Source organism: Poeciliopsis prolifica, unplaced genomic scaffold (genome assembly GCF_027474105.1).
Source record: "Poeciliopsis prolifica strain line A6 unplaced genomic scaffold, Auburn_PproV2 SCAFFOLD013, whole genome shotgun sequence".
In the NCBI taxonomy this organism is placed as follows: domain Eukaryota; kingdom Metazoa; phylum Chordata; class Actinopteri; order Cyprinodontiformes; family Poeciliidae; genus Poeciliopsis; species Poeciliopsis prolifica.
In genome coordinates, this window is record NW_026562388.1 from 4,714,309 (window position 1) to 5,002,666 (window position 288,358).

The 288,358-nt window shown below is 38.2% G+C and overlaps 4 protein-coding genes and 1 long non-coding RNA gene across 5 annotated transcripts; all 5 read right to left on the minus strand.

Annotated features, from left to right (window-relative positions):
* Positions 1-69,059: 69,059 nt before the first annotated feature.
* On the minus strand, positions 69,060-72,326 carry gjd2b (gap junction protein delta 2b). Its single transcript, XM_055038970.1, has 2 exons — positions 71,863-72,326; positions 69,060-70,396 (listed from the first exon to the last, which is right to left on the minus strand). The coding sequence occupies exons 1-2, from the start codon at positions 71,931-71,933 to the stop codon at positions 69,553-69,555; spliced, it is 915 nt and encodes a 304-aa protein (XP_054894945.1). The 5' UTR covers positions 71,934-72,326; the 3' UTR covers positions 69,060-69,552.
* Positions 72,327-74,839: 2,513 nt separating this feature from the next.
* Positions 74,840-78,821, minus strand: LOC129365262 (uncharacterized). Its single transcript, XM_055038368.1, has 7 exons — positions 78,762-78,821; positions 77,962-78,100; positions 77,434-77,758; positions 76,784-76,945; positions 76,487-76,678; positions 75,198-75,379; positions 74,840-75,116 (listed from the first exon to the last, which is right to left on the minus strand). Exons 2-7 carry the CDS (start codon positions 78,088-78,090, stop codon positions 74,994-74,996), a joined length of 1,113 nt encoding a protein of 370 aa, XP_054894343.1. The 5' UTR covers positions 78,091-78,100; positions 78,762-78,821; the 3' UTR covers positions 74,840-74,993.
* A 6,234-nt stretch (positions 78,822-85,055) lies between these two features.
* On the minus strand, positions 85,056-88,019 carry LOC129365120 (uncharacterized). Its single transcript, XR_008606501.1, has 2 exons — positions 87,754-88,019; positions 85,056-85,680 (listed from the first exon to the last, which is right to left on the minus strand). It is a non-coding gene; the product is annotated as an uncharacterized LOC129365120 (long non-coding RNA).
* Positions 88,020-89,325: 1,306 nt separating this feature from the next.
* Positions 89,326-132,745, minus strand: aqr (aquarius intron-binding spliceosomal factor). Its single transcript, XM_055038702.1, has 36 exons — positions 132,671-132,745; positions 132,333-132,425; positions 132,087-132,143; positions 131,707-131,747; positions 131,575-131,610; positions 131,360-131,480; positions 131,071-131,211; positions 129,431-129,499; positions 129,203-129,303; positions 129,020-129,096; positions 127,651-127,715; positions 126,162-126,278; positions 125,382-125,495; positions 125,100-125,203; positions 121,782-121,884; positions 120,824-120,944; positions 120,435-120,576; positions 119,969-120,147; positions 119,437-119,604; positions 117,367-117,536; positions 116,208-116,449; positions 115,898-116,047; positions 114,555-114,624; positions 113,039-113,149; positions 112,557-112,666; positions 110,101-110,236; positions 108,305-108,514; positions 105,785-105,922; positions 105,622-105,693; positions 105,187-105,374; positions 104,927-105,098; positions 102,034-102,204; positions 95,804-95,889; positions 91,842-92,016; positions 90,039-90,143; positions 89,326-89,828 (listed from the first exon to the last, which is right to left on the minus strand). The coding sequence occupies exons 2-36, from the start codon at positions 132,414-132,416 to the stop codon at positions 89,568-89,570; spliced, it is 4,407 nt and encodes a 1,468-aa protein (XP_054894677.1). The 5' UTR covers positions 132,417-132,425; positions 132,671-132,745; the 3' UTR covers positions 89,326-89,567.
* Positions 132,746-136,569: 3,824 nt separating this feature from the next.
* On the minus strand, positions 136,570-199,272 carry dph6 (diphthamine biosynthesis 6). Its single transcript, XM_055038510.1, has 15 exons — positions 199,161-199,272; positions 198,814-198,905; positions 196,930-197,114; positions 181,763-181,836; positions 180,844-180,962; positions 172,258-172,319; positions 171,059-171,153; positions 170,883-170,976; positions 168,930-169,080; positions 168,455-168,580; positions 166,987-167,116; positions 166,737-166,911; positions 148,373-148,621; positions 142,155-142,542; positions 136,570-137,780 (listed from the first exon to the last, which is right to left on the minus strand). Exons 1-15 carry the CDS (start codon positions 199,181-199,183, stop codon positions 137,662-137,664), a joined length of 2,082 nt encoding a protein of 693 aa, XP_054894485.1. The 5' UTR covers positions 199,184-199,272; the 3' UTR covers positions 136,570-137,661.
* Between the last annotated feature and the right edge of the window lie 89,086 nt (positions 199,273-288,358).

The following is a 288,358-nucleotide window of genomic DNA, read 5'->3' on the forward strand; positions in this document are numbered from 1 at the left end:
TCAAAGGGTGGTCTGAAGAAAAAAATCTGTTATTTTACACTCAAGCATCACACCATTGATTAATATCAAGTCATCTAAAACGTTCCGTTTTTCCATCCAATGGAGGGAAACTGTTTAAATCAAACTTTAATCCTCCTCCTATTTTTATGTTCTTATTAATGATACAAATCAATGCGACAAGCGGGGGTAGTTGGAACAGTTGCAGCTGAAATACACGATCTATAAACTTTAGTGCTGGAGACACCAAAGCAAGCGCCTCATTAAACCCTGGCAGGAGGACTCGGCTGCTATTACTCACTCTGCAAACCAGTTTGAGTCATCCTTCACTCCTGCTGGAAACTGTCTGCATTTGTTCATCTTTCTGTTGTTTGTGTCTTGGATCATAAAAAAGTAAGGCTCCATCTGCATTTTATTTTATCCAAACTCATGGCAAGTCATGTTAAAAATTTTAAATCTGCTCATTTGAGTACTGCTGCAAAAACTACTGGTAGTCTAAAATAAGGTATTTTGCAAATAAAAAATATTAAATTTTTTGCTTTGTTTTCATCTTCTGAAATACTTTTTTTTTTTTAATTCCATGATTCTTTTTTACCACTAGGGAGCGCACTAGTCTTTAGGAAAACAACAATTGTGTCCCGTTTCTGTTTAGCATTGATTGCTGTCTTTTACTGTAATTTAGTTTAGTAAAATGAACTAAATCAGTAAAATACATGTCACCAATGTTTACTGGTGCGTGTTGGATCAACTGTACAACTTAAGAACTGAGTAATTGCTACGATTAGTGGCAGAGTAAAACAAGAAGCCAGTGAGAGCAAAAAACATTTTGTCCACATTATTCTGACCTATTATTAATGTTTTTGTAAGTTAGCTTTATGATATAATTCCTGGAAATGTATTTGACGGAAAATAAGCTTTGAAATATCAACTTTTCAAAAAAAAACAAAAAACGATTTGATCAATGCGTCTGTGATTGGAATTACTGTCACCATTTTTGAAAAGAAAGGCATTTAGTCTTAACTCCAATCAATGTAGGCAGGTGTAAAAAAAAAAAAATACTTATATTTACGTACAAAGAGAGTACTTCCATCAGTGGGCCACACTGCTGAAAGTTGAAGGATCTTTCCAGAAAACTGGAAAGCTTGCGTAAACAGATGTCACCTTCAGAGATGCATTGGCATTCCTGTCAGACAGGAAGTGTGAGCCTCAGCAGAGGTTTACCGGCCGCCTCACTGCGAAGCCAGCCAGCCAGCCGCCCTTGGGCCAGTTTGTTTTTAATCTGCCAACATCCCCAAAGCCTCAGCGGAAGTAATTACAGGTTACACCCAAAGGTTAGGAGTGTGAATGAACTCAGCGACACTCTTAGTTTTCATCATCTCTAAAACATCACAGTCTCTGCTGTGATGTTTCTTGAAATAGCTATCTGTCAAGATTTGATTTTTACCTCAAAGCAAATCTTTGTTGACTAAAACAGAATATTGCCACACTTATTCTAGAAACTTGGATCGCGAGAAATGTCCACAAACCCAAGTGCTGCACACCATCCTGATCAACGGAAAACACTTTAAACATTTAATTTCATCAAGTTATACAACAAAAATGTTATATTTAACCTGTTAAATTTAAGCAGTCTGCGACTTTAATCCAAATCCTGTGGATTTTCATCAGTCATCTATTCTTCAAGATGACATTTAATGTTTAAAAGGCATGTCATTGTTTTTACTGCCTTCCCTTTTTAGTGCTATTCTACCCTCAAGACCAAAATAATTGAGAAATTTGTACAAAAAAAAAATTACAAAAATGAATCAAACACAAGGCAGCTGAGAAAATGGTGCTCGCTAAAAACGTTTTACCTTTGGTGAGCTAATCTGGATAATCACACAGTACAAACAAAATGGGGGGTTGCACCTTATAGACATAGTCAGTATTTTAATCTGTGTTACTCAACCTCAGTTTGGAGAAAGTCGAGATTCAAATCTGACCATGGTTAGAAATGTTCTAAGTCTGTTTCTTGATTGTGTGCGTTCTGGTATCTCTGAATGAATCCCACTGAGGGAAGGTTAAAAAAGGCAGAATTTATTTTTGATCTAAGGTAGAAACAGAGACCGGTGCAGTTTGGGTCACCTCACTTCTCCCCCACAGTGACTTGGCAGATGTGTAGTGAGGCGAAATGCACAACAGCTGCTTGCTCTAAATTGAGCAGCCCATTCTTCCAATTCTCCCCTCTGCCTTTGAGTTCCTGTGGTGTGCAATGTCAGGTGTGCTGGAATCATCATTTATTATGCTGATGAGAGTTACCTCACACTATCTCCTGTGTCAGTTTGTTTTCTTTCAAATGTTGGTCCTCTTACTTTTGGTCAAATGATCTGTCTTTGTCATATTCTGTCTGTAGCCTTTAATTTGCATATCTACCCTGTGACCTGTGACAAAAGGCAAATTCTGATTCCAAAAATTACCTCAGCACCTGCTGGAAATTAGCATAATAAGAGAAAATGGTCTTTGGTGCAAAAGAGGAGCAGTGACCCAGTTCTCCGTTGAGTTTCAATGCTATTTAAACTCCCTTTACAGATGCTGACATATTGTTTCTATACATGGACCAAACCATGAGGGATACTAACAGCTAAAATAACAGAAATACTGCATATGATAAAGTGCTGGCACAGCTCAATAAATCATTGAAAAATGAATCGATGTCAATAATTCAAAAATTGAAAACTGATAACATATAGACACAAAAGGACATGGTTTAGACATTTCTTTCTGCTAATTGTGATGGCTTTGGCTTTTGGCAAATAAAACTCCCAAATTTTATTTCTCTAAAAGTTAAAACTTTGCATCACATCTAATCCAAACAGCTCAATGCAACAGAACTCTTAATATAGAAATGATACATCATGGCATACACAATAAAAAAAAAAAAGGAATTGCTGAATAAAACTGGCAGTTTTTTCCAAAGTAACATGTTCTGGATGGCAAGCACTGCTAATCCACCTCATTTGCTTTTGCTGTTCCTCTTTAAATCTCTATCTGGCCTCTTTGAATTTAAATAATTTAAAAGCCAGTCAGAGACTGGACTTTGGGATATGAGCTTTATGATCACTAACATTCAGTACCCATTTTTCAAAGGAGGACGTTCTGTATTAGAAATTGATCTCATTTACAGTAATTTGCAAATTTTTCTGGACAACAGATTTTTTGGGGGGTTTTCTTTATGCGAGTAATCATTGAAATTAAGAGAAATAAGCACCTTAAATGTATCATTGTTAGAAAATTCCATAATGCAGTCTTCACATTTTGTTCCAAACCTATATAAGTAAACTTTCTAATGATATTTTTATATATTCAGATGCACCTGCACGTACAAATGCAACATGAATACACATGCACACAAGGAAACTTGCCCCAGGTGTTGGTTTCTAACAAACCATTGGGGATAATTTAGTTAAGCACAAAAATATAGTTCTAGACATGGCCAGAAATGTACAAATAGTTTTTGCATTAAGAAACGGAAACAAAATTCTGCATTGATGGTTTCATTATCTTTGGATTAATGACTTTATCGTATTCTCATATTAGCTCTAACTGCAACCTGGGGTAATGGATAGCAAACGTAAGGTTTCCCTCAGATGCTGCTTTAAAATTAGTGAGTTTGCATCTGTTTGACTCAGCCTCACTCCTTCAGTGCATTTGTCTTTTGAAGACATTTCTTTAGAAGAGCCTTTAATGCCCTTGTTTCCTCCGGTCCTGTGAGCAGGATATCAGTATGCAGACAACGCCCTTCAGGTTTGCAGTGCATGCTGTGCTAAGCCTCTAAATTACACTAGAATATGTAGGAGGGAGAGTTCATAACAAAACCTGTCACTTCCTGTATGTCTATGATCCATCACTGCAGCCTGCTTAATATGTTTCCATATTCCAGTAGTAGAGGATCATGAGTGGTGGGAGTTTGTGGGGGTCAGTAAGATGCGATTAGTTATTTTCACTGTGCTTTGTCTCAGGCGGAGGCTACTGCAGTCTGGTTCTGCAAGCAGCGTGAGTTTGTATCTGTTTCTCTTTGGACTTGAGGGATTTATCTTCCGGAAAAACAGCGCCACGAAAGAGAGAGATAAAAAAAAAAACGTGTGCATCAGCAAAGTAATAATAAGCATGGCGCCAACACCAGAGGGCAGCAATTAGCATGAATTAATCAGATTGATTAGGGCACCATCTCCTATACTTAGATCTCTTGCTCTCCCTGCTGTACAGAGGACAGAGAGTCTCAGCCACACATGTCTAATTCTTCACAAATTCCCTTAGATTAAGGAGATTACAATGGCTTTTAATGTTGTTGCATATTCAATGTCAAATGTATACTTTCAAGGATTTCCATCAAATGCCATCCGTTTGGTCGTACTTATGTTTTTTGTTTCTTGACCAGCGATGTTGAGAAGTTTCTGGAGTCCACCACTGAGGGGCGCTGCAGCTTAAGATGAGTCATGTGGAGCTCAGGAAGCCAAGTGGGAGTGTGCACTAACTGAGATAGCGTCAACTGCTCGCTTTAGTGCCAGTCCCTAAAAGTTACCCCAGATAGCTAAATCTGCTGAGCTGTCTCCTCCCTCTGCTGCAATATGACTTTTCTACTCCACTCCCAAAGACAGTGTCCTTTTCCTTCTCTCCTTTTCCTATCCTATATCGCCCCCCCCCCACCCCTCCTTTATAGGCACCAACTCTAGCTGCATTCAGCCTAATCCCTCTAATTCAGTTAATCTAATTTTATGGTTATGGTCACACTGCTGATCGCCACAGCTGGTTCTCTGCAGTCTCTTTTCTCTGCAATGATTTTCTTATTTTTTCCTCCCTCCAAATCCCCCTGGAGCACGCTCTTTCTCACGTCTTCCACTTCACTCGCCCCGAGCAATCGATTGACAGTATTTTAATTTTTTACACAACTATCCAAAGTATAACTTAAATCTGGTTTTTAAACATGATACATTTGAATCTTACTGTATATTCTTTGTCTAAGTGTCTTGAAACTTAAATGTTATCTCTTCACTTCTCTTCACCAACTTTACGATTGAATACATTTGGCATGCAAATTACCCCTGCAACTGCCTTTGAGCTCACACAAATGTTTGAGGGTGAGAATACTTTTGCAAGATGTTGTATAAAGAGCTTTGTTTTCTAGCAGACTAATTTCCACACTCATCATTCATTAAAGCTTGCCAGCATGCAGTGTATGCATGTCTGAAGGATTATGAAGGTCTATTAGCAGATAAGAGGGACTTTGCTGGTCGAAATCACTGGACATCAGGTACTTAGGTTAAATATTTGGTATCGCTGCACAAACATTTTAAACCGATTCACAGTTTTTCGAATGTTGTCCATTTCAATTCCTGGTCTCAACATTTAAAATGTCTCCTGTTTCATTATGCGTCTCTGGAGCCTCTTTCTGTTTTGCCTCCTACCTCAATCTGAGTCCACTGGCTGCGGCAACTCTCAGCTGTAATTGTCAAAAAGAATGAAGGCGTTTCAAACCGCTTGAGAAATCGATCTTTACATCTTTTGCTGGTTCTCCATTAACCTTAACTTGTCATGTAAAAGTAGAAAAGAGGGATAGAGGGGGGCGGGAGGGGAAGTCCACTTTGCGGAGGTGGAGTGGAGTCGTGTCAGTCTGAGCGAGAGGATTAGGGCCAGGAAAACCAGACACTCACAGGATATGAAAGTGGGCCGAACGCGACACACCCTTGTGTCACAACTCACCATGTGGGTGTGTTTGTCCCGCCTGGCAGCTGATGTAAAAAAAAAATAGAAGGGGGGAAAAAAACAATATTCCTATAGCCTATGCGTCTCTATTTTTCAGTTTTTTTCCTCGCCCATCTGCCCTCTGTTTTGATTATTCCTCACTATCTCACTCCTCTTTCAGCTGTTGCTGTCTGTCCTTTTCCCCTTGCCACCTGTGGCCCAATTGTGGGCTTATAGGACAACAGTCTGGTGATTATAGGTCTGTCTTGTTTAATTTTCTCCCAAAAGGTGTCAGGAAACTGGGAAAACTGCTATACTCCCTGGCCACTTTATTATGTACACCTTGCTGGTATGAGTTTGCCTTCATATCCAGTCCTAAGTGTCTAAGACCTGCTACAGACATTTTGGTAAAAAAATTATTGCTTCACATAATTGCTGCAGATTTGTTGGCTGTGTCCAGTTGCTCTGTTGAATTGACATCTGCTCACTCTGGAGGCCATAGGAGAATATTCAAGTAATTATTTCCGTGTTCAAGAAGCCAGGTTTGCGCTTTGTGACATGGTGTGTTGTCCTGCATAACACACCAGGTTATTTTCTGCTGCTCTAATCGGTTTTACATTTATTCCAGGTTTAATGATAGTATTCCATGTAAAACCTTATTTTTTTCTTTAATTAAGTATCATCTGTCTTTTGGACTATTTTCTGTAAACCAGAGGTAGTTTTGCATGAAAATCTCATCGTATCATATCAGCCAGTCAGGCACCAACAACCATGCCATTTTCAAAGTCACATAAAAGCCTCTGCAGATGCTCAGTTTGACTTTCACATTGTCGGCATGCCCAGTTGCTCTTAGTAGCTGTCATGCCATTTGCTGATTGGCTATTTATATTTAACAAGCAGTTGAAAAGTTGTATTTAATAAAATGGCCTGCTGTCTTTGGCACAAACCACAGAATGTTGTGAAGTTTAATAACTGGCATCTGAAGAGGGTTAAAATGATTGAACATCAGTAATTTTTTGCACATAAATAGCTTAGCCTCTGAACTGCAACATGTGGATGTATCCTGTCAGTGGCCTTCAATAATAATGGCAGGGACATCTCTAAAGAATAAAAGGATGGATGGCACATAACAAAAAACCCCTTTTATTAGCCATTTCCCCCCATTTTTCACAGCTTCTGCACTTTCCTAATCTCCCTTTTGTTCTTTGTTCTAGCTTCTTTTCCCCTGTGGTAAAACGGATGGGTTTGGAATGACTGCAATGCAGCTAAAACAACAGCAATGGTCTGATTTTATTTATTTAATTTTCAGTTCAGAAAAACAGGGATGGTCATCCTGGCTTGCTACCAGTTTTAGGATCTCCTTTGGTTTCAGAGTCTGAATTGGATTGGGTCAGCTGCCCATTCGTCAGACCCTGAAAGAGAAGAATAAAAGGAAACACACAGCTCTTGTCTCAGCACGGCTGCACCACTACAGAGAGGAACAGATAACCCGAGAGATAAAAAAAAAGAATTTTGACTGTGAATTGGAGACTGAGGAACGAGAAACTGAAAAAAAGAATGAAGAGACAAAGGGAGGGAGATCTGATAAACGGAAAAGCCTTTCTTGATTTATGCTTCCTCCAGGAAGCAAAATTTGCATTGCTCTTATGCCAGGCGCAGCATATTTTCCATAGAAATCACACCAAACCGCTAACATTAGACACTTCAGGGATATTTTCAGACTGCAGTGTTGAATCAGCCTCCTAACAGGCTGTGTAAGCAATCCAGACAGGTGTTTTCCATCCTGCATTGTCCTTTTGTTTGTTGTTGCTCTCACACCTCAGTAAGGCCCCACACCAACACAGCAGGTGAAGCAGTGCTGCTCCGCTCCCACCTCACACCACCGAGTGTAAATATAATCCTGACTTTGGGAGTTTTGTGTTAATTTTTGAGCCATATGGAGCTTCACTGAAACTTGAAGACACATGTATGTAAATGTGTATTGCAAGAAATTGTCCTGTTACTTTTTTGACTCATTGTTTGGTTGTGCACAACATAAACAATAGAATAATTAATAAACATATGCTATAACTCAGCTACTCAAGGCTTAGAAATATTTCTTAGACAAAAAATAAATAAAAAGACAGTTTTTGAATGGCACTCTAATGGCACAGTGAATTAAAAAATATTACCACTGTGTTTAAAATAATGGCTCTGAGGTAAAGTGCACAAATTTGTTGAGTCACCATCTAACTAATTGTATAAAGCTTTAAAATATTTTCTCCTTTTATTGGAGTATTAGAAAGACCAAGCCTTTAATTTGACATTTATGAAGATGAAAGAAAAAGTTGCTCAGAAAATAGGTTTTGTGAAAATATTTAGTCTGAGATTTGTTGGAAAAGTAAACATAAATGAATAAGTTTTAAATGTATCTTCTTTTTTTTTTTTTAGGTTGATCAGGTTTTATAGGAACGTCCTGACTCTTTCTCTTACATAGACATAATTGGACAAGAAGCCTTTTGTCCAATTAATTATTTTGTTGTTTAAAACTGGCAAGAAAGCACAGTAGAAAATATTAATTTGTCACTTCTGTTTGCAATAAGCTGCTTTCAAATCTTCAAAAAAGGATTTTTTCAGGTCTTTCTGTTGAGTTAACTTTTCAAGGTTAAAAGAGGACAAAGTGTCTTTAATTTATTCGATTTTAGAGGTAATGAACTCAAACATGATTTATACTTTATACCACTGCTTTCAATCAAGTCACCACTGCTTGGATTTGTATTGTGATCCCCTGATGAGGCTTTTAAGGACTAAGAATATGCATTTTAAATTAAGCTGTTAAAATGTCTTTAATTTGATGAGACGCAGGCATAGCTAAATGTTCATAATGTTATAAAGTCTCATCCATCAGTAGCAGTTCCATGCTTTTCCTCATTTCAAGGATTTTTTTCCCCCCCTTGTAATTATGGAGCACGGTTATAATCAGAACATTTAAATATTAAACTTTTTCCTTTGGGTTCACAGAATCTCACTGTGTCCCTCCATGTTCAGCACTGTCAGTGCCCTGCTGCCTATCAGCTTGCTGTGACAGACAATTAGTGGCAGCAGAAATGGCTTTTCATGCAAACCCATTCTCCCTGAATTCCCTTGTCACAGCTCATTGCGATAAGGCGGCGACTGCAGAGGCACCGCAAGTGGAGTAGCATAGCATTTACATCGTGCATTCATATTTCAGCAGCCACTTGGGCTGAGATTCTTTTTGAGAGGAGCGCACACATTGAGGCAGGCATACATAAATACTAACTAGTGGACTCAGAAAACACTTTCTGCTGCTTGAGAGTTTGAATGACGTTTTATCTCTAGAGTCTGTTTCTTATGTGACTGCGTTCTCGGCTAAGCCAAAACTTTCATTAAGACTGATATTTAATTATTTTACCTTGTAAAAAAGTCAAATAATGTCAAAATTATTTGCCATGCATAACCAATGGCATCTGATAAAATGTAAATATGGTTCTTCTTTATTGTTTTTCCAGTTAATCATTTTAAAATGGCACTAATGAAGTAGGCTACTGTCAAAGAAATATTATATTATTAACTATATTATGATGCTGTTCAATGTTTCTGTTTTTCAGCATCTACTCTCTTAACCTATCAGCTTTATGAACCTGAACATTTACTGTGAACATGAAGTAATAGTTAAAGTAAGCAGGTCTGACTCAAATGTTTAAAACTATTGACACTGATTTTTTTTGTTTGTTTTTTGTTATATTTTTCTGAGCTCATGGAACCCTTGATCTCAGACTTTTTTGTAATTATTCCTTATTCTTGAATGGAGAAACTGTCCCCATATTCAATTGAAATACATTTGGAAATAAGAAAATATTGTGTGTGCAGAGACAACTACAAAAGCACATAATGGAACTTCTGCATCTGAAGGACAACTCCTTCAAATGCAGAAATTCTTCTGCATCTGATTTTTGTTCGACTTGCTGCGCCGCCTCTGAATGTCCTTTTCAGCTCAGGCGAACTGCAGTATTTCTCAAGCTGGAAACGATAGTTAAAGGAGCCTGTGTATATTAACATAAAACAAAATGCATCCTGTAGGAAACAGATTGTGCTGAGGTAGCCTGGAGGTGTGTAAATAAGAAGGGTTATAGACTGAAAGCAGCACTCTGCTCCTTGACCTTTTGCATTTCTTTGTCAGCAGTATTGGAAAGAGTGCACTCAGCAGCACATGACCAGATACACAGAATACTATGGCGGCATAACATGTGGGATTTAGGATTGCTGCACTCTTTATGAGGAGATCCAGAGGTCAGTCTTTTCTTTACATTTATTCAAGCAATTCTTGTGTTGTGTCCATGTCATTAGTTCAATGCGACGATTTGTGATTAACAACCCCCCCACCTACCCCAAAAAAAAAAAACATGAAAAAAAAATGCTGGTATTTTATGTCTAAAAGAATACAGATTTTGCTGTTGGACTACTTAAACCTCTTATTCTGTGTTGGCATCTTTCAGAATATCACAAGGTGTAGTAAAAGTGTTAATAAATTCATTGACTCAGTTAAGCCTTTACTCGACAGTCATAAAAATGCTATGTTTGCATTGTTACAAGGCTCTGAAATGTTCATGACACAAATGATCTAGCAGGGAAATAATGTAACGGAATAAAATCACTTTAAAGCATATGAAACCATTGCTTATACCCTGACTTTTATATTATATTGTCATTTAGTCATTAGAAGCGCCACCAGACAGTAGGAGGGTGGAGTTTATGCAATTCAACACAAAATATTCTAGAATTTAAATTCAGCTTCAGTAGATTATTGCATTTAACTGTAGTTAGTTCTACACAGTGTGCCACCTCTGTCGAGTGATAAATGCACTGAGTTACAGGTAGACCTCTCTCTATATGTCTCTCCGTGTCAAATGAACCTGTCAACTCTCAGCAATGGTGACTTCAGCCTTGAGACCGACCTCAACCAAACGCGTCAGAGCTGGCAGCCACATTAAAATCCCAGCCATGTCTCTTCTTCTACTCCAGCACTGCTCCTAATCAGATTGGCATCAGAAGCAATTAATACATTTGAATTAACCACAAATTATTCAATGGGCTGATTCTGCATTTTATCAGTCAGTTGAGGTTTTGCCCGAGGTATTCAGCTAAGCAGAAAAACTAAGGAAATTTGTGTTTTGTAGATTTCTATTTTTTTGTAACAAACCATGGCAATATATCACAAACTATTGGAAAGGAAAATCCATTTGCGGGTAGAATAGCAGAATTGACTATGGAGATTGTGCACATAAAGAAAACTTGCTACTTCCAGCTTCTGCATATTATTTATATGTAATGGATTACACCAACAATACTTACAAAAACACTATGCTTCAAAGAATGCCTGAAGTGTTTCTTCCAGCCACCAGTAACTCCTCTCTTTTTTCCCCCTTCGTTGCTTCCCTGATAAAGTGTCCTGTTCTCCTATGTTTCTATTGGACACAACCCTCCAAAACTGCCCCTCCTTTCACCATTCCTCCATCCCTCCGCCTCACCTCAACCCCTTGGAGCGTAGCGATACTGCTGATGCATCACCACCTAAGATAATTTGTTTAAATGACAGATTAGGAGGCTAACTTGATTTGTCTCCAATACTGTATGTAGTGTCTGTTACCAATCCAATAAAGCAAATCTCCCCACCTCTTTTGCATCTTCTTTTCAACCCTTTTTCTCCTCCACATGACCAGGAGCTTTAATCCTCCCCACCTCCCTATCCTGTATCTGCAGCAATAAACTCCCAGTTCAAAGAAGAAAAGAGGGAAGGAGGAGAGGATGTCAGCTGCGTTCGTAACATGATTGCAGGTAGGGACCACCAAGGCCTCCACATAATTGAATTGCGAGGCTTGGAAGCTGTTAGGTTTGGCGAGGCACTCATTGACTCATCGATCGCCACAGAGGGGCCTCAGAAATATGCCTTGCAGTCACAGCCAATCAATCAAACAATTAAGCCCAATCTCTTTCGCTGGCCATGCGCCTTTTAAATCTAACCTCACGGCTCCAGGTTCTGTCCATTCAAAATGAATTGCTGCTGTCCCGACAATTTGCACCTTCCTTTTTGTACATTGAAGGAAGGTAGGTGTGAGTTGGCATTTTGAAGGTGTTGCCGCCTCTGTAAAGTCTTTGTGTCAGCGAACAATACATAGTCCTTGTTCTGCAGCGTATATGCAGATACAGTCACCAAATTTTAGGAGACCAAGGAACAGTTAGGTCAGCTCTTGTAAGATGAAAACTGACACAGTTAGGGGAAAGGTACAACAAGGAGGAGGGGGTCATCGGGGTGGCCTTTCCTGCAGCAAGCCCCGCCTCCGGCTGTCTCCTCCACCGCCATCCTTCTCCTTTCCGCCTCCCTCCCTCCACACTTCGGAAAGTAAAAGCCTGCAATAGCAGAGAGCGGATTATTCCTCGATCACGTCTGCGTGACTAGAATCCACCGCTTCCATCTTATGGCCATATGCATTATCGGTTTTGTACACCGTGGCAGAGCCTGTCACCTCAAGACGACGCCTCCGTGGCATGCCGCCACAGCAAGCATTTATCAAAGGGTCTAGTGTGGGTTTAATATCTCTGTCTCATTTACACTTTGCCTTTTTTGCTTTCCTTCTCCCTCCTCTCCCTGTTCCCTTATCCCACTCTTCCCTCTCATATCTCCCCTGCTTCTGTTTCATTGCCGCCTTTTGGGCAAGTAACATTTAGAAGGGTTTAGAGAGATTGAAACCTCCTGGGTGTCTGCTGAAATCTCAGCCCTTATACCGCCACCCCTTCCTCAGCACAGATAGTGTGTGATAAATCAAACCCACCTCTTCTTCAGGAATGTGTCCTTAATCTTTCCAAATGGCCACCTGGCCTGATTTGTGACCTTGAGGAAGAGTTGAGGCTCAGTGCACAGTGATGGGAGGAGCAGCAGGATGTCACGAGTGCACACACAAGAAGAAGCTGCATGCTCCAGTCGGTTCACACACACACACACACAGAGGGAACGCAAATTCAGAGGGAAACAAAAGTGTGTTTGCTGCATGGAAGACGTGTAATTACACACATACAGAGTCTGAAAGCTGACAATGTCACAAAGTAAAACTTATGAATAAAAAACCTGATTAAGGCAGGCGGATAGTTAGGTTGTTTGATGGTCTTCGTCACACAGTGAGTTTTAAATATCCGTTAGTGAATTGCTTTAAGAGCCATACCACCCATTATAGTGCGCCTACCTGCAAAGACTTTTCAAAATGACATTTTTATATTGGATTTTGAAATTGTATTTTACCTTGAATACAACAGAGCATAAATGTTACAGGAAAAGACTACGGACTGCCCTATTCATAAAAGGGTTGTTTATTGTTTTGAAAGCATGGGAATAATTGCACCACTGGGGATTTTGTTGAAAACAATTATTTCTAAACATGGGATTTTTTTCCCCCACTCAATAAATGTTCTCAAATTAATTAGATTTTTTTTTATCTGAGATTGTGCTGCTGCACAAATAGTCAAGCTGGTTTAAAGCATTTTGCACATTCTTACAGAAAGTACGAACAAACTTTGCAGGGTCTGAATATATTATTTTTCAGCGAAACTGTTGTCACAGCAATTTAAGGCGAACGTTTGTGTCGTATCGAAATAAATCCCATTCACTGCTAAAGCTTATTTCAGCCGAGTGACACTGATCTCATGCCAAGTCATTTTTGGAAGGGTGATGTGTCCTTTATGTGTACCTTTTCGCACCAATGTTGTCTCTAAAATGTGAGTCCTGTGATTTAACTTGAACCGTTGTGATGGATATGAGAGTTTCAGAGCTTCAGCACTGCTTGGCTTTCCAAAAATCTGCTAGTTACCGGTGTAACCGTGAAGGAGCTGGTCTCTAAATTTAGTCTCTGTTCAACTTCTGAGCTGCAATGACAAAAGAAATGCTCTCTTACCCAGTGAGAGGTACACCTTCAGTCACTGACTATCTAACAGAGGACCTAGTTAATTATTTCTGGCACTGGGATAGAAATAATAATAATAATCATCATCATCATATTCATACATTCATATCACAGTGGGCATGAGGTGTAGTTTCATCTCATTGGATAATGTGTCTTTTCCTGTAAGACACTTTTTTGAAACTGGTTTTTACTATTCAGCTTTTTAATGAGCTTAAATTAACGAGGCAAATATGCTTTGTCTACCTGTGGAGTTCTTTGAGATTATTATGTATATTTTGTAATAACTTAAATGTTTTGATTAGTCGCATAATGTAAGATGGTATTATTGAACATTTTACAACTTCTGAATCGAAAGTATCCAAAGAGGCTCAACGATCTGTAATCTGTGATTTCTTTTTTTTTTCAATGTTCAAAGTACCATGCATGCATTCTTGTGTGTGTGTGGATGTGGGTGTGTTTTTGTGTTTTGTTGCTGGTTTTTGTTGTTGTTGTCAATTAGGTTTTTTTTTGTTTGTTTTTGCTTTCCGATTTTAATTTGTTTCCACCTGCTGAGACTTAAGGTTTTTGGCTCTGTCTGTTTTAACTGCAGACAGGCAGCACTGTGTTGAGAGAGAACATTGTGATCCTAATGGGTTTTTTACATTATTGTGGAAGAATTTTGATGTACTCTTCTTTGCCTAAGTATTTAAAGTCAGCCACATTAGAATATTTTCATGCAAACCTGATCTGTTGCTAAAATGCTTCAGCATGTCAGTCGTATTTAATGCTATGCTTTGACTTGATGACCTCAAAGCCTGCTTATTTCTTGTTGGTGTGGACTTGTTAGTGTGCTGTGGACTACTGCTGTGCTTCATAACAGGAGGCAACATAACATAGCATAACAAACAGTAAGAAATAAGATGATAATGTGATAACATGTCAGGTGGCTCATTAGCAATATGTCAATCTGTAGCTCTTTGCCCTTCTTATTTAATCTGTGACAAACATTAAGGTCAAGTTTTTGTTTGTCACACACTTTAATATTGAACCGCACAAAGGGCACAAGTTAATATTTGTTGGAAATCTTCCATAAATAAACCATGCTGACTATTAAACACAGAGCAAGACATTGTCTTTTTGCTGAAATGCTCATAAAGACAAAACATTTACGGCATCATAATGCCTTAATTCCTTATGTGGAACTTGAATGTAGTTTTGTGTCATTGAGAGACAATGTGATGGGTCAACAGATTTTCATTTAATGACCCGAGGACTACATAGTTTTGACGCTGTGATGGGTGAAGCCGGACTGCAAGCCTGTGCTCGTGCAGCCATTTGGGAGAAGACAGGGAGCATTTAGAAAATCTGAATTACACCACATCCTGCGGAGAGCACATGTACAATTTAATGTTCTGTGGAAATATGTGAAATGTGAGGGGGATTATGGAAACTGAATGCGCACATAGTGAAAGCGTTAGATCAGCTAAGTCTTCCCAGAGGCTCAATCTCTCAGCACTTTGAGTAGAGGAGGGTGAAATTAAAACTGTGGGTTATATGATTGAGAGCTTATTCTTTTTGGTGGATTTAGATTCATTAAGACTCATTTGGTCGATTAATTTTCTTTCCAGTTAGACAAGGCAAAGACTTTAAAATGTATCCAACAACGAAAAGAAATGAAACTGTTAATTTGTATACAATTTTTTTATCATTTGCAGAGTGCTTCTGCTGATGATCAATAACAGAACATCTTTCTTTTGTGAAAAGCCTCAGGTGGATTTAATTCCTGGATAAATCTGAGAGTTTCTCTCCACTTAAGGGAAACTCTGTACTGTCTGCCCTCACAGCTGCATAAAGATCCTGAACAGGAACAACACAATTGATATTTGAATCTCTGAGCCCGAGCCTGTTTGGCTCCAGGTCAGCGTCCAGATGACCTTCAGTCACATCCATCTGAAACCCGCATAGATTCTGGCAGGGGGTGGTGTTTGTGTGTGGGAGGTGTTGGCAGTGAGGGGGGGAGGATTGTGATAGGATTGGTGGTATCCCAGTTCAGTTTACTTGCTGCATTTTTTTTTTGTGATCCTGCTTCGAAAACAGATACTCTCACAGATGGGAAGATGTAGGGGCTGGCAGAAAATAGAGCAGTTATGGAGAAAAAAAAAAAAAAAAAAAACATATGTAAGTGATCCAAAAACTGAAACTAAAGCGTGGACACAGATTAGATAATTGTGTCGGTCAGGGGTCAAGGTTCAGTATGCATCTTTCGAACAAGGAAAAGACCCCAGTATGCTAAGATAATTGGTCACTGTCTTAGAGTTACCTCTCATGACAGAAAGGACACTTTGTGCTAGTTTGAACTAGTCTAGCTGGAAAAAGAGATTTGTTTCAATATGCACTTCAAATGTATGGAAAAAGTAGCTTGAATTCACTGACTGCAGAAGAGAAGAAGTCAGGCACACAGAATAGACTCTGACAAGTTTAAAGTGATTGAAAAACGTAGGAATTTCATTTATCCACCCATTCGGGATGCCAGCAAGGCTTAATTACTCACAGAATCACACTATGGCAGTGCAGAGGTTCTCCCTCGATTACTAACTCAGAGGAGCTTCTGAAATACGACGTTGCTGGCTGTCCTCACGCCTTCCCCACAAATCTATGCTGCCAAGCTCAAGGCGATTTAACATGCACATGTTCATTTAATATGTGTGTGTAATAGAAAAGCAGATTGAAAGATCAGTCTCAAATATCGGTCTAATCTGTGTTTGTTTCTTTGGAAAAAACAGGAATGTGTTGCTAATTTTTATTCTATTTCTGTATATTATATATCATATTCTGTATATCATATTTTGTATGAAATAGTCCTGAGGAAAAGTCTGGTATGTAAAAACTTTCTTAGAGATGTAAACATTATCTGAACAGATGGAGCAAAACAAATAAACTCAAAATGTTCTGATAAATCTTTAGGTGTGTGAACGTTATTGTGGATTAATAATCAAAATAGGTTAAAGAAAAGTGAAGCTCAGTTTTTGTTTTAATATATCCATCTGTGGCTGTATCATGTTAAACCATGAAGTGAAAAAGAATCAAAATCTTTCATAAATAATAACACCAGGTCTCTGGCAGACAGGTGGCTGATGTGAGAAAACTTTTCTTTTTTAATCACTGACCATGGTTTGTAGATTCAGTCGTCGTCAGACTGTCTGTCTGTATTTCTCTATTGGCCATTGCTCAGATCTAATGACCGGTCAATTAGACGTAATCTGTCATCAACTAGGACTGTTCTGCATGTCTCCCATTTTTCAAAGGATCTAAATGCGGTCCTCACTTCTCAGGCTGCTTTTTGTGAAATGACTCCTCAAGGCTTTCTAACCTAAAGTCGACACGTTCCCCTTTGCAAATTATATTTTATGTATCTTAACTATATTCAAAATGTATTTAGATCATGACAGACCTGTACGACCTGTTTAAAATTCAAAACCTTTATACTCATAACTCTGATATCTGTATTGTCTTTCACTGGTGTAGGAAGGTAAATAATTGTCCAGCATTGGATTCTTATGCATCCCATATGCAATTTAATATACTATGGTACTGTATACTTGGTGATGAAATAGCTTATGCTTTAGTGTCAACTATGCAGGCAGTTGATAAGGGTTGTTAGTTCTGTGTGACATTGTGTCTTCCAACATGATCAAAATAAAAGCTGTTGGAGCTTCATAAACCACCATTTCCAGTCTATAAATACAAAAAGCAACACACACTTCTTTGACACACTCACATATTGCTGATAGGTGAAAAGAGCATGTGCTTTTCATTTCCTTTATTTTTTGTTTCAAAACTACAACCTTCTATTAAGCAAATCTGCTACTTGTTTTTGCTCTTTAACTTTTTTTGTAAGAATTTTATAAAGTTAGGCAATTTAGATTTAAGAGAAACATTGAATTTGATTCTAGCCAGGAATGAACCTGGATTGTTATCCAATTTTTTATTTTGGTTGCAACTGCAACTTTTTTGTTTGTTTTCTTTATTTCTTTATTTCTTTATTCATTGAGAGCTCCTACCACTAATTAGGTTTCAGCTCAGGTTTGTCTATCTTTTGTGTGTGAGGCCTAATGTGGCTCAGGTGTAAATAATTGGATGATTTACAACAAGAGCTGCACATAACTCATGTTTTAAATCACTTGGCTATTTATTACTCTTATTGCAATGTTAGAGCGCTCAAGAATGCTTCCTAGTTTTAATTGCCCTGCCGTTAAGGTAGTTTTACACTGTCATTGCCTGCATAATTTTGTTACTTCAGCTTGACTCAACTCAGAATTGTCATTTTGTCATGTGGGTTTACAATTAAATCACTGCAGTATCATTAGGCGTGGCATTAAACATTCATAGAAACAGAAAGGAAACCAGATGAAGGTAATTAGATGTTTATTGATGCACAATCTAAGCCTGTGCGGTGCATAAAATATTCACTGAAAGTTGTCAGCTTTAATTGTTCTGTTTATCATTCCATGTCTGATGGCTAAAACTCACAGGACGAACCTGCTACTTCATGTTTCTGTGTAGGCTGGCCAAGACAACATTGGTATTAGGAATCTTGCTGATTTGTTTCTCTCTCCATCTGTGCCTGAGAAAGGCTACAAGCTACAAATAAATCTGGATTATGAAGGCAGAAAGATGGAAAGATAAAGAGGTAGACAGAAGGAACACAATGGTCTGAAAGCACCTGCTTCAAACTGAAAGACCGCTGTCAGCACTCATATCCTGAGACCCTCTTCTACCTGTCAACACCAGAGGAATGCTGCCTTGTGCAGCGCAATAGCAGGTGACACCTCCACAGCTCATCACACCAGTGCACATATGCAAATACACACACAGTGCAGATACACCAGTGTCTTTGTTGGTACTATAATCATCTGCCATATTGCAAAGACATGGTTTGTTGAAAAAATTCTGAAATAGATGTCTGCTTCTGGTAAATGGGAGATAAAGATGGCTTTGTTGGATGTTGTCATTTATGATGATATTACTTTACAGTTGCCACAGAAAATGATATCGAAATCATCCCTAACTTTCTTAAAACAAAAAGTTGTCCTTGACTTTCCGGTGTCGTGGCTTGATGTATTGCAGAGGAAAAAGCAAACCTTTCAGGGCCTTGGTGACTGCCTTGCCTCCAACACGTCATTGCTCAACAGAATCCCTCTGCAAAGTCATGTATAAGAGTTGTACTTTAAAGACGAGGACTTCCAGAGACTCAGCACAGTTTTCTATTGACTGAAGTTGCCTTCGAGTTGATGTTCTTCCATGCAACAATAAATTAAAGATGCTGGCAAAATTGCTAGAGAGCAATTCTTTTAAAATAAAAGTAACTGGAGCATTTCTTTTTAATTTGGCTGCAGGTTCTGGGACGTTATTATTAATATATCCCTTTCTGTTTCCTGGGGTATCAATATGATATCACACTGAGACCCATTTATTTTAACCCCAAGCTAAAAGACCAAACAAGGATCTAATATTTATCTCGCCACCACCCACAGAAGGCAGAGTGGGGAAGCAACGGAAATAATCTCAAGCTCACTATTAAAGACCTGCAGGAAAGAGAGGCGTCTTGGGGTCACACATTTAATTAACACTATTGTTCACTTCCTGGTTGTTTGTGGCATGATGCCAGGACAAAGTCTTTCTCTCATATCAGCACAGACTTGAACATGTGGAGTTTCAGATTAAGCTAAGATTAAAAGCAGTACTGTTTTATTCCTACTGGTTTGAGTAGGAATACAGTACTGGATGGGAATTCTTGGGTCCAATGCTCCTGGTCTATTCAAACAATTCTGGCCATAGTCAGCTGAATAACATCTGACTGGAAGAGTCCCAATAAGGTATTTCTAATTCAAAACTGATGCTTCAGGTTGTAAAATACAGTATCTGACACATTTCTTAAATTAATCCATTTGGGAAAAAAAAATAAAATCAGATTGTCCTAGGTAGTTTATGTCTTCATATTTGATAAAGTAATACTATACTTTACAAATTTTAATTTACTGTTGGCATCAGTTTATTCAGAACGCCATTTTAAATCATAATAGTTGGAGAAATTTTGAGAAGCAATTTAAATGTACTCATAACAGAAATAGAAACCCAAACAAACTCAGTTGCAAATAGTTTTATGCATCAATCCCAGTTTGTCTTTTCTCTAAACCCAACATCTTCTCTGGTGAACTCATTTGGGACAAAGGATCCAAAATGTGTTCTTCGTTGCTGAGCTTTGTTTAAGTCCACTTATCTTTGCTGATATGCAGGGAAATGTTTTCAGTCCCCACAAAGTGTTGACACTGAAATGTGCCGTTAGACAACTATAAGTGGGCCAGAGCTCACTATGCTGTCAGCACAGACACACACACTTTGCGCACACACAAAGCTGTTCAAAGCTGACAAGCTCAGCAGGACAGGCCCTTCTTCCTCTTCATCATTTATTCACCAACACAGCACACTTTAGCGAGCACATCCTATAGAGAAAACATTTATTCTCAGCATTCTTCAATTTCCCTCACAAAGCTCTTTTCAACCTCCAAGCACAGCCTTTTCACTATGCAACGTTCCAGCCATATTGGTTCCATAAGCCCATTTGGATGCCGGCATATTGCGGTCCGAGATCAAATACTGCTGAGAGGAGATATTGATGCAATAGGATACGGACATGCATGGAGAGTATTATGTATGAATGAACAGGATGGAGGCCTGTATTTCACAGTATGACCACTGAAGGTCTTAATTTGGCTACAAAGGACGACTTCTGCTTGTTCTCAGGACACCTAGCTGCCATTTGTGTTTTCTATCAAACCAAATCAGATAAATCTGACATAGAAATATGCAAATTTATAAGCAAAATACATAGTCAATTAAGAATCCATTGCACGGTAAAAACACTCAACAAAAATCAATTGACGAAAACCAATGATTTTTTATTTCAATCCATAAATAAGTTATTGCAACAGAATTCAAAAAAACAAAAAAACAAAGAATAGCATAAGTAACGAAATCTTCACCTTCATGTTTCAGTTTCATAGGTTAGTAAAGCTGCAATATAATTCAAATGTTTGTGACTGCCAGACAGATTTTCCACTGGAGTTGGAAATATTTCAGTGAAACACCATCAGCTATGGCCCATTTCCTCTGGCATCCAGACAAATGATGTCGGCGAGTGAGAGTTGATGACTTTCCTCCTATGCTTTTGTAATTTATAGTTCATGATGACTATGTTACAGTGAAAAATATTTGTCAAAGTTCTCATGCCACAGACTGAACCTTTTTTCCAGGTTCAGTTCTGAACTGGAAAAACGTTGACTTCTCCCTCTTGGTTGAGATTTGGTCTCTGGCACAAGTAAAGGAATTCAAGCTTTTTTGGTGTCTTGTTTATAAGTGATGGTTGGATGGGACGGAGAGGTTTGTCCCACCTACATCTTATGCTGTCCTCTATATCGGAATTTAGAGGACCTCTAGGATGTGGAGCTCGAAGCTTGAAACAGCTTTCCACTCAAAACCCACTACAAGATTTCTAGAACCTGCTGGAGGGACTTTATCGTCCCTTTTGGTCTACGAAGTTCTTTGGGTACTCCAGAAAGAGAGTGCTGTTGAAGAGGCATGCCTGTGTTTCCCTCCTTGATCTGTTATCTAGGAGACCTGTTTTCAGAGAAGCAGAGAAAAATAAATGGGATCAGAATCAAAGAAGTTTGAGAACAGTACAAGTGACCAAAGTGCTCAATTGATATTACAAAAAGAGAAAAAATACAAATATGGATGTGTGTCAATGGCATGCTTTCAGTTCAAGCAGTAAAGGTGAGAGCATGAGAAGAATGTATAACTCACATCATCCAATCAAATAATTTAAAAAATATTCAAATGGCACATGTGACATCTGAAAACATTGTATTTTTTCTATTTGTGTTTATTATTGGTAATGATCTCCATTTGGACTTGTCGATGCTGATTAACATAAAATATGGTAACTTGCGATCGAACCAAAATGATACAGGGATTTTGAATCATATGACCACATTTTCTTACAACATACAATGAGTAAATTGAACTCATCAACATCAATGTTGGAACAATGTCAGTGTCCATTATATATGTGTGTGTGTGTAAGTGTGTGTGTGTGGGCAAGGGGAGGGAAGAAGGAAGGGATAGAAAGAGCAAGTTACTTGAAACTAGCTAGCTAGCCAAGCTAGCTAACATTGTCATCTGTATTCTCTTGTGCTGTGTGTATCATGCATGTGACTATGTGTATATACATACACACAGTCTGTCTGTCCGTCCGTCCATCCATCCTTCATCAAAAAATATTCTCTATCCAAAGTGGAAATTGTCAAAGTAAAAGGAGCTGTTCAGGAATTACATTGTTGGACAAAAACTTCCCCAACACTTTATTGTTGTGTTCGTGAAATCTGTAACCTTTCTGTATCTATCATAAATCTCAAGGGTGATTTTACAGCAGTTCAAATCAGCAAGCAGGTGGAGCTGGGAGGCAGTAAAATAATAGTTGTGTTGCAGTTTCTGTAAAGCACTTAACATGATTCAGCTCCTCCCAGGCATGTTCATGGAAGCTACAGAGCAAATTTATGGTTTATTGTTGAGGTATCAATACAAGCTGAGATACACTGTAAATCCAAAGGGTGGTCAATAAAATGAAAATATTAGGAAACATCTTCAATACAAATGCACAGTGCAGGAACAAGAGCTCAGTGCAGTGCTTAGAAACTAAGCAGGCACCTGAATATTTTTATAAAAATGTCAGATTTACTTTTAGCTTCCTGGTGATAATTTCTTAATTAGTTTTGACAAATATGTCTACGCTCAAAACTAATTTATTCTAAACTGATTAGGAAAAAATATACCAATAAAGTTTTCCATCAGAGGTCTCAAAAGAAAGCCCACATCATTTTCAGCCATCATGAAAGTCAAAGCTGGAGGAAAAATGGAACCGGCAGATGTGACTCACAGATTGAAAGTCATGAGAGATGGTTCAGAGCAACATGAGTAAGATCAGAAAATGAATCCCCCCAGACCAGGGGCGCTTATAAACTCTGCATCATTTACCCAATGAGAACCTTTCCACCCTGCCCCTAGCAGTCAGCAAAAAGTCTATTTCCCAAAGCTGGAACCTTCCTGTCATTGTAAATGACGACAACTCAAATCTTGGTCCTCTCCCACTGACTTTTGACCGTTGATATGCAGAAGGCCACAAAGTTCTGCTTGGAGAGGAATGATGCTGCAGACATAAACTTAGCTGAAAACTCGTCTGACATTGTAGTCACTGATAAGCATCAAGTTTTGGTACATTAGACATTCTAGAATGAAAGAATCAGAAACAGTGATGTCTTATCACTGGAGAAAAATTTGCACAATTTAGAAATCCTAAAGACATTTAGATTATCACCAATCAGATCAAATAGATATTGAGCATCATTACTGATATTGAAAATATTTCAAGAGTGTTTTGCAGCAACTTTTTTTTTTTAAACTAAAGTAATTCTTTGCAAATTAGTTCTCTGGCATTAGCTACAGTTTGATCGTGTTTTGTTCTCTAAAGCAAATATGCAGCACAAAACAGCGCAATCCTCTGATAGGATAGGAAACGCAATGTCTAAGTGAAATAAGAATGAAATGACAGCACCAACAATTGTCAAGAAGGAAAATAATGTGGAAAAAAATAGGAGACCAGTTGAAATGTTGTGTTCATATTATGAAATGTTCACATATTAATGCTTATTTATACATCTATGCATTTATTTTAAATTTAAATACATTTACTTATTCCCAAAGGTGTATTTCAATGTAGATGAGTAGTACAGGAAGACTATTAATGGTAATATCTCAAACAACAGAGTTTTAAAAATGTACACATACTTTGAATTATCCAATTAATTTTTACATACTGTAAATAATCTAAAACAGTTGAGCTAGCTAACTTGTTAAAAGAAATAGTTCGGGTGACCTTATTCTTTGAGAGATTTTAAGACATTATTGCTTTTTCATATGCTATTTTACTAAGTTTACAACCATATTCAGTGAAAACTTTTTGTCAAGTTTCCAACCGGGTCTATCTTGTAGGCTAATTCTTGGACACTTCGCTTGCTTGGCCCCCCATCAAAAGGTCAGACGGAAAGAATGTCAGCAACAGAACTGGCCCCTTTTTAGATAGAAACTCCTCCTTCCATGGCAAGTTGCTCCTTCATATGGAGCTTCTATCTGGCAAAGTCTCATCTCCTTGTCAACCTTGAAGGATAGATGGTACAGCAAAGCTGAGAGTGTCCATGTGAAAACTCATACATAAAAATGAACAATGACCCTTGAGACTCAGGGTGAGGAGGATGTAGGGGCAATCATGAAACACCACAGTACCAGAGGGCCACAACAGTTAAGTTTCCCAGCACCTCCTCACTCATCCAGAGATTAATTATGCCTCTTCCCACATTACCATCTCACCCTCCCTGAGGGAAGCCTTGACCCCTTCAGCCCTATACGCTCTCCACTTCCTTGTCGCACCATGCCAGCCGCCCATCCACTGCAGGGCATGTCAAGGAAACAGAAGGCTCAATCTAATCTTTTACAGCTCTTTAAGAAAGTAGCAGGCAACAGAATACAGAATTTATAGAACATGCATACTATGCCTTAGGTCCAAGCCTTCCTATTCTAGTCATCAACACAAACTCAGCCCTCACCTGTAATCAGATTCAGGGCATGAGCAGAGGCTGAACTGTTTTTTTTTTTTTTTTTTTTTTTTTTTTTTTGGACTGACTTTCCCTGCATAATGACAGTGCTGCACTCATAACTCACCTCACTGTCGTCAGCTCTCAGGCTGCCACTAGATATTGATAGAGCGCTTGAAAAATTCCACTCAGGAAAATGAGCCATAAAGCATCCTAAGGATCTATATTGGATCTTACTGGTGCTTTGGACTTGCCACACTGTACACCCTAATATCACACATCAATTATGTTGTAATTATATATTGTTTTGTTTATCAGTGTATTTTATACATTCGTTGAGTGTATTCATTGCCATAACATATAAGAAAATAAACAAATCTGATACAATCAAAACTCATAATGACACGTACATCCTTGTATCTGATGTTAGTTATCCATGTCATTGTAACTGCAACACTTGCCTTAATTTTTTATGATTACTAAAGACAAGTTTCCACTTATTTTTTTTATTTTGGCAAAAAAATGAATTGTTTTTCAAACTTTCTTGCATCTTTGCTATTGTATATATTACCTCCAGAGTCAAGGCAATATTTTTGTAAAATACAACACAGCCATTGTACTGAATATCACAAGAGCAGGTAAGGCTGACATCTCAGCTAACCTTGTAAAAAAAAAATAAATAAATAAAAAAAAAAAAAAAAAGGATTGATGCAACAAACATGATGAGAAAATAACTACTATTGTGGTTACAGAGTAAAATGAGTAAATCATCAGTTATATATTGTGGAATATTCTAAAATACATATTCTATCTTTTGAGGAAGTATGTTTTAGAAACTCGAGAGAGTCATAAAGTCATTCCCGTTCTCGGAAGTCTAATTATATACCTGCTAATTGCTCTACTAGTGATGCATCCACATCTTTTGATCCTAATTATTAACATGAATCTAGTCTGTGGGTTTGTGCCTGAAATAAACCAGAATGGTTTTGTCTTAGAGCCAAAAGCTGGTAGATTTTGACATCGATAGTGATGTCAAAATCCATTCAAACCAACAAAGTTTTGAATATAAATGTGGAAAAATGCAAGTTCCTGATAGTTCTTGGTGATATGGGGCTATACTGGATTTTTTTTTTCTTGAACTTTTACATCCACTCTAACCACCAATTTTGGCTCATTCAGTAGTTATCTTTCCTCCCTACCCCAGCTCATGAAGATAGTGCTTAGTATCTGCTGTTGCAACAAAAAATTCTAACTTTATGCTGATGCTTGTACATTTACTGGCTTTATCTACCCACTCCTCCGTGACTCAGAACTTTTTGGTGTAATTTTATTCCCTTTTTTTACTTTGCTCATACCCTGCAGTCCCTGTTTATCTTCTGTCTTTATATCTCAGTTTCTATCTTGGCCTCTCAGTCCGTTTCACTTGCTCTCTGCTTCTTCTCTCTCTTTTTTTTTTTTTTTTCCACTGTAAGCCTCAAAAGCTGCCATGGGTAAGATAGCTGACATGACAGCATAGTTTTGAGCGAGAGCCGACAGACATCCTCTATCCTTGCCTCCGTATGCATATCGAGGCTGACTCTGAGCTGATGCTCTTGTTGAAAACTTGTTCTGACTGCTCAGATTGTCAAAAGAATCCATTCCCTCAGCTCTGTTTATTTATTTTTATCCCATCTTAAAGTCCATGTCTTAACACCTTTATTCAGAGACTCAAAAAAGTTGAAGGTGGATGGGAAATAAACTCTATTTTGAACCCTTTTGGCCAGGGAGCAAGGTACAAAGCAGCATGTCTCAGAACATTGTCGCCTTCGGAGCCCCTCTGCACTGCAGCAGGATCAGTTATTTGCTCGGTAAGGAGTGCTTGCTTAGGGAATGCATTGATCCAGCCATAAGTGAACAACTCTTGAAATAGAACCAACAAGAAACCAAGTGAGTCATTGTAGGGACAAATATCTTCAGGGAGCCAACGATAAACTATCAGAATTTTACAGTTTGTCATTCTGACCACAGCCACCTTTCCTCTGTCAGCTATGAATTGTCGTCTTTTCCCCGGCTCCTGCTCCCAAAAAAGACGCCCTCTCCAAAGACAAACCTTGACCTTGCACATCAGGGACCATGGCTTCCTCAATGGTAGTCGGAATCCACTCTTGGAAACAGAGCGTCTGCCATAAATCAAACGTAATGTAACTGTTGTTCTTCTCTCCTATTTTCTGAGGTTATTAATGATGTGAGCAGAGAGAGCTGAGCTGGTTGTAGCAGAAAGCAGCTGCTGGGATCTAACCTTTCAATTCCCAAAGAGGGCTGTACCTTGTATTTAAAACCCATAATTCTCTAAGGCACCATCTCTATGTGTGATGGTGCCTATGCACTAGGCTTAGTTTTTTTTTCTAACTCTTCTAATGAATCGCATTACACTCATATTTAAATGTATTCATGGAGGAAAATAATGTTTTGATAACTGTCTGAGTGAAACAAACAGATATGACGGAACCAATATAACCACTCTTTGTAGATGCTGTCTAAACATTAGTTATAGGGTGCTTTTCAGTACTTTCTGCAAAAAAAATTGCATTGGTAACAGAATATATGTAATGTAAGAGAATAAAAATAAAGAACATTAGCGAAGTTATGCAAAAAATACAACCCAGTCAGTCGGAAACTGCAGCTTTACATTCATCGCTTTCATCAGGAGTTTTTTTTTTAAATAGAAATTTTAAGAGAAAATAAAAAACAAACAAAATAAAAAAAATAAAGATCAGAAAGACAGTTGAAGTCATTGGGTATCTGGTGGAAATAGCTGAATGCCTGCTTCATAATGGAAGTTGACATCTGGATGTATCAGCAGATATTTTTTCGGGAATGTGTCCTCTCTCGAGTGTCACCACTGATGTATTATGTCAACTTATGAGACACAGACATTTTCTAGTCCTGCCATGGCTGTAACCTATAAAAATGGCAGCTATCAGCAGTGTGACCTGGGCTGTGCTGCCAGAAAACAAATTTAAATCAAATGAGCTAAAAAAAGCCATGAATCAACAGTTCATCATTTGAGGAGAAAAAGCACAGGCAAGTTTTGCAATATAAACAGAATAACTGGTGAATGATTCTAAGATCACAAACAAAGGTTCATATATAGGTTTGGTTTTATTTTATACTTACCGGTTTGCTGTATCCATTGTTTTCAATGCACACAGCAGAGAGACGGAACTGAGACTGCAATCAGTTTTGGAAAATTTCTCTTGTTATTGGCAGATGTTGCTGAGGAACTCATCCTTAAGTGCAGAGCAGTGCAAAAAAAATATTAAAAAAAATAAAATAAATGCTCTGATGCCAGGAGATAATGTAAGGAATCTTATGGGTTTAAAAGATATCTATGCAGCACAAGAAGAGAATATTTTTCAAATTATATTGATAAATTATAAGTGCACAAAACAATTATTTATGAACTAAAATGTTCTATGAAGCATGATATGTTCCCATAAAAAAACAGAGAGGAGAGAATAATTAATTCCAAGGATTGTGATGCTGAGTCTCTTGATGGACGATGAGCAAATATAATCTGAAAATGTCCACTTGGAAGAAACGTGACAGCTTTAGTTTGAATTGCCTGAAATTGAGCTGTTTGCGACTGTGAGAAACACTCAGCCGAATGGTTATTTTGACAAATAAAACCATTTTTGAAATGTAAATGAAATAATTTCTGCAACTTTCCAGGACATAAAAATCCCTCAATTTGCTTTAGGTCTGGTATTTCACTAATAGGAGGAAAATATTCTTTCTGTGTGCATGCTGATATTTATTTCTGAGATATCATAAGCCACTTGATCCATACGATGGAAAACGTGACGAACATCTCTAAGCGGTGTTAATGCTCCCATTCAACACCTTTGCAGAGTTTTTATATAAAAACTGTCGATATCGATGCTATTTTTTGCAGCCCAACCCATCTGAGCAAGTTTATCCCAGCCTAAACTCATTGCCCTTCAAAACCGTACCGTCAATGTCTGAATTCCACTTATTTCAGTCAGTTTCATAAATTTATGGTGAATATTGTTTCATTCGCTGGCATTAATCTCACCAGTCCAACACAGAATGCACCTCAAAGTGCGTTCTGTGGCCTGTAATGATTTAATTGGTACACTTTTGAATCTGTCTGATGCAGAATAGGAAGCTTTATCTCTAAATGAATTCCTCTTTTTCAGAGTGTGGACAGCTCATTAGCTATTCTTTTTGCCTGGCTATTTTTGGTGGCAGCAAACCAATCATGTATCTTATTATTCTGTATGTATGTATGTTGGATCCATGAGCGTATTTCTTCTTCTTCTTTTTTTTTTTTTTTTTTTTTATGAACACCTAATTAAATGTTCAAAAATAGCAGGAATTAAAGGAAAACCTTTAATAGGTTGCTTCTTATACAAAGGCAAATCTTTATGATGAAGACGATATAAATGCCAATAAGAACACAGAGTTTGATCTTATAAGAGTAAGTAACTAAAATCCAATGATTCACTGTCAGGGAGCAATAGTAATTTGAGAAGCATTCACCTGAATTAAATCTGCATCTGTAAATGTTACCAAACACCAGACTCAACCTTTAATGTTAATTTCAGCTGGTAATTACACAATGAAAAGATTGCATCACAGCACCCCATGAACAACTCACACTGAATCCAAAGTCCTGCTGCTATCTAATTAAAGTTATTTGTGGAACCACATGGTATTTTCCCAATTAGGCTATAAAAATAAGTCATTACTTCTCAGTGTGCTGTATGACTTCAAAGTACTTGAATTTTATTATTATTATTTTATTTATTAATTTTTTTTTGTTTTTGAGTACGGTATATACACTCGAACATTCTGCAGAGCCCCTTTAAAGAAAAGCATTTTGCTAATATGCTCTCACTGGCCCAAAGGAGAAAGGACAAATTTGTTAAAGATGATAGAAAGTTAACATCAGATCAAATAAAGACATACTGCAATAGAATTCCAACTTTGTATGAACAAAGCTTTGGACCACATATGTCAAAATTAAGGTCAAAGTTCAGACCTGAGGGCCAAATCCATCCCACCATAGCTTTTTATGTGACCCTCTCTAGAGGGACACACACACAAAATCTACAGAATAACAGTTGTGAACTTAAATATTATTTGATCAATCAAATCAAATTAGTATTTATCTATATACTACAAAAGTGCATCAGTGTAAAACATTTAATTTTGTCAAAAATTAATTCTAGAAAGCTGGTATAAAGTGGCCATAGTTTCCTTTATGCATATGATTAAATATTTTAACACCTTCTGTTTAGCTGATGAAACTTTGTCTCCCATAAGCTAGAAAGATTTCGCCCCCCTATCTGTCATAAAATGAGAGAATTGTTTCTAAGCAACAGATTTAAATGAATACATACCTATCTACTAATAATGATGGTGTGTCTGTGTTAGCTTACAGTTCACGTATGGTTGATCAATGGATTGGTCAGTCATATGCAAAGTTTAGCTTTTATGTAAGTTTGCCTTGACTGCCCCTTTACAAAGCCGTTCTTTTGTTTACAAAGCCGTTCTTTTGTTTTCACCTTTTGTGTGGCTTTGCTGAAATTAGTTGAATTTGAAACGAATGCTTCTGGTGTAGAGCAATAACAACCCATTGCATTCACCAGTCCTTCCTCTGTTCTCACGTTGAACATTTCCATATCCGTCTTCCTCTTCCGTTTCTCGATCGGACTGCATAAGGTTGTAACTTACTAAAGGATGAAGTCGAATGAAAAACCACACAGTGGGGTAAATTAGAGCATGATTTCTCCACTCTCCTGAGAGGGAAGATAGGGGGGAGGTGGAGGGGTAGAGAAAGGAAGAGAGCCAGGAGGTAAAAAGCAAAGAGGAACAGTGAGTGAGGGAGAGTGCAGCGGCTTCTGTGCTTTATTTGGTTTATGTATCAATCTCTGCGTCTGCAATGCAGTCCTATTGTGCTTTCGTAACTTTCTCCTTCCTGTCCAAAATATTTAAAAAAACCTCTTTTTATCTATTATATGTTTTTGACACTCCTAATTTCTGTAACATAAACATAATATAGGCATCATAGGTATGTGTACTGTATTTGTATTGTACAAATGCATCAGTAAATTGATGCTTCTAATTGATCCACAATTTTATTCCTCAAAGATGATGCGACACTGAAGACCGGTTCTCATAGCCACTCTTCAAAATGGGAAAAACAATAGTATAAGCCCAATAAGGCAGGTTTATGCTGATCTTTAAAAGTAAGAACATAAATACAAAAAATAGATCTTCCTATAAACATGCCCATATTCACCTTCACTCAGTCTGCCAGTCTGCTCCCTTCCTCGTCTGTTTCCAATTACTTGATTTCCTTCACTTGCATCTACTTTCATTCTTCACTCATCCCTCAGTATTTAGGCTCATCAACTTGCATTGCCCTTCATTGGTTCCTTTTGTTGCATTTTCTGTTACTCCTATTCCCCATCTGCATTCCTTGTCCTACCACCCCAGTCTATTCCTTTGTGAATGATCTGTTTTGTCATTATCGAAATTAAGTTAATAGCCACTCTTTTCTCTGCTTTTCGCCTCTTATAATACTATATGTAATCCCTATGACAACAGTCTACTTTAAAGCTTTTCTGGGGTTGCAAGTATTCATGAAGGTAGCTGGAAATGAAAGTCCACAGAGGATCCCATATTAAAAGCAAGTTTCATGCGCTTTCAAATGTCTATGATAGTAACTGAAATGTTTCTGAGAGCTCTACAGAGATTGTCCTGTGGCTAGAAAAACGAGCCTGAGTGTCATCTTATTAACTTTCTCTATAGTGTTGAAACAAAAGGTCAAGTGAGGGGGCATTACCTGAGAGAGATGTGCTTTGTCCTTGAGAAAGAAAGCGAAGAAAGAAAAAATAATTTCCATAGTTGACAATTCTTTGAAGGCAGTTAATTAGTCATGGCCACAACTTGCAGTGAGGGAGAGTGCACTAATTCCCTGAGTCGCCATCGGTCATGTATTGGGGGATTTGATCTTATAACCATTTCTTTAAGCTGTAATTAATTCACTCCCATATTTAAGTTGGACTAGCTGAGTCCTCTGGCTGTTTAAACCTCATGTTTAAATTTCACTCATGAGTGGGTTTAAATTATTGATATTTTTTCAGATTGCAAAAGGGGATGGGAGGTAGTGGGATGAAAACTGACCTTTCAAATGCAACAATATAACATATTATTGTCTTTCAGAGGTGTTTCTGTTTAACAGTTCTTTCTGCCATCTACAGTATATCAAACACGATGAATCATATATCATATCATATCATATCAAGACTGGCAGTTCAAAGGGCTGAACAACGCATTAATCTCCGTTCTAGCACTAAACTGCAGATAAGTGAGATCCTCAGCGTCAACAACACCTGCGCAGTCTATTACATCAAAGATCACAATAACAAATAAGAAAATGGGCAACCAAACAAGATTTAGACTGAAATTTTTATCCATTCTACTTAAAAATAATGTCAAAGCCAATTAAATATGTGAATTATTTCGATCCAAAGCGCTCCACTGCAGCTCTGGTCGTATGCTTGGAGTCATCCAGCTTTCGTATTCTCTATCCATCCTCTCATCAACTCTGACCAGGCTCCCTGTCCCTGCATGAGCACAGCATGGTACTGCCACTACTATGTTTAACAATGGGGGGTGGTGTATTAAAGGTTTGGTTTACTAAGGCATTTTGCATGCAACATTTTAATCTGATCAGAACATCTTTGATATGTTTATTGAATTCCTTTTACAGAAAACTGCAGACTGATTTATACAGCTTTCTTTCAATAATTTCATAATCCTGTCACTTGTCCATAAAAGTTAAATATGTTTTGACAGATTGTTACAAATCATCTGTCAATCTCTGCAGCTCCTCCAAAGTTACCATGGGTCCTTTGTCTTTTTCTATGATTAATGCTTCCCTAGTTTTGCCTTTCTTCTTAGGTGGACATCATGTCTACCCTCTTACCATCAGATGGTTAGAGGAAAGAAAATTGTTTGATGTTCTAGTTTTTTTCCAGAAAGTTCAGATGAATAATATTTCTGTTGATCACTGCAGATATTTTTCATGCCTTTTACTGTGAGGAGAACACAAAATACTTGAGTTGAGTCATTAAATAAATCCATTGTGGAAAATACCACACACACAGTTCTCATATTTCATGTCGATGTAACAAATGGTTCATAAAACCGGAGCTCAGATTTTTAACTAAAGGTGTTAGACCTGAATCCCAGACTGAGATTACAAATTTTATGTACTTATCTGATTTACACCATTTTCCTTTTTGCATCAAATCCATGATCTCTCAGATTTTCTTTATGACCTCTGAAACAAATCTCTTATGATAGAGCGGCATGATCTTCAGAGTAAGAGATTAAAACTTCCCCAGAGTATAAATCTTCAGTAGAGTTGATTTAGTACCTGTGACGCCTGCAGAGCTCTGAGAACTGTGATTTGTTGACTTAATCTGTCATCTTGTTGGAGACGAATAGTCACCTTTTGATTTGATTGATATTCATCATCTATATTCAGTCCCAATACCTTCTCAGCATGTTTCAGTTTTGCATATTATACATATTTATGTGTGTATGTTTTTAAGATCTAAGATAATTCAGTACATCACAATGAATTGCTTCCTTGAACATGACGGTGAGTTTACTGTTTTCCAAAATCCGGCAAAGATAATGTACCTCAAGAAAAAAGTGTTCCTGTGGAATGTGGTGGAAGATAATTATTCATCTGAAAATCTGATGAAAAATCTGATCAACATTTCTGAGGAATGATTCTGAGATCTTGTTGAATTTCTCCCATGGAAAATTAAGGCAGTGCTGAAGGCGAGAGGTTGTCCAACACAATAGTAATGTGATCTAGATAATAAAGTGGCCAGCTATACATGATGGATTTAGTGATCATTTCAGTTTTGATAAACTTTCTGTTGCTCTACATAAAATTTGTTTTTGTAAAGGGTCAGCATTTGTAGCTTTCTTTGTTGTTATATCATTTTCTCAGTTACTGATGCATCTTTGCTTTGGAGTTAATTATGCTTGGCCAACAGCTTCTAAGTGAGATTTGATGAACAGTGATTAGGGTTTAAAGTCATTCCATATCCATCTTTTCAGTAAATTTGAGCAGGTCTGCTTGATTACATCCGTAGGATTGATGGAATATCAGTCTTGCCACACCATGCGCTATTCAAGTCTCCCCGTCCAATGAATTAAGATTGTGACTGCCGTTTTAGTTTCTATTTGCTTATTGATCCGGATTTTCATCAATCTTGAGCACTGAAGTATTGCTGAGAGCGAGGGTCATGAGTCTTATGTCAAATAGCGCTGCATGTTATAAGTTATAGTCGTTTTCCCGTTAGGAGCACAGCCTTGTTCAATAAGACTGGGTCTAATATTGTAAATAAAGACCCAGAGCCTGTGATGGATAAGTAGAAATTGAAGCTTTAATACCAACAGGCTGACCTACAGATTAATCACAATATGCTGTTTAGACAGACTGGCGACAACAGCAACATCTACTCACCTCTGATACACATAGCCTTCACTGCGTCTCCTCACACAAAGAGTTGTCCACATAAAATGTTTTCCACTGCCTTTGTGTGGATCACACCACAAAGAGCACATACAATATTTTCCCTCACTGCCTGTCTTGATTGTCTCTGGTGAAAGAGGGTCTCTATTACGCTGACCTTTCAATATGCTGAATTAGCACATCAGGGAGAGTGGGAAAATATCCATAGGCCGATCTGAAGGTATTACTAGTGACCCTTTTTTAGCATCACTGCAAGTCTAACCTACTATATTGACTGAAGTTTTACAATAAAGAACTTTTCTGTACTTTCTAAAAGCCCTCATTAACTAGTGATCACTTTAACATTCTATCTTAAGTTCATATCATGTTGAAGACAAAAGCAGCGTTTCACTCTGTGTTTAAAGTAAAACCCTACAAATGACCTAATTACTAATTAAAGTTTTTTCATAGCTGCCAGTTATGTAAAAATACCAATTCTGAAACTGCTGGCCGTATATCTTTTTGTCATTTCATGTAGTTAAAAATTATAAAAACACAGTGGTGCAAAACGATGTTTCCCTGGGAAAGATTTTGACTATAAATGTTATCTTCAGATGGAGATGATTCAATACTTGGTAGGGGAGCAGAACGTATCACAGCAGGAAAACTATCCTAAGAAATCAGTATGATTATGTGATCATATTAGCTCTTCAAAAGGATGTGACCCATGGTCTTTAGTTGCTATGCTGGCTGTAATCCTCACCATTTAATTTTTTTTTTTTTGATTTATCCAATTTGAAAAGAGAAAGTCAGGGCAGTTTAGTGTATTAGTTGTTTTTGAATACCTATACATTTCTTCTTTAGGTTACAATACCTTACTTTAAAGTCTCTTTCTTTTTCTTTGTTTTTATTGCTGTTTTTATGTGTATGTGCTTCCATTTGCCTGTCACTTTGCTCTTGATACATCTGAATTTCCATGAAGTATATTTCCGGTCTTCTATTATAGTTTAGACTTTGCAAACTGGCACCCTGGAGAGGGATATTAAGAAACTTTGGGCCTGATCTACAAAGATCCCAAATAAGGAGCACTGTATCGCCTTTTGCAATCTATAAAGATTGCCCTCATTTATCGAGGATTTTGCATGTGCTGCTAGCTGTCTTCATGGAGAGTGTTGAACAGCATAGCAGTAAAAGTAACAAAGTAGAGGATCATTATGCTGGAGGAACATTGATGGAAACAGTGATGAAATAATAGATCAAATAATTAAAACAGGCCATGAAGCCACACATGAATAGGATAATTATGAATTTTATTAAAATGGCCTGTGAAGTCTTTAAGAATGAGAAGTCAGCTAGACCTAGAGGTCATCAAGTGGGTTTGTGAGGCGGTGATAACAAATGACACACAATTAGTAGTAAGAAAAATGTGCTATGAGGCAATTAGCAGACAGTGCAGTAGTTTATGCATTTTGGTAACATCAAATTACAATTTACACGCATTTTTACTGATGTCAGGATCTTAATATCTAATCACTAGTAATTATGTGAGAAGCTTATCTTTTGTTTTGTGCCGTTTAAAAACATTTTTCTAGATTACAGCCTTCTGTTTATGCATAGTTCATGTGAATAATTGTACCGTGACATGCTATATCACCATCAAAAAGTGTATAAAGAGTTTCTGTAGGTTGAATTAGAATCATTTGTACATGGTCTCCTTGCATTGTGATCAGAGGCTCTTAAGCTGTCTTGACTACACATGGGGTTTGGTTAGAGGAGGCTTTTGCTGCATTCCCATTATCAGGAATAAATATGCTGACAGGACATGCATAATGAATGAGAAGCAGGGGGCTATTGCAATGCGCCGTTCTGTGTGACAGTTCCTTTTGCCTCACCATTCAGTCAAAATGGACATTTACAGATTCTAAAAGTGACACCGCAACACTGGAGGCCCTTGGAAGGAGGCAAGAAGAAAAACAAGAAAAAACAAACTTAGTGGCACAGAGCTATTCCGGCTGCTACTTATTGTTCCCATTTCTATTTTCACTGCCTCTCCAATCCTTTGCTTTGTCAGTCAGCCTCTGGCCCTTTAGCAAGCAAGCATCCTTTCTCTCTCCCACTGGGTTCCTATCAGTGAAGCCTGGAACTAAGCGCTAATTACCCCGTCTATCTCGACTCCAGTGACATCCATGGTCAAGAAGAACCCTGTCCCTGTTCTGCTAATCGATAGCTGCTAAGGCAACACATAGATGAGTAACTGCTGCCAGAACTGGCCTATTAGCTGCATACAACAGTTGATAAAAACACACAGCCAAGAACCGCAACAACTCTTGGCACAATTCCCTTGAGTGGCATGCATTCAGTGGATTTGTGACACACATATTGTCATCTGTATGTATTCTGGATACTGTGGATGATTTGATTTGATCTACTGTCTTTTCTTGTGTGTAGATTATGAATACAAAATCCTATCTAGCAGTGGGTTTGCAGTTTGCTGGCATGCACTCCCTGTTTTCCACGTTACATAACACTAAAACAGAAGTTAAGTTTTAGATCTACTCAGACATGTCGTAGTACTACTGTTGGTGAAAAAAATATTGAAGCGTACAGCTTTTCATACAAGTTGTCACACCCACATTTCTACCTTTGCAAAATGGAAGCTGTTTGTTGCTAACTTGCTCTGATTAGACTTGTGGACCCTCAAGAGAATTGAAGTTATTTCCAGTGGCAGTTCTGTCCCAGGGTAAGTGGAGAGGTCCATTTTCAATATGCTGGACATGATAATAACCAGTTAAAATGGGGGGAGGGGAAATAGTTTGACAAATATGTTCGACATCCTTTTGTTTGCTGAGTGCTGAATGTTAAAATGCCTGAATCAGATATTTGTCTTAAAATATCAACACACTTGTTTCTTTTACCTACGGCGGAGACATCACATCTGATCTTAATATGATAACAACAGCTCCTTAAAGTATTTTGTGCTGTTCTTATAGGTCTGAAAAAAAAAAGTATACTCCAAAATCTGTAGGTCAATTTCCACAAATAAAAGGGGCTTTGAAAAGTATCCACAAAATTGTGATCGGTGCATTCCAGTCAACAGGTATGCCAACCCCTTTAATGAGGGTTGGCTTGTAAAGGAACATGCTGCATTTTACTTCCCCAGAAGGGAAAAATATTTCAACACATTGTCAGGTGTGCTGATCTGCAAACAGGTATGAGAAAAATGCATTTGTCATTCCAGGCCACAAGGGGGTTGTTCACTTGTGAGAATGTAAAACTGAGCAACGTTTTGGTTGCAATAGTTCACAGTAAGAAGAACTGAGAATACAGGAGGCAATTAAGGACCCTACCTCTTTAAAACAGTTGCTGACCGGTGTTGCATTTTGCAGTGCAGTGACTGTTGAAAATATCTGTTTGGGTCAGCTCCATCGTCTAAGTCAAGGTGATGTAAAAGAATCCGAGTCCTGTCTAAGTGAAGCCCTGCTGAATGCTGACCTTTGTGTCTTTTCCCATCTATCATGCTGAGCAAAACCTGTATGTGTGTCAGTGGTGAAGAGTGCTTGTTTGCCTGCTGGGTGCTGCATTTGGAGGTGGATGTGCAAGCGAGAGACTTTGAAGGATTTGTCTTTGTCACAGAGTTGCGTGAATGAGCAATCTGTCCTGCTCATATTTACTAAAGCATGTCCACACAGACAGGAAAGCTGTGGCAGTTTAAATCAGTTGACATTGTCTGGGCTGCACAAGTGTCTTTGCTGAGGACTGTGTTTGTTAGGTTTCTCCCATCTGCAGAAATACAAGTACCAGCTTTCCTGAAAAGACAGCAAACTACTGTAGATTCATGCAAAGTGCAAGAAAGCAGAAAAGGAAATAACATTTCAGTAAATTAACACAACAGACAGGCTGAGGATAAAAGTGTGGATTGGTTTAAAGCAGAATTTAGCATCAAGTTAGTGGTAACTCTGGATGGCCTAAACCCACAACTCAGGTAAAAGAATCTGATAACAGTAAACTTTTTAGTCAACACCTAACCTGTTGCAAGATGCAATTCTTAGAAAAAAAAACAAAAAAAAAACATGTGCACCATTTAGGACAGTGTTTCCCAACTCTGGTCCTCAAGGCACACGCCTGCATGTTTTCGGTATTTCGTTGCTTCAGTCCAATATATACATATATGATTTAGCCAAGTTTCCACAAACTTTGACCAAACTGGTTCTGGAATAAGCAAACTGTAGCAGCCTGTTTTGAAATACAGCGACATTGAGTAATTGTCCATGAGCTGCTAAAAATAGGTTGGGCAAGATTCAGCTTTCCAATATCTGGAGAATGCAGAGATTTAAGTGGCACCTTGGAGACAGATTAGTGGTGTTTCTGTCTCCAACTGAGATGAGAATGGTGCATTGCAGCTGATAGCAGAGCTCAGACAGACAGATATGTTATCACAGTCTGAGGTATCCCCCAAGGTCCATATTAATGGCAACCTTAACTATAGGTCCCTACATTGCAGTGAATGGTTAAAATATTTCTCCTTTTCTCTCCTCTTTCTTCCTCCTCTATTTTTTTTTCTCTGTGAGAACGCCTCGGTCCTCATCCCTCACATTCTTTTTTTTCTAACTTGCTCTTCCTCCTTTGTTCTCATGCAGTGATGTACCAATTGCACTCTTGGTATATATTTGGGTTCCAAGCCTATCAGTTTGGGCTGGTTTACTACGCTATAAGGTAGACAAAAATGGAGAAAATGGAGATCAGAACTCATTGTTAGTGGGCAATGAATTCTTAATTAGGGCAACAAATGGTGCAGTGCTTGTCGAGCGACCGGAGCTCTCCCACAGCAGCAGAAATTGGCGGCCTGTCACCCGAACTCCTTTGTTTTAGCTGATTATGTGTGGGGCTGCAGCAAACATTAGAAATGCTTCTACGGCATCCATCACGCACAGAATACATGGACACAGATTTGTATTTGTATTCCCACCGTCAAACCGACTTTAAACAGATTTCAAATTTAAAATATGTGTTATTTTGTATTGTTATAAGCAGAAGGGCCATTACTGAGAGGTTCCCAGCAGGGTGTGAGTGTAATACTCTAATACATCTAAGGCTAATAGGGTATACAGCTGTTTGATGCAACAATTTATGTTCTTTTAATGAGGACACTATGAATGCAGGCATTTGAAAGTGCTAAGGGACTTTATTTTTTCCTGATTTAGTGCAGCCTCGGAAGAGAACTTGTAATGAATACTTAGAAATGTGTGATTGCCGCAATTTTATTCTGCCATTTTTTCATGGGAAATGATAATTAAGGCTTCTTCTGTAAAATGTAACATGTTTTAGCATTTTCTCGCTGCTATTCGAAAACGTGTATCACAAAAATAGATTTATAAATTTATACAGACAACCTGTGCATTTAATAATTTTTCACTGAATGTGAATTCTCTCTCTTGGTCATTTCTATTAAATGTTCACAAAACTCTATTAAATAACTGAACGCAAGAGCTGTGGCCATCGTTTTCTTAGCTCTGTGTTCATGTTTTCTTCACTTTCTCTCAAACCTTCTTTTCCATCCACTTTCACCTGTTTCTTCCTTCTTCCCATCTGTCCTCCCATGTTCATACGGTACATCAAACGTCCCCAGTTTGGCTGTGTGCTGACAGATAGCCTGCTGACAAGCTCCCAGGCCATTCTAAGGGGAGCAGAGCATCCTTTCCCTCGGCCCTCGAAGAGACAGTGTCACAGCAGATCCACTCTAGAGTCATGGCAGATTTTTTTCAGAAAATAGATGGGAAATAAACTCAAAGGAGCTTTGCATCTTGCATCTTCAAGGACTTCAAACTGAGCTGGTAACAATAGAGAAGCACATATTTTTGACAGAAATCAAAACTACACATGAGCAACTCAGAAGTATACCATCACTATCTGGGATATGTGTAGATCCAACCATGTAACTAGTGTTATGAAAGAAACACCATATCAAATCCTTATGAATCCGGTAGGATTTACCAGTGTTAGGCCAGCACTCGTACATACACTCGTACATTTGAAACGTACAGTCATACATAAATTACACAATACATGCAGTTATTCACCATTCATGCACACACCGATGGTGGAAGGCTATTGGCTAGCAACCACAGCTGCCTTGAGGACATAAGAGCAGAGAGAGCAGGGATTGAACCAGCAACCCACTGACTGGGGGACAAAGTCCTACCATCATCAACACCATTGTTGTGTTTTCCACTGGTCATTAAAGGCTAAGAGCTTCATTCAGCAGGACTTATTCTCTTCCTCTTCAGCCTCTTTGTATGCTAAACCATACTTCTTTACAAAAGCATTGCCTCAGTAACAGTGTTGTGTTGCATCCCTTTAGTTTTCATGGCTAAACTTTCTAAGCTGCCAACTTTGTCTTGTAAACAACGGGAATGTAAAAACAAACAAACAAACAAAAAAACAAATTACAGGTAGTGTACCAAAACAAGTAAGGAGTGAGCTTGAGTCAAAGATCAAAATGAACTTTGCTCACTCCATTTTTTTTTTCTGGTGTTAATCACTTTTTGCGAGTTGTATTTTTCAAATTGAATCACTCGTTTGTATAGTTTACAGTACATATACGTCACATTCAATAAATGTAGGCCCTGATGAGTTTTGTTTGTCAGATTGGAAGTACTCTTTGAAAATAACAACCTATAATCAGGTATGAATCATACTAATGTGTTGTCAGGTTTTCCCTACTTGTCCAACCAAAGTGCATTCTTCCACAACTTCTCAGGTCAGTCTCTTTTTTCGCAAACCTTCTCAGAACAACTGTTTTTGTCTAAGGATTAAATTTTAAACAGCTGGAATATTTTGCGATGTTATCAATAGGTAAGGGATGTCTGGAAATACTTTCAGTCGATTAATATTTCATAACTCTGGTGAGGGGCTGAGGCTGGGACAGGGCAGGTTGTGTTTGATAGGAAACCTTCCCTACTCATGGCCATGTTTGTGGAAGAAGTGCAATACTGGCCCAGTGCATCTGCTTGTCTGTAATTATCTTTACAAACCCGCACACAGACTTTTATTTCTATATACATAATGAGGCCACACAGACACGCGCATTCACTGTAACACACGAACAGTGTCATCTTCAAAGACACCCAGAAGCAACGTGACAACAGCCCTAATGAGCTTGCCTGAGTGGGTGACCGTGGTGCCTGGTGAGAGGAGTGGTGTCACCATGGCAATATGGAGGCGAAAGCTCTGAGTCATGGGGTCATGCAGGTGTTTTAGGCAAGGGAGGGGATGTCTTAAATTAGTTTTCTGATTCGTACATTTCTCCTTTATCCTTGGATAGAGAAGTACATATTTAGAGCCGTATCCATTCATTGGCATCTTTAGAGAAATCGTGTATCCAAATACAATCTCCAGAGTAGCTTGTTTGTGTGGGTTTTGCTCTCTGAATAAGTAGCCATTATTGTACTTGATAGGCCAAACCATGCCACATGTAGGGATTTGAGGTGTATAATGATGACTTTATGCCCCCCACTCTTTCATCTTCAGCAGCACAAAGAAAATGAGAGCCAAAGAGACAAGACGGGAATAAGACAGTGTTGAGGCAACAAAGGAGGGGTTACAGCAGCAAAACGCATGAAGAGACCTTCGGGGTCCTCAGTGTGCACATGATATGCAGGGTAATGAACTTCCAAACTTTACATACCAGAAGTGTGACGCTTTGCGTTGCCTTGACTGTCAGCAATTTTAGCCCTGTATCAGTGAGATGAGGGCATAATCTCCTTCCATCCACTTCATACCCGCTTTTGAGACTTGCTTTGCCGACTTAAAGCCTGCATTTCATTTGTCAGCCTAATGGTGGAATTTGTAAGGAGTTTAAATTCGCTGTGCTGCTGGAGGTGTCATGTGCAGTTGTCAGTGGGAAAGGAGTGGGTTGTTGCTCAGTGTAGAAAATAATCTCTTTAAACTTAGACAAGTTCAAATGCCTTCCCAGAGGTCTGGCATTCAGTGAGGAAGCGTAGACCATGTTGCATTATTAATGATGCAGTTCATATAAGTCAAATGCACTGAGAGATATTTCTCCGACCCACACTTAAATGATTCCTCGTACTTTTATATCTAGTCTCCAAGAATTGCATGTTTTTTTTTCCATTACAGGACTTGGGTTTTGCTGTTTCACCCTTAGGTTGTTCCCCCTCATAATAATAGCATTCTTACTTATTTGCAACAATGACAGGGCTCCATAAACAACTAGTTTATAAGCTAGTTATTAAGATTGATATGAAGACTTTGTACACCATAAATAGAGAGGTGACCATACCCTAACCCAAAAACTGATTTTGAACGTTGGAAAAGTCTCTAATTTATAGCCTAAGACTACTTTTAATTGTTTTACAAAGTGTTAACAGCTTAATTGGTATTCATGTATGTGCCTTTTATAAGGGTGATCTCTTTTAAAGTGGTATCGTTCTCCCTAGTTTTCTTGCTTTGTGTTTTGCAGTTCCTTGGCAAATAGTGATGCATGCCAGTGTCTGTAAAGTTTCTTGTACCTGCCCTGTAACCATTTCTAATTGGCTTACAAAACGCTAAAAGATCAATTATTAATGAATTAAAGGTTGTCTTTTAGGGTGCTCTTTTTTTCAGAATTTTTAGTCTCTTGTGGCCTTCGTTTAATGGGAAATTGACAGGAAAAAGGGGGAAGACATACAGAAAATGGCTCCAATCCAGGAATAATTGTGACAAAAACTAGAGCCTGAATTAATGGTGCACACACTCTACCAATTGAGCCACCCAGCATGTAGGGTGGTCTTTTTTTAAAGTGATACCAACTCCTCTATTTTCATTGTTTTATTTTTTTTTTTATGATGCCTGAATACATTTTTGAAAAGGTTTTCTATGGCCAGCTTAATGTTACTTATGACTCACTTATAATTCGTTATTAACTTGATTATTCATTACTTATCCTCTTTCTTAGAGTAAGTTTATTATGAATAGGTATCAATAATTTTAATTCCAATGAATTTACTTGTGTCTAAATCTAACTTGCTAATAATCTCTGAATAATTAAACTCAGTAGTTTTTGGGGATTGCTTTTTGTTAATTCTTATATTTTTGATTTGTATTTTTTTTAGGATCAATGCACAATCACTGGGAAAGGTTGAACAGATTTGAAAGGAGTGGAGAATGAAAACAAGCTGGTGCTGCAGTGTACAGATGAAAGAGAAGTATGGTGCTGAGACTGGATGACGAGGAGGCGGGGGGATATCAGACGGGTTTAAAATGAGATGAAATGGGTTTAGAGAGGGTGGATAGGTCTTTCGAGGTTATGGTATGAAGTATCCTGGTTTAGGTTGCTGGAAATTGATCCTGCTCTAAAGTTGTTTTTTTGTGTGTGTGTGTGTCTTGGCTACAGCTTTATCTGCCTAAATGTGTCACAATTCAAAAAACAAACTATTTATGACTTAGCTATTTAAAAGTGAAATACTTTAAAATAGATTTTTATCTCAATCATAGGCAATACATACAACTTATAAGAAATCAACATTTTGTTGTCATTAGTATCTATTTCACTGACCAAACACATGTAATTTGTTGATTATTTTATTATTTCATTGCTGGATGCAACAATGCATGCTGATTTTTTTTTTTATCTGTCAACCTTAGCTGTTTGTATCACTGCTTTGCTATTGATCTATTGATCTTGACAAATATATCAAGATCAATAGGATTTTGGGTTCATTCTGTCTGTCTATAAGAAACATATATCATATTTCTGTGTCATTCAAGTGATAAAGAGTCAGAAACAGTCGATGCAAACATGTAATCACTTCCCTGTGATTCTGCTGTTGCCACTAGCTACTAAGCAGCACCAATTGTGTTTTAGATAATGGACTCTGCGGCTTTTATCCTTTCATGCATCAAAGGCAGTTTTTTTAGTCAAATAAAAACACAGTGGTGCTTATTCATTTCCACCACTCAAGTACTTTAAAATAGATTTTCATCTCAGTCATGCACTGATTTACTTTTCCCTGGTCCAAATGTTCATGAAAAGAAGAAATCAGAATGCAAGTTTTTCATAAATCAAATTATTTAAAAACTATATATATATATTTTTTTCTGTTTTTCATTAGTTGTGTATTTAATAAGTATTGTATAGTTTTTATCAAAGCTATACTTTAGTGAACAAACCCAAGATAATGAAGGTTAATAATGTACTGTATCTATGAAGTGATAGAAAGTGATAAATCCATCCATTGTTTTGACTGCACCTGTGCAGGGCCATTGGGAAGGATTGCTATCTTTAACAATCGGTTACCAGTTCATCACAGGCTAACATAGACATAGTAGGAAAACAATTATACTCCAGATTTGTTAAATGAATGTAGCTTTGAATTTTAAATAGGCCATTAGAGGTAAAGAATAAATTTTAATCTAAACATGGGAGCTGCTGATGTTTGGAGCAACTGAAATGTCACCATGGACCTCTTGGCGATTTTCTATGTAATGCTCCCCTTGTCTGGCCGATCAATTAATGTGGAAGTCCTTGTCCTAAGAGGTTGTTTTATATATTGGTGGGATATGAATTTATCGAGAACTTACCTGGTACGTGTATTCAGTCCTGGATGTTTTGAAGTGCGACCCTGCCTTTTTGCAGTTTAGTATTCACAAAAACAAAAAAATCCACCTATGCATGTTTTTTCATGGAGCATGTCTAAAATATTCAAAGCAAAATGCAGCATAGTAACCTGAAATACCAAGACGAAATGCTTCTTGACACACTATTGGCTTGGGTTTGCAAGACAGTCAATCCAGGAGCACCGTTTGTTCTCCTTGCTACTGACTGACTGTACCCACAAGAGTGGCGATAAGGAAAACTTGTTTAGCAATAGTGTCAAAACGGCTTGATCACCTCTCACTGATCATTGACCATTTTTAAACTCAAAAATCAAATCTGTTTCTCATGCACCAACCTGATGCAGTTCCTCCATTATAGCTGCTTGGGGCTAGAAGAATATAAGAAAACAATTTCAATGTTTTTATTTCTTCTTATATTATGTTATATTAAATTAATTCTGCTTTTAAATCATAATTGTCAGATAAAAACTTTACCACATTTGATCAGTGTGTATCAACATATTAATGTATCACATCATATTATATGATTTTATGTCAGGTGAAAGTAGATGTCTTTATACATAATCTTTTTGAACCCACCGTCCAGAAAGCTTCAATGATGAAGAATCTGTTAGAAGAGACAAAATGTTGATACAAAGCAAAAATGTACTACACTTATAGTGACCTATTTTATTTAACTAGAGCCATCACAGTCTGAAATTAATTTCCTTCAAGCATAACAAAAAAATATGTAGTTTACTAGTTTAACATCATAGCTAAGTTAAAGGTTGATCCTTAGAAACTAAAGTGTGCTAATATTAAATGACATGCCTGATGGGAAACTTTTCTTCTTGGTTCCTTAAACCACACACAGAAAAGAAGAAAAACTCAAAAAATCAGGTTCATTTTATGTAAAACTCTCCGGATTACAATGAATTGAACTGCTGCTGGTGATTATGACAAAGTAGAAAAAGCTTTTGCCCTTACAGTAAGAAAGACGCCCCCAAGAACTTTAGATAAAACTGGCATACACAGTATGTACTTTCCTGCCTTTGCAACTCTGAGCGATCCTCTAGTAACTGAAGTAAGGCTTTTCTTTCTTTACAGTAATATGTGGGAAAACCTTAAATAAGTTAGTTTGTACTGCAGAGACTTCAGCATACCCTTGGCAAAAAGAACTTTTAGCCTTCGATCTATTTACTGAAATCTCACACCTCGGCTGTAAAAAACAGACTCACTCATGACCTCAGAATGATACCAGTCCTTGTGTCCGTTCTGCCTACTTTAATCATCAATCCGCAGCTTGGTTCACCAGCCGCTGGCACCTGTCAGGATGAAAGACAAGGATTAGAGATGGAGAGAGAGAAAAAGGTTGGGCATACAATACTAGCATCACGTGTCCCGTTGCCAGGGAGGTTGTGTGCGTGTGTGTGTGTGTGTGTGGTGTGTGTGTGTGTTTCCGTGGATGTGATTTACGTCCAACAGTACTGTCAGGGCCAGCTCCAGGCACAACAGGACAATATCCAGATTTGCTAGTGCGAGTCTGTCTGCGAGTGTGTGGGTTTCTCCAGTACTTATGTGTGGCTTATGTGATTGTGTGTGATGTGTGAAAAAGCTTGGGTCTTGCCTGCAATGTTTTCTCAGAAGAAACATCACTACGCATCCTTCTCACCCATATATTCAAAGCCATAAACATATACACACACATATCCAAGTGCACATCGCTCATGCTTATCCCCTCCCTATTCCACATCTAAAAATAGATTTCTTTTTTCTCAATGATCTATCTGCTTCCCAAAGCAGGAGGCTGTAAGACAAGCATGTGCACTGGGTTAAACACAGCCCAGACTCTTGAGATTGATTGCTTTCATACCAGCTCCCCCTATCCACCCACTCCAATAGTATGCACACATACACCCTTGGAGCGGTCCATTCAGGGTGCAGATGGCAGCTAGTGTGTGTGATACAAGAGACCCCGTGCACATACTTACTTAACAGAGAATGGAGCTCATTGACATGCAGGCAGTGCATTTTCTACCGTCCAGGAGACTATGCATCACTGTGAAGCCGGCTGGGAAGCCATAGGGCTCACAAACTATAATGGCCATATGTGCATTTCACCTTAACTTCTACTCACTCTGCAATGCCCTTGAACAGGTTAATATCAGCAATACAGTCGGCATATGTATGCACCAGGAAATAATCAACCAGATAAAGACCGCAAACCAAAATACAATAGATCATAGACCCAAGATTTTACTGGCATAACACAAGGTCATAAGATGCCACTATGCATATGGATGCCTTTAAGTTGATCATTTAATATGTACAGGGTTCAATGTGATTTATGAGGGACAGCAGCAAACATACCGGTAGGTTATGTCCTCATTTTGGGAGAACAGTGAGCCAGTTGCTCTGGCAGGTAATGAGAAGGTCATTTTGCTGTGATTCAGTCAGTTTGAGTCTAACAAGCTGGCAGGATCATCCAGCGGGATTAGCACAGACGAACAATCTCTTCAACGTGTGCAGCGTGACTATGCGTCAGTGGAATCTGCTGATTAAAGGTACCTGTCAAAGGTTGACCAAGATAAATAGGATATATTCTTTCCATAGTAAAAATATCAGATGGCTTTCTGAAGTTAGATGATTTTGTTTTATTTGTGCATACAATGATGTACAAATCTTGAAGTCTTTCAAATTTGGCACAAAACCTCAGCAAGCTTACTTTTTGCTTGGATTTTACATAAAAGATCAAGAAAAAGTGCTACAAAATTTTTGAAGACAAAGAAAACTATGTACAATTTACAAATTTAACAAATAAAAGTCTGGTATGTATTTGAAATCTACCTAATCACTCTAATAACCCTAAAACAAAATCCATTGTAAGTAATGCTTTCAGAATTACCTCAAATAATAAAATAATTCCACTTGTAATACTTTTAGCTGCTCTGTGAAGATTTGTGTAGAATATTAGGAAGCAAAAGGTGAAACAAAAACCAAGGAACACTGCAGGCAGATCAGTTCCCTGGTAGTAGTAACGTTAAAGCATTATTAGGTTATGATTGTAAGCCTTGAATATTTCATAATGCACTGTTCAATTCTTCCATGACAAAGTTTTGGAGAATTTTAAAGCAAAGTGAAGTCATAAAACAATAGTTTACAACGTCTCACTGCACACTGATCACTGTATCATTCAAAAATGGAAACCTCCCATCAGCTCAACTGCAGGGATGCACTGAATGTTTGGGGTCATGTTGATATCCATGATAAATATTGCCGGTTATGGCCAATAACCAATATTTACCAATATTGTATCAATTATACATATTTCACAACCTTTTCAACATCTTGGAAAAAGATGATCGCAACACTGACTTCACTGCTGATAAAAGGTACACAGCATAAATTAAAAAAAAATCATTGCACAAGTTTTCCTCTAATTCACAATTACGCATCAATATATGCCCTATCCTATAAAATATCCAAAAAGTGCATTGTAGACTGTAAGATGACAACATTTGGAAATGTTCAAGGGTTGTAAACACTTTTCCTAGCCACTGTAACCTTTTGCACCATTTATGGTGTGACTTATGTGCCGTGGTGACATAAAACACACACAATAAACCACAATTCCTCCCTCACACTCGCTTCTCAATTAGTCGCACTGTTTGTGTTAACATTGTCGTTAAAGTCACACAGTGTTATGTTAATTACTGACATTGTCACCCGTCATAAATTTGGATAATTCTGTACTTCGTGTGGCTAATCAGGGGTCTCTACGCTTGACCTGTAGGAGCCTTATGTGTGTCAGCCATAGCTGCACTCTAACAAAGTACCATCTATCACAGTGCTCAGCCAGGCTTCAATAATAATTGTGTTAAAATAAATGGGCCATGATTTTGGAACACAGAGAAAGACAGAGCGCACGCGGGAGAGAGAGCAGAAAAAAAAAAAAAAAAGGAAGACCAGCAGAGACAGTTCAATAATAAAGCCGCGCCTGGAGAAGCAAAAACCAGAGCAGGGCAGTGCAGTGAGACAGAGGCTGCGAACACAAAGAGGATTGATGTTCTGCCCCTGGACAGGGACAGTTCTGAATAAAGATGTGTCTGTTACTAAGGCAGGGAGGAAGCTGTGGCCCTAAGGAGGTGAGACAGAGTGACACAGCAAAACTCTGCAGTTGTTTAATCAGTTTGCAAGGAGTGGGAATATGAAATATAAAGCACGTTTTTACAGAGGTAGTGACAGTTTTTACTATTCTACTTTAATTTTATTTTGGAAAGTGCCCAAGTCAAGGCAAAAATTAAAGACATTGAGCCGTCGGAAGATCCTGCTAAATTTAGATTGAGATCAACCATATCTGCTCAAACAAGAATTTTCTGTTTCATCGCATGTGATTTTATATAATGCAAACTTGTAAAACTCCCAATGTTAATCTCACAATGCACATATGTTGTATCTAATTTATCTGTCTATTGTCTCTGTGACACTACAGGGAGTTCATGTGATAATAAACTAACACACAGCAGTGCTTAATTGTAACATGGATTGAAAATGTTGTTCGTCCTCAACATTTGTTTTGCAAGTATAGCATTTCATATTTATCAGAAGGCTTTGTGGAATCACCTTTTGACGGATTAACCCTAAAGCATAATTCAGCCACTGTCGTGTTTCGCCATGGGAGTTGCAGTTTAGGCTAATATGTTTTGCTAGTTTTATTCCAGATGTCTCATTTTTTTTGTATGACAGAAAGTTACATTTTGATCTCATCTGAGAAGAACCTCTTCTTCTGTGTAATTTTTATGTGTCCCCTTCATGGCTTTCCTTGTTACTTTATTTTGACAATTATTTCATTCTTCCCAATCTTCTGTGAAGGCTGGATTAGTGAAGTGTACAACTGATTATCTCATCAGTGTAACCACTGATCTTTAGGCTGTGAAACTGCAACGATGCACATTAAACTTTACAAAACCTGTAAAGAACAGGAACATAAACCAAAACACAACAATCAAAATGTTGTTTTGATGTGAGGGAAAGTTTGAACAATTTCACCATTCAAGGGCGTCTCTAGCACATTATAGAACACCAAACCCATCTATATACAAAGACACAATGCTGCAATTACACACAGTATGCACACATAGGGTATAAAAAAGATAGAGGTACACACTGTGGCACTGGAGATTTTCTGAAAGACAAAAACACCTTCTTCCAGCGGGTTTGCATCGTGAAAGAGATTATCACTCTTCTTCTTTCAGAGCCTTTCATGGTGTGATACTGCGTATGGCTTGGATACAGAGCAGCAATGTGTTGCACTGCCTGAAGTGGGGGTTTTGAAGTCACAGATAATCTCCTTTTGGAACATGAGACGCTGTTGCTTTTCATTTGGCTCAGTTAAGCCAGACACCAAATAAGGAGAGGGAGCGATATTGCGGATCAAACAAATTGTGTTGAATCTCAAAATTTTACAGCTCAATAAAGTCTCAGTAGCTGCAAAATTGTTGTCTGTTGTGCTGACTTCTTTTTGGAGATGATGGATTTGGCTGTATTGGACAAAGATAATCCTCGTGAATCTCTAATCTGAAACAATGAAAAACGTATTTATTTTTAAATTGTCATAGTAAATTCTTAAATGCATGGCATACAGGTTTGACTATCACATTGGTTGCATTTGGCACTAAAACATCCAACTACTCATTCAGAGAAAGTTAAATGTATGAAAAACCAAAATACAGTTTCACACCCATTGAAAGAGTGAGATCCAGCATGTCAGTCTGTGTAGACATAGTCACTATTATGTGTTTATTCAGCATGTGCAACAATGAAAAACACGGTTCTTTTCATGGGATCTAGCATGCCACGAATTTATAAAACCCACCAACTTCCTTCTTTCTTGTTTGATCTCCATCTAAATGCTGCAGGATCTTCCTTCGGCTAAATCTCTTTTAATTTTTCCCTTGACTTTGACACTTTCCAAAATAAAATTAAAGTAGAATAGTAAAAACTGTTAGAGTGGTACAGATGTGTAAAAAGCTTTAAAAATACATTAAACAGTTATTGTACTGTACTTATCATTTCAGAAAAAAATATTTTATTTAATTTTAGTATATTTTTTAGTGTGGAAAGCCGCTGGTAGCTAATGCTATGAATAACAAGATGGGTTATACAATCTCAGAGACTGTAGGCGCTTTGGGGTCTATAAAATATGGCTTAAAATTAAAGCAGATGCTTGAATATGTAACATGTAGTCTCCCTGATAGAAATGAGACAATTTGGTTTCTCTCAGTTCTGTCAAAATGCAAGAGAGGAGTAAGCTACTTTATTGCTTGTATTGGACATTTGATTTAATTGTACATACAGATAATTCCTGCATTTAAGCTTGTTAAATGCTCTATAGCATATTTAATTCTATTTGATCTAAACATTAACAAGGCATTCCAGTTTTTGCTGTTTACTGAACCTCCAGAAATGATAGTAGCTGCAGTGCACCACAGCAAATGAAAAATGATGGCAAAAAGGTGAAGAACAACTTGAAACGCCTTAAAATTTCTTTTTCTCTCACACTTTCTGATTATCCATGAGCTTCTTTTCAATCTACTAATCCTTTGTTTCGCACTAGTTTATGTTTGTAATGGCAGGAACAAAACATGTTTTTTCTAGTATCACACACTAATATCTAGCTAGTGTATAGACAGCATTGAAATGTTATTATGGAGAATTATTGACCCTGAGATGGAGGGTTTTTTTTCTCATTTCCTCTCCCTTTCTTATTATTCCTGGTGGCAAGATTAATATAGATCCTTATATTTATATTGTACTTAAGGGAAACAAGAAGTCACTGATTATTAATTAGAGGCTCCTTGAAACTCAGAACAACTTAACTTCAACTTATGCTTAAACAAAGAAAGTGATTAAATTCCATTTATTTTAAATCAGTTGTGAGGGATTGCACTAATTGTGTCACCAGTGACTTGGTTGAAAACAATTATCTCTTAATGTAGGATGTTTTCCCTTCTGAATCCATGCATTTAAAATAAAGTTTGGAGTTTTCTTTAAAGTTCTCAGTGATGCAATACTGCGGTAAATACTTTTCTTAAAGCTTTTTGTGTTTTGCCAGAGTAGTCAATATTTCCCCCTAACATTGTACATACTTACACAGAAAAAAGTCAAACAATGTTAAACATTGAGTAAGTTTGCAGAAATGAAATTCTTCCAGTTCTATAGGGCTTTACTGATGCCTCAAACCTGAATCATGAACATCTAGAAAAAAAAAACTGCAGACCAACAGTTATTTATATTTAATTCCATCTGTTGCAATGCAAGAGAATAATTCAAGGAGTCACTTTACCTGAATCAGTATCTTTTAGGTTAGTAGCAGCTCGTGTTTTATGTAGAACGTCACTTGTAAGCTCTTTTCCCAGCCTTTATTTGTATGATAATCTTTGAGAAGAAAACGTGGAGCCGAATCACATTTCTGCATTATGTCAACAAATAAACTTTGCTGTGTGGAATACCAAGAGCTGTATTAGAATGAAAAGGGGTGAAAGGGACACTTCAGGATGCTGCAACATATTTCATATAGAAAAGAAATCAAGATTATTCCAATTAGAAACATCCAAAAGCAAACAAACACCATTTAAAGAATGGTTGCATAATATTGTTCAAGCATCACTCAGTGCTACTCCTTTTGTGTGTTAGAAACAGCAGAGGCTTAAAGAGAAGATAAGCTGCAAGGGAAAGTAAACAACAGACAAAGAGACAGAAACAGACAGAGTCCTGAGCACACATGTCCAGCTCTGCTAATGGGAAGGGGCTGCGCCTCGACCCTGCCACTTTGAAAAGAGCTCTGCACCATCAGCCACGCTTTAATCTTCAGCAGGTGCATAAACACAGGCTTTATAAGAAAAGACACAAGTAAGGGAGGAAATAAAGGTTAAGTGGTAAAAACACTTTACAAAATGGAAACTATAGCAACTGTTGCAGGTATAAAGTGACGGCTAAATTGGCCATATCTCCTTGATATGCAATTAACAAGCTGATTTTTTTTTTTTCAAACTTTGTTACCGTAACTTAAGAAAGTTACGGTGACAAAGCCTGGCACATGCACAAAACCTTCAACATCAGTAACTCAAATCTGACATACATTTTGAATATTTAGCAATAAAAGATAAATATAATTCAATTGTATTATATTATAATTAGGATTCAATTAGAAAGCATGCAGTTGAATCTGAATCTGGCTATGTGATTGGACTGGACCGGAGTGAATTAGATGTAATTAGAACCAAATTGTATTCTATACATTAGGACATGATTTTGACTAACTGATGAATGCTACATAAAATAAACTGCAATATCTTCTTCCTAGGAATTTTGTTCACAATAACAAGAATTCATATCCAGGCCTACCTCATGTGAGCTGAGTTTCTATGAATCTTGAGTGCTGAATGCCAACTTGTGTGTTTGTGTGTTATGAAGTGTAGTATGTTTGCTGTCTCGATAGCTCTAGGTGATACACGGCAGGAGGTCGCGAGATGAAGAAAACTCACCAGACACAGCTGCGATCTGGCACTGACGACCAAACATGTTATCAAAGAGACATGCACAGTTGAAGTTCCACAGCATTTTGGGATGGGAAGCAATTAATAAAAGAAAAATAACAGTTTTGTGGTCTGCTACGATTACACCAACAGTGTGTGATTGACGACATGTTTTGCTTTGTGTGTTTCTGTGTTTTACGGTTTTGCAAACAGAGCCAGAAAGATCCCAGATTTCTTTTCTTGAATCATCTAATGGGTTTGGAGAACCCCTTTAGGCAATCCTCATTTTCTTCCCATAACCGGCAGCTTGGCATCTCAGCTTTTTGACACAAGCAACAACACACTGAGCTGGTTCAGCTCGATGCCTGTCAGGCAATCTTGCCGCTGCACTAAAAACCATGCAGTAGGTGTTAAAAGCTTATTTATTAACTAGTTAAGAGACGTCTGATACAGCTGTTCATTCAATCATATGAAAAAAAAATTATAAAAAAAAAATATATATATGTATATATATATTTTCCTTTCTCACCCCCCCCCAAAAAAATAAATAATATGTGTGTGTGTGCGTGTGTGTGTGTGTGTGGGGGGGGGGGTGTGTGTGTGTGTATGTATGTATGTATGTATGTATGTATGTATGTATGTGTGTGTGTGTGTGTGTGTGGGGGTGTGTGTGTGTGTGTATGTATGTACGTATGTATGTATGTATGTATGTATGTATGTAATGTGATAGACTTCACAATAAAGATGCTTTTCTTCATGTGAATCAGGGAAGTTGGTCCAAACTTGGGACTGGGTGGTTTTCTAACTCCCTTAGTCAAAACTTTGTAAAACTGACTCAGCTCCTGAATAAACACATGGGGCATATTCTTCTTTTTGTGCAGTCATGTTTTTGTCTATATAAAAACATATCACTCTTCATGTTTTTTTGTAGAATTTTAGGAGCCAAACTTCTGTTTAACTACTTTGAACTACTTTGCGTTGGTCTATCACATAAAATCCTTTCTTCTGTAATGTGACAAAGGGTTGGAAATTTCAGGGCAAGTAGACTGTAAAATTTCAAAGCAACAATGTGTTTTCTTTGTCTCTTCTTTAAGAGACAAAGAAAAAGATTCTTTGTCTCTTGTTAATTTACCTAGCAGTCACGGTTAAAATCAAGCCATAGTACCCTGGAGTGAATCCACTCATACACTGGAAGAAAGACTTCCTCAATACACCAAAATGTACATATACATCCATAATGAATACACAAAGTTAATAGGGAATTTGTGCAAATTATTGCTTAAAGATATATCACTGTATTGGTCAGTTCTTAGAGACAAGAGTGCAGGTTTAGAAAAATTGTTAGTAAGGTTTGTTATACCACTACTACATTTGAGCTTTGAAAAATGTCAGTTGTTTTTACTTGCAAACGTAGCAGAGGTCTTGAAGAACAACAAACTAGGACAAGAGTTTATTAATCGACAATGTGAGTCTGTCAACAAAATGTAGTCATGTATCCTGTTTAACTTTATTTCCTCTAACCAGAACTGCATAGTGTAGAATAAAATTTAACACTGTTATTTCTTCAAAATTACATTTTGATCTAAAATGTAAAACCACATGATTTTCTCAGATATAAAACAGGGCAAAATGAACGGAACGGAAAAGAAAATTGAGTATGAAAGTGCATACCCAGATGATTGGTTCCCTGGCGGCAGACACTCATTCCTACCCAAAGCCATCTGTCTGGAGATGGACCTGGGGACATCCTGCGTCATCAGTTGTCTGTCCGCATCAGCAAACTTCCTCAATGTTTTTTTTTCATTGCAAACTTCCCTTCAATTGTGTCCTGTCCACTTGAGCGACCAAAGTGGGACACAAGCATTGGGACATAGGATAGGGGAGAAGGGAGAAGCCGGTTGCCTGATTGGAGATGTCAGCCCTGAGGGAACACTCTTAGCCTTTTGACGGAGAAAATGACTGACAGTTAGTGTTTGCTTTGCTGGCAGACATAGGCACCCAGAGGTGGCTGAGTGGGAAGAGCCAGAATGACGTGCCAGAATGAGGACAACAAACAAGGTCATGTAAACTGTGTCACTGTCATCCAAACTCTAAAGGGCAATAGGATGTTTAAGGTGATGCTTGCAATTATGAGCACTTTTATTAATCTTTCATTGGATGTATCAGTGGATGAAACGATTATAAATGAACAATGATCTAGCTGTTGGCTTCAGGTGAAGTCAGAGGCTATGTAGGTATTGTTATCCCATTAATGTACTAGTAATGTAACAAGGGCCGATATTGTAATCTCTCCCATAACCATAATGAATTTGACATCTTTCAATTTTAGAAAGGCAGTTCACATAAGATCTTTCTGACAGTATAATAAATAGCATGTAATTAGGTCAATATATTATCACACTGAACCCTTTAAATAAACCCATGCCATAATAATGCATAAGACTGTTCTTAGAATTAAGTCTTTTTGTGCAATTTGGTACATCGAAAAGAAGGTATAGTGGGTGTCATAATTGTTTGATACGTACTCAAAAGCTTTCAGTTCAATTCAATTATTCAGGGAAATGCCATGACCTGCATTTACCATTTTGATCACTTTGTGGAGCACAATTTATATGTAGGGCAGTGATCATGTAATCTACAAGCTTTTGTTCAGCTTAACCTGCCAAAGGCATAACTGTCCTTTACAGTATTGACAAAATATTGTTTATGATCCAAGAAAATGTTTATAATTTTGAGACATGATCACATAATTGGGTTTATTACATCTGAAAAGACAATTGAAACTCATTACAACATTTGTTGCCACACCCATATTCACACACATATTGTTCAATGTACCACTAGCAGTATCACTGACTCTCATTATGATGCTATTTCTACCTTGGTTCAGTGTTCAGTGTTGGTTCCTTGTTCTCAGATTTGAAAGCCTTACTTTGACTGTACCAGATATTCTTCCTCTCACAGTGACCAGTTTGCTCAATTTTCATCTCCTCTGACAAGGTAAATCAAAATTTCTAGGTTTATGGGAAATTTGTCTCAGTGTGAACAGTGAGACTAAATCTCATACTTTATAGTTTTGGGCCAATTTCTGCTTATTGTAATAAATGTCCTTTCCCCTGAGGATCACCGTTTTGCTCAGATGCTTGGGTGTTCCAAAAGAGTTCCCAACTTTAAGGTGATTGCAACTTTTGACTGATGCCTATTTGTTGTTGTTTATTTGCAGTGTGTGTGTATTTTAGTCTTTAAGGATTATAATGAATTTTTAATATTTACTAAACCTGTGAACACAACTCTGGTTAAAGAAAACCACATACATTGTTTGGGTTTAAATCATTCCATGGTGAATGCTGTGAATGTATTAGTGAGAACAAAGAATAACATACTTATGTCCAGCATGAGCGAATGAAAACTTTTTCTTCTACACTGTACAAAAAAACTTCAAAAGAAATTCTACAGAAACAAAAAGAAAACATTATTCAAATGTGATATTTTACTCTGAATATGTAAAAACATCTTTTGCCAGACATCTTTGTGTTTAGAGTAGTGACAACCACTGCTCTAATTAATTTATTCAGCTAAAATAATGGCCCACATAAATTTGTGCAGTTTGGGTTTTTTTACCCCGTACCGGGTGTAGTAGTAAACACTGCATGATTTAACAGAGGCTATAAAACAGCTTGTATAACTGTGACAGATTCCAGCAGTGAAGCGTACGACAGCATGAAAGCATTTTGGGCACCTCTTACTGATGTCTGATGTTGCGTGCTGTATCTACATGAGTGTGATCATACGTGCAAAACAAGAAAGCTGTGGCAAAGTCATGTCTGGCAAGACGTCGGCGAGAGAAGCGTGCAAGTGGCCTCTTTTGTTCTCATTTCTTTTTTTGTCCCTGCCTTGCAATCTCTCAAAGGTGCTTTTTCTTTTCCCCGTACACATCTTTGTTCCTGCCTTGTGCAGATTAATGGTAGCCATAATAAAGTACAGTGGTGACCTAATGCAGGTCGAGTATCATGAATGATTTAGTACAAACGTCACAATGTTTCGGTCATGTGTGGGAACAGTAAGAGCCAAAATGGTGAGGGAGAAGTCCAAGCCATCAATACATAAGGAACATCTTACCAGGCATCAGACACCCTGCTGGTATAGTCGCCTGTCCAGAGGAGGCGATCAAAGTAACTTGTTTCAAGACAATGGAAACAGAGCGTTTCTTCCAAAATCCAAATAAGACTAAGACTTTACAATAAGGATCCAGCAAAGACCCTGGAGTATATATACATCCATGAAATAAGTTGCTAAATGAATGTCTTCGGCAGCTGAAACCCAGAGTTCAAGAAATGACCAGGAGGGCGTGTAATGGAGAGACAAGCCAATGCATTGTATGTGTCACCAACATAATGAGGATGTGACCAGTATTAAATGTCACCATTAACTTGTGAGGACTGGACTGACACCACAGAAGCAGTCATTGGGGCAGGACAAGAAAAAACTTTCAGCTCCACAAAAGAGCTGCAGGCTGCACATAGATGCACACAGAGCTGGCTTTAAGATCATGGCAGGTAAAGTTTATGTGGAATGGAATCAGTCAAGCAGATGGAATAGTTCACCAAGTGTGGATGAAAATTATTGGATTAATTATTTTTTTATATATATTTTTAATCCTTTTTATGATCCAGACTCATAAAAAGGAGAAGAAATGGAAAGGTTTTGGTCAGAAGAGTCAAGAGTCATTGGTAAACTTTGGAGTGGCTGCAGCAGGGGCTGAGACATCTGTCTGGAAAAGCTGGGCAGAACCCTCAAGTTCTCAGGTCTCTGGCACAGAACCTGAGTTTATAGAGCCACTTATGTGGATAGGACAGCTGGTGAGTTTTATATATATACAGTTAAGCCCAAAATTGCAAGCCCTGGCAGATTTTGTTTTATAATGGCTCTGATTCAACCAAGAAGTTTATGTCTGATAATAAATAAGATGATAAATGAATGCAAAAAGAGCATCATTTTGGAAAAAAAGGATCAAGTTGTTACATGCATTATGTTAAATTAAGATATGTCAAGAAATGAGAAATGCCCTTTTGATAAATAAATGGAAAACTTATTATGTACCCTCCTTCACAGATTCTCCATCATTATCAAGTCAAGATTCATGCTGGGCCAGAACAAAACATTAATAGTCCTGCCAGTCAAATAAACTAGTTATTAAAATTAAAAGATTAATGTAAACTAAAACCTGTAAGGGTATGAAAAGTTTAGATCTCTACAAAGACAAAATGCCACTAAAGGTAACCCATAAAGTGTGATGATGGCAGCACAGTTTGGCCAGATGTACAAGGCCTCCCAAGGGGGAACCCTGGTGCTCTGAGCTTCAGGATTAATCGTTTGAATAAAAGAAAACATAATTAAAATCTTCCCTCATGTCCTGGCAATCAAAGAGATGAAGAACGAGGAAGAGGATGGAGAGACAGCTTTGATAGATAACCAATTCCAGACCCCTCCTCTCATTTGCACCACACACTCACACGCCAACAACATACACAACACACGTTTAGCTGTGATGTCCAGAAAGCAATGAGAATGCAATCAAAAGCCACCGTCTCTCAGATCCAGACAGTGTCGATGTTTTTTTCCGGGTGGCGTTGAGGCAATGAGGTGGGACAGCAGCTGATGTTTGGATTGCAGCAGGAATCATCCATGCAGCAGCAGTGAGTTGGAGTGGCTAATTATTTGTCTGCTAAAGATGTTGTGTTCACAAACAGTTGGTGTTTGCAGTTTTCCAAAAGAACATTACGCTTGAGTTTCCTAATATCTCACTGATCTAAGTTGCAAGGTGTTCTTTTTTTTCTTTCTACTCTTCTTTTGTGAATCTAATCAATTTGCAGCACAACTTTATTCAGTTTGGGTGGTTTTCATTTACAGAGGAGCCAAAATGTCTCATCTGCAACCCTTGTTATGACTTTGAAAACTACAAACCAAAAGTTGTTTAACGTTCCTGAGAGACTTTGTTGGTGAGTGTGTTAACATGTTACACAATCAGACTTCATCAGAAGGGCAATAAGGTCATAAACGACCTCTTGCATCCAGGACACTCTTTTGTTTCCCCTTCTTTCCTGCAGAAGAAGATATACAAAACTACTAGAGTAAGCAATAGTTTTCCCCCTCAAGAAGTAAGTAAGAAACCTTTGTTCCTGAACAAAGCAGACTGCGGTTAATATTTAAATTTACTTTTGTAATTTCACTTGTATATATTTATACAAGTTTATACAGTATAAACTATAGAATAGTGTCTTTTCCCTATTCTAATTTTGTTATGCTGTCATTTATAAGTGCCAAAAGGTCTCTATAATTGTTCTCATAACAGTGACAATAAAGTTAAGAAGAGGTATATGCAGACATGATTGTGGAAGGTACTTAGATATTTGATATTTAACTGTAAATAAAACTGAACTGGATTACAGTGACTCAACTGCCTTCTGCATAAAGGACAGTCCCACTGTGCAGTGTGTGGTGCTGCAGGCGGAGAACTAACGGGGACAGCTGCTCGCTCAGGTCATGTGAACCCAAATCTTTGTTTGGAGAGAGACCAGCTTGTCTCCAGTTGTGCCTCCTAAGGCCATCGGAGAGCTCCCAGTCCAGCCTGAGCCAGAGCAGCTCTACAACGACAAGCTCTATACAAAACTTCTCCCGCAGAACAGTGTAATCCAAACCAGCTATTGTTATTCCATACATATAGCAAACAATGCAGCAAAAGTACATTAAAATATGTGATTGGAACCCTGTGTCGAAACATGGTAGTGAAAGCACCAGCAGGACCAAATTTGGTTGCATGTTTGCATATCATGTTATGGGTTTTGTTTCCTAACTCATCTGAATTGAAGTTTGACTGAATTATATTGTATGTAACTTGATCTACACTGGACAAGTGCGACAGTGTTTTAGTCACAGTTGTTGTGAATTCATATTGTAAAGACAAAATCAAAACTAAAAATTTTGATAGTTTAAGAAAATATATTAAAAAAACTGTCAATTATATAATTCTAATGAGCTAAATGTCATTATCATTTATGTCATTCTTTATCTTCAGTTGCCATTCGATCTGCTGTTATAAACTCAGATTACTATTGAACAAAGTATCTACACATGTCTACAGTTTACAACAAAAATGATTTTCTCAAAATCGACATACTTGATCTTAGCTACCTTAAAAAAAACAGCACCACCACAACAGCTTCATGGAGTTTGTGCAGTAAGGAAGTCCAAGATCTGTGATTTAAAAATTCTGCGAATTGGACCCTGGGCCTGAACCTCTACCATTACCATGTTATGCACATTATGGTGTTTACCTATGTATAAGTTAGTATTTCTATACTATTTTATGCTAAAAGGTTTAATCATGCTTGCTAAGGTGACGGATGTAAGGAGTTGCACATACAAAGGTGTTTTTTTTTTTTGCATAGTAATGAGATCAGCTAAAGTAATCAGAAACAGACCTCAACAAGGTAGTCTCCGTCTGTTAGTATTGATTCTAGATTACCTTCAAGCCATTTTTCATTCTGCACAGTAACTCCTCCTCTAATGTTCACAGCCTAGAGGTGTCTTCAAGTCACCTCTAAGCAAAACGATTTGCTTTTATGATTTCAAATTTTATTAATTTCAGTTGAATTCTTTTTTCTTTCTTTTCTTTTTGCTTCAGCAGCTTTCAAATACAACTTGCTAAACATGTTATGGAATCCTGTCAACATTACATTTGATCCTAATTTCAAGCAGGCATGATAAACTCAAGAATGATTCACACAGCCGACACTTTCCGCAGCAGGACTGATTTTTAATGATCAGGTGAAATTTTCTACACACATTTCAGGTCGCTCACAGCTAAGACACTTTCTGGCACACGGAGTGGGAACTCTGGCGTGTGGGAGGAGGTGTTATGTGGGTGTGTGACTCTGGACGGCTTGAAGGGAGGGTCGAAAATAGGAGTTCTCAGTCTAATTAACGCCTCAGCAACAACAGCAGCATACGTTTCTGCACAGATTTTTCCCAGCAGCTCTTTTTTTTTTCCCATTTGAAAAAAGCTGACAAGAAAAACAGAGCAGCATGTATGCTTGAAGGGACATTAGAAAATGAGGGAACACATGTATGTAAGTGCTGCATTCTGCCATACCATTGTGTTTGTAGTTAAATCTCAAAATGCAAACCGGGGCTTCTTTGCTATCACCAGCATCATGTTGCCAATTTCCAGGATGAATGATCAGATATTTCAGTATGAAGGTTGCTGCTGCTTTGGTCGATGATCATGTGACATATTCAAAGGTCCGAGTCATTCTTCAGATGCTCCAAATGTTTACACTTTACAGATGATTCCTGTTCATGTGAGAGCAAAAGCTGTTTCCCTGGGATTCCACAGAGATAGTGACTAAAGGATGGTCTTCAAATCTGATTAGGTATCGATCTATTCAGTCCAATTACTTTGATATGTTTGAGTTCATTTGTGTCGTCATTATATCCAGTGCAGTTAGATAAAAATAAGAATTTATTGTAGGCACGAATGCAATCTCATCAGCTTCTTTGTTTGAATGTCTCTGCATTTCTACCCGATACTACATGAAAGACATCAAGACATGTCAAATAATAAAAGGGTGAGGTTTAAAAAGCAACTCAGACTGTAAGAATATGATAAACTGTTTATTAACGTAAGAGAAATGTAGAAACCAGCACGAGAAAAAATAAAAAGCTCTAGTTTCAACACTAGATGGGTCAACCATAGATGACCTTCACGTCTTTCAGGCGGTGTGGTCATGTTAGCTTCCCTGTTGGTGAGCTTCTGCCTCAAGGTGAAGACTTCACTGACCTTTGTTCACTGACTTACAAAGAAGTGACAGAAAAGAGCAAAAATGATCAAAACTTAAATACTGATAGTTTGGGCATCTGCTAAAGATGGATCTTAATCATCATAAAGAAGAAATATTGAAAAAAACTAAAAACTTCCCAGTACATGACGATACCGTCTAAAGTTTTTAAATGTTTTAAAACCTTGTATTACAAAAGATTTTGCAAGTGCCATTTGTTGGTAGTTATTTAAATAACAGAAAAATGTTACAGATGTGAATTTTACACCGGTATCAGGTGTTTGGTTTCATTGCTTATTCTTCTGGATATTCCAAAGATTCAAGGTTTCAATCAATTTGCAGTCACTTAGCAGATAAAACTTACTCACAACACTCAACAGAAAAGAAAGTGGGCAAAGCGCTGCCTGTTTCTGTTCTGCCCTTGGCCCTAAAATGACAACATTGGCCCCTGCCAGGGTTAGCAAAAATGTCACTTTCCAGGATAAGAGTCAGAAGAAAGGGTGAGTGTGTTCTACCCACGTTGTGAAATTCTAGGTTTCCCCTGGCATATAAATTTGAATTCATCCTTCAAAACAAAGATAGTATATGTTCCTTTGTTTTTAATTTTCCATTTGTTTGCACCAAAAAGGCATTTAAAAAAATAAAAAAGCAGCAGCCTGCCCACTCATCTGGCTCCTGTTCAAGAAATTTAGTCTTTTATTTTGCATCCACAAACTTCCCATACGAGGCTTATGTTTTGCCCCTGAGTACTTCTGTATTTTTCATGTGCTACAGCATTTCAGTGCAGGTAATTTATGCATCTATCATTAAAATAAATCTTCTGTCTGTCTTAGCCGTCTTGCACTATGCTGCATTGCGCCTCGTACATCAAGTGCAAGTCCAACTGGCCGGTGTACAGCTCTGTGTCCAATTAAGACTTGCCAGCCACTGATTTTTATTGGCTGTGTAATGGTGCAGAACTTAAACATTTATCAGGGTCGATGGGCCACATGTAGCAGCTACAAGCTATTAGGGGACTCAGAGGAGGTGAGTGAATGTGAAAAGTTTTAGCAAACTGTAAATATTCAAATGAACTGTCATCTGTAGGAAATTAAAATGTTCCAAGGAAGAAAAATAAAATCGTTTTTTTTTTTTTGGAGGGGGTGTGCATTAAAGATAAACTGCTTCAGCGGAAAGAGGTAATGCAGCACAGCAAAGGATGTTAACACACTTTTTAAAATTTTCTTTAGATTTTTCCCTGGACCTTTATTAAAGTAGCTGCAGCATTTAAGAATAATTAAACTCCTGGAAGCTAAACCTTGGGCCTCATTGAGTCTCCCAAAGGAAAAAAATAATCATCATAAGCATAGGCAGAAAGTAGCTTAGCGACAATAAGGTCATTGTTTAGGAGCCGCTACCACTATCCGTGATTTCAATCCCATAGAAACTTTGCTGGCTGAACTGATAAGATGTTATACCACTTTTATCGAGAAGAAGGTAAGAATTTCAGCAAACTATTATAAGTATGAACAAAGTTTTTGTTCATAGCATAAGGCTTGAATAGGCCAAATATTTTTGGTCAACCTTAGTCACTTAAAGAAGATAAAGTTTAATCAAATCTAATGACTGTTTAGGAGGAACTATGATCTGTCTGTGTCGGTTTACAGTGGATGTGAATGTCTCCTCCTCAACTGTGTGGAGGAGAAATATTGTCTGCTTCTCTTTCTAATAGATTCACCCAGACTGACTCAATCCCTGATCTCCCTTACCTGCTTGGCAAATAAAAATAGGAGTTTGCATTCATCACTTTTTCGGTTTGGGTGCATTGTGTCCTCAACCAGGTTCTGACTGTCCCGCTGCGAACCTCTGTTTGACAAATCTGAGTATAATCCACTAATGTTCTTAATCCGGGGGGCACATTAAAAAATGGATGAGAAATTAATCTGCTGTCAGGTCTGTCAGGTATAGTCTGTCAGTGCTGGTGCTTATTTTCAACCAATTCCTTCTGGGTGAGCCAACGCGACCTAAACACCCGACCAAAATCAGCCTGCCAAATCCCTCGGGACAACCTGTGTCAAACGTTCTCTTCTCTGTCCTTTTGTCCTTGTTTCGGAAAGATTTCATAAAAGTTGATGAATTTTGAAAACAAAGCAGCTGGAGCACAGATGAAATAAACAAAAACAAGTTAGTACTTCTGTGTCTCTGAGCTGCTTTGAAGCACAGTGGTGAGAAGGAAGAGAGTAATTGTGGCTTCAGATAAAGGGTCTATTTTACAGCTACCCTGGCAGACAGAGGTTGAAACTTGCTTCCACTGTAAATGTGTTTCTGTGTCCTCCCCCACAAGTTCTCAAACATCAAGTGCGTTTTGTTTCAGTGTTTGCCATATCTTTCTGTACAACGCCATTCTGTGCATACGTCTTACCATAAACAAACTAATTTCATTCCTTCCGGCTGGGTGGATCAAAAAGACCCATAGTTTGCTGGTTTTCCTTTTCTTCTTCTTCTTTTTTTTTTTTTGCTTTTCCCCTTTCAAGCTGTAATCTGTGCAAAAGGCTGAATTAAAGCGGGGCTCCCCCTGAAGGAAGCCCTCTCTGTTAAGATTAGAGAGCAGGTGAAAGAGGGAAAACAGGAATGATATGCCTACTGTGCTGCAAAGGGATTGCTGGATGAACTGTCAGGTGAAACTTCTGAAGGTTTCAAGGAGAAAGTATGTGCAAAAACAGTAACAGTTTAAACAAGCTTGGTTCTGTGCAGAAATATTAATATAATACTTTTTAGAAGCACAAGTGAGATGAATGGAATGAATTAATTGAATCTTGATTTGTAAAATTTTCGAGTCCTATACGACACAACAATTTTTTTGCGATGTAGTTCTCAGTTGAAAACCTTGACATTTCTCTGCACGTTGCTTCTTGTCAAAAGGTGTTGTATTTACCAACCAAACATGACGCCTTTTGATGACAACTTATCAACAAAATTTGTATCTTTGCATTCTTTTCCTGCCCTTCATTGTGTTCATGGTTCTACAAGGCCAGAGTTGTGGAGCGCATTTCTAGCAGATGTCCTGACATCAGCAGCTTCACAGAACAGCTGAATTTAGGGATTTGGTAGAAGAGTTGGGTGACTTCTGAACATAACTGGTTGGACAAAATTTTAATTTGGGGTATCATATTAAACATGTCTGAATACAAATACATAACATTTATCTTACACTTTTGAAGACTATCTTTTCCAACCAGCCAATCCTTCCATCGCAAGATCATATATTAATTTGGCTGGTCAATGACATCACTTGTCCCCAAAATACATTGCAATTTGTGATTATATTCTGACAAAATGTGAACAAGCCTGGACAGGTCATCAGTGAATGCCGACATGTAACGGTGCTTACACCCTGAAGGCAAATGGATCCCCAGTGAATTCGGGCCTGAGAAAAGAATCTGGAGTATCCTGAGGAAAAGAATATGTAATGTAACCAATGGAAATGTAAACTTTCCATACATAAAGTACAACTGACGACCTTGTAGCAGTGAAGTAAGCATCCTGACCAGCTTCCCACTGTACTGCTCTAAAAGAGATTTGTCACCCTAAAAAAAACAGCTGGCTCCTCTATCTGCTACACACCAGAAGAGACTAGTTTATCCCAGTGTGTCATGACCTGCTCTCAAGTCTGTCCTGAAAGGAACAAAAGGGACTTGATGTTATTTGTTAAGCTTAGTCGTCCGTCTTCCGAGTTTCTATAACAAATACACAAATTGATCAGACAGCTTGAGCTGATTTTTTAGGTTTCCTTTGTGATGTATATGGCTGGTTTTGCCTTTCTTGAATATGTTACCTCTTTTGCTGCATTTTCTGTACTAATATTTATTTCGTAGTTTTTTTTGTGTGTGTTGGCCTGGACTTTGTTTGAAGCCATTCTGCAACAGATTTACTTTCACCTACTCCCACAAGACCACCATCCGGATGAAATTCTGTCAACAATGTTTGGAATTTATTTCCCCCTCGTCGAAGGCCAGCTGTAAAGATCCAGAGGCTGCTCTAAATCATTATGCTCCTGTCACCATTCTTCACTACTGGGCTGAAATTTTCAACTTAAAGTTTCAGCAGTTCACAAAATATTTACCTAGGGGTATGGTGTAGTCAAAGTGCTTTTGGCTCACTTCTGGAAAACCTACATTCTGGAGGTAAACTCTCTGACGCTTGCTGTGTCATACATTGTGCACTTTATATATTTATTCATTTTTCTCTTAATATGGTATGAATCTTATTTTGACCTAGTCATGCTCAACAGCCAATAGACCTTACTATGGTAGAATCACTTAATTAAACTCCAAGTGGAAACCTTTAATGTATTCTCAGGTATTTCCAACAGATGTAAGTGGCTGGGGGTTACATTTGTGCTAAAAAAAGAAAAAAGGAAGCTACTGCACTGCCATAAATACACATATTTAATAGAAAATAAGAAAACAGTGGATTTTAAATAAAACACAAATGCAGATGCAGTCTGTCTGTTTATTGTTTTGTTTTTTGCTTACTGTGCCTCATCTTTCAAAATTCTGCTTATTTTGCTGCTTCAGACTCTTCAAACCAACACCTGTCAGATTATATTTTTGAAACTTAAAAGCTGATAGTCCTACTCTTGGCTTTGATCTCTACTGACCGGAAAATAACCTTACACCTTCCTGAAAGTCAGACAAGAGACCTTTATTTTTAGTGATAGGGCATCTGGAGCATCTTAGGTGACATTTTTAAGGTTTGTCCCCGTTTTATGCTTATTTTGGTGCCTTTTTTTAAATTAAACTTTCAATGCATTTAAAACACAATATAAATACTTTATAGGTTTTAATATTCCAATATGATAGCTTGCATTTGTAATTTGATTCCACAACACTTCTTCGAATTTGCTAATCGGTCAGAAATCGGAGTTGCCTGACTTTCATGTGCTGCACATTTATTCTTACTTACATGAATTAAAGCTGGCATTGTTATAACTATTGTTCACATTCTGAATACTCCTATTCAGAATGTGAACAATAGAACAAGGTACTTTTCTTTTATACACCACATAATAATGGGGACACCTCTCTTTTAATGTGTTGATTTTTAACCTGTTTTGACCTGTAAAATATAAATTGACTTAAGAAAACCCAAACTGGGAAGAGGGTCTGTAGGCTTCTTGCCTGTCATTTTCATCTTGTCATATCAAAATTGTTTCCAGCCCTTTTGTACTGCAGTGATTAACGTTTACAAGGCATTCAGAAAAAAAAAAGTTTCATTTTAGAAATAATGTCTATGTACATAATGTGATCAGAGTCTTTGTTTGATCTCTTGATTTCTACGTAATGCAAATTCATTAGGATGCATAACTGGTTTCAGAAAATGTCCCAACAATTTTGCTACAGCTTGAATCCATTTGAGTGTTTCAGAGAAAAAGCCTGAGAATACAAGAACTACAACAAGAACATTCTGGTTGCGCTCCGGATTAACAACCTAATTTTGTGAGAGTAACGTATTATTCTTCAAACTGTACTTTTGTTCTTCTGCATCCCACCATAAGCTGTTGACTTCATTGCTAATGATTAATAGGACTGCTTTCGTCTTCTTTTCTTTTTGAGTTCACGACAAAATCCCTGTTCCCTGCTGAGTTGGAGATGGATGTGCAGGTACAGCTGCGCTTTGATTTCTCCCAGCTTTGCAGAGTCATCTCTGCGAGGCGGGTGGGGAGGGGTGGGCAGCGAGGCAGCGTAGAGATGCCGTCCTTCCCCCAGAACAACTATCAACGGCTTCAGATTTTTAATTTCATCTCCAAAGGTCTTCATTTCTTTCTCACATCTCCCCCCTTCCTTTTTTTTGTGGTTGTACAGCTGAACACTTTGTGTCTTATTATTTTTCCCCATCTTTTGTTTCTGACCTTCACAAGTAGCACAACGCCCTCTCCTCCTCCTTTTGTTCTGGCTGCCTCCTTTGTCAAACTAAAGAGGATGGGATGAGCAAAGTGCACGTATTCAGAGGCATGGTTAGCTGTTTGTTATCCCTGTAGAGTAGAGCACATTAATGTCACTCTAACAGCCTGTGAATATACATTTAAGGGCTTGCGCTGGTTTAATGCATGCTGTGTTATCTCAGAGCAAAAGTATTGATGTGTCTCAAGGAAGCAGCACTAGAATTGCAACACATTGCAGAATGGTGAGATTCTGCACCAGGTGTGTCCTGCAGTAGTGGGTGTGGCTAACATCTTCACTGCAGCAAGACACAACTTGTACCGGATACCTCTGTGATGAAAAGAAGCCACAGCAGGGAACACAAAGTACCGCACCGCACACGTTTCTGGTGTACACGAATCCCATTTTTATTTTCCACAGAAAAAAAGAGGTTTGTGTTGTTTTTTTCTTCTTCTTCTTTCTGGTTCAGAAGGTTACATTTAAAACCATTCTATGAAACACTGTAGCACCAGAGCAGATTGTGATTGCCCATTCATTGACGAAAATTCAACTTTGTGCTTTTCTTTTCAGATTTGACCAGAAGTGATTGGAGGGAGTCTTGTTATTATCAGTAGTATTATTATTTAAAAAAAAAAAAAAAAAAAGACTAGCACTTAATTTCTTTTCCCAGACATTTCCAAAAATAAAAAACAGGGAAAGAAAATCTGAATATCTTAATTTCTTCAGTCAAACCACAACAAATACATTTGGAGCAAACAAAAATAAATTGGCCAGTATTGAGCATAATCCAAGCAAGGAATCAGCTTTCATAATAATTATTATCATCAGATATTTATATATATTTATATATATTTATATATGCAGATATATATAAATATATATATATGTATACATATATTTAGAATTTATATAATGTCTATGTACAAGTATGGCACTTGATTACAAGAAAAGCAAGACAAGAAACACTCACAAATAAAAGCAGTGGGCGCTTTGGTGTGTCTTAAATTAAGGAATTCACAGACGTTAGCGTTTTTGCAGCAAAATTCACCGAATACTATTATGCAAGTTATAGCTATAAAGCAATGGAATGGTTACATATGTTACATATGTTAAGGTCAGTGGTGCAACACAGGCAACAAAAAACAAACAAGAAAAAAGAGTTGACCAAGCTGATGTACTTTAGCTAACCAGTAAGAGGATATATATATATATATATATATATATATATATATATATATATATATATATATATATATATATATACTAGGAATATGCTATATTTTCCCTGTTTAATGGTGCCATATGAAAGAAGTATAGGTGTAAAAAGAATTTCAGCACATTTGGATACGATTAAGCTCTCATGTGTTCACCTCTTTTAGTGCAAGTTTTTTTCTTCTTCTTCGTCTTCTTCTTTTGCATTTGCTCTTTTCAAGTTCAGCCCAAGAAAGAGTTAAATCTGCGAACACGTCAACATGGTCTCCACGTTTGAAGTAGAAACGTTACTTAAAAAGTTGCATCAGTGCGTTAATAAAACAAGTCAAAGTAAAGCCAACGTGGGATCCACGTTCGTCTTGAAGTCCATAAAATATCACCAAATTAAAACGGAAAACAAAGTAAGTAAATAAATCTGCCCACTCTTTAAAGTCATGACACAGGTTTTAGGCGTGCGGAGCTGTCCATCATGTCCATCATGGGTTAATTTTTTAAATGTTTTTTTTATTATTATTTTTATATATATATATTTGATTTTATCTCTCTTTTTTTACACGTATGCAGAGTCACTGGACTGCGTGCGGCCAAAGTTGGGCACGCTCATCCTCGGCAGGTCCTTGTTTCTGATCTCATATATGGACTTCCGCCGGGCCTGCACGCCCCGCACCGCCGTCTTGATTTTCCTCCAGCCCAGGTGGTTGAGTTCGGCCAGGTTCAGCACCACGCAGAACCCGCTGACCGCGAACATGAAGACCAGAAACACGGTCTTCTCCGTAGGCCTGGACACGTAGCACTCGACGTCTTTGATGCAGGGGTAGCGGTCGCATTCGTACACGGACGGGACGTTGAACCCGTACAAGAAGTACTGGCCCACCAGGAAGCCGATCTCCAGCGCGTTTCTGAACACCACCTGGATGATGTAAAACCTGGAGATGCCCTCCTGACGCCTCATTTTGGACTTTGTAGTCCTCATGGCCGAGTTCGGGATCTCCTTCACCTCCAAGCAGTCCGGCTCGGCTTCTTTGGTGGAGTTCTCGGTGTTCTGCAGTACTCCGTTCACAATGGTGTTCTTTATCTTTTTGCTTTCGTCTCGTTTCAGAGAATCTTGATCCTTGTCCAGCGTCAGGTAGACCGTGGAGTACCGCCGCTCCTTCTGCTTGGCCGACTGGTGCACAGAGTACGTGATAAAGCAGAGGCTGGGCGTGCACACCATGATGATCTGAAAAACCCAATATCTAATGTGTGAAATGGGGAATGCCTTGTCGTAGCATGCCTGGTTGCAGCCCGGCTGCAAGGTGTTACAAACAAACATGGTCTGCTCGTCGTCATAGACAGTCTCTCCCACTATCGCTACGATTAGAATCCGGAAGATGACCACCACTGTTAGTAGGATCCTAAAAAGGCAAAGAAAACAAACACAACAATGTGAAAAATATGTGCAGTAAACGTGGTTAGTGTGGACGCGCTCGGATGTGATCCAAGAGAGCTGCCCGGTGCTGAAACGGGGCGTTTATGTTGTTTTGTTTTGGAAAAAGAAAGGATCTTTACAATATATGTTGAAAGCAAACCAAAGATATGTAAAATAAAAATCAAATGTGTATAAAATAAATCAATAAATATGTGCGTTAAATGTGTTCGATGCATGGGGGTTGGGATTTAACCTCAGGAGCGCTCCGCGGCTGAAACAGGGCGCTCTGGTTCATGAAATTGGTCTTTACAGGAATGCAAAGCGTAAAGCAAACACAACGACGGAAAACGACTTTAAGTGAGGGATCTGACCCCTGCCGAAGCAGGATCCCCTCCGAGAGAAGAGAGGAGTTTCTTAAAATGTAACGTAACGTCATGTCTTTTGATCCCAGAAACCAGGCAAACAAAACATTTTGGAAAACGCGTGTGAGTTGTTGGTATTCCGCATCAGGAGCGCCTGGTTTTAAGTTAGGAACATTGGTACATTGTCAGGCAATAATAATATATTTTTTAAAAGTGCTTCTTTTAGTTCATATCTGTGTTTGTGAGCCTACAAAGCAATGAAACAAACACAACCATGTGCCACTATGTGCAGAACTATGCGTTCAGTGCGGATGTTCCTTTGGCTGTGCGGGAGCGCTCGGATTGAATTGAGGGAGCTGTCCAGTGCTGAAACGGACGCTTTGCGAAAAGAATTATAAATAAATAATAAATGTGTTTCTTACAAGAATACAAGCAGAGCGGTGTGAACATGTACCTTAACTATTTGTTCAATGGGGGAGCAAACACAAACATTGTTGTGTTTGCAGTTTAAGGAGTTGTCCAGTGCTGAAGCTGGACGCTCTCGGAGAAATGCGTTTCTTACGATGAACGTCCGTGGCTGTGATTTAATGATCATGACACGTCAGCAATCGACGCTGCTGTGATTGTACCTGTGTGAGCATGCTAATGAAATGAGGCTATGTCTCTTTCTCACCACCCTCCTCCGAGTGCATCACCACCACTCGAACTCCAACGACCAGCCACCAAATGAATAAACGGATGAATGATCACATGAAACGGCTACACATGAATTTTAAGTTTAGGCTGTTTTGACTTTGCAGCACCATTCCCAGGTTCCTAAAAGACAGCTGCCGTCTGAGCTGAGCTGTCTCGTTTAGGAGGAAGACAAAAAGGAAGCAAAAAAAAAAAAAAAAAAAAAGAAGAAGAAGAAGATCTGGGGAACAAGACAAGAAAAATCCACAACACAGACACGAAGCACCACTGGACACCACGGTACAGACGATCCTGGAGCCACAACACAGAAACGGGGGACTGGGGTGCCATGCTAAAGACGATCCTGGAGGCTGCTGCGTTTCTTCGGTTTGTTCTTGGTTTTTGTAGATCATCTTACCTTCCTATCATAGTAGAGTGCTGCTGGACAGCAGCCTCCAGGAGCCTCTCTAGTATAGTCCATTCCCCCATTTCTGATCATCCGGAGGAGACGACGATACAAGGGCACTGTGGTCAAATCCCTCCAAAAAAAAAAAAAAAAGCACCCGGCTTAATTTCCCCGCACGGCCTCTCTCTGTCTCCCGATGTTCTTACACTCCAGAGCGTCCAAAATCAGCTAAAAAACGCATCCGTCACTGGATGCTCCTATACCGTCCCCGTCCCCCCCTTCTGTCTCTCTTCGCGCTATCTGGTTGGTTATGAGCTGAGAGCGCAGCGCCAGTGAGGGTCCTGCTGTGCGTGCCGAGCGCTCCCACAACGCTGCCACACTGTTCCTTGTCATGAGACTCCGAGGGCTGATTACTGTAAGCCCTCCTATTTTCGATCTTCAGATCAGGTTGATTGGCTGCGCGCTGTGTCTGGATGGAGGCAGGTTGGATTTAATGTCTTGCACCGTTAATCCTCCTTTAAGTAGTATGCACACCCCCCCCCACACACACACATACACACGCACACAGGCACACACACACAACCCCCTCCTATGCCTCACATACACAAAGACAAGTCGGTGTAGCTCCACCTGGAGAGCCAGGAGTTCTGACTTTTGTTGTTTTTGTTCTTTTTTAAGGTTTTTTAAGGTTTTGGATAGGATTCTGTACATCCTGCTCTGACCTGGTTTGTTAAGAGTTGCACAGTCTTCATCGTCTGCACAGAGCTACTGAAACTGCAACCACTCTGTTTTGATCAACATGCTGCTTAGTGTGAATTGCTTTAAACATTCTTTTTTAACTAATAAAAATCTGAAGAGCGTTTTGTATTGGTGTTCAGCTCGAATGGAACAGTATTTTGTAGGCTACAGTTTTTTGGAGGTGTGTCTCTGCAAGCTTCACACATCTAAAAAAAACCCTCAGTATCGAAATATTTTCACCAATTTCCATTCTTGCTTGTGCTTTAACATATACACTTAATTTAATCTAAACTATTTCATCCTAATTAATGTGTTTAGATGCATTGAACTATTCTTTGACCTCTGATCTAACTTGCTCTCAGCCAGGATTGCCCCATATTTAGCTCCATCCATGCTAAACTAGCTTCTCAAAATAAACATGTTCACAGCATGATGCTGCCACCACCTTGCGTCACCATTGGAATAGTGAGGTTAGTGTGTTGTACCACACATTGTGGACTATGATGTTAATTGTTACTTCATCTGACCAGAGCAGACTCTTCCGCATCCTGTTTCCCTTCCCTGGCATGCAACAAACTTTGATCAGGACAATTTGTTGTCTAATTTTCACTAACTGTATTTTATCGTGAGACTAAAAATAGCTGAATACTCATGACATATAGGCTGTCAGCACAAGGCACCGCATCGCTGGCACAGGATTTAATGTGGTCTTAACTCTAAATAAATTATGTTTCAAGTCATTAGTCAGGAAGGAGGATTGTTTGTTAACAGTTTACGGTAAATGGGAATTTGTTTATCAAGACTTTGAGTTACTTGTGCAAAAAAGAAAGGAACGCAAGCAGCAAAATACACCGTTAAAAAAGCTGCTGCAATAAGTAATGGCCATCAATGTATTTATAGCAAAATATAGAAGTCCTCTTCATGTTTGCAACTAGTACACATGTAAAGAAGTTTGTAAAATTCTTCTTTTAAATTACTATGAAACTTTTAAATCAACTGGTGGGAAAGTTATTTTGGGGTCCTGTTCCTGTTTTTCCAGCATTAGGCTCTTGCTCAGTTTGCTTATGCAGTGGGCCAGCTTTTCATATAAAAATTATTTCCCCAAAAAAAGAAGAAAAAAATATATATATACATATAGTTCTATTTTTACTCAACATTTGGAACCCATGGAGTCAGCTCTCGGCTAAATGGAGCCTCTCCTCTCTTTCTGGTAGAGAAAACAGCTCCCTCTTTTGCCCAGAGGTATCCCTCCCTATGTCACAGGCTGTTGGCCCGGATGGCAGAGCTGTTGTTTTCACCTCGAGCAAAGATGACGCTGTGGATACAGTGACAGGGTGAAAGTACCATCCGAGTTGTTAATCGCTTTATGAAGCGGCCTGCTTGCCTCTCTGCCTCTCTGCGTCTCTCACTGAAGTCTGAAAATAGAAGCAAAATATGATACTTATAACACCCAGAGACTGCAACTTCTCATGCTGCACCGGGATCACTCTAATGAAGTGTGCATACAGAGCGCTTGTCGTTTCACTGCAGGTTTAGTTGGACCATCCGTCAACTCTGGTATTTAAAGCCCATCAAGATTCGACAGCCTACCTTTGTAAAAAGCTGCATGTTAAACTTCCATTTGTAAGGGGCTTTTTGATCAAAGCACCTGCCAAATGTTTGAAAATAAACATAAATTGAACTATGGAAAAACTTAATTTCATGCAATGAGTCTCCCTAAAATTAAATTCAAAAGAAAAACATAATCTCATGTTATGTCATCTCTCCATTTGAAACAATCTATGATGTTCTTATTTTGTGGCACATACATAAATACATAAAGTTTTGAAATGCCAGCAACTTTCATCTCAGATTCAATTCTATTACTAATGTGGAATCTTCTTTTTAAATTGGAATTTTGACACATATCACAATAGACGTAATAACAGTACAAATATTATGATATTAATAACAGCATTATTAACTGCAATCATAATTCTAAGCATTATTATTGTTCGGAGTAATATTATTATTGCTGCCATTGTTCAGTTTCTTATTTGCTTTGTTCAATCCGGGGTTAGGGGTCACGTGACCCAGTGTTGTCACTAAATGAATGTTTCTCATGAGGTGGCTGATCCTCTTCTCTCGCTGTAATCTTTTCTAATTCAAATCTTCAATAACCTTTACGCGGCCATCACGTGAGGAAAGGACAGAGCTCAGAGAGCCACTGCTGTCCAGGGTCAAGCAAGAAAAAGAGAAACAAACAAACAAATTCTGAAAAATGATTTATTTTGAAATATATACATATCCTGCAAAAAATTCCAAATACATAAACATAGATTTTGACAAGATACATAAATTGCTGGGAAGATAATAGAGGGTGTTTAGAGAAAGAAAATTAGTTCCTCAGAAGCACTTCCTGTGGACTATAGACGGTCCGGCCTCATCATATTCATCCTTACTGATCCACATCTGCTGGAAGGTGGACAGAGACGCGAGGATGGAGCCACCAATCCACACAGAGTACTTCCTCTCAGGGGGGCAATAATCTAAACCAAAAACATGTTTATGATGATGCAAACCTGCCCAATGTAATATATAGCGAGACATTTTGCAGAGAGTTGACTTACCTTGATTTTCATGGTGCTGGGGGCCAGAGCAGTGATCTCTTTCTGCATGCGGTCAGCAATACCAGGATACATGGTGGTCCCACCAGAGAGGACGTTGTTTGCGTACAGGTCCTTACGAATGTCGATGTCACACTTCATGATGCTGTTGTAGGTGGTTTCATGAATACCAGCAGACTCCATGCCTGTGAATGGAAACAGCTGAGTGTATTTTGGAATCATCTGTGTTGCAAGAAACATGCCACCATCAGCTGTCAGAACAGGTGCTGAATGGGATAGCTCCACTAACAGTTGCAAACATAGACCGGATGGCTGCTTGTATTGTCATGAGACGCCGTATCTGAGGTGGATAACCTGTGATCTTTAACAGAAGACAGCCATGCTCTATATCCTATGAACGGAAAGTTCTGAAAAACTAAGATGTAGCATTTCAAGGTGTCTAATGAAGAATCACTTTAAAAGTAGGCATGTAAACAAATCTCACACCAGCTCAGACTTTAGGTGAATTTAAAAAAAAAAAGATGTTTTGCATCTTCCTGATCCTTGATGTGGAAAATGTCATTTTCTACTCAGGGCACCATTGTTTGGGGTGCCTACGACTGTAGTCCAAACCAGTCAGCTGCATTTCAGTCTGTGGGAATAAGCACTCCCCTGTGGCACTCCCCTTTCTTTGCTTTCTTTGAAAGCAAAGAAAGAAAAAGTTTAATAAAGAGCTACTTTAGTGTTTTTGAAAGCAGTAGGATGAAATAATCTCTTTTGCAAAATGTTACATAATTAAACGTGTCACTTGTCAAATGAACACTAACCAGATATATCTCAGCACAGCTTAAGACTGATTTTTTTCCTCTTTGTGAAAACTAACAAAGAACATTTTCAACTATTTTTGGCCATGAGGGTGAAAAGCACAGATTATGGATGTTTCTAAATACATTTTGATACTTGTAAAATCTTTTTCCTAAAACTGTATTGAAATCAAGGTGTCCATTCATCATTCATTTTTATTTTCAGATTACTTGGACATTTTTTTGAAAGAAAAACAGAGTAGAGAGAGAAAGGGGTGTGGCCTTGCCATGGGAATGGGTGTTTGGTTGTGTATGGGTAGAAGAAAAGGGGTTTCCAATTCTTACTACAAACACTGTTTCTGAATACAGTATCTAGTATCTAGTTTCCAGTTCTACAATTTCTAAATTATTATTACTAAGCCACTCAGTGTGTTCACTATTCAGCTGATCACAGAACATGTTGGTGATATTAGTATGGGTGTTTGGATGTTTAAGTGCACCTTTACACACCAATAAAGGAGGGCTGGAAGAGGGTCTCTGGGCAACGGAAACGTTCATTCCCAATGGTGATGACCTGGCCGTCAGGCAGCTCGTAACTCTTCTCCAGGGATGAAGAGGAGGCTGCGGTGGCCATCTCGTTTTCAAAGTCCAGAGCCACGTAGCAAAGCTTCTCCTTGATGTCGCGTACAATCTCACGCTCAGCTGCAGGTACGCAGACATTGATCATTTAAAAGACTGTTTAAATAGGATGCCTCATGTTGTCTTCCATTCAATCTGGTGCATTTTTGGGGGGGGATTGAGACTCACCAGTTGTGACAAAAGAGTATCCTCTCTCTGTTAGGATCTTCATGAGATAGTCTGTGAGGTCACGACCAGCCAAGTCCAGACGCATGATGGCATGAGGAAGAGCGTAACCTTCATAAACCGGTACGTTGTGGGTTACACCATCACCAGAGTCCAGGACAATACCTGCAACCGATGACAAAAGTTCATAGTCATATTTCATTTCACAAATTATTATCTGTCTTTTAAATGATCGTTAATCTTTTACCCATCTTCATCTGTTGTGTATATGTTTGTATGTCATGTTTATTCAGTGGACATATTTTAAATGTTGAAGCAGCAATTGTGAAATGCTGTCCAGATTCCATGTGAAACACTAAAATTAGTTTTGTTTTTTTTAGAATGAAATAAAAGTTTTAGAATGGATATCAACATCAGGATTATCAACTGGTTGTGATACTCCTTCAGAGCGTATACTGAGCACAGCACAAGAGTGCACCCAGTTCAATCTAACAAGATGTAGAAATAAACAATTAAATGTCAGATAGCCGAGGAGAGCTTCAGCGCCAACAGTGTCCCCCAGGTTATGCTGCCCTGGGAGATGAGCCAAATTTCTAATGTCAAAGTGTCACTGTCTCTGTGAATAAACAGCATCGCTGAGAATTCAGTCATACCTGTGGTTCTCCCAGATGCATACAGTGACAGCACTGCCTGAATAGCCACATACATGGCAGGGACATTGAAAGTCTCAAACATGATCTGAGTCATCTTTTCTCTGTTGGCCTTAGGGTTGAGAGGGGCTTCTGTGAGCAGGGTGGGATGCTCCTCAGGGGCAACTCGCAGCTCATTATAAAACGCATGGTGCCAGATCTTCTCCATGTCGTCCCAGTTTGTGATGATGCCGTGCTCGATGGGATACTTCAAGGTCAGGATACCTCTTTTGCTCTGGGCCTCATCTCCGACATATGAGTCCTTCTGGCCCATACCAACCATGACTCCCTAAATATGACAAACATGAGAAATATGAAGTGATGTGTTTGAGTCCTCATGATGCGAAACAAAACCACACTTCATTGTGTGAGCACAGAAATGAGAACTATGCATGGATTATGAACTTGTTTTGCACAACTTTACTAGTTTCTGTTGTGTAATTATTCAGGTTATGACTTTTTTTGTCTTTACATACGTTGAGTTTTTTTTACCTGGTGACGTGGGCGACCAACGATGGAAGGAAACACGGCTCGTGGTGCATCATCTCCCGCAAACCCGGCTTTCACCAGACCCGACCCATTATCACACACCAAAGCAGTGGTCTCTTCGTCATCACACATCTTGTCAACTCTGAAACGCAAAGGCAGCATGTAGCCACAATTTAGCCAACCAGAAGAGAACCATGTTTGTGATTTATAGCTCTACTTTCATCAGAGATAGCCATCAAAGGACAAAGAGTTATTATTGTAAAAAGAAAACGTTGGATTTAACATATTTGTTCTGAATCCAGACCTGAAAAACAAAATAAGATTAAACATTTCCATATTGTAAGAATATCTGTAAATCTTATGTAATGTTCACATTTTTTGAGAAACTGAAATTTTAGCTATAAAACATATTCATTACAATGAACTGAGCATCTTAAAAATCAGTCTTTGCCTTATGAAGCTATACAGAATATTAGTTTTTCATTTAAATCAAAATTACTTGTAAAATCCACCATTTGACGATGATATGATTTGTTGAGATGGACCAATAGTAGACTACTGAAAAAAACACTAGTGCATAAAAGGCTTGTATTTGTCAGACTTTTAAAAGTTCAAAGCCTGCAGCCCTCAGGTTAGTACAACGGGATGATCCAGCGCAGTCAGAAGACCATAAACAAGCTGACTGAAAGTGGAATCACTGCTATTTTGTATTAAAATCCATCACCCACTTTTTCATAACAAAAAACCCTCTCAAAAAACAAATATATAATCATTTAGTATGAGCCAGTCATGTTGATACTCACCAGATTAGTGAGTGAGGGCCGGACTCTGAGTATGAAAACAGAGGTGTTGAGATGTCATGGTCAGACCATTTATACCAGGAAGAAAGGCCCTGGAGGCCAAGTAGTGTGACCCCCATCTCTATATTTGGAAGCCAATTGCTCCTATTGTCAACAACCACTCCATGAATGGCATCACTAGGAAAGGGAACTCCCCAGTGGACATCTGTGCCTGCAAACCATATATGGAAGAGGGCAATGAGGTGGGCGAGACAATGACAAACCTGCCTTTGATCTTTTACCTACTGATGAGTCATTGTATCATTACTGGGAAACCTCAGTGTGTCCATGATACGTCAGACATAGTCACATGTTTCTAATTTCCATTTCATATTTTGTAGTAGTCCAGAAATGCCGTTTATCTTCACTAAACTTACCAGAGCAAGCTAAGAAGCTTCTACGGATTTACCTGTAGTAAATCTGTTGCTTTTTTTTTTTTTAGTTTTTGTCTTTGGACTAACAAGACACATGCGAGCTGACAGTGCCAAACAGAGAGACCACTAGTTCCTCCAGCTGCTGTCAGCAGACGATTGATTTGCCCCCCAACCACCACCCCATGCCCATTTTGATTTTCTGCAAAGACAGCAACGCTTACATGCAGACAAAACATCCCTTCTCTACTGTAATGTGATTTCAGCTTCAGCCCAGAAACGTTTTGGTTCTATAATGAGATCAATGTGTATGCATGTATTCCACAAGCAAGTGCATAGGTTATATGGGCTATGTTTGGACATGCCATCGAGATTCTGCAAGAAAAATTATTCACAAAGTAAATCATATATTTACTTTTTTCAAATTTTTTATTACACTAGCTTCTCTTAATATTATAAGTTGTAGTAGAGGGCAAGTAACATGATCAAAATCCCCTCTATCTATCCATCTGTCCGATCATCCATCCATCTTTACATCTTATCCTCAAGGGGTCATTTAGTAATATTAGTAGTAGTCATCTGGTGCCCAACTCCAAGGGTCAGTAACCGAGATAGGGTACCCTGGTCACCAGTGCTTCACAGGGCAACACAGAAACACACAACCTACACACACTAAACCTAACCCTAACCCTAATCTAACGGAGATTTAGAGTAGTTAAATAACCTAACAGACTTTCTTTCTCTATTTTTGGACTGTGAAAGGAAGCCTTAGTACCCAGAGAAAACTCATTTATGGAAAGGGACAAACACACCAACATTTCTCTTCAAAGACACTCCAAACAATCAGAAGGGGAATTTGAACTTCATCTATTTTTTGGTTTTTGCTCAAATTAATTCTCTATATGTGAAAAGTGCCAGAGACAAACCCATAAACATTTGCAAATGTAATTGAGACAAAAGACAGTTGTACAAAAAATATTTATTTGAGGGGGCTTAAACACAAATATTTGTTAAAAAATTTGTTTAAAAAATTCAGTTATTATTTTACATCAGAAAAATGACAGAAAATAGCAAAATAGGTAAAACTAATCATAGTTTAATGACAAAAGACTTGTTCTGGCATTATTAAAGTATTTGTTTTTGGGTAAAAATGTAAATGGGCTAAAAGGTCATGTTTAGCTTTGGAGCCACAGATTGCAGGACCTCTGCTTTACACTGAAATGTGGCCAAATGTGTAAAATAAATAAATGAATAAATCAAGGGGCTTATATTTTTTGCAAGATAATGTAACTCGCGCTGAAATTTACTGTAGTATTACTTTAATGTGACTCTGGGTAAATATAATAGATTTTCTATAATTAAAGACCTCCACAGGTGAATCTAAAGTGACCTTGGTAGTGTTTGTTTGCAAGTTCCCAAGTCTGAGTAAAAAAGGAGCATCTCATGTCGTGACATGCCGCATATTCTTCCTTTAATCCCACACAGACGGGAAAGAAGAAGACACTGAAAATGACATTGCTGGTTTACTCGCATCAGACAGAGAGCAAAACTCTGAAGGCTGTGAAATAACACTGGCTAAAAGCAGTGGATGGTCCCTCCACAAGGAGGACACGACAAAAGGGCACAGCGAGCCATGAATCATATGCTGCTGTCAACCGACCCCGAGCCATAACCCTCCACTGTGTGACTCTTTGTTTGGCTCTTATGTAATGAATTTTAGGCAGTGGTCTGCTTTAAGCGTCCTTTTGCCCCAGTATTCAAACATTCCTAGCATTTTTGACCATAGCTCATTTAGGGTTATGTACGGAGAGAAACTGTCTTTTCACTTATTGAGTTTGGTGTGAAAACTAAAAAGGACAATGGAATTTTTTTATTTTCAAATTTTTTTTTTTTGCCTTTTCTGCAGATTTTAAAATTCAAATTGCACAATAAAAACAATAACAGACACAAAGCAGGGCATATTATCAGCAAATGTCTCTCTGTTCCCAGTGAATACAGAGGTGTGAAACTGCCTGTTAAACTTTGGGTTTCTGCAGCGTTGCTCAGATCTGGTGGTGTGACTTTCACTCTATCGTTTGCTTCTGAGATTAAATCACTGTGGCACAATCACTCCACCACTCATGAGCCCTCAGGAGATCAGCCTCATTACTCAGCAGAAGAGATGAGATAATAGGGAACAAACAGTCGAAAACAAAAAGCATATTGATTGGCCATGGGAATTTTGCGTCTTAATAAGAGGAAAAAAGCCATTCCAAAAACCCTGAGGGGAAGTCATTTGCAAGGCTTTGTGCTCTAGTCAATAACATACAGACATATTGGAATGTGCCTGTACCAGATTGTGGCATTTAAGTTGCCCATCAAAAACTCACTCAATACTAATGTTCTGTAAGGATTTTCTTTTTTTAATTCAACTTGTCTACTTCAGTTGTGATGAAGTAGACAATCGGAAATTATTGTGTACGTCACAATCGTTGAAGGCATGTAATGATTGTGTGTGGGGGGGCATGTAAAGGTCAGAGCAGATGGAAGGCAAGGAATACGCTCTGTGGAAACTGGGTTCCCTTGTTCTGGTTGCTACAATAAATAATGAGTGACAAGCTGTTGGTTTTTCCTAAAGTCTTGCATGAGGTACCTCAAAGGAGTACAAGGCTCACATCGCTGTTACTGTCGCTGCAGCGACTCTGCAAACATTGACATGTACAATATGCGATCGCTAACTGCAGAGAAAGCGAGATTCGTTTTCAAATGAATGCATAGTTTTTATGTTTTGATGCTTATTCAGATATGCCACATACATTTTTTGTTGACTACATGAGTATTTTATTGGGATTATGTGGCAGACACAAATGTACAGTGAGAGACAAAGCATACATCTAAAAACCTGAAACGTGCAATATGCAGACTGTGTGGAATTATGAAATAGATACATTTCAGGAAAAAGACCACTCCTACTCCCAGTCCAATACCTTTTCTTCTTTCATCTCCCAGCAATCCAATACCCAGAGTAGTTCAGGCTTGTCCAGCTTCTTGGAAAACCAAAATGAACTTTAGCCAAATGAATATCATCTCCTTGTTTCTCCTGGATGTGGATTAAACTGAATGGTTTCAGCCTGTACCCTACCTGTACCTTTACTGAAATGACAATTTGGTAAAAATTGGCAGTTCCTATAAACTTTGAACAGTAGTTTAAACCTATCTGAAGAGCCAGAAACTGTAAGATTTACCAACCACGGCACTTGTGTTGCTCCAAACTCTTTGAATTCAATGGGGTGAGGTTTCTGAGCCGTATGTGGCTAATTGAAATGGGAAATCTACTCTTCTCGCTCCTTCTCTCTGCCTCTGAGGTCTTCTTGAAGCCAGGACAGCGTCAAACCTTTTTCATGGTCAGTCTGAGACTTCGATGAAAAATTTACTAGCTTCCCTCTCTTTAATTCTCTCAGTTCAGTGCTTGTCATCTTGGCTTCAAGGCCTCCCTCCTGTGCCTTCTGCCAAGGCTTTTGGGAGGAAAGACAGACAAAGTAGCTTAAAAACTGGGCTATTTTTTTATCTTTTATTTTTTGGCACTTCAGGATACTTGGGAGCAAATCCGGGTAGTATAAAAAAATGCAATCTAATTAGGTCTCAAATGGCACTTCTGTAAATATTACAACACACACAAGAGTCTTCACCTCTTTTATTAGCAAATTTATCTCAGCATGCATTTCAAAGTAAGAGTGAGGTTCTGACGCTGTATTTCCGTCAACAATAAGGAATCTGAAATTATGATGAAAAGCAGTTTGAAATGAAAATGAAATATTCATGTGGGTAAATTTGAATAAGCTACAACACTGGCAGATTTGTAGGTAGGCAGCTCAGTAAGATTATTTGAGAGAGTATTTATGGGGGTTTCTGAGGACGGTATCCGGAGCTATTTTGGTCCTGACTCAGGTTGTGTGATGCCAGTCAAAATATTAAGACAGCTTTTAAGTTGTTAAGCAAAGTACCCTCACACCTCGCCTTGACAAATACAGTTAAACAGCGTTTTGCTCTAATATGTGCAGAAATACTGTCAATGTGTTTGAGTGAGCCTCTATTGCAGAAAGAAAATCTATTATTCTCATGATGTTGAGGCAATTTTGTATCTTTTTCGGCTTTCTTAAAGCTGTTATGAAAATCAGTCAGAATCACACATCAATTGATATCAATAAGAAAACATATCGGGTGTTTTTATCGAGGTCCATCAGGTTTAAATTTTAAGGGCTTTATAAGTTTTCATGGAATAGTAAAAGTTGGAAACGCTGGGAAAAGGTGCCATTAACTTTAAAGAAGCTCTTTCAATCAAGTAAATGGATAACATGTTGTTAATGTAGTTAGTAACAACATATTAGCCATAGCCATGTTAATATTTCTTTTTATAATATCAATACAGGAATCCATCCATCCATCCATCCATCCATACCCACCCACCGACCGACCGACCGACCGATTGATCGATCGATCGGTCGGTTAAAATGACTCACATAGTCATTTTTGCGAGAGCTTAAAACTGGATGAATGTGAATGGGCAGAAGACAAATGGAAGCAGATAGAGTGTTAATTAACATTACAGTTTGGAGAAATTTATCTGGACATGAGTTTTCACTTAGAAGAACCCAAACTGTCAAAACTTTAGTCCAAAGCCCAAAAACTTTTAACTGCTTTCAATCTTTCGTTTTATTAAAAGAACTCAGTTTATTTTCAAGAATTTTTCCCTTAAACGATGGAAGCTTGGATATGTGAACCAAACCAATAGCCAGAGCTTTCAAAAGATTTTTTTTTCAGTAAAGTCACAGTTAGTTACAGTCATGTGCTTTGAATTAGTTAATTTCTAAAATAACATAAGAAGATGTTATGATGTGTGTGTCCTTTGAAAAATATTCTGTTTAGGTCTCAACACTATAGCTTGCCCTTTGAAATTTTGCTGGAAAGTCTTCAGTTTGCTCTTCAAGTTTAATAGCTTTCTCCCCCTTTGTGTTAGTAAGGTTTCAGCTACTTTGGAAGTGCTTTTGAAGTGCTGCTTCATCGATGGCTGTCACCTTTGCATCCATCGTGGGGTCATCAGGGTCAAAGTCTGGCACAAACACTCAAGGTCAGGATTCAACACAAATATTCCACAATATTTGTAAAAATGGAAGTTGTGTAGTGCCATCTCGTCAGCTTGATTCTTGGATGGTGGGTAGATATTTGGATTTATGGCATGCCATCAACTCAAATATACACAAAGCAGAGTTAGACTTCTTTTCCCTCAGTGGACTTAAAATCATTTTATTTTACTGCTACTACTGGGACAGAGCAGAACTAACCTTTTAGTTCTTGCAAAAGGTTAGATCCTGCAGGGTTTTCAGTAAGACGCCATTGATCTATTAGTCTGTTGTGGACAGTGTTATTTCTTCTATCATCATCTGTTGAGGTAGCAGCATCAGAGTCAGTGAGCTAAGGAAGCTCAACAAAATGGTGAAGAAGAATTTATCTGTTCTGATGACTGCTATAGAACCTCTGGAGATTATTGTGTTGAGATGAATTCTTCATAAAATTAACATTACATCAAACCTTAGCATGTTCTTTATGACGCTGTGATGGAACAACAAGGGGTTTTCAGTCAGCAGCTTTTATTAAAGAACTGATGTAAAACTGACAACCAGAGAAGATTCTTACTACCTACGGGCATCTATCTATAAAAACTTATTTTAAGAAATATGTTTAAAGCAAGTTATAAGAGCTATGATTTTCCTTTTTGATTAGTAAGGTATTTTAGTATTAGAATTGAATAAATAAATTATTTAAATTGTTGGTCATATGTCAAACTGTCAACTTTTTTCTGCTTCCATCCTAATTAAACACACTGCGAGTCAATCAGCAACCACAAAGGTCGAGCTTAAAGCAGTTTTAATCGCATTCTAGGTTTCAGTACAGTGCTTTACAAGTCTAAACAGTTCTATTGTTAAAAGACCATTTTCATGCTTATCTTCTGCATGCAGAGTCACCATGAATTATACAGAGAGCAAGGACCATTAATGCAAAGCCTATTTTCTTGCACACAAAACTGAAATCCGAGGTTAATTAGGTGTTAACAGCAGAGGTGGAAACCAGTGTTCAAACTTTTTTGGTCACAGAGGTTACAAGACAGAATGCCAGTTTATCAAATGCCACTCAGTACAAAATAAAACAGACACCATTGGCTCCTATCTCTGTAAAGAAGCTTTGTCACTATAGAACAGGTGTTGCCTGTGACCCCTGTGTGATCAGGTCCTGATCATTCAGGGTGACTCTCAGCACAAAGGCTTGCAGTGCCTCATGTTGTTGGCACAGGTCCGGCCTACGTTGGCCCCCTCCAGCAGTAAGTCAGAAAGTCGATCAAGGCCAAGGCAGGTGGTGAGGGGGCTGATGAGACCATAGAGACCGCCTAAGGTGATGCTGATTGGCCAGCCAATGCACAGCAGTACCACCAGCCAAATGATGCACCAGAAACACGAGCCACAACTCGCCATCCTGGTCTACAGAAAAAAGAAATTGGTTAGAATACAAATTAAAACATGGACAGGAATGTGTATGAACTGCTTCAACTTAGACCCAGTTCTGGTGTCACACCAAAGGCATCATCTTTGATAGGAATATTTCTGAGACCATTTCCTCTTTAATAATATTTCTCTCAAAAACTGGCAGGAGATAATTCCTTACCTGTCTGATGTCACCTGGCGGTGGATTTATGTACTATCACTAACAAAAAACCTGGTGATGGTACGTAATTAAAAAAATTAATTTGAACATGGTAATGCACAAATTCTGTATATGTTAACAAATAAGTGATACTAATTACTAACTTAAATATAACATCCATTACAGTAAACTTTGAAGAAAATGTGTGTGAGTTGGGAAACGTTCACAGATATATTTTATGGGTCAGTGGAATTAATAGTTTTGTTAAGAAAACAACTAATGCATTTTTAACTCCACTTAGGCTGAACTACAAAGGAGAGAAACATTCCACATGATGTGTAATATTAATACAGTAGATGTAAAAAGTCTACTGTTGAAATATCTTTTCATGTGCTTGAAAATAGTTTTCTAACCTTTTCCTGACTGATACTGGGATCCCTCTGACTGCTCTTTTTCTATGGAAATAATCTGAACATCATTTGTCATTTCTGGTTTCTGATTCCTGTTTGACACTAGGTGAGAATGTGGTGGTTATTTTGGAACGCTGCCATATTTTGCATGGCGTAAGAAAGCATGCAGACTCATATAGTCACATTACAAAAACATAATAAAAACATGTAATATGGGGTAAGACTTCTTTTCCACTGTATGTAGTTTATCAACGTGACAATTTAACAAAATCAACATTTATATATTTTGTAAGGAGTTTCATTTTTCTAGTATGTTTCAAGAACTATGAGTCCTTGCATCTGGCTTTAAAAATAATTAAGGTTGACGATTTAGATTACGCAGGGCAAGAAGTAAATGTTCTTCTGTTGTGATGAGATTATTGGTATGAGATGGGAATTGTTGTTGATCTAGAAGTGCTTGTCAGGATCAGACAGTCGCTTTTCAAAAGCACAATATGCTGACGGCATCGAGCGATAGCCACCATGCCTGTCTGACTGTCGAGGTCAACTGACCATTGAATGACACGGTGTTGAAGAGGCACGTTAGTCACCCACTAATAGCAGATCAGCAAACATCATTCAGGACCTTTATAATAAGCACAACTGTCAGCAGAGATAAACCAGGAGTCGTAATGTGCTGCTATTCTCAGCCTGCTGCATCACCTGCAGAGACAAAGTTTCACTGGTAGGTCTTAACTTCCTTTTTCACCACTTTGATGGGGTTTCAAATAAGGAGTGTGGCTTTAAATATTTCCTGCAATAAAATCCACCAGAAAAATCTGGCCCGCGGCCCAGCCTTGAAGTTAAGATAGTAGATCTGATGGTTTTATGAGTGTGAAAGTATTGTGTGCTGTCAGGCTGATTCTTTAAGCCCGTTAAAGCTTTAAGACACAATGGTCAGATTTCTCCCCTCCCCAACTCCCTGCAGGCACTGCTGCCTAAACTCTGTGCAACGTGTAATTTCCTGTTTTGACAGCACTGTCATGTAGGGTTGGCCAATAAATTACATGTTCTTGCACGAGCGTGTCTCATGGTGTATCCCGTGCTCTTAGTAAACACCAGCACATTGAAAAGAGAGCGAAAACACACATGAATGAGCCACAAAATCACAAGTTTTTACAGTGGAGAATGTAAAAACTTAGCACATAAAATCACAAGAATATTATTCATATTAGGCAAAAAAATTCAGTTTAAAATTTAAATGTTTACAGTTGCAAACTCTTACATATGATGGAATGATAATCTTTTTCAAATAAAAACCCCACAAAACATTTAATAATAATGAATCTTCTCATTATACATCACTCCACAGGAAGCGCAGCAACAGTCAATATACTTTTGTTATGTTAAATGCAGTTAGTGCAATTCTGTATCTGAGCAAAAGGTTAGGAGTGTCAGCTTTGCAAAAATAGCTATTAACCTATATAATACCTGTCCTGTGAGTATAAAAGACATGTTCACCTGGAGGAAGTGAGCGGCTGCTTTCCTTCTTTTTGCAGGGGCAAAACTCTCCCAGATCCTTCCTCAGACTTCCAGGGCAGATGTTTGTAAGCAGTAGTCACATCCCACTAGTTTGCCTCTAATTTGCTCCAACAAGGTGCCACAGCAGCTGGACTGTCATAAGGCTGGCTGAACGAAAGCAAACGGGAAGTCTGATCGGAGGGAGGCTGTTGCACAATGAAGCTATTCATGTGACTCAGGGGAAAGAGTTGCCTGGTGTCATGAGATTTCAGCTCTTTGTTGAGGTTTTATGTGACTGACAAAGACAAAAGAGTGGCTCTTTTGTCTTTGGAAAGTAAATGATTCATGGATTTTTAATTGGTTGTTGTGCATTTTCATGTAGCCTCCCTGACTTCCACTTCTTTGCTAAATCGCTCACGCTCTGAGTGGAGATGATCTGTGAACATCAACTTTTGAGATATCTCAAATTGGACTTTGACTAGGCCATTAAAAATATGCTTTCAATTAAAAAAAAATTCTATTAACTGTAACCAGCATCGAAGAGAACTTAGTAATTGTTTTAACCCAACCCTGAATTAAACTTAACATGGACTTTATTTAGGCTCATCAGAGGGACAAGTATTTGCATGAATTTTCAGATTCTTATATATTTTTTAAAATAAATTTTAAATCCTTTCTCTTACACTTTAAAATTGTGTACTATTTTGTGTTAAGTGAAAAATTCAGATTTCCCTTTATCTTATAAATAGTTGAATAAAAATGAGTCTCATATGAAAGTCCTTCACTTACTTAATACACAAAATATTTCTAAACCGTCATTCCAATCCTTACTCTAGGAAACATAAAGACATACCTGCCACTGCTCTAGCAAAGTCCAGTGAAGCTTTACCTCAACTGCCCTAAATTTACACAATATGGTGGAAGAACAGACAAAATAATTTTTATGGCTTTACAGTTGACTGCAGAAAACGTGTCTCTCCACATCTATCAACACATGGTTCTCCAGCAGGTTCCTGAACCGGCCGAGGCACAAGCAGCTGTGCAGCTGACCTACTGCGCTATCAGGCAGCCTGAGGTGTGATGTAACAACGACCAACCTCTCGTGCATGATAATGACTAAATTTCCAGTCTGCGTTTTCGCCTGCAGGGTTGTGAACCCCATTAAACTCTTAATCATAATTAATTTATGTTTAAACAGCCAAGCATTGCTTTAAACCTGGATTATGGATATCGCTCTTGATTTTAACACCAATATTAAGTTCTTTCAGCCGATCTCATCCCTTATATGAACTGCTCTGCAACATAAGTGTGTCTTCGGTACTGCACATAGATGTATGAATGGTGAAGGATTTACTGTTGCTGGTTGAGTGGCTGTGCTTCTGGAGGACAGGGTGAAATCCCCCGGCATGCACACGGGCTTTTGGGTGAAGTGACTGACCTATAAATGCAACTTTGTAGCAGCCTGCGCTGCTGGTTTGGGTTGAGCCAGTCACAGCAGAGTTAGGATTACCATGAATGGATGAGCGTATCATGACACAGAGGTTATTTGATAAAGTGAGAGTGCAACAATGGTTATGTTTGGAGACAAAGTACATTATCAGCTTTGGTAGCTGCACATAAAGAAACAAGTCGTTTTAGTCTTTTTAATAAAGTACTAATGGTTACAAAAATCATCTGCTTTAAATAAAAAAAGGTAGCAAGAAAACATCACAAGGGTCTATGAGAAGTAGAAAACGGATTCGGTAACAATGTCATCACAAGTTTTCAATGAAAAATTTAATTTCTCCATGTGTAGTAGTCCACTAACGGATCCTCTACTGCTCTTCGTCATCCTCCTCCTCCTCGCTGTCACTGTCTCTGCCTGGATGCTCTGGCATCTTCGTGTGGTCGACTGTTTCCTGGCCCCCCTCTTCCTCAGTGGTCTTCTCTGCGTTTGGCTCGGGGTTCGCAGCTCCTGGGGTTTCCTGCTCCATGGGAGTTTCTGGCTGTGGTTCTGCGGAGCTTCCCTGCTCTGTTTCGACTGCAGCGTCTTCCTCAGATTGTTGTGGAGGCATAGCCAGTTTCTGCTGTTGCTGCTGAGAAAGCCAAAAACACAAGGATTTTTAACAAATGAAAAATTTTCACACAGTAATTTTGGCAAAATGAAAAGAATTGTTCTCTATACCTGTGAATATAAATACAATTTATTTCTTGATTGGAAGTGAAAATTAGAATAGTAGTATCAGAAGTGGTTATAATTGTTTTTCTTTACACATTCTAAGATAATGGTACTGAAAGGTGTTTACCTGTCTGTACTTCTGGGAGGTCTGGATCATGTGCATGTACATGTTGTACACAAAGTTTGTCATCTCTGGCATGTCCTTGATGATCCGGTCAGGCTGCTCATCCCTCTAAAGGAGAGGGAGAAAAAGGCAATTTGATGTTTCAGAATAGTAATAAAATCAAAAACTCTTTGTATCTTGTTAGGGATCATTCATTAAGTTACCAATGGAGGTTTTATGGATTTCCAGCAAAATCAGTGATGAAATTACATTTTATCCCTGAGTACAAATTTTCCTTGCAGGTACCACGTCTCACTGGCTAATGAAACCAAGTGCAGAATGCAGAGTCAGTAATTCGACAACATTAGCATGCATACCATTTCTTGCAGCCTAAACTGCAGAGAGAGATGAGCAGAATATTTTATCTGCTGACAGACTTTTGCTTTGCTAACAGAGAAGCTCCTCACTGGAATCCTGCTGGCATCACGTCAAAGTCAATGATGACTACAACTTAAATGTGGAAGAGTTCTCTATAGCAAAAAGTTAATAAAACATGTTGCTTTACTGTAATTCAACTCACTAAACATACAGTGCCATGAAAGAGTAACTGTTCCCTGATATAGCGCTTCTATTTTTGTCACATTTAATCTCTTCAAATTGCAGAATAAAATGTAAGAACAGACAATGCTCATCAGAGTAAATACAAAAAGCAATTTTCAAATAATTATTAAGAGAAAAAGACCCCTCTTCTAACCAATCTGGCACTATGTTTAATGAGTTAATGATTTACCCAACCCAACAGTTTCCATCTAGCAGCTGCTACTCATTTTTTCACAACATTTACCTGCAGTGACGCCGTCAACATCCTCACCACTCCAAGAAAAGTTCACCACTATTTTATGCGTTCTCAGTTTAAATATAGTGGTGTTCACTGATGTTCCCTGGTATCCCAAATAATCTAAGATGATTTTATAACCTTTTTCATATCAATATGTTGGTGACTTTAGTTCTCATCTGTTCTTAAACGTCTTTCATTCAGAACAGTATCAAAGTTCTGAGATGTTTGGCCATATTTATGTTGTACATCAGCTGCTATTTGAGTGATTTTTTTATTAATTAGTTGTTTCCATATGACCGTCATAGTCTGGATAGCTTTTTCACCTTAATTAATTTAAATGATCTTAAAACATAGTGAGTTATCTGTACAATGTAAACACATCGCTGCAACATTGTGTGCAAATACCCCTGTGAACCAAGTCAGCTTGCGATTTAGTGAGGCCAAATTGCTTGTTATCCTTCTGGTTGGGCGGTGTCAGACAAAATCTGCATGTGCGTGTTCGCAGCAAAGGTTTACTAACTGTAGATGGACAGGCTAAGCAGGGGCCGCATGTGTGTACCCGAAAGAGCTGTCCCTCGTGGGGATGAACACTCGAGAGTCAGAGAAAGTGTCAGAGGCTGTGGGGTATTTTAGACTGCCCTGTTGCCAAAGTGCGCCAGCCACTGAGATGCAGTGACCAGACAACAGTCGTGTCATGCTGGTCTGGCCCAAGGTTTTATTGTTAGCTCTTTGGGAGTTAAAAATAGCCAGGCCTGTGTTTCCCATGCTCACAAAGGGCCCCTGCACACTGATGTTAACAGATCAATCTCTCTGTGTAAAGTAGCAGAAGGTATAATAATGACAGAGTGGAACCGGATGGAGAAATAATTTAAGGATGAGGAGACTAGCATGGATCTCAATGCATTTGCCTGACTCATGATAAGGAAGGTAAACAGATTACGAGAGAATAATTGATCCAGAGACCAGAGCATGCATGTGGATGTACATACAGGCTGTTCCTGGCTGTAGTACTCGTGCGGTCTGATGTGTAGCTGCAGTGGTCTGGCAGTCAGCTGCTTGAAGGCGGGAGTCAGCTCGAAGCAGTTCTCGAACAGTGACACCCGAGCAAAGATGTACAGACCCAATCTGGCTCTTGACATGGCGACCACAAGACGCCTCACATCCCTGTGGAGGGAGAAGAAAAAGAAAAAAAAAAAAACAGCTGAGAATCGTTTTGACATTAAGGGGGGGAGATATTCAAAGAGACATGAGTGGGAGGGAAAGAGAACTGTGAAATTATCATGTGCAGAGGAATAGCTAAAACTTATATCAGGGTTAAAGGATACAGTAAAGACGGAGGGAAAAAAGGTTATGTAGCGTGGGACGAGGGAAGGTATAAGGAAGGATAAGAAGGACTAGGTGAGTGGGACAAATATAGAAGACGAAAGAAAAATAAAGGAAAGCGAGTCAAGAGGGAACATAAGCAGAGGAAGTGGGAGAGAAGACGAAGGGGCATATTTAGGTTACTTTTTCTTGCCATCTAAGAGAATTAAGAGATTACGGTAAGAAAGACAGAGGAGTAATTTCTCTATGAAGTAAAAAAATAAATCCTACTTGGCTTGTTCTAACACATTTGTTAATATACTCTGCTGTCAAGGAACGCAACAGAAAATCTAAATACAGCCCACCTACAAGAGTATTAGCATTTCTGTTTCCAATGTTAATTCTACTAAAATCCCTTTCATGTAGATGCTGACAGACACAAATTTTCTATTACAGATGCTAATTTTAAAATTCAGGGTGGCTTCTTGCCAATACTTAAGACCAAGTCTATTTTAGCTAGCCTTTATAATTATTGTCACCTTTAATGTAGTTTTTGTCAAGGGAGGCTGGTTCTGTATGACATCATTACCTCTTTTTTCTGTGAATGAGCTCTCCTGCATCTCACAGAAACTACTGCCAACTTGACTATGCCTACCTAACTTTGCAATGACTCTGAAGGTTTGGGAGGTTGTCCTCTGAAAGTCACATTTATATTGAACAAATATTTAAAAGGCTCTAAAAAATAAGAATGTCTTGATATTTTCACTGGTAGTGCTTTTCAGAAGTTAGAAAAAAAGATGACAAAACACATGTGTAAATCTATAACTGTCACGTCGTATTTACTCTAACTTGTGATTTACAGTAATTGTTCCATATTGTGCTCGTACTTTACCGAAAGAAAAAATGCGACAGTGCTCCAATTAAGAAGAAGTACCGACAGAAGGTCTCTCAGAGTAATTTTGATTTATTGTACTTTTAGTCACTGAAGAATAAGGATATAACTCATAGTTATGATGGGGCATTTATAAAATCAAGGATCTTTTTTGGGAATATGGAGATGCATTCTAAAGTGTAAAATAATTCCAGCTGAACAACTTGGCAGATTAAGAGAAGTAATCCGTTAAATATGCATGATGAGTTTCATAAATATACACAAAAAAAAAAAATGCTTTTGGGAGCTGATGTGTGGAATACGGTATCTTAAGAGCTCATACCTGCATAATATTGAGATTATTGCGGAAATATATGCATAGTTCAAAAAAGAGATTCACTATTACAAACTGGAGAACCTACGGATCATTTTCTTATATGTAAAATATGCAAAAAAAAAAGAGTCTGAACCATGGAGGACAATACTGTGGAGGACATGAGCCAATCATTGTAGCCAAAGGACATGGCAGTGCGGAGAGATGCCCACCTGGGCTGTGCTGTGACACGATGGGGCACAGTGGACGAATAGCTACCCTTTGTGTGTCCACGTGTTTGTGTGCATCTGTGGCCTGTGTGCTTCCCTGTCAAAGTGTATGATCCTGCATGCGAGTGTGCCAGTGCGTATCAGCAGGAGGAATTCTCCTGTCAAAGCCAGGGTCAGCTCATCATATGGTCAGCTGTATGCCTTTTGGTTGTCATGGCAGCAAATTGTCAGGAGGAGAGATGCAGTATCAGAGGAGAGAAAGAGGAGCATGGCTTATGAGGGTGAAGTCAGTGGCAGACCACAGTCATCCAAGTATAGCTCAGTGATACTTCCAGAGGTAACTATGCCTCTAACATATGAATGAATCGTAAGGAAAATAGTGTAAAAAGTACTCGGTGTATCTACATTGCTGTGATTAAAGGACAACTGTTTGAGATACACATTTAAATGCATTTTGATGGATAAGAAATCATATGAAAGAATATTTTAAGATTTAAAAAAAAATAAGTATGAGACTATGTTTGCTCATAATCATAACCAACTTATGGTTAGTGATAATAATGAAATGTTGGACGTTAAATAGATGATGATGATTTAATAAAAAGAACTATTAGTGGTCCCTAACTTAGAAGAGCTTATTGTGTTTGTGGACAGACAGACATTGTTTAAAAACATTTTTGATGCTCAAGTCATATGCAACACTCCACCCAGTAGTGTTCAGATGATTTTGACTGCAGTGAATAACTGCAATATGCTGTGTGTGTGTGCGTGTGTGTATGCATCTGTCTGTATGTCTGGTTTTGCATTGGATTGATTTGAGTGTTAATTAAATAGTCTGTGACAAACATTAAATAGGATTATTTGGATTTGGATAAAGAGAACAAGAAATAATAACGTTCCAGTTATAATTTGCATAAGATGAGTCAGCTAATTGTTAGTCCCAATTTCCTAATATGATTTTATTGATTTGGGATTGGCTGAGTCTGATAGTTTTCTTTATTTCACTGTTGTCCCATCAAATGTTTATAAATGATAACTGAGGTAAAATTACAGTATTGCCTTGTTTACTTAAATCTCAAAAAGTAGCAATCCGAGGATAAGAAAAAGTTTTTTAATAATTTTATGCAGGCGCCAAGTTGATGAAATGTGATGAAATCTGGCAGGCTTGGAAAGCAACACTTTCTGCAATATTCCCAAATGAAATAAGAATACACGCTTTCATATTGCCAGGAGAATCCACATTCATATTGAGCACTATCACCAATAGTATGAAGCTGACTGAAAACTGGGTTTTGAGGACTTTGATGTTCAGTCCTGCCAGAAATCATCCACAGAACATCTGCAATGCCATCCACTGACCAATCAGAAACACTCTGAATGGTAGGGTGTGAAATGTGTGCAACAAGATCAGATAGATGAGAGAAAGAGAGAAGCATGTACTGCCAAAAAAGATAAAGTATATTTATTGTCAGGGACATCAAGTCAATTCCCTATCTGCGAGATAAAAAATGGCCTTTTAAGTGTCTTGTTTCTGCCACCTAACGGGTCCAAGATGAGGGCTGATGTGCAGAGAGAGAGAAAAAGAGAGAGATAGTAGTCAGCTCTAAAAGGAATGGCTTGTTATTTGCTCTGGAGTACCAATTTGTTGGCTGTCCAAAACAGCGATAAAGCTGTGAGCTGTGCAATTCCAACAGTAGCTAATGTATATCAGAGCAAATAGCCAGCATAGCTAACTGAAGTGCAGTGGATGAGTTCAGCCTCAGCTCCCTGATAATAAGCCATGTGGCATATAAAGTGTAAGGAGCTAATTGAGATTTCATGGCAGCAGAAAGGCCACTAGACCACTAGTCAGGAGCAAACGAGGGTCTAGGACTAAGATGAGGGGCACGAAATGGGACAGTCATGGTTTTAGAGACAATTTTAATCTTCTTTTGGCTAAATTTCTTGTGTAAATAAAGAGGTTCCAAAGTCTCTATGGTGGCCAGGATTTAAAGATGGATGGCTTGAAGTATAAAACTTCACAAAAAGGGATATGGAAAACAAAGTATGAAAATCTAAATATTTTTTATACTATTAAAAATGTAATCTATTAAACAAAAGTATAAATAAACATTCTCATATAGACATAGCATTACAAAAAATAGAAGCTGCATTTACACAGGTACTGAGATTTTCTTTTTTTTTTTTTTAATATCAGGTATATTTATCCTGCTTTGCATGCACTGGAATAATCACCTTAGGTGTCCCACAGCTTTGGTACGGACCAGCGAGAGGATGATGTAGTCATTCTGCTGACCCTGGAACCTGTCCACTGTTGTAATCTGCAAACACACAAGCACATTTTTATTATTCAATAAACCCAAAGCACATCTGTAAAAATTTGAAAGATTTGCTAAACAAGCCTCAGCAGCTAAGATGCTTTGCAAAGTAAATAAATGTGTTATAGCCAGGTGGAAAGTTTTTTCCTGAGCCTACTTTCCCTCTTTGCTTCTTTTTTTCTTGTTTCTTTATTTATTTTCGACAGGAGAGTGATAAGAAGCCGCCGTCTTCTTGTTGGGCTGTTATCGCTGAGGGCCACATGGGCAGCCAAAAGAGTTAATGCGGCTTAAAGGGCATTTGCTATCACTAGCCTCTTAGCGGGGCCTCCTGAGAACCAGATCCAGGGTAGTAGGGGGCCATGCGGTTAGCCTCAATCAAAGGTTATTTTCAGAGGAGAGAAAATGCCTGAGAAGCACTTCTATGTGAGACTTTTCACTTTAATTCAAGCTGCTGGCAACTGTACTGACTTCAACTCATGAGGAACATAAACGTCCCTGAGCTTTTATGCATTACAAAGTAAAGATATGGCTCCTTGTAAAATATGAAGTAGTCAACTTACAGGTTCCCTTGGACCTAATAACATTATTTAATACACGTAACATACATAGTTGCATTATTTAATGAAATTTAAAAAATAAGAAATCAGGTTGGTGGTCAACTTAATTGGTTGACCACCAAACATTTTTAATAAATGTTAATTTATGCACTCTGATTTGTTCACAAATAAAATATTTTTTTTTGATAAACACCCCTGGAAAAAAGAAAAAAAAACAGACTTCTGATTTACAGAAGTAAGGCATGAATAAGCATGCAGTTTAATGGTCTTTTTCTTTTTAAAGTTCATTTAAAAAATCTGACAAAAGTCATGGATCTTTGTCAGATTGTTACAATATTGTTAACTGATACTCCAACTTCCGTCCAGAAACTTGGACATATATTTTTTTAAACATTTAATGGTTGGTTTAAAACTGAAATTCTACAAATTGATGTGGCACTATTTGTTCTTAGAAAGAAAACTGAAAACAGAACTTCAAACCTCAAAGAAAACCTGGTCAAACCTGAGCTGAAGAGAGATTAAAAAAAACCTGACCAAACATTGGACATATTTCTGAAACAGCAGTTTTCACTGCCTCTTTTTGTTTTGGCACCTTCCCAGAGTGAAACAGGCGTAGAATACACAGATAAATATAGATATAGAGACACACAATATAAGATAACATTTATTCTGACTGTCTGACAAAGGCTAAAATCAGAATTTTTTTTTTTGTTTTAGGTGAGAAACAACTATACATTTTTTACAAATTTCAGCTGAAAAGCCACTCATACAGGAAGAGGGCCTTAAACAAAACAAACATAAGAAAAACCCAGATTAAGCAGAAAATGATGTGTGGATTCTTTAAATGGCAGTTTTAAAGTATAAAACCTGTGGCTAAAAGGAAAGATATTGTGATTCTGGGTTTTATCAACATCACAAAGGTTTTGAAAGGAATGTGCTAAATGACATTTTATAAATCCAAGAGATTTTCACACTACTCAAATAAAGAAATAAAAGTGCATAGACAAAAGCTGCTCTTCGGAATCATTCCTATATGGAAGAAGTGGCTTTACAGTAGAAATGTTCAGAAGAATTTAAAGCCCAACCTCTGTGTGCCCTCTATAGATGCTCACATTAGAACAGATCAATAGGCCTCCATCAAGAAGCTGCACAGTGCTGGACTGTATAACCTCACTCATGTTATATAAATCATGCAGTGGCTGGAACTTCCTCCTATCTCATAATCCAAAGTAACTTGGAACTCCCACAGAACACCCTATCTCTGGCAAAAAGTAATGTGTTGCATGTGTGCTAAAAGGTATTAATTTATGTCTTCCTGATGTTTATGTTTTTTGCCTGTGCAAACTCACAGGCAAAAATATGTTGTGTTTTTAAGCACATGAGGAATAGTGGACTGTATATCCGCATGCATAAATGTATACCTCTCACACCACGAGATGTGAGAAGCTTTTGACAGGTAGTTATTCTTGGCCCGGAGACACGGACGCCTATCGACATTCTCCCCAAGGTATAGCTTTTTGCATGGTGTTTAGTTATTTATGAGAAATCTTCCTGCGAGAGAATCACAGAGGTCATGTCAATGTGACACACACACACGTCTGTGGACATGCAGGAGCGCACAGAAGACACTGTGTGAGACACACACACACACACAACTATTTACAGGGGATCATTTTCTACCATCTTGTCTTTCTCCTCATTGTCAGAACAAGAATGACACACTGTCTTTCAGCTAATAGACAACCATGGAGTGTTGCACTCTTTTTGGTTATTGAATCCATTCTGCTGCGTAGCATTTGTGGTGATGACCACTGGGAATCTGCAGAGCAAGTTAGATTTTTAAACTATTTACGAGGAACGAGGAACAACAAAATTAGTACTGTGCCTTATTTTTGTGGGCTCCTGATGACTTACTATCTATAACTTAAAGTTGAAAAAAAAAAAAAAACAGAATGCAGGAAGATTTTCCTCTAATGACTTTTATGCAGCATTGAGATATCCTGATAAATGTTTCATGTATGAAAGGTATGCACCTTTCTTTATGTCATTAAATTTACTCTCTCCCTCCAATAATATAGTTTGGGGTAATTTGAAAGAGCCAGACATGCGCAGAGAATGAGAACAGAGACCTTAAATAAGAACACTCCTTCATTTCTCTTCTACCCATGTTATATGTGAGAAAATAAACGGAGGACTCACTATTTACCATTCAAATTTTGACCTGACGATACAGATATTAGGCTTTTCCAATTTCACTTTATGAAATTTAAGAGGATCATAATATTGTTCTTAAGTAAAGCAACATTGTTTAAACAATATTTTATTTTTATGAAAGAAGCAATGTCCACTGTAACAAAATTTTATTAACAAAATGTTCAAGTTTTAACTCACTGGTTTTAGGATACAATATTAGCAATTACTGCATTTAGCATTATTAAAAGGTGAGTCTGTCAGTCAGATTTGTATTCCCCAATAAATGTAAACCCTTAGATTAACTAAGGATTTTAAAAAAGACTACCAACATTTCCAGATGTGGAATGTGTTCAAATGTGTTTCCCTGTATTTGAGACTCAGTTTAAGTCTTGCTTCATTTTAAACTTAACTACAGTCATGACTAGACTAGTCCTGAAAAAAAAAATATTTTCATGCAAATAGCTTCCTTTAACCACGTGCTTCCCTTCCCATGAAACAAATGAAACACGTTGACATTTTTGAAAATGGCTAACCTTGAGGTTTTTTTTTGTTTGTTTGTTTTTTTCACTCAGCACTATCATCTGTGCTGAATAGTTTTGAGGTCAATGTGACCAGAAACTACTGTGTTTGGATGGAAAAAAAAAGAAATTAATCATCCAGTTCCTGTCAGGAACAAATTTCTTTGTTGCATATTTATATAAAACTTAAATACTGATAATCCAATTTAACACTAAGCAATTAAATATAAAAGTTAAAAAAAGGAACTTTGTTGAAAGTAAAAGAAACTGGCTGATTGACATTCAAAAGAAAATGTAGGCTAATGCTTCTCCTTTTGAGACTCCAACTGGTGCTAACCAGGATTTCCCATCCTACTGAGTCTAATTAAAGCCATTAAAGTAAAGTAAGCAGGCTGCTGACATTTGCTTGGCTTTAGCAACTGTGACACATTGTCAGACACACTGTGGACCTGGTGCTCAGCGCCTGACCTTTCAGCCACTCAGCATTTTTCCCATAAGAGTCCCTCTTTCCTTCTCATCAAGCGTCCTGTCTGGCCATCCTTCATTTCAGCACATCTAGCAGCCTGTCACTCTTGTCACTGTATCACTGGGTATGCACACTGACTAAGGATGCCAGCTTTGACTGATGCTTTGTCTTAACTTTGCAAAACATCTTACATGGATAAGCTGGATAAGCACAATTTTGGGCTCTCTGTCAAAACAAGTAATATAGTTCAAGAGAAAGGATGGAGATATGGTTGTTCTATACCATTGTTCTATACTGAAAAGGACAACTGAAGGTCACTAAACTCGCATGTAGGGATATAGAAACTATGTAGAGATTAGGGTGGTAGCAACAACAAGGCCCTCCAACTTAAAACACTTCAAGCTCATCGTAAAACACAAATGGTTAAAAATACAACCAGAAAAATGCACATAGCTTGTCAGTCAATTCATTATATTTTCACAACCTTTCAACACCTTGAAAACTTGCATTTCTGCTTCACTTAAACAGCCCACAATCCTGCACTACATTACCAACAAGGTCACATTCAGCAAATACCACAGGGTCAACTCAACACCTTCCTGATCCTTGGATAACACATACACCAGCAGCAACAAGATGGAAATAAACTTGGTTGTTAATACCAGCCCACTTTTACCTATGGGGCCAATATTGGTATGTTTAAAAGGTGACCAACATCCATCAATACCAATGTTACTGTCAATATATCTCTATTCACCATTGTAATTTTCAGACCTTTCTCCAAATGTTAGTAATCAATGAGTGTATGAAAATAGTCATGGCCAGTAAAGTAGCAGAATTCAAAGAGAAAAACAGTCTTAGAATTGAGCTGAATGATACAAAACAAAACAATTAGAATAGTGGGGGGGGAAAAATCAGCCAGCAAGGTGCTGAATAATGATGTCAAAAAAGAAAAACAAAAAATAAGAAGAAAACAGCAGAATAACAAATTAACACAGGCTAGACGAATATGTCATAAGAGTATTTTTCAGAGATGAAAAGGGGCACAATTCACATTCCTGCACCGACAGTCAGGTGGTTAAAAGAAGTACTCTGCTTCATTTGGTCTCATGACCTGCAGCTGTTCCCAGAGTCCCATGATCTGATACAAATGAACAAAAAAAACTTTTACTGACAAAATTTTCTCTCTTGATAACTCATAATGCAACACATCAAGACTGAAAGGCAGTGAAAATGTACAACTGACAAACATTTTAAATGTGCCCATTGAGCAGTGTGGGGATGGATCTCCTCTCATATATGAGGTTGTGAAATAAGTGACCATATGTGATATGTTAAGTGGGTATACGCTTACATGAAGTATTTAAATGTCTTCTTCCTTCAACATAAGGCATAAAACATATAATTTTCAAGTGATATCACACAAGAAGTGGGTTGTGCTGCAGAGTTGAAACACTGCAACACGAGTAGTGGTTGTTGAACATCTGGCAATTAGAAGTGAAAAACATCCAAAAACGCACTTCCTAAAGATAAAAGCTGTTGTGACAATTTAGAAACTTGCAAGTCTCAGAATACCACCCCAAAGTATAGATTAAGAATAGCAGCGTTCTAGAGGGAATAGAAACCTTCACAATATAAATGGCAGCCTAAGGAAAGTAACATCTGAAGATATCAACCAGGAAGTTAAGAAATTAACACAAACTGGACTTTCAAAAGAAAGCACACTGCCAAAATAGTAAAAATGGCTTAAGGACAACACATCATATGTATTGGAGTAGAAATCACACAGCTATGAAAATATGTGGTCAAAGCTGAAAAGATGTGTCAGAAAGGTCACATACAAACCTAACTTAGCTACACAAGCTTTGTTTGCACTGCTTAAATAAAATTACTGTGCAGTGCATGTAAATATAACTTGATTCAACTGTATTGTTGAAACCAGGCTCAGCAGTAGGGATGTAACAATACACCCAGCATTCAAGACAAGGCAATATTTATTTCCTCCATTTTTGTGCTTCCACAAATAGTCAATGTATCATGTGTCAAGCTGTGTTTTGAGTTATCTGTAATCACTGTAAAAAGACAAATCAGTTTAGGTTTGACGAGTTCACCTACTGTAGTCTTTATTTTTGTATAAGTGGCCCAAATGTCAGAAAAGTATTGAAACATCGGTGGTTCTTTTATTTACATAGTCAAACGTTCTCCTTCAGCAAATAAAAAAAGCTTTGTCAACATTTTGTAACATTTAAAAAAAATATAAAAATAATTCATGACACAGACAATGTCTTAGTTTGTGCAAAACACAGGTAGCACCAACTCCCATTGATCTCATATATTCTTTATTTCTTTGTTCTTTACTTCAAACTCAATATACAGTTTTTTATTCATATGGTGAGTGACCATTGGGACCTACCTTGTGAGGCTGCCCAAAGTATGGGTTTCCAGCACACCGTTGGTTAATAACATCTCTGATCAGGTGCTTTTGTCCATTGTAGGTAGTGAGGATGCTGATTCGCTCCGATGGGTAGCCCAACAGCCTCATGTACATAAAGAGAGCAACAGAGTACTCTGCCTCAGCCAGGTTCTTCACAGAAAAGACAAATAGGTAAGAGGAAGATTAGCATCCAATTATTCATATTCATTTGATTGAATGCTGAGTACAGCAGCACTCAGACAAAGAGTGAAGAGGTAAATGAATTTTTCCATGTCTTCTAAATCACTTTGGAGTCTGTTAACACTTCAGCAAACTTGAATTTAAGATAATCTATCTTACTCCAGAGAATTAACTCAACTACACACATATCATTTACTTTCTGGAGAGTTTTGCAGATATAGAATTTTTTTTTTTTTTGTCAATATTCTGCTACGATTTCTCATCTGCTGTTGAGTCACATAAAGCCGAGCCAGAACCCAACTAATTCAAACTGAAAAATCAGAAGTTTAAAGCAGGTGAAACTGAAAATAAAGACATTTTAATAACAGCTAAACAATGATATGTGTTAAGTAAATATATTCACATTAAAATTGTTCTTGAAAGAACAATTTTAAGATGAATTGTTGTTGGTCATTTACTAACTTTCCAAATTACACATTTCTCATCTCTGTGTTCTGGCTCCAAGATCATTCTTTGCCTTTCAAATGTGACCAGAAAAAGAAAACAAGCCATCTGTATGCATTATTCATTCAGTTTCAATTAAACGTGGACTGCAGCCTCACATCTTTGCTAGTAATTTATGCAGCTTCATTAACAGCTTCTGATCCAGCTTCAGTGGAATCAACACATCAAAAACAATGGGAGCCTTTGTTCATTTTCTCCCATTACCTGCCACCAAATTAAGCATATTTATGTATTTATATAAAAAAAATAAAAATCATGTTCGATCTTGCACATTTAGAATTTTGCAAATATATACGCCATCAATTTGGCATCCTTTAGAATCGAGAACAATTGTAGCAGGTGGGATATTTGATTCAAGCCAAATCTCTCAGAAAATCTTAAATATTCGCCTCAGCTTGAAAAAGAATTATCTTAATTTCCCTCAAGCAATCTACAAAAAGTCAGCTACAGCTGTTTTGGTTCTTGCAGTATCACAAAAAAGCCATGATACTTGAATCACACAGACGGGATTACAACTCAGAAAAAAAAAAAAAATCTCCCAGAAATGTTATTTTAAAAGTCGGATGAAGACACAACTAAATGTTATACCAGACCTATATAGGAAAACCTGGACATATTTTGTAGACTTTAATGCTGAAAATTGAGATAGTTAAATGAAAAACATTTTAATACGACCATGTACTAAAATGGTTGTCCTCCAAGTGTGGAGCACTTAGAAACCAAAACAAGCAGTTCAAATGTAACTTCATGCAGTTGAAACCGGCCCCCAAAGAGAACATAAAGACAGGAGATTATGAAAGAATGTCACAGTGGGGTAAGAGCCACGGATGCTTTAAACAAGTTATTTTCTTTTAGCCTACACCAACCGGACCAGATATGGGCTGTGAAACTGAATTATGAGAGAAATGTGGTTTGGAGAGAACTTTTCAAACAAATAAGAATCTTGCTGAAGTATCGATAAACTGAACACTAATATGGAAAGTGCTTTAGCAAATGAGGTGAAGAAGTAACACGCTAAACTTCCCTTATAGCTGATCTGTTCAGAGTTAGCGCACAGCAGTGGTTGTAGCGGTGTTTGCTCAGCTGTGGGAGGTATTCAACAGGGAATGGAAACAACAACTTCTCTTGTGTCAGCCATATTCCCCACCGTTTCCTAGCAAAGTTAATGTGTGCTTCAGAGTGATCCTAGTAATTCCCTCGAGGAACCTGGAAATGGCACCAGCAAATGGAGTTGAGTTGCATGTGACCTGGTGCCTTGAGAAGTGCACATGCTCTGCATTTAAGGACAAAAGGAAGCTGTACTCCTCATGGAGCAATATGATTAAACTAATTGGACAGACAAGTAAAATATTAAAGAAACTCTTTCTATTTTATTTTAAGAACATTTTTTCCCTGAAATAAGACCCTCCAGCTGTTCCATATGTCTTTGTTTTCATCAAATGCATTTTGAATCTGTATTTAAGTAGTTTTGCATCTCGTCGTTTAAAACGTTGCTGTTACCATCTGCACATTTGTAAATCTTCTCTTTTTGCAATACTATATTTGGGAATAATATTTAGGAAAGAAATTTGACAAGCTGAAGTGGTTGGTGCAAAAGAAAGACGAGCTTATGAACCCACCCCACTGCCCACGCTCTGTCTCTGAGTCTTAGCAATGTCATGATGAAACGCAATCTGGCTCCGGTGTAAAGGACAGACCCACTGCTCTGTTCTGGACAGTTGTGGGCAGCACACTTGGCACAGTGATCAATACAGCATATAAACTGATAGAAGAACCACTGGAACATAAAAATTTATGAACTTTAGTCCAACTACCAATTTAGAGGACACACTCAAAGGAGAGTTAAGGAGATGATTTCATGCTACATCAGTTTTAAGTCTGCAGGTGTGTTTGTCTTTGTAAAAGACAGTAAATTCTGTTCTGGAGGAGCACAAGACATTTTAGCTTGACATTATGTTTCCAATGCTCTGCAGATGTTAGGGATAAAGATGTGCTTGTACTAAAACTTTACTACCTGAAGAAACAAATCAATGTGGACTCGTACTATTAGGATAAAAATACTCAAACATTTTGTGTACCTCATTTTAAACCCAAATAATTAAGAGATTTGTTTTGATGCAGCTTGTAATGTGCACATTAAAATGGCTTAAGAACAGTTGATGTTGTTTTAAGGGTGTTGCATACTGACCTGGTAAAAGTAAGGGTTGGGTTCAGATTCTCCCACCCCATTAAAGTCCTCCACATTAATCAGCTGGAAGTCAAAGGTCAAGCCAGGGTTGGGTACCTGGAACTCAGGAAGCTGCTGAACGTGAGGCAGGTTTCCAAGGTGTTTATAGCGCCAGTTGTAAAGGTTACAAAGGCTGAGGACAGAAAACAGATGTATAGAACTCAAATTTCAAATTAGATCAAGGCAAATTACGTCCTGCTCTTTCTTTAACTATGACCTACCTTGCACGCGCACGGCCCTGTGCATCCAAATCTACGGTAGGAACCCCCAACCGTACAAATCTGGTGAACAGAGACTGCTCCATGTTGGAGTACTTCTGGAATGCCATGTTCTTGATTACTGGGGGCAGCTGGTGATGGTCTCCGATCATGATCCAACGCTTCAGCCTGCTGTAGCCATCCTCTGGGTTCTACAGACAACAGGAGATAACAGGTTAGAGGCATTTGCACAAGTTTAAAAATACACTTTTTATTTTTCCACATGTACTTTAAGAAGAATAGATAATGTACACACAAAAGACACGTCGGGATATAACACTCCATGTATCAACAAGTATAATCAGTGTGAACATATATCATTTATACAATTTAACAGAATTTCAGTCACCTCATTTTGTCAAACTCTGTTCAGTTTTTTTCTAAATAATAGAAAGTTACCTGCAACAGCAGAGGGATGAATGTCTCAATCTCAAGAATCTGTGCAGACTCCTCCATCAGGATGTTGTCGTACTAATAAATAGCACAAAAACTTGGTTTTACAACCCAAATTGTAGGTAAATATATACAGATCTTCTGACTGCCAACAAATTAGAAATGTTACCTTAAATCCTAGCTCCACCAGGTCATGACGTTTGAGTGCAGCATGTGTGCAGGTCATGGCGATGATTTTAGCTTCTTTCACCAGGAGATACTTGGAGCGGTCCAGTCCACTCCTCAGCAGCTCAAAGGCCCTGAACTCCTATCAGATGAGAACGAAAGTAGTGACACAGACTTTATGAACTGTTCATTGTGGTATTTTAAAAAGCAGGTGTAATAAATGTTAATTTCTGTTATATGTATAACATTGCCTTTTGTGATTGTTGCCAAATCTCTTTAAAGCACTTTCTGTAACACATAAGCATGTGAAAAGCGCTCCATAAATCAAATCTGAATGATTTATGGAGTGCTTAATTAACAAAATAAACATTATAAAGAAAATGGCAAGTAATTCAAAGCCTAAAAAAAACAGAAACAATGACAAACGAGGCTGGAAAAGGACTTTGTTTTATTTTGAAGTTATTAAAAAAATCCAAAGCTCACTGTTAAGAGAACTGCAGCAAAAAGTGATTATAGGGGTGCTGCTGCATACATTTTTATCTAATGCATTCTTTTTAGAAGTGAGGTCATATTGTGGTGCATTGATTAAAAAAAAAATCCAACAAGCTCCACAATGTGATAAATCTCTCAATATAAGAACCTACAGATACCTTTTACAGGCAGATTCTATTGTAATGTGAATGCAAAAGAAAAGTTGTTTGCCCTAAAATCCACAGCAGTTTATATTTAACATGTCAATATTTTGATATTACAAGAACCCTGTGGGGTTAAAGGAATGCTAGAAGTGTTTTCATGCACTTCCAGGAGCTGTGTAGACAGGAGAAGAGGGAAGGGAGGGCGAGCGACATTCGGACAGCGCCGCGGTATAAATATTTGATGTGTTACTATTTTAGCATTAATATTAAACCAATCAAAACATGCAATATTGATGAGGTCTACTTTTAACCATCATGCCTCCAGACTGAAGAGTAAAATCAAGATAATAGGTATTTGCAGAAATTCATGAGTGGGCAAAAAGAATGAAATAAAGCTAGAAGAACTATAAAGGAGGTCACATCTACACATAAACTCCTAAGGAACAATAAATCACAATACATTATACAGTAGTTTCATGACAACTTATTTAAAACTGCTTTTCCATTCAGAAGTGAAGACAGATCAGCAACCGCAGCAGGATGTTACTTTTGCTACCTTGCGCCACGTACAGCACCCTCTCTTAATGGGCGAGCAGATTTCACTGCAGCATGGGTGAGGCCGAGGGAGGAGGGAGAAGTGCTGCGATGCAGTGGAACAGAGACCAGCCAGATAAATCAAGGTCACCACACGACACATGTCGGGATATTACCTCCGGCAAATAACTTTCTTTATTGCTTTTTGGAACCCATCTAGGTGTTCCAATAAATCAGAAATGTTTTCAGTTATTTCTACAGAAGTAGATGATAAGCTGAGAGAGAAAGCTAGCACTTATTCTGGTATCTGTTGCAATGTGTGAATTAGTTTGAAAACAAGTGCAAAGCAACTGAAGGAGCCCTAATTATATTGTTATTTTTTTCAGATTCCAAAATATAATTATCAATGTGCAAAAATATTGCTGAGCAATCTGCTTACATAATCATGAATAAGTGAAGGAATGAGCAGAATTGTAGCCGAACAAAAACCCTGCAGACGTTGTCTTACTAGTCACCAGTAATCCACAGTTTATATGGATAGGAAAAGCAGAAAGTTATGTATGGAAAAATGTGAAGCATTTGGACCCTCAGCTAATAGCTAAGGAAAATAACTAAATACAGCTGGCAAAGCTTTTGTCTTTAAAGCAACAGAACGAGCGAGAAAGATATTGGAAAAGATATACGAATACATTTACTTGCAGGAGAAAGTAAAATAATTTGTACACCGTGAACTTTTAGACATATTTCATTACAAACACTGTTTTGAATATATTTTAGTTTAATTTGATATGAAAGACCAACACAAAGTAATGTAGCTTCATGAAGCTTCCGGAAAAATCACAGATAGTTCTGTAAACCTTTTCCAAATAAAATCTTAGAAGTGCTGCATGCATCTGTATTCAACAGTCACTGCAAAAAATACACGCTTTGTAACAGTCACTGCAAAAAATCTTTACATGGCTCTACCACCTTTGATCAGATCTGGACTTTGACTGGGCCATTCTGACATATGAATATGCTTTGATTTAAACAACACAAGAGGAACCATAACACATATGCAAGTTTCTCTTTTACAATTTTCATTTGTAAAAGATATTTATAAACTATATATAATTATTTTACCACTTTACAAATATGTGATGTGTTGTGTTGACCTCTCAAAATCCCAAAGATTTACACTGAAGTCTGTGGTTGTATTACAACAAAATGTGAAGAGTTATGAATACTTTTGCAAGGCACTGGTAATACAAGCTGTGGGCTCCAGAAATATAATTACTGTTCTCAGATAACCTCTACAGCTCACAGAGTTTTGCTCAGCAGTGATGAAACCAGCAAACTCTTTTAAAACGTCTCACCTCCAGCTGGGTAAATATTTTCTTGATGTGGCGATAGCAGCCCTCCGCAATGTCCATGTCCTCCTCATACGATCGACCCTTGAATACAGGTTGCGGGGCGTTGGAAAAGTACTTGTGGAAGGGAAAGTGTGCAGCAACAACCTCCACCTCCACCTTCGTGCCCTGTTTAGGTTTGACTTTGCTCATGTACTGCTCCCAGCGTGATATCACCTGTAGAGATGAGAGAAATTGGAAGCATTTTTGAAAGACCTCCAGGTTTGATCACTTTTTGATGCTCACCAGTACACAAATGTGCAGACACTTGCAGGGCTTTGTTTGTGCAAATTAGTGCCTACAATTTTGCTTTCTATAGTCATGGTGGTGTTGCATAAAACAGCACAAAAATGAACAAATGAGAACAGATAGTCTCCTTTTAACAAGGCTTCCCTGCTGAGAAACTAATAAAGCAGCTTCAACCTAACAGCAGGTTGTTCTATAAATAGCCCGATAAAAAAAAAAAAAAATGTATAGTTGCTTCAGAGAGGCACCTTGGTGATTTAGCTGGATGCATCTGTCTGTATAAATAATCATGATCATAATGGAAACATTCAAATACACACCATAACACAATCTACTGAAATGCCACTTTTATTTTATTTTTACTTTAAAAGCAAAGAAAGTGTAAGCACAGTAAATCCATTTTCTATTTAGCACCAATTAATAAAGCAAGAGAGAAACACATGTGACAAGTGTATAAATACCTAAGTACAAGAGGAAATAATTGTGACTTGGTGAAAATAACTCCAGAAAAATTTGACAAAAAAATTAAACAACAGCCGAGGGATCAAATACAAAATTTAATAGCAAGGCATACTCAGACTTGACTAAGATTGACCCTCTCATGACCTCCATGACTCTTTAACCCCAGCTGGATTCTGGCAAATCTTGAGACCCTAACACGAGTGTGAAGGCAATCATAAAAGTTCTGTACTGTCAGTGCTCTGCAAATAGTTATTTCACGTTTGCTTTTCCAGTAATCCAACAACATAATGTCACCGCTCAGTATCACAGCAGGACTGAGATGCTTCCTCATGATCTCTGTGATTTTTCACACTCTCTCGGCAGAAAACATCCAAATTCGAGCTTATTTATAAATGTCAGAGTACGGTGTGAGTCTGGTGTGCAGCGGCTTATATAACATAGGCAAAAATTAAATGATCAAAATAAAAAGGACTTTCTCCTAAAGCAAAGGCTCGACATCACTGAGACATGATAGTACAAGTAAAGCAAACTGAACGTTTTGGTTTTAGAAAATGAAATAAAGTTTACATGTTCCCCCAAAAAATTGTACTCACAGGTCAAAATAAAGCATGTCGATTCCAGAACCTATCTTGTAAAACATATGAGTGAAAATACATTATAGTTTAAAATTCCAGTTATTATAGAGTCTGAGTTTGTGAAGCATAGCATGGAGAGTACACCTCAATAATTCTACAATAGCTACAACTGTACAGAGTTGAGAGAAACAAAACTTCTTTTATGTTAGGACTCAATTGTTATAAGATTTCTGAGAAAAAGGACAAAGGTGCATTCAAATAAATTAATCAAAATCTCTCTGGAGTCTTTCTTGCTCTGTGGCTCAGTGACATAATCCAACACACATTTCAAAGATATTTATCTGGTTGCAGAAGAACAGAAGAAATGAAAAAAAGAACAAAAAAAAATCAATTTGGACCTCTGAAAAAGATTGCAAAACTTGTAATCAAAAACAAATATTGTTTGGATAAACAAAACTATTCAGCTAAGGTTATTTTTACCTGATAGAGGTAGAAGTGCCCTGCAGTCTCACAGGTGTATGACACATCTCCTGGGACGCCCAAGCTCTCCTGTAATCTTCCCACCTCTCTGAGAAGCTCCAGTCTTCTCGCAAGGACATAGTTCACTCTGCCATATCTGTAGAAAAATGGAACATGATTAATATTTGTTGATTTGTAGAATTATATTAGACTGTTTTATGTTAACAGAATGAAGCAATATCCTTCTTAATCTGAAATCAAAGTCATGTTTACATGTAACATTATTCCAAAATGTACAGAATAATCAGCCTTAAGCAAATGTTTGGTTGTTGTTATTACCGACGTCTTTATATGGATCTGTTAAAATGCTGAATAAGATATGTTAATTATGTATATGTTAGTATTATTCAGATATTACAGGATTAAATTATATTTTATTAATTCATGCATCTTTTTGTGCAGCCAGACAGTTCTGAAAATCAATGAGCCATCTCAGACACACAGAGGAAAAAGGCAGGGTCATTAGGGTGATATTAGAGGTGAGCTCTATTTTTAGACCATCTTCAAAGATCATCAGTCAGCAAATGACACAAAGAGGATCATATAGCACTGCCTGTTTGGGAAGAATAAGGTAAAAAAAAAATTGGAAAGCGAACATAAATCTGACAAATCAGACCTATTTTCTAGTTCTTAAAAACACCAAACATATTGCTTTGTTTAAATCTCAATAAAACCAAAAATATTTACCATGGATTGCAAGAGTTTGTAGCTTCCCCTTTGGCAGGCACTAAGTGTAGCTTTGCCATCCATTTTTTATTTTACCTTGTAGAAAGTGTTAATTAAAACCCTCTGGCTCTCTCTAGCTGGTGTCAGCAGAGTGGAAGAAGTGTGGAGTCTGCATGTTGGGAGGCAGCAAGGCAAGGGGAACATGTTGGATGTGGCTCACTATAGCTCTTTCTTTAGCATTTATGTTTTTGCATAATTTAAACATGCTAGTTACTGCTTTCGTGTCAAGATCCCAGTTCACATACAGCACTGAATACAACAAACAGAAATATCAGGCACATCAATGGGAGACACATAAAACTCCCCAATAGAATATCTCCTCAATATTCTAACAGAACATAATTATTTGGGTAATTTACAATAAAACCTATAAGGAAGCTTTGAATAGTAACACTATAGGAACTAATACTATGTGATATGTGGCTATTTATATACAAAAAAATGCTAAAAGAAAAAAAAAAGAAAGGTTCTTATTTGTTCACAGATGGTGTTAAATATAGCAGCAGTCATAGTGAGCTCTAAATGCTTTGAGCATCTTGAGCCAAGTCTTCCACAAGTCAGTCATGAGACTTCATAATACATCATTCTCTATTTCACCTAGGATATGACTCACTGACCTTCAAGGCAATTCACACACACAAAATTAGTGTTTACAGAGCTGCAAGCAGTTGTGGGTTTTTAAAATGGACTTCAATTGTCAGTTATTTGCAATACATGAAGTTTGGACTAGTGTATTGTGTTATTTGCACTAGAGACAATGATAAGGTATTAACAAAATAAAATGCATTTCAGCCTTAAGCCTGCACTATGCATGTTAGAGTTAAAACATGTTTAATTTAAAACATGCTTCCTCGCCTGAACCTAATAACCATTTTAATGATTTTTAAAGAAAATTAGGTGCATTTATTCATGAAGTCACTTATGATTTTATTTATTTCATTATACCATCACACTCTTTAATTACCTATCAAATAAATATAAATGAAATACTCAGTCAGCAATATCCAACCATTAATAAGTAACAATCAAAACAAATTGCAGCTTGTTTCTTACACTGACAAAGGTGTCATAAAGTTGCTTGATACAGTGCTTTATAATTATGTTTTTGCGAAAAACTACAATATATTAAGTGATTTTTAAAGGCAAAATGCACTCAGAGCAAGTTCAGATTATTTAATAGCAAATTATTAATCCAGTTAATCTCAATTAATATGAACCATCTGTTAATGTTGTGCTACTATCACTGAAATACAGACCAGCACAATTTTTAGATAAACAATTATGAAGCTACAAAAAAGTGTTTATAATTTAAAGCTAGAGTCCTGCTCCAGTTCTGTACAGTGACATAATTTCAGTAGTTTTTTAAAATGATAATTATCAAAGCAGCTTTTATCGTATGACATTTATTTTTCGCCAGCGAAAGAAAGCAATGCATTGATCAAACACAGGAATAAATTTTTTTAATTGGTGAAAAGGACCATGTATGCAGTAAAGCCTAATAAAATAAAACAAGGTCTACGGTGTGGCACATGAGGTTATCAGGAAGCCCAGTCACTTTACAGAAATGAATAAAAACATGAGCAGCTGTTTTCTGGTCTGTGAGAGACATAAATGTGAGTTTATACACATTCATGTCTATATACCATCAGTATGCGTGTGTGTTTTTTCCACTGGTTTCTTGTTTTCCTCACCTGCTGAAATCTTTCTCTGTTTCCAGTTCCTCCTCTCCGTGGCCCAGACGCAGAAGGTGACGCTCATCAATGTCTAGAGCCATAATCTTTTCAAAGAGCTGGTTCAAAGCCTGGTGTAGAAGAAAATATGCAAGAAGGTTCATTTTGTAAGTATTTGATGTTTGTTTTAAGCCAGTTAGATATATGTTAACATTGGTATAAAGTGAGATTCTACAGGGAATAAATACAGGAGGGGGATTATTATCGAGCTATGTTTCTGATGGATAAGGTTCCTTCTGGTAAGCATTCACTAGTGTAAAACAAGAGCAGATTACTTTATGATTTAATACTTAAGGGGAGGGCAGTGGCACAAAGGAGCTTAAGTTTTTCCTTCATGGTATAAATGTGACTGTTGCCTTATTAAGCTGTGAATTCTCTAGACACTTATTTCAGCAGTGTTTGCAAAACCGTTTTTCTGTGTCTTTGAGTTTGAGTGTGCTGACCTGATTCGAGTGAGTCACTATGAGAGTCCTTTGCTCAGGAAAATTGTGATAGAGGTTTGAGATGATCTGAACAGCCACATCTGTCTTTCCAGTGCCTGGCGGTCCCACAACCTGCAGGCAGAAAGGAATAAGGCAGTTATATAGAAAGAAATTAATGACAGACAAAAAGACATAAAAAGGTACATTAAGGAAAAAGCAGAGTATGCATTTCCATAATCGGACTCATATCTCCAGAGTTTTCAGTCCTTTTCTATGATATGCATACAAAATTAACAAGGACTAAAAAAAAGCATCTTTCTACATATATCAGGCCTGAATCTTTGGATAAATAGGTGGATGACCAGATCGATACACTATTAAAAGGAATGAATGGATAAATGGAGAAAGGGATTGTCGAACAAATAGACAAATGGATGCACGGTTAGACGGATGGACAAATAGACATTTGGAGATAACGAATGTACAAATGGATGACCAGACATTTAGACGACTAAACAGATGGATGGACAGTGGGATGCAGAATAAATTGGGAAAATGTGAAAGATTCTTCCGTACTTGTTGACACCTGGAAAACACTGAGATCAAATTAGGCATTTCCCCTGACCTGTCTATATTGTGTAGGAATCCTCGGTTAAATCCAAAAATTTATTTTGACAACTCGATTTAAAGAAGTTTACAGAAAGATCTGTGCTTCAATGAAGTGAAGTTCGAATGGAAGCAGTGCATTACAGTGCATGCTGGAAACAAGTCATTTTGAACGCACGTGGAGGTAAGAACAGAGAGCCAGAGGGGGGAATAAATTACACTTTCAGTCTTTCTGTTACTATGTAAATATTACTGCCATTTCACTACTGAGCTCCAGTTGACATGATAATAACCCCAAGCTCTATTTACTCAACTAACAAGAAGAGGGCGATGTGGTTGTAGCTAATATACTGAATACATATTCATGAAACAGGTTGGTTTTAGCATGAGTCTCTCAGGTGAGTAATCTCTGCTAAAAATAGTAGGCACAATTACATATGCATACATAAATCTGCACATAATCAGCTGGTTGGTTTCCCTACATGAAAGCCAGCTAAACAAGGTGGGGTAAAGGGTGCTTGTTCTGTCTGCTAATAAATATGGGGTAAACCAAGAAGAAAGGTTAGAAGAGGACAGATCAAGATAATAGAATGCATGGAGAGATGCATGACCCTGATGAGAGCTTCAGACACCAAAAAGGAATATGGTACACCACTCTTCATATCTAAATACCAGGCTGGGTATAGACACTGGTGAATATGGGAATTAGTTGAGGAAGCCATAGTTTCATTGTTATTCTGTTTTATGTTGACCATTTTATTGCCTGAAACTTGTCACTGTAGAAATTTTTATTTTTATTTATTTATGTTTTGTTTTTTGTTTTTTTGCCGAAACAACCTTATTACCATTATACACCTTCATATTTGAGCTAAACTTTATCTTGTGCATTATAGGCAAGAAATCTCAGCAAACAAACAAAATAAATCCTTACCATTGTTAGTCCTGGCTGCATCCCGGCTCGAATGGCTTCGATCTGAGTTGGTGTGAACTGAATCGTATTCCTGTAAGAATTTTACAATTCTGATGTTAATAATCCTGATGAGATGGTTGCATGTTTTATGCTTCATCTGCCACTTTTGAAGATCACATTAAAGTATTAATACAAGACACTATGCTGCAGAGAGAAGTCTGCATGACAGCTCACAATGGCAAGTGTCTTATGGGTGCAGTAGATATTTTGTAGAAAGGTTAAAAAAAGAAAGGCTCATAATAATTAGAAAATATTTATATCTATTTGAAGATGTCAACATGTAACATTCAATTAACCACTTAAAAATATATACAAGGCTTAAAAACAATTAATAAAACACACTGACAACACTTCAGATGTTCTTCGGAAAAATATTACATGTAATATTTATACTGATATGGACTGGCTTATGTTAGAAACATGGTAACCACAAAATTAAACTTAACCTACAGAACTCAAAGACAGCTTAGAAATCATTGTGAGGAAAAGATTGTTTTTGGCTGTTGAATGAGCTCAAAGTTAACTTTTCATCTGTAAAAAGCACAGTGCAAAACCAGTGAACTTGCCATTTCTGATAGTTTAAATACCAATTGGGCTACAAGAAGTCATGCAAAAAGGCATTAAGCTCGTTTTATTTCTCTGGTTGCTTTGAGAAGTTAACAGTCTGCTGGAGATCATGTTTTAGTAGTCCTCACACAGTTCATCTTTGCACTAACAGAACAGATACCAGTCATGCTCATTGGTACAGACTTCTCCCATCTCCTGAAATCTGACAAAAGCTCTGGAGACTTTGCTGAGAGATGAAGCAAAGCTCCTGGGAACAGAAAAAACAAATGTTGTGCCACCCTGCAGGAGTTTGGACAACCCCTGTGAGGTTCAAGTCTTGCCTAATGGGGGCAATAGTGGCACTGATTTTGGCAAAAGTAGTGGCACTGACTACTTTGTGCAAAAACAACCAGAGACGAACAGGAAGGATAAATGCCTGAGGTCTCCAACTGTAAAACAAGTGCTGTTTAAGACTGTTCCCTCCCCGTTATCGAGTAATGCATCAATCAAACATTAAGATTGCTAATGAACAAAACAAAAATGAATACTAAAAATACCTCAATTCAGTCTGTTTGTTGTTATACATGGCCATTCACTTACCACTTTAATGTTAAAGATAAAAAAACTATTAAGGACATAAATGTCACCAAAACAGCAACACAACAACATTTAAAGACATTTCAAATGGTTAAAACTTAAAGGACGAGATCAATCATTTTAATAACTGATGTTTTAGTCGAAGAGAGGTGCTCTCTGACCTTTTGGGCTGGTTGTAGGGATATGGCCCACGGTTGGGGGCAACATATGGTTCCACATTTAGGGTTTTATCTTCCTCACTGTCCTTCTCTTCTTCATCAGCCTTTCTCTTCTTTCCTTTGTCTTTTGTGGTTGAGATGGGAAACTTGATTCTGGGAAGCAATGGCAGAGGTTACTATCATAAATTGTAAATAAATTATATGTATTGTTAAATTCCATAAATTAAATCAAGATTCATTTAGAAGGTAAATAATGGTAATAGTTATATAAACATGAATTAAATCATTTTAAAATTTATTTTTTGATTTTTACCTGAAAGGAGGAACTTGGAGTTCAGGATTCTCCTCCAGAACCTTTATGGTGTAGCCAGGAAAACACGACCGCAAATGGTCCAGAGACAGGAAGGTGTCGTTGAAATCCAATGTGGAGATCTGATTGGGCATCTTGGAATAGTGGGCGCTGCCCGGGTCACCGTAGCCAAGGATAATGTCATGAAGCCAGTCAGGCACAACACATTCTGTGTTCATCAGGTGCCTGATAGTCTCCAGTACCGCCTGAAACACAAATTAAAACATGTTGAAGGGGCAAATCAGAAAAAAAGAAGTCATCTCCTTAGAGGTGGTTTAGCAGAATTAAAATACCTGACAAAGACTAAGCTAACATAAGGTAATTTTATGGCAGCAAATTATGTTTCGCAACAAATTTCCCAAAAATGTGACCATCAATCAATCGATCAATCAAATTTTATTTGTATAGATCATTTCAGCAGCAAGGCATTTCAAAGTGCTTTACATTGTAACAAACACAAACACACAGTCATGCAACATAGAATGAACAATACATTAAGTTCCATCATTAAATTTTTAATTGATTACGATTCAAATACAATTCTAAACAGGTGCGTTTTTAGTCGCGATTTAAAGGAAGTCAGTACTAACAGTAAAAATATCTGTTCCTACTTTTATCTAAATTTCCCAATTTCTCAATTCTTTTTGGACAATTTTTAAAGTATTTATAGAAAAGCTTGCATTGACATGATATAAATACAATTATGGCAGAGATTTCTAATAAATAATTTGATGAACTGAGAGCCTAACAGATACCAGCTTTTAACATGGCAGGAAAAAAAAACTAAATGAAATTAAACTGGATACTATTAAAATGACATAGAAATCAAAGGAATTGTTTACTTTTTGCATTCAAAAGCAAGACAAAAAGATTGTGTATAAATAAGATTGTTTCAAGCTAAGTGTTTGCTTCATATGTGAAAATTTTGCTTAATGGACCAAATCACACTACCCAGGTAAAATTTTATTCTCCTACGGATCTAAATTATTAATTCAATTGTGCATATAGCTACATGTTTTTTTATTTTTTTATTACTTCATCATAATTGACTACTATTACAAAGTGAGTCAGAGACTAATGACAAAATGCAAAAGCAAAATTATTTTTAGCTTTTAGTCTTTACCTTGAAATTGTTCTCTTTGGGTTTGCGTCTCATGATGATGTTGAAGGTCTCATATGGGTCTTCAGTTCCATTCTGAATGCTGCTGGTCATGTCCTGCTGATACTGGTTTGGATCGAGCCAAACACGAAAAGTTCTGGTGTCCCCACGTAGCTTGGGTTTGGGTTCAGGTCCTGTTCAAGAGGAAGAAAGAAGAAAACATGTTTCTCATAAAAATGCATGCAACATTTGGACATACTTAATGGAAAAAAAAATTAAATTAAACTCATGCACCATTTTACTTCCATGTGACAATTATGTACTACTTTGTGTTTACCACAAAATACCCTTTACCATATCTTTGAATATATGTTTTTAATGTACCAAAATTGTAAAAAGTCGAATGTCTTGCACCACTTTTGTAAGGCATTCTGCATCTAAGCACAGTATGATAATACAGTGGTGAAATAATGTGTGCAAGTGGTCATAAATTTGAACTTTTATTTACAGTTATTAAAATGATCAGAATAAAAACTGGTCAATTATTTATCAACACAAAAGACATGTTTCTCTAAAAAAGGTATTACTGTATTTAAGCAGTGTAACATTTTCAACTAGACAGGACAGTCAATAATAACTAAAAAAACAGATCTTATTTTGTTTACTCATACCTAACTTAACCCTTCAACAAATGCTCAGTGATTTATGTGACATGGACACACTACGCAGCTAACCACAGAGCCACTTACCCTTGTTGGGGATCTGAAAGTTTAAGCAAGCCCACTCTGGCAGGACATGTCTCCTGGCATTGTGTCTACTTAGAAAACCCTTCCTTCTCCATATTTGATCAAAGCAGAAGAGACAAGATAGGGAAAAGGATGCTTCGACAAAAGGGCACATGCTCCGAGGGAAGACTAAGAAGATGCTTGAAGGATAACTTGGGTGAAGGCAGAAGCAAACCACTTCAAAGAAGAGTACAGCAGGTAGCAATTTACCTCTCAAGTAATTGGCAGATCTGTCAATAACTATTATTTTTTTAGAAATATGCTTTACTAATAATAATATAGAATGTTTTCATGATTATTTTATGTGTTTTTATGTTTTATACCAACAAGTAAAAAAATACAAATATGCAAATTTTCTTTTACTTTTTGGGTTACCATTACTTTTAAGTACTTTAAGTACTAAATAGTTTTACTTCTTAAATGGCAGATTTGAACCATTTAGGGATTTATTTATGTTTTTCATATTTCAAACAGCACAAAGAAAACGTGATGATTCAGATTATATTTAGGGTTGTAAAAATATTTTTTATCAAAGACATGTATCATTTTCAGATGAAGGAGGGATGAATTTGTATACTGTATTGATAATGATTTTTGGGAATGGTCAGCTTCTCTATTTATATATGCGAAAGCATGCATGGAATGCATTTTAACCCTCTCCAGGCAGATGTTCCAGATTTGCAACAGTTAGCTAGTCTTTGCAAGTAATTTGAGCCTGAGAGGGTTAAAAAGGTATTTTAATGGCACCGACTTCTTATTGCAACACATTTATACTCTAATTTAGAAGAAAATGTGTCAGAACAACAATTTACTGATTTGTAAAGCTTAAATGTATAGCACTTTACACAAGTGTTTTTTAAACAATGGAAAAAATAGGAAAATAAGCTATAAACTTTAATTGATTGAATTTAGAGAGTAAGGAGGTAATTCAACAGCACAAGTTGCATTGAAATAAAACTAAGCCGCATAAAATAAAGACTTAATCAGCTATAAGCTGGTCCTATTGCTGAGAAAACAATATATGGTATGATATATTACAACTGGGAAAAGCATTGTTGCAGGTCTAAGAAGAGTTTACTGATTTTATACCGCAAAAGCTCCTGAAAAATTAGGCAGAACTTAAGGTTTTTGTTGATCTAAAGTTTATAAAGTTAACACTAACATACCAGCTCTAAATTAAAGTTCTACCATTAAAAACACAAATCTGACCTGTCCTGAGAATTTGCTCGTAGTAATAAACACTATGGGTATGCCTGGCTAAAAGTCTCAAGGGTTTCTGGTGTGTTTTCACAGGTAATTGCTACTTTACCTTCTTCAATGACACGGCCCTTTTCATCCAGCATACCCTGGACCTCGCAGCCTCTCACGTACACCAGGCCAGTCTGGTCCAAAAAGGGCTGACGTCGGTCGAAGCGAGTGCCGTAGAGCAACATGGGGCGAACTGTGATCAGAAAGCAAACATCATGCTTTCGCAGACCTGCAAAGAGAGGAAACAGAGAAGGAGAACTATTAGAGAGAACAGGAAAATAAAAACTTAAACATGTTTTTATTTTTTGAGATTTACAGCAACAAATAAAAGATTAAGTTTATATGGATCTGAAGACTTAATCTAATACTTACATGTTCATACAACCATTTCACTCATCTACATACATTTTCCCAACTAAAAATACCTTGAAGTTATAATAACTTCTGCAGAATTAACATCTGTGGAAGAGAACTACAAAATCAAACAAGGTTGTTATCTACATATTTTTAGAAATGCTTAATGGGGAAACACATGGCAGAAATTTTCTATAAAATGTAAAAATTATTTAAGTTGGGTCAAGGTCAGTTTTTACCTTCCCATTCTTGTTTGATGTGATCTTGGACATTGAGGTTAATTGTGACGTCGGCCCGTACACGAGCAGGCCAGCTCTCTCCGATGTTGGGCTTGGCAACTTCAACGATGGAAAAAGTAGTGATAGTCTGAGCCATCCGAGCCCAGCCTCCAAACACCACTCCGCCATATTCTGATTGCCTGTGTGAACAGAAAGACAGGAGTCACCACAGGTGTTGAAGGCTGTTTAGAATTGGAAATGAGTTTGATCATGACTTCAGCTTACTTATTTAGTTCTGGTAAAACACAGAGCATGTTGCTGCACCACTTTACACACTTAAATCACTAAAAGTTAGGCACCAGGTTTCTAAATACCGCAAGATGGAAAAAATTACGATCTGCCATTATGTTTCAATGTGACGACAGAAACAGACACGCTAATATTGATCCGTGTTTTACCTGCTATTCTGAATCTGCTATTTACCCACCATGGTTTCATTCTCCACACCACATCTTCAATGTCCTGTCTGATCTCATATGTGGACTCCAGACGAAAGAGGTTAAAGTTCCTCAAAAGGTAGTCGTGAAGCGTCAGGAACTGGAGATTCAGCTTTGGGAGCGCCAAGCAACCTAAGAAGGTCAACAAGTCAAACAATAAACATGAGTAAAAACAAGGGATTTAACAAAGATTTTGAGTAAATCATGCAATTTTTTTGTAATTGTGTCACCTCTAAATAAACAGGATTAAAACAGAAAAAGGTGCCAAAGCCCTGCAGGCACAGCACTCCACATAAAGCACAATACAATATGTGGGTGTAAAGGCACAAACCGTACACAGCGCATTAATTAAATTCTAGTTCACACATATTTTTCCTACCTTCGCCTGAGTAATACTCCGTTGGGACGATGTTTTCATCCCAGATTATCTTCTCTGTGGGATAAAGAGGCATCTGGTTCAACTGTTCAATCTGAGAGATTCTACGCTCATGGCGAGACACCTGTGGGTGATTGAGATAAAACGTAGACAGAAATTCAAGGTTAATAATGTAAGGAAAAAATTTTGCTGCTGCCATAGCTCCATGTTTATTATCTTTATTATAACTAGAAAACTTAGATATTTCACTTTTAAGACAGTACATTTTCCATGTTATTTTTTTATCTGTTTATTTATTTATTTTGAACATGATACAAATATGAAATCACACACATGAACATGGAATGCAAAAGACACATATGTTTCTACCACAATAATCTTAACATGCTCGAGAAAGAGTAGGAAGAAGTAAGAAACTCATGAACTCCTACCCCACAAACTCATACCATATCTTCAGATGGACCCTCATTATTAAATCAAATAAAAAAAATAAACATAGGTTAATTAATTTTCCAATTTATCTGGGTTTACATATGTCTAAATATATGTTTCCATACCCAAACACTCATATGCCTTAGTCTCGATTTACATACATATTGAAGCTATCTCTCACCCATATTTCTATATCTTGAGAAAATGACCTCACATTTCCTTTTAAATAGTATTAAATTTTAACTCTCATTTGACTTGTTCCATAATTTTAAACCATGAATTGAAATACATTATGTTAAAAAAAAATATTGGAACTTTCTTATCAGTCAGTTAGGTGACCAACATTGACAATATTAACTTAAAATGTAATTTACTCAAAAGCACAAAAGAAACTAAATCGATGCTTTAAAAAAAAAAAGACCTGCTTCTTGCAAAGTGACATTTGTCTCTTCATTTTTAAAAAAAATAAGTAACACAGATTTACTATAATGATGACGTTCTCACATCATCTTAAAACACTGAAACCTACCATCATCTCGAGGAGAAATTCTTTCTCAATGGTTGTGTCTTGGCCTTCAGGCAGCTCAGGCAGCAGACAAAGGTATGAGGCCACCCGGTGGAGCATGTTGGGACTGCAGAGAAACAGAAAAACAATTGGTTAGTCAGCGAAAAAAAATAAAACCGGAAGAAAATATATATATTTCTGTGGAATTAACTCAGCTGACACTCATCCAGAGTATACAGGGTTGAAATCAGATATTAGCTTACTGGAGTACTGAGATAATGATTTTTGGCAATGATTAAAATGTTGATGATTCAGAGTAACAGCAAGGACAACAAGGTTTTTACCCACATCTGAAAGATATAAAACAGTTTGATGCTTCTGCATACCATATCTATAAAGAAAAATCAGTCTCTCTAGCACTTTTTGAAACTACATTCCTGATAGACAAATGTTTAAAATTCTGTCAACACTGTCTGTGTGACAATACGCAGCCTTATCAAATAATTCATGCTTATTAGCACTGCGGCTCAAAGCCATTTCTCTGTTTGGTTTGACACGGCTTTTCTGCACCGTCAGCATGTGCGTTAAGGACCGAGGGCGCACTCAGAGACAGGATTAGGAAAACCAAAGCTCATCTCAGTCTCAGAAAGCGGAAGCGCGGCTCTTTGCATGCGGGCTCGTTTTAATCAGCCTTCCACACTGTGACACAGGAAGACTCTGGTGAACAGCAAAGGACAGGACCTGGACATGTTGTGACAGGCATGGACAGCCACACGTGGCACTAAGCAACTGCGACTGTGCATGTGCACCCCCACATTTGAGCAGCAGGGTGGCAATTTTGCCAATGTTGCACTTTGGTGGATGACCTGGCATGGCTCGTGTGGAAGTTCCTTCCCTCAGCAACAAGATAACGTTGGCACAATAAGTCATTCGGGGTAAGGGAGATGACTGGATCGGGTCCTGACTGACAGCGGAGAGACTGACGGGGTAGAATGGGGACATTTTAAGAACAAGGTAGATCGAGGACATATCAGGAACTTTTCAATAGTAAATTAGAAAAGTATTTAATGACCTCCCTTTACTCTAATCATCATGTCATTTTCATGTCTGTAGACATTATTACGATACAATCACTACACTATGCAAGCCTGGGGAATATGCATGCTGTATTAACATAATATTGTTTAAATGTGAAAATATAATGTAATAACATAATAAAACATTTTCGGTATAATAAAATTTTCATGTTCTGACAGGATATAGCTGTGTTTTTCCTTTGCTTGGGTGGTAGCTCTATGCTTAAATATAAATACACCAAACACTTTCTTGATCCTTCCACTTTCAGTTGTCTCGCAAAATGCAAAAAAAGTTTTATTGCGATGAGGCAAAATGCGAAAAGGTTTAAAAGTGTATGACTAAATTGTTTTGAGTCAAGTAAATGTCTAAGTATTTTGTCACTTTCCGAAGACAATTGTCTATTTAGCAAGCAAAGGAGGGTTAGTATTCAGTAAATTCACCAGTTTGAGGATAATAATCACAAGTACAGATGTATTCCTTTGAGAACAAATACTGCTACTACTGTATTTCATTATGTAGTTAACTTCTTTTCTTTGCCATGTTTAAAAGAATTGACCGTGTGCCACCATGCAGGCAGACTGGTAGAAGTGTTTAAAAGTGTGGGCAGACTGCACAATAATGATCCATTTGTTGTGTGTGAGGCACTTAGCGGATAAATTCAGAGTGGTGGTTGACTGGGAGCTTAGCCTGTGATTAGCACAGCTGGAATAAACTGGCATTTGGATGAGATGTTTGGGCGGAAACCGCCTGGCTAAATCTGATTGCCACATTTAGAGTTACTCCAGTGGCTGGAAAATGCAGCTGGAAAACCCAAATTCAAAGAGGAGAAAAAAAAATAGCTTCTACCAACATGTGAAATGGATCACACTGTTTAATGGGTTAAAGCACAGTGACAACATGTATTCAGGAAAATTACAATCTCAATCTCATAAGATTTTGCAGATCAGTAGCATATAAGTGATTGTACAGTTGTGTATCCCTGAAGTTAATCTAGATTCTCACAGCCACTGAGATACAGGACTGCTCATCATAGTGATGGTGGTTTTTGGCTATTGGGCAAGCTAATATGATTTGACAAACACAGCTGTTCAAAGAGTTTATTCTCGAGCCACTGCAAATCGATTAAATTAATGAGGCGTGGATCGCTGGCTTGTACCAGCTGCCTGTTCAAGGGTTCACTAGCTGCCTTTCAGCAAGGAAGTCAGGCAGCAATGAGAGCTTTACAACACAGCAGTAACTTAACTGTAAATGTAAGGCCTGAATTTTGACTGCGACTTCTGTGACATTCTGTTTAGGTAATGTTCCTCCAAATACAGGCTTTTGTGTATTGTTAAGTCCTTGTCTTTGTTTAACCTGGAAAACGTGTTAAAAACTTAATATTTTGTAGTCTAAATGTCTGGCCAAAAAAGAGACTTGGTGTAATAAGCTGATTTGACCAATTTTAACAATGTGTCAAGCATTTGTACACTATGTGCACAATTATTAGGCAAATAGGCATTCAAACTGTATTTTCAAACTCAAAATTATAAAAACTAAAATGCTCACTATTTCTAAACACATTAGGTGATATGAATTTGTATAGTGAGGGAGGGTCTGGTCTCTTTGAAGGAGTAAATAATTTCAAGGAAGCTTCAATTGCACAGGCAAAAGGGGCTATAAATTATAACTAGCAGACCTTGAAAAAAGCTGTTCAAAGGGACGTAACCCTTTTTAAATAGCCAAAATGTTGTGTGGTAATGAAAGAACCACAAAATGGGGAAAAAAACCCTCACATAATAGTGTTGAGAAAAGTTACAAATTAAGTGCCAAACATTTGAGAAAAATAAAATGTGATGCTGTCATGTTCCAGAACTACAACCTATCTGAACTTTCAAGGAGAAAAGTGTGTTCAGTTTTCAGAGATATAGCAGGGAAGATTCAAACCCACTCAACACTAAACAACATCCCACGATAAGACTGGACTAAGAAATATCTGAAGACAAATATTTCAAAGGTTTTGCAGATCGGTGACAGAGCAGGGTGGAGGTAGGGTACCAGTGTCTACTTGGGTTGATAGAGATGAGCTAATTGCACCTTTTCAAACTGAAGATCAACTCCCAAAGCACTTCGGCAGTGCTTTCTTCAAGCAGTTGTATAGAAAAATTTTTACAAAGATGAAAAATGTTGTTGGAGAAACTTTTTGAAAATAGACACAAAAAAAACAGACTTAAACGTATTTGATCTTATCTTACAAATTCTAAGTTTGAGTCGCTCTTCTATCTTTACCTGAGATGCCCAAAGAGTTTGGTCAAAGACTCTCTGGTGTCCACAGCAGCAACATTGGACAATGCAAAGTCATGCAACTCCGGGAAATGAGCAAAGGCAGCTCTCTGAAAGGAAAATTAAGTTGTGAAAAAGTAATAAAATGTTGTATAATTACACATCATCAGTGAGATGATGTGCAATTATCTCATTAATTACACATCATATTGTGATATATATTACCAGGAGGAATGACCCATAAAATTGTCAGCAAAAGCGTACAACTGCCCTGTTTTGTTTTATTACCTGGAGTGAAGTGATTCTGTCATAGTGCAAAGTGGTCATCTCTTTCTCAGTCAAAGCATTTCCTGTCTGGTCATTGATCTCAAAGCCAGTGTAGAATTTCAGCATGTCAAGAAGCTACAATCAGAAGAGAGGATGAAACACTGAAATACTTTGTTTTGGTAGTTTGTTTGAGCCCCACACCTGTTTTTGGTTAAGATGTGTACAAAGGCCTTAAAATAAGAAGCTATTAGTACTCTGACTATAACATGTCACTCTTTGCTCTAGGTCTCCAACAAAGAGCTAACTATTCAGCTGTAGAGATTTCCAGACCTAAGGTCAGCACATATATTGCATTCATTTTCAATGATTGCTAAGGAAATGAATGATTGCGCCACAATTGATTTTGTTCATATTGATGGATAAGGTGCACATAGGTTTGTGATGATTTATAGTGATATTACAAAACAAATAAAAGTTATAATAAGTATTGAAACATCCATTGCAGTTTGATTGGTAATCAATTTAATGGCAGCGTCTCCACTTCACTGGAGCCCAACTGCAACACAAATACTGATTAAAAATAAAAAAAATAAACTATGAAAGCTACTTATGACTTCCATTACATCAAGTAGTGCATTTTTTTTCAAAACGGCACACAATAACTATTTTATCAGATCTGTTTCAAAAATTCTCTGAATCAGGTCATGCTACAGAAATAAAAGTTCAATTAAATTTAAGGTTTGTACACCGCTTTGCTTTCCCCCCATGTGTGTAGAGTTGAAATCTTTGCACGTTTTGTACCTGACAGAAAAGGTGGCCCTCCTTCTCTCTTTTAGTGAGACCAGAAAGCTGGCAGTTGACAAGCAAGTGGGAGTCGTCCAGCACAGTATTGAACCAACGCCGTGTTGGAAGGAGCGCCTAGACAGACAAGTTTATGAACATAGTCATTAAAATGATTGTAAAGTTATGATTAGCAAGATGGGCTAATGCTTCTTTTTTCTTTTAAGGTTAACAGAAATGAAGAACATATCAATACTGACAGTAAGACAACGACATATACTGTCTACTCCCTTTACTCTGATTAGAATAGAGAGATAAATAATGCTTGTTGTTTCAGGAAGAGAGGAAATAATATGATGCTACGCTTTGTGAAAACTGAAAATGCTCAAGGGCAACTCAGAGTAAAAGCATGGATGATACATATAGAATCAAACTACACTAACTGAAAAAAATACTCAAGCAAGGAAGCAATAAAGGTAAGTACATTAGAAATGTAAAATTCTAAAGAAAGAAACTAAAATGGAATCATTCTTTTTTAAGACTCTGTTGTTCAGAGGTAGCAGGTGCAGCGAGTTACACCCAATCACGACCTGAACAGATACTTTGATATCCAGCACTGTGTTTGATCTCAACACAGTCCTTGGAGCCAGCATAAAGAAAGCCACACAGATCTTTTTCCTGGGCTCTCATTTCCATGTCATCATTGTGGAAAGGAAGTATGGACTCCGGGCAACCGAGTCTTTGTAAAATGATATTGCTGAAGGACAGGGGAAGCCTGCGGAGACAGTCAGCTGGCCGGCCACTCGACGCTGCCAGGAACTGCAAGGCCAGCCTGTCAGCAAACAGCCACATGAACTCTATTTACCGCTAACAGCAGCACTAATATCAGTCTTATGGGATGATGTGTCATCACCAGCCACATTGACAAATTTACATTCCCAGGCCAGTTTATTTTCAAGCAAACAAATGCAATTAAACTTCACAAATGACATGACAAAACAAAGTAATTTTGTCACTGGCAGTTCTTTTTTTAATTGACTGTTATCAAATTTTTAAACAGCTCATCAAACCAAATGAAATTAAAGAAAAGGAGATCTCAGAATAGCATAACAAAGATAAGAAAAAACACCAGCGAACAGAACTGGAACATCAATCGTCATACCACCATGATCACCAGATGCTACAAATTCAAAAATTCATGAGTATTAAAGTTCCTCCTTCTTAACTCAAATGAAACACTTCTGCTTCAAATACTGGAGAATTTTTTTTTTTACAAATGTTTTTCCAACTCAGCAATTTAAAAACTGGAGAAAACCAAAAAATTATTGGCTCACTTGGAGGAGCTAAAACTTGATAGCAGACCATCAAGTTTCAACTGTAAAATTATTATTAGTTTGTGAACAATAAGTTGTTACACTGTAAATTTCAAATAAAACATGACAGAAATGCTTGAATAGAGAAATTTTGGAAGACTGTCTAAGACATAATGTGAATAAATGATGCGTCTTACCTCTAAATCAATCAGCAGCTCAATAAATCTTTCGCAGTAATGCACTTTTTCCATGGGAAGAGGCCCTGTGAACAATAAAAGACATTCTGTTGAATGCAACTGCCGCTTAGATCTAACGACACACTTTTAAGAAAGATGTCAAACACTGGATGGTACGGTGTTGTAAAGGACCCATATTTCATTAAAGAAATGCATGTGGACAATAATGAAGGTGTCATGCTGTCCGAATGGACCTTTCTAGAAGATGCTGCATGTTCAGCAGAGCGGTATTCTGGGACCCAACTCCTTATCTTATAGGAGACGCATGCAGCATGGATCAGAGTGAACAGTATCCTGCTGGCCTTTAGATCATAATCGAGTATGTCAGCGTTGAATTCTATCTAAACACAGACTCTGTTTTTAGCATTCAGGTAGGGGGTCTGTGTGTCGGCCTGCATTACCACACACCGTGGTCGGTGCCCGTGGGCGTACAGCGGCCTGAGTGAATGCTTCTTCGCCAGCACTCAGAAGGAGAGTACAAAGCAGTTCAACTCAAAGCATGGATTGAAAAAAGTTATGTTTTCAATAGAGTTTATCTGTTGTGTATCTTCACATTTGTGAAACTTTTTTAATTATCGCATAGCTTTCACGACATTGATCCAAATGGCATAAAAGGGGTCCAAGTTGAAAACAGTACAATTGTATTGCCAACTATTATGCAATTTGATTTCTGTTTTTTTTCCTATTTTATGGGGTTCAAATCCCTTCAGAATGTTACTTTTTAGTGTTTTTCATTGGGTGCTGATATTTTTTAATCTATTGTTTATCTACCAATCTGCATGTAATAAATAAAATTAAAAAAATCTACATATATATACACATCTATACATATGTACACATATATTTTGGTTGAAGAAAATAACATTTCTTTTTGTTAAAAAAATCTAATAAAATATAAATGCATTTAGTTGTGAAAAATTCAACTAAAGTTCAACTAAAGTTAAAATTACACTTCTGAAAAATCAAATCAAAAGTTTCTAATATGTAATCATTAAATATTTTATTTAATGATAAATAATAAAATATTGCCATAACAGATGAACCCTGACTTTAAAAATTATGTTCACACAGAAAATAAAAAATATGTTGATGCACAATATTCCTATGACAATCTCTAAAAGATTATTATCTTGATTGCAGGTGTCGAACAATGTGAAGTTTCCCCTAAATAGTTAAAAAGATGTAGGACTATGCCATGTTATTAATAATTTAAAATACAGTGATCAATAACAGAGATGGAGTTTTTTTTTTCTAATTTGATTTCATCCTATTTTATTCTAACCAATATGAACCATTTCCCCAAGGAGCTGAAAGCATTTCTTCCAATTACCCTCAGCTGGAACTGACATCAGAACGACCCGAAACTTTTTAATGAGAGACGAAAGGAAAGTCCTTTCCTTGGTTGCTCTGGGGAAGACAGAAAGAAAACTAATCAGTAGCTGCAAATCATGAATTACAATGTCGTAAGAACTATAGATCTTCTGAACGTGCTTAGCAAAGAAAATTATATTACTGCTCGACTGCTTCGGCATCCATCTTATCAAATTTTTTCTTGATTAGATTCCAAAACTTCTGCAGCTTGGGAACTTTCTTCAACTCTTGTAGGAGTCTGGACTGTAAATACACACACACAAATAAATAAAAATAAGTCTTCATGGAGAAAAACTGAAATAAAAAAGGGAAAATTACTAAGTTAATATTCACCACCAAAATGCAATAATGGCTATGAGTTTAATCTTACTGGTAGGAGGCACATCCACATAGGCAGAGAAATGAGCTGCTGCACCTGTTCTCTGATCAGATCCACCTCCTGGGAAGAAGAGAGGGATACAAAGAGGTAGAAAGGGGGAAGGAGTTGTCAGAATGCACAATGTATGATAGATTTTTATTGCATCTGGACCCTTAATAAAAGTCTCCAAATAAAATATTTACAAGCTTTTATAGTATGTGATTTCAGGCCAGCAAGCTATCACAGCAGATTTTGAGGTGAGACATCTGCAGTGTTTCCCTGTGGTCCCATGCAGTTATTTGGGGAAATGACAAAGTGCTAGCAGTGCTTTATCTGTTACTGCCACTTAGTGGGCATTATAAGTAACTGCCTTAAAATCTTCCTGCATCTTTAATAAGGCACATTTACACTGCTTGCTGTTTATCCCGTTTTATTCACCTGTCTTTAAACTGACATTGCTTTTTAGTTCAGTTTTAAACGATAACTTTTTTTGTAACAAAATTAAATTAAGTTTGTCATCAATATGCACACAACAAAAATCTTGAGGTTTACAGAAATCTTACTGACCCTAAGTCTCCATTTAATCAGTTTTAAAATTTAAAAGAGTGTTTTTCATATGTATGTAAAATAAACTGGCAAACACTTAGTCAATCAATTAAAACCATAACAATGTTGTAATTTTAGTAATAATTTGGATAAAGGCCTCACTGCTAACTATATTGGAAAATAATCAAGGAATATTATCTGAAAGTCTACTACCCTGAATCACCTAAAAATAATGTAAAAAGTTTGGTCCATTTCCCAGTGTCATATACAAAACTTTTGAAAAGTTTTAAAACTGCTAAAAAAATTTTCCTTTATATTGTTTCCATGGGCTGAAGGACATTTAATGATATAGCAGAGAAAATAGCAGAGTGAAAGCAACCCAACTCTCTTCCCTACTCGTTGCGGCTCATTGCCATTCAGTTTTCTGAAAGGAGGCTAAACAACTTTGATTGACTTAAAATCAATCAAAACATATTTTGAATATTTCTGAATGTTATGTCTCAAAAAACACAAGATGATAATAATGTAGAACCGTATTTACAGGACAGATACCTAAGCAGTCGAATCAAAAAACTGTGTGCCAATTTCAGCTTGTTACACAACAAAAACGTATTTCCTGCACAGTAAGCAAATACTACTAAATTCATCAGGCATTTGTTAAATATATTTTGATAAATACATTCCTGACCTAATCTAAAGACCACATCGACTAATTTCATATTCATGTGTATAGTTATGAGGGTGGTTGGTTAACTGCAGTTTAGTGATGCATAAGCATGACGCAATGCTTTTGGCACTATGATGTAGAAAGATCTCCCTTCTGAGACATGTGGAATTAGTTGGAATTTTTTTGGAAAGGAAATAATATCTCTGTGCCAAACAAATCACCACACTTCCTTCTGAATTTTATTGTGATTTACCTGAGCTTTTTGTTATAAATTCATATGTTTTTTTAACGGATATTCTTCCTAATTTCAGACCATGTTTGTATGAACTAAAGGATAAAACTACGATCTGGAATGCTTAAAAATAAATGGAAAAACTATCTTTTGCTTCCTTAGGGAGGTTACCCATTAATTATAAAGTGTTATAATAATAATACACACCAAACTGTTGAAGCAGTGGTCCAGGAAGACCAGAAGTATGGTTTGCTCCTTTAAGGTGAGACCAGCCTCCTCGCCTGCCAGCACAGCTTCCATCACACGTTTGAAGAAAAACGGGAAGTGTGTGGGCTCCTTTTTGAACACCTGATAAACACCAAAGAAAAAACAAGGAGAAAGTTGTAGAAAGACTATCTGTTTGGGTGTTTGAAAAAAAATGTGTAAATATAATGTTTAAAGAAGGATATATATCAAATGAGAATTTGGCACAGCTTGGATATAACAATTCTCTTACCTCCCAAGCTGGAACATTTTCTCTGAACTTCTCATTGACGATGCAACAAATGGACATGATAAAGGCTTTGCTGGAGACCTCAGGTGTGTAATTCACCCACAAATAATTTTCAAGGTATTGACTAAAGTGAGGAGAAAAGAAAATACAGTAAATATCCAACACACTGATGGATACATAATGTGTGAAGTAAGGAGATAAAAAGGAAATACATTAACCTGAATTCAAGTAGCATAATCTTTCTGATGGCAAATCTGTAAACAATTCAAGAAGTCAATAAGGAGTCATTTTTTCTTCATCAGATATTTAACTGCAGTTTAAATTAAAAACCAACAAAAAAAATCACTTACTTTGATGAGAAAATCTCTTTTTCATAGACATCTTCCATCACCTAAACATAACAAATAATGTGTCATGGGATGAAGGAACTCATTCTTTTGGCCAAAGTGACATAAGTTTAAACTGGTAACAAATGTCATTCAACTTGCTAAATGGAGTCTCTTTCCAATAAATGGAGGAGTGGGGAAAATACAAATTTATTGCATTGTCGCGATATTTACCACTAACATCGCCATTCTGCGATTTTCTAATTCAATGTCCTTTACCGTCCCATAAAAAATAAAACCATTATGCAAAAGGACTAGAGTCGTGGCTGACCGGTACGTTCAACATATTTGCAATAAACAAACATCACATAATAATTATCTTTAAGATTCCGCAGGTGACTCACCTGAGGGTCAAAAGGCAGCTTTTCCTTTACATGGGGAGCCCAATATTTATTAGCCAGCTGATAACAAGAAACAAGACACAAAACATGCAACACCAATTATAAGTACACATTCATATAGACAATGTTGTTTACTGAGGTACGGATCTTATCGGTTCTTGCATTTAATGCCCAACAGCTACTTATGTATGCCTGTTGGAGTAAGGGCACATATTAAAAGCTAAGACTTAAGATAACATAACGCGTTACCTGCGTGACATATTCAGCGTTTATCTGGGACACCGAAGGCGCTGCAACCTTTTTAGCTGGACTCTCTTTCTCCGTGGTGGCCATCTCAAAAGGCTGCCATTTGAAATGAGAGAAAAACAAAACAGAATTAAATCGCTAAATAGTAAACAATACAGCAGAACTAGGCTTCTGATGCGGATATTACATGAGTATAAAAGCAATAACACTGTAAATAAAGAATGGGAGGCAGAAAGAGATTGTAAGTCCGGTTCAGAAGTAAAAGTGTTTAAAACGGATACATTAAAGTAAATAAAATAGAAAAACGTCATGGAAATAAACGCCGAAGTCAGCTTACAAACCTTTAATATGTTTAATCAACATGAACGTGACAAAACGCGCTGAAAGCGTCTGACTTCCTGAATGGGTACTTCCAGATACTCGTCCCCGACTACAAGCAATCCGATCTTTCGTTCCGCCAAGGGTTTATTCAGTAGAATATGAGTTGAAATCAGTTTCACCACGTTTCTTCTTCATTTAACCTTTTTCTGTCTTTATCAAGTCTTTCATAATCATTTTTAATTCAAAGTAATTCAAAATATAATGACAGAAAGAACTAAACTGGTATTTAGAGGAGCGAGTTGGGGAAGCAAAAGATAATTTCTAATCAACATTCTGTATTGTAAAGGCAAAATTCCTGCAAAACTAATTTTAAGAATTAAAAAACAACTTTCAGAAATGTAATGCGTGTGTCAGCATAATACTTTGAGCAAATGTGGAATGGCCTTTTAAGATTGCATGGTACTTTTTATAAGGTCAAATTTACTATAAACTAATGTTCAGAAGCTAACACAAGGTTTACAGGAACTTAACATATTCTTTGAGGCTCAATAAATGAAGACATTAATCTCAAAGAAAATACATGCATCAGTAAAGGTGTACTGAAAATGTAAATAAGCAGAATAGAGATTTATAGCAAATAAATCTTCAATGTTTCTTCTCATCATTAGATATTGTGTGTTTGATTATTAATGAGTGATTTAGCACAGTGCTTTTCTCTCTAACAACTGCACCTCTCAAGGCTTGCTTTGCTTTTTCAACATTCATTTAACATTCAGGTCCTGAGTTAATCAACATAAAATACTGATTTTATATAAGACTGACAAAGTGAAGCGCTTAGTTGACTCATCACTGTGCAAATAAAGATCATAAATCGAAAATATAAAGATGTGGTCAAACAATGAATATAATATGCATCACTCTGGCTTCTTTGATTTGTTGAAGACAAACACAGCCATTATTCTTATTTCAAGCCTCTTTTCAATCTATGTTCTTGTAATGTTATAAAATACAATAGTCATAAAGACCAATAGTCATTATGAAACATTAATGTTGGTGTCATGGGCAATAACCTACATTTAACAATATTGTTTACATTTCCCTACCAACAGCCAACTCCCTCCAAATTGTATACACAAATGATAAAAAGAGGAATACATAGTGGTTATTATGTAAGTCCAGTTTTATGTGAAAAATGACCAACGGCCAGCACTGATGTTAATGGCTGTATATTGGGCTTAAGTGTCTTTCACCTTTGTCAAATATACATATGTTCCTTATTTGAGCAGTTACAAGTCACAAATTCACAGAAATCGACCAAACATAACATGAACTCGAAGTAATGGTCATACAAAATGAGAGAAACCCTAAACAAAAATAGGTTGTTTGTTATACCAAAAACAGAGAAAAAATAAATAAATGTGCAATATAAAAGCTAAATATGCACTTTAAAAAATATTAAACCAAAGGAATGGAAGTAATACCAGATGAAAAAAAAATATTGGTTATCATTGTTTTTTTAAGAGGCATAGTTCTGATACATTTACTCAACATGGTAATGATTTCATTCAAACTGTTCTTCTTCCAGTGAAATCATCAAACAGCAAGTAAGTACGTTTTATAAACAAGTTTTTATTTTTTTAAATTAAAAAATAATTTATAATTAAAAAAAATTAAAAAAATCATAAAAAAAATATTTTTGAAGTCTTTTAGAAGTTTGAAAAAATGACAATAAAGAGATATAACCCAAATCTGTTTTTCTATATAAAAAAAATACAATCTGAATCTACAAAAAAATAATAATAATTTTTTGAAAAATATTAAAAACTGTTGGCTCTAGTATGTTATAACCGCGGTGACAGTACTTCAAATGACCACATGAGGGAAGCATACACCACCAAACAGCATGAGGTTGCCAGCAGGTTCAGCAAAGTTTCATCAAGAAAATGCTGTGACTGTTAAGACATGCCGTACAACAGTTCTAGCACGGAAAACAACGATTACGAAACACAAGGGATTCCAACTTGAAAACAAACAAAACCGCAATCACTGAGGCAAGAGGACCGCAATGTGAGGAGAAGGCATTTCATGCTGTGACAAGGCCACTTCAGAGCTAGGGAACCCTATTGCAGCCCACTGGTGTAGGGGAAGGGGAAAAAAAAGTCACAGACATCAGCATGGTTTGCCTGGAGGTAGAAACACAGTTAAAGTCCATGTGCAAGGCCACAATGACAAGGGCCGCAGGCTGGTACACTCCACACAAAGGACAGCATTAGCTACAAAAGTCTGTTTCATTGTGGAGTGGTTGCAGGTCAGCTTGGTAGAAAATGTACGTTTGACAAAACGCATGAAAAAAAGGATAAATGTCACCCTGTCTTTATTCATTTTGTAAAGCAGCCCAGTGGTGAGGACACAAAAACGCACGTCTGCCATGGGCCATCACATTGGCGGAGATGAGGATGTGAAGACGTAGCCATGGTTTTGCCAGTGTGTATGAAAACACATCTAATAAAAGACAGATTAGAAGGGCAAGTATGTAAAGGAAGAGTGATTATTTAGAAGTCTGTGAATGGTAAAACATTTTTAAAAATCTAGAATCTGCCACTGTTGCTGTGCTATAATAAAAAAGCCTGTTTGTAAAGATAATTGACTTTTGATTCTAGTCACAAATTTAAAGTTAAAAAATTAAAGAAGTGTATTACTTTCGATTCAGATCTTCAAGAAGTGATATTTACTCTCAAACTTTATTAATTACAAAAAAAAAAAAAAAAAAAAAAAACTTGGGAGTTAAAAAATATTTAATGAGGAATATTAAAAAAATTTCTTACATGCGTGTTTGCACTTTCTTGTCACATCATGACTGGGATTGTGCAAAGGATCTGAACTAGCAAACAATTAAAACCAGGTTTTTAGAAGGACAATAAAATCCTGTTTGTTTTCGGACATGCACAACTATTCTTCATAACCTTATGTTTATTTTGTGTTCTGATTTTTTTTTTTACAACTGGATGCATTATTTTTTTCTAATATACATAATTAAAATTCCCCATAAAAGTTTGAATTTATAGATATATTGTTTATATATTTGGTTTATCTGTTTAAGCAAGATGTAGCCTGAACATCTGTTTTTAGACCATCAACATAATCTAGCCACAATTCCAGCTTATTTCACTGGGCATCTTTCCTGGCAGTGTGGAGTTTATCTAAACTGGTTAGTTAGGTTTTGTCCATTCCACAATTACTTTCAATGCATTTTTGAGAAATTGTTCTAGTTCAACATCCAACAATGTTCAATCAAGTGGTGCATGTCTCTCCAATGACAGGAAAGATACCCTAGATGTTCAGGAGCAATGCAAGAAACTCCTAGAACATCAAAAAAGAAAGAAGGCATTTTTGCAAAATCAACATCTTCAGGCAAAAATAAAACACGCGGCTGATTACATGGACAAACTACGTATATGTAATTTTTGGCAAATGTTAAATATGGTGATGGTAGCAGTTGTATCTCTTGTTCAGCCCTTGACACTTTGTTTTAAAGGTTTCATATATTTTCCAGGTTTAAACCAATCTCTTTACATAGTGGTTCAGGAACCACAGTAAGCAGGTATTAAAGCCATTTCCATCAGATGTTATTGGAACGTTGATATCCAAAACATGTAGGACACTGGAAATCATATGGACTCCAATGCTGTAAACTTAAACGCCATCCAAATTAATATCAAGAACATTGAAATTGAACAACAATCGAAATTACAAAAAGGTTACAAAAATAACATTTTGTGCAATAGGTAAACAATGCTAAAATGTGAAGAGTCTGTTGAGGTCTATTTGTTGGGCTGTTTAGGTGCAACATTAAGTAAAATCTCCTAAAAGTAAGCAGACATATTTCTGCTTTCTTTATGTATATTTATGTGGAATTAATAGCAGCATCTGTCAAGAATACACCTGATTCTACTCTAGAACTATAAAACGTCATAGAACGAACACAATCAGAATCAGTTTATTTTGCTAAGTTGGTGCACACTAAGAAATTTGATTTTGCTTACAACGCACAGACAATTTAAACATAAATAGTGAAGTGGTGAGATGCATATAGGACTAGAATGCTTGCTCCCATAAATAATTGCTTGTTTGTATTTTTCCAACCCTCAATAAAAGTCTGAAGGCTCTATTGGCTACCTCTATTGTTCAATTTTTGATGACAACAATCAAAGCAACACTGTAGTGGGTAAAGATCAATAGCCTGCTCCACTTTGAGAGCACATTGGAGCGAATTGCCAGAGTGAAGATTCATTCAAACGTAGATTATCAATACAATTCATGATCTTCAAGAGAAAAAAAAATGCTTCAGACGTAATGGTTAATGGTGTTATTTTCTTTCAACATAGTTACAGCTCATCCGTTGATATCCCCCTCAACACACAGAGGACACACACTTGCCCTGCAGCTTTGTGTCCTAGTGTCCTTCTATTAACCAGGCTGCCTAGGAATCAATAGAAAACATAAAGAGGCTTAATCTTTTCAGGTGCTTGGCACTGATTGCCTATTACACAATAATAACACACCCAGAGAGAAACTCACTCACCTCATACAAATACATTACACACATCTCCAAAGCTATGACACAGTAAATCTATAGGTCTACAACCCACACAGGCGGTGTCAGAGGTGAAGCTCAGCTGTGATGAGCGGTGTCAGAGAAATTCCACCAGAAATAGTAAGACATTATGAACGAGATTTTATTGCCTGCTGGAATGAAAGAAGCTTTCTGGTATGCACCTTTAAATTAAAGACACTCCAAAGGGTGCAGTAAATACACCTCTACAGCTGCACACTTGCACATTTTTCATTTGTCACTGATGAACAGCAACACTTTCAAGACTAAAGGGAAATTTCCATTCCCCCCTTCATCCATGTTCTTCTTTATCCTTAGTTATCCAGTAGCTTTTCCAGGAAAGTGTCTCTGAATCATATGTGGATTGGGAGAATCTTCCCCTTGACTATAGGTGTGTTTTTATAAACTGAGCCAGCAGGACAAGTGGAGGATCTGGAAGTCAGGCAGACCCAGGACAGGAACCAAGGCCACAGATGGACTGGATTCTCCTAAACTGTTCTGTAAACTTTCTTCAAGTCCTGTAAGATATAAATAGCACAGAAGAGAGAAGGTGAAAGACAGAAATCATGGGAACCTAACCTAACCTAAACCTGCATTATTGTTAAATGGAAGGGAAACAATACCCAATTTATGTTGACATTTGTATTGAATTTGATACCCCTAAATAAGATCCAGGAAAGTCAATTATATTCAGAAGTCACTTAATTAGTTCACAGAATCCACTAAAGCCAATATATCACTACTTTTCTTAAACATCAGTGAAGAAAGAGCATCATGAAGGCCAAAGAACACAGCAGACGAGGATACACTAGTGAAGAAGCTTAAAGATGAGTTAATTTTTATTTAATATCCCAAACTTTGAACATTTTATAGAGAACTACTCATCTCTTGTTCAAAAATAGAGTATGACACATGACATGTAAGGCAGCCTAAACTGACAGACCAGTTGAGGAGAAGAATATTTAGAGAAGCGGTGAAGAGCCCCATGGTGAGATCCACTGTTCAGGTGGGAGAATCTGTCAACAGGTTCACCATTAGTCGTTGTTCAACGAACCCCCTAAGAAATCCCACTAAAGTTCGCCACACTCCAGGTACGAGGCAGCAAACATGTGGAAAATGGCGCTTCAATCGAATGAGAATAATACTAAATTTTTTTGGTTGACGCAAAGCAGTACATGTGAAATAATACTAACGTTGCACATCGCCTTGAACACATTATCCCATCAGAGACAACATCATACAGTGTGAAGGTTTTTCATCGGCCAGAATGAGAAATCCTGTTCGAGAAGATCATTTGTCTACAACGGTCAATCTTGTAGAGATACCTCACAACTTCTGTCTTTAATTGGAATAAAAGGTTCTTCCACAAACTATTAATTTCTGAATGGAACACACTTTTCAGGCTTTATTTGTAAAAAAAAATCACACTATAGCATTTCACATTAATGTACTTTTTGTTGGTCTGTACATAAAAGCAAGTAATGTTCTGGAGCAAAATATAAAAATGTTCAAGGCAGTGGAACCTTCAACCAGAGAGGTAGCATTAAGTTCAGGTGTAAAAGGCCGATGGCTCTCCACCAAATTTCTCTGTAGTGAATGTTGGGGGAAACCAGTACAACTGATCCACTGTTTGTTAACATGTTATTGTGTCTGCAGCCGGACTATTGGGCTGTGGACTTTTGAGAATTCACTGAGCACATCAGAGCCAAGCCTGATGACAGTCTGTCTGTTTAGCAGCAGGCAGCTGGGATGTTGCTCTAATTGGTCACAAGAGCCTCACCGTCTCCTGTCCAGCCTCCTTTCTTATCTTCTAACATGTTGGACAAGACTCAGATGTGACTCCACATTGTAAGTAACATCTAGCTGCATAATCTTTATTATAATCTTAAAAGGCAAAGAAGCAACAAATGTATAATACAATTCTTTGTTACTCTGTCCTACTTTATGACATTTGTGTGAACTTGCGGAAAGTAATGTCAGCACATGGCGGTTACAGGAGCAGTTAGGTTGTTAATAAGCCTCACTCTCTCTCTCATTTGATGCACACACAGCATGGCGAATTCCCTCACAAAGAGCCCAAAACCCTAATTAGCTAATACGCACCACTGCTTAAAATGCCCCCACTGAACATGGGCCTCTTTGCAAGGTTTAAAAAGTCTATATATGTGTTATCAGAGCGCCATGGGAAGTGGGGTCCTCTTTAGAAAGTTGACGGACAACCAAGCAGGCTGCAGAGATCACAGACTGAGGATGGTTTTATTAGGAGAAGAAACAAACCCTTCATCACACCTTGCACACTAAGCCTGTTTAATGTCTGAATGTTTTAATCTTTGTACTACTGGATGGGAAATAATTGCTCTCTCTTTGAGGTACTTTCAGTGACTGTACTCACCGGCAGGTCTGAGTTTATAAAAGGGAGACAACGAGAGGGGTGAAGGTGACATGAATGACCATGCAATTTTGTGTTATTTCCTTTTTCAAAATCTTTATTAGTGAAATTAGAGGAATGGCAGTTCTCTTTTTTTTTAAACCTCTCACGATGATGTGCTCGAATTACACCCAAATGTACTCTATGTACTCTAAACAGTATGTTTAGGAGCCAGAGGTTATAATTGTGATATACAGGATGATGTGCAAAGGCAGGTGTTTGCCACAAAAAGGGGTTTATATGTTGGTGTAAAAGTTCAGCTTTGGTCTCATTTGACCAGATTACCTTCTTCCATATTGGCTTTGTCTCCTGCATAGCTCATGGCAAAGTCAAAACAAGATTTTTATGGCTTTCTTTCAATGAAGGTTTTATTCATACCACTTTTCACTAAAAGCCAGATTCGCCAAATGCATGACTAATAAATAACCTGTCAACACATGCTTCCACCTAGGCTGTCGACCGAAGTAACTCCTCCAGAGTTACTGGTATTGCTTTATAACTTCACTTTCCTTGCAGTCTCTCCAGTTGTTTATGCTTGACATATCTGGTCATGTTCCTCTGACCATTCTCTAAAAATTTCTTCCTACTGACTGACAAGGAAATGTAGTTATTAAATCTTTTAGAACACAAAATTATTTTGTATTATTATGTATAAGCTTCTATAATAATCACAAGGTATTATTTTGATCATTTATTTTAAAAAATGCTGAAGATTTTATTAAGCTGTGGGGTCATATCTGGGGGAAAAAAAAAACCTTTCTATCATAAGTAACAAGTTGAGACAAGATGTTTAAAGGTTTCATTTGAGCCATATGCCACGTCTATCAACCGTGGATCCTACAGCGAGCAAAACAAGGAGGGATTGTGCAGTCACATGTCGCTCCGCTGTACGTCCCTGCAGTGACAGTGACAATAGTAAGGCAGTGACTGCTGGTGCCAGAGGTGTTACTTTTCCCCCTTTGACTTTTTGGATTTATCACCCAATGAGCATCAGCTTTGACCCATAAAGATGCCAGTGGGTAAGTTTGCAGGGCCTGGCTGTGTAAGCATCAGAAGGTAACCAATTTCATCTCACCAATGAGTCAATAAATCGTTTTAGGGGAGATTTCTGTGCGGTCCATAATCCAAGAAACATATATGTGAAGGATTGGCATATGGCTGTTAAAAAACATTTAAAAAAAATCAGATTCAAAGCTAAGCCCCACTTTTATTGCAGTATAATGTATAAATATGGAATCAAAAAGGAAACATTGTAATAATATGTTCGCTGAATATCTCCTGTTGTGAATGTCTGAGGAAAAAGATTGACAAGCATCATAAATGCTCAGTAGCAGGAATATAATTAGTCAGCAACATAAATAGCACCGGCTCACTGTCATGCATTTTAAGACACATTCTGAGCACGCTGACCTTCTTCTATTCACTACTGGTTACCATAATTCAACGTTGTGAAAATGATAAGTTATGTCAAAGTTAAAAATGACTGAAAGGCGACTGGTTTGGCAAAGATTCGGAAATGCTAATTGAGTGCTTTGGTGAAGGCCTGACAGCTGAGCTCATGTGATCGATGTGTTCATCGCCCTTTCCTCTCACAGAGAACATCTTTCAGGATAAAACAAACACCGCTCTGCGTTTTGCCTTGACGAGATCCTAGATTCCTGGGAGCCGGAGACGGCGGCGTATAAAAGCGTAATGATGACAAAAGACTGTGCCAGCTGCCTGGGTTACTGTACACACTGAAGACACAACAAATGGCTTACAATAATTAAACACAGGAAGAAGAGGAGATCCTCTGGGGAGACTGTTTCCTTAAATTCTTTATGATGGCTTAACTAATGTCGGCTCAAAGTTTTTCTGAAAACAGAACACAGAGAAAAGAGGCTGTCATGTCGCTTCCATTAAAAGAGTGTTATGGAGCTCAACTTGCAAAACCAGAACATGTCATGAGTGTTATACTTAACACGAAGGCTTCTATTGGATTTATTCTCTCTGTAAGTGAAAGCATTAAATCACTTTAAATCTGGCATGTTCAACAATCAGAGATAGATAATAAATCACCAACAGGTGAAGAGAATAATGATGTTGCAATTCAAAGCTCAACTGGAAAACCTTCTGTCCTTGTATTCATACAAATGTTTGTGTTGAATGACGTACAATAGATGTAACTGTTGGTGGTTTAGCATGTCAGGCGATAAATTGATTTGAATGATTAATCAAATTTCCTTCACCAATGCACTTCTCAGGTTTCTATAATTCCAAGTGATTTTTAAGCTATTTTCTGTAATTGTTATCATTTTTAAGGGAAAAAAAGTGATGGAAAAATAAGTAAATAAATTAAAATCTATGCCATATTTCACCAGCCCTAACTTTGGAAACATTGACAGGTGGTGGCCCTGTAGTTTTCCCACCATGACTGCACCTTTTATGTTATGGCTACATGGTGTTAGTGTCATTAGAGGCATACCTTGAACTATCTGCTGAATTGGTGAGGGGCTGCACTTGTAGAACACCCTAGCACACTGTGGTACCAGCTTGGCCTCTATCGCCTTTGTGGCCTTCATGAAAGCCATAGCGAGTTCTTCTGTGATGCTTTTCACATCAGCGATTCCCAGGTCGCCGCCGCAGGCGACCATGGAAAGTGATAGCGAAGCACTACTACGGTCAGCAGACAACATGGTGTGGCACTCTATGGATCCACACACTGTCTTTGTTGTAACATGCTGGGAAGTTCTTCTGGAGGGATCGTCATTCACTGCAGTCACATGAAGTTCAACAGCTGCATCCTTCGGTAGGGCAGGTATCACAACGATCAGCAGTGGTGCAAGTTTGATCTCAGACTCCCACAGCAACTCCTGCAAGTAGACAGATGGTATTCAAATTTACCTCATGGGAAATTACATACTGTGTGTTTTACTGCAGACTACAACAAATCAAATGCCGACCCTCCTGCTGAGACGCATGTTGCAGTTTTTGAACATAAGCACTAACCCAACAGCGTTATTATAAAGCCCATCAGAAAAACATTGCCACACAGCACTAAGACAGGCTTTTTGCTTGACAGATTGACAGCCTATCAATTAACGTGAGACTGTGAAATGACCCTCGGTAATGATAGTGTGCAAACAATACAAAAAGAATCCAGCGTCTGCAACCACAAACAAAACGCAATTCTCTTTTTAGGTGCATTTGGCAAAATGACAGATTCTCCGAGATGACTTCTCACCTTTTTGAGAAGATCATTCACAACATGTTTCATCACACACATTTAGACGCTCAATTTTATCAATTGGGGTGAAATATCTTTATTTTCTTTCTTCTCCTCTGGATGGAAGAGCCATTATCAAAAACAAAATGTCTTAGAGCAGTGTTACAACGTGGCCTTCTAATGATACTTGGCTGCAGTTTCATCTGCTAATGGGAGAGAAATGAGTGTTTTATGTAACCGTCATTCCAATCGGAGTCGATAGGGCAAAAACACTTAACCCCCTTTTCAATTTGCTGGATCAATTTTCATCCACTTACACCCTACTTCGTAAGTGCAGAATAATAACAGGTTACTTACATTTTATTTTGATACTCGCACGCACACACAAAAAAATAAAGAAATCATTAACAAGACCAGATGATGGCCCCTTTGTTCCTTCACGAGACGGAGGCTCGTCATGACCCAATCTGCTGCCGAAGCAGCACTTAGCTTCAGATTAAACTTAAGCAAACCCTGGCAAAACTAAAAGAACAAAAACAGAAATCAGTGTGGTTTTAATGAGCATGTAAGAATAGGCTTGCTGAGGACTATCTGTACTTGGCTGTCTTTTGAAGAGAGCTTGTTTGTAGTGGAATCAAAGAAGCCCACAACAATAGCCATGTCAGCACCGACCAGTCTGCATGTCAGGCAGAGTGACAGCACATATACGTGTCCAGCGCTTTGATAAATGCTATATTAGCACTTCTGGCACCGGCTAGGTATTCTCCTGGAGGGAACAGCTCCAGCACTTGTCAATAGTGATTGAACATGGAACAGAGTGCAAAGTAGTGAGAGAAGTGACAGGACGGGGAGTTCTTGCTCAGCCAGGCTTAAAGGCCACCCTGCAGGCCTTGAGTACCAGGGTACTATACCCGACCGGCAGCCTGTGAGGGGGATTTGAGGACTTCAGCATAGTGCTTCAGCCTCTGGCAGGATTTTATTGCCACAGCACAGTTGCTGACTTTTTATAAGAGCTGTCGGATAAGCTTACATCAGTTCTCTTTTCTTTATTTTTCTTTTTTTTTTTACCCCCTACCTACCTACCACGATTCAACATGAGGTGGGAAGTTCACCCAACAGTTCTGTGAATTGAAATGTACTAGGTGCATCTCAGTGAATCAGAATATCAACAAAAAGTTAGATTATTTGATACAAAAGTGCAACAATAAGATAACTAGAATACTGCATAATAAAAAGAAAAATTTTAATACAGAAAACTCAGACTGCAAAACTTGTTCTTACACTGTGCAAATACGCTCTCTAGTCAATCAGGTCTCATTTTGCAATCCAGTCTTTTCTGCCTTTGTACAGGTAAGATCCTTCTGACATCTTCTCTATTTCAGGAGTGACTTGACATAAGAAATTAATGTAGTCCATCTCCTGGATATATTTGTGTGTAGTGGCTATTAGAGAACTGACACCATTGATTCTCTCTCACTTCATGATTCTCTCAAGAATGTTGCCCATATTTTTATACTACAGTTTTTCCTATCACATAACTTTCCATTTATATGCTTCGCTCAGTTAGTTTGTGAAGGGTGTTGATGACTGTCTGGTGGGAAACTACTGTCACACCATCAGTCTGTCCCGTGATTGTGTAGGCCATGATATAATATTTCTGAATTAAATAAAAGGCTTTAATGAACCTATGTAATAAAGGAATTTTCTGAAAAACAAAATTTTTGGTTTTTGTTTGCTATAAGCTGTTATCACAAACATTAAAAAAAACCCTTTTTGAACAGCATCACTATGTGTGATAAATCAACAAGAGTTTAAATGTTTGAAGAAACAATTTTCAGAATTAATAGCATAAACCTTATGTGTGTTTCAGTGTGCGCCCATGGATCGGTGTACACAGTTCTGCTACTCTATGTATCAAAGTTTATGAAAAAGGAAAAATAAAAAAAGAACTTGCATTCCTACCCGATCGGACACCATTAATTAAATAATCTGACAAAACGCAGAGTTTGATATATGATGGAGCCGGAGAGGCAAGTTGTGAGGGCTAGCAGGTGGCAAGGGTGTGCGCATTTGCGTACGTGTGTGTGTGCATTCAAAGGGCTCTGTTCTTCTCCTCGCCAGCCACTTAACACAATCCATCTCATTACTTCATGCCACTTCAGTTCCAGGGCATGCACCATTCCCCCTGTGTTCTGCCTCACTCTGTAGGTAGCAAGGTAAAAGCACATACAGACTGAATCTGCTGTGTTCAGCTCCCTACCCTGATGGGGCGTGACCTGCTTCTCTTTATGTTTGTTTTCTCTTTCCTCGCCCCCTCACCTCCCTCCTACCCAATCCTTCCCTCCAACTTGTGCCCATGTGCCTGGAGCGTGTGGTGGGTTGGAGGGCCGATAGGCATGAAAGCCGAACGGTAAACACGGTAATAAGGAAGTGGTGTAAAGGAGGGGAACAGCAGGGAGCTGATGGGGCTGCACAGCTTAGCCAGTTCCCCTACATTTCCTGCCCAGCAGGATGCCTTCAGCATGTGCTTCTTATGTCTCAGCACTTACTGTAGTCCTGTCAGTCTGCTATAATACAACCCCCTCCCTCCACAATTCACTCTTTTATTCACTGGCTTTTCTCAGATTCCACTCTGAGGCTTGTTAGATTGTTTGTGTAAATGAAACGCACAGATGCCAGTGGGGTGTAAAAGAGTTTATAATTATGTGGCCATTTTTATATTGCAGAAATAACTAGTTTCACCATCTATTCAGAAAAGAAACTTTATGCTTAAGTAAAGGAAAGGCGATTTGTTTTGAATGAAAGAAACTGGTATTTTTTAACACCTGATTTAGACCTTCAAAAAGGAATGGAGGTAAAACATTTATTGGCTTTTACGTACATGCATGTCCCCTGTTTCGTCAAACATTCTTGCATGCATGCTGACAAACAGGCTCTTTGTGGTTTAATGCAGCGTAAATACAATTTCACACATGTAGCGACTCCAGTATGCTCCCAATTAACCCTGCAAGCTTCTTCATCCACCTGATTAGAGAAATTATCAACGCACAACAACTATGGAACCCTGTGGCTTCAAAGACAAGCCAGGCATTTCTGTTCTAAACATTGTCACAGAGATGCTGTCTGGAATATGTTTGCTTTCTGATATTCTAAGTAAGTGTTACATGCACATTCCACAGCTTTTTCAATTTGGTCCCAATGATCCAAATAACTTAATGCATTTCCAATTCCTCTCAGAAGTCTGAATGTACTAGCCATGAACATGAATGTCAAATTAATTTTGTATTTGGATTTATTTATTTGAATAATTCTTCTTTTTAAAGTACAATTAGAAAATTATAAAGTTTAATGCATTCCATAAAGAAAATGAGACATGATATTTTGAATTATTTGTGGGTTTTATTCAAACTTAAACACAATTAATCGTCCCTGTAGGAAAATGATCCTAACTTGTATATCAGGATGGATTTTGGAGTTGATAAAGCAGGCTAATGATACCCTTTTGGAAATGCTTAACCTAAACACCATAAAACATTTACGGAATAACTAATGCCTAAAGCTGGAACAAACCTTTGTGAAAAGCTGCCATGAAACAGCCGATGCTCTCACATTTAATGTGAACAAGACGATTTTAGACCCATGAAGAAGAAGAAAAAAAGTCCTAACTTGTTCAGAAGCTTGATTACAGGTTAACTTTGAGCTGTCAATTACAACATACTTCCTCAGACATGGTCTCTTGGTAGCAATCCAGGGTCATTTAAATAAATATTTTAAACTGTTGTGACAGACTGCAGGGAAGTCCAACAGGCGGGCATTGTTGTCATTATACTTGGCTTCTGGCATGAACATGAATTTCCAAAGCTTAATCTGAGTTCCTTTTCTTTAATATAGTAAGTCAGACAATATTCACACCCACTGACCTTACTCCACTTTATCACAAACAATCCACAAATTGCAGTGTTCAAGTCCCTTTAACTCTGAAATAAAGTATATATATGCATGGAACACAAAAAGCATATGGAAAAAGGAACTTTGGTCTGATGAGACTAAACTGTTTAGACAACATGCAAAACATTTTGCTGCACAAAACTAACACTGGTTGAAAAAAATGTAAAAGAAGTTAAACTTTTAGCAGGACAAAAACCTCATTGCATGAGCCAGGATGAGATAATCTAAATGAAGCAATATCCATGTGTTTGAATGGTCCAATCAAGATTTAGACTTAAATATAATAGAGAATCTGTGGTTGTAATTGCTGTTCAAAGACACCATCCATCTAATCTCACAGTTTTAGTTGTTACTCAGCTCTACTCAAAAACCGCAGTGTCTACATGTGTAAATCTCAAAGTGACATTTCTTAAAATAAAATTCAAATTCCTTCCACTTCAAAATTATGAACTAGTTTCTACTGGTCTATATCACCCCGAATCTCTGCAACATACACTCAAATTTAGTTTGAAATGTGAAAACATTATGAAACAGTTCAAGAAGTATGAATATTTTTGCATTTATATGTTAAATTTGATCTGCACCAACAAGGCTTTCAATATTTTCTTTCTTTATGCATCTGTAATTTGCAGTGTGGCAAAATGTGTCAAATCCCCTAACCATACCGGTATATGAAGCGCATACTCATGTTTTGAAACGCAGAAATTTCCATCAAACATGTCAAAGCTCTGTGAATGTGATTACCAACTTTAAATATGATTACAGTTTCACATATAGTTTAACTTGATTATATTCTAAGAAGTGACATAAAGTTGACATTCTCCCCCTAGTCTTCAGCAGTGTTCTGCGCTGCAACAAACCACATGTTGGAGGTGGGCTCCTGCATCTCTCCCAGAGGTCCTATTCCCATGGTTAGACAGATTACTGTGGGAGGAGAACGGCTGCCAAGGGATACTGAAGCCCCTATTAGAAGTGCGGAGCAAGGGTTGTAAGCCAGCGCGGGAGAACGGAGCAAAGGGTGGAGGGTGGTGGCAGAGGAGACGAGCGAGGAGGAGGGGGGATAAGCTGCTCTGAGACTTGAACGCTGCTCCAAAATGGTGTGTGGGGGCAAAGGATTAGCAGGGCTCTGAGGAAGACATCTGCTTCTGTGCCAAGCTCTGCATTATCAAAGACACCAGTGTTTCCCACATCATCAACTTTTCATGAGCGCACTCACTGGTAAATATCAGTAGCAATGGCTTGGGTCTCCCGGGAGCAGAGAGGGGCGTCAAACATGCCCCCGCTATAAAACACAATTCTGAAAGATGTCTCTGAAAAACTTGGTTTTCACAGCAAGTTTATCTTCTTTTATTTATTATTTGATGAATGGTTTTATTTATCTTTTAATCTATAAAACATGAGTTCATCCTATATGAGTGTATCAGTATGATCAATATTTCCTCTGCATCTATAATAAAACAGTCGTTTATCCCCTGCTCAGCCACAGTTGTACATTTGATGGTGAAAACCTTCAATTGGCAGCAACTGACCTTCTCTTCCTCTGTAGCCTTCAGCATGCTCTCCCACACAGCTCTGATGGTTGCAATGTCTCGGTGTCTGGTGATGTAGCAGTGGGCCTGGACAACATGGGCCAGAGTCAAGTTGGGGATCACAGCTTCCAGAACCTTCTTCACGTGGCTGAAGGACAGCTGAGTTTCTACGGAGGTGGCAGCTTTCACCAAAGACATGGTGCAGGGGACCAAAGGAATTTGTCCAGCACAGAAGACCAACTCATCTACCTGGACAAGAATAATTAAAAGAAGAAGTGGAACAGCTGACGTTGACCCATAAAACTGAGTTGAGATAAACACATTTTTAGATACACAATGAAAAATCAGCTTATGACTAGAATCAGAAGGTTTTTGGATTTGATTTATTTAATGCTTCATTTTTATTGGGACAAACTAAATGAAGGCTTTACACTTTATATTTTAAGCCTAACCTTATTGACAATGCAAAATTTGAAATTCATATACAAAACATAACTAATAATATCTCATAGGAAGAAGGCTGAATATTTGGAAATTGTTATTTAAAGTTCTTAAACCAAAGCTTAAATTCGCTAATGCGCAGATTTTTAACTCTTTCAAAAACTGGAGGAAAATTGGAAAATCAGCCCCAAAACCTGGATTAAAACCTTTCAAGATTGTTTGGAAAATTATAAAAACTGTTAATTCAACAATCACTGGTTGGAGTATGACAACATTGCTAATGGGCCAAAATAAATAAAAACATGAAAAGTTATCCTTTTTATTAACTACTGAGGTAAATATGCAATATTTTCAGAAGAAATTCAATTCAAAATAAAAAATTCAAACTTTTCTTTCCTCTGCTTGAACAAGTAAGATCTCAGAGCAGTTTTCCTTTTGTCTAATTAACATACAATTTAACCTGGAAATTAAAAACAGTCTTTGTTTTCGAAAACAAAAATACACCATTCACAGATGTGGCATAATCGAATTAACATTAATTATAAAGATATGTTTCATTAGCAGTACATTAATTATCAGGTTCCTTCTCTCATTTGTCAGCATCTTATCACCAACAACTCATATTTCACAAGTCTAATACAAGCAAGTATTCTGTTAGATGCTTGCCAATATACCTCAGTGGTGCCGCTGTTATTCATAAGCATAATTAACCATGTGATAATAAGCTCAATTTTCCATTAAATGCCTCTGTTAGAATTAAGCTTCCTGAATAATGGAAGCTGAAAAAATCTATCTGCTTAATGCAGACAGACGAGTCGGCATAAGGGGAGGTCAGGTCTTTAGAGACACAGTAGATCGGCAGCTATTGAGGTTGGACAGTGTTACAGCTGGACACTGGGTACTGGACAATGCAAATGGATGCTATGGGTACACTAAGAGCTGCAGAGACTGCCAAGCTGGGATAAACTGATGCATGGACAAGGCTATTTACGATTACCTTCTTCTGATTGAACAAGTAAGATGTCAGACCCCACCAAGGAGCTTAGACTTTTAATTGGTATTAACAGAGTTAGCATATATAAAAATACTTTTAAAATTAGAGCATGGATTGTTTAAAAGTTTGGGCAAATAAAAAGGAGGTTTTTCTTTGTTTTAATGTTTTTCTTTCTTTATTTTGTCACACTAGTGGCCTTTATTTGACAGTTAAAATCCAAAAAATAAGTCCAAAATGGTTTAATAAATGATCAAATGCTTCATCTATGTCTGTTAAGCAACTGACTGCAGGCTACTTATCAAGGTTAAAAGCAAAAACGACGAGCCAATTAATATCAGCTTGCGATACTCCTGTTATTATAGACCTTGGGATTCTATCTTATCACCAACATAAGTTTGTAGTAAAAGTTCAATGCTTGTATAGCTTGTATTTTGTATTCTTGTATTGAAATCAACTATTAGCATACCTATAGCATGCCACAAGATTTTGTCTTGTTTGGTTGCAAAATTATCAGTATTACCCATTTTCTGTATCGTCAATAAGCAGGTCAACATCCATCCCACATATTCATATTAAAAAGTAAATTTTTGTCAAGAAGACTAAAGAGCATGAAGAGATGTCCAGATGGTGGCACTACAGTCACAACATCATCATCCATTTATGTGCTTCTTTTTACTTCAGAAAACAGTGTTGTACAATTACAATACTGTTGAAATTGTTAAAGGCAATTATTTAATACTTTGAAGATGCTCTGATTTATCACTCTGAAATATAGTGATACAAGTTGTTTTTTGCTTGTTTTCCCTATAAAATACTTACAGAACAATATGTTGGCAACACAAGTGTTTTGCTAAAGAGCAGACACTGTCATTGGTATTTCCATAATTGAATGGGTTAACCATTATCCTCAGCTCTTGGGTTCACTTGTCAGCTTTGATGAAGCTTTCGTTTCCATCTCTGCTGCTGCAAATTACTGGGACAGTATATGAGACAGGAGATGGAGGGAAGCTGAATTAGAGAAGCACATGTGAATGAAAGGGAAGATAGGGCCCTTGCTGCTTTCAACCATTTGGATCAATCACCAGATCATTTACCTGCTAGCACGATCTGCCCTGGAGCCTGCATTACGGAGACTGTCTAACATAAAAGCCAGACTCCCACACATCAACAACAAATTGTCAATTGGCATTCCATTTATGAGCCATCAAATGCCATCATACCACTCCAACAAAGAGGAGGTCCATCAGGTTGGACATGTGGCTAGAGTCTTTTAACAACATCTTCTATGAAAAAGTGCTTGCTGCATTTTGAATTCATAAAGACCAACTATCATTTGTCAATTTGAATATCAAAAGGTGAAAGCATGGGGCCTCTTGACTGTTAAAGGTAGATTCCCATAGCGTCTACCGAGCAGGTGTCTGATAATCAATTATTAAGGATCCCGCTCTGGTTACTCTTAGTGGGAGGTGGAATCGGGGATCTTGGGTTTTGCCGTTTCCATGCAGGTCGTGGATGGGGGGAAGAGAACGCGGAAGGGAAGAGTGAATACCATTTACATAAAATTAACAGTTCAAAAGAATGAGTTCACACACCAATCAAACTTGTTAATTGACTGTCAATGGTGTGTCCCTGAATATACAACACAACTACATTATTCATCTGAGGCCTTGACAGCAAAGACAGTCCAATTTGCATGGCCGTTCTAAATGTGATCAACAACCACAATGCCACATGCATTTTTAATAGGGCAGAGATAGGAACCTTTAATATTCATAAGGGTCAAATAATTGCATATGACATTAACTTTCTTTTAACAAGGTAAGTATTTTTCAAATGGTGGCCTTAGTTCTCCAAATGGCCCTGAGAGAAAAGGACTTTATGTGGGGGATAGGAAATGAATGCAACATGTTCCTGTTGGGTTATATTTGTCATTTGGCTGATTGAAAGATAATTTCAGAATAGTATTTTTTTTTTTATCCACAGTGTTTGAGTAAAATACAACGGAGCAGCAACAATATTTAAAAGGCCATATTACTCTCCTGAACAGGCTTAGAGTTATAACAATGTTCCCTTTTTATGTTTTTTCAATGTGACCTGTGCTTTTACATTCTAACTCACATTTCTTTACATTGCAGTTAAAAACTGCATTATTTTTCTAGCAAACTTTGAAGAGCGGTTAGTGCCAAAAGGTCAATGCCCTAATGACATTTCTTCTATCCTTGAGGTGTAGACCGTAACATAATTAAATGCTCTCAAAAGGAACTTGCTGGTGTCTCATTTCACATTGGTACATCTGAGGTGTCACTAATTACAGTTTTGTTTTTTGTTTTTTTTTTCAATCAAAAGGATCCTTGGGTTTACCAGACAGTGCGAGAATATATTCATATTGGTGTTGGAGCCCTCTGGGTCCTCACATCACACCCAGGACGCCTCAGAGTGTCATTAGCAAAACTTTAGAATGGTGTAGATTAACTAGCCAGGCTTGGATAAAATGACCTGGTATTGACGAACAGTCAGGTTTTTTTTCCCCTTGCCTCGTTCCAAGGACAGAGAAAGGTGGAAAATGGCTCCACCATTCCTATCAGATATGCTAATGGTCACATTTCTCCCCGTTGAGACCTTATACATAATTCAGCAACGAAAATGTGTGTAAAACTATTTGGATTAATATGACTTTAAAAGGGTCATTAATGCAAAGCAACACCTAAAATCAAAACTAATTTATTGTTTGTAATTTATCTATGTATTTTAATACAAAATGTCTAGCAAATAAAAAAGAAGAGGAAAAATATCTTTAAGGGACCTATTATCTATTCTGATGTGTGAGCACTATTTATATGTTACATGATGTAAAGCCTTTCACCAGATCTATATCACACTTTCACAATGCCTTGCAGTATTCAAGGCATCTGAAAATGATTTCACTTTTTTATATGTTGCCACGTCTTGAAAAGTAATCTTCAAGACTCAATGCTGGAGTTAAGTTTAGACTTAGGTCATTCTTAGACATAAATAAGCTTTGACCAATGCATTCCATTGGAGCTCTGGGTATACGTCTGCTCTCTGTCCCACTGGCAGTGAAGCTTTTTAATGGTCTGTTATAATGAGTTTTAATTCAATTTATCTCACCATCAGCTCTGACCAACTTCCCTGCCTTGCTGAGGAAAACAGCATGACACTGCCACCACTTCATTATGGATTGAGAGGTGTAGTTTTAGTAGGACAGCATTTTGCATGAAGGTCAAAGTGTTTGATTTTGTTCACATCTTACCATTTTTTTTCCCCTGCCGATAGCCATGTATCGGTAGGTTTGTAGCTGTGCTTTACAGATTCAGGTTCATTATTTAATTCTGCTTTGAAACCAAACTGTTGTGCTTACTTTTCATCATGCAGTTTCGTGATGTGTCGGTCACAATGGATTTTATTTATCGTTCATAATAAAGAAGCTTGAGAATAAAACAGTCCTTCACACTGTACTGATTTTTAACCTTGAAATCATCCTGCATCATTTTCCTACCATTTCACATTTATAACTACTTTGTATTGCTGTGTCATGTAAAATCCCAATAAGAGACAAAATTGTTAGTTTGAAAAAGTTCAAGAGGTATGAATGCATCATAATTAACATTTAAGGAATAAAATGACTTCCACTTTCAAGATATCTTTCTAGATTCCGCAGTTTCCTCCTTTTTACCGGAATATTTCCGGCTTGACAAACAGCTCAAAACACCCCAAAGTGTGAGGATCAAAAACTGAGAATGAAGTTTCGTCGCATGCATTTAAGTGCATATATTAGTTCCTTTTGGTAGGGATTTGAAAAGCAGTCACTGTTAAATCCTTATGCAATGGATGGCAGTTTGTCAGGGATGTGTGCCGTGATTCCATCTTGAACCGGCTTCGAGTCTGTGGGGTTCTTTCAGCATTAGCGAATTCAAAGCAGATCACGTCTGGGACTGGGAAATGATAAGAAACGGGCTCTTGTTGTGCCGCGCCCTGAGGAAATCCTGCCTCCTCTGACACCTCATTTCTACAAATGCAAACCTTTCAGGAGAGGCACAACCTTTCTCTCTCCTACAGAAGCTTTAACTTTGTACATTTGGATTGGAAAGGGGAAAGATATTAGCCATTTTCTTATTATTCCGTCCTCTTTTTCCCCATTCTCTCTCTCTCTCTCTCTAACTCCCTTCCTTCTTCTTGCTGTTCGTGCTCTAGTTTGTGTCTAACCCCTGTATGCTCATCTGTCACAAAACATTAGCGTTCTTTAAACGGTGACATAAATAGCCGTATGAATTGCACAAGAAAAAGACAAATATGAGACATTTCTCAGCTGATTTTTGCTTGTTTAAAATTGCACAAATGTTCAGGAAACAAACCAGAAGCACACATTAATAAGTAAAAGAAAGGACAAAACTGGCAAATTTAGAAGTACATAAAAGTCAAGAGATTTAAGGAGCTGCGGTGGAGACAATGTGTGGTCAGTGTGGGGGACAGAAGCTATTTCCCCCACCCCTCAAGATTTTAAAGCTTGCATGTCTTGCTTTGTTTTTTTCTGCTTCCTATGTTTGGCCTGGACATGTCCACTCTGTAGACATTGAACTGTGCAGAGCTGTAACATTGCACTGTCAGCTCTGGTCAACTTTATGCTGGTCAGAAGCTGCCATTCAGTACTATAGCCAAGGTCAGAGGGGAGCTGCCTACTGAATGCTCAGAGATGTGTCTGCAAGGAATACAGCATAAATACACAGAAAAAATACATTTTCTGCTTTGATAGATAAAAAATCAAATAAAAGCAACTATGTTTGAAACAAAATTTGCTTCTGCATTTTGCTGTGCATATATAACATTTAGCAAACAGCAAAATGAAACTCGAACTACCTGAGGCGGACGTAATGAAATTGGCTTTTGCATTGCACCACAGTGCCACAACAGAGTCGGGGCTGTGAACGAAGAGTGATGGAGGGGCATGCTTTTTCATCGGGTTAGGCAAAATGCCCCGCTGCCTTCAACTGTCCTGGCCGCACATTTTTTGACAAATTGGTTGTGAGGCTTTTACGACTGATGCACATATCGCAAAAATCAGTTCTGCCAAGCTTCCTCTATGACCTGCCCGTGGGACATGACAAGCCCCCTCCACCATCGCTCTATCAAGCCGAATCTTTCCAGGACAATGCAAATTATGACAAATTCCATCATCCTGCATTATGCGCTTTCCCCCTCTAATCTCCCTAATTCGAGAGAATCGGGGAGGGTCTCTCGCTGTTTCAGCTGAGGGGCATGTTGTCTGACTGAATGATGCTAAAACTGCAACCCTCATCCCCCGTTCTGTCTCCCTTCCCAGCTGTGACCATCTCATCTCTTCTGTCTTTTCTGATTTTTTTCCCCTTTTTTGTGAGGCTTCGTCTCTTTGCCTGACCAGTAGAAAAAATGTCAATTTGATCTGGACACAAATAAATATTCTCAAACTAAATCAGAGAAGTAAAACCATAACAGCCGCCTGATTGAAGAATGTTCAAAAGCTAAATTACCTGTGAGGAACACTATGAGATTCTGGAAAATATAGATCCAAAGTTGCTAAAAAAATATTTACCTATCCATCAAATAAATTAATTTGTTCAGGCCTGCATCTAAAATAAATTAAGACAAACAAACACACTCTCTAACCTTGTCCCAGTGTCCTTTTGTCACATCATTTTAGTGGACAAACTGTTTAGTCCAAAACTCCCTAGAAAAAGATAAACAGCTTAAAAACATAATCAATAATGTAAAGAGTGACAACAATACAGTAAATACAGTGTTGGTAGAGACATGCGTTTCCTTTTCTGATCAACAGATGGCAGTATGACTACATTAAAAAGCCGCACAGACTACAGCGTAAACATAGGAGAGGCTGACCAGGCAGCATCAAAAATCCCTTTGGACTCACATGTTTTTTTTTCTTGTTTGTTTTTAGGAGGAAACATCCTAAACTACATAAATATATAACATTCTAAAAAGAAATGAGACATTAGAAAGTGCACTGGAAATCATATCAAAAAATATGATTTCCAATACCTTGGCGACTCTGGTAAAATATATATACACTGTGTGTATTTTTTTTATTTTTTATTTTTTTTGGTAAATCCATACGGAATAAAACGCCGGCAGGGATAAAATCATTAAATAACATGTATTTATAAAAACAAAAAACAAATACATAAAGAAAGGTCAGACTTAAAACAACAATTTATAAATTTAATTTGTATATTTTTCTTGTAATACATAATTTATAATATAATAAAATCTAACAATATTCCAACAACAGCAAAGTGATGTAGTAGTGTTCCCATAATGCACTGAATCCCATATGAAAAATACTGCAAATATTAACATTTGCCTCAGTGCATCAGATTCAGCTCAATAAATGTTGACATGTCGTAAATATTGTCTAGTCCATATTGTGAGAATGAGCCCTTGCCCTTAACATCTCTACTTCATAACATTCCAGGCTACACTAAACTTCCTGTTTATTACAAATGTATAGCATGAATGATAAATTTATGTTAAAAGCTGGTATATTGGGAGGAAAAATATAGCAGGCAGTGTATCATTCATCTGCAACATCTTTTTTTTTTTTTTAACCGCAGCAAGGCATGCTTTGATGACAACAGCATTTGAAACGTGAATAACCCAAGTTAAAATTTAATACTCTGAAGAACCACTTCACATAAAATTCATTGTGAAGCGAGAGGCTCAATGAAACATCAACACTTACGTTCTCCTGAATCATCTGGAGTCAAGATAAAAATATACATATATATATTAATTTATGAAGGTGGAAATTAGATGCTGTAATTTTTGGTAATAATATGTTGGAGCAAAATGCTAATAGATGGTCAAAATTCATAACTCGAGGAGTTTGTCGAAGTGCTGATGTAGTTACAGGAGTTATTCATAAAATCACTAGTGACTGTAAAAGAGACACTGAATTCACCAGCAGCAGGAACATTCTTTAGTTTAAAGTAATAATTGTATGCAGCTATAACCCTTGTTTTTCCTCATAACCATTTACCAAGTTTTAATTTTGATTAAAAATGAACAATACATTAATAACTACTAAATATAAAAACATCTGGCTGTTGTCTGCTTTTAGTTCAAGCTATGTTTTTTCAAGACAAAAGAAATAAAACATGTCCATTGCTACCTCAGATTAAAGTCTGCATGTCTGTAAAATTATTTGTGCAGGGGTTGATTCTTACATTGTTTTGTCTATATGTGACAAACATGTAGAAAGCTCTTGCAGATCGTCTTTATTTGTTTGTTACCGCATATGTGCGTGTGTGCATGCGTATGTGTGTAGGCAGGCCCTGTCAGCTATGCCCTCTCGTCTCTGCAGGGGGAAGAAACACACCCGGGCAGCTCTGAATATAGTGGCTAGTTACCATAGTAATGGGATGGTCATACATCTCTCCATTCTGAGACATTGATGGGAGTGGACAGGACACGCTGCTATGCTTTTTATCTATGCATCTGGTATTCGGTTATTACATTGTACAAATAAAAAAAGAAATAAAAAAACACAGAGCCATCCCACCGCTCCTTTCACTGGATCCGAATCACAGGGTTGAAATGGGAAGTAAATAGTTGGGTAAGGGGTAATAATTCACAAACGGGACTACAAATAATTGATGTGTTTTGACTGAGTGTTTGCGATTGCAATTGTAATAGCGTGAGTGTCTTGGCAGATGTCTGCGGTGGTGGGATCTTTACATGATGCTTTTGAGATGCCTTCTTGATGTCTGAACCATTGCCCCCCCTACCCACAGCTCATCAGCAGTGACAAAGTGAGAAGCAAACAAGAATCTTCTCAAACACACACTCTCGCACACACCAATGTGACATGTGCTCTCCTCAGATTAAAAAAGCAGTGTCGATCATTTATCAAATGTAATTATATTCAAACACTGTAATTGATTGCATTAATCAAAATATAATTGAATGTTTTGGTGTAATCTCTTAATGAATGAAGACGATAGCAACATAATCCCTTTTTTACTAACCCTGGGTATTTATGAGAAGGTGATTATCAAAGTATCATAATCTTAAGTAAAAATAGCTACATGCATATGTACACTTGTCAGAAAAATGTAAAGACAAAAATTATTTATTTGATTTTATTTAAGACAGCAAATTAACTATTTCTACTTTTGCTAAACATTGCACATTCATTATTAATTATGTTATTTCTAAAATTCTTATATTGATGTTCTGCTCTTAATAAGGTAATATAAGCCTTAAGGTTAAAAATTATTATTACTTAATTAATTTCTCAATATGCTACTTTAATTGATGGATGGTGCTAATTTAGTTTTGAATATGATTATCCTTTTTTTTTTTCCACAGGCAGAATTATTGCTAAAAAAATAAAAATATATTTCTTGTAAGCAAGAGAAACATATCTTCATTCACCCAGCTGATGGGCAGCCCCCAGCAACAGGTCAGGGGTAAAAATATTCCCCAAACACACAATTATGTCTACTTTTTAATCAGCTGACTTGCAGTCCACAGTAAGTGAGGGAGGGGCAGAACTGGAAAAGATTCTGGCAACCCAATCATTTTTTTTTCTTATTTTTCTTCCTGCTCGTATATAGTAAGTGTTATAAGAGAACATGTTTGTAAATTGATTAAATTTGTTAAATCAGGTGAACAAACTGATTGATTGATTGATTGATTGATTGTATCTCACTGAAAACAGCTTAAACTGGAACAATCAAGTGGTTTTAAAATCAAAACTTTCTAAGACCTTTAATACATCTATGCAAGTAATTGTCCCCGTGCACAATACTTATGTAGGTGCCATCCAATTCCCACTTTCAAGAAACCTACATGTGCACACACACACAGCATGTATCTCATTGTTTTTGTCTGTACTCTACGTGCAAAAGAGAAAGAGGCACGATAGCTATCCTGTCCCAACTTCCTATGGTCTGTTGACATGAACCAAGGCAGTCAGGCACCAATAATACATGAAGAGCTGTTCAAAGACAATTAGGATCAGTTGTCAAGGCCAGACCCATTAATGAGTCGGAGTGTGGCAGGGGCCGAGGCGGAGGCACAGCACAGGCGAACGCCACCGCCTGAGAGCCGATGCGCTCTGACAGATCCAGTCCTTCCCCTGTCCTCGCCTGGTACAAGCTGATACCAGCCTGCGCCCATGATGGAGCTGCAGCAGTGGCAGGATATTGTACCAAAAACAACAAGGAAGGAAAAAAAAGGAGGCAATGTTTTCTGAAAATGATGACTGCAGAGCCGGGTCAGCCTTCACGTCGTTACAGTAGGAGAGGAAAGAGAGAAGCGGGCTGGGAGGCTCAGAGGATATTGGTTGGAAGCAAAATGATTATCGCTGTTGCTGTCTACCACTTCACGTAAAACTGCCCCCTTATCAGATTAAAAAGGTGGTGTGGTTTGACCTTTTTCATAGATGCCTCTTCATTTTAAGGCGCAAAATCCCAAACCCCGGTTAAACTGATCCAGAACTATTTCAAGGCAAAGACCATATGTTTAAACAGATATACATTTCTTAAGACGTACCAAAAGAGAAACAGGAAAACACTGGTGTTCGTACATCGAATAAAGGTTTTCAATACTCTAAATATTTACGTATAAATTAATTTAAAACATATGTTGTGCCTCTTTTTGTTTGAAGTGATGTGACTGCATAGATTATTTTAGGATGTAACAATATCTCATGATATTAAAATGTGACGATAATTCTTGTTAACGCCCGTCTCACAAAAATACTATCCAGCTGATGTCAGCGGGTGATTTCTTCTGGAGAAATAAGTCTCAGCAAACATTTCTGTTATCAGCCCTGGATGTGAAATTGAGAGATTTAAGTCTGACGCCCAGTGGTATATTTCTTTTAGACTCTTATTTTGAAGTATCTGTTGTGCTGACAGAGTCCACTAGTAAAAACCTCCTGAGTTGGTTGACCACATTTAGTTGCTTTAGAATTAAAGACACCTTGAAAACAGTTAAGCTATTTATCTTGCAGCAATTTTGGTACCCAGTAACAAAAAGGGAAGATAGTGACAAAGACCGCACAACTGCAAGCTGCTAAAAGGATCTGCTTTGAACTTCCTAATGACACCAACCTAAAGAACTGTTTCTCAGTTTTTTTAATCAGTCTAGGATGCTTTGATTATATTTAGCTCAAAATATAAGACACTTAAAGGGAAAACACACTAGCCTCTAATGCATCATGTGAAGCACTTTACTTCATAGTTGGATTATGAGAAAATGTATTGCTTCTAAAGGAATAACAAACTGGACCCAGCACCATGAAGAATTGACCACCAAATGGAACCAAAGGTAGTGGGTTGCTTAAAAGAAATTAATATTGCTTCTGGCATGCGTTGCTCTTTAAAGTCATCAAATCTAAACTAGATAATTCTACAGAGAATAGTTATTGTTAAAAACACAGTTCGAGATGTTGGAAAACTATTTGTTATGTGAAAATAAAAACACACTTTTCCGATAAGTACACAATTTTAACAGTAAAAAAAATACCCAACAAAAAAACATACAGCTTGTCACACATATCTTTTCCCAAAGACCATGGGTGTGTGTCCGACTGTCTCTCTGAAACATTTTGCCAGAGGCCTTGAAGCAGACTCAAGTCTCTGTGCTCAGGTCTAACTGGTTTGATCATACTGTTTTCTATTTGTCTAATTCAAGTAAAGACAGCTGACCCTGTTGTTTGGGAACAAACTTACAGAGATACTACCGAGGTGATGCGCAGCGAAAGAAACTAAATCAATGCTTGCGGTGGAAAAGCTTTGAGGTGAAGCCTGACTGTCAGTCAAAACTTCTCCAGGCTCTCCCCAGACAGAGCAGCGGACAATTCAGGCACTCAGGAATGAAACAACGAGCCTATTCTGCTTATTTTTCCAACGAAAAGAAAAGGGGAAAAACAAATTTGGGTTACTTCCTCTGCTGCGAATTGGAGCCAGTGACTACACGTGCTAAAGAACACCACAGCTCTGAGTAGCTTTCAATCTCCCAACTTCTCAAACCGCTGAGCCTTCAAGTCCTCATTTTTCATCAGCTCAATTACTCGACAACTGTTCTCCTCAGCCCACCCCTTCTTCCCCTTCCTTATTTCCCCTCCTCCTCAGTTGGAAGTGATCATTTGTTCTTTTATTAAACCTGATAACATCCCCTTGCATTGTCTGAGCGTGCCGGAGAGGCGCCCCTACTGTTTTTAGCCTCCAGCATTTTGTATTATTGGTGCATTATTTCACGCATGCCCTCCTCTTTTATCAAGCGCATTTGAAGTAATGTTAATAGACTAGAAAATTGAGACATTTATGAAGTATGGGTCGGGTTTATGAAAAAAATCCATAAAATATGACAAGGGAAAGGTGAGATAAAAGCAAGGTTTTAATAGATTATGGCAAACAGGGGAGAGGCATCAGATGCTGACAGGCACCTCCTCTGAGATGCCTCATACTTTATTGGATTAATTTTGTTGTATTAGAAATGAAGTTAAATGTCCTAATTAATCTGTTCGTGCTGCATGAATACCTCCCTGAACGCAGATGCATGCACACGCAGTTTTTTAGCTAATTACTCTTCTGCGATAATTGAAGTAGATGTAGACTTTAGATGTGGGCTGAGGAAGTTTGGGGAGAAGAGGACAAGGTGTGTGTGTGTGTGTGTGTGTGTGTGTGTGTGTGTGTGGGTGGGTGTGTGTGTGTGTGTGTGTGGGAAGGGGAGGTTTGATGAGCTGGTGGTAGAAAAATGTTGCTGTTTTTTGCAAGCTACTTGTTTTTCAGCAGAACATTCAAACCATCAAACTAAAATAATACATTAAAATTCCGCTATTCATTGTTGTTCTTTTTTTGCATACAATTAGACTTGAAAATGCTGAATTGTGATAACTCACTAAATTTAGGTGCTACTTTGGCTTGTACATTTTATCCATTATTAAAATTACAGATACAGATACATTTTATTTGTTGAACTCGTTGTAAAGATGTATAACATCTTTATACATCCTTGTAAAGATGCCTAACATCTTTACAAGGATGTTAAATTGCAGTAGGATATTCTAACACTGAACATTTTAGAGAATTTAATTTGAGAAAAATTTTCTTAGCAGCAGTTAATTGCCTTAAGAAAATCTTTGATACTCCAATTAGGGAAACTCCTGGGGTTAATAAGGTGCATCTCTCTTTTTGCAAATAGAACAACACTTATATATAAAGAAAGAGAAGCATCTGTGACCAGCATCTTTTTGTATATTGTCCCAAAACCTGGGTTCTTTCTTATGCTCTTCTCTTCAGATCACTCCACAAGATTCTGTCAGATTTCAGCCAAGAGACGGAGAAGACAGAGGAAGAAGGTAGAATTTATGTCTACCTGAACCATTTCTGTGTTGATTTGGCTACACATTTTTGATCCTGCTGAAAGGTCTTGTGAGAACCCAATACCAGTCTTCTGTTACAGTGACCAGATTTCAGGTCTGTAAAACTTCTGGGTATTTCAAGGTTCCCAGGGCCATACTTAAGAGGCAGCACATGGAATTTTTCACATTTTCATCTCAGACAGAAAAATGGCCACAGCTGTAAAAACAGCAAAATCTCTAAAGCTTACTGTTAGAGAATTGAAGCAAAGACTGGCAAATAAATCACAATAACCATTATTTACATGCCAACCATTTATTTGGAAAAAGATGCCAATAAAAAGCCTTTTCTGACCAAATCCCTAAAACATAAACATGTGGAAGAAGCCCCTTATGCTCACTGTTAGGTATGATGAAGAATCTTCATGTCAGGGGCCTATTTCTCTTCCAAAACAACCCAGCTCATGGTTCCAGTTAGAGTTCCAGCAGAGTTTAGCAAAAGTCGCATAATTATGTTAGTGATACGTCCAAAACACTGGTGGGCATGTAGACAGCATCTAATGGTTGCTGTAGAGAGTTGGTAACCCCAAGATGCTTTGTTGCACTTCTTTCACAGTCAGCTTTAGAGTTTTCCTCATTTCTTTATTATGCATGATGGTACTACAGACATGGCTTTTCATACAGTCTTGCCACTGGATGATTAAAAAAAAGGGCGTCTGTGTCATGTCATTTTATACTCCAGCAACACAAAAAGTCCTGGATTACTAATTACAAGTCCTTGGACAATCTAAAGGATATTTTGAAGGATAGTGTTAAGGATATTAATACTTGTATGCTGCACTCAAATTAAAGATTGGATTTTTAACATTTTTTGGTGTGACATTATGCTATGTAAAATATTTATTTATTTAAAGGATCATTAGGCCTCTTTGCTATTTAATTTGTGCCCGTCTTTGTGTAAATAAACTTTTAACCAGGACAGGAACCTTCACACATCGTTTCCTTTCTAGCATGGAAACGAATGGGTGGCCCACCATCACTCAGGTTTACCTCTCAACTTCTACAAGGCCAGACAAAGTTTAATTAATTTGTTTTCAGATATTTAGACTTCTATTAGAAGATTATTCAAATTCCACCACCTCCCTCAACGCACCCCTCCCTTTGACATTAATAGGCAGCGTCAGATCCACATAACTGCTGATGCCTTGCGGTCCATTTTGACAATTTTCAAAACCCAATGCAAATCCTATCAGCGGCTTGCTCAACACCATATCCCAGAGTATTGACTGTCACTCACAATTAGGAGACCCCGGCAAAAGCATTGGTAGGCACTATAGCAACCTGAGGCTGGTGCAGTCAGCTCCCTAAACGCACCCCGCAGAATGTGATCAGTGAGTATAATTTCCCAGCAAATATCCCAAGGGTGAGCCACTTGCCTTAACAGGAAAGAGGAGATGTTTAACAACCATTCGACTGATAGTCCTTCTATTCAGTCCTGTCTGGGCTATTGTGTTCACCTCTGTAAATGTGCCTCCAAAGGGAATGTGACCAAATAGGCAGAATCAATTTAAATAGACATGGAGGGAAGTGTGCAGCTTGAGACTCTTGTTGTCAACCCTGGTTTTAGTATGTGATAAGCCAATTTAATTAATCTACCTACTTATAGAAGAAATAATTTCTAATTACTCTAAATTTAATTTTATTGGTAAAAAGCAGAATGGTTAAATCCTCCCCCAAACCCAAAAAAACAGAAATAAACAAAAATTCAAAAGATTCAGTTACAAACATTATATCTAACACAACACTTTCCTTTGAAAGAATCTCATAATATGGATTGTGTCAAGACGACTTTAAATCTAAATATTTTAAAGTATTAAATAATTGTTAAGGATCTGGCAAGCAACTGTTACTATGTCTTCGTACAGGAGGAGTGAAAGTTGCAAGTCAATGATGATGCTGGGTTTACATGTATAGAAACTTTTTAAAATACTTTGAATTATTAATTACTGTACTGCTTGATAACTAGCTTGAAAACATTTAATATTCTCAAAACTTTTTATGACTAATGCATTAATTCCAAACAAATACTTAGATAATGTAAATTATTGCTGAAACAAAAACAATTTATGCCAAGAACTTCAGTAACCTCACACTGACAAATAATTTAAAATAATTATATTGGGATACATAAAAACAACTGTCAGTCACAATATGACAGAGTGAAAATCAAACCATAAATTAAATTACAGTTTTTATCTTTGTCGCTTATGGCTTTAAAGTAAACTGATGGGCTACAATAGATCAGTGCACAATACACCAAGAGCACCCCCAGCTCTGACATTAAAAAGGTTAACTAATTCCCTAAATCAAGTCAGATCTGAATCTGTCATACTGCCAGACCAAGTCGACGTTGAGTCAGCTTGCCATTTCCGAGAGCTGACGCTGAGAGACATGACAAGCCAAGCAGACAGATGAATGGATGGATGGGGTTTGAAGGTCCAGCATCCATCACATGCCAATCCGATATGCACTTCCTCTATCCCTCCACCAGCGGCGGTCCTCCGTGGTTAGACTCTGCAGGGCCATTTTCTGTCACTAGCCATGTGCTTGCTCTCAGATCATTAGAAGCAGAGGAATGGACTGGTCCCAATATAGCAGGACAATAAACAGTGCTTAAAGCCTTACTTAGCTGAATCAACTGGTTAGCCCCCCGACTGGTAAACAATAAAGTAAACAATTACCCAGAACTTGTCAAGCTAAGGAATCTGGAGCTCAAATTGTTCATCCATCAAGGTTTCACTCATGACATTATCTCCACATAACTGAACACACTGCTAAGATAAGCTTAAGATTACAGACACATTTCTGAGTATAGTTGAAACCTTTACATCCAAAATAAGATATGTGGACTGGAGATACTTTCTGTTTTATGTAGCCACAGTTTTTCTGTCCCTGTGCTCCTCTGAGCAATGAGGAAAATTGTCATTAAGATTGAGACAATCACAGCAGAGCCGTGATGAGACAGTGGGGGTGGGTGAGCTGCGTGCTTGCTCACAGCAAGAGGCTAATTGTATCAATATGTAAAACTCTCTACTGCACTGAAGAGTTGTTAATACATTTTTGATCAAATTAAGCCATTGTTGCGTAAAGGGGAGTAGACACATTGAGAGACCGTGCAGGGGTCGTGTGAAGAGCCACGCAGAGCTATGAGTAAGCACTCTCTTTGTAGTTTGCTTAAATTATAGCAAATTTTAATTATAATTAAATGAATGCGAGATTAGACTTTTTTTCTTCTTGTGGCAAAAGTACTTGCACGCAGCTGACTTCAGTTTTATGTCTCGATGAGGCTTCACTGAAGATTTCAAGCACTGCTGGCATGCTAAAAACAAACCAAACTCTTTAGGTTAGATCTCAGGAATCCAAACTCAGCTTCAGCAACAGACCGCTGAAATATGCCCGTCAAGACCCGAGTGAATGGCTAATCCACACATGTTCTCACTCACAGATGGATTTGGTTGAAGGATCAAGGACGTGTGGAGGAGATGGACACTATCCTTGTTGACAGTACCTTGACAAGTGTAATCCTATATAATACACACTGGGTAAACACAACACCAAGCCAACCATGCAACCGCGGCCCACACTTCCTCTGCTTGGCCTTTGAATTTCACATTCTTTAAAGATTTGAAACAATATGAGAGACAAAGACATGCTGCTTTATAAACAAGTGCAAAGGGTAGGTACACATTAGCCATTTTAGAAAGAACACATGGTAAAAGATAAAGACAAAACTACTCAAGTAAAAAATTCATCACACAGTAAGTGAAATGTGGGGTGGTGTGTGGCATGGAGATAGAGCTTGGAATCCTTCTGTGAATGAGACTGTTGCTGGATTTCTTTTCCACTTCTCTTCTGGCTCATTTCCTGAGGATTCTGATTGGGCCCAATAAAGGTAACTAGCATTAAAAAATAAAAATAAAAGTCAGAAAATTATCCAATCTTCAGTTTCACTATCCCCAAATAAGTCAGTTTTTTGTTTCACAAACAGTAGGCATTATCAGGTTACACTTCCCAGAACACTCTTTGGTAGGAAAGTTTTTACTGAGAGAAGAAGATATGAAGCAAACTTTTTCTGTATCAGTGAGGTTTTTAACTATGAATAAAGCGGAAGAATAAAAAGGCAGAATAAAAGTTTTCAATAGGAAACAGTTTTTATAAATGATGCATGTGAGTCTGTCATTTCCTACATCAGAGTTCCACTTTGGTAGGTGCAGATATTTTTTTTTATTTTTTCATATGCAAGAAGAACTCACAGATCTTAAAATTTAATTTTGTCTTTGTCAGAAAAAAAATCTCAATCAAGCTAAATCACTATGAAAATAATTTTGTATCTAATTATTGCAGGACTATGAATTATTTCCCACTGTACATCAAAACTGTGTATCAACCATAAGCACTTCATCCTAAACTCTCCTTTCTTGTTATCCTGTAAAGCATCCTGTCACCACTGCACCCATGTATCCACAATGGTGGTCCCTGAAACTCACCTTGAAGGCCTGGCTGTACGGTCCAATGTTAGCTGGGGCCCAGTGGGAGAGGCTCTGAACATGAAGGGCTTCTTTGTGGTGGAAACAGCCTTCCTCCAGGGGTTCAGTCCAGTCATGGAGGAGACAGTCCATCTGCAGTAGCTGTCCAGCAGGCAGAGGCACCTGGACACAAACCCTACATAACAAAACAAAAGAAATGTGAAAAAATTGAAGAATGTAAACATATAAAGCAAGAAAGGGAAACTTTTACCTGGCTGGAGGATTTATGTCGAAATATTTCCTGTAAACAGCATTGAGAGAAACAAAATCCTCCATATTCCTCACATAGAGATGAACCAAGACGATGTCCTTCATTTTCCAAGCCTTGCTTTGCAACTCATCTGATAAAATGCATACAATTTTTAGACATAATCAACAGCACAGTACAAAGTCAGAAAATCTTGCCTGGACTGAACTAACTAAGTCTATAAACATCTGGCAAAAAGTCTTACTTGCACTTAGCTTTAATGCTCGGTCTCACAATTTTTTTGTAAAATAAACCTTTTTTTTTCCTCCTGCTCGTATTTTAATACATTTCTGAGTCACACATACTCAAACTAAAGTACTTGTATCTGGTTATAAGTATAAAGCAGCAGTACTGGTGGCCCCCTCCACTGAAAGCAATCCAGTGTGCATATTAGAGGCTTTGGATACAAATACAAGCTCCATGGCTCAAAGCAAGGCCTTCCTCTCTCCCAACAATCATCTGAAAGAGCTTCAAGTTTGTTTTTCCTTTGCCAACACTAGCATCTCACACTACTTTGCCCCCATACAAAGAAGTTGTTCATTAAATATTAACTTGTTTAATATTGTCTCTGTGAAGGGGCTGCTCAGCCAAGCACCACCATAAACATTAAATATGCTTTTCATCTTTTGCTCTTCCATCTCCATCAAAAAAAGAAAGAGAAAAAAAATAGAGATATAGTGGGGGGGGGAAAGTGTGCACTATAAAAACTTCTGCAGGGCAAAAATGATAAACCCACTCTACATGGTTGCACTGCGTGCGTATGTGTGTCTGAAAGCAGTTGGTTCTGTCTTGGCTTAAAATGCTTGTCCTTGTACGGCGGCCAGCTACATATCCCATTCATCTGACTGACAGAGTCTGTGACACACTGATTTTGTCTAAAGAGTGAAGAAGTGCTGCTGAGTCAAGATGAAGTTTTAAAGGTTTGCTGTTTATCTTGTTTTGTGTCTGGTTAACACAATGCAAACAGACATTTATTTAGATCTCACTAGAACAGTGACTTTTGTTGAGAAATCAAAATCTGAATTTTTAGTACAGTAGGTCTGGAATTTCAAGTGATAAATCAACTCCAATCTGTCCATAATTGGAAAATAGGATTTAAAAAATTGGTTGTTTGTCTTTCTATTCAGCCTGCCTGACTGAATATTTTGCAGAACGACATTTTGTTACAATTAAAGTGGCAATGTTGGGTGGTGCAGTATGTCAGATGCATACAGCATACAATTTTGTCCATTCTTATTCGCAAAATAGTTCAAGACTCATCAAATTTGATAGTGAGCATCTGTGAACCTCGATTTTCAACAAATGACGTTAAATCACACAAGTGTGGCAAATGGCTACGTTGGATTTTATTTAGGGGAATCAGCAGACTGAGATGTTTAATAACTTCAAAGAGTGTAGAGGATTTTTTGGTTCTTGTCGACATTTTCTTTACCTTGAAGCATAGCCAAAGCTGCCAGTGTCTGGGCCTCAATTCCAAGATCTTGGCTCCTAAGTCCATTGATGCCTGAGATCCACTGATAGCCTCTTGAACATCTTTTGGAGCAGGATGGAGGCTCGTCTTGGGGAAGAGATAGCAAAGAAGATAGGATTCCCACCATTAAATAGGTTTTGGTTAATCATAATGTATGAAACATTTTTAAACATTTGTTCCTTCATAAACAAGCCATAAATATTTATTTTATGTCATCAAAGAAATTAATTCAGATGCTGTCACAAATAAACTACTCAAATGACAACTCTTGTCAAACCGCCATGCAAAAAGCTCCGGCATTATGATGCTGGTCACATATGACACCGATCCACAGCAACACACACCACACAAAGATATCATTTGACACACCCAGACATAAATACACACTCATGCATGCATGTCTGCATGCACACGTCTCACAATAAATGAATCTCACCGTGGCTCAAGTGACAACTAAGGTTACAGTTTGATGTAAATTTGTGCTGGTTGTCTTCAGCTTGATCAGCATATTGCACCTCCTCAGTCATCTTGTCAATGGCGCTCTGGCAAGGACAACTACCATGGGGCAAAGCTCTCGCCACCGCATCCTGCAATAAAGCACCACAGGGGAATACATCAGGCCAAGTGCCCACCAAAGAGCGCAGAGCCGTTTGCAATGGCAGACAAAACGCCATATAATTAGCCAACCTCACCACGTACACCGCCGAGCAGGCTGTGTGTGCACGTCAGTCTTACATGACAAGGACCCAGACGCGCATAACTTCAAGGTGAATGAATATGAAACAACTTGCTAACATATTCGTGGTTCAGGCGAACAGGGTGTGGTGTTTTCTGATACTGTAGATCCAATCATAGTGGCTGTCAGTCAAGACTCAACACTAGATCAGTAAGACATGTTTTGGATTGCACCATTTTTTATTTATTAAAATTTTTTGCAGCTGTTTGCTTATACTTTGCTTCTGCTCCCTGCTACTTCTTTAAATAACAAATCATTATCATTCTCTAAGGCATACATATTACCTGCCAAATCCTGCAAGGGTGCTATGCGTTTAAATACATATTTCATATTTTCTCAGCGCAACCCTCACACCGCCTGATACTCTTTCACCACCCACCCCCCTTGTCTCCTGTCAGCCGCATTAGGCCATATGATAATCAAATTAATTATACTTCAGCCCCTCTCTCCTGGCCAGCATGAAAAATAGCTTGACTAGCATTAACTGAGGGCAAATGATGGTGGTCCATCCCCACCCCCTGAGCTTGGTTCAGTTTCCTCTAGTGCTGGTGTCACCGCAGATCTGTCACCCTGACGAGAAGAGCTTCAGAAAGCTGAACCAGGGCAGGTTCTCCCCTGGTTGCCCCCCCCACCCCCCACCGTCACCGCCCCTCTCGCTCTCCCTCCCCTTTCTTACTCTTGCAGACTGGTTTTCCCTGCTCTTTCTCCAGCAACCTAGGGGGGGCTAGAGGGGCCGCAGGAGCATGCAGTGTCTATTTGCATGTTGGGGGTGGAAGCAGCTGCAAGGGGAGCAGGAGAAAATATATAGCTTAAGGGGGTGAGGCTGGAGGGTCGCAGGGGTTGCTGGATGGGGGTATGTTTTCTGTCTACAACAGTGCCCTCCCCCATCTAAAATAAAGATACAGTACATATGTAAAAATGTCTACATATAAGTTCAAGGGGACATACTTGATCCTTCTGTGTGCCGACAAAATACATTACAGTGAACTCAAGAAAGGCAAACAGATCCTCCAGTATGATTTTAAATAAACATGGGAACTTCAAACAAAGAAAAAGAAAATACATAAATGATATGTCTTCACTAAATCTTTTCAAGAGCAATTTAAGAAATGTTAGAATTTGCTGTCCACTCCTGCAGGGAGAGGGAAATGTGTCGTCCTCCTCGAGCATTAAAGGCCCAATTCAGCCTTCAATTTACCAAAAGCCAATTTCTTCTCCTTCCCCACAACCCTTTGCTTGTGTCCGCTCAGCCAGCTACCTGAATGCAAAGCGCCTTAATGCGAGCAGACATGTTTATTAAGCTGGGCCTAGTTTCAGGCTGTGGCGAATATTGCAGACGTCAAACTAGGCCATGTGGGGCTGGAGGAGCAAGAGCGGGAGATGAAAGGAGAGACCAAGAGCTAGAATGTGTGGAAGTAGAGTTAGAAAGGCCTTCTGGAGGTTGATCTGGATCCTACCCTGCAGAGCTGTGTTTTCCCCCTCTCCTCGACAAAGTTACCAAGCACCAAAGGGTTGTGTTCTGGTGTACTGTTTAGCCCTGAGAGCTGCTTGAACGTAATCAACTCCACAGAGTCAAACTTCTCCGTGCAAAGCCATTGATATGGTATTGACTTTGTATTTGAATCAACTTCAATTAACAGAAATTAGACTCACGCTGTGTTTGTCCTCTGCATGCATTTTGGTGAAGCGCAGGTAGCCAACTGGAGCAAAAGCATCTGCGGAGTGAATCACTGTCTCGGCTTCATCTCTGCACAAACAAACAGAAAACATCCAGACACCTGGAGAATGAAAATCATTTTGTCAATTGAGTGATGAGCTGGTTGACTCACATTATGATCTTCTTTTTGAAGATTGGACAGTCGAGTGTGAAGGTTTCATATTCACCTCCCTCACCACAAATATGGACTCCATACTTGTGGGAGAGCTGCTCAGAGCAAAGCAAAATATTTTATTTTAGTAATACGCTATAGTATGGGAAACTTTCAGCAAAATGATGCTAATCAGTTTACAGATGTTTTAGCATTTGTTCTGTTGTACATTAATATACAATAACGATTTAGTGCTGACAACTTTATACAACAATATCCAAACCAATAGGAAAACAAAGATTTCTCCAACTTAAAATTCCAGTCAGAGATTTCTAAAACCTCAACCTGGGTATGAATGTCATATTAATTTATTGATATTCTGTTAGGAAGGATGAGGAGAGTGTAAAATAGTTGTTTTTCCTCTGGTCCACACAAAATTGAAATTACACAAATACAAAAGAGCATCCCCATTTGAACAAACCTCCCTTAGCAAGATATACCTTTATCACACTTTAGTAGCCATCAACAAACTTCTGGTATAAAAACCATTGTAAATTGAACAACTCAATTGGTTGAATTGAATGGGTTATTTTTCTGCCTTGGACCTGATTTTAGCTTAATTCACATTTTTAGAATCAGTATAAAATCAAACCTTTGAAAAAGTCTACTGTCTAATGTCTAATAGTTTAAGATTACTGTTAATTATTGTTCTTGTAGAAATTCCAATATAGTCCATGTTCAACCATCTGTCAACATCAAGTGGAAGGATAATTATTAGGATGCTAGTAGGATGCAAGGTTCAAATATATCCTAAGCTGGAAGATGCCAGTGTCACTGTTCACTTTGAAGAAAGCTTGACATCAAGTTGCTGACTAAGAACCATCTGTTCCTAATCAACATGTAAACATTTGAATTTAAAGCTGTCCACAAGGTCAAACTAAATTCTTTTGGTTGATAAATGTTCAGGCAAGACAAAGCTTGAGCTGTTTGGCCAAAATGGCAGGATGTTTGCTTATTTTCAGAAATCATTGAAGATGAAAAGAGGAAAAGTTCAAATATCTCTTTAATACTCAAAATGTGTTAAAATTTAGGCTACATATAATGTATGTAAACTTCTGACTGGAACAGTATATGTGTATTCAATAGAAAATTATGTGCACACTAAGATATCACAAAGTACTGAGCTCAGATTGTTGGAAAGGTATCTAAGCGTGTATGACCTGTTTCAAATAGGGCTGCATATCGGCCAGGGATTTTCCTAAGTGCTTCTCTGGATCCAGGCCTGGCATCCGCATGGAAAATGCAGGAGAACATTAACAAAGCAACACAAACAGAGACAAATACACACACACAAACACCGTGCACACAGACAAGAAGAGAGAGGGAGAGAGAAAAAAAGGTCTGATCAGAAACGGACTTAGTGATTGAAGATGACAGGCAGGGAGGTTTATGGGCAGTCTCACAAAAACCCTCCTAAACCTGCACCCTGGATCTATTTGTTTGACTTTGCAAGTAGTGTACACAAATCGCTCTCTGTAAAGGCAACAATTTTCAATTGCAAGCCGCAAACTCCCCCAATGCACCCTCGCCTGCCCCCTGCACATGTAGTTCCCTTTGAGAACATAAACTCTGGAAAGAAATCTTGTTTATTTGTCTTTTTTCTCCCCTTCCCCTGAAATGGTGCATGGAAGTGACTCACAGGCATGAGGGAGAAAAGAAGAAGGGGAAAGAAAGAGGTGCCGGTCAGTTTTGCATGCATACCGAGTGGTGGCATGCTCTGGCTCACTCCCCCACACTCCCGCGACAATAAGACAAAAGCGTTTAATTTACCACTTACAAAAACAAATGTGCTCTTCCTGTTTATAGCAATAAACATCTGCTGCTTCAGAGTCAGATTAACAGACTGACTGGTTTAATTTAGAAATGAAAGGTAGAATAAATCAATCAACAATTCCCTAAACCCTGGAGGGCTTTTGCTCCTTTGAGATGGTGAAGTCCTGACTTTGCCTTTTCAGCTCTGGAGTTCGAGGCCTCAATGTTGAACTTCATCTCACCCAGAAAGAAAGTGCAGCCCTCAATTTCCTACAACACATTCTTCACCGCTCAGACACAAAACAAAGCTCACAGTACCAGGTGCTTACGACAAAGAATAGAACAATAAAAACATAACAGGACATGAACATAAAATGCTAAATTTGAGGAAATTCCAAACTAAGTATTTGCCCTTTTTCCTACTTTTACAGTTGAAAAAATAACAGTACAATTGTAAAGTCACAGGAACCATGCAAGTGCAGCTGATGGTCGCTTTTCTTATTTTTCTACAGAAGTATCTCAATGAATTAAAATAATGTTCTAGATAATATATTTCTAGAATTAAATTTAAAAAGCGAAACTCATTTTTGAATAGACTGTTTAAACACAGAGTCATTTATTTCAAGGATTTAATTTTCTAACTTCTAATGATTATTGCTGACAGAGAATGAAAACCCAAAGTTCTGTTTCTCAGAGGATTAGAGTACTGCATCAGTCCAAAAAAATGACATTGTGGTTGGAAAGAATGGTAGGAAAATGTGTTGTAGAAAACTTTTAGCAAGAATCGGGAATAACAGCAATGTTGAGTGTATATTACGAACATCAGTTTGCTGATAATTCTTTATAAAAATTGGCCCTTTATAATATATACTATGTTGGGTTTTCAATACATTTACAACTGCATAACTGCATAAGGTGTTGTTTTTTCTGAATATCTAATTTTGAGTTTGTAGGTGTCTGGTATCTCTCTGGTTGGTGGAGCCAAAACATGGACAGATTTGGACTGGTTTCCCAGGAGGAGATGGTGGATGATGCAGATCGCCCCATTTTCATTCTTTGCTTATCCCAACCTGCCACACCTCTGCTGTGAAGCACCTTTGAGAACAGATTCAATGCTGTACATGATTGTGAGGCGTCTATGTGTTATTGTTTTGGCTGCTTTATTTTGAGTAGGTGTCTCTTCAATATTTTAGATAGTTGTTTCTTTTTTTTGGCAGAAGTCCTCGCTGAACCTGCACCTAGCACCTTTTCAGTGTTGAAATCTGAAAAGAAAAAAAAAAAATCAAAACAAATCATTGTGTTTGTGCTTAAAGTCCAACTATGATGTATCACCTTCATCTTGGTACCTAACCATCCTAAGTCAGGTCATTAGAGCAAAGTTTACCAAAATTAACAGGAATAAAGTCTTGAGCGTTTGTATGTGTGACTAATCGTTACAGTATACGAGTTTCACTTTTATGACATTTCAATTATATTTTAATTTACTTCAACGCACATGTACATTATCCACATGGTTTTCCTGTGACTGGCATAATCATTAACAAGTAACTGATGACCTATCTGGGTGAATTGTAGAGTGGTGACGGTGATGTCACGGTAATAAAGATAGTTGCTGAAATGGCCACGTAATTTCCACCGAAAATCGAATACAGCTCCTCCACTAGCGCAGATCACGTGGTCCTGTTCATTGGCATGATCATGTGTTTAATTAGACAAATGAAGTTAATCCTAATGTGAGAATCTCTCGTCTCTCATGGCCTGACAACCTCAAAGGTTAATGTGTCATCTTCAGGCCCCATGAGGAGCGATGGCTGGAAGACGAGAGGAAAATGGAAAGAAGATGTGAAGGAGGGATGTCGCATCCCATCCCGCGTTCATCTTAATCCCAGCTGCGTCTCTGCTGTGGGTCTCCATGGTCCAGCGCTTCAGGGAGGAGAGATGGAGGGCCACGGTAGTGTGGAAGGAGGGGAAAGGAGGAGAGTAGACAGGGTGTGGAAGGATAGAATGAGCAGGCCCTTATTCTCCTCCCAGGGGATCTGTAGTCTTAATTAGTGTGAGAATATCTAATCTCAACATCCTCTCATCTTAACCCCGCCACAAAGGTAATAAGGAGGGTGAAGAAAAGCATTAAAATTCAATCCAATTAAAATATCCTCTTTAATTAGTCATGCCTTTTAACAAATTTTGAAAATTGGCTCGGAGCTCCTAAGGGTGGGTGCAGAGTTTTTTAATGTGTTCATTAACTTTCCAGCTCTTAAATAATATATGACACATAATTTGATATTTACAAGGAGAGAACGGGATGACTGAAACCTATGACGACAGGAGTGAGTGATAAAACCATACTAAGATGGCATTAATGTGGAACTATTTCTCCAAAGACCTCTTAGCACTTGTGTGAGTGTTTTCCTAATTGATGTTCTGGTTAGAACTAAGGTTACTGAAACCATTTGTACATGAAGGAAGTTGGGATGAGGCTGCACTTCTACAATATATGCTTTGCAAACTCCTAAAGAAGCCATCAGTGTAGGCTACTGGCGATCTAACACCACTCATTTACATGATCTCCACATCTCTGTCTCCTCTAAACCTGTTTTACAACTTGACCTAAACCCAATTACCTAACCTCATTATGCCACATTAAAGCCAAATAAGCCCACTAGAAGCTGCCATTAGTCTGCCACCAGAGATAGTAAGACCACTCTTTGGAGAGACACGAGCTTTCCTGAGAGAGACTCGAAGGAATGACTCTCTTTAAAAAGGCCTTTTACATCTTATTATCCCATAAAAGTCCAGTTAAATTCAGTGAACTTTAAAACTTCGATGTCCAGGAATGACTAAATGCATTTTTTAGAAGCACTGAGATGGCATTTAGGGGGCAATATTCAAGAAGAAGACAAAGTTTACAAGGAAACCAGATCAAAACTGAAGTTTCCTTAAACTGAGCTTGAATAAAAAACATTAAAAACAAAATAGGTGACAGAAATACAATGTGTCGTTCAGGAATTGTGAGTCAGTCGTATACCTTTACCAACAAATTACGTAGGGGAGGGCAATATTGATTTAAAGCTTTATTGTGATATCTTGTGACACTATTGTAATAAGAATAAAATGGGCTATAAGAACTATTCATTACATATTTTTAGGTAACTATGACTAACTGATTGGAACGGCAATCAGCAATAAAATAATCGCCTGCAACAACCTTACACATTTGTAATACGCTTCTTTAGGACACCAGTCACATAAAAAAAATCTTTAGTATCACGAAAAAGCAGACAGTAACTGCATTTAATCATATTTTCAAATTTACTGCCAGTTGTTAATACGCTCATTGAACAGAGAAAATAATAAAAATAATCTAAGGAAAATTCTTAAAAATATATATTAATTGTAACTTATCAATTTCAGTTTATCATTAAAATTATAAATACAACTTCTTATGATTGACAATACGATAAAAACATAAATGGTTATGTAAAAAAACATTAATGTTCATTAAAACTGATGCAAACACTGTAGACATCGACTTGTGGTCTGGCCAAACACAAAGAATCCATAAAGCCTGGGTTCACAACCTTAATTATATCACAAGAGATCCTTTGTCTATGATCCAACAGGCCAAGAATGTCCTGTAAGTCCAAGAGGAAAGAAGAGAAGCTAATAATGTCAAAAACTAAGATATAAAACTTTCTCTTTAAGCATGAAAAGCTTCTGAAGAAAAAAACTTGGATACGATAGAAACAATGAAAAAGCAACTTTTGTTTAGTCAACAGAAGTTCACTCAGGAGAAAAGGCTTCTCTCACTTCTATCCTTCTTAAAGTCAGACACAATTATCTCCAGGTCACTATCCTCCATTTTCCTCTATATCTTTTGAGAAACCACAATTAGTCTTTCAACCCTTGAGAAGGTAGATTTTTGTTGCCCAGCAGCGCTGGGTTACCTATTTAATTAAAACTTCCTGTGATTTTGCTTACTGAGCCTAATGCCAAATTAAAAAGCTGCGAGATTCTAGATACTGTCTAAACTGAGCTGAGCACAGTATTGCCGACATCCGCGGGCTGTCTTAAGATCTGGTGAGCGAGCTGACAGCTCCGCTTTAATCCCTGCCTTTAGAGAGAAAAAGCAGAGAAAATTGGATTCATGATGTGTAACATTTTAAACTTTAAATGGGTGAAATAAGCATCTCCTCCCTCATAGGTGAGCCGTATCAGACTTTAAACAACGTTTTAAAAGATCATTCGCCAAAACAAAAGCTGTTCACTATCACCTAATCTTCGCAAGGCAGACAGATGATTACAGAAATAAAATAAGGAAGGACAGGGAAGTGGTACGGCATAAAGCGTGGTAGGATTAACAAGATATGTGAAATTTGTCAAGCTCTTATCTGAAATTATGTTGGTGTGAGCAGCATAATAGGCAGCATAAACTTTTCTACAATCCCATCAGGTTGTAATCTTATTTTCAGAAAAAAAGTAAAATAAAAGAAATAACCTTGAGTGAAGAGGGCACCATTTAACTTTTTGTACCCTTGTGTCTGGTCAGATACAAGGGTCAGGATCCCACCTTCATCATATGGAAGTAGGAAATATGGTAGAAATATATCACACATACTTACCCGATCTATATCTTTCATAGATCAGTCTTTTACTGAAGCTACACATTTATGAAATATATTTTTTCACATATTTGTTAAAAATTTTACCTTGTATGGGACAAATGACCTCTGAAAAAAAAAAAAAACTAAACTCCTTTGCTTCCTCCTACTGATACCTGAAGAAATGCACCACTCCAGGTCAAAAACATCCAGTCAGAGCAATGGAGGAAGGCCTTCGCACTGTAAATCACACAAGCGTACATGCTGCTCACACCCTTCCTTTAGTTCTGCAGCACTGCAGCACCTTCCCCACAGCAGAGCCAATCATGAATGCTCAGGGTAGTCAGCATGGCCATCTACGACACTGGATAAATGGTTTACCTGGAACCATAGGGTGTTCCTCCTCTTGCGCTGCCTACATTACCAAAAGTACCAAAAACTGGTTCAACGACCATGTGTGTAAAGAATATGGTCATACAGAGAATTGCAGCAAACAATCCACTCCACAAAGGATGAAAAACACTTGGATTTTTGGTAACTTGCTTCCATTAGTTCACATAACAAATTCAATTATGTTTCACGTTATCGTGGTAGTGGTGTCCCCGTTCAACGTTTAATTCTTCACAATGTAATACCTTTATATCACCAGCACTTATGATAACAAAGTGTACAATATTTGACTCAGAAAGATCGATTTTGGTATTTTTATATACTTGTTAAAAGGTGATAAATAATTTTACAACTGTTTCTGAGCTTTGAGAAAAAGACTGACAACTTTTTCTTACTATGACAGCAATTTGAAAAGATTTTAATTAGGAATAAATCAAAAGATTAAAAAATTGTAATAAGAGTAATGTAACATCAATGCCATTCTAATTATTTTCTCAAATTTAAGCTTTATTAGATACGAGTTGAAGCTCGTATCTCAATTATTCAACATGAAATGCTTTTATTGGTCATTATCACAACTATTAATTGTCCTGAAAGATAAATTAAGTTATTTTTGTGGTAGTTTAAAGGCTGCATTCGAATTCCTGCAGACAGACCTTGATTTCGCACGTGCTAATTGCTCCTGGCAGGACCAATTAATTGCTGAACCTGTGCCCTGATACATACCTACACTAATCAATTATCTAATTACATGAATATTTTATACAAGCTTTTAGAAATGCCAATTAGCATGGTCAGCTCAAGAGATATTGCATTTTAAAGAGACAGCTTCAGAACCACACAGCACACTTTTCTTTAATTAGAAGCATTTCCTAGCATTCATTTGCATAAACTTGGGTGATTGAACTTACTCCCCTCTATGACAGTTGGCATCTTAAAAAAAAAAAAAAGAAAAAAAGAAAGGTTTCAGGCAGTCATCAGCATACAAATGCACTTTCAAGACTGACTTTGAGCATTCAGAAAGATACGCTTCAAGGATTTCTGGTGGAATTTTGGTCGACTAGAGAAACTAATGATGAAAAATAAATCTTAAATGACTTCTCATTTCTGAGAATCAAACAGAGGAAAAAAACACAGATTTCAGACTTCTACAGAATATCATAAGCTGTTGCAGTTGGGATTTCAGACATAGACTTAACCTTTGCCCCAGTAAAGTTGTTTTTTTTTTAACCTTTTTTCTAAAGGTCTGCACAAGTAAATCCCTCAAAGACTCATTTTCTTTCTCTGCCACACACAAAAACCGAAGCCCACCAGGAACGCCCTTCTGTTACCCAATCTCTCCTAAGCAGCACACCTCACTGCTCAGACCTGCTTCCACCAAAGCTGCAATTATGGGGGGCTGCCTAAAATGCCTTTGGCACTTGCCCCTCTATTCAATCCTCTCTTTTATAATTACTACTGCCCTGGGACAGGTGAGAAGTCAGGACTGATACGATCTGCTCGCTTTACCTGTAGCCAAAACACACACATACACGTACGCTCACAAACATCTACAGCCCGGACGCCAAAACATACGCATAAGGCACCCGAGGTGATCTTCTATTCTAATTATAATCTTTAAAAAAATTTTAGGAATTTGCTTTCAGATCAAGTTGTGTTATGATTAGAAAGCTTGGCAAAGTAGGAGAGTTATAAGGCAACACGTCTTCAGTGAGTTGTTTTCTTAACATTTCTTTCATTTAATTCCATGATTAGCCCATAAATGGAAGACAAACTACTTTTGCATTCGTACAAAAGTACATTTGACAGTTCTACTGAAGCCCTCATCACTCTTTGCTATTTGATTCTAAAGTAGATACACTAAATTTATAATGTATTTTATTGATTTCAAAGCAAAATTTCTCCTGCTTAGTTAATTTAGTGAGAAAATAAGATCTTGAAAACATCTCTCCTTTGATGGCCATCATATTTATTGTCAAACCCCTTTTATTTATTATTAACATAAAAAAAGAGTGTCGGCTGCAGCAACTTAAGTACCAATAATAAATGGTTTTGCAAGTGCATGCCATAAGGGGTTATTTAAGTAGTGTTGAAAGATAGGCAGAATATCCTAAACATACTCAGCTCCACAGGTCATCAGTCAGCTCCAGACTCCGATCCGACTGATTGCTTCCAAAGGTGACAACAAGCACTTAACAGGACGTAAACAGTGTGCATATAATGACCTCCCCCTGCAAGTAATTTAAGAGTAAAAAGAACCATTTGTAACCATAATAATCATTTATCACTGGAACAGCCCAAAAGAATCCAGCTGCACTGTCAAGTACATACAGGTACGGATCCTGACATCATGTACTTGAGAGAAGAAAATAGGAAAACTTTTGTTCCATCCCTACTGTTTTACAGTAATCTGATCTTTCTGTCCTCAGGCTCCAAAACAGACGAGAGGAGAGCATGTGACTCTATAGTAACCTCTTTCCTCAGAGCTGGAGCAGTTGAAGACTGCAAATGAGAGAAACAAGATTTTAATCTTCACTTCACGGACCGCATAAATGGAGCTATGCATAGGTGAGCCTCTCCTACATGGTACAGACATGTGCCGGTTATTGACAACTTGCATTAATGTGCGGGGCAATCACCTGTGAGTATTTCTCAACTGCCAACCATCTTTCCACCCACCCTCCTAACACAGCACCGCAATAATACCTCCCTCCTCCTTCTTTGTGCTTCTTATCTTTTCATATTGTTCTCTGGTTCAATTCATTGCCGCTGGCGCAAGTCTTAACACCGCTGCTAAGCCGCAGATTAATGGGTTGGGTATTACTTCACTCGTCTCCTTGTCTGCCTTTAGATACACCGCTTTTTTCCACCAGCTTTCATTATAAAAAGTTTGTGTTTCTGACCAGCTTGGCACCTCAAGAAGAAGGAAATAAAAGGAGGGAAACAGACAACTAGAACGGAGGTTAACTGGCTGGGGAACAAACAAAAGACAAGCAAAGAACTCACCAAAAGCAGCAACTTTGATGAGGATGGCATGTAGGTCGGATGATATCATCTCAGAGAGCAGCGACTCTTGGTCTCGGCGCCACAGGTAGGCCAGGGGCTGCAGACCAAGCCGCAGACATCTTTCAAACAAGTGAAAGAAATCGAAAAGTAGTTATTATTGAATATCGTCCCATTTCAGAACATTGTTCTAAAGCTTGGCATCATGAATCAGATCATTTTGAATAAGACTGCAATCTAGTGGACTCAAGAGATTGTGCAAAGAAGAATGGTCAATGAATGTTTGGGAATATAAGTCCTTCCGATGGCCAAAAGAACAAAGCACAAAGGCTAGTAACTATGCCTTGTAATTTCACGTTTATAAAAGATGTATCTTACTGGTAGATTTTTTATTCTATTAAATAATGGGACTCAAAAGGCTGGATTTTTAGTTTATATTTTTGCTATTGACATATTTTATCAGTGATGCCAATAAATGTGGTTGTGTCTCTATTTCATATACATGTGAACAAATTTAGTATGTATTGGTAAAACAATTCCTCTAAGGCAATGATCTCTGCAGAACAAAAAGAGACTAAGCTCAGCTTGAAGGAAAAAAAAAAGTAAGGAGAACTAATGCTTTTCTATTGTTAAAATTCTTTTAGGTTTAAAGATTTGTTCAGAAAAATCTTAAAAATCATGAGAATTTCAGCTTATTTAAATAGAATGAAACAAGTTTAAATACAAATGGCATAAACAAAACAAAACGTGTACATGTGACTGTGTACGAGTAAACAGAACCCTGTCTTAGTTTAGTTTAGTCACACAAATGAGGGAAAAACTGGATGTACCATTTTCCTTTGGTGAACCACAGATTATGCCTTACTTGAGTTCAGAGGAGCATCTAAGCTTTGCTGCTCTAAAGTTCTAGTGTTTGACTTACACATTTTCCACACGGACCCTCTGGTAATCGGATAGAATAGCTCCTACAGACACTGCCTCAACGGCCTCCTTTTCCTGTGAGAACAAGAAACAATAATAGTTCATTGTTTTTTTATGATAAAGGAAAAGACAAAAACTTCCTTGGTAACAGAACAGGGGTGTCACATTCTCCTAGAGTAAATTATTATTTTTGAATTTATAATGGAATCCAAAAGTGTTACAGAAATTACAAATGGCACCCCTGCTGTTCTGATTTTGGGCTTATTAAAATAAGCCCAAAATCTTCTAGTTGTCAAACTACAACCTTGGTACTGCGGATGAAGGCAGCTACACATGAAGCTTATTGTAAATTGCATGCGCTTCAAACAACCATCCCAATAAAACGTCTTAAACATTCCTCTTGCTCCAACTTTAACTGCTCATTGTGCGGAAGCGTGGCTAACAGGGACTGAATGGCTTTGTTCACTTCCTGTTGTCAAACTACAACCATACATACTATAATTCAAAAACAATGCAGAAACTCAATGCCATTGTTCACAAGTCTGGCTTCTATTTGCTGAATGGCTCAGATTAAATGTGTCCTAAAAAATTTTGCTCACAGGGACAAATCCCAGACAGATAAATGAAGGGAGATGAGAACTGGGTGGAATTTCAAAGGAAGACAATGGTTGTCCTGGGAGGTTATGTCTTAAAAACGTAAGTGTGTGTTTGTGCATGCAGTGGCTGTGCACATGAACTGCTAAAACCAAGACAATTACAAGAAAGAATGATAAGTTGACAGTTGACAAGCAGAAATTCATTGACACAACCCAAAAACGAGGGTAAGTCATTACAATTCATTTATGTAAAACTGGGTATGCGTCATGCTGTATACCAGAATTTTAATGGAGAGTTAAGGGCAAGGGAAAAGTGTAGCAGAAAATTATCCACAAGCAACCACCATAATCACAGCTTTGAGAAGATTGAGAAGCAAATCTAATTCAAGTTTGGGGACACTGACAAATAGTGGAGTGAAACTGGGGTCAGAGATTCAAGAGTCACTCCACACAAATGGAGTGACTCTCCATTTGTCACTCCATTTGTCACATAATTTTATGTCACACACATAAAATTATGTTATTCTTTGTGTTAAACCAGAAAGAAGTCCAGGAGAATTTCTGAAATATATATATTTTTTTGTTAACATTCTAATTTACTGAGAAACAACTGTATCAACATCTGGTCCAGATTTTCTATTCTCTGCACATCCAGCCATAAGATGGAGCCACACTGACAACTTGAAGCACCAGCGCAACTTTCCATCTGTGAGTGGCATGTATCTTTAATATTGCTAAAGGCGTATCTAATTGCTCTTCATATCATATTCATACTTCAAAAACTGTGGGACAACAATGCACTTGAGAGATGCTGGCGCAGCCTTGAGATGCATTCAATCTTCTTACAGGAAAACAGGCTTGATCTAGAGTGACACACTCAAACACACACATATACACACACGATCACGAGCAAGAACCACATGCTGATGGTTATACATCCTCATAAATGCCTCCATGCCTCCCCCCCTCCTCTACCCACACACACCTGCAGATTCATTAGAACATTACATGGGCTGTAATTAGAATAAGAGGCAAGGGTAGGAGCAGTGGAGGGATGCCCAAGTCTCCAGTAAATTACCTTGTAGCCATTATCAATTTCCCTGGCTACTGGTCCTTAAGATAACCCCCCCTCCCCATTCTCCACTGCCCCTCCCTCTCCCTGTGGTCCCTTCCTGCAATTTTTCTCTGCCTGATAAACATGCTGATTAAAGCGAACACGGTGTAAACCTTTGATACTTTCCTAAATGAAATCCATGCCCTGCCTGGGGCTTGATGCTGAGCTCAGACACACAAGCAAACACGCATGCACAGCTCCACATAGGCACACCGGCTAATCAGATAAAGGATGCGCTCCGTGCATGTGCACTGTGCTAACTGTGCAGCAGAGGATGTGAGGTATTAAACTGTAGACATACAGTCAAACACAGAGTTATCTTAAGAAGGGATTTTCCTCAAGTTCTAAAATCTCTCCAGAGAGTCCAGGACCAGAACATACATTAGAGTCAATCCCATTGCTTGGTGACAGTAATTAAGTCAGACTGATAACATTTCAGGCCAGCATAGAGGGAAAGGTGGCTGCAGGCGGTGTCATGTAATTCTAGGTAAGCCTCGAGGAAAACACCACTCTAATACAATGATAACCTTTTGCCTAAATGCAACTGTCACTCTCTAAAGAGGCAAATTAGGAGCCACAGAGTGGAATTAGTGAGGACAGACAGAAAGCTGAGAAGATTCACAAAGGAGAGAGTTTGTAAAGGAGCGTGCAACATCAACACCAATTTAGTCCCTCGGCTTTAAACTTGGCAGGACCTGACAAGAGCATCAGAGCGCCAGAGCAACAACAAATAACAGCTTCTTTGTGTATTTTAGTCTGTCTGTCTCCCTCTATCTACCCTCTCTCAGGAGGCAGGCGGTTGTGGGTACTTGGACCTCAAAGGTTCAACTCTGCCTCATCTAATTAAATGGCACCTCTTTTTTTTCCCTGGCTCTCATTACATCCCATCGCACAGCCTTACAGCCTACTCGCCACTAATTATAACATGAGATGAATTTCTCACACATCCCTCTCTGTTTGCAGTGGAGATTTTTGCTACTGGAGCATTTGGCATTGGCTTTGGGAAATGATTATTTTTGGATGAGGCTGTGTTTTTGTCGCCATTACAGAATTGCCAGGAGACAGGCTGGAATGAGGAGGGATAGCGCTGCTCTGGAGATTATTTTTCAAAATCTAGTCCAAGACTCAGGGTGAATTATTTTGAATGAGCCATAGATTAGAAATGATTGATGTTTTGGGTATTCATACTACTATGAAAACAAATTTGTAGTGTTTAGAAAAGCTGAAATTTATAGTTAAAAGTAAAGATATTATAAAAACAAGGTAGCTCAGTAAAACACAGGATGAAATAGAATCTTTTCCAGAGCTTCTCTGACAAAACAATATTTTGACTGTTAGAGGTGAAACCTAAGTAATATTAATAATCAACGCAAAGGTTCTCAGAAGGGTCAGAACCCAATTTGTAAAAGACCTTTTCTTTTGCCACATTCAAACCACAAACTTCCTTGTAGTTACTGTGATTTCATGTGATAAAGTATCACAAGCTAGTGCATAATTGTGAAGAGCAAAATAGTTCAAGTATGGTCAAACTGGAAATGCTCTGTGAACAACACTTTCAATTGGATTTAGTTAAGAACTTTGATTGGACCATCCTAACACATAGATAAAATTTTGTTGGTGTATTGCAGAAAAATAAAATACAAAAACGTTTGTGGTTGAAGTGTGATAAAATATAATGGGGTATGAAAATTTTTGAAAGTCCCTGTACTTTATTCTTAATTTGTTATTTCAGGCATGAAATGGCCCTAACCTTGTTCAGAAATTGGGGTTTTGTTCAGCTCCTGCCCCGGCCTATTCTGGTGTGTTGTGCAACAGTTCAAACCCCAAGAAGCTCCATCAAAGGCAGGCTAAGCAAAGGCATGACCTGACTTCCCATGTCTTCTCCAGCAGGCAGAGAAGCTATTAATGAGGATCTATGGCCCACAGCAATGGAGGCCCTTAGTCCCTCTAGCTATGTCCATCAGGATACTTAGCCCCATGCAGTCATTAACTTCTGTTACTAATTGTCAAATTCATTAAACTAATCCTTCCCCCACATCCGGATGTCTCCTGTGGAAATAGATGGAGAGGCCTGAGTTATTAAGATGTCAGCTGTGGAAAAGATTAAGGCCAGCAGACATGCTCCACAAAGAAACGATACGGCCATTAAACTCTATATCAGGTAGCGTGTGATGTATTTTGTAATTATATGTACATTTATCTTTGGAAGGGAGTAAAAGACTGGTTCAAATGTATTCACAGTCACAGACATGCCTTCAGTCATGAAATCCATCTGCACTAAAGATACATACAAAAATTTAACTGAAGGAAGCTGCAGTTTTCTCCTCACTTGGGTAGATATTCAGTCAGGGAAATGTTTAACAGCCAAAGCCATTAACAGCAACCAAGGCAATTAGAAAGCCATAAAATATTAAAAATTCAATATTCATATTCATATGGAATACATCAGAACCCTCATTAATGCTCTCTCAATGGCTGTCACAATGAGCTTCTAATTATACACCCTAACAATACAAAGCTCCAATTTGCAGAATGGTGGGTTTCCAAATGCCAGATTCAGTCTGAGCCCAGAGCTGCCACATTGTACCTATTACAAACGCAAAGTAACAAATTATCACCCACGGTTCCTATGCATTTTTCATGTCAAAAATTTATTCTAGAAAATGACATTTTGAAATAAACGCGTATAAGAATAGCTTGTTTCTCAAAACAGAAAAGATGACTTTGAATTCATGGCAGCAAGTTCTACCGATATCAGGCTTTAAACATAGAAACTGCAGAAGCACGGACAGATCAGTAACCAATGATATAGGGTTTAAAATCAGGAAATCTAAACCTTTTTTAATGCTGTTCCCCAAACTGGAAAATACCTAAATATAATTCAAAACCTTTCCAGAATGTCCTGATTATAAGTTCTCTTTGTAAATTACAAATTTCTAACCCTAACATACAACACAGACAAGCTGTGTGTTGTATGTAGTCTATCTGTAATATCAGTTTGATGGAAAACTGAAGAAGGTGGAGGAATTCAATTAAATTGCAGTGAATGACAGTTTGCACAAGGGCACAGAAGTCCTGTCTACTGCTCTCCAAAGCTGCAATCACAATGTCGTATTATCAGCACGTCTGACCCCATAGCTTTAAATCCTACACCCCCTTGTCTTCAACATTCTACTCCATCCGGCCTCCTCTCTGCCCCACCTTCCCTGCATCCATCATGTAAGTGACTGGATGTGACACAGTTTTAATGTTGTCTGCATTAGATGCACTCTGGACCCGTTTTAATCTAATGGGATTGTCCTCCTGTGCTTGGCCCCACTGTGGGAATATTGGGATGGGGGTTGCTGTTGCATCTAAAGTGGATGCAGTAGAGAGTTGGGGCCTGTTGGGGTCAAGCGATCTCGTTTAATGGAATACTGACAAAGTCCTGGGGCGTGATAAGGTGCCCTGACAGCTTAGACATACTAAAATGACAGGAAGCTGAGTCTGAGCAAAGAAGAACACAGCTGTTTGATTCTCTTTACCTTTCTGTATGATCCAAAGTGACAACCTGAGTTCAGAAAGACGCAGGTTATAGCATATGGAAAACCATATACAAGAAAAATTTGGTAGTGTTTGTAGCCCTTGCTTTGTAGCGCCAAAGCAAGCGCGCTACAAAACACTTGGACATGGAGGCTTAGCAGGTGTCTATTCAAAACACATATTAGGCAAAATCTTGTTCAAAAAGCTTTTCAAAAACACATTCCCTATAGTACACTGATGTTCCTGTGTGTTTGAAGTGGCTGCTGAATGATGGGCTCTTCCTTTGCGTTTGCAGACAGACTGGCTAGAAGAGTCAACATGTGTCAGGTCTCAACCATGCACACTGCTGAAGCAATAAAAACAAAGTTCCCACTAAGCCAGCTGCACATAAACTTCCAAAGATGATGTAGCATGAAGACGTGGAGGGAAAAAGCAGACCACAGAAGAGCATAATCCTCCGCTTAGGCTGCGATGCAGGTGTGACCAGCCAACAGAGGATACGACATGACACGTTGTCTCTTCAAGCCGATGAATGAGCTATGCTCATCAACCAAAAATGTGAGGAGTGACAAGCAAGTGTGCGTTGACAAAGAAGGAAAAATATTGAATTTATCCATGGAGGTGCAACAGTGGCATTCTGTTCTATTGAGTTTCTATTTGGGCATGTTAAGACAAGGAGAAATTTAATGAGACTTTATCTAACATCACAAAGCAAAGCATAAAGCCTCCATTTGGAGGTCTCAGCCTTATTTTGATACCTCCAAACTGTGTTCAACTTCAATTTCATATGTAATTTATATGAATGTAAACAGTTTACTACTGTATTCATTTCAAATGACACAATACAAATTTCAATTTCAAATATATTGTTCTGGAAAGTTTTTTTTTTATTATTTATTTGGTTTTTTAACAGTGACAAATACATTTTCTATGCATCACAGCTGGAAAATGTAGAAATTCATTCGGGATTGGAAATGTAGAGAGATTAACGTTTGTTGGATGTCCTCTTTCCTCTTAACATATATACGGCTACGTAAACACACTTCCAGACAATTGTCAGGCAGGGAGGAACGAGTATTTGGCCAAAGCAAGCGCTACGACTTTGTTTCAGCAGGTCAAGGACGAGGTGGATTTCCTTATCAACACACAATGAAAACTAAATGGAGAAAAGCAAAATACAGATATGGATGGATAAATCTACTAGGTTTCAATCAAACTGTCACTAAAGGTTTGCTTTTAATCAATTCATAATTTTTGGGTGAAGTCGTAAACATTGCAGCAAGAGCTTTCTCTGGGAGACAAAAACAAAGTTATGATCCCAGAGCTGTTGTATATCAGCGTTCCCATTTGGCTGGAGGGAGGAAAAAAGCATTTGATACAGGAAGTTGCTTTCAGAAACTGCGAGGGACAGAATCAAAGAGCAAAATCCAGCGCCACAGAGAGGCAAACTATGTCAGTTGTTTTTTATGGCCCAAAGCAAACGCCTGGTCCCGCAGGGTGTACAGGCGTACATGTCCTTTTACACACACAAGCTCCAAATTTTAAATTTTTTTCTTTTTTTCCGGTTGAGCTTATATTCCCAGCATTTAGCGTCCTTCAAAGATCTCAAAAACCCCTCCTCTGATCCCCAGAGAGAGGGAGAGAAGAAATTACAGCATTGATACTGGTTTAACTTACTCTTCAAGCTCCAGACTGTATTTTTTTTATATATAGATGGTCTTTAACTGCAGGAGGTGATGAAGCCTCCAACAAATATTTTGTGAGGGAAGAGTGGTTCATGGAACAAAAGCCCTCTAAAATGTGAGAAGATTATTGGCAGGGAGCTGAAAGACTTCACTTATTGCATGGTGTGAGGCAGATAGCATTAAGCTAGTTGTGCATACCTCATAAGTTTAAAAGATTTAGAGATGAAATTGCTAGAGAGGGAGAAAAGGGAAATTTGAGAATATCCTTTTGACTACATGCATTTTCTTCCAGGGTCAATTCAATCCCAAAAACTTCAGTGCAAACAAGCCCCATGATATTTTTAACATCAAAATAGCACCAGAAAACAAAAATAAAAAAATACACTCTGTTCTTCAATGGGACAATGTTCAAACCTCGCAGTTTGTGGTGGCTCATGCCCTTGGCAAGGCCAGATAAGACTATCAGCTTCCATCATCGCTAAACAAGATTGAGCAAAGTACATTAAGCAGAAAAACACAAACAAATTACAAAGGCTCTGGGAGGCTCGGCTCTTTATCTAATGTTTGCGGCTAACCGGTAGCGTCAGCTGGTGGGAAATGGGCCTGCATCTAATAGATCCTGTACCACCATTTCCACACGGCCAAGCGAACAATACACAGCGCCATTATCTCACCGCTAATGCTATCCTTTCTCAAGTGCAAAACAAGCCTGTCGACCAACAGAAATTCAAGAATCTTAGAGCTGCGGAAAAGATAACAAGGACTATCACAGAGAGGCAGCACCGGAGATCCAGCTGCTTGAAGGAACCTTCATGAGAAAGAAATTGTAATACACTCTTAAACTTACCTGAATGAATGCCAAAAAAAAGTTTATTTATTTCTGAAACTCAGTATAAGGAGTGCTATTTTATATGATTTAATTAGACAACTTGAAACTGATCAAATAAAAGACGATATTAGTAAGAAATGTAATGGGAGGAATATCAACAGTGGTAGAAAATCAACAATTATGGCTATAGCTTAAAGAACATTATGAAGGCAAAACCCTTACAGAAACTGCCATAGGTACCAATTCCTGTTTGAATGACTATGGTCATTTTAATAGATGGTACTGCAAACTGGACTGACATTAAGTCCGCAGAACCTCTATGGAATATTGTCCAGAAGAAGACAAAAAAGCCCAACAACATAAATGAGCTGAAGTCTACAATGCAAGCAGCCACAGGCAGATTATCTCCATGTTGCCACAACTGATTTAGTAACTCATACAAAAAGAGACACAACCAAGTATTGAGTGAATATATTTTACAATACATACACATCATTTTTAGTATGCTAACATTTCTGCATTTAAAATTATGTTTTTTAGTAATCTGAAACAAAATTTTAATATTCTGTGCACATATATTTTATGATTTTTCATTAGTTTGAAGTCATAATAATCTAAATGAACTGAAATAAATGTTTGCAATAATGTATGACAGACTCCCTGTAATAACTAGCTCTGTTTCACTTTACAAACTAAAACACTCAAACTTTTTCATGATTTTAAGCTGCATCTCTAACAATAAAAACTTTGCACAAATAATTGCCTGTCGGCCCAAAACTGCTTGTGAGTAACTTCCAATAACACCATTTAGATGTCTTTTTGCACCACAAACCACCTACACTAAGGCTACATTAGCTTTATTATCGATCAGCTCTTCTAAACCCTCACGGTGACCCCAGAGGTCATGATTTATGTATTAACCAGCTTTTTAAAGAAATCCATTTTCCTGTTGAGCCCCCGATGTACGTCTAATGCGGCACCATGCTGATAATCAGAGAGGAGTCGGGTGTTTGATTCTGACCCACCCCCACTCCACCTTTCATGGTTCACACCGCACCTCAACATCTTGTCTCACAACACCTCGGCTGCCTAATCAATACGGCTTGGCTCCTGGTTCAACCAAAGACGTCTCCACCTCCCTTCACCACTGTTCTCCATTATTCTCCACTACCTTCGGTTCTTCTGCCTTCTCTCTTCACAGCAGGAGGCACCTCAATCAGGACGCACGTGTCTCGGCTTCTGAAGAGTCCGGATGAAAGTGCGACAACAATACAAGGAAGAAAAAGTTGAGGAAATGTAGAAAGAAAGAGGGAAGGCTAAAAGAAGATAATTCTTTGGACTTGTGGATGGGCTGCCTTGACAATCTCCAAGGGCCCCACTCCTGTATGCGGATGTCAATAACATACCGTGAGTGGGGGGAAGTGGAGTGTGTATTTAATAAAGGTCAGGGGAAACATGGAGAAGAGGAGGAAAGAGTGAGTTCAAGAGAAGGATTATCCCACTAAACACAAGGTGTTTTAACCCACAAGAGAGGGAGGGAATTTTTTAATCTACAAAGGCCAAAGGTCTCAGTCTGCGTCTTCAAGATTTTTTCCAACTCATCTCACCCCTCCACCTATGGAAAGAAAAAAGATCACCCATTGAAACAGAACAAACTATTTTAAAAGTTGTATTTCTGAGAAGTCAAACATTAAGGGATGAAAAAAATTGGATTTGAAAGTAACATTTCCATCTTCCTGTAAGCGGGGTCTCGCTTTGACAGAGACGTTGCAGCCCGGCTAATTAGAGCTGGCGGAATAGAACATGTGCATAGATATCATCTATTGTTCCTCATCACTCTAATGAGCTTAAATGTCTTTGTCTTTATTCATCAGCTCAAAGATTGCAGAGTCGATGTGATAGAGTCATTTTTGTTTTTTACATCTCAGTGTTTTAAAAAAGTATTCATACCCTTCAAACTTTGTCACATTTTGTCATGTTGCAACTGAAAACTTTAGGGTGAAATGATGCATAATACCAAATATTTTCACCCATTGTAGTCTGAAATTCAACACCCTTTGATTTAAAAGTCTTATATAAAATCTACTGCAATCCACTGCACCTTCAGAAGGTGCATCACTAGTATGTATAATTAAGGCTGAGCACAAACCGAACTATTCTGTGAAGGCCTTAGAGGTTTGATAGTGAAAAACGAAGGCAAATGGACACAGCAGAAAAGCTGGGGAGAAAGTTGAAGAGCGTTTTAAAGAAGTGTTAAGACTGAACATAATTTGAAGAGTGGTGCAGCTGAAAATTTACCAAGATACAGGAATTTACCTAAACCAACATGCCAGGCAAGGAGAATATTAATAAGAGTAGCATCCAAAATACCTATGAGAAGTCTAGAGGAACACCAAAGAGTAATTGTTAAGAGATTCATCTTCCAGCAGGACCCTAAATTAACATATAGTTTCAACTGACTTAGTCTGAGCTATTTTGCAAAGAATGGGCAAAAATGTTACTCTCTTGTTATGCAAAGCAAGACTAACTGACTTGCAGCTGTAGTTGCAGCAAACAGGGTTTTTCTACAAAAAAAAAAAAACTAAATTCTTTTGCAATGTGCTGTACATGTTAACGTCCTTCCAAATACATTGTTTATGTCTCTAAAAAGAAATGCAGCTTATAGCTACTAATCCATGGCTTCTGCCATGTATGGAGTTGGATCTAGGGAAGAGAAACAGAGTGCATGGATGACTGAGAAGAGTGAGAACACCTCTGTCTAACCTGGAGTGCTGAAAGAAGCCAAGCTTGTGAAAAGGTGTGCAATGAGAACAGAGATAGACCTGTTATCATGTAACAGGGGCCCCGATTACAAATGACCTTGAACAGAAAGTCGTGCATGGAACGCACACACACACGGACACACAACAGGGGTCACGGGGCACAAAGAGCCACTGTGTCAGGTCACAGAACACAGAGAGAAGAATATAAGATTTGAGGGATGCGATATGACTAATATGAGGGGTTTTGCAAGCTTTGGGCAGTGGGGAGACTGGCGTTACAGCCAGGGGTGACTGACACTGTTGATCTGTATCACACATCAGAGCAGATCACACAAAGCGGAGCAGACCAACCTCACAGTCAAGTATGGGCACACAACTTACAAAATAACATTTTGTAACTCATGTGCCTCTGCGGTGATGGCACTTTCATTTGAAAGCAAATATGAGTATTTAAACCCTAAAATACAACAATAAAAATCTTTCTGCATCCAAGTGTCTTAGATTTATTTCCCAGATGACACAAAGATGCAATTTATTCAGTGAAAATGCAGCCTCAAGCAAAAAAATAAATAAAAAGAAAAGAAAAAAAAAATGTCAAAAACGTCTTCACCCAAACTGTTATTTCAGCTCCTCAAAGGAAGAGTTCAAAGATCAGCACCTAGCAGGATGGGACAGGGTACGGCGTGGCTTGCATGTCGATCAGGTTACACACTTCAAAGAAGCGCTGCCATGCACAGCCAGCGATGAGAGCAAAGAGGCCAACTAAAGAGCCACATTGTCATTCTGCCAATATTGCCACTGCCAAGGAAAGGATAGCTCATTTTTTTTCTAATATAATTGGAGGTTTTTTTCCCCCTCTATCAACAAAGGTTCTGAAGAATATGATCTCTTCCTTTGAATTTTCTGAATGGCTTAAAACATTCTCAGACAACTTTTATTGGGCAGAGAATGGGAATGATCCATAGATGGCACTGTTGGTTAATGCTACAAGTTTGCGTTGCCAGCCTTGCAAGCAGAGAAGGAGGAGGGGGGAAGAATATCCGCTTTTAAAAGTCATCAACTTTGGCTCTGGGAAGAGAAAAAAAAAATCTTTCATCTACATGCAAGAGTTCTTTGCCAGATATAAGCTTGTAACTTGAAATTAATTGAAACTTCTAAGGAGTAACTTTAAAATTTGTTTTGTTTATATATTCCATTTATTTCTAGTGTTTCTTCAATACATTTTATTATTTGTTACTGTTTGCTTTATATGACATTTTCCTAGTTTTATATCCCTTTTAACCTCTGCACAGCATTTTATCATATTTCTCTGTATAAAAGGTGTTTTATGAATCATAATAAAAAGTAATTGATTGCTTTGAAGTTATCATTTTAATTTTTATATTGTTTTTATTTTATAGCAAAATTGTTTTTACTATTATTCATCCAAATCTATTCTCTCAGCAATATCTAATTTTTTGTAAACCCAAAAGTATTTTTTCTTTTTGTTTTTAAAAGAAAAACAGTGAACCTTAAAACAATAAAAATGACCCTAAGACATGTACACAATTTGTTAAAGTTGAATTTTGTAGGAAAGATGACAATATAAATACAACTGGCCGCAATATGTATGCAGAGCACAAGATCCAACTAGGAAACAGCCTCAGAGAGCAGCAGCTGAAATTGAAATCTGAGCCATCAAGTTGTACTCTTATGGTTGCCATCACTCAGTAAGCAAAAGAGGAAGCCTGTTGTTTATGGTGAAGGATTGTTGATGACGGTGAGAAGAGTAAATGGGGACATGACTGGAGTTTCTGCAGGCCTACAAGGGCCCCATGGGAGTCCAGCTGCCCTGATCTATGGCCAGTCAGACTGAAGAGGTCAGGCCAGAAAAGCCCTGGAAATGGAAAATTAGCAGGCTTTTGCAATTAGAGAAATGGCCACAGGCGAGGATGGTATTGCCTCACATGCAACAGAAATATTTAAATGTAAATGATTACGAGATGGCATGAAAACAGAAAGCAGGCTGTGTGAAGTTGCATATAATCACAGCACAAAGACTACATCAAGAGGTTTTCGATTTAAAGTAAAAGCGGGTGTTTCATTTAGAAGATGATAAAAAACAACAACAAAAAAAAGGCAGGCCGAAGGTCTGAAATGCCCCAGGGCAGTCTGACTGGCCCTTGCCACTAGGTCTGAATGTGTGAACATGTGGAAATCCCAGAGCAGCCCTGCGTTCCAGATAAACATGTCTCCACATCAGCTCTTTAGAAAGGACCATGAGAAAACACTGTCTTATTTCCAGCACATCGAGCCAGCTCTCATCTGAAAAACAAACTCCACAATCCCATAAGAGGCGTTTAAATTTTTATGTATCTGGCTAAAGTTGTGTAGGGGTGCCGCGGGAATAATGCGTTACACTGCACAGGATCAATCCCCGCACACTGTTTGCGCTGACAGCAGGAAGAGCTTTTGCCGCGGTTGAAGTTTCTGTCCAGGTAGCTTCCTCATGGCTGCAGGCGGTCAGATAGGCAGCGCTGAGTTAACCACACATGCACTTATCTCAAAGCTGTCAGTCAGCCACCCCTGCACCGCACCGGACCACCAAGGTCCTCATACATAATTTGCCATCAAATGAATATTTTCTCAGCGTCCTAGCAAACGGGCTATTTGATGAAATATTCATTTAGTGATTAATTTGTGCGTCTGATCTTCTGTCAACTGAGATAAAAAAAAAAATTGCACTTTTCCTGCGAAGCCATTGTTGAAGGGCACCTCTCTCCAACTTTGCACATAAAACTTTGATCAACTGATGCAGCATGCATACTATTGTTCCAGACTGAGATGAAGAGACAACTTACCACAATTACAAGTGAAGTTATGGCATACTAAATGAGACAGACTAAAAGCACAAACATGACTTTTTACTCTTCTAAGCAGATTAGATGCAGATAACAGGTGTTATGAAGAGTTCAACAGCTCAGCTGATGCTACAACATAAGTAGCAGCTCCTTAAGGCAGTATGAGGAAACAGATGGTTAGACTCCATCACATCCACCACATTTAAACACCACCTTCTCTTAGCAAAACCAGGTTAAAAGTAAATAAAAAGCTAATTTGGAATTATGATTAGTATAGTGAAAATGTTTACATGCCAAAGTAATTTGATCTCTTGGTGAACAAATAAAATGAGAAAGCATAAAACAGGCTGGAAAGGGTTTGAAAAATACCACGTGAGACTCAATCTTCTTGAGCAGCAGTAAGTAAGCGTCACCAAGAAGGAAAAGGGTGAACATATGGAATCGTTTCAAATCTTAAAATGGGCATTTTGCAAAGCATGTGGAGCAACAATACCTGGCAAAACATAGCAACTTGAAGAGACATCTGGAAGCAGACCATCCCACACATCCTAGATCAGACATGTCAGGGTTAAGACCTGCGGGGCCTGGGCTACAGACCCAGATAAGAAGTGAATGTAGTTCATAAAACTGAATAAACTCAAAGCTGAGACAGAAGTTACTTCGTAAGCCACAAATCCTGCTTCATAGTTCAGTTTCACAAAACTAAGAATGAATACTTGCAGAAAATGTTAACTGCTCTTTCTCTTTTTTTTAAATCATTCAATAGGGCTTCCTTAGCATTTGATTCAACCATAATGCCATAACCATAGGCATCCCATATGCACCATTTTTCTTTACACTCTTCATATTTGTCATACATATAGAAGGTTTTTGCATGTGAATCACCAGTTTCAGCTTTGTTGTGGAGGAATAATCCAATAAAAGCTTAAGTTTTATTATCAGCAAGATAGTTTCTGCAAAAAGCACTATATGCCATCTGATCCTACGCAAAAAGATTTGCAAAAATAAAATAAAATGTAAAAAACTGCAGCATGAAAAAAACTCCCCTCACAAAGAGAAATAATATTCACCAACGTCATACTTGAAATATATTGTAATATATTCTAATACTTCATGGAATACTCCAAAATAGAGCAATGTATTTTTGTTTCTGAAAGGATCTCTTCGCTCAATCAGCTTACATGCGCAATTTGGAAGTGTGTGTTGCTCTCTATGGCTGAAAGTCCAGTAGCACAGAAAACCATTTAATTGGCAGCGGCATGAATATCACCTGTTGACATTTAATTATTCGTAGCCCTGACAATCAACTTTGAGTATGAGGACTCTTCCACACAACACTGTGTCTTAACATGCTGCAGCCATGTCACTACAGCAGTTTTGTGCTTGTGCAAAAAAAAATTAAAAATCAAGGACCTATCCAGCACCATCATTCATAATGGGAAGTGCAGAATGATATCCGACAGTAGCCTCCTCCAAGGCCATGCCAACGCCAGTCTCTATGAGGTTCTAAAGGAAATAGATGTGTTCATTAATTGAAACTTTCATCAACATTTTCAGATTCCAGTATCGGCTGCAGGTTTCAGGTGGCTGTGCCTGGGTTTCTGTTCCAATGATTTAAAACCGATTGGGCTGCAGTTACCATGAAACACCATTATTTATTTATTTATTTTTACTGCCATTGTACAACATAAAATATGTCTAAATCTGTTTGTTTTTTTTCTCCAGTAGTTTCAATTCTTTGTGCAGTAGTTCACTGTCAGATAATGGGAAGTGCAGAATGATGAGGTAAAAAAAAATAAAAATCTTGAGATAAAACCTACCTTAACGAGATACAGCAGCTGATACAGGTCTTCCACCTCATCCCCTTCTGTCTCACTGTAATTTCTGCTTGTGTCCAGGCTGGAACCTTGTATGGTACGTCTATAGATAGGCAACTCCATTGCATCAGCGTATAGCTCTATTGCCTGATGACCCACCGTCTGGTACATGTAGCTGTCCAATTCATCTATAGCATAAGAGAAAGTGTTTTGGAGTCAAAATCTGATGGCAATGCATATATGGAATGAAATGACATCTGACTTTTATGGCACATTACCAGGACACTCAAAGATGCTTTAAAATGACATCAGTCATTACCAATCCCATGCTGATGAAGTCAAGCTAATGGATTGTAACTCCACAATGATGGACACAGTTTACAGGACAAACTCCTCCTACCTTCTGTCACCCCAATATCTGAAGTGTATAGGATGTGTTCGTAAATAAAAAGGGATTCTAGCAGAAGTGCATCAAAATGTGAAATAAACAATGGAGCAATTCACTGTAAAATTACCAATTTAGTTTAGTTGTATTGCTAAGTTACTGTAAATTAGCAATATACCACTTTAACATGGCTTACTGTAAACATTATTACAGAGAACCATAATATAAAATAATTTAAAGATAATTATAATATATTTGGTGAGTATTTACTTTTGAATCCCTATTCTTTGACATGATTCTAACATATGATGCAGTGACAAGTTGTTCTTACAAATCTGAGACTTGCCTTCAAAGGAGTACAATGTATTTTTCAGGCACAGTGCCATTTTTTAGCACAATCAAGTGACTGTGTTATCTTCTGATGATATAAAAACACATACATATGAAATATAAAACGTAAAAGACACTTTTTACTTCAAAATTTGATATCTTGAAATTGGACCTCTGTCTCTTTAAGAAACTCCAACAAATTGCTGATGCTAGTCTGATGGAGCCGAATAGAGGAGAAACAGGAGAGGGAATAACATTATGACATGACATAAAGCTCAAAAAGTCAAACTTACATAATACCCCCATTTCATGAAACATTTTTCACCATTTCTCTGATCATTTGGCACATACTTTGTATGAGTGAAGAACAAAGCAGATGATGGTCAATAGCTGCTAGTATAAATGTTCAGGGTGTGTATCCCATTTCAGAACCGGCTTCCTCCCTCCAAAAACATGCAGTGATTATAGGGTGAGGGTGTGAATGCATGTTTGTTGGTTCAGTGTGTCCTTGTGTTGCCCTGCAATGTTCTGACAATATGCAAAGGTGTACCACGCCTGTCAGCCTTTAATGACCAGCCGTCCTTTTACCTTTTATCTGGGTATAGGCAAACAGTGGATGGACTTAGTATTGTGCATAAAAAAGGAAAAGAGTATTGTTGCTGTAATCTCTATAAATTGAACCAAATCTCTCAGTACAGCAAACAAAAACCACCAAAGTTGTATTGAAAAATCTATATTTTATGCAAAATTTCTGTTTTACATCTTATTTCTTGATAGAAATGATGACTTTACTTATGATATTTATATTTGAAAAAGAAAGAAAAAGATAAATAATGTAAATATCCTAAAACAATGCAACTATATATATATATATATATATATATATATATATATATAGGGTTCTATGACTTGTATGACAACTTGTATATATATATATATATATATATATATATATATATATATATATATATATATATATATATATATATATATATATATATATATAAAGCAAGATTAACAAAACTTATTAATTACAGAGGAGGGCAAACTGCAATACTTCTGCGACATATACAAATGTATTTGAACAAGTGTACTGGCTGTCCCAAAGGCAATACGAAGCCTATGAGGACCACTGTGGATCAAATTAAGCTACGTGAGAAAATGTTTCTCACCTGTGTGAGCGGGGCGCAGGTTGGCCAGAGCCACAATCTTGTGTCCAGCAGCAACACACTGCATCATGTTGTAGCAGCTGTCTTTTCCCCCACTGCACACAGCATCACAAACAGGCAAAAAGGTAAAGGCAGAGTTACAGCAGTAAGAGTGAATCTATTATTATAAGGACTGAGTTGCAAATGCAACTATCATTGCATTACTCGATACTTTTCCACAGACTTGTATGACAACTTGTGAATTATTGTAAGGGGTGTGTGTTGCAAACAGTCGAAGTTTGAATGAAGGCAGTCTCCTTAACATGCTCGTTTTAACGTTCTGCAAACGAAAGACAGAAAGCTGCTATTACCTGATTAACGCAACGACTTTCATCTTCTTATGACCCTCCTTTTGTCTGTTAATATAAAAAGGGAGCAGAAACTACTGTGACAGCGTGATAAGTGCTCTTAGCAACCGGTAAATGTACACAAAACCATGTGAGAGGAAGCTTCCGGGTTAACGAGGACCCCGTTGGAAATATTAGACGGCCTTCAATGTGCCTGAATGAAAACTTGTTTCTTTTTAACGTTTGAAAAAAAGGGTTTGTTTTAACTTTTTGAAGATCACCAAAGGTTTTGGGGTTGTATAAGGCTAATTTAGATATAGAAGCTAAAGAAACACCTGCTGTATAAAAAATAAAAAAAGCATTACGAGGAAAAAAAAGGGACCATAATCTCATAAAATGAAATAGAACCTGTAAAATTATGCAAATTTGTTATTCTAGATCACTGATGAACTTGTAATTTTTAACCAACAATTATTACAAATCCTTCATCAAAATATCTTGTCTTTGTACACACTGAAATACTACATAATATACTTTACAAACTTTAGTGTCCTGCAACTTTTAGATGTGTCTCTGTTTCAACACCTGAATCTGACAAAAAGGTTGTAATTTAAACATTTCTGATATTTGATCCTTCATCATACCTAGAAATGTTTAAGAATCTAAAATATATTCAGAATTTGTTCTTTTGAAGTTATTACTTCAAATTCAATGCCATTTGTCAGCACAAGGTCTGAAGTATCACAACAAGAGTAGACAGGTCTGAGGATTCTTTGAGTAAAGACAATTGAGATTATATTAAAGTATACATGTAGGTTATCACATGTGTGATATTAACTTATGCGTGCCAACATCAATGAAATAAATCCCCCACAATATTAAAATATTTCATCCATTTGACTTTGGCTATGGGCAACACACTGTCTCAATGGGGTAATGGATGAGTAACTAAGTTACTGAGAAGTGTGCTATGAGTCTGGGTTGTTAGTGCATTGGTGGACTGGTAAATTCAGACAAAATCCATAAAAGATGGTTGTCCAAATTGGGATGGATGCTCTCTCTTTTTATCAGACCAGGTTTTTCCAAAAATGTTAAACAATTATCTATGAATCCACAAAGACATCCAGCTATTAAATGGCAGCATGCAGCTTTGGTCCAATCAGGCAGAGGACTATAAAAAATGCTGTAGTCTGACAGTATTTTTCCAAATATGTGGTGCAAAAAGAGGGGAAAAAAACATTTTTAAAGTTTAATATAAACTAAAGCTACTACAGCTGTGGATACTGTACTTCTCATTTTTTTGAAGAGGACAAAAAAGTCCAGGCCGTGGTATTCACAGGCAGGTTGTGCATTTCCTCTGAGGAAGCCCTATTTTGCTCAGAGGAAAGCCTTTGATGCTCCTTTTGCTCTCTGTTGTTGTGCCAGAGCAGAATAATTGCACTGCTTTTTGTGTGCTTCCCTCACCTTCTACCCCTAAGCAGGCCAAAGGCAACTGATTCCGTCTGAGAGTACAAAATTGAGAGAGACGTCTTTTCATCCCATTGCTTTTAACTAAATTCCTTTTTTGCTGTTGTTTTGTTTCTTTTTGCGTTTTTTTTTCTTGTAGAATAATTGACAAAATCAACAACCTGCAGATAAACATCGTTTTAGTTGTGATACAATCAGAACAGCCTGAAAGTAGAGCTTTTTTTATTTTCAAAAAATAGCTGTAAAGTACAGTATTGTGAAACAGTATTTTCCCTCTTACATTTTTATTCTGCTTTTACTGTGCTTCACACTGTCAGACAAATTTTGATATCACCCAAGAGATAACCTGAGTAAACACATACACAAAGTGTAAGTGTAGATTCTTAGGTAGATGCCAGTTTTGGTTAAGAATTTGCACTTCACCTTTTTAAAATTCATTTATTAAAGTCAATTGTTATTTATTTATTTATTTATTTTTTGTTATCTCTGTGAAGTTAATAAATTTTTCCCCTAGCAAAAGCTAATAGCATATTCCTCTTCTACAATGAACATCTCACATGTAGTGAGATGTGAGATGTTGGTACAACACTGTATCTTGATACAGTATTTCAGGTGAACCAACGTACATCTGATTCATCATGATGGCAAAACAAGTGCAAATAAATTTGTTATTTTTACCTCACTCACAGATTTATTTCGATACAATGAATGACATAGTTTTCTAAATGTTACTTCAACATATTAGTTTGAAAAATATCCCTGTCCCAAGAAAGCAGGACACATCCCCCTGGGTTTGGTTGTCCTTCAGTTTTCTGAACTCGTTAATATATCATCTATGTCTTCCGATTCTTGAGTTATACTTTACATTACAGCCTCTTTCCCACAGGTAACATCCATTATAGCCCAAGCCTAAAATATTTGACTAATGCAAATTGTCACTTATCACTTTTAATCTATCTAGTTTATTACCAAGACAAATAAAGGGGTATGTTGTTCACACTTTATTTGTGGCAGCATTTTCTGCTGACGTAAAGGAACGTTTTATGTCTACATTGTTTGCGGGATGGGGATAAAAAGTGTTGATGGATAGCTCAGCAGAGACAGCCAGCAGACGTGAATATGAGACGCATAAATATGAAAGCAAGGCAGCGGGAATCAAACGGCACCCTTGGCCTTTCCTTAAAGGAGCATGTACATACGACAGGTGATTTACACTGAGACACAAGCTAATTTTTGCCACACAAGGACACAAAAACTTTGGTGTAATGAGAAACAAAGGCCTGAAATCACAAGACAATAAATTGAGTGTCAGAGCACTCTGGCCAAGGTTGCAGGCTGAGTGGCCGGAATACAAACTCATGAACATGGGAGTAGTGCCTTCAAAAACACGACAAAGCAGGCAAATAGTTTCTGGTGTATCATGCATTCTACATAACTGAGCTCTCCAAGTATTTGTAAAAAGAAAAATAATTATATAAATAAAACACAAAAATTGACAAAAATGTATTTATTTTTTTCTTTGATATGATTATAAAGGGTTTTTTTGGGGGGGATGTAGGGGGGGTTATTAAGCTTGCATTTAAGTGTGAGGATTTCACAAACAGCAAGCCTGTATAACACTAATTAAACTTGGTCAATGATTTATGACATAAATCTGTCTGTTTTGGGGTTTTTTTCACATTTCAACCTCACACTTTATTGTATTCCTTTGGGTTTCCATGTGTTTTCTACCTGAATTGTGGATCTCCACAGAGATACCATGGTCCTCCTGGCAGATTCTCTGATTACTGCTCTCATCAGGTTTGTAACGGTAAGTTATTGGTCATGTTAGGTTAAGGGGAAAAGGAGAGAACGTTAGAGATGGATTCAGGTATTAGAGCATGAAAGTAAAATTTTTCTAACTCCATAGGGTACTGGAAGGGTGGGACCCTGAGAACAATGTCTACAGTCAGATAATTCTCATTTTACCAGCCCAGTAGCTGGAACAAGCCAAAACTAGCAATGTGCAACATTAACACCTTTACCAAAGAATTGTTCATAAAGACAACATAGAGAAGCAATTTGTTTTAAATAGTTATATATTTTCCAACTAGATTAAATTACTTGCCAGTAAGTCTAATCAAGTATAAAGGATTTGATAACCTACTTGTGGATTATTCTTCAAAAGTCACTCTTCTGTCTGACTGGTTGTCTTAAATGTTTTATCATGTTAGCCATCCTATTCTATTAGAAACCAAACGCAAAATGCTGGGTCAAATCCATCAAACAACTCTTGGTTGCCTCAGTCTATATTTCACTCAGGAATTGTTGGGTGTTGTTTTTTTTTAGTGTATGGATCATTATTCTTTTGTCCACCAAACTGGAACATAACAGGGGCTCATAATCCAGAACCTGAGTTAAATCACAGCAGGAGTGGATTGTTTTTTTTTGGCTTTGTGCAAGGTGGGCCTTTATGCTACTTAGTCATGCTATATGCTGGTGACTAGTATCTAATTTAAGAAAACATCAGAAACTGTTGAAGGCAAGAATCTTAGCTGATGAGTCAAAATCAATCTACAAATTGTATTTTGAGTAACTAACCATGTTTGAATGGTCTGGCAATTTAAAATTATTCTTCAAAGAAGCCACAAGCACGAATCAGGCGGCAAAGAAGTCACGCTTTTCAATTCCTCGCTCTGAAACATCTGGTTGTTCCATTTCTTCTCTTCTTATTCAGACTGTTTACAGTGAATTAACAAAATGTCACAGAAAAGAAACGGCTCCTTAACTTTGTCTTCTAAAGTGTAATGGGCAGGACAGAAAACTTCCTTTAACCATAGATGAAGCTGAATGAGCCCTGATGACAGCCAAGAGTTATCCTGAAGGAGTGATATATTTGCACTCTAGTGAGTGATAGCTCAATGCAGCCCTGAGTATTCTTAACTCTACTTCACTCTGGTGTTTTCTCCATCAGGGGCTCATTTTCCAAAGAACTATCAGCATAATGATACCTCTTTAGGGCCCAACCACATCCAAATCAGTTAGTAAACAACCCAAACGGGGATCTGTACACATTTTTACAGACAATTAACTGTTATCATGAGGGCCCAAATGGATTAGTAGGCTCATTAATGTCTGAGGCTAATCGGTCCTTGATTGCAAATGTGAGAGAATGTGAAATAAGATCGTGGTTTGATCCAAATTGTGTTTGATCATGACATTGTCCTTAACAACAGTCCCAGCCTCCAAACAGTAACTGAGGGGAGATTTTTTTTTTCTCGCTCTTTCTAAATTGCCCAATGAAAATCTGGCTTGTATTTCTGTTTCAGTTGGCTTACAAACAAACAAAAAGCAATAAACTGGATGAAAAATGTTTTGTTTCATAAACTGCAGCTATTACGTAAAAGCCATGAGATAATTTACTGGTAGTCTAACTTATGTTGGTTGTTCAGAATGTATTTGCAAGGAAAGTGCCTGATTGATAGGAGAAGAATTATTAAAGTGACACTGAATGAATGCTGCTTTCACTTATCTTGCAGTTCTGATTTGATCTACAGCCCTTGTATTTCACACCATCTTAGTAATGAAAGTTAACATTTTTCATATTTAATAACAGTTAAAACATAGATGCTCATATATAAGAGCTTAGAAGAACAGAGGCGATGTTGGGGTTTTTTGTCGGATGCTGGTTACAGTTTTGTAGTTACAATTTTGTAAGTTACAATTTTTCAACAAACTATTGGGATTCCAAAACACTTGTCAAATTCAGAATTGTTCCATAATTCTTACTGAGAGTTGACTTATTTTGTATTTACAGTGTAATAGATCATTACAAAAACGTGAAAAGTGAAGACAAATGCCTCTCCCAGCTTGTCGCCAGATAAATGTTTCAAAAAGATAGGACTGGGTCACAACCTAACAGGTGTGTAGTTTTGTGATCCTCTTCAGTAATCAATCTATCCTGCCATCCTGCTGCAAGTTGAACCGAACGGATGCCCCAGTAGAACTTTTTTTCGGCATCTAACCTCTTCTTGTTCAATGATTCCTGTGTATGTAGTTTGGTCCATCTTGCCATCAACTGTGACTAACTTCCTTTTTCCTGCTGGAGAAAATGATTTCCCACAGCATGATTCTTCCGCCACTGTGTCTTCCAGTGGACATGCGGTGATCTGAGGAATGTGCAGTTTCAGTTTAAAGCTTTTGCAAGACACTGTAGGTGGAGTTGTTAACGCCAACATGGTACACATTATTTTTATTTAAATCTATCTGTAGCGTTTTTGTATTAGGATTATTTAAACAGGAATCACTTTGTTGCCCAATCAAGGGAGAAAACTGCTTTAGAACTTGGATTGCATGGGTTTGCGTGATGCAATTTTTTCAGGCAGAATTCAGCAGCCACAAAATAAACTGAAATAATTTTAAACTTGTTTCATTCCCTACCTATGAGAAATGCAACTTAAGATGCAAAGCTAGTGTTACATCTGGATATATTTTTCTCTTTAATATGGAAGATGTGAGGAAGCACATGATCACTAAAACTATTTCTGCGTGACCAGAATGTGCAGGAATGAGTCATGTTGTCAGAAATCCAGCAGAAGCAAAAATAAATATGCTGTAAAAGGGATTGGTGGGGTTAAAGGAAAAATATAGTTTTGCTCTAATGGACTAGTAGATTTCATCAAAGTTTCTATCTGCTTGTATAAAAATAAACAAAGTATTTTTTTAGGAGTCTAATGGTGAATCTCAGCCAGGACTTTAACAATAAATTTAAAATAAATCACTTCTTTCTCATCCATGCAGTGCAGTACAAATGGGAACTTTCCATCACTCAAGGCAGCCAACCATCCCTTGCAGTCTAAGTACAAATTGATTTGATTGTCCTTCCCTTCTTCTAGCCTCATAAAGTGAAATCAGGGCTTTAGTGGTTGAAGCTTGTGAAGTTTCAGCCAAAAGGATGTGGTCTATTATGATGTGCCACCATTCCTCTAATTACCAAGGAGCCAAAGCAAACTGCTTTCACCTGACCCTGCTGTCTAAAACAGCTTTTCATATGTGTTTACAGAGATATTCTACTCTCAGAAATCCAAACTCTTTGGATGTATGGCTTACTTTTAGCTTTATCCAAATCCAAATTAAATATATCCTCAAAATCTTCCAGTCTGTTGAACTCTTTAAGCTTTAAAAAATATGAACACTTTTAAAAAGTCTGCAAAAAAGTTTATCTAAAGATTTAAAAAAAAAAAGATTGCTATCAAAGCTTCACCCTACATGGATGCCACTGGAAAATACAAACAGAGGCAAGTGTTGGGAAAGTAGTTTATAATTTGCAAACTGTCTGGTGGGATTCTGTGATTAGCTCATCTGCTCTCTGATATACAATCCCCCCGACAGTTTCCCTTTCAGATGACAAACACAATCCTAATCCAGGAAATGGCATGCAATCAGAATATTGAAGCTGACATCAGAGGTAGCCACAGAGGCGATTCCCACACACTCCTCCCAGAGCTTCAAAGATCTTCCTGGGCCTGTTATGGGTTTCCCTCGTGATGAAGTGTGACACTCCACAAACACAAAAGCCCCAGCCTTCTCGTGGGTCTGCTTTGCTTTTCTTGGACCGCTTAAGTCCAACCAATGCCAAAGCAACTTGGTGGTTGTCAGAGTGGGCCAGTATCTTTGTGTGAATATGTGTGTATACATGTGGTTTTTGTGTTGATTGAGGGTAGATAGCTTGTCAAGGTCAAGTGGCCTTGACTGGTTGAGATGGCTGCCTGTGTACTTCAACTTCAACATGATGTCATGAGGACCGATAATTAAAGCTGCAACCTGCTTGTTACTGGGAGTTTTTTGTTTTTCTTGTTTTGCTTGATTTGTCTAAATAATTCTTATAGAGAAACTATTTTAATACATTCTTGGTAATACAACCAGCAAGATGCCCCATTTTCTTCATTGCCCTTTTCCTCCCATATTTTCTGTCACTGATTCAAATACTAAGACGTCACCAATGCTGGAGAGCTGGCCACAGCTGAGCCACACCGGCAAACCCTCTGCCAGAACACAGAGAGCTTAGGTCTGCCATTTGTCATGTGGTTTTGAGTTGGGGATATTTATCTAACTCGCCGTCCAATGTCAACACAGGCTCTAAATACCCTCACTGCTGCAAGGAGTGGGCTTCCGCAGGGAGGATAAGGATTAATGTTTAGTTGAAGATGAAATAAAAGGAGAAGGGGAGGAAGAAAAAGAATAGAGTCAGGATGAGTGTTGAGAAGAGTGATAGATCAAAGACGGTAAGTAATATATAGATGGAAGAATGAGCTAAAGAAAAAATAATTTGGTTCAAGTTGATATCCATCTGACTTATTGGAGTATAAAATAGCAAAAAAAGTAAAAACAGATCCTCTCTTATTGAATGTACTCTACATTTCCTGGCAGAAGTTTTTATATCATTAAACTGTTTCTTATTGCATCACATTATAATAACAAACTTCAATGTCATCTTGGTGTAATGAAATGGGTAAACACATATTAGTCATTCTGAAGTAAAATGATCAGATCACATTAAAAACAAAAACAAACAAAAAAAAAAACTCTTGACGTGTTAATCTGAAAAATGTGGCAAGCATTTGTATCCGTCTCCTCTGATGGCACTGTGTAGAAGACTTTGGCTAATATAGATGCAGTTCTTGTCTCTGCCAGCTTTGTCAGTTGAACGAAGTCTTGCCAAAGATTTCCTTTTTGAATTTAGGTTTTGACTTGGAGCTGCCCATTCTAACATGAGATGCTGTGACCTAAACCATTAAATCAATTTATTTTTGTAAGTTTATTGTTATTCAAAAAAGATGAACCTTCACCCAAGTCCCAAGAATTCAACCATCTTCCTTGTCCGTGCCTGGAATGAACATGCATGACGGCAGTTTTCAAACATAGAGTTTTCACACATTATTATTCTTTAAAAATGTTGCGGTATGCTTTTCCCCTCGACTTCATAATCAAGCACTACTTTATGTTGGTTAACAACATAAAATCCCAACAAAATACATAAAAAAATCATTGTAACATGAAAAAAAGTGTCCAGGGATAAAAATATGTTTGCAAGAACCCGTATTTTCACTGTTTTCTTACTCCGCCAAGCCTGAGTGTGTATACGGGCAGCATGTGAAAGATAGTCTCCAATCATTCCAAGCCATTCCTGAAGCTGTGACTAACCATAAATAACAAACAAAATCCAAGGTCTACTACCACCATCACAACATGCATCCTGAGATGAGAAACTGTCACCAAGATGGGAGATGACCTCATGTTTATAGCCTAAAACTTGTTGCTGCTGAACGATTGATTGTCACCCACACTGGAATCAACCAGCCCCCACTCCCACTCCCCAACAACAGTTCTCCCACCCAGTGAGCCCCCACTCCACACCGCTACTACCATGACCCACCGTCTCAGCAGGAACAAGATGAATTCTAGCAGCGATTGTGCCAAGGGATACACATCAGTGTCCCGCTCCTTTTCTTTTACGAGGAGAATTCCACATACTGGGCTTAATATTCCTGGTAACTGGAGTCTAGTGATTAAAGTGTATAAAAAAAAGAACCACTAAAAGGTTGTGATTTACTGAGCTGTCACCTCAGTTCAGACAGGGCAACAAGTTCAAGTCTCCACAGGAGGGTTGTAATGAAAATGAAACAAGGGAAGCAACAGTGGAGAGGTCAGATGACTGGAAGGGTGGAAGGTAGGAGGCATGGGGTCATTTGGAGGGTACGATGGTCGAGGTGCCTCAAGTTTCATGCTTTTCTGTATACAGTGCCATGCAAAAAATTCACTCTTTAAGATATTAAGACAACACAAGAACTTTTATATATTATATTTAATCTTTTTTAATATTTATATGAAGTGAGAGTGAAAGCTACAGACATTTGTCAGAGTACATTAGCAAGCAAATAGGTCGCTGAAGACAGAGGAACATAACAGAAAGGTCAGGAATACAGTCATGGACGTACAAGTTAAGCGGAGTTAAATTATAAAATTATAATTCAGGTTTTGAAAATCCAACAAAGTGTCATATAATCCATCCTCAAAAAAATGTTACAAAATAAAACGACTGTAAGCTGCAAAACATGGTTAATCACTTTGTGTTTTCTTTAGTTAACAACAATGTAAACCTTGCAGTTCTGAGAACTGACAGTAGAAGGGCAAGGAAAACGGATCATGTCACGGAAGGAGCCAGTAAAGCACAATAAAACCACACAGATAAATATACTTTGAGGAGAGAGTAGAGAATGGGAATGGATGCAGGTGAGAAAATCAAGTGATTGGTAACAGCTGGGAAATAAAACAAACAGTAAGTGTTAAACACCTAAAAGCTGAACAAAGGTTCAAAGAAGAAACAGGGAAAAGATGACTAACAAAATCTTAGAGCATGATATTACTATACCAATGCTACAAAAAGTCTTTCCAAAGTAAAACTAAGAAAAGTCAAAACTACTCCCCTGACACTTTCCTAACCTAATCCTGACCTCATAAATATCCTGACCCAACTCTTTCAACTCTTACAGGATTCATCTGTTGGCTGGACCCTTGTCTCTCATCTGTGGGAGTGATGTGTGATACCTTCAAGTACCAGCCAGCTACAGAAGACATATCCTGATCTGCCTTCCTCTGTTGTTCTTAATAGCTGTCTGTACTCTGCCGCCCCCTCCTAAGCCACCACCACCCTGACCTCTGCCACCACACCCAGTCTCAGCCTTGGTGCTGGCCCTTGGCTAACCTCTCTTGCTCAAGGTTCAGGGTCAGGGCAGCGGACTCGTAGCCAATTGGGTGACTGCCCAGAAGAATGATGCAGCCAAGAGACGTAAGAGATCCAGGAACCCCTCTGATCTTCCTGAGAGTTTCCAAAGAGGGAAAGGCTCGAGTGTGTTTACAACATCTTAAATTTAGGGAGGGAAGGAATGCCACACGGGATTATACAGAGCATGAGGAAAGAACGATGCAGTGTATAAATAAGTGTCAGGTCAGAAAATGTATGACCTTTTCAGAGCGGATAGAACAATGATGAACACATTTAGTTCTGCAAAAGTTCTTCAATGCAGACAGTAAATTGCATTTTTATAGCACTGGTGCACTTATGATTGGTCTAATCTAATTGTATTGTTTGTTAGATCCAAGCAAATAGAAATGATCACAGTGATGAACTTCGAGATGACTTTCTCTGAAACTAACAGCTAGTTGAGGAGATTCATTTTGACCAAGGAATGAAAAATGACTAAGTAGAGAGCTTACAGAGGAAAAAGTGAAAAAATGCTAAAAAAGAATGTCTTACATCAGAGTGTAAGTTGTTCTGAGAATTATAACTTCGGCAGTGTCCACAGAAAAGCCACTCCCCTGAAGAAAGTTAATTTCAACTTTGAGAACAGTTCCTGGATGTGTTTCTGCTGCAGAACAAAGAGAACACAAACACTCACACTTTTAGCATTCCTTAGTCTTGCTTATGTGTGATTCTTAGACATTATCAATTTATGTCTGTACTTCTTGTCCTTCCTGTTCAGCTGTTCTTTCTTTGTGGCCTACTTATTCTCCAAGCAACAATGCTTGCACAGTGAGCCAAAATATAGTGCCTTGCCAAAGAACTCGTCCCCTTTGAACTTTTTGAAATTTTTTTTTACCTCAACTTAAGTGTGTTTTGGGATTTGATGTGATAGATTAAAACATTTTTGTTTGACATGAAATATAATTTTGCATTATTTCAGAAAAATATGAAATGCTTGGTATCAGTTTGTAACACGCAGTCTTACATTGATACACCAAATAAAATCCAGTGCCTCCCTTTCATATGTCACATAATTAAGTGTACTGTGCCTGGCAAAAGCTTTCAGATTCAGAGACCCGACATTATATGACACTATTAAAATATACAGAACTTATCATTTTCCCCACTTTTATTCAAGTTTCACACTAATTTGGATCTGAAAATGACAAATATCAGAATAAGTAAAGAAAAACTTTAAATTTTCTGAACAGTATGTGAAATGTTAGTCAGCATTTCTTAGCTTTGGTTAAGTATTTAAACATCAATGTATTTTGGATTTTATTTGATTAAGCTGAGACAAAGTACTAAATAAACAAGATGATATTTTTTTCTGAACAAAAATGTTTAATTGTTGCAGATATTTGTATTCTGATCCCACTAAATAAAATCTAATACAACCAACGGAGTTCAGAAGTTGCCCAGGTGTGTTTAAGAAAAAAGAAAAAGAACATTTTAGCCTTCTAATAACCTGCTTTTCTGAAACTAGATCTTTGGAATAACAGACTCCAGCTGCTTATGGCCATCTGATGGCTCCATTTTTCACTTCATATAACTTGCTAACTTTTACTGCTCAGTGTCCTCCACTTAGGCTGTGTCACTAAGTCATAAGACTGCTGGTCCCGACTGATATATGGGTCCACAAGATGATGTCAGTGAAAAACACTTTCAATAATTGCTATGATTAATACTCCCAACCTTCCATCACCTTCCCTTTTTCATGTGGCTGCATATCTTCACCAAGGTTCATCTATCAGTCTGCTCCCAATTTGCTCAAACTCTCTGAGTGATGCATGGCATACTGCAAATCCTATGTTCCAGTGCACTCCATTTACATCCATTCAGATTATGAGTTGATGAGCCTCTGGACCATAAAAAATACTCTGAGTCAAGGAGGTTGTTGAAGGAATAGAAACAATATAATTCCTATTTAATTGATTCAACGACTCTTTGAAATTTATTATCCTGCAGTTTAAATTTTTGTCACCAGGAATGCAGTTTCTTCCCCTTACCTCTGTTCCGCTAATCTATTAATCCGTCTTCTATAATTTTAATTATGTTTTACTGCACATTTATTGAGACCTGTTAGGAAACTTCATGCTGCTGGTTGCATGAACAAGACATGATGATTTTCCTTTTGGCCTACTCAAGAAATTGCTCAGGCATAGACATTAAGAGAATTATAACTCCTACAAAGTACAAAAACACTTGGTGGAGCTTCTTCTTAGCTCATGTCAGCCACGTGAAACATTTACATGTAATTTCACCAAATTTTTTAATGAATCAATTCATAAATAAATTCCAGTTCACCTCTGATACCCTAGCTGTGGCTAACTGTATATATGATTATTACCAATATTTTATTTTAAACCCTCATGTTCTTTTTGAAAAAAGCATTTTTTAAAATAGCTTTGCATGTTCCAAACGTGTGGCTCAATACAAAAAAAAACAACAAACAAACAAAAAGAACCCCCAACAAAACAAGTCTTTACTGGGAAAATGAATAGCATCTTTAGACAATGATGGTAAATGTAACCAATTGATAGGAGTCAATTACGCATCTATTATTAACCTCCTATGGTTCACTATCAATTATCTGTCCCATTAACTCTGCAATAGTGTACGCAGTATGTGTTTAACACTGGTATGGCTCATATCTCTTCAGACTTATAAAAAAAGAGACAGAAATGATTACTTTTAATGTCCATTCAGTTTAATTTGATTAAATTAAATAGTTAAGATCATTCTTGTCTCTGTTTCGAGCTCTTTAATGATTTATAGTAATAATAAGGTGCGCTTATAAAGATTAGTCATAAATTCTCTCATGTTCCACCAAATTAAATGCAAGTTGTTTCTTTATTCCTGCAAAGATTAAAATTTAAAGATGATATTACCGTCCACTTCAGAACACTCACAGTAAATCTATTTTAAGGCTTTGTTAAACTCAGACTTTCTTTTTTTTTTTTTTCTTCAAAAATAGACTTCAGCACTTGATGGAAAGAAACACAGTAAAGCCAGTCACCATCCCAAAGGAATGATGCATATGATGCAGTTCCGCTTTATGTTCATCAGCGCACCTCTGTGCCTGTGGGAGGAAATGGTTTTTACTGCTGTACTGACTGAGCTCTATTTACACAAACTCCCTGAAAACACTTAAGACAGGATATTTAATTGTGAGAGGTCTTTTTTTTCTGTTCCCCTTTCCCACAGCTGGTTGTCACAGCAGCTTTAGATCTAAACATATGAAGCAAAACAACCTGGCAACATTATTTATATGGTGACAAAAAAAAAATACAGACCTGCAGGTTGCTAGAAATAGATCTGATAAGATGCGGTTTGATGCCATTGTTCTTTTCCACAATGAGCTGAATTAGTCATGTGTCATATTTATTGTGCTGAAACACGCTGCATCACGCAAATGAGAACATAAAGCAAACTACATTGTAAAGTATAAAACAGAGTCAAACACAATGACAGTCAGCGATTCTTGTTAAATTCTTTTTCAAATCGAAAAAGAAAACGACCTGAGAGATTCTAAAAAGCTATTTTTGTGGACACAAAAGGCAGATCTGCCAACCCAGACATTGTCTCATCTGACCTCATTGACTGGACTATATTGTGTTTACTTCATGGTATCTGGACAACCTCTTTGCTGCCATGTCTTTTTGGCAACATCCTTTCCAGCTCTTCCCCGAGAGGTTTATGACTCAGAGACAAAAAGAGACAAGGAAGCATGAAAAGCCTGCAGCTCTCAAGAGGAACATTTACAGTTCAAAAGATGCTAATTTTGAAATTGAAAGTCTGGTTTGAAAGTGCTGACTGTGCATTCTGGAAGAGGAGTCTGTTGCTTGCACAAAGTCAGGTTCACTCAGGCGTCATCCAGCTGTTTGCCTGATTCTATCCTGACTTCTTCTTTGATCCTGTGCTGAGACCGACATGTCCTTCTCTGTTTGTTCACCGTAGCAACCTTCCAATGGCACTCGCAGATATATTAGAAGTCACTCAATTTGGTTTAGGCCGTCCTGGCAGAATTTTCCTGGCAATGAACAGGCTTTCAGCACGAACACTGCTTCCACAGACATCTCTGTGTCTTTCCACTACGGAAGTGAAACGGAAAACACTTGTAGGGTCCTCATGTTCCAAGACTCCAGGAACCTGAAGTTCTGAAACGTAGGGACAGGAAATGAGAGACAGAACGGAAAACAGAAAAAAGTGAAGGAATATACTTGAACACAAAACTAATGAATGAGAAGTGTTACCGAGTACAAAAAAAAATTTTCGTTACAGATCTGCATGGGTTAGCAAGCTTTATAATCCAAAGAGCCGGTTTTGCCCTCTTATTGTGTTTGCTTTAGTGTTATAGAACCAGGATTTAATTTATCTTCTTAGGATTTAGATAACAGAAAAGCAACAATCATTTACAAAATAAAATATTTTGATTCTAAAAAATCAATAAAAATATCTACCTATAAATCAATTATTTTAGTTAAACCTTCACCTCCACTCTCCGATCCTTCTTTCCAAAATTTATAATAACTGAGACGGGTTTAGCTAAAAGTGGAACCCCAAATGAAAATTTCTGCTAAAAATGGTCTACTAACTTGTCTAATCATAGGATATTCCACTGAAGATTAAAAGAAAGAAATCTGGCATTACTTATCATAAACCAACCAACTTCTATTATCATCTATGATCAAAAATCCCTCGGATTCCCTTAAATTACTCTAAATTCAGAATAATCCTTCACATCTTTTTCCTCTTCATGCACAAGCAACATATTGCTCAGTGACTGTGTTCTCTGATTGTCCGTGTTTAATAGCAACCTCCATCTGCCAACGCTGTGTGTCTGCAGGCAAGCGGCCCGTGGCGCCCCGCATTAGACTCTCTTGGCGTGGGCCCCAGGCACATTCCGCTTCTGGAAGTGTGATTATTGAGGCCTGATTACAATGTCTGCGACCACGATAACAAACCGAGCCTCAATGAGCAGTTGGCAAGCTCTGCGCAAAACAAAAACGGCTGGTGGATTAATGACGCTTTAAACTCGCACAGGTTTTTTTTTTACTACTGATAATCTGAATCTGGGGTAATTTGCACCAATTGGTGGCATATGGTTTGGGTTTTACACTTCATGTCCAGCAACAGATATGAAATCTGTTAGACTGGCCGCACAAATTTAGATTCATTCAGTGTAATTTAGAAAGACTGGATGAATAAATGCGAAAGCTAAACAAAAATAAGTGATTAAGAGACCATGATGATATGAAAGAAAAGATTAACAAAAAGGAACAGAAGGAACCCAGCAATAGATTTTCTCTGAATGAATTTTTGAGCATGTTTTGCAGATTGGCTGAAGCATGTCATCATGGAAAGGAAGCAGAGAACAGAGGGAATGGTGCTTAGTATCTGACACACACCTGAAAGCCCCCATGTTCTTCCTCTGTAAAAAATGCCTGTGGTGGTCTCCAACTGCCCGTTAGTTTTTGAGGGGCACTCATTGCCTCGTCCCTGCCTTCAGGCAAAACTTCACCCCATTCCTACTTCCTCTATTCTCTCTTAATTTTTTTTTCTCTCCGCCTTTCCTCACTCATCACTTGCCTCCTGTGTTCAGACTACTCTCACTTCTTAGTTTCTCCATCTCCTCACCCCCTCAGGGCAGCAGGTTCAGCTAGAAGTATATAGTGGGGATCAGAGCTTATAACCTGTATTCTGGACAGGCGGGTCCACATGGGGCCACACCTTGCCTGAGGATAGGTCGATCCATGCTGGGGGCAAGAAAGGCACAGGAACTGGGGGGCTAAGGCCGGGGGCTAGGTCTTAAGTCAGGGCTGAGAGCTTGAACCATGGTAGGAGCGCAGGGGAAGCAGGACGAATGCTTGGACGTTAGCTGTGTGAGCCTGAAAGTCAGGGCAGTGGAAGGAGGGGAAAGAGGAGCTAAGAGCAGTGAGGGGCAAAGCAGAGGAGCCAAGACGAGGGTAGAGGGTCAACATTCGTGACAGGGGTCTGCTCAGTCTGCCTGAAGCTCTACTGATCCATGGTGTAATGGAGCTGACAGGTGAGAGAACAGCTCCACCCCTAATGATGGCAGCCAAGGTGAGGATCAGGAGGAGATGGCGTGTACATTGCGAGGTGGGTTTGATGGAGCAGAAGGATGGCGAGGTGAAAACGAGGCGCGAGTTGGACAGGGAGCTGTGGAGATTGATGTTTTATAGCTTGTAGCCAGCTGCGTGTGTAAAGCTTTTGTTGACACTGGTGTTTCGAATCAGATCAACTCTGGGGAAACCCTCTCACTGTTTCTGCTAAGAAGTCATTATTTGCTGAGCAAACAGCACATCATTATTCCTGTGCCTTGAACTTTTTCACATTTTATCATGTAACACCTTCAAACTTCAGGGTGTTTTATGGGGATTTTTATATGATAGACTAACACAAAGTACTGCATACCAGTGGAGTGAAAAGAAAACAACGCACATTTTCTGAGATTTCTTTTAGTAATACATTTGCATGGATTTTCTTTTACTTTTAAAAGAAAATCTTCACCATAAAGTAGCCAAAGGTGGGCGTTTTGTAGTATGATAAAATGTACTAGTATCTCCCTGAGAGCATTACGTTCTTTGAGGGGAGACCAAGAAACTACCACAATTTAATCTTCCTGGAGTTTGGTTTAAATAAGTCTTTTGATGAGCAAGATTATAACATTACTTTGGATTATTTTCCAATTAAACTGCTGTCCTCTCTTTGAGAAGTCCTTCCTCCATCATTTGTCTAAATGAAGATCTTCAAGTATTAATTTAAGCAAAGAATTATAAACAACAATATCCGCTGATCTCCTTTTATTAATCTCACGCTCATAAAATAAGTGATTCTTTAATGGCTGATCTCATGGCCTGACGTGAGTCTTGAAAGATGTCATGAGATTCAAACACAAAAGAAAGAGGAACACGGAAGGTTTTATGATGCCAGAGATACAGTAAATATTAACTCTTTCCTGGGTAAGAATACCTCTGTCCTGTATCTTTTTCTTGGCACAACCGCAGATCAAAATACCATGTTCAAAGTTCAGACCAAAGTCTGGGTGAGAATCTGTGGCAAGACTTAAAAATTGCGGTTCAATCCATTGAAGTCAGACAGGGCAAAAGTGCATAAACTGGTCAAAACTATAAGTCTCCAGATATCCAAGGACACAAGAAAAGGTAGTTCTGCAAAGCATCTATTCTAGGACTTGAATGCATGCATCGAACAGTTTGCAAAGCTGTATTTGCAAAAAAATATTTTTAAAATCTTATATAATTTTCCTCCCACCTCTCAATGATGTGTTGCTTTGTGTCAGACTTAACCCTCAGCTTAAATACATATTTAAGCTGAGGGTTATAATTTAACAAATATAAAAAAAATTCAACAAGTATTAATAGTTGCGTAAGAACTAAAAATAATGATTTAAGTAATATTGTATCTGCTCCATTATGCGTGATGGCAGGCCATGTGTCTCAGGCTGCACTGAGGCCTTAAAACTAAACTACTTTGTCAGTTGGTTCAGAGAGCACAAGCTAAAATAGTTGGTCAGAAGGGTTACTGGACTGTGTTGTGCATTTGTGCATATATTCAGCATGTGTGACTAAATTAGATATGTATGTGTTTTGCAGAGCAAGTCCCTGCTGCAACGCTCCATCTGCTCGGCTGTCTGGATTGCCACAGTATGCTCTGCCCCGATTCCATCACCTTTCATGGCTTTGGAGCCGGTGCTCAGATGGGGGGAAGGAATGGTGGCGGTGGCGAGTGTACACAAAAAGTCACCCTGAATCTACCAGCTGATTAATCAAGGGTGATTCGGCAGCAAGCGGAGCCTGCCCGCTCCTTCCTGGCTAGTCCTTGTGTATTTATTTAGAGTAACCCGTGGCCAGTCACGCCTGACCTCAAACCATCAGGAGCAGCCACAGTTGCGCCCAAGCATAAACAAAAAAAATGCATAATGAAAGTAACAGGACAGAGGACGGGTTGGTGAGGAGGAGGGCAGTTGTTCATTCTTCTTCACCAAGATAAGAATCTTGAGCTGAACAGCAGTGCTGGTGGAGTCCAGACACTGAGCTGAAATGGCTGCCTGTGTCCTGGTGTTTACTTCTCAGCGGACACGGGAAGGGAAATCATTGACCTCTGTCAAAGCAGCCGGGGTCCATCCATCTTGCAGGAAAATGTTTTTTTTTTTTTTTCTTTTGCGAGGTATCAAATAGCTGGCAGTAAAGAGGGGGTCCAACATAGTGTTCATAGGTCTGTCGATATTTCGCTTTTTTGTCACAAGCAACAATTTCTGTGTATTTCACTGGGATTTTGTATTAATTTGTAATAAATTAAAACATTAAAATTATAGACGGCTTATGAATTTGTTTACAGATAAAAACATGGAAAGTATTACATGCATTTTCTTTTTCAGGTGCCCCCAAAACTCCCAGTTGTTCTGAATATGTCACAGATCTGACCTGTTGGGAAGAGTGTTAGAACAAAAGCTAAATCTCTATAGTAAATATTTAGAAGAAGATCTTTTGGTTCAATGACACCAAAATGTCACTTTCTGGCCTACACTAAACTCAGCCCAGTATAGGTGGATGGAGGGGCTTAACATCATTGCATGAGGATGTTGGTCTTCATCAGTAATCAGAGACAATTCAAAGAAAAATGGAGCAACATATGAGACAATCCTGGAAGGAAACTTGTTAGAGGTTGTAAAGGTCTTAATACTGAGACAGGGGTTTACATTTCAGCAAGAAATAAAAATCCTAAATATACAGCTAGAGTTACAATGGGACAACTTAGATATTATCTTTTTGGCATGTTAGAATTGCAAAGTCATCAAAGACGTCCATGTTGCAAAGACTCACACATTTCAATTCTGAATTGAATTCAAATGCTGCCACAGTTTCTATTCATTTGTATTTCAAAAACTGTTTGTATTCATTCTGCACCAATTTCATAAATATACACTACTTTGTGTTGGCCCATCATTTAAAAAAGTACCTCTAAAACACTGGTGGTTATGCCGTGACAAAATGAGCACAACTTCAAGATAAAGCGCTACACTTAGAACTGTACACAGACTTATATTTTAAAACACAACTTTAGTGTGGGTTGGTAGTTTACTACCAAAACGAAATCTCTTTTCGGTTTGTTACTATTTTCCTTGCTGAATTGATGTAGTGCTTGTTGGGTTTAGAGCTTCAAGTTTGATCAGTTTCATCATCTTAGCTGTGATGTAAGCAGAAAGCCAAGCAGGAGAACAGAAACAAACTGGCAAAAAGGAAACCTCCACTGAGGATTATTGATCAAACACGAAGGTTAGCCAGAAGTTGGAAAAAAGTTGTTTCTTAGTGGTCTCAGGTGGTTCACAAGGTTCGAATGTTTCTGCCTTTAAGCGCACAAAACACAGGAAAAAGCAAATAAAACGGATAGTTGAAGAGGAAGGAAAGAACAGGTGAAAGAAAAAAAGGTGTAACATTGACACTTTTTCTGCCTTAATATTGATTTTAATCTCTTCAAAGTTATCTTAAAGGCACATTAGAAATCAGCTGTAAGGTCAGGTAGCAATCGAGATGAAGCATGTTTAATAAGCTTGTTTGTCCCCCACATGTCTGCCTCAGCACCTACCCTTAGTAAATAATTTTCTTGGCAAGATATCGTTGTCTAGGAGAGGTGGAGTGGCATTTTAGGTGAGCAGGTGGAAGCAGGCATTGAACCACCTGGTGCCCTGGAAAAGAAAAAAAAAAAGAAGAAGAAGAGACAGACATGGCACAGCCTCCCTGCACAGCTTGTTGGGTTCTGACCCACTGCAGCCCCATGCTCCACAAAAACCCACCCACACTCACATCTCACTGCCGTCACATTCAGATCAGCAGCGCAGCACCTGCCTGACTGACGCAGGAGGGGGGGTTCTGCCTCCTGTTGAGGCAGATAGAGTATGGGAGGGTAAAAGGAGAGCAGGAGGGAAGAAAAAAAGTGGTAAACAACAGCACCTTTTGTCCTGCCTCTGTCTGACGCTGGCATCCAACAGTGTATGACAGTTAGAGATGCATGAGGTGCTTTCAGCAGGTTCTGACACAGATGTTGAGTCATCCTGGTCATCACCTCCTCTGTTTGCGTTCGTTCCTCCTTCACTTTCCTTGATTTTTTATGTTTTTATTTTTTTTTTGCTTTCACTATTTCTTGTCAACAGATTAGTCACTGTGGTGCAGCTTTAAATGAACAGTTCTTTTTTTCCCAACAGTTTGTGACTAACCTACAGTGTAACTCCTATCACCTTTTGTCATTATAAATGAAGATTAGTTTATCCTAGAGGACTAATCTCAACTGCAATGTCAGAAAGATTACATAGGTTTAGGCAAAAAAAAAAAAAATTATGAGCCTTTACACTATGGTGTCTTCAAAGTTGCATTTAACCTTGAAGATGAGAGAAAAGGTTCTCAGACACTTTTTGAGAACCAGAGCATATCAAAGATTTCTATTCAGAAAAATTGCTCAAAATAAAAGTAAAACAGTGCAAAAAGCCAAACATTAAAGTTGTATGACAATTACATCAATTAATACAAATAATTGTCTTGCTCCCATCTAACATACTACCCAACATAAAGGTAAAAATTAAATCCTGAACTATGCCAAAAATGAACATTGAACAACTAAGTTGATTGCTTCTCAAATATATTTTCCAATGAACTTCAACAAAATCAAAAGCTGCAAAGCAGCGAGGAGAATCTACTTGTAACAAACGGTTAAATATTTAAAACCCCAAATTAATCAAAATCAAACACACAAGATGTTAGTAGACACGTGTCGGGTTAAGTAACATAAACAGAATGAAATAGTAATTCTTAAATAGTAGCTTTATTCATCAGGCAGAGAATGTGAATTCTCTGCCGGATGGTCAGCTAGCACACAAATCAAAGACCTTGTCCATATGAAGACAAACACGATAAACTTTCACGAGCAATTAAAGAAAATACTGTTATAGGTGTGCCAGGCCAATCAGTGGTGCTGTAACACTGCCACAGAAAGATGCAAAAACACCAAACAACACTCAACAGATCAATATTTCTTACTTTTTTGTTTGTCCAAAAATGATTGCTTTTGTATATATTTATTTTTATGTTTTTAATTTAGCCTGTATAGCACAGCTCAACTGAATTCTTACAAATGTTTTGTTTGTGGGCACAAAGTTAGCCAACAAAGCTCTTTTTAATTTTATCTGCAGAGTAACTTGCTTGTCAAACGAAAACCCTGACAGCTTTTCACCTCTTGCTGCCAGAACATGAAGAAGAAATTCAAAAGCCCTTTGACTTGTGGCACTTTGGATTTAGAAGTCAATTTGACAGATGCTATACTATTCCGCACATGTTGAGATGAGAGAAAAGATACGAAAAAGGCTTTATTAATTTCACTCTGCATACAGTCATTATTCACAGAAAGCAAAGGGAAAACAGACGGGCAGGCTGGTGCATGTGCCAGCCGGTAACTCTAACCTTGAGCTTTCACCATCGCTGGTTGTCATCTCACAAAATGCACTCTTTTTACATATTTTGTCTTTTTCTTCTATGTGGTTTGTGTGCAGGACTGTCACAGGCAGAGAGAGGCGACGTTAAGCAAAGGACACATGTGGCTTCCTAAGGAGGGGGGAGTCTGTAAAGTCACTCACAGAGCTTCTGTCATGCTTAAGTAGACAGGTGCTTACTGTTAACACCCCACTAATATCTTTATGCATATTTATGAATCCCCCCCCCTTATAAAATGGTGCTCGTTAATGTCACAGCTGCCAAATATTGACTATGACTTTCTTTTAAAAATCGCATAAATAAAACAGCTTTTTAAGAGTCTGACCTGCTTAAATACATCACTTTTCCCATTCCTTTGATCAGAAAGCTTTTCATTATTTAAGCCTCCTCGCTTCTTTATATTTTGCCACCTCATCTGCTGCAAGAATGCAATACATCTTCATTTGGAGTTGGTAGCTATATTTACCTGAGGCAACACTGGTTAATCCTTCCACTTTTCCTTCTGCAGTAGTGTGGTCAGAAATACCTAAGAGCTGCTATTATGGAAAAAGTTTGCTGGAAGGGGGGAAACTTTCTGTAGGGTTTTCTCAGTGAGAAGTGGGGGAAATGGTTTTGCATTCCCAGAGGATTTGTGTTCTGATTGCTCCTTAATTTTGAGTCCTGCTCTGTGAGTAGAACTCACAGAGCAGTGAGTTTTCTATTCCCATGAAAACTTGGCAGAAAACTGCAATCCACCGCTGATCAGAGAAAGTGTTATGAGAAGATATGCTTGGAATTAAACATTACTTTACAGTCAGAGTCTCTAATGCAAAATCTTGTCATTGGACTCACGAAGACGCAAAGTGAAAAAGAGACTGAACAACAACAATCAAAACCGCAACTCAACAATTGCACTTTTTTTTCCGTTAATGTGTGTTTCAGTCCTGTCAAAGAAACCTATGAATATGAAACTTATGTTACATCAGTATTTTATACTTTCAGTTCACAGGCAATTAAAAACACAAACAAAAACAATATATACCACTGTTAAAACTCAGGTTTGGTTGGTGAGAAGAAGTCGAACACTTTTTCTCCACCTTTAATTTATCCTACTTTCTGTAGGACAAAACAAACAAATCTGTTAGAGTGAAGGCATTAAAAAATACGAAAAGGATTAAAAGATCTGACCATTTAGTTAATTAATCTTTTACTGAAGCACCTTTTGATCCAGTTTCATTCCTCTTAATTTAGAGCTTCTATCGGTTAAAGAGAACCGACAATACATTTCAGGTGCCTTCAAAGAATTTTCTACCATTTGCTCATTCTCAACCTTGAGATAATCCATATTCTGGAGGGAGGCCACAAAATATGAAAATGTTATTGTACATATATTTCATCAGAAAAGAAAATACTGTACAATCTGTGGTTCCATTGGTCTCTCTACAGACTGGACAAGAGGCATGGTGAACCCAGTAAATTAATTCCACTTATCTGGTATGCATGGCCTGTTCTAGCAATCTGAGTTAAGACCAACTTTGTTTTGAATGCATGTTCTTTTCTTAGCAAGAACTTCCTTCCAGAAACATCTCTTGGAGCTTCACTAATCAGGTATAATTGTTCATTATTTGAAGGACAACAACAGCTGTATAGAAAGATTGTGCTCTTTTTATACACAATCAAACAAGAATTGTAGTAACAGACCAGTAGTGCAGAAAGCATTTACACACAAAAAAATATCCTTCACTTTCTGATGGGATTTTAGTTGATTATTTCTCTGCCTCCAGGAGTAAACAATTTAGCCCTATTGAACCACGAATGGGGTCAGAGGTCAAGTCTGACACAGGAAGGAATGGCGTGACAGGCTTAGGGCCCTCGGACTTCTCGCCCGAGGAGCAGATGTTTGAAGAGGCGGCGTGATTATCACCGCGGTGAGCCATGGAGCAGGAGCTGCGGCTCTCGGATGGATGCTGGTAATTACCCAGGCTCCCCTGGGAAGGAGATGACACGTGCCCGCCACTCTTGGAGATCACAAGGGCATAATTAAAGCTGTAGTAACAGTTGTTAATAGGGCAGAAAATAAAGGTAGAGGAGGATGAGGGGAAGGGAAAGCAAGAGGAAAGGAAATCATGGGGGCATAATGGAGGATTGTGTCTCTCTCTCTTTTGTCCTCTGTCTTGTTTGTTTTGCACACTGCGACCTTCCTGTAAGGCAGCGGCTTCACATGAAGGACACATCACTCAGACAGAAGAGAAACCAAACCCGATTGGAGTAAAATCTCAGTTATTTGTTTGTTTCTTTCTTTCTTTTAAGTTAAACACAACTTATACAAGACTTTTGCAAATGCAGGTTTTTTTTTATTTAAACAAAGCCCAACCTCTCTGCAAAACATTAAATAATAGAACTTTTTTTGCTCCACAAAAGAAACAAAAAAAGCATTCATCAAAATATTTCAAAAAATCACACAAAAAACTCTGTTGGCATGCAGGAATATGGTTAAGTGTAGGTAAGTGACAGGTATGTTTTTGTCTTGCTCTGCAGTGTGTGATGCTGAGAGTGCCCATGCAGAGCTGTTAAAAGCACCATACAAGACCCTAAGTGTCAGAGCACATCACTACAGCCTTTTAGAGCCACAAAACCCTCTGACAGCACCAAAATGACTTCTCTCACGTGTTTTTTTGTGCTTCAGTCAGCATTGTATAAATGACCACATTCAACCCTTGTGGTACTCTTGACAGGTCCATGAATTTTTCTTCCAAAAAGGTCTAAAAAGGCACAAACACTTTGCTTGGGGCAGGTTATTGTGTTGAGATATAGACCTTGTATGAACACTTTAAATGGCTTTCAGCTTGGTTCTCTTTTGGGTGTCAAGAAGAGATGAAAATGGTCAAATTGGAAATTGTGGTGGGATAATGAGGAGAGGCCAAAACATCATGACATTGTGTTTTGAAAGAGCAGCTGATAGCATTTTAAATGACTTGTGACATGAAAGAGCATATGAAGCATTTACTAACTTACAGATAACACCACAAATTCTGTTTTTTTTTCAGAAAATTTGAATATTTCAATAGATTGTAAGTTGAGATAAATAGAATAGAATAGATAGAATAGATAGTACTTATTGTCACTGAACAGGATTCAACGAAATTTCTATTGATGTTAGGCTCATTTGATGGCATACACAATCATGAGGAGGGTTACTGACCTGACCATTGTCCAGTAGATGGTTGCTGCCAGCATCCACAAGCCCAGTAGGCTACAAAAAAGCTAGAAGAAGCTTATTACTGGAAGGTTGAGTGGAAGGAAACACTGTGGTAGAAAGCCTGATACAGGCAACAGTATTAACAGCATCAGTTTTCCATTGTCAGTGATTATTTGAGAACCATGTCATCTACTTGTGTTGATCAACTATTTATAAGTTCAAAGTCAGCACTATTCTTTACCTGGGAATGTTAGAGTACTTATTGTCCTCTCTGTTAAAAATCCTTAGATGCTGAATTGATTTTCCAGCTGGACTTGGCACCTGACCACACTTCAAAAATCGCCAGTACCTGGTTAATGGTATTGGTAATCACCTGATTGGCCAGCAGACTCATTTGACCCAAACCCTGCACAGAATCCATATTGTTTTATTTTTCAAACAACTAGAATTTTGAGTTATCATTGGCTATAGGACATAGTCACAAAATTTAACAGAATTTAAAAAAAACTAAATAAAGATAAACAAATTTATCTGGAAAGCAGTTCTTAAAGCCTTACAAATTTTAGATCTTGCGAAGAAATCCTGGAATTATAATGTGGAATGATGAGAAAAAGGGAGATTAGATGACTGTGGTGATAATGTGTGAGTTTGCCAGTCAGACCTCTCTCTCATGGCAGAGGGTCATCCCGGAGAGAATTAGTCATGCTGGGCTTAACACATAATACCCATCCAGATAACCACCAAGGTTCTGGCAGCACACATTTTTTGGATTAACTCATTGACCCAAAAGAATGATGTCCACAAAATGACATCCTCAGAAACTCTGGAAAGGAAGCAACCGCCTTTACAGCCCTTAGAGAAATATTTGAACAGAACAAAAAGGTTAACAAAGGAAGTGCTTGCCCGGCACTTAGTTCGCCATGGCTTGAAAACCTTAGTGTGACTTCTCCTTCCTAAAACCTGCTATTATTTGGACAACAAATAATTTTACCTTACAATCCATTCCATTCATTCTGTGCCTCTGTCTCCCTTGCTTTTTACTCTCTGTGGTAACATTCACACATCACACATTGCCAATATATGGACGGTCTGTTTCCTTTGGTGTTGTGTTGTCAGCCTTTCATGACTTATTCACTCATTTTGTCCCATTCAGGACATCAATATTTAATGGGGATGGAAGTATGCTTCGCCTTGGCTTAATGAAAGATATAGTGTGCATTGAAAATACAGCGTGCGCAAACTCTAAATGCAGTGAAGCAGATATTCTCAGACCCAAGTTCAGTAACTAAAACAACTGAAACAAGGAATAGACTGCAATAGTTGTAAAGTGAAAAAAGTTCACACATTAACAAACTGATTGTGCCACTCTTGTTTAGATAGAATTTTGTTGCATTATTTTAGTATAAATGATGGGATGTTAGTAAACATTGAATTAGGCTTTTGTTTTAGCATTCCAAAATTTAAGTGCAATGCAGAGCCATGCATAACTCCTTTAGAATGAATGTGTTTCAGAGTATTGAAACTATTTTTCAGAGAATTCTGAACATGCCAAATATATTTTTCAAATAATGAAGATTAACTGTGTTCAGATCCCTCAAGTGATATTTAAAAACTTTTGATGTGAAAAGACAAAGCTGTAAAGGGTCAAATTTTAGCTACTTTTTGCATAAAAACATTACATTTCCTTCATAAATGCAAGAGCCTGGCAATTATGCAGTGCAGACTCTTACATACACAGAGCATTAAGACCAGCACGGTCTCCTGACTGATCTGTAACTCTGCTGCGCACACAAAAGACTAATACGCTGTGAGGATCCTGGTGCGTCACAAGTACACCCAGCCATCCAGCCATCACATCGACCTTGTCAAACTCATTCAAATTCTTTCAGTTTTTTAAAAATATATACATGTTTTTGGTTTTAAACAAATTAACATTTAGAATTTAGAATATTTAGAACATTTCCCTGAAGGACATATTCCCAAGATTCCACACAAAGAAAATTATCACATTTAGAGCAACTTGTCAAAGTGCTGGGATTTATAGTTTATGTACAGCCGTAACTCATAAGTGAATTGAAAAACCTTTGTTCTAAAGTTGAGTTTCGCTTGCTAGATCAATTGGTATAACCTTATGCATTTAAAGGGCACACATGACTCCATTAACATACTGCATAACTTGATTAGCTACCGATCGCTACAGTCATGCTGTATCATTTCCACAGTTAACACTCATCAGAGCTAATCCTCATGCAGCTTACTGTCATATCCCATTGGCAGGTTGGATCTAAACTGATTTGGAAACCTTTAGTCTTCCCTAATTTGGAAAAATCAATAAAAAACATTGGCTCTTGATCCAGCATGGGGGGAGGGATTTGGATCAATATGAATATTGATCAGTGAGTGGTGCTGGATGTATTGGGAGGTCAGTTGGTCCTTTAAGGTCGAGGCTAATCAGTTTAAGTTACCCACAAGCAGCAGGATTGGGGCTAAGCGAAGTTTAAGTGGTGACCTGGCCTGCAGAGAGGCTACGTGGCTCCCTCTGTGTAGTGAAAGCTCCCACAGTGAAGGAGCCAGAATGTCAGGAATGAAAAAGGGAAGTTTTGTTTAATGTGTCAAATTATTGAATTTAATTTTACAGCAAAGTATATTTGTGTAGTTTTACCCTCACTTAGACATAACTGAGGATTTTCTTTTACCAGTCCTACCCAAATCTAAAGTTTATAATTATGTTTTAAAGATAAAAAAAAAAAAAAAAAAAAAACACTAGGATAGAGTGATCTTCTTGATTTAAACCGCCTTCAATTAAACGGGCATAATTTACTGCGGTTAAAATTACATGCATTTAAATTTTTCGACATTTTAGTTCATCATCAGTAAGCAGATCACATTTACAATGGAAAACATGGCACACATTTTCAGCTCAATGTGGGTAGCAGAGAGCACAGTGGGTACAATTAAAGCCAGCAGATTAGGCGTGGCACTGACAAATGAGACATGGCCATGGTGTCGACACACACAAAGAGACTCACACAAGCCTTTAGGGGGGTAATTAACACAGTGCAAGTGTATCAAACCCAGGAACCTGTTCAGTCTCCAGCATGTTGTTTTTTTTTTTTTATTCCCTGAGTTTGTTTGCCAGGTTTTATTTTTACCTGGTATTTCTTTTTATACTCTAGATATAATTTATTTCCTTTGCTCAATAAAGGATGCATGTTTTGACATATGAGCTTCTAACATGTTTTAAAAAGAAGGTACACTGCAAACAGGGCCTGGCAAATGTAAATCTCCCACCAGAGCTGTGAATTGCAGCAGCTCCTCCACAATTGCCACAAGCTTCTTGGCTACTACTACTCTGTCAATTTTAAGATAATAATTATTTAAATCGTTTAATAATTTGGCCACAGACTCTTGCGGCCAAACCCATAGAGAAGTTTTTAAAGGTAGCAAGAAAGAAGACAATCAGGATTTTAGACAGAAAGAGGAAAACAAGAGTGCGGTGAGTTGTGGCAGAGTTGGGGCAACAGATGACCTTTTCAGAGAGAGGAGCCTTTATGCAGTCTTGGGCCGAGGTGCACCTTTATTTATAGTAGGTATTTATAGAAGCGATTTTCCCGAGGTTATCCTGAGCAAAATGCCAGTTCTCATTACCAGCCGGGCCCTGCCTGTGCCTCATTTTATGGCTGGATGAGCCCAGGCAGCGGGGGACCCAGCGTGCAGCACAGGGTCACCTATTAAATCCTCATGTCCAAGAGAGCACCGTCATGCACTTCTTGTTCTACACTGGGTGGAGCTGCGAGAGTGGAGCTGAGTAAATGGCTGACCAGGTGTGTGTACGCAGGTGTGTGCGCTTGCTGTTATGGAGAAAATGATTTATTAAGAGGAGTAGGCCTTTCGCACTGAACTTCATGATCCTCTTGTTTAATCAGGTCATGCTTATTACATCTTACAGTTATGATAATTTCATTATGATTGAAAAAGAAGAAAAAATTCTGTGTTGTATTTTATTTCCAAGCTCCTTTTAGTTGAATTTTCATCTGCGGCATGAGTTCTGAACATTAAATTGACCAATGGCACAATTTCAAGACTGTATTGGGATAGAGTGTGCATGAGACTGAATGAGAGTGTCTGAATGCATAAACATTTTTCCTCTTCCGAACAGCTATAGGTCACCCTGGTGAACCACCTCAGGCTGTAATAGTGAGGCCTGGGAGCCTCAGCATGGGGTCATCACAGCCAAGCCCGTCAGGGACAGAGAGACATCAGAGAATGTCATCTCAAAGACACGATTAGACAAGTATAGGTTGTAGGAGAAAAGAAAAAATGAACTAAAAGTATGTAGTTGATTGTTAAAAGGAGCATGCATACCTCAAGCAAACCTAAAACTTGCAGTAGGGAGAGACTGATGACTTAATTGTCTCAAAACTGTACAAGAAAAGTGTGTTGGGACAGCAGACACCTTGAGAAATAACTCAGTTGCGAATGGCAGAAGAGTCCTTTAAATCAGCTGTTTTTGCTTTTCATTTGGTGCAAAATTGAGAAACTATTAGGTGTTGTATCATTTTAGTCCGTAAAGCAGTCTCCAGAAACTACTACCACTGTACCTTATTTAATGTAGGGCAGGTGACTTTTCAGCTGATGCAATTGCTTGAGAAATTTGAGCACAAAAGTCAGTTGTCGAGTTGCCTTTGGTTATATTTGTGCTATATTAAGTCAGGGATTTTAATTGAGTGAAATCTGCTTCTATGGGGAAAAAACATTTCTTTTAAGTTTCATAGATAACCACAGCTATGTAGCACATTGATATATTTGTCATGACTTTTATTCTTTGACCTGGAGAATAATGTTTCTTTTTTTTTTCTTTTCTGGGTTTCTACTCTCCAGCACATGATAATCCATAATTAAAGGCTACAATGTACCAACAGGGCTCAAATGATGCTTAGATGTTTTCTTGTAACTTTGTTACAAACCTCTAATATCTGATTTGCTCAAGTGTGCTTATCCTTAAATGCTCTGTGATCCTCACCACCAATAAAGAGTTTTCAGAGAAAAGGAGCTTGGGTAATTGCAGGCAATCAGAGGAATATTAAAACAAAAATGAGTGATGGGTTGTGAGCAGTTTCACAACCAAAAGAAAGTAGATTTAACTTTTGCAATTCATTAGGCGAAAGTCTTGACTTCATATTAAGACATCACCATTTTTAATCTTTGCAGTTGATTCCAAGAGGATAAATGTAGGTCACAAACGAATCAGGGTCACACCTATGTGTCACCTTTGCTAAATACTCCAGAAATAAAGAAAAAAATTGAACAAGCTTCTGGAACACATAGAAATAGCTGCTAGAAAGTACACAGAAAGGTGAAACCGATTGATTAAAAAAAACGTGCTAACTTTAGAGAAAGACATACTTTAAAGACGACTAATGTTAATGGATTCTGATGGATCCATCAACATGATGAAACAAGAGTAGCTTAGATTTTGGAGTACTGAGTTTGGATGTAATGAGCTTAAACCCCTTCCCACCCTATTTAGCACATAAAATTAAATTGTTAAGCCATAAATGTCTGTTGATTATGTTGTGTATATTTTTCTGTCTCTTTCACTTTTATTTCTAATTTGAAGTGAACTAATGAAACTAAATGCAATTATTGTAAGACAAGTACGAGTAAAACTTGAGCTTTTAATGTAATTATTATTTCTTTTTATTTTTCTGCTTACACATAATTAACAGATTATTCAGGCAATAAATATGACTTGAAGTTGAGTTGAACAAGAACCTCAAAAGGTGGCATTAATTTCAACGACACGGTAAAATGAACGCAGGTAAAAGTCAAGCATGAAAACACTGACTGACTTCGAAGATGCACTGCACTGGCAGAGCATGACGTCTTCATCTGAATGATCCGCCACTGTTTGTCCTGACAAATTAATAGCAATGCCATCACACACCAACATCACACACAGTTCTGACCATCAAGTGAAGCCCCCAGAGATTAGACCATCTCCATGGTTGTTCATCCATCCAACTTTCCAAAGCTACACATTTCCTGGGATTCTAGTGTTTGGAAGTGAAGGAGCAAGGTCTGTCCCCCTGGGCTGTTTGCCTGCCTGTCTGACATCATAGACTGCGGCATCTTATGATCCGTCGGCGCAGAGAGACAATCTGACAGGCTTAATTTACAATGTCAGCCCTTTCAAAACCATTTCCCCCCTCACGCTGACAGCAATCCTGCATTTATAAATTAGCAGAAACATTAACCTTTAGACTGATTAGAACGGCTTCGGAGGGAGGCAAATTAACTTCCATTTGTTAATGTCAGATTTTGGGTTCAAATGGTACGGAAGAAAATGAAGTGAGGAGATTGAGAAGATAACGATATGCGCTGCACGTCCCGAAATGAAACGTTTTGTCAGCCTTTGCTTGATGAAGACGATTCTGTTTTTGATGTAGTGTGAAGCATGTCGCACTTCAGGTGAAGTTCGATAATTGCAGTCATGCACTCATCAAATAAGGCATGTAGGTTTTATTGTTTTCAGAAAAGGAGGTTATTCTTTTTTTTTAAATCTTTTATGACACGTGACCCCGAATAAATGGACGCAGAAAGTATAGAAATAAAAGATAAAAATGCAATTAAACTAAATGTAACAACATGATTTGCTTCAAGGGAAAAAAAGCCAAATGAGACTGATATGAGGTCTGCTGTTTGCCATCAAAATGCAACATTGCTGTCCAGTTACATCAGTGTAATTGCTAACTTGCGTCTATCAAACCCAGAAAAGTCTTCACACATTGGCATGTAACAGCTTGTCATGAGGAACTGTTGCAGCAATATTTGTGGCTATTACCCTAATTAGAGGAAAGCGCACAGATGGTGTTGTTTCACAAACTCACAGACTGAGAATCAAAATGTCATCACTGCCAGAATTAGTGATGGTCTGAAAAAAAAAAAAAAAAAAAAAACATTGAAAAAAGAAACACTTCACTCTTTCACACAGGGGTCCAGCTTGTTTTCAGAACTTCTTTTGTCTCTCCAAGTAAAGCTGACATTAAATGGGCTCACATCCTTGATAAAAAAACATGGTCTTTAGCGGTGAAACAATGGTACTTGGGTACCATATGCTGCGTTTAAGTGCTGTAAGACAGCTGTGAAGCTTGAGTGTTCCTGGATGTAGGCCAGCTCCCAGAAGAAGCGCCTACCACTGCTTGGAAAATGTTTCCAGCTAGAGCAGGAAGAAGCCACTTTTCATGGAGCAACTTCCAGATGCAGGACACAGAAGATGAGATGAGTACATCTGTGTGTCAGAGCATGTGTGCGTGTATTTTTTCCACATGCATGCCATTACTGTATCACATCAAGCAAAGTTTATGCCCATTCTCCTAAAAAAGAAAGTAGAAGACTATAATCGACGCACTTTTAATTGACAACTAATATTTTTTTTAATTTTTATTTTGCTTAAAATTGGAGTAAAATTACTGCTATTGTGCTACTTTCTGCCTTAACTGCAATCTATTGTTAATAAAATGCTCTTAGAACCAGAAAGATTGATTTCCGCCTCACAGACAACAATGAAAGAGAATGTCTTGTATTTCTCTGCAGCCACGCAGGAGGTGAAAGGCAGATAGGCTGCTGCACTGCTTCTGAAACTGACTTTATTACTTACCCCCATAGAAACTGTCTGTCAATCAAATCAGACTCCTTCACAGAGCAGCCCAAGGGTAGAGTACCTGCGCACCTTCACAACAATGTTACATTGTTCACTACATATAGCATATCTACCACAGAGAGGCAAAGGATTCAATAAGTAGACCATAATGTAAGAGGAGCCCCTTTGTTGAGGAGGAATGCTGAGAAGTCTGTATCACCGAGTGGAGCTTTTATGTGTTCCTTGAACATGGTTATGATGAGGTGAAAAGTTTCCAATAACTGTCTTTTGCCTTCAGCTGGGATTAAAGTGAATCTTTGCCCAATGAAGGAATCTTGGATTACAAATCCATTCCCTGCCAAAGGGGTGTTTAACTCATCTTTGTCACTTCTGGATCTCCTGGCATAACCCCTGTTTTGCAGTGATTTGATGTCTTCAGCGCAAGGCTGGGATTTTTTTTCTTTTTTTTTAATCAAAGCTGCAAATCTTTCTGAAATATATTTGGGATTTGCGAGAGTGCTGCTACACTGTAAGAAGGATTTTTTTGGGGGAAATAACGGTATCCATTAAGACTAAGCATAATGCCAAGGGATGCATTGTGGTCACCAACAACACGCCAATAAGCATCCCATGATAACAGTGGAACAATTGAAAATATATCACAGTGTATAAGTGAAATAAGGCTGCACAAAGTAATTACGAAGAGAGTTGGAAAGCTTAAAAAGAGTTTTCTGGGGATACAAGTGGGCACCCTACATAAAGAGGCTGTTACTCCTCAACACAGCCATCCAGGGTTCAATTCCCAAAATTAACTTTGCTGCATGTCTGACCTCCTTCTCTCTCTGCCTATTTCCTGTACTATTACTTAAAGGCCATTAGTCCCACAAAATACTTAAACAATGGTTTCCAATAAACAGGATCTAAATTGCTAAGGATTGTGGATTGGAAGCAGTGCTGCTGAATGTATTATTCATAATTGAATTAGGGGGACTGATGGCTGAGCAAATTATGATGTAGTTTTGCTCTAAGGAAATTTCTGCACACCACAGCATGTCTATGTCAGTTCCACGACTGTGCTGTGAGGATACACACAAATTACTAGTGAACATAAAGCAACGATAAACAAATATTTTAGTTGACAATTTTACACATAAACACATGGACACATTTAGTCTTACATTGAAGCTGAATTAAATTAAAGTTTGACCCTTAAGAATTAAAGTTTGTTCACATCACACTCATTTTGCCTACTATGTAAATTCATAAAATACATATTGTATTTGGAGGCAAATAAGCAATTATTTGTTTCTTAACTTAATTAATTTAGAAATCTGTAATCTGCTAGAATTAAAAATATTTCTAGTAAAATTATAGGTATTTAAGTCTACCCAAATATTTCTGAAAATTTTTGAGGCCACTGCACATAAAAAACAAACAGACAGCATAATAAAATATGGCTGAATATTTTCTATTACATAAACGGCACCAGTGACATGACAAATCTCAGCAATTAGTCATCTTATTTTTAGAAGTGACAACTCTACAATAATTGTAAATAGTTCTAAGTTATTGTGATCTGTTATGTTTTGGATTATCTTCAAGACACCAATCTAATGCATGTAAACTGACATAACATTTAATTAAATTGCTTTTGTTAAAACGATTCAACATTTGAATTTCACAACTTCAACTACATCTAAAATAGTTTAAGATAAACTAATTTAAGTGTATTTACTCTTCAAACTATAATTTCTTCTTTAATTAATGTCAACCAAAAATCACCCTTGCAGATTGTAACATTTTTTGGTGAAGGATGAGGCCTTTTTACCACCAGTCAAAAGGCATAAGCAGAAACTATATATATATAATAACAAGCCAGGTTTCAGTAGAATATGCAACAGTAATGGTCATTCATATTTTCCAGTATCCTTACAGTTTGCCGGATTTAACTTGTGAGAATTCAGGCCTGTATGGAATTGTAGTATTGGATTACATGTGGACAGACTTTTAATTCAGAGTATTCACTTAGGACAAGCCCTCATGCCATTTTATCTGGTCATGACTCGAGGCCAAAGTCAATACTCACAGTATAGTAATAAGTAGGGGCTAACATTTTATTAGGCTTGTGAGGAGTGAAGGAGTGTAGCTAAAGTCAACTTGTGACAAAATTAAAACATCTCGTTGTGTTTCATTACTATCTATCTATCTATCTATCTATCTATCTATCTATCTATCTATCTATCTATCTATCTATCTATCTATCTATCTATCTATCTATCTATCTATCTATCTATCTATCTATCTATCTATCTATCTATCTATCTATCTATCTATCTATCTATCTATCTATCTATCTATCTATCTATCTATCTATCTATCTATCTATCTATCTATCTATCTATCTATCTATCTATCTATCTATCTATTAACATAGATAGATAGATATATAATCAGCTTGTGATTACATATGAACTACAGCACACGCACACTTACTTTTCCAGTTACTCTGCTATCTCCCAGTCACACTCAGTCACCCACTGTTGGTACAGTGTCTGGTCCTGACAGCTGAGTTTTAATTGGCCAGGGTGCTGCAGCACGTGCCGCTGTCATGTGGCTGGCAGTTTGAGGGGTTGTGGGACAGGCCCCACCGTGGGGGCTGTCAAACGGCCCACGGTCTCCACGGGAACCCCCCGCCATGGGTGTCCCGCCTCATTTAGGAGTGTGCAGACAAAGCGCCAATTAAGAAGGGCTTTAAACAATCAAACAGAGTTCCTCAGGGCCTGCAGACACTCCACAGGGTACTGAGAAAAGAGAGACAGTCAAAGATATGCACACATATTTTCATGGATGATGGTACACATGCAGGGAGGCAAAGATAGAAAGGTAAAAATAGACTGATGAGGACTTGATCTGAAGACATAATTAATAGTTTGTCACAGGGAAGTTGGGAATAACTTGTGCTTTGTACATTCCCCAAACTGAACCTAAAATTAAATGTGATTGATGAGCATATGTGGGAAAAAAAAACAAAAACAAAACAACAACAAACACTAGATGAGGCCATGAAACTGAATGTTCTGGAACATCTCTTTCGGATCTTTTTGATGTGTTGCAGAAATTTCTGCTAACATAAAAAAAATTACACTGCTGATATTGTGAAATAAATCAAGAAGAAAACTTGCTATGAGCTCAAAAACAACAACCTCTTGCATCTGGCTATGTTTCCTCGCCTCCAGTCCCACGGAAGGAAGCACCACTGACTGATACTACCCTCCAAACTGATGAACCTTGCATTTTTAAGAGCAAAACAGTGCCTTTAATGTATATCTCTGTCACTCCCCTCCTTTTGCCCCATCTTCCACTATGAGCTTCCATATGCCACTTCCATATGGCCCTGCACCCTCTTCTGACAAGCCCATGGCTAAGGCCCATCCATCATTCTAGGGAGTGCATTCACTTGTTATCAGCTCAGGCTGGTGCTGGGGAAGGAAGCCGAGGATAACAGAATTCAAGCGAACCTCACAGTTTTTTTGTTTTTTTTTACAGTTTCATCACAGAGGCATCAATTGCCCGTAAACGTTAGTTCAGACGCTGTCTGATCCGTTCTAACCACCGGGACACTACGCTGGTATTTTTATTTTTTTTTAAAGGATTGCGTTCTGAATGTGATGCTGCAGATGGAGATGTGGCCCTGAAACTGCTGCCCGCTCAAGCCATGGTGTTAAGGGAGAATGAAACCATAATCCAAGTTGTCCTGGAGGGGGAGATACAGGCATGCAGACAAGCTGGTGCAAAAGACACATCACAGTATGTTTAGAGAAAAAAAGAGAAAATATCTACAGCTGAGCACAATAAAGGATATTATTATTATTATAATTGTTATTGTTATTATTACTATTTATTATTATTATATAACATTATTATAATATATTATAATGAGTGAGCTTCAGCATCCAGAATTTCACCTGAAGTAGGGGAATCTGGACAAAATACATCATCCCTCTCGTACAGTAGAAAAAATAAACACTGTCCTTAAGACCAGATGCTGCCCTAATTCATGATGTTTATCAAATCTCATATAAACACAGAGCACACACAGTTTACATTTCTATTAGAGAGCATGCTCTGTGCTCTCTCAGTATTAAAAGAAAAATATATCTTCAAGTACGCCAGGGCCGAAACAGAGGACGACACTTGTGTATTATATTTCATTTACAAAAACATTACTGTAAAGACCACAACACCATCTGCCAGAGCTGGACAGCTTTACCAAGCAAACCAGCAACACGGATCATCCTTCTATATCTCTTACATGCTTGAAACTGTATTTCCTTACACGACTCCAGCAGGCCCATCAGTCTGCTGGGCACATATGGTGAAAGAAAGTGGGATCGATTCAAAAAGAAGGTAAACAAAGCACACCTATAGCGAGGTATCTTTTGAAGATCATTTCCCAAGGAGCAGCTCAAACTAATTCTAGTGCATTGAAAGAAAAGAAAATGTCTTGTTTTGTGCAACACTTTGTAATCGGAGGAAAAGAAGTGTGAAGAATGCATCCACCTTGAAATTCAAGGAAAAGGGTGAGGAAGACGATGCGCCTTGCGATAAGAACAACGACAAGGACAAAGTGGAAGTGGAGGCATTGTGGCCATTTTGTGGTATCAGTGGTGCCAGATATTCTATCTTCAGGGCCATGTTGCCTCCATATGCTTGTATAGCCAGAGTGGTCACACTAGCAGTTGACAGAGCAGGGCATCAGTAATTTTAAACCCCATTAACAATCACCATATTTATTTATGAACCCGAGGCTAGCTTGGTATGCATTGCTGCCCACAGAACGATCCCTGTCTGAGGTTTCCTGGGGGGGAGCCTTACCTCCTTGTAGACATTGTGATAGCATGAATTATTGAGTGAGTGTAAGAAAAAGAGGCAACTTAATTGTAATACGTGGCCTTGTTATTGGCTCAAATCTTTTGTATCCTCTCAGCTTTAATTAATACAGTGCGGAAAGAGGTTGGTTGGTGCAAAGGACACAGATTTCTATGGCTGTAGCATGTGTCATTGTTCTTGAAAATATTGTTGTGGACAGGCAATGACGGGATAGTTAAGTACACATCAATTTCAAGTTTTATAGTTCTCCACAGAAATGATCCACGCATCTTTCCTTGCTTCAACCTGGCACAAATTTTAGAAAGGTTTTCATCCATGTGAAAAATGTCAATTAAAAAAAAATTACTACAGTCCACAAAAAACAACAACGTAAGGATAAAGCACTCACTTTGAGATTTCATTTTGTGTCTTTGTTACTGGGATGAGGGGTTGGGTTAGATTTTGGGGCTATTCCATTCTTTTTCTTATTCTTGGTGATTTATTTTTTGTTGTAAGAATGTATATGGCAATTAATCTCATGTGGTGAAAAGCCTATTTATCTCCCTCATACAAATGAACAGTATAATTTCCACATAAATAAATTATACATTTGCATTCTCTGTATGAACCTTTGTGAATCTGTTCTGCAAATGCCAAACAGGCTTTGGTGAAGGCAGTGTGATGGTGTGGGATAGAATCTCCCTCATTCTTATCACTTATTACTGGAAGAAGTCTCAGGTCAGACATATTTTGAGATGAGATTTTACAATGGGACAATCCCATAACTCTACTCTGTAGGGGCCGAACTCCAGCTTCCAAGGTGTCAATGCTCCAGGTATGCGTTTTTTTTTTTTTTAGAGACTAGCACCAGAAGTGAAGAGGGTGGAGTTGTCTGTCTACAGTTCTGTTCTCAACCCCATTGAATGATTGCGGGTTTTGGTGTGCTGTCAGTTGGTGGCTTACTTATGACTATGTTTATCTGAAAACAATGATGTCATAGCCCCAATTCTAAATCAACCCCTAATCCGGCCTTTGTCACTTTCATAACGTACTACACATGACAACACAACAACTAAATCACCTTATATTGGCTCAAGCTAAAGAAAAAGCTGTAGAAATATAATGGCTGCAATATCTCTTTTCATTTAAAACACCACTAACTGCTTATGTCCTACCAAGTTGATAGACATGCATTTGAAACTGTTTCCTTCACATTTTTCACCCTGTATTGATAATTTGGGCAATTAAATTGTAGATATCTTCACATCTTTCTGACAGCCAAAAAATGGTTCTGATCCAAAGTGACTTCACTTCAAACAACTTTGCTCTACTTTTATAATCAGACTGATCAAAAATCCTCTGCAGCTGCGTTCTCGTCCTCCCTTGCACTTGAGGCCAAAAAACTTTCCCCTGATCAAACATTGTCTCTGATCCTGCCCATGTGTCTCCAAACAACAAGTGTAGCCAATATGGCCACCTCTCTTCACGCTCCCTGGGTGGGACACTCCACCATTGCCCCCCGGCGACTTCAAAAGACCCCTGCACGCTGTGCACAACTGACAGACAGGCGAAGAGGATGCCCAATGGAAACAAAAGCTTGAGCATTTTTACCATCAAAGAGGACAAAGCATTGTTGTGGTCAGCACCGTGTCACGTGTCATGTCGGATGACGTGGCGGGGGCTATGTTGGTTGTTTTGATGTGCAGTGGGACATTTTTTAACAGGGTTGCGGAAACTTGGGAATGTGTTCAACCACAGTGCTGAGACTCTATTTATCAAAGTCAAGTGTCAAAACAGACCATCGGGTGTTAAGCTGCATAGGGTTCTTTTATTTTGTACACTTGTATACTTTCACATCTTTGGATTCTACATTTAAAAATAGAAATTATAATGTTTCCCAATTCATTTCTCCAGGCAGATTTTTATGTTTTTTTTGTTTTGTTTTTTTGTATTTTAAGCACTTATTCTTTTGCCCCTTTCTACTTTTCTTTCTCATTTCCCGCGTGCCACTGGCAACCATCACAAGAAAACATTTCTGTTTATGTTTTCTCTCATGAAACCGCCTCTTCTGCCTTTTGCTCCGTTTCCCCTCAAAAGATGTGTCATCTTTTTACATGATAGATCTGGACCTGCAGGAAAGCCCTCCCTGTCCAGTGATTTGTTCAGCAGTTGTAGGGAGAGTTATTGGGGGGTCAGCAAGGGGAAGGAGAGGAGGAGATGGGAAGTCCCCTTGGCAGAGAACTCCAAGAGGAAAATGTGTAGAGGGGCTTCGGTCTTACTTCCTTCAGCCATGTCAGCTGTGAAGATGTGGTTGCACATACGGAAAGGAAGCACTGAGAGTGAGAAGGAGAGCTGACGTCTGAATATTTCAATTCAGCAAAGACATTTCCATAGCAGGTGGTCTGGCTCAACAGCCATATGGAGGCCTTGATGGCAAGATAAGCTTTGCTATTTACAAACCCCAAACTTTGTTTAGACAAACGCTCTAAAAGCCATGTGATGGCCAAAAGAAACACCAGGCTCGCTGTTGTTTTTAACCACTGAGAACCGAGGGGGGGAGGAAGAATGTCATGCTGAATTTCCCCCCAAAAGCCACAAAGAATTACAAGTAAGTCAATAAATATAGGATTAGAAAAAAAAAATGGGCTGTTGCTTTGCAGATGTTTTGCATACCATAATGTAAAGATCACAGAGCTCAAAATGTTCAGCAGAAATGCTGTGATAACTGCACAGTACAGTTTTGAGTACGTACGCTCAGAAAAAATTAAAAATAAAAATAAAAAAGGAATGACTAGAGCTGCACCATACAGGCCTTTTTTTTCCACTTATATGGTCAATTCACCTCTTCACAAAATTGCAAATTAATCTCAAACCTGTAAATATTTCACCCATGTACAAAATTGCATATCTTTGTATTTGTTGTTTAAGTGGTTTCAAAATGTGTCACGGTAGGAGGCAATATTTTGCACCCGAAATGTTTTGGACACAAAACGGTATTTTTTTACAAAAGTGAAAATGTGTGGGCAACACTTCAACCCTCCACCCCGACCACCGTCGTCCTCCTAGCGAGAACATGATCCAGGTCAGCTAAGAATATCAACTTCCTGATCTTGATCTGATCCTTCTTTAAAATCAATACTAAATATGGAAAAGAACACATTACATTTCATCAGTATTACATGGTTTACATTAGTATTGTGTTCCACTCACCTCACTTACACATAAAGTTCATGACTCTGCAATCTCTTCTGTCTGTTTTCTTTCCCCCGTCAGTGACAGATACTTTGTCCCAGACTATGTTTTCTTGCAGGTTAATATCAGTATACTGGTCCAGCTAAGAAAGCTAGTATAAATGTACTGACAATGAGTTGTTTGACATACCGATCTTTAGTATTTGTTTCTAAAGATATATTCTTTTCAAGACATGCAGTGAATTTTCAATGAAATTACGATTTTGTCCAGCTGCTGATGTTTTTCTGTAGAGCAGTTTGCTGTAATATTTCCCAGACATTAGCTTATTTCCTTTCTATTTTAATATGATTGAATAATTCTCTGGTTTCTAACATATGTCACTGAAGTTCCAGATTATTCTCTATGTATAAAACTAACTAGACTTGTTTAGGAAAGTTAGCACTTTGCTTTGAACTTTGACCTGTGTTTCAGCTGTTCTCTGTGACTCTCCTGGCAGTGCTGTGAAGATCTAGAACAGCATAGAGCAGATCACGAGACAGAAGCACCTGAACCTTTTCAGATACACAGTTTTACAATCGATGACATATGCATAATTAGTACAATTGAAAAAAAATCTGGCACTAGACCAACTATAGCCATCGGGAGTTTGTCAGGTACTCCAATGCAATCAGTAAAAAAAAAAAAAAAAAAAAGAAAAAAACATCTGGATCAGGTCAGGAAATTCCCAGCGATCACATTACGATTTTCTTGTTTGTTTCTTTTTGACAGAGGTCATCATGCAAGATTAAAATTGACTAAAAATGTTTTTAACGGTTGGAAAACACATTTTCTAGCTTTTGGCAAGTTTATTCATTCATTGATCTCATTGTTTCTCTGGTCCATCATCACAGAAGGTCAAATGCAACTTGCTGTAAAATCGCAGCAAGATTTCATTCATACATAAACTGGTACCAACATGTTTCCAATATGATTCTTGGTATGTGTGGAAAAAGCATCAATGTAAAAACCTAAAAGGTCTATAGCTGTTTTAATGCAGCTTCACATCTGCATTAAGACATTCGATGCGTCTCACACTGAAGGAAGGCAGTCAACTACGCCGATTCAAACTAATTTCAATGTAAAACTATACCGTCAGTTTAAGTTTCAAACTAGTTGGCAGTGAATAGTTGTTACAAACTAGGTCACTGTTATTGCAGACACACAGGAGTTCAACATTCTTTGTACTTACTTTGAATCCCCCCTCCTCTTCCCCTCCATGCAGCTCTCTTCTCTATTCCAGTGATTGGGGTGTAATGCAGGCCGACTGCTTTAAGCCATTTCCACTAAGTGAAATATGTGTCCTGTCAGTGCTGCTCATTCATTATTAATCTGTTTGCTCACATATGAAACGAACCTGGAAAAAAAAAAAGAAAAGCTGTTTATGGGCTTTTATTTCGGAGGAGCATTTGCTGATGTCATGCAGAAGTTGCGCTTGCATTCTGATCTGTTCTAAATAATCTTAATGCACTCCTGCTCAGATGACTCCAGAAACGTCAAGTGGGATGTTGTTTTGATTGGAAGGGGGGAAATAATCAAAGACTGCAACCCATTTATTCAGGTTAATGTAGGAAAACTCTGCTTGTCCAAGTTCAAAGTACACATCGTGTTTTTTTCCCCTTGTCCTTTAAGTAACTATGAAGATAAAGTCGCTGTGACACTGTCATAACTGAGCATACTTGCTGTGGATGATTTCCAGATGTTCTATATACACTAATGCATTTGCTACAGTAATAAAAATACTTTTGATTACATTTTTACCCCTCAAAGAATAGCTGGAGCTCTCATTGCAGCTGGAACAAAAGCAGATGAAAAGGCAAAGGAAGATCAGAGGGGTATGATGAGAGGTTGGAATTCAAGGAAAAAAGCATTTGATAGAATTTTACTACGGCTTGAGAGAAGAGATGGAGTGCAGCTTTCAGTTTGCAAGCAACCCAGAATTTATCGCCTTGTTGCAGGAGCAAGCAAGGAAATTAAGTGATAAGAAAATCAATTGAATCCTCCTGGATCTTTTGCAAATGTTTAAAATTCTCTGCGAATGTGCAGAGAATGCAGACTAGGAAGAGAATACAAGACAAGCAAAGGGTTCCAGGAGAGGACATGGCTGGGAGTGGGGGTCGATAGGCGTGGAGGAGAGGGTCATCAATCACATCTGGGTGACACACAATGAAATCTGACCGCAGCCCAACATGTTTTAATGCGGCATCCATTAGAGCCCTCAAATAAATTGCAATTTGGAAAACAGAACACAATACCGGCCAAGTTTTCCTCATCCATCTTGCAGTGTGTCATGTAATGTAATTGCGTTGTTAATTTATCCAAGAATTTCCTTGGTACACCATTTCATCCACATTGGTTAATTTCCCTGTAGAGTATATTTTCTCTTTCCCTCAGTCAGCCCTCCCCTCCTCTAGCTGTGCAGCCAGCAGGCGCAGAGTAATGTTTCTGCTTAGCGTGGCATTAGTCGAAGGGCTAATCAAAGCACTGAAGTCCATGACACTTTATCAATGCTTGGCTGCATGCCGACCAACCTTGCAGTAGTGCAGATCCAATCAGGCCTCCGCTGGCTGTCATTACATCTCGGTGACAGCAGGATCACTCAAAAATGCCTGTGGAGTACATCGATAGTATTGACAGAGTTTGGGGGCATTTAAAGCTGGGCAGCAGTGGTGGCCAATCGCAGGGCGGAGAGCTGACACTTCCTGTGTTCGGACTGAAGCTTTAGAGCTGGCCAGGGAGAAGACAGGAGTTGGAAAGATGTATGGTCATGTCCGGGATAGATGTAAAAATCAATGCACTGCTTAAAATAAAAAGGAGAAACAAAGAGATGCACTGTGAGCTGTTGCTGTGTCTTTTATGCAAAACTTACATTTGAACTTTTAGGTTTTTTTTTTTTTTTACTGACATTTTGAATAAAAACAACAAATTAAACCACCTAAGTGGCTTTGTAGTAAGACTCAGGATATGACAGACTAACCAAAACTAGATTTAAAAAAAAAATCCAAAGGCATAAAATAGCGAGAAGAAGAAGAAAAGGTGAAGGGTTCGGAGGTCGTTAGTAAAAGACTAAGGATTTATACATAAAGTGTAATAAATTTTGAAAATTTTAAAAATTAAAAACTCTTCTTTTTTAAGATAAAATTCCAAAACTTGAAGTTTTATAAATTATTGATTATTTGGGTCTGAGGTTTCTCACCAGCTGGGGTGTCAGAATCTAACAACACCAACATGCATCTTTGTGAATCATTGAGGCTGATCCTGTAAGAACAGGTTATTTTCCTGCTAGTCTTAAAAACTAGCATATTGATCAGCAAATCCCAATGCTTTTTGATCTTGAAACTGGATCAGCTGGGATGGATGTTATTCACAGATCCAGGTTGTTAATTCAGAGGTAAATGAAACTGAGCTGTTGTTACTGATTTTCTGCCAACTAAATAAGCAGCTCATCGTTTACAGTTCAAATTAAAAGCTCTACATCACTGTTCATTTGTTCGTAACTGCCATGCAAATAATTAGTATTAATAAAATGTGTTCTGATTATCAGGCAGCTCAAGTACCACAATTGGTACTTGTACAACAGCTTAATAACCATAGATCTGAGTAATATGTCAGCACATTTTAAAATCTTTCACTGGCCACAAGGCATTGCATCCTTTCATAGTTACTCCTTGACTGGTTAAAGAAAAAGCACAGGTATCTACCACAGGCCTTTGCACAAGAACTCTAATCTTATTCATTTCCTTCTCTTGTCACCCGACTTGAGAGCTCGAGGAGGTGGAAGCTTAGAGCCAAGGCTAGGAATGGCCCGGCGGGGAGGAAAAGGACGACACACTTTTGTCTCTCTCCTGGCGCAGTCCTCAATGAATCTTATCCCCCATCAACCCCATGAGGCTTGACAGACAGTGAGGGAGACAGAAATGATCAAAGGATGACAGAAGAGCGAGAGGAGGAGAGTCGACCAAAACAAAGACTCATTCTAAAGTTCCCCTGTGCAGGGTTCCTTGGCGTTTGACAGAGAGGGAGAGACATGGACTCCACCCCTCAGGCAGTGCTCGTTTCTATCAGTGGACACATCACAGACAACAAATGAGGCTCTGTTATATGATTCACCTGAATGCTGCGCATACAGTATCCTGGAAAGGTATTCGGGCTGCTTGAACTTTTCACTTTTTTTTTTTTTCCAATGAGAATAACAACAAAAAATTCCATTGAAATGCATTTCATTTGGATTTTGGAAGTTGAAGTAAAGTGGAATGCATTTATTTAGATCCTTTTTCTCTGATGCACCTAAATAAATCCAGTGCAATTCTTTGCCTTCACCTACATCACCTAATTTGATGTGAAAAGGCAAGGCAGCTGTGTATTTTCTTTTAAAATCAGGACAAAGAAATATACCAGAATAGGACTACGGACTGATCATTTAAACAGAAGAGCATTTATATAATGAGCCTGAAAGCCATCCCTGGATCTGAAATTTAACATCAGCAAAATAATCTACTAGAAATCCACTTGTAATAATTGCTTCGCATCAGTACTTGTGTTTTTCTCTCTCTCAAGCAATAGATTCCTTTCCTTCTGCTCTCACCATAGATTTCAGCTTTTTCCCATTCGGAGGACATCAGATACTGTCGTTTTACAATGTATCTTTGGCACCATAATGCATCACTTTGGGAGACAATAAATACTGGAAACAAACATTATTCTGGAGTTCTCAGTTATGAACACAATATATACATAAAACCATGGTGTTCATTGCACTCCTGATGAACAAGATACTTGTTTGTTTACGTTGTCAATTTTGTTTACACGTTTAATTCACAGTTTAACTTAGCAGACAGATATCTGAATTAATTGCATGTATTTGTCATTGTTGGAAACTAGGATTTTCTTCAAAGTAAGATCAAGAAAAAGGTATGGTTTGATAATCAAGCTTTTTACAATCTGTTTTTGGGAGGTTAATATTCAAGTGGTACTGTTGGAGCTAGCTTTGTTGATTTGTAACACCAGGAAGTCAACACAAAAGTCACAATAGATGCTGGCATTTTCATGAACTTTTTATTTTACACATATGATCTATGTATTCAGATGATCAGAATCGGACATTTTTCTAGCTGTGCAGGTCCACATGTGTTTCCGAGAACATAAATATATATATATACTTTATTAAATGTATCAAGCATATGTAACATTTATCTCATAAAAAGTCAAACTCTTACAGAGATGTTGAATTCAAATTAGACAGGATGATTTCCACATAATTGAGATCAAAATTGGAACTTTTGTCCGTCACTCGGCACATGAGTCTTGCTTGACTGTCTTCTCGGTTTCCTACCGATCTATCATTATAACTTGAGTGATTTACACAGAGAAAGCTTCACCACTTCCACTAAAATCACTGAAATAAAGTCAAAATCTTTCATGCATTTCCAAAACACATCCTCAAAGGCAGCACTGTAGAGGGATGTATTTATTTTCATGGTTTTGAGAGGTATAATTTAATGCTATTATGTGGATTTGGCTTAGCTGCACATCTGCATCACAGAGAAAGGGCTGTAGTTCTGAAATAAGAAGAAAATAACATAAAACAGACTAATATCATATATTTTGAAAAATCTAATGACTCCCATGACATCTTTTTTGGTGATAATAATGTTTTCCCATTTAATGCATTTGATGTGGTGTGAGATGTTACTTAGGGCCTTATGAAGAAGATAAATTTAAGGCTTTTGTAATATAACGTCTCATCTTCCCTTAAATAAGTGAATTCCTTCCTGCCCAAGTTTCTCATGTCTTCTTTCACCCATAACATTCTCTTCCCTTTTTTTCCTCTGTGGTAGTAAAAAATATTCCGATAGGAAGAAAGCAAGGGAGAGCTACCCCGTTTTTCAAACCCCAGAGTCTCACAGAAAGCACAGGTAAACAATGAGGATGTGGGGGTTCTCCAAAGTCTTCACTGCCTCAGTCAAAACAGCTGAAGGTGATGGAGGTGCAAACCCGATCTTGTAAATCATTTAGGGTGATGGCAAGTGAAATAAAATGTTGACAGGACTGAGCTCCAGCTTAGGTCCCCGGACATGTGCATTATAAATTAGCTGTAGGTTCTTTAGCTGTCAATGTCACAAGACATGAGTGTGTCTCAAACACGATTTCCTCATTGTAAAAGTTAGCAATGTGGCAAAAATGCGTAGAAAAAATAAATCTGTTGTATTTCCTTCAGCTGCATATGTGCAAAATGTCCATATAATTTGAACAACTTTACTGTGGTAGACAATATGATCGTCAAAGCTAATCCAGATTAAATAATTGACACAACTTGTCTCAGAACATGCAACAAAGATTGATTATGACTTTGGGTAGTTAAAAGTGTTGTTATAATATCCAACTTTCCCTACTCGTCACAGTGAACTGACCAAATCAAGCACAGTTTAATTTATGCATTTCAGGGTTTGGTAACTTTATCTCAAGTTTCAAGCTTCCACTTTTCTGTTTGAGGTTACTTTGGAATTTATTTAAGGCCCCGGCCATTTGAACCAAATGAGTCGTTTAGTTGACATTTATTTTCATCTCATATCTATCACCCTCTCCTCATGATCAAAAGTTAATAGTTCTTGGGAGAGGCACAGTGGGTAGACCTCCTTGACTCTGCTGTTGAGGGTTTGGGTCCCGGCCCATTGACCCTTGCATCATATCTTCTCCCCTTTCTCAAGGTGTGTTTTCCTGTCAATGTACAGTAAAATAAAAGCCACTAGAGCCAAAAATATCCTCCTCCTCCTAAAAAAAGTTAATGCATCTTGATTTTGAATCTTTCTCAGCAGATACTATATATTGTAGGTGTCTAAACAGAGCTGCCCCTACCTATTATTGAACTTTATGACTGCTTAGTGACCGCTGCTGATTCTCATTCTGTCAAGACAACGAGAATCCATATGGGCAGGTTGACAAATTCACCACTGGTACACGCACTGAGAAAAAGCTTCACATGTTTAAAGTTTTTGTGTCAATAAAAACATTTCAAAATGATAATTTCTGCTGTTTGGGTCAAATGTTGGCTTGTAAACAGACCAGTGAGAAAAGGCCTTTTTTCCAACAGTTGTCCTGAATGCAATATAAATCCAGGAAGACGTTAGTAGTAAGCAGAAAATCCCAAAAAAATCTATGAGCAAAAGAGCAAATCAAGAGTGCACATGTTGGAGAAAATATTCTGAAATGCAATTTAAGTACATATGTGTGCTCTGTCAACTTTTAAACATAAACTGCTCCTTGTTTAAAACTAGCTCAATAGCTAAACTGCTAAGAGAAACACATTAAAAAAAACTTTTTTTATTGACGTAAACCGATATATCCAGAAAATCTCTTTTTCCTCCAGAGACTACAATTGTAATAGCAATCATCCTTAAAGCCTACTTTGAGATTCAGGTTTTTGCAATGCGCCTTCTTGTGGAATTTTCTTGGCCTCGTTGTGAACCAGCCGACTTTCACGACCCTTTAAATCCTTCTGTGGATTTCTACAGGCTGGTAAAATGGTTATGACCTCTTTATCTGTTTTATGGACTCCCTGGCGATAGCAGATGGGTAAAAATCAATGGCATTTTTGACTGAAATCAATTGAATTTAGTGGAGATAATGTGACCAAGCAGCAATTCAACAGAACGGTGAAAAAGCAAACCTCTCTCTGAGTGAGCAACTGCAACCTGTAAAAAAAAAATACATAAAAATTATTGGGTTCAGCTTTGGATTGAAGCATCAAAATGCAAGACTACATATTTTGAGATCTTTTGTGCTGAAAGTACAGTGAAGGTTTATTATGTCGCTCCAGATGAATAAAGTACACTTCACCTCAGCACATTATTGGTTGGTTTGCTGTGGGAGTCATATTTCTCATAATTTCTCTTTTGCTCACACGCTCACTGTAATGTCTAATGACGCTCAGATTGATAATACAGCTCCTCCCCCCTTCCTGCTCCTCTTCTCTGCCCATCTGTGTTACAGGTCCATGCAGTGCTGCTCTGCCTCCCAGCCTTGGGAGAATAAAAAGACAGGATTAATGAGACTGATTTATCTCTTTCTGGTCATACACACACCTTTGTTCAATTCTTGCATCTCCATAGCACGTTTCAGAATGCATCAGACGAATGGTGCACAGCAGAGTCCTGCTATCTTTCTTTTTGTTTTGGTTTCATAGTTAAGACTGTTGTCGTTTTATTAATGTTACATGCAATTCACAGCTGATACAACTTTTCAATTTATCAAGTGGAACTGAAGTCCACAAAAAGATACGGATATGCAACCCCATGATAACAGAATTTTCTTAGGAGGCTTACATAAACTCATCACAGAGCAATTTAAAATAACCTGGAGCTGCATACACAAATGGATAATATTGCCATTCTTAGGAGAGTAGTTAAAAGAGGCTAAGGGTCTGTAATGACTTGCATGATCTTATTTGTTTTTGTTTATCTTCTTTTTGTTTTTTACTGAACAGCCTGGAGGATGATGGAAATGAGCTATTATGGCTGGTCAAATGAAAGCGCAAAGGCTTCATCCTAGCAAACAATTACTCAGTTGATGTAGATTGTTGCTACGTCTATTCATCCTCACTTTAACTGATGAAAGGTATTTTTTAAGTCATTAGAGGAACAGAAAAAAATAATTGTCTATGTCATAGTGCCGTGCAGGAGTGTCCAGACCAGTTGAATAATTTAACATTTAGTCATATGACAGCCACAGTTTTTAATATTTTTCTACCGCAACTTTAAAAACACTATATGGTGGAAAACTAATGCTACAAATAACCATGGAAAATAAGCAATGCCATCATCATGCTGTAGAGAGGATTTTCTTTAGGATAGGTTTGAGACAGAGCTTTAGCTTCCAGGAGGAGATCAACAAATGTCCATACAATCATATTCCATAAAGTAGAAGATTACAAAAAAATTAATTGTTTCAATAACTTAATTCACTAAGTGACACAAATTGTAATTACACAGAAACTGATATGTCTATGTGTAATTAATATATACAACATCTATATATTAATTACACAAATAGATGCGCACACAATTACATGTGTTGATTATGCAATATTGAATTTGTGCAACAAACACAAATTCAAGTCTGTATTTACAATGATTTTCAGCTTACATTTTATTTTAAAAAAACAAAAAAAAAACAAAGGATTATATTATTACAACAGGCCAGTGCAAAAGAAATGTGGACTTACTGGAAAATGTTTTTACTATCTTATCAAAGGCTCTTATTTTTAAAAGGGGAATTTGTTTTGACAGTAGTTTCTATCAAAAGTGACTGAGCTTCAGGTATTTTGTAAAAGTTGCAAACCGCATTCTGTAGATGTTCAAAGCAGTAAAAGACTTGCAGCTGTAAATAGTGGTGGTCCTACAAAGAACTGAGTAAAGCCTTTTAAAAAGCATGCACCATTGTACTTCTTGAGAATTAAGCACAACTTTGTATTGGTTTGCCATAAAAATTCCCAAAATTCGAGTTTGGGGCTTTAATGTGACAACATGTGAACAGAAAGGGGCAGAAATTTACAAGGTGTTCTATTTTATCTTTTTTGTTATTCATGCAGTTCCTGAAAAATCTATCTACAAAAGGAAAGGGGTTATGGGACAGTTTTCTACCATCTGTTCAAATAGTCAGCTGCTAATAATAGGGGCACATAAACTGTAATTATGAAGGCATGAATCACAAACAATATCCTGTGACTAAATAGCTTTGCTGTCTGGGTGGTAGAGCAGAGAAAAAACAAGCGGTGACCCGAGGGAGCAGTGGATGATCTGCTAACAGGTGAGGAATGAGCTTTCAGCACACCACAGATTGAGTTTCTGGAAAAAAAAAAAAAAAGCCTGCAAAACAGCGCCAATACATTCTTCTCTCTTAATTTTTCAAGTTCAAATGAGAGAGTGTTTCCAAGTCGATAATTGTAGTTTTAGCAGTAAAGTAATTGCTGGTATTTAGCCAAAACAGGATGTCAGCAGTTCATTTCACAACTAGACAAAGTTTTCATGAACTCAGTTTTAGACTTAATTAAATACACGAAATTTTTCCACGTATTTACTCTAAATTTGGCAACCTGTCCATCAATATGGTGCTGCAGGCTTACAGAGATTTGATACGTTTTGCGTCTCCTTCCGGAGCCCCAAAGGCCTATGGTTAAAAGAGCAAACTCCATGCGCAAGAACATGCTCATAAAGACGAAGGAACTAAAAAATGCTCAACCAGCAGCTTCCAAAAATACAAATGAGTGACTGCTCCACTGGAAGACATTCAGCCTCCGTGTCACAGTAAATGTGTGAGGCTGTCTTAACTTGAAGTGGCGCCCCGTTTGAGGAGGAATCCCTCGCTCCTCTCTGCACATGCACCGCCATCAGCGGGTTAATTAGCTGTGAAAGCCGCTCACTTGAAACCTTAAATCACTCGTTCAGCCTTCTTGTCATGAGCCACTGGCTTAACCACGTCGACGAAGGCTTCGCCTTGTTTACCCAATGCGGGAGATGCCCGTGTGCACGTGGGGGAAGGGGGCTGATTTAGGGGGATAGGTGCTGTAGGAGGGGCATTGAATTTTACACGTGATAAGTCTGAGACTACATGTATGAATAAAACCGGTAGGAATTGCAATAAATGTCCTCTCTGTCTCATATCACCATGACTGCAGACTGATGTTCATTGTGCTCTTGGTAACATAATCTGTTGATTCAAACAGTTTGAATAAGAACAGGTGGATTTCATATGAAAGCTTTAGGTATTTTGGAGATGAATCAATCTCACCCACTCCACCAATATCCTACTAGACCACTCAAGCACCCGGGGTTTCTTTGTCTGACATAAATAGTATCTCTGAAGCTGTTCTCTCCGCTGCAGGGCACGATGGCACCAAATTCCCAGCATTCCAAAGGAAATTTGGAACGGACTTCTTGGGTGATATTTGTTTGCCAGGCAGCCAGGACCCAAGCTGTGATCTTTCACACCCTTCAGATCCCCTATTATTCCTGCCTCCGTAGGGTGTCTATGATATCCAAATGTGTTTGCTCTGGAAAAGCTTGCACCGTTCGCCTATCTACCCCCAAAAGCAGCCACGACTGGCCTCAGATTCTCTTTTGTACATCGACAAAAAAATCACCAGAGAGGTTGCGCTCATGTCGGCTCGATTCTCCTCTTAACAGGTTGGACATCTCAGAGACTGGTTCATTTTGTTCTCACTGCAGGGGTATCGAGCGGTAATGGCACCCTGGGGAGGACTGGACTAATATGTAAGAGCTTTCAACAAGAGCGAATATCAGAGACGCATATTTGGATTCACTTATTTCGAGGGGGGGAAAAAAATCCATTCATTTGGAAGGATGAAAACCAAACTGCTCATTTTAAATGTCCCTTGGATGTGGTGTTTTCCTTTGCCGAAGTGCTGACAGCGTTGTGTTGTGTGGAAACAAAATGACCGAGCCCCGGTGCATCCCTCTCTGCCTCTGTCTGCCTTTGTAATCATCGCTTCCTTTCTTTAAAACATTACCACTGAATATGACATCCATAAATCACCTCCCTTGGAAATAATCTCATAAACTTTTTTTTTTTTTTTTACAGTGCTCATCAGCATTCTTTGTTTAACATTTATGTTTATTGATAAATGAAGATAGGTTTAAATAATTCAAGCCAAACATTAGCTGTGAGCAGGGAGATTAATAATTGATGGGGTGTGTGAAGGGCTGGGCCACTCTGGGAATAGACAATATTAGCTTAATGCAGGCTGTGTGAACAGGGGAAGTGTAATGGACCCGCTGCCTTTAACTGATGATGGTTATTGTGGCTTGAAAGTTGTTGCAAAAGGAGAAAAAAAGGGGGTCCGAGTTGTACAGGGGAGGGACAGTGGGGGGGAGTGTGGTCACAGATTTGGCTCGTAGGAGCTGACAGTGCAAACTGTGGTTTTAATAGCAGGAGGTTTACACATTCTACTGGGAGGCCCTAATGGCCTGGCGTGTTCTTAGAGTAAAGGGAGAAAAATGGTCTGGTGCTATTAAAATGAAACCTGAGAAGGTCTTTGCTCTTGGTAAGGTGTTTTCTTTTTTCCCCTGGTCAAAATCTGTCTCTCCATCACTCATTCTGATCCCCTCCTGTCCATTTCCTGTCCAGGATCTCTTTTAGGTTTTCTCACCCACCCTCAGCATAGCAGGATGCCGTGACCCTATGTGCAGCAGGCAGGCCAATTTCACAAAGGCTGGGAGACCAGGTGACGTATGGGACAGCGTGAACCTGGGCAAAAGAAAATTCTCTGTGAATGACCTTAGAATTGCATTAAACATACACTGCCACATAAAAGTGTCCATAACTTGTAAACCTATTTACGTTTTTTCATGTGTTTGGTCGGGATCTTATCTGATAAACAAGCACAAAGTGGAACATACGGTGAGCTAAAAAGAAAAAATTATTTTCAAAATGTGAACATTTTCTGCAGACTATTTACATTCAACTCCCGTGGACCAATACTGCCCAGTTACACCCTAATTCAATTAATTAACTTATTTTTTTTGAGTATTGCTCTACCAGCTTTACACAATTACAGTGAAAATTCTAGAATCCATTTCAGTTGGACTCAATGGAGAACAACTATCAATGTCATCTTTTTTAGTAATTCCCAATTGGATGCAGTTCTATCCAATTGGGCTAGACTGGGCCAATTTCTACCTTGTTCACATCTCAAGCAGCTTATATTATTTTGTGGCTTTGATAATGTCCTTGACCATGCAGAGGAAAAGCATTGAGGCAGGAAGCTGCTGCTATGTTTCATTTTGGCAGTGATGTGCAGGTAGCCTTTTGCCAAAGTCAAATTTCAGGCAAAAAGTCTAGTTTTGCTCTGAACATCTTTCATATATTTTTGTGTCGTCTTGACATGTTTTTTTTTTTTTTCAGAAGAGCCTTTAACTCTTTCCAAATTCTCATTCCCGCCAAATTTATGAAATGTACTACACCCTGTTAGCAGATCTTACACCTGAGTTGCAGAATACTGAAGCTCCTCCAGAGTTACCATGTGCTGCTTGGGTGCATTTCTAATTAATGCCTTCCTTGGCATTTTTGTCTGATGGACAGAATACTGCTATGTGCCATGTTGACTATTTGAATATTGTTTTGTAACCTTCCCTTGCTTCAAACCTTTCCACAATCCTCCCTTATTTTTCTAAATTTTCTCTTAGAAAATTTTGAAAGATAAATTTCCATGCAAGCATGCTGTTTGCTTACAAATATTCTCTAACAAACCTTTAGTGCCTTCATTGAGCAGCTGTGTGTATGCTGCGATTACCTTACGGGTGAAATCAGTGATTTTTAAAGGAAGTCCGTGTCACCGGATTTCATTTAGGGATATCAGAGGAAGAAGACTGGAGATTAACACTTGTTACACTTTTCAGTCTTTATTTAAAAAAGAAATCATTTATGGATTTATTTTTTGTTTCTTTGTGTTGGTTTACCACTTCAAATACCAGCAAAATATATTAAAGATTGTCTTAATTGTGAAAAAGTTCCATCAGCATCAGTACATAAGCTGGGTATGCACATGGGCATGCTTTCAGGCCCTTTGAAAGCGCACAATCCTCCACAAACAACACAGTCATATAAGCAAGAAATCATCACTTCTTGCAGAGAGAAGAAAGCAGGAATTTCAGATATTAACCACATGCTTATAGTGAAAGCAGCTCAGTGCCTGCAGGTCAGCCTGCAACAAAAGGGCCTCATTTACTCTCCAAGGGATACTATTCTTGTTGTGCCAGGCTAGTGAAAAAAGATGCAAAGGGATAATGTTTATCAAAGGCAAAGGAGGACCCCTTCATTCCATATTGCTATCACAGCAACATATTAGCATGTAAACAAAAGAAGCAGAATCCCCTGCAGCGCAGCAGCGTTTCATGTGGTCACTTGCTGCCTTTATTTATTTCTCAATCCAACACATTTTATGCTGACTGGTAAAATTCTGTGCACATCTCCGCCCCCTCTACCCCTGTGTTGAAAAGGGTTGGGGAAAAAAAAGGAAAAAAAAAAAAGCTATACGTTTGTGTCTTGAGCGCAAAAGTGTTGAAGTTGCTTTCCCAGCTCTCTCCATTCTTTTGTTTGACTTTATCACAGAGATGACAGCTGCCATCACTCCTCAGCAGGTCTTAGATCTGCATTTCAAGGTTTCAAGGTTTACGGGTTCACTAGCTTCTGTTGGGCAGCTTGTCTGAAATCTACGCCTGTGAAAGTTTTTTTTTTTTAATTCTTTTTCCTAAACACAAAAGTCCATGCAAAAATGTTGAGGGAAATCCATACCTTCTAAACCGAAGTTAATAAGTGCAACATAAATGGTATGGGTTATGAATTCAGTTCATTTAAAAAAGGATGAACAAACACATTGGTAGGAGAAACTGAGAACTGCCAGGTTGATAAAATAATGTGCTTCTAATATTGGTGGTGACTGTGCAATAAAATAGCTGCACTACACTCTTACAGAGATTCTCAGGGCCATTGATAACAAATTAAAGGAAGCTCATCAATAACACATATTGGGAGTTGCACTCATGTGGTACTTAAATTTAAAATGATAATTGCTGCTTGTAAAAAATATGTTATGATCTTGCTGTTGTGAAAGAATCACTGAGCCTGACAGCGTTTTTCTTTTTTTTTCCTGAAATGCTACATTTTGTTTGAAAAAAATAAAATATTATTGTTTTATTTAAATTATCTGTGTATTTTTGGAAGACTGTGATCTTCTAGTATCAACTTCAAAAGGAGAAAAAGAGTGAAAATATTCAGAAAATGAATTAAATAAAATGTGAATTAAGTAAGATGCCTATCTGCTCTCTGACACATATATAGAGCTATCTGATCAAATCAGCATTACCAAAGCAATTATTTTCACAAACCAAAAACTAAATTAGCTCATGGGCAGTTTCTAAATTTATAGGCCATATAGACTTGTGCACAGGGTTTGGTTATAGTTCATAACAGCCTAATAACATATCAAAGCAAAGTTAAAACAGAAATTAAAACTGGCACCTCTTTTGTTAAAAGAGGGAATCAGGTGCAGCAGTTGCAGTCCTGTCAGATAGACTTGTTTGCTTTTGACCCCGGCCGCTCTCCCCTGATGCCGTCACTGTCAGACTTGAATTGCCCTTTAAGACGAGCGTTTGACTGGTCAGCTGGTGACCTGCCGTGCCACTACTGCATGGCTGGAAAACATGCAAAGACTAACCCTGCAATTTCCCAGATATGGATTTGACAGCCCATTGAAAAGGATCAATAGAAGTCTGTCAGGAAGCAGCACCCGTTCTCCCTCATTTAGAGATAAAGGTGAGTTTGAGTTTGATGAGTTGAAGCACATAGATGACACAAGGCATATATATATATATATATATATAGAGTATATATATATATATATATATATATATATATATATATATATATATATATATATATATAGAGAGTATATATACAGAGTATATATATATATATATATATATACAGTATATTTGTACATATACAGTATATATATATACAGTAAATTTGTATATATACAGTATATTTGTGTAAAGTTTGTTACTCTTTGTTTTGAAAGAGATGTTACCAGTGTCTCAGTGTCTCTAGAATGGTGTGTGACCTCTGGGCATGAGGAGGACTCTGCATATGTAACCAGGCTAATTTAGACAATGCTCTGCACAAGCTTTACCCCGTAATTCACAAGCCTCTGAATTACTGGGCAAAGCTTGTTTGAACCCCTCTTCTCCCCATCAGACAGCAGTAGGTCTACACAACGTAGGCACCCCAGCTCATGTGGATAGCTGGAGGCCAAGTCAGACACAGATAATAGACCAAAGGTACAAAGGCACGCACACCCCAACAAATGTATGAGAGGGAAGTGGAGGGTCGTTATGGTTAGCCTGGGTTGGCCCCAGCCCCAACACTTTCTCTGATGTGTGTGTAAAAGGGTGACATGTCATTGTCCTCATGCCCGGCCTAAAGCAAAGCTCCTTTGATATTGTCTCTGCATGCATGAACCTTTCTTGTCTGGACCTCAAAACAGAGGACGGGGCAATTATACCAAAAAAAAGACCCCAGTGCCTTGAAAATACTTTTTCTTTTTCTCAGTTGTTCTCAGTTTCTCATTTTAAGATGTCCTAAAAATATGTTGAACTAACTCAGAGGAACTGGTACACTGATGGATGTTACGGTACATTTATTATTACTCAAAAGAGCACCCTCTATTCAAAGCAATAAAATTAAAACAAATACTCTAAGGTGACTGTTAAACAAAATCGTCTTGCAGACATCAAAAGCTGGTTCTTTTTCTCCCTCAGCTGTAAGTATTTCAAAAATATACAATAAATAAATAAATAAATAAATAAAAACTCTCAAAACTCAATTTTTAGATCACTTTGGTGAGCTTTCCAAACAAACTCTGCTGCCGCCAAACTCTCTGAAACATTACCAGGGTTCCTCTGTTCCTCTGTGAGCGTGATGACGGGCTGCTCTCCCTCTTCACAGCCTTAATGGTGTCTGCGGAAAGCGTGCGGCATCGAGTTCCAGGCTGGCAGGGATGTGCTTAGAGCCCCACACTTGTCACAGCGCATGATATGAGAGCTCCTCTGAACTACAGCCGTGAATAATTTCTCCAAGATCCAAAAGTCTCTCTTTCTCCCTCTCTCTTTTTTCTCCAATCTTTCTCTTTACAGAGCCAAGTCACTGTAACCATTTCAACACTTGCAAAGGAGAAAGCAAAGAGATGGAATACAGTAGTAGTCGCTCTTTGTTTAACTCCAGAAAGTTTGCAAAACTGTGCGTTAGAACTTGACATTAAAAGAAAGAGCATATATGAGCAGTGAGCCAGACGGGACGTCAAGGCGGTGGGCTGTGAAAGGAACTCTGGGAAAGAGTTAGCTTATCTAATTGTAAACCAGCACAAAAGTGTGTGGACACTCATCATGCACTTGTCAAAACATGGCTGCCTGTGATTTTACCCTGCCACGGTTCTTTTTGCATCCAGACGGTCCTTTTATGAGACCAGTTTGAGGGTACAATTGTAGCAATTACTCTCAGAAAGGTGCTGTGCAGCTGGAGAAACAACAGCATGAAAAGATTTATCCCAAGCACCCCTTACAATTATTGCATCATCGTTGGGCTTTATTTTTATTTCTTTGTGCGTCATCCCCGAAAGAAGATTTGTAGATATTCACTTTTTCCACTGCGGTTTTAGCTGTGAAAGCTGAAACCTTCCTTTTGTTTGCTCATTTACTTAGCTGCATCACTTATTGTGAGGTATTTCATGAGGAGGAAGAAACTTGTCAAAGTCAAGCAGAGCACAGGTATCCTGACAAAATGGATTAAAATTACAGTTTGCAAAATTTTGATTCTTAAGTGAACTTCTATAAAGGAAATAGCAAAACCCAGACTCAGGGTGCTTTTGCACCGGTTCTGTTTAGTCCACGTTAATTGAATTCTAATCTGTTTGCCTAAAAAATTCAGTGCATTTGGTGAAGTGAGAATGGCAATCAAACTCTGATTCCGACCGTCAGTCCATCCATCCGTTGTATTCCTCTTATCTGGTGTAGGGTTGCTGGGAAAGGCAGCCAAAGTAGGGAGATGCAGACTTCATTTTCTTCTATTTTTACAGAAAATGTGTAAAAGTCAGTGTTTAAATTAAGTCAGCAGTTTATTGGACTGGTGGCAACAATTCACACATAACAGAAGAGTACTGTTCTACTCAAGTTACAAGAAATTTGTCACATTTTTAGGCAGCAGCCACAGAAACCTGTTTTTAAACATCTTTTTAAATGAAACATATGAGCACATTGGTGGAAAACTGAGGTAAAGCACAAAATATTTCTAATTAAAATTGGCTGTATTGTAATGGTGTTTATTGCACAGAAATTTATATATAGAATTATACTGGGACTCTGACAAGCTGGTCTTGGCTGGAAAAGCGGCCTGACCTTTGGTTAGTTCACGAGCCTGCAGTGTGTTGCCTTAACAGATGTCACTCAAGCCTCTCAGCAGGCTAACTTACTGTACTTTTAAAAAAGTTCTTGTCACATTCTTGACATTACTACTACAAAGAGAAATAAAATAATTTAGGAATTTGGAATGGAAGTAGACTGGGATTAAATAGAACTGAGGCGATGCTTATATGGTAAAAGATGATGTAGCTAAAAAGGCAAAAGAGTTTCAACCCCTTGTACAACAAGTGCAAAATCAGTTTTGCTTGTGCTCGCTGTTCAGCTACGTTACTCTACAAATGTTGCTTCCGTCAAAGCCCCGGCTTGAGGCTTGAACCTAGAAACAAGCACCAGATTTAATGTCAACATGAATTTCACAATTGCTCAAGGAAGCATGAGAACGTCCTCCTCTTGCAGATGTTTTTTTCCTCCACGAAATCATTAGCATCTTTTTTTCCAAATGGAAACACCCTGCGCAATGTTGAAAATGTAATACACCAGTCATTTTGAACTTTTATAAGTGAAAAGCATTTGAATGACATGTTCTCTGGAGTTCACAGGAACATCCTCGCTAACCAGGTGTCACCAGTTGAAGGAAGAGGCCAAAGTTGAAGGAAGGAAGAGGCCATTTTGTTTTTCATCATGTACCCAAAACTGCTGATGGATGCACTTCCTGAGTCTTTGCATCCACACACATGCCGGAACAAATGGTGCGACCGTATGCTAATGCTTTCGCTCGTGGCCACGTATTATGTGCTCAACAGAGCAAAAGATTAGAAAACAACCTCAGATCACTTCTGTTTGGAAGGGGAAAAAAGATTTGTTTGACAGCATTTTGCACTTCTCCTTAAACGCCACAAGGCATCAGTGCCAAGTAATGACTAATCCCTCATTGGTTTCTGTGGCTTTGAGCATTAAAACTTGATGCTTCTCCTCACTTCACTGTAAATGCCTGAGAACCTCCTAATGTACGAGCCTGCAAACATCTTGCCGTGTTGGATTGACCTTAATGGCTTTGGTCCAATGACAGATATCCTGCTCTCACAAATTGATTTGATCTCAGAGGACGTAGAATGAGGGATAATTTTAACAATTGAGGCATCGATGGAACACAAACCACAAGCGAGAGGATGGAGAAAGTCAATCCCTGCTAAATCTGACACTGAATAAATCAAGAGGATGCTGCCAGCTGTTAGAACAAATCAGTTCTAGTTTTACTTTATAACTCAGAAGATCTGCTCATCAAATGAGATTGTTTACCTGAAGCTGTAAGCAGTTTACATTCTTTCCTACCTGAGGCTGCAAGCAGTTTACATTCTTTCCTACCATAGTAGAAATTGTTGTCATCACATGTGAGGATAAACACGTTCAAGTCATCACTGGCAAGTTTGTATTATCTATCACCATGTCTATTTTTAAATCAGTCATTCGGCTCAATAGAGCCTGATTGCTCCTAGATTCGGCATCGAACAAAGTGATCAGATTACATTTAATGCATTTTTTTTGGTATACGAAGGCTTCAGCCATAAATTAAAACCATCTGAAAGCGTCTGGAGTGCATTTCATTTTGCTTTGATTCATGTGCTGTAACATAAGCCCTGATTCCCTGTGTGTCATAGGACAGCGAGCGAGCCGACTGCGTCAGGAGATTAAAACCTAACCAGGAGGCTGAAGTCAGGATGTAGGTATCAAATAATACAGTAGACATAGAAGAGAAAGAAGTGTAAACAAAACCCTGGCATAAGACAACGCCTGCTCATAAAAATCTCCTTCCATTGTTGTCTGTCTGACAAAAGAAGGTCCATGGCCGTGTTGCCATACATGCTCATCACAGTTGACTGGAATTACGTATTATTTTAGAACTTGAGCAGTCAAGTTTGTCTCTACTGTTTCTTTTGGCAGATGCCACAGACGCCATGTAAAGTATGGAAGGGATACAACATGCTGTACAAAACAACTGAAAATATATAATTGTCAAGGCATATATATATATTTTTTTATGCAACAAGCTGTGCAAACTACTTAACTCATGTTATGCAAGCCTGACACTGAAAACTATGATGTGTAAAACACTTGCGTTCTGTCAGTACTGCATGCTGGGTTAACACCTTTATGTCCTTGTGCGTCTGGCCGTTGTAGTGATAGATTGGTCGTTGGTTGCATGTTGGGAGCAGCCCTCAATGAGACGCCTGTCGGACAGCTGTGCTGGCACGCAAAGCGATGCTTGCTGCCAAGTTGCGGAGCCTTTTTACCCCTGCCGCTCTCTGAGCTCTGTGCTTACCTTCAGTCTCTTCCCCCCGTCGCACTGCAGTGACAAAACACACGTCAGGCATTAACAGCTCACTTTGCACTGGCTCGGCGGAACCAGTTCGCGTTTAGGATTGTTATCTGTCGTGAGTGGCAGGCCAAAGGAGCACACAGGGTCATATTTGTTGTTCAGGTTGATTTATTAGACTACCAGGATTATCACCAGGGTTAAAAACTTTCACTGCACGTTCCTTCACCGGTTGGAGATGGTTTGCTTTTTTTTTGTCTTTCCAAGAAGAGAAACATCACAGTATAGCAACTTAAATAGGTTGCATTCCACGCATAAAGATGTGTACAGAATGTTAAAAAGCTATTACATTAAGTTTTTATTTCTTTAAAACTCAATTTTAAGAAACAATTGTTCTAACAAAATCACTATTGGAGCATTTATGGTAAACTGCTATACAGTTCAACCTTCTTTTACATTTAGGGTTACTACTAGGGTTATTACTACTACTACTACAACTACTTAAGCTTCACCTATAACATTTACCAAGTTTAAATCTTGGACTTTCACTTCAGAGCTACTTGGTCTGCTTTAATTAAATAATAATTTGTCTCCTCTTACAATCTGCGTTGTTGGGAATCTATGAAACTTCATCTGAAAGGTGATGCTGAGGAGAACTGGAGAAATGGAACCCTGGTCTGAGTTGTTTACATTGAGAAAAACAGACTATTAACCAAAACATATGAAGGAAGTGACATAAGTCTCTGACTTATGAATCTAGATGAGATCTGAAAACACTAAGATTCTTTCATTACCATGTTCTTCGTCTGTGTACCAAACATGTCATAGTCTCTTGCACTCTCATTCATCTTGAGCACACAGACAAAAAATGCAGGATGGTTCACTGCCTGACCTGTTGAGCATGCTCGGTGGCCACCTAGCATCCCAAAATAAAACAACTTTTGATGCTGTGATGTTCAGTCATTCCAAAGAGCACTTCCACCCTTAATCCCTTTTGGTCAAAGCACATGTTTCTAGTTGAAGTCCCAGCAGAGTTCAGCGCGTACATATGTTTCAGTTAGTCAAACAAAAAGTGTTTTTGTGGATTGACGATTGGACAAATGTAGATGATTTTATTTTCATCAAATAAAAAAAATATTGTGGGATTGTGCTTAAGCAAAAACATTTTACTTACACATCATATAAAAATATGGTTGGACCTGTATATATGAGAAAAATGTGTGAATTGTGTATGATTAACATTTGCTGAAACATCGGACTCCATTAATAAGTGATGGTGATGAATCAATAGTTGTCATGTGCAGGATAAAATATTAACTAACCTGGAAACTGACCTGAAGAGATTTCTTTTCCTCCTGCAGTGAAGGCTTCACGTGGTTGTGGGTAATAAACACCTACAGTGGTCCAACAGCTAGCTGGGGAAATATCACGTGTACCAAGGAGAGGGAAGACACACAGTTAACCTTTGTCATAATTAGATCAACTTCCTCTATTGTATGTTATGTCATTCAATTAGAGGCAAAAAGAAAAAGGTGCTCGAGTGATCTGTAATAGAAACCCTGGAAAGTTTGGATCCTGCATTTGTCATCTTGAACTGACCCCAGACTTCAAAACATTTATCAAAATTATGACATGGTTTTGTGCAAACATCTGTCTGTGTCATCTTCTGGTTTCACTTGAACGCAGATACTTTGATCACTCCAAGCTACCTCAAGATCGAATGAAAAAAATCTGTGTCTGTGTCGTGTTGTATGAACATTTGGAAAAAGGAAGCAGATGATGTGATTAACCGGATTCTCCATACATTGTTCTCATTTTCTCTGTAGTTATCCAACCAGCCAATTCCTCCGCCTCCTCCTCCTCTCTCCACCTTTTGTGAATGGGTTCCCAGTGGAAGCATCGACATGGATTTCACAAACAATTTATTCCAAATTACAGGAAAATTGGCCACAGATCTTAGAGAGAAGAGCGGGGAGGGAAAAAGAGTACAGCGGGGTTAAGATGATCCACAGGGTATTTATTCACCAAAGCTCTCATCATTGTTCCACAGAGTTCTCCTCTTTCAAAATAACTCCATACACCCCCCAAAAATCCTCTCAACAGCCCCCTCCTTTCATTCGCTGTTTCAAATGTATTAATGGGCCGGAACCTTCCTGGATGATCTTGGCCCTCTCCCTAATGAAAACGCTCTGCGCCTGGATCCCAGAGCAGTAATCAGGCTCTGGCCTCCAGAGCACTGGGGCACACAGCACACAGAGAAGGAAGAGCCCCCGCGTGACCCCACACTGCGTCCTTTGGTCACCCCGTGTTGCCCTTCACCCTCTTTGGCCTGGGCCTCTTCTTCTCTAAAGCCCCAAATGCCAAAGGCCACAAGCCTGGACCTAAACAGAGTGGAAAGAAAAATTTTGAGGTTTGATGGGCTGGAAACACTACACTGTTTACAGTATGTCAATGGTGTGTAACATTCTGCATCATTCAATTTGGGAAGGAAATTGGAGCTTAAAAGAGTCGTCCTGCTCAAACGTTGTGGAAGAAGATGCACATTAAACTTGGCATACATAAATAATCAGCCACATAATCTATCGAAAACAGTTTCTGAAGGATTCATTCTTTACCCAGATAAATTTTGTTTCTCACCTTTTTAAGAAGCAAAGAGCTTCTGTATATTTCTTAGATTAATATTTATATTACTATTAATATTTACCATAAACCAAATTAATTAAATATAATAAAATATGTTTTCTATTTATTAACACTAAGCCATGTTTCCTAATATCCCTTTAAATTAAGTTAAAGAAACGTATAAAAAAATGTTACAATAAAATTGTATTGATTTCTCTGAGACGTTTAAACATACATTTCCACACAGTGCAAATCTGTGCTTATTGGAGAAGAACAGAGGAATTTAACTTCCCACACACACTGAACATGTTAGTTTTCAGCACCAGAAAACCATCATATCAGAGGTTGCAACAGCATGTAGAATATTTGGACATGTATGGACTTTTCAGATCATCTGTAAACTAATAGGATCAATGGAATCTGTTATTAATATTATGATTATTTCTTTTTCTTTTATTAAAAAAGAAGAGATAATCTTACACCCTCTAACAGAATTACAGCAACTCTATGAGCAAGACACTTCTGAATACATTAAAGCCTCAGGAGAATTTATAAAGAGTCCAGATGGACATCTCAGATGGACATGAAGAAATGCAGTTCTTCTAGATAAAAGATGTGTTTTGTTAATGTAGCACATTTTAATATGTTACATTGTTGTGCTCTATGTTTTGTATCTCTCCGTTAGATATTTCATACCATCAAATCACCCTTTATTCACAGTAAACACAGGCAAACCATCTATTGCACACAGTGAAATGAAAGCCTTCCATTTCACTGGAGGTGTCATCCTTAACAGCGCAAGCAGAAACCATGCACTCGGCTGTCTTTGTGTGTAACCTGTCAGTAGCCAGTAAGCTTTTGTTTGGTGTGTCCTGACAGGTCTCCCTTAGTCTCAGCACTCCATCCCTCAAGGCCCCCGAGCCTTCTTCAACCTTGAGGTAAGACCAAGCAGATGTGGCAACCCCGGGCTTCTTACAGCTGCATGTGCAGCAAGGTACTAAAAGATGGGGGGAAATCATTGGGACATGCATCATCTGTTTTAGCTTGTCTGTCTTCTCTGTCAGACCAGCTGAGTGCTGTTTTCATTCCTCTTGGGTAATTTCTCTTACAGTTTCGCAAAACTGTCAGCCCACCTGAAGCACTGATCCCCACCTGGCAGCCCCATTGCCCATCACCCTTAATGACAACCAGACACCCTCTAAGACAGGGGACTAAGGTGTTAACTACCCCACAGATCTGTGGGGTAGTTAAAACAGCTCTGTAAGCTATGTGCCCCTTATCTAAAGAAAAGGGGCAGATTTTCAAGAAAATTTCAAGGGAACTGAAAATCATTCAGACTAATCTGGATTAGTCAGATTTCATATTCAGACTCACATGTTGGCACCCGTAGTGCCAGCAATTATGTTATTATGTTAATATCTTAACGTAATACCTAAATTGAGAAATAGATCCTATAAATTGGTGCCCCTAAAACTCCCATTGAGAAACAGTTTTTATATTTTTATACTGTGATTTTAAATTGATCAGAATTTGTTTGACCATATAATTACCAACCTGTGGGATTCTGTCTCCCTAGAATACAACTATAACATCACGCACAGAATTTATGTATTTTATAGCTATTAGAGTGCAGAGAGACTCATCATCATCTTGCCACCATGATCAGAAAGACAAGGAAAGTATAAGAAATCTTTAGAGTACAACTTGGGATCACCGTGCCTCCATGACAACCAGACATAGTTAGGTCATAGTTCAAGCCTATTGGTCAGACACCGGTTGTGCATTTGCTATCTATAAATCCAGAATACTTTGAAAAGCAAAGTAAGAGGTTGAAAATGTCAGCTCAAAAACTCTGTAACAGACAATAGACACTGTCTTATTTTTCTTGGGTTCTCTCAGACCAGCTAAGTGCTGTTTTCATTCCTCTTGGGTGATGTCTCTTGCAGTTTTGAAAAACTGTAAGAGAATTTTATCAAACTTCTAAAAGTTTGAGCATCAGAATTGTGTGTTTTATTCAGTCACTCATCAAGCTTTTCAGCAACAAATGTTCCAGGTGGGTTTGGCGCGCTGGATACGAATCCATCTCATTCAACAGACCTGGATTCTATCTGTTGGGCTGAGCATATCGAGGAACCAGGGCTCTGGGTGATCGAGACAATCTGAAAGGACAATTAAGGACAAACAGTATTTTCTATCATTAAAGGCTGTATTTTAAAAAATATATAATTAAATTTATTTTTGAGTGAGATAGTGCTACTTTAATGAAAAAAGAAATAAAACCAACAAATTTGTCGATCAGTGCAGGTGAAAAAAACCATTGCTCACTTCAGACATTTAATAACACAATAAAAGGAACAATGTCACTCAAAGTCACCAACTCGAGATCAAAATCTGAGGACCATTTTCGCAAATTATGAAAAATGCGGCTCTCAGCCCAGTTTATGTGAGACACGTTTATGTGTGAGCACTTCTTCAGGGCAATTTATTTGAGGATAAAAGAGGAGCTAGCCTTCATATGTGTTAGTGAAGCATGTTACAACTACAGTATGGTCTGCATTTGTTTTTTTGTGGACTCTTCCCTTCTTTCTCCCTGACCTTGAGGGAACAAGGACCACTGGGCAATTGTCTGGTGTCTAGAATAGTTAAGTCAGTCATTTTGCAACAAATTGCAGCCCCTTTTAGAAATAGAAGAAATTGCAGAGACATTATAATGAAAGAAAATTTGTCAGAAGAGAGGAACAGTGAGCTTTTTGATGCCAGCTCCCAACAACTATCACATAGACCATCTTTGAATGTAGAATGGCACTTTTCCTATGCACCTTCAACCTTTCTCCTCCTGAAAACCTGCTCTTGAAGGTAATCAGTTCATCCCAAAGTTTTGAAGCAAACCCACTCAAAAGCAGCAGGAGATGAATCTGTTTAGGTCCTCTTGAACAACATAAAACAAACTGAGCTTCCATTATTCAAAGGGCTTGTGCTGCGTGTTTACAGTGCAGTCGAACTGCCGCACCTGGACTCCGGGTAGCCTGACAGCTTGATGGGGCCTTTAAGGGTGATTCACTGGCCAGATCTGTGTGGATAAAAATAGAATTCTGGGAAAACAATCTAATAAGAAAATAAAGCAGTGAATGGCTGGAATACCTGTGGGATGGGATTGTTGGGATGCTGTTCACAATGCTGGCTGGATATCAAATACAAACTTTGATCTTGGGGGTTTATCACCTTACCTGTGAGTTCCTTCAAACAGAGTACTTTTGTTTTACATTTTAAAGTATGGGCTTTCACTTTGATGTTCTGTAAATAGGAATCCAATCCTATAGTTGAAGTTCGGCCAGCAGCATTTTATGTGCTTCAGATATTGAAATGTTGATGCAGATATTGCTCTTGATAGAACAGTAAGACATAGACAAAATGTTACAGATGGATGAACTCTAAGTGATATGTTCTAGCCTCAAAGTGAGTTCAGCTGTTTCACAATACTATTTTTGCTCTTTCCACTTCAAAGTAGCACTGACGTTTGCATAATTTCATCAATGGAATGCATCCCATTCTATACAATTACAGAACCCTCCGTTAATACTAGTTATCCCTGTAGGATTACTGGGTTGCTCTTCTACAGAAGTCATTGGGTCAAGATGTGGACATCTAATGTCAACAGAGAGACACGAAAGACAAACATTGCATCCACACACGAAGGACAATTTAGAGAGACCAATTAGTTTAACAGTCATGTTTTTGGGCTATGGAGAAGCATGCATGTGAAGAATATGCAGGAGTACAACAAAGTAAATTCTAAAAAATTTGCAAGGAGGAATAGATACATGCTTTTTTCCCTGTCTGAGCCTTTTCTGGAATCCACCTGTGGAACTGCTTGGACATCCACAGTGTCCCAACTTCCAAATGAGTTGTAAGGTATCCAGAGGTGAGACTGAGTAAATGATGTTCAACACCATGTACTCATTAAAGGCAATGCACACTCGCAGTAACATGAACTCATAAGCCCAAACTCACACAGAAAGACACACGCACATGCGAAAAGGGCCCTAACGTGCAGTCTACATCGATTTCCCTTGTCATATATCATTAATGAGGGTATTAAATCCATGTTTAGGAAGCAGAAGGCAGGCTTTGAGCACTTTTTTTTCAGCTTGCACAAAAGACCTTTGCTGCAATCTCCCCAAAGGAAAGGCCATGGCTCTCAGGCTCTCTTTGGCTGAGGAGCGCATTAATGGAGTGATGTCATGGTGGCTCATATGACTGCTACTGTCCAGGGACGGGGAGAAAATATAAGTTCTTTGAAGTGTCTTCTAACTGGTGAATTATGATTGACGAAACTTAATAAAAGAAAGAACTCCCACAACAAGTGCTACTTCTACCAGAACAGCAAATTATTATATCATTATCACATAAAGTTATTCGTGGAAGCTGCAAAACTATGGTACATTCCAAGAAACTACCTTGTAAACCAGCTGTATTGATCAGAGTAAAATTGCCCCCCTCCATGCACCTCACCCCTGGGTTATCATCGCATCATTACCATCCGGAGTTTGCAGAGACGTTGCCGTATGATACGGCAAATGGACTTACTATTGATTTTGTCAGAGAAAGAGAGAATGGCAGATGGAGTGGAAGTCAAAAGAGAACATCTGGAAGGGGACAAGGGTGCGTGAAGGGCCTCAGATGATAGATGATACAGAAGGATTGTGCTACAGATAATCCTTTTGAAGTCTGGGCTTGTGTCAGAAGAGTAGCAGAATTTCTGAGGGGAAAAAACATTCAAAGAAATCTGCTTCTATTGGCGAAAAATGTCTTTTACCATTACTTTAAACTTTGTTACACATGATTGAAAATGACTAAATATGCATTATTATCATGCTTGAGAAAAAGGCAAGGTCTGTATCGTATTAGAAAGTGGAAACTTTTCTCTGACTAATTCCATTATGAGAGGGAGGCTGCTTTGCAGGAAAACTGAGGTTTTAACATGATGAGCATTGGAAAAAAAATGGGGCAATCCTTCCTTTTGGGAAAGGGATATCCTGAGGCATGGCTATATAGACCTTAAGTGCTGACAAAGAAGATATTGTATTTTTCCAGTAATCCTTTTAAACACCACAGGGTAGAATCATACACTTCATTTCACAGTAATGCTGTTGAGTTTCATTGATGAAAGATTCTATTAATCATTTATTAAATGCCTAAAAGCTCATAGTCTCATGCAAAAAAAGTGTGCTTTTTGAAAGCCTGACTCTTAGAAAGAAGTAAAACAATTTCTCCAGAATCAGAATCGAGCCATCCACAGAAAAAAAAGAAAAAAGTTTTTGTGTCTCGTTCTTCCCACTGGCTTGGTTTGTTTTGTTCTGCTTGATTAATCAAGAATGCAAGAAACTGTGTGTATTGTTTCCGCACCATGAGCAGTGTCTCAAATATTTGGTGTGCATTAAATACTTTAGCAGACAATCAAAATCCTTTCAGCACTCCCCATTACTGTGAATAGGCTTAAGGGAAAATAATGTGCTGGGCATGCTGGTTAAGGAAAACATGTCAACAATCCCTCGTCAGCGCGAGTTCCTCGCTGTCAGGTGGAGCTTACTAGAGGCTACGATTAGCGCGGATTTGTGTGATGCACCGTAACCTTGACACTGAACTGTGAAACAGCTTCATGGAACGTTCCAAAGCACCTGTCAGTCAGCTCACACCTACGAGGATAAATATCCATCTGCAGGGGCGGCGCTTTCAAACACATTTTACAATGAGTGCAGTGTTGCTGTTCTACTCACACCAGGAATATGTTTTGAAATACATTATTGGCTGCATGTTTGAGTGTTGTTTCACTGCTGACACTGTGACGTGCAAACGTCAACATTACTGACAAATTGACCCACTCAGTTACCTGCAGGGAGCAAACTGGAGGATTATGGTTTCCTTCAAATGGAAAGTTCAGAATTTTTGGAGTTGGCGTCTATTAAAAGGTTGGTGTATTAACTTCTGGAGACACTATCTTATTGTCCTGAGGGATGGTTAAAACATCCAACTTAAAATAAATAACCACTAGTATATTGATTTCTACAAAAATCATGCTCCCATAGGAAATGCATGGAGTTTGTAAGTTGAACTGAATAGGAAAACTTTCTAAAGTAAAAGTAGGGCAGAGAAAACTAGTTTTTTCTTTACTTCAATACCAGACAGTTAGTCTAGTCAGAAACACTTTCCATATGCAGCACGTTTCAAGCAGGACAATCACCAGTGGCGCACAGTCTCCAACTTTCATCTCCAGTGTGAAAAAAAATATAAATATTAGCTTCTTTGAATACTTAAACTATCCAGTTCAGACATAAAAGCTGTTTATAGACTCAAAACCACCATGACATTTTAAGATTGGAGTTGCTTTAAGTAAGCTTTGGTCTTTGCCTGTCTCCAACTAGCCGTTAGCTTCAGCTAACTAATATGCTAAGAGAGGTGTTAACTGAAAACTGTTAACTTTCCCACTTATTAAGATGGATGTTAAACATTCAAAAATCAAACCCTCTTCCATTAAGGCTTTGCTCCCCCATTTTGGACCTTGAGAAAAGCAGCTGCAGCGGATGTTGACATGAGTCATAACCATGTGACTTTCTGTCCAGACGGCACAGAAGGATCCTCTCGGCAGCCTGTTCTGTTTGGTCACTGTAAAAGCACCATCAAGAACAGAGGTGAAGTGAAATGTGAAGCGGGGAGGAAACACATTTTTCAATACATTAGTTTTTAGGAAGTATCTTTCATAAATGGCTCCGCTATTGTCTGACCTGTGGGACGCTGCTGAATGAATTTTAGCTCATGTTGGAGGTGAAATCGTCGCCTTTGGGATGAGGACAAGCCAGATAGGGAAGCATTATCTCTCTGAACTAAACACTGTCTTTGCCAATTTTGTTTTGCCTGAACTTTGGGTCTATGTATATTTGAACAACACTGATACTAATCCATCAGATTAAAAGGATGTGATTTTCCCTTACTACAGTAGCCACAAGGAAAACAAATCTGGCATAAACCATTTAACAGCTAGACGGCTGCTTGAATTTATTGCAGGGCTGGATGATCTGTCTGCCAACAACCTCACATGCTTTATGTAATATCTACTGGCTTCAAACTACAGGAAGTCTGGCTTCGTTACCAGGGGAAGCTCAACACCCCTAGTGAGAGGAAAGATGGACAGAGGTGTGGTACAGTGGTCGGGGCACCTCACAGGAGACCAGAAAGGATTTCACACCACTTGTGGCCAATTGTTTAGGCTCAGCACAAACTTTGTGCCATGGTTTAAAGACCTCCACCTCGCTGAAAAAGCAGCAGCTCAGTGTCAAGCAAGAAAGGTTGAAATTGTTAATCATTGTTGCTTCCAGTAGGGTAAGAAAAAAATAGAAGATACACTTTTGCGAAAAGACTCGAATGCCATTGGTATTAACACTCACAAGATGAATGCACCGGCCTCGCCTCCTGCCATTCTGCCGGAATTAAGGGGTTGGCAGCTCAATGAAGCTGTCAGTCACCGACATGTTTGGACTTGTCGTCCACTCATCATCAGAGTTTATAGAAGACCCTCACCTGACAGGTAGGGATGACTGATATCTTCCAGCAGCAGTGTCTAAACATGTACCAGAATTTGCTCAAAATCAAAACAGGATGAAATGGCCACATACTCATGACATGTTTTGGGAATAGATCCCCTATTTGCTTAATACAATTTTTTTTATCCTTGTCGTTTTGTTTTTTGTTTTTTTTGCGTTGGTGCCATTTCACCTTGAAGAGTTTAACAAAGGCTGGCATTCGCTCTTTAACATCTTTTCATTTGGGGCAGTGTGCCATGGGGGATCTGAAGGGAGTGAGATGAGTGGCATGGCAAGGCACACATTTGGCTTCTGGTGTGACGTAAGGGCCATGTTTATGCAGCATCATAAATATGCATGTTGCGTTATGTGGTACAGGGGCATTTATGACAGTGGAGTGACAGTATTTGCACTTTCAGAGGTCATTTACCTGTCATCCATTGTGACAGCAGAGGGGAGCAAAGCCAAAGGACAACTCTACATTACACCCTAATGAGATGAAAACTTTTAAATGTAATATTTTCTTTTAATAAAGCCACAGATACTAAAAAAAATGTATTTGGAAGTTGTAGGTCATGAACCATGCACAAGCAGATAACATTAAACTTTAGCATAAAAGCAAAAATGTATTGTTCACCAAAATATGTTGTGTACCTTATAAGCAAAATAAGCATTTGTAAACATAAGCTTTTGATCTCCTTCTCATCCTTAATTAATGCATAATAAACAGTTACTACCAATTTAAAATGTATTTGTAGTTGAATGAATAATGTATCTATGAACTGTTTATTAGACATCCATACGGGGGAGCCTTATTGCAAAGTGGTATCAAAAAGTAGCTTCTTATGGGTTTGCTGTGCTGGCGGCGGGGTTAAGCACTACCCTCATAAGGAGGCCTTCATCCTGGATGACGACAACTGCTCTCTCTTTTCTTACTTTGCTGTCATAGCACTTTGAAATAATGGCAAATAAACTAAAAAAAAAAAAAAAAAAACAGTATTTCTTTTTTTTCTCTTTTTACAAATAAAATTTTGAACAACGTGACGTGCATTTGTATCATTTGTATCTCCCCACTCTACCCTGATAGCCCTAAATAAAATCCAAAGACATTGGTGAAGAGCTGAGAGAACATTTGTGAACAAACAGCTTAATGAAGAACAAGATGTCCAAAGTAATTAGAGACATATGGCCTAAAATGAGCATGGTAATATTGCCTTAGCCAATTCATATGGTATACAAAACTATATCTGGGGCTTCAATTTGTCCTGCATGTTCTTGCACAAATTGAGCCACACATGTCACCATTCATGCCCTCCCAGATGGCCTTCACTCCAGGAACTCTTTTGTCAGGAAGTTTCCCCCTTCAGAAGGCTTAACAAGTAAAAAGTAAATATTTGAAATTTTATCATTCTATATATAACTCTGCTTCATCCCCTTAGACTTTTCCATTTGATATATTTATGGTGTTTTCCTGAAAAATAATGGAAGAAGGTCAAGCAGGAAAGTAGGATTAAGATTCGGAAAAACAACTAATCACACAAGTCAGTAAGCTGAGAAGCTGATAAAGTCTAAGAAAACCAAACCCTGCTGTGCAGAGCCTCACAATAGCTCACTGTTTTCCTTCTTGCATACAAGTCTGAGCAATCTCCTCTTGCTAGGTCAAAGTGTTACATGGCACAAGTCCAAACACAGGCCCACAGTAAATAGTGAGTGCTTCGGAGGGCTCGGAGCCCCGCTGCAGAGGGACAGTGTTTGGATAGGCCCCCAGCTCTCTCATCTACATGGCCTGCAAAGTTGAATTAATGGGCTCACATGCTGCATGTCAGATTTATGTGTCTCACTTTGCTGCTTCGCCTCTTCAGCCCAGCACTTAGCATATCATACCATAGGTTTCTCAACGACATATATCTCAAGCAAAACAGAAAAAAAAAAAAAAAAAAACTCAACTCTGTGATGCTTTTGTCTGTCTTTTGGCAGTTTTTCCCTGTTTACCAAAGCAGGAGGTAAGTGGTACCCCAGGGGAGGGGTCATGCGCAGAGATTTTCCTTTGTTTGTGTGTTATGAGCAAACCGGATTAGTTTTGCGTGTGTATACATTGGAGGATGGGCATAACTGTAAACTTAGGGTAATTGTTTTGGGGACGGGGTGGGAGGGATCAAGTAGTGACAGTGCCTACAGGGAAATTGAAGTTATGCGTGGTGTGGATATTTAAAGTAAAATTGGACAGGAAACTGGGATGCTGGAAAACAATTTTACCCCATTCCTCTCTAGCTGCACGGAGCTATGGCTGATGTGTCCCTGGCAAGGGCCCCAGGCACTGAGAGCAGATATCCACTCCCTAAAGTTGTCAGCCTGGAGAATAAATACAAGTCTATCATCGCTAAGCTGAAAGACTCATTAGTGTTAGTAGGATAGAGAAAAATGGAGGAGTCACAGTGTGGTGTGAGCTTGTGTTTGTGCAGATTGGGAGAGCATGATTAAAAGCAAAAAGGGGGAGTCAGGAAATGATGTAAGGTTCTAAAGATATAAACTGTTAGTGATGATTATATAAAAATGGACTAAAATCTGGGGCCAATGCCTTGGAAGTGAACTGACTCTACAAATAGCACCCCCTCACCTCTGTCCAAATGTCATTGTTAGGGTTCCGACTGAAATATGGATAGTTCCTGCTGGGTCAGGATCCCAGGAGATGGATATTTCCTTCGTGTCTATGTCTACAGAGGAAAGGAAATATTAAACAACTCCACCGACCATTGATGTTTCTGCTGAATGATGTATTTTCTGACTAAAGTCACAGAGATCCAGGAAACATAATAGTAACAGAGCATGCTCCATGTATCTTTTAAGTCTATATTTACACAGAATGACAAAGAGCAGCATAAACTTTGACATAACGTGCATTGCGTAGAAAAAGATTAAACAGTCTCAAACAGGAAGGTATGAAGCAACAAGCAGACATCACGCTGTCAGTCAGAGTGAGTCTATATGCAGCAGCTCCATAAACCGCTGGACGCAGACAGGCCCAGAGGAGGCCAGGGTCTGTGTTCATGCAGAGTAGTCCATTATAGTGAGCCCAGGGGAGTGTTGGGCCCGGTAAAGTAAAATACCAGCCACAGCTCTGTCTTCGACAACTAGAATCACAGTCCGCCCAGCGAAGAGGACAGGGCACTTACACCACGCTGAACATCCTTCATTTACAAAGATTTATTACCTCATGATAAATGTACATGTGACTAAGTGCAATAAAGACACTTCCAAAGATAACAGTTTGTTTTTGTCAGTGTACTGGTCAACATCGAGTACTCCATAAACCGAAATGTAACTGTTTAGAATAACGTGACAAGCACAACTTTTTGAGTGGATTTCAAAAGTGTTCAGTTTTGCAATGCATGGGAATTTGTTCTCAATTTTGCATTGTGTCGGGCTCTTTAGAGACAGGCCAAAACAAAGAATTGCAGAATTGTGACATTGAAAGAAAATTGTATTTGGTTTTCAAACACTTGTATCAACCCCCTTTTCTGTAACTCTGCCAGATAAAGCACAATGAAACCAATTGCCTAATTTATAAACAGTCACATTTTTGTATATTTTAGTCTTATACAATTGTGCTGTGAAAACCTCAGAAGATAGTTAGAAGCTGATTTGTTTTGTTGAGTCCAAAATTTAACCTTCTGTCCTACATGCAAACCATAGACACGTTCATTAAAATAGAACATCTCCTGATGAGGATCATTTGTCATCTTAACAGTACTCTGTGAAAATAACAAGCCAGCAATCAACTTCTGCATGATTTAACTGATTTCAATGGTTAAATTTATGCTACATCTAAATAAACCAAAGCTAACCTAAATCCATCTGACATCTATGGGGAATACAATTTGTGAAAAGTGATTTTTTATGAAACCTTTGAGTGAAAGACAACCTGCTGTAGATCTACAGTATACAGATACACAAGCAGAGGCCAACAGTGTTATCTGGAAAAGAACATCACAGTTAATCTGAGTCATTTCCAGGACTCTGTGCTGCTTAGATGGCCCCATGCCTTGAGGTTGTGCTAAGCTTGACTCCCCTGCCCAAATCCCTGCTAAGGAAAAAGAAACCACTGACTGAGCTCATCCAGGCCTGCAGCAAAAAGCTAAAACTAAAGCGAGCTATCACCTGTCCATGAAAACTTCTAGTATTTAGATTTTTTTTTTTTTTGTATGTGTGTGTGTGAGGAAAGGTGTGTATGTGGCTTTTGGATGAAGAAATGGCTGGGCTCATGTGCGCTAACAAAGTCCTTGCCAAAAGCACAGCTGCCTTCATTGTGACGCATGGTTCCATTCCATCTGACCTATCTATCCAGAAAATGAACACACAACCCCCTCTTTTTTCCCCTGTGGTGTACTTCACTGACACTCTTCTTCACTTCTATTTCCCCCATGGATCACTGCTATTTTTATCTCCCTCTGCTCTTTATCTGATCGTTTCCTCCAGTTGTGCAGTCTGATTCTTCCTTCCAGACTTATTCTATGGAAAAAAAAAAAACTTAGAGCTCCAGCTTTTCTTTTGGAATGTGATTAATCCCAAAAAGTTAGACCGAGTTGAAGATTTAAGACCTATTTTCTGTTGAAAGTACCTGCCTGCCTTACGTCTGCCCTCTATTTGTGTTTTTGTGTAACATGAGGATTAAGCTTAAAATTTAAAGAAAGGAAATTGACCATATTCAATTCTCATGTTCTTATTTCAGGTGAAATTTCAGGATAAACCTAAAATTCACTCTTACCTTTACTGGGGCACTTCCTCTAAACTTTCGAATGCAAATTTCCATCTGTTCAACGTTTTGGTACTTTTTGGACAACTTGCTGTTTCTCTAACAAGGAGCTTAATGGCACAATGGATTAAGCACCTGTGACTTAAGAGCAACTTGAGTCCCCATCTTTGGGCAAAGATGAAGAACATCAATTATCAAAATTTTTCTGGGAAACTGTGACTCCTCACATTCACATGGTTTAGTTAACATGTACCACCAACCAAAATTGCCTTAATAGGCAAAGTCATTCAATGGCCGCACCACAGCACTGACTAAGTGGCCACCTTCACTAGGATAATGCATCATAGACACTTTGGCTGGTGTCTGCAGTTTAAAGCTCCTGTTTTCTGTCTGAGATTGACATTAGATATATTTTTTAAGTTTCTGTGTCGGTAGGACTCACATACTGGGAAGGCAGAAGGCCGATTAAATAGGGAAAAAACCCTTTAAAATACAGAGTTCATAATCCAAAACATGAATCAATGAGCATAAATCTGAAGGGGGAAGATATACGGAGGACAGGTGATCAATGGAACAAGAGACAGGTGGGAGATTAACTAACCAAGTGACAGCAGCTGAGTGAGAAACCTGAGAAGGAAGACAGAAGGCTGGAAGAAATGGCAGAACAGAAACTGAACACACCAGAAAACACAACAATCTCAAAATACAAGCTAAAATTCTCTTAAAATGCTCATAAAATGTCATTTAATCTCCAAAAGGTTGGACATTAAACCTCACCGAATATATTCCAGCTTTCATTCCAACTATGTAATCAATAAACATGTCATATTTATTTTAATGCATATCATCAGTAAATTAAGCCATAGTTAGATTCTTGCCTTTTGATTTTCAACACAATCTTTTTGGCTTCTGCTTGTTTTCCTAAGAAAAAATTTCAATGTCTTCGAAAGCAACTGAGTGACTGTTTTAATTTTAGCCTTAATGTGTTAATTTTGTAGAAGTACATTTTGCTCACAAATATATATACATAAAGTCAAACCATTCCTAACTTAACTGCTTAATTCCTCTCTATCATGCATTCTGATCAAGACTAAATGAACAAATAAGAACCTTATATTGAACACAGTGACTCAATTAGGTCTTTTAACCAAACCACAGCAAACAAATCACTTTCTTGATCAATCGCTTCAATAATTAAATGCCGCACAATAGCTTTTCAGTGTGGCTGCTGTGAATACCATTGAAATTTATTTCCCTTTGCCTGTAAAGGAAGTCAATTTTTACAACCTTTCGATTTCTGACTGCGAAAGCAAATAATTTGAATGCAGCAGCGGGGATGGGAATTAAACATTCTGCTGTGGATCTGCAGACGACAATGTCTTTAAAAGGGGGTTTTTGTTTTCCCATGCAGCAGCATTAATCAATAGCTGAATTTAGATATGCCCTGCAGTCCTAAACCTCCTGCGCCATCCTTGAGGAATATTGGTACAGTGTGTCCGCTATGTGAAGCATGTGAATATGAAAACCATCCAGTAGTGGTACAATCCACAGTGGTAATACAGCATGATGAAATACATCCTCTGAAAGCATTTTTGAATTTTTATTTTTTCTCTGCAAGGGTTTGATTCTGCCTCATGATGGATTTTCCCTCCGGATAAAACAGTATATCATTATTTTATCCTACCCTCGGGCTATTTACAACACTTTTCTCTGACGAAATAACTTACTTTCGATCGGCAACTCGTGCCCCCTTTGTAAGGTGATATCCCTTGCTGAGAACCAGAGTGGGAACCAAAAGGACACATTATCCTCAACAGGGTCTGGATGGGCAACAACAAGGACATCTAAAGTTAAGACAGGCACACAGGATAATCTCAGAGATGCAAACTGGTGCAGAATAGAAATGGAATACACCATGTTTGTAACCGTACTAAAGCAGATAATCACAACAGTCAGAAATAAATAACAAAGTTGTCAGGGAGTAGCGGAAGGGTTCAGTGGTGAACATAAATCCAAAAACTATCGCAGTGCTGTGACTCCTTCAACACATCTCCCCAAGGACGAAATCTGGGGCGAGTTAGATCCTGGACTTTCTCACAGCTATGTAAATCATTCTTGCAGTGTTAGGCTCCTCAGCCCTCCAGACTTCAGACACAAGTCACAGCTCCCACAGCTCAATTGTTAATTCAACCCAGAAATCACTGCAGTCCATTCCTCTGTCTCAAAGGAAGCACTTTAACCCAGGCCACAAAAGTCCCCAATACATATACTTAGAGTTGGGATCCTGCAGAGTTAAAAAACCACACTCATACATGTCATGACTCCACAAAATTGAATTATTTGGTCATGCAATAACCAAATAATTATTTGGTTATTCACTTTATTTATGTCTTCTAAAATTAAATAGCATGTTTTATTGTTTATCAGCACATTACATGTTTGTGCTGCTTTACCATTCGCAGGTTAGCCAGTGTGACGCGGATCCCCTTCGAACAAATCTAATCCAAAAAATGGGAACACAGTTTTATAAAAATATACTCTAGGGATCTTCAAGTCCTGCCCTCAAGGGCCAGTGTCCTGCAACTTTTAGATGTGTCTCTGCTTCAACACACATGAGTGGAGAATCTGCTGAGGAGATAATTTAGATATGTAATATGAGTGTATTGGGCCAGGGAAACATCTGAAAGTTGGAGGACACCAATCCTTGTGGACTGGAATTGAAGACATCTGTTTTAAACTCATATTCACATTAGGTTGTAATTTACACAAAAGCTAATAATTTTTTTAAATAAGATGCCAACGATGGTCTCATGTTTTAAAATACAAACCGAGAACCGAGCATGTAAAATTATTCTCACTTTCACTTTATTTAATGGAGGAAGTCAACAGGAGTTACTGTCGCTTTGGCTATGATGCTAAGAATTTTCTACAGCAGGGAGAACACAAACTTTCATGCACAGAGGAAAACCTATTTTTAACTTGTTCACACTCACACATACACACAACAAATATTAATTAATAAACAGTCAAAAGAAAGAACTAACTGACTGAATTAATCAGTCAAACTTTATTTATATGGTACTTTCTGAAAATACCTTGCATTGAGCGAAGTGCTTTAAAGTAAAGCAAATAAGTACAGAACACAGTAATACAAAAAAAATGGCAAGTAAAACGTCAGAAAATACAAGCGCTTTGAATAAAATTTAAAGAGAGTTTTGATGTTTTAACTTAACCTCCCTCTAAAAATTCTGAACGATTCCTTTAATGTTCTTCTCCCCTGCCTCAAGAAAGAAGAAGAGAAAAAAAAGAGACTGAGAGGGAAAGTTTAGCTGTAGGAGTAATTTGCTCGCTTCTTTTGGACCCATGCAGGAGTTTTTTTGTTACTTTTTTTTTTTTTTTTTAATGGAGCCGTTGATGGAATGCAGCCATTTGTTTGACCCTTTGGCCGTCTCAAGGAGGAAGGCCGGAGACAGGTAGATATATGGCCGGTTTGTTATTGTGAATTCCAGATCCTGTGATCATCTCCGACTCTCAACCTTCTGGAGTTTTTTAATCTGGGGATTCCTGCGACAGTTCACTTGCAGCCTCTGACGTCGCTTTGCCCTCACCTCTGTCTGACCTCCCGCTCCGACCACATCGACGCTGCTGCAGCGCACATACTCACGCTCGCACACACTGAACAGGATTCCCTGTTTGAGGCAAAAATTATGGAAAAGGGGTGGGGTGGGGAACACAGCACCTTACAGATTCCAGGGCTGGGGTCAGGTTTCGTTTTAATGTCCGTTTGAATGTCGATGGGGGGAGCTGTACTGGGGTTAGCGTGGAAGGGTGTGGGGTGAGCAGGAGTTCCCTGTGGCAGCACATCCATTCTGCAGATGGAAAACTCCTAATGTCACACACAGCTACTTGCAAGAATCCACTCTTTGTTACACGTTAAACTTGGTCTAATAACAAATTAAAAACCTTGTGAGCTATAAAGCACAGTGATGGACAAGACAAACAAGAGAGCAATGATAGCACAGACTTCTAGACAAAAGGAATCAAGTTTCGGCACTTTCCTACAAAGCAGAACCGGCTGATTGAAACCAGATAAGGTTCAAATGGAACTGCTAGGTCCAGTAATGAGATTCCCCGAGTGTATGTTTGGATTAGGTGATTACAGACTTTAGCTTCCTCCTTTCAGTCACTCAGACGTGCACAGCGACGCACAAAGCATGCACGACCTTATACATTCATGTAGGCGCACGAGCCGCGCAGCAAAGTTTTTCAGCATTAGGCTGTCACAAGGGTAAGAGTTCATGAAAATTGTGAAATACAACTCAGTCTTCCTGTCTCCGTACTTAAACACGAAGGTGCAGCAGAACAAAAGAAGAACAAGTTATGAAACAAGTTATGAAAATAGTCACAGCTGCTGGAGCCGTAACAATGGGCCAGCTGGTTCTTTCAGAAGTCAACGATCGTCACACAGAAAGAACTGTGTGACAGTGTCAGTAAAACTATGGCTAACATTAAAAGACAAGCAGAACCCAATAAAATAGCCGGTATTTTTTGGCAAGCACCTGTTTTTGAGGATGTTAACACGGGGTGTAGGGTGTGAGCAGTTCATGTTGAGGATTCTGCAGTACTGTCCCTCCTCAACAAACACAGTACCTTTGTAAATGTTCTTCAACATTTTCCAAGTTACAACCACAAAACTTGCATTTTGTTGCCTTTTCACATGACTGGCTCAAAGTGGTGCAGAATTGTGAATTGGGGGGAAAATATGTTTTAAAAAAAAGTTTTATGAATAAAATTGATCTCGGTATAAATTCACACCTCAGAGATCGGTTAGAGAACATTAGTGGCAGAAGACCAAGAAATATAGCTCATAAACCACAGATAAAGCTGAGGAGAAATTGAAAGGAGAGTTAGGTAATAAAACAAATGAAATATTCAGGAAGCATCATCTGAAAAAAGGAAAAAATATGATACAACTGCACACCTGCAAAGAAATAACTATCTTTGTAGTTCTTTGTAGTTCTTGGCTGAATTTGATCGCATGTCTTCCCCTCTCTTCTCTGTCTAACAATTATAAATAAAGATCACTAATGACTCAAAAATAAACATTAAAAAGAGATCTGGAGGTCATTCGTAGGGGGGAGATAGGGGTAAAGTGCATGACCCACATACGGAGGACTCTTGATGCCCATTGACCTTTGCTGCATGTCTGACCTTTTTTACCTTTGTGCAAAACACTTGTTTGGTGGAAAACACACACCACACTTCACCATAAACACATTACTTTATTTTCCGGACTATAAGTCATATTTTTTTTCATAGTTTGGCCGAGGGTGCGACTTATACTCCAGAGCAACTTATGTGTGAAAATGAACACATCATTTTCTCATATCACATGTTATTTTCACACTAAACTGCAAGAGGGCGTTCTAGGTCTGTGTTATTCTACGTTCGGAGTTAGCAGAGTTGTTTACAAGGACATCGAGGATGAAGATTTCATTGCGTTTCGTGATTTGGAGACACACGGATGGTTTGGTAAACTTTTAGCATGTTATTTATGTTATTTATGCTATAGTTATCTGAAGAACTCTTAATATGTTATGTTAACAGACCAGGCACGTTCTCAGTTCGTTGTTCATGTGTCACGTAACGTTAGCATACCGTACAATTATTCAGCCTGTTGTTGCCTCTATTCTATTTTTATTGCCTTTCAAGATGCCATGTCTGTTCTTGGTGTTGGATTTTATCAAATAAATTTCCCTCAAAAATGCAACTTATACTTCTGTATTTATTTATTTTTCTTTATTATGCATTTTATGGCTGTTGCGACTTATATTCCGGAGCAGCTTATAGTCCGGAGAATACGGTACTTCAGTAGTGGAAGTGGCAGAATCATGCTGTGGGGCTGCTTGTCTTCAGAATACATTTTCGGAATTAATTTTTTTTTTTAATGTGAAAATTTTTAAATTGTCAAAATTCCAATAAAAGACATTGCAATTTGTAATGAAATTGAAAAAGAAGGTTCAAGCCAACATATTGGTCTAAATGTAAATTAAACTTGTTCATATTACAGTATTAATCTCTCATTTTCCCAGAGTGTCGGCAGAATGTTGACATATGTTGGCTTAAAATATAGCATGCATAATTAGGTGATGTTTCCATTTTTTAACTGCTGGGACAACACTGTCAGGGAGGCTTGCAGCAGTGCACTTCAATGACGGCGTGCGTGTGTGCATTGTTCTTTTGAAAAGTTTGTCACAGTGACAGCGTCACCGGGGTTTTTGACATCGCCTGTCATGCTGAAGATATCTTCTGCCTCTGTTGCTGTCACTCCTTATCAGCACTCATTTCTTAAGTTTACGCTTGCAAATATTCAAAACCCATATTACCATACCTACCGCTGCCAGGAGGGCAGAAATGAAAGGAGGCAATAATCTCTCTTTCTTTATCTGCAAGCTATCCTTCAGCAAAGTATTCTGAGCTCAGAATTTTCAGCAGGCTTATATGACAGAGAAGGATATTAATGTTTTGATTGTCATCTTTTTTTCTCAAAATGATCCGGCATGTGTTCTCCATAGCAAACACTCTAAAGTTATTCTTTTAATACTCCTCTAAATTATTCTACTTTACCCCAGGTTAAATGGCAGTGTCACAAAAGAGCGCGTAAAATTATTAAATAGAGTACACAATAGTTTGGGGAGTGTGGGGGTGGCTTACATGCACATTTAATTGCATTACAAGAAAAACACTTAGCGCCATAATGCTAAATCGCAGCAGTGCAATTTCACAGTACTTCCACATAAAAACACGCTGCCTGGCATGCGTTGCGGTATATCCATCACAATGCTGCTATCTGCAAGGTGCAGGGTAACCTGATTTAAGGGCAACTTATTGGATTTGTGGGAGGGACAGAGAGGGGTGGAAGGGAGAAAAGAAAAACAAAAGGGAAGGATTAATCTCGATGCGGTGGCATGACAGCACCTACAAAGGCAGCCATGAAACAGTTGCTTGACGAGAGAATGATTGCAGGATCTGCAAGTAACCGGCTGCCACAGGCGATGTTCTTCCTCCAACTCAACTTGTCAGGTGTAATCATTTTGTTAAGCTTAATGTTTTATGCAAATGCACTTGGGGAGAGTTTTGTCAGGGGGTTATGAGTGCGTGCGTGTGTGTGTGTTTCTCCTTTCTCTGTTGTGTGATATATGCATGGCTATGTATTGTGGTTTAAAGTGTGAACACTGTGTATGAGGAGTGGGGTAGAGGTGGTCTGTGTTTGGCGGCGTCTGTGTGTGGCATTGTTTTTTAAGCACTCTGAAAATATTAGCATTTCTCTGAGCCCTGCCTGTGCTGCCCTGATTATTTCCTGTATGCATCAGGGTTTTCTCTTTGCTGAGATCACACACGGCTCAAGTCGTACGCTGATGCTTGAAGCGAGAAGGAGTTGGTACTCAACAGCGCTTGCCTTCACCAGCTTGCTCAATTTAATTTGAATTTAGTACTGAAACTTCATTTATTTGCATGGTCTCACAGTGACATAAACCAGCATTTGTGTTTACCTGGATTCCTCTTGGCTTTTGAGATGACCACAAAACCTCAAAAAAATTTCTCATTTTCATCTAATACCAATCTCCAACATTTTACAGTGCTATTAGTAATGACATTTGTGTTTTCTGAACCTTGATTTAAATTTATAATAGGCCATACACTGCATTGCAAATGTGTTCTCGACCTCACATTTCTCAATCTTTGCTACAATCTTGAATGTTTTCATTGGCATTTTATGTAACAGGCCAACCAAAATCCAAGAAACACATGGTAGTTTAATCTCAGTGTAAATCCAGATGCTCTTTGAAGGACTCAGAGGGTTTGTTAGACCTGACAGGTCACGCATGTAGTTGTGGGGAAGTTTAAAACAGTCAAGGAGAGCATTCATCCAAGAACCAGCTGAGTGGCCCATTGTACCCTGGAGGAGCTGCAGAAATACACAGCTCAGGTGGAAAATTATGTCAACAGGGCAACCAGTACCATAGCATAAGATTTTGGACACTGTGTATAAACTACATTGGAGGGCTGTGCTCACTTGATCAGAACACACATATTATCACCATGGTGTGAGACAAAGATAATAAATAATTATTTTTAACCTTCACTTGTCATGTTTAATTGCCTTTTTTCAGATATAAATGTCTGGCTGAAAGAAGATCCTGGGCTCAAATCCCTAAATTTTTTGCCTGGAGCTCACATGCTCTCGCCGATTGTGCATGGATCTCCCTGGGTACTCCAGCTTCCTGCTGCAGCTCAAAAACACGAGTATGTGTCCCTGGTGGTTGGTCCTATAGTCTCTGTGTTGCCTCTGTGACGGACAGGTGACCTGTCATAGGTGTGCCCCGCCTCTCACTCTATGACTGCTGGAGAAAGATCCAGCCTGTGATTCTGAGCATTGGCTATTATTGATGTATTGCATCAACATAAACTCAACATGCCCAGATGCATGATGCTTTTTTTCCCCTAGCAGGGACAGCGAAGCTTTCCATGATTGGTCGGAAAATATATGGATTTCAGAATAGAATAGAGATTCACCTTCCAGCTGCACAAATGACCCAAAACACACATCTGGAGTTGATGGAGAGGAACCCCAAAAGACACCAGCTTTGGATGTTTGAAAAGAAAAATGGGTCTGCAAATACAAAATAAAAGTATGCCACTCTTCAGAAAAATTATTCATTAAAACCTCATACTATTTTTCTTGCCAGAAACAGTTGCATATAATACTTTGAGTTGATCTGTCACATAAAAATCCAAATAAAATACATTGAGGCTCGTGGCTGCAATAGAAACAAGTGTGAAAAAGTCCAGAGGGCATAAATATTTTTGCAAAGCTTTTGTATGTCTTTCGTAAAGGAAAAAGAGAGATCGTGTCAGCCTATCAGGAGCCAGTAAACATAAGCATCCAGCTACACTAGCTCCATCAAACCTGAATGTGTTTCATCTATAAATATTCGAGGTAATCATCTCTAAAAGTCAGCCGAGGGAGACGGAAAGAATTGTGAGGGACCAAACCTAACATGGCTCCCAGGTCTCCTTTATGAACTCATGGCTTTTTGTACTTTTATTGAGCTATATCATTTTTTATGGTTCATTGTCATCTTCTGCGGATCCCATGTGAGAAGTGCAGGCTAATGTCGGTGTGGAGACTAGAAAGAAATCAGGCTGAATCTTTGCTGCAGGTTTCATTTTCAATCGTTTTTTTTTCTTTCTCTCTCTCGCTTTTTTTTTTCTACACGTACCTTAATTTGCTGCCAGATGTAATAAAATGGATGTAGCCTGTGGAAAAAAAGGGGTGCCTGTCTTATCTACAAGATAATATTCACTGCCTCAGATTTTTTTATCACCTCTAAAACTCCCCCATATTTTCACATAAGCCGCCTAAATCAGATGGAGCGGCTTTCCTTCGCTGCGCTCTCCTGTTTGAGTCAAAGGAAACTGAATGAAATTTATCTACACTTTTAAACACCTCACTGCTTTGAATGAAATTTGACAAATTGCCTGTGCCGGTTTGGGTTAAATCTTTTTCATCGTTGTCTCGAGTCGAAACTGTTTTGAATAGGAAGTTGAATGTTGATGATTCGTGACTTTGAAAATTATTCTGGTGGCCAAAAAGGGAAAAGAGCTGTGTGACTCTTAACCTTGAGCTCATCTCCCTTGTGCATACAAGTCATGGTGAAAATATCTGAGGATCCTGTTTAAACTGACACGACCTACAAAATGTTAATAATAGAGCAAAGAGGAAAGGAGGTACAGAAAGCATGACAGCTAATTTAGTTTATGTCTGAGCTATAAAAATAGGGGTTTTCTATTTTCAGGGGTACTTTTCTGTTTTCCAAACTTACATCTCCAATTTGCCTCATGCGTGGGCCTTACCCCTATATTTTTAAGGGGTACATTGTTCTAATGTTTTGGGGGTTTTTTTATGTGGTGCAGAATCTCTTTTCAATTAAGTGTTTCATGGCTGCACTTAGAAACGAAGAGGTAGGAGCTGAACCTGCAATTACACACAATAATGTTAAAAAATAAAACATTTTGTGTGCAAAGAAATTACTGCAATGTCTTGCCTCAAAGGTTCCAGAACATCATGTCCAGTATCAAGGTTAGTTTTTGATCCAAATTATGATATATTTTCTTTATAAAACTCAGAAGTGCAAAAAAAAGCAAAGTCAAACCATTAAAAATCATTGTGAACATCAAACGGCAAAATAAAATTTAGGCTTTATTCTGTCATAAGTGTCAAGCCAAACCAATGAGTTTCCCAGGAGAAAAAATTAACTTTCAGTTGAATTCAGGCTTTTTTTGTCAGCTGCAAAAAAGCAATCAATTGGTGAGCACATATTCTCTCACTTTTCAATGACTTCTGAGATCAGTAAACCTGTAATATTATATTTTTGGCCCTGAAATCATGGTGGGCTTAACAGAGATCACTCCATCATGTGCATGTTAAAAATGACGTGTCTACACTTTGAGCATGACTTAAATGTTTGCTCCACTTTGGACTCCCACTCTGCTGCTCTTGCACCTCGGAGTTCAATTTTTGGTCCAAATTCAGTTCAAATTCTCATCTTGGAAGATGAGAATCAATCTCATCTGTTGCTTCTGCAGCACCTAATGCCGTAAAAGCAAAGTTGCAGTATTGAAATGACAAAACAACATTTAAAATGAAAAGCAGCAGTTCTGTCCTTGATCAGCACTTGATAACTTCACATTTCTATTCTTCTAAATAGTGTAATTCTTTTTGTAGAATTATATTTACATATAATTTATATTATGTAATTTAATTTACAAATTTGTTCAAAGAAAATCATGACCATTTTATGTGAAATGACTCAAATTCACCAGTCACTAAAATCCCTCTTACTTACCAAACAAAAATTATGTCCTTGGAAAAATCCAGTCAAAACTTTGTCACCTCATAAAACTAAATTTATTGTTTCTAATTTAAAAAAAATAAACAGATGTCGTAGGAAACAAATAGTTTAACATCATTGTACTCCAGTAAGGAAAGGTCCAAGTTTAAAGGAGGACCCTCTGGCTTGAAGCATTTTTCTAACCCTGTTTGTGCAAATTCAAAATCAACACATGAATAACCAAAATGCATGTGCAAACTCTGCTGCCCCTCCTCGTTTTCTGCAATGGTCTGGGATTTAACTTTTATTGTTTCTGCGAGGTGGTTTGGATGCCCTTCCATCCGGAAGTAAGCAATGAATGAACTGCAGTTTCTAATAAACACCACATTGAGCTTCAAGTGGATTTGAAATATGATAATGAGAGCTCATCTGCGTGCGCGTCAAGAAATGAAAAACAAAAAAAGCATGCTCGAGTTGACGTGAAATGTTGCAAATGACAACAGAGGACTCCTGTGATACCGCACACAAAAATGGCGTCTGCAGCCAAAATTACTAGAGCTGTGTAGCTGTGCCTATTTCTCATTAGAATTTTACCTCTGGCTCCCAAAAGCAAGTTGAACCCCATTAAGATGACCTTCACTGGTACCAGTGCTCATTAAAGAATGCTGAAATGCTCTTTTTCATCTGTGGCCATAATGAGGGGACCGGTGTACATATCAATATTGGATTTTATCAAGAATGATCCTGGCAGCAATTATAAGGACCTTTTTGAAAAGTTCACTCCCATTATGGCTCTGTACCACTGGTAATGACATTGTGGCCATAATCGCTCCCCCATGTAGTTAATATCAAATATGAAACCTGATATCAATAGCCCCGGAGATAGTGTGTGGATGCTGTGTGCGTGTCTGCATGTAAGCACTATCACTGAGCATCCTTCATCACAATGTGCCTTTAATCTGTTGATATTACAAGCCATTCATCATTTCATCCTGACACCTTCATAAAATAAAACATACAGTAATTAATTTTGTTAGATGCAGGAAAAGAGAGAGGCAGCGCAGAGGGTGATGGGAAGATGCTCCCGGAGACAAGGTCCTGGAGTCCAAAATTAAGATTAAATTTGCGATATTTCATGTGTCACATCCAGCACAAAAACTATTTTGGAATCTTGAGAGAAAGAGCAATGAAGCTAATGGAGTCGAACAAGAGGATGATCTACCGATTTTACACTTGAGTGTTGAAATTCACCTCGATCCTCATTTATCAGCATGAAGCCCTGATATTACAAGATATTACACACGACTGCCAGATTTAGCCAGAGATGAATGTAAATGTGCAGAAACTGTGATAGTCACTAAAATACTGCACATGAAATGTCTTGTTAGTAGCTGGATATCTGTTTAAGACAAGATGTATTATGTCACATCAGAGCACAGTTTCAACATGTTGTTTAAAACTACCAAAACTGAACTTTATAAACTGACTGAAGCAAACGTCTAAATGAAACATCAATTCACACTTTTTGTTTTATTCAGATTTTGTGAGGGAAAGTAAAAAATTCCCTGGATGTTAAATCATCAATAAAAGTGTAGTATACAGACCTTTTTTGTCTTTTTCAATAGATGCTGGAGCTTGCGTTTCTTGTCAGTCTGTTTTGCACATCAGCGTGCTGTGAAGCCCCCGACGCTGCTGCAGACAGCGGAGATGAATGCTTACACAGTGGAAAGTGCAAAATTAAAAGGAAGAGTGTTATAAACTGGCAGCAGGCACCTCAGGATAGATAAGATGGAGATGGAATGATCATCCCAACTTGAGGGTGGAGCACTAAGGAGACTGATGGATATACAGCAGGGGAAGATGTGTTTTATTTATTTATTTTTTTGTGGTTGACAAAAAAAAAAAAAAAAACAAACATAAAAATATGTGATCTTTGTTTCATTGTGGGCTGTGAATACATTTCTCAACTGGTACGTTGGTCTCATTTTTTATTTTTTATTTTATTTTGTTTCCAGGAACAAAATTATTTTCATAAAAAAAATTTTTAATTATACTGAAAATAGATGTACATGAATTAACCATTTCTAATGTTTAAAGAGTTGCTTCAAATGAAAATACAGTCAATACAAATACATGAGCATACACTGGTTTAACAAAAAAATTTGTGAAAGCAGTTTGATTATGGGTTTCTGTATCTTTTAGAATCTAGCTGGTTTATTTGCAAATGAACATCACCTCTAAGAACATTAACTAAGCCAGAATTTTAAATTGAATGTAAAATAAATAAATAAAATACATCAGCCAAAGAGAAAATGTTAAAAAAAAATTCTGCAGAGAGTTTATGCTAAAATGTACCAATAGTTTATTTCACACTTGTCTCAGCCAAACCCATCCTAAGATGTTCATGTTTTAAAGATTAATGGTATGATTAAAATGTTTGTGA

Bases quoted from the DNA above. Each gene is read 5' to 3' on its own strand.
- gjd2b (XM_055038970.1), bottom strand. From the start codon at position 71,933: ATGGGGGAATGGACTATACTAGAGAGGCTCCTGGAGGCTGCTGTCCAG. The intron at 70,397-71,862 runs GTAAGATGATCT...TTGCCTTTTTAG, and splicing joins CACTCTACTATGATAGGAAG to GATCCTACTAACAGTGGTGG.
- LOC129365262 (XM_055038368.1), bottom strand. From the start codon at position 78,090: ATGTGTGATGACGAAGAGACCACTGCTTTGGTGTGTGATAATGGGTCG. The intron at 76,946-77,433 runs GTATGACTGAAT...CATCGGTTGCAG, and splicing joins TGCATCTGGGAGAACCACAG to GTATTGTCCTGGACTCTGGT. The intron at 75,117-75,197 runs GTAAGTCAACTC...TTTTTGGTTTAG, and splicing joins CCAGCACCATGAAAATCAAG to ATTATTGCCCCCCTGAGAGG.
- aqr (XM_055038702.1), bottom strand. From the start codon at position 132,416: ATGGCCACCACGGAGAAAGAGAGTCCAGCTAAAAAGGTTGCAGCGCCT. The intron at 131,212-131,359 runs GTAAGAGAATTG...GGTGTTTATCAG, and splicing joins AAAATGTTCCAGCTTGGGAG to GTGTTCAAAAAGGAGCCCAC. The intron at 129,097-129,202 runs GTAATATAATTT...TGTCTTCCCCAG, and splicing joins GATGCCGAAGCAGTCGAGCA to AGCAACCAAGGAAAGGACTT.
- dph6 (XM_055038510.1), bottom strand. From the start codon at position 199,183: ATGAAAGTCGTTGCGTTAATCAG. The intron at 167,117-168,454 runs GTAAAGAAAATG...GCATTTTATCAG, and splicing joins AGCTTTGGCTATGCTTCAAG to ATGAGTTGCAAAGCAAGGCT. The intron at 137,781-142,154 runs GTATGCCTCTAA...TATATCTTACAG, and splicing joins AATTCAGCAGATAGTTCAAG to GACTTGAAGAAAGTTTACAG.